Source organism: Nesoenas mayeri, assembly GCF_963082525.1.
Source record: "Nesoenas mayeri genome assembly, chromosome: 5".
Classification (NCBI taxonomy): domain Eukaryota; kingdom Metazoa; phylum Chordata; class Aves; order Columbiformes; family Columbidae; genus Nesoenas; species Nesoenas mayeri.
In genome coordinates, this window is record NC_137548.1 from 5,948,136 (window position 1) to 6,236,493 (window position 288,358).

The 288,358-nt window shown below is 42.8% G+C and overlaps 4 protein-coding genes across 5 annotated transcripts; 2 read left to right on the plus strand and 2 right to left on the minus strand.

Moving 5' to 3' along the window:
• Window positions 1-24,605: 24,605 nt before the first annotated feature.
• RTN1 (reticulon 1) lies at window positions 24,606-147,769 on the minus strand (the record flags this gene model as incomplete). 2 transcript variants are annotated; one of them, XM_080346106.1, is made up of 9 exons in its annotated part: window positions 24,606-25,362; window positions 27,134-27,192; window positions 27,282-27,328; window positions 27,714-27,783; window positions 28,677-28,815; window positions 29,797-30,004; window positions 74,923-75,705; window positions 79,216-79,953; window positions 147,580-147,769. In XM_080346106.1, the coding sequence occupies 9 exons, from the start codon at window positions 147,767-147,769 to the stop codon at window positions 25,320-25,322; spliced, it is 2,277 nt and encodes a 758-aa protein (XP_080202232.1). In that variant the 3' UTR covers window positions 24,606-25,319. The 2 variants fall into 2 exon arrangements, with proteins under 2 accessions (XP_080202232.1, XP_080202233.1); XM_080346107.1 differs by lacking the exons at window positions 74,923-75,705; window positions 79,216-79,953; window positions 147,580-147,769 and adding an exon at window positions 41,930-41,990.
• A 36,736-nt stretch (window positions 147,770-184,505) lies between these two features.
• LRRC9 (leucine rich repeat containing 9) lies at window positions 184,506-196,854 on the plus strand (the record flags this gene model as incomplete). The annotated part of the gene is given in 11 exon segments (XM_080344603.1): window positions 184,506-184,583; window positions 185,629-185,790; window positions 185,793-185,824; window positions 185,826-185,838; window positions 189,984-190,014; window positions 190,808-190,959; window positions 195,427-195,457; window positions 195,460-195,604; window positions 196,241-196,256; window positions 196,260-196,349; window positions 196,684-196,854. Coding segments are annotated over 11 exon segments (921 nt in total).
• Window positions 196,855-239,321: 42,467 nt separating this feature from the next.
• PCNX4 (pecanex 4) lies at window positions 239,322-256,157 on the plus strand. The gene is made up of 12 exons (XM_080345824.1): window positions 239,322-239,476; window positions 242,288-242,340; window positions 243,020-243,746; window positions 245,351-245,530; window positions 245,622-246,136; window positions 246,963-247,063; window positions 247,212-247,334; window positions 247,592-247,955; window positions 251,285-251,388; window positions 251,839-252,875; window positions 253,411-253,597; window positions 253,956-256,157. Exons 3-12 carry the CDS (start codon window positions 243,058-243,060, stop codon window positions 254,205-254,207), a joined length of 3,552 nt encoding a protein of 1,183 aa, XP_080201950.1. The 5' UTR covers window positions 239,322-239,476; window positions 242,288-242,340; window positions 243,020-243,057; the 3' UTR covers window positions 254,208-256,157.
• A 2,064-nt stretch (window positions 256,158-258,221) lies between these two features.
• Window positions 258,222-278,427, minus strand: DHRS7 (dehydrogenase/reductase 7). The gene is made up of 7 exons (XM_080346021.1): window positions 278,217-278,427; window positions 273,269-273,421; window positions 266,738-266,844; window positions 265,614-265,853; window positions 261,202-261,324; window positions 259,558-259,773; window positions 258,222-258,431 (listed from the first exon to the last, which is right to left on the minus strand). Exons 1-7 carry the CDS (start codon window positions 278,341-278,343, stop codon window positions 258,396-258,398), a joined length of 1,002 nt encoding a protein of 333 aa, XP_080202147.1. The 5' UTR covers window positions 278,344-278,427; the 3' UTR covers window positions 258,222-258,395.
• Window positions 278,428-288,358: the final 9,931 nt, after the last annotated feature.

Below are 288,358 nucleotides of genomic sequence, written 5' to 3' on the forward strand. Positions count from 1 at the left end.
GTAGTCTGCCTTCAAGATCTTCAATTTTCTTCTCTAGGTTTTTCTCTTCCATCTTCTGATCTTCCAGAAGTTGAAGCTTTCCATTCAATGAAGGAGATAATTCCCCCAATCTACCAGAAGAAAAAAGAAATGTTAGATATTTGTGAAAAACATGCTCTCATTGTGTAGCAAGAAAAGCCTTGGTCATAAAATCACAAACTTAAAAAAATCTGTATTCAAAAGCTAACAGCTGAAACCTACTTGGCCACCACCTCATTTCTTTCTACAGCCCAGTCTCGTTCTTCTTCCAGTAATTGTTCATACTTTTGGTGTGCAGCTTCATTTTCTAACCTAAGTTTTTTATTCAAACATTTAGCATTGTGTAGATCTTCCTTAGTCTAGAAATAAAAAAAACACGTTAATATTTCTATTTTTGCTTATAATAACATTTTATACTGCTACAGTGCCTTTCATCAAAAAATCTTGGAGTACCTTGAAATGAATCAAGATTCACAGTATGTATGTAATTAATATATACGGATATCAGGTCAGGATCATGGTTCTGGATCTTCATTTTCATGGCCTCATTCAAACCTGGCACCCTAAAACAGCCTGCAAGCTGTGTGCTGCTCCCAACACACAGTACCTTGCTCCAGCTGGAGGTATCGATTTCCATTGTGTGGACTACAAAGAGTGATAAAGTGGGAATGGAGCAGGCTTGATGATGAAGGAACGGTGGGATGATGGGCATGCAATTTCATGGTGGAGGGAAGTAGGAATCATGGGTCCTGGCTGAAAGAGGCAAGGAAAGTGGAAAAGAAAAAGAAATCAGGAAGATTATAATTGGGGTCCTGGCTTTTGATGGCAGGAATGCAGTAGAAGAGAAGGTGGGGAAAATGTGGCTCCCATCTAGTGCTGCCTGATGTCAGTGTGGCAGAGTTTTTAATGGACCATCACCTCATCCAGCGCAGAGCCACAAAGATGATGAAGGGAGTGGAGCATCTCCCTTATGAGGAAAGGCTGGAGAAGCTGGGTCTCTTTAGCTTGGAGAAGAGGAGACTGAGGGGTGACCTCATTCATGTTTATAAATATATAAAGGGTGAATGTCACGAGGATGGAGCCAGGCTCTTCTCGGTGAAAACCAATGATAGGACAAGGGCCAAAGGGTATAAACTGGAACGCAAGAGGTTTCATTTAAATTTGAGAAGAAACTTCTTTGCAGTGAGGGTGACAGACACTGGAACAGGCTTCCCAGGTAGGTTGTGGAGTCTCCTTCTCTGCAGACATTCAAAACCCACCTGGACACATTCCTGTGTAACCTCATCTGGGTGTTCTTGCTCTGACAGGGGGATTGGACTGGATGAGCTTTTGAGGTCCCTTCTAATCCCTGACATTCTGTGATGCTGTAATTTTGTGATTGTTTGACGTGAACACCTCTGGAGGAGAATTTATGAATGTAACTAGGAAACCACCCCCTGAAAGATGTGTGTCTGCATAACAACAGTGATCTCAGGAAGGTGGCATTCCTTCACAGGTTCAGCAGATGGACTGCCACCACTAGTTAGCTTTTCTCCACATGCAATAAAAATTAATAATAATGTAAAAAAGCATGGAGCAAGTCAGCAAGAATGACTACAAAAACTGCACACTCAACTTTCCAGACCAGGAGCCCAACCTCATCTTTGTTAACAAGTCTCCCCACATTCCTCCTACATACAATTGTCTGCCCCATTCTCTCATTGCACATATACTCCCTCCCAAAACAACATCCTAATCTCATAAACCTCTATTGCCTTGCACCACACCTCACAAGAGCATACCCTCAAACTCACCCCACCTTAAATCTTTCAACATCAGCCCATGGTCTCAGTTGAAGAGCAGATCCTGCCCTTACCTACAGCACTACCAAGTCCAAGTAGAGTGGAAGGCAAAAGCCATGTGTCCTGCAAATATTTGTGCCTCTTTTCCCTGACCACACTCATCAAGCACAGAGGCACAGGCAAATCAAAGCACCAACCTCACAGGTTACACTTTGTGCAGGCCTGTTCTCACTGACTGTTTCAACAAGACAAGCCCTAGTAAAAGCTCTAAGCCAGAATAAAAATGTCTCTCTTACCTTTTGAAGTTCCTTATCAAAATCCTCCTTTTCTTGGGCATATTTTGATTGTAAATGAAATAACTCAGACTCAAGCTGAATTCTATTAAATAAAGCCAATGTAGACATATTTAGGAGTGTTATTAGCAAAAAAAAAAAAAAATTAAAAATTATACATTCTTATACTCAGGCCTCTATATAAATGTAAGCTCTGTGAATGTCTGCATACACTTGAACTCTATTCCATTCAGATGTCCTTATTCATTACTTCCCTCTAATATACCTGGTGAGAATAAAACCTGCAAAGAAGGTAAAGACACAGATCTAGCAGGCTTTCCACTGCAAGAGCTTAAAATACAAGACAAGGAAGGCTTGTGGGGACAGGCAATCTTTTCTATAGACAAACCGATAGTACACAAGGAGAAAGCAGATAGGCTTTCAGGTAGGTAAGTCCTACCAGCAACAGGTCTACAGGTTAAAATGAGAAAATTTGAGCACAGATTATTCCTCTTGCTTCTGATGGACATTGTGTGTGTGTATGTTTTACAGGATATAGTCAGAACAAGGGATACTCACTTTCTTTTTCTACCTTCTATACAAACCAAGAGCCATACAAGAAGTATAAGCCTCCCTAAGGAAATGTTTGAAAAAAGAAATCTGATACAGAAGAGCAGAGAATATAAAAAAGAAAAGAGAGGAAGATAAAGCCCCAGGATCCTAGTAGTTTCATAGCAAACAAATACAAGAGCAGAAAAACATGCTACCAGGCTTTGAGAGCATGTGCCAAACATTTTGAAGGAAAAAATACATTGACCAGATCTTTTATTTAACTCAACTGCCTTACTTATCTGTTACATCAGACAGTAGAATGAGTTACGAAGTACAAACACTCTAGAATAAAGACATCTACAACACTGAGCAGCTATAAAAATACAGCACAAAAAGAACAGAAATACAATATTTCTGTTACCCTCAGGCTATGAAATTCCCCATAGCCCACAGGCCTGTGGCCATCACCAGGTCGTAACTACTTGGACCCTTGAAACATAAGCATGGTCAGCATGAATAGTCCTACTGAAGTTAATACTAAGGAGAGTAAGATAAGCAATTTATAACTGCCTATGGGATCAAGGGCCACGGCCGGATGCTGGCTACAGCTCATTTTTTACAGTGATTACTTGTTAATTAATGGTAACATCAATTTCTTGAAGACATTAATGGATTAGTTCTGCCATCAAGAAAAATAGTAGAGTTTGGAGCAATAATTTTACCAAAGTTTCCAAGAACTCGTATTTTCTTCTTAGCTCAGCTTGTAGAGGGAAATGGGTTCAGACAAGAAGCTGGAATCATCAGGAATAGTCTCATTTGTTTTTTCCTATCATTTCAGTCATTTCAGCCTTCAGAAGGCCTCTGGCGGAGTCAGAAGAGAAGCAGCTATGGAGTAGCCTGGGTAATGCTAAATTGAGGGTGTCCACGTTGAGCTCCATGGGTGTAACATAGACAAGCCCATGGAATGATATTTGGATTATTTTGCTTATTCACATCATTTGTGACGCTTTGCATCTCAGCTAACATACCAAAGCAAATTTGCCAGAGCATATTAAGTATTTCAGCTGACAGGATGACGATAGCACATGCAGGGAGTAGTGACTGACTTCCCTACCATGCATATTGTAAGAAGAGCAGTATAACTCTAGTCCAAAGGGCACTGTTCATGAACATTTGTTCCCTGACAGCTAATTTAGATTAACTCCAGTTGTCCTCCAAATCTTTACTGTATGCCCACTGAAGTCAATAGAAAGATTCCCATTACATAATTCACATACTTCATAGAATTTGGCTAGTTCTTCTTAAATATTGGCGGGGGGGAAATTATTCTTCTTGAATTATTCTTTTTAAATATTGGGGAAAGAATCCCTCAGATGAGATTGATGTAGTTTTAGCAAAAAGATGAAATCAAATGGTCTAATAGTTCTTACTTCTTTTCTGAGAGTGCCAGCATGTTTTCCTTTTCCAGTTCCAGGTTTTTTTCCAGTTTATTGCTTTTTTCTTTCAGTTTTGCAATGCGACTTTCCTCACTAGATATAGCCTATAAAAAATATAAAAATGTTAAAACATATAGAATTTCCAAAACAGCAGATAATTAATCCCTTTACTGCCACTGTTCTTTTTTTTCTTATTTAATATTTCATAACATCTGCATTAGACTCTATTATTTTCCAGCCACTCTGAGATTTCACAGTCAAAATTACTACAGCCTGCAAAGAGAGAATATTGAAGAAGCAGCCATTAAGGCTGTAGTTACTGTTATTTAATCACTGAAAGAGTTAAAAAAAGTCAGTGCAGGTTGGTAATGAAAAGAAACATTAAAAAATTAACCTATGAAACTTGTCATTTAAGGGAACTTCACTGCAGAGTTAACTCAGGTACAATTCCAGAATTTTTACTAACACGATACATGATTTTTACAGAAAGGCAGTTGTGCTTCTAACAAAAGTTGGCCAGACTAGGGCAGAACCTGATTATGTTTTACATCTGTGTGACAGATGCACTCAAAGCCCCCCAATCAAATTGACTTAACTCATTACAAAAGTATTAGTTTTGCAGTAGGGTTGCTTGCAGTAGTACTGAGGCAACTCAGCAGATGTTAAACTGAACGCACATAGTTTGAGTTAACCTTGCAAGAAATCAGAAAAAGAAAGATGAGTATGCTGGTTTTGCCTTAGTTTTCTCTGATAAGTTATCCCTGATAAAAAAAGGGAAAAGTAGTTCTAGATTTGGCCGGGTTGAACTGGAAACCAGTATTGAATAGGTGGCAGACAGAAAAAGCCTGGTTGTCTTTTAGCCCTATCAGCTTTGATTTTCTGCATCCTGAGCTGCCTTAAAATTGTCACCTCCACCAGTGTGGAGCTACTTACACTGCTGAATGCATTCCCAGCACAATAGAGTCTCCTTGCTTATTTTAGTTTCTACATCACTTTTGCAGTACAAGCTCTTTCATAATATCTGCACGGAGTAGTCGTTTCTAAATTTCTTCCCCCTGTGTCATAGTTTGCATCCACCAAATTGATTATCATGTATCTTTTTCAGCTAGTTCTCCAAATAGCTCCACCAGAGGCTGAACTGGGATCCCAATCATCCTTTTGCTGACTTGTTTTAATACTCCCTCTGAGAATGTCCTGATAATTAGATTGACTAGCACAGAGTAGTCAACTGGTTCATTAAGCTGGTAGAAAGAGTCTACATGGACCTTCTGTTTCTAAAAGTGACATTCTAACTAAGAGTTAATAACAACAGTCAATTAGACATCATGCAAGCTTATTTTAATTCTTAAAAGCCAGGGACTGCATTTCTCTATAAATTCCCCTCACTTTGACAAATTATGAAATTGAATGTTCATCTTTGTAATAAAGAACCAGAACAATTTTGTGTATAACTTACTGTTGAATTCCGACTTATCAAATGCTGTAGGTCCAGAAGTTTTACATTCAGGTTTTCAAATTCTTGCTTTTTCTTGGAAGTTTCTGCTTGCTGAGTATCACGGACTATTTTCATTTCTCTCTTCTACATTAAAAATAATACAATTAATTGAGCAATGTACTGTGCATTGTTTGAAAATTTGTATTAAAACATCTGAAGCCTTCTAAAATTAAATGAGCACGAAAGTTACACTGGAAGAAAACAGTTTTCTGCAAAGCCACAGCTATGCACCAAATGACAAAATTCCATAAGAAAAGGAAAAAATAATTAGTTATTATAACATGCAAATTGGGACCTGATCTGTCAAAATTTCCTGAGATTTTATTCCAGCGTAGGAACCTGATTATACCATATTTTCTACTAGAAATTTTTCTTTTAATCTGTTCATCCATTTTTATCTTGTTGTTCAGGAAGGATGTCAAATATACACAACAGAAAGTAGGGCAGAACATAAAAAGCAGTAAAACCTTATCTCAGAGCTTGCTGGAAAATACAGGTACCTTTATTTTAAGCAGTTTGCCTGGAGGGGTTGAATTCCCAATATATGATTATTTGCACCACAGTTGGTAAGAAGCACCAATAACATAACATTCTGAGATGTGCTGCTAGAAAATTAAATTCATATATCAAGCAATTTTGATGTGTGCATGTTCACCTGTGTGTATTTGTGTGTGTATATATATATATATATACACACACACATACAAGCATGTGTATACAGAAGTCAAAACAGCCTGTCTGCACCCAATGTCAAGAGAGTCACTGTTCTGTTTGTGCTGCAGTGGAGACATGTGAGTGCCAGATGAGAAAGCAAAATACATCTGGAGTCATTTCTAAGGTCATTTCATTTTTGGCGCTGTATAACTATCTGTAAAACTGCGAAGCACATTTACCTTTTTATCACATTCTTCTAGCGCTTTCTCAAGTTTACTTATTTTTTCAGGTATTTGTTCTTGCAATTCTGCTAAGGCTGCCTTTGCCTCGATTATTTCTTTTTCGGTATCTCTTATTTTATCACGAGTTTCAATTAAGAGAACATTTGTGTTAATTTTCACTGTTATCTTTTCATTCAGCGAGTCTACTATTTCTTTATACTGTTTCCGCAAGTATTGCAGCTCCTCACTGGAAAAAAACAAACAAAATTAGATTATATTTCCTACTATTCATTCATATCAAAGACTTTGTTCAGAGGTTTGTTGAAATGAATGCTTGCCAATCTATACATTAAGTCAGTCTGCTATAGTGCTATATATTATAATATAAAGCATGACATGTGATGTGATGAAGAGCATCTAAGACCTTGCATTCCAATGGAACGGCTTTCAGTTATTTGTATTTTAACTCTTCCAAAGTTGGTATTTTAACTCTTTCAAAGTTGGTGGTTTTTTCTGATGTGATTATTTTTCCTCAACTTCCATTAAAAATGGGAGGGCTGCTTGCAGGCACTGAAAGAACAAAGAAAGCAGGTTTCCCCAAAGAAAGCTCATTGTGATTTCTTTTTGAACAGCTCTAGCAGCATGGCAGTAGGTGACAGTAACACAAAATCCAGTAGAGAGAAAACCAAGTATCTCCCAAATATCTTGGGGTAACTCTTGAAGAGGAAGATGGATCTGTAGCACAGTTACCAATTCAGAGTTCTTTCCACATTTCTTTTCTTAACTGAAAATTATGATTTTGTCTGTCGTGGCTCCTTAACATTAATTGTTGAAAGAGAAAACTCTCCCTGCCAGTGTGGGAAGCGAAGCTCCAGACAGCTTTCCCTAAGGGAGCTCATCAGAGCTATGGTGGGCAGGCAGCAGCAGGCAGGCTCTGCTCTTCACAAAACCAGATTTTAAAAACCAGGCTGGCTGCTGTAGCCAAGAGTTACCTAGGAACGTTTGTGGCCAGCTGCAGGGGTGAGGGCTGAGCACGACTCACCGTCTTTTGATAACATTTCAGTTCTCCCTAATCGTCTTGCCAGTATGGTTTTCCTTGTTCAAAGTAATACATACCACAGTGCATCATGTTGCCTTTCGCAAAGCGTTTCCTTCTCCTCCAGTAATGCAATTTCATCAGTAATGCTTTTCAGTGTAGACTGCAGCTGATTTATCTTAGCAGCGCTAGATTCTCGTGCAGCAGCAACAAGAGCTAAAACATAAACCACAAAACACGCGGAAGCCTGTGAGCTATAAAAAGGTATATAGGAGATAATGCATTAAGGGATTGATCCATAATCGTTAATTCACTGCTAGAGGTACTGTCACCTGGTAAGGAACAGCTGTGATTCTAAGACACTAACATCTTGAAAATTGCATACTTTATTTCAGCGGTTTAGTCTTATCACATTTCCCTAGTCACCTGCATTTATCAACAAGAAGCAGCCTGCTGTGTTCTCACAGAACAATTGCTCTTTTTCCTATTGTATGTCTAAGAAATTCTCTAGACATATAGCGAACCGGCAAAAATTACTTCATTCCCCCTCAAAATCTGCAAAACCAGCTCTGGCAAGGCAGAGACAAGGAGCAGGATCACCTGGCTTGAAATTCAATAACATCTCTCCCAGAAGAGCCACTGCTGTGTACAAGTGAAGAGCCTGGATGAAGAGGCACTGTGGGTAAAGCTCCTCTGTACAGGGACGTTGTACTACAGCATCTTTTCATTTTCTGAGATAACAGCCACATTAGTGTACATCCACCCACGCAAAAAACACTTAGGCAGTGCAGAATGGGAGCAGCTTGTACACACAACCGACTAGCTGCATAGCAACCACGTGCTACAGGCAGAGAGAAGGTGAGGGGGGAAATAGCTATAAGAAAGTAGTCAACAAACACAGAATGTAGCTGCAAATAAAGTAAAATAAAATTTGAAAATCTCTGGTTGCTTTTTTATTATGAACCTAAAGCTGGTCTAACTCCATAGGTTATGGTTGGACTTGATGATCCTGAGGTTCTCTTAGCAATAGGACAAGGGGGCATGGGCTTAAACTCTGCCAGGGGAAATTTAGGCTGGATAATAGAAAGCAATTCTTTGCAGAGAGAGTGGTCAGGCATTGGAATGGCTGCCCAGGGAGGTGCTGGACTCACCGTCCCTGGAGGTTTTAAAATTGAGATTGGACATGGCACTTAGTGCCATGATCTAGTCAATGGACTGGAGTTGGACCAAGGGTTGGACTTGATGATCTCTGAGGTCTTTTCCAACCCAGGCAATTCTGTGATTCTGTAGAACTCTAAAAAGAGTAGTCCTGGCCACCCTGCCATCCTTCGTGCTGTACCACCACTAACAATCATGTATCCTTGTGGCTGGCCAAATAAAGAACCCCAATTCCCTTACTTCTCCCCAAAAGTAGAAATCCTAACATTCATCTAGATCGACTCCCTGACCACTTTCCTTTGCAACTTCAGTGCAAACAGAAGGTAGTAGCAGAATAGGGGTTGGTCATCTTAAAAGTAAAGCCATAACTGAGCAAAAAAAAAAGAGAAATGGAGCTCACATTGTATTTTTCTCCAGGTACCTACATTTGAGCTGATGCTTTAGCCTCCCTTTCAAGCCAGTGGAGAGAGAGAGACACTTTAAGTTCACGATTCTTCTGATTTGCTTGAAACATCTGTTCTAGGGTGAGATGAATCATGCCTGGAAGTGACACTTTGCTGTCTAAAAGAGACAGCCGGTAAGCATTTTGTCGGGTGAAACCCACCCAAAAGTAAAGACACATCAGATGAGAGTGGTTATCCCTACTGCACAGAGAGGGAACTCACAGCACCTCAAAGCATCAGAGAAAAGCTGTGGCAGGGCTGGGGTCAGGACTGAGCGCTGCAGTTCCCCAGTCATTCCTCTAGTGCTTGTGGGTGGTCTTCATTGAAGATCTCTCTCGTTTACACTCTTACTTGAGAAAATAATCCCTCACAATATCACACATCAGCAAACGCTCATCTTCTTTCATTAGAAAGTTATTACTAAAGGCAGTAAGATTTATTTTATAGAATACTTCTAATTGTTTAAATGCATAGAAAACTCAATTCTCTTCTGAGAAAAGCCAGGACTACCTGCCATCTCTGCCATAATCTCTCCTGGAAAATTCCGCACTCTGAAGCGAAGATTGCTGTTTTTTATGGTCTCCTCTTCCAGGCATTCGATGGTATACCTTCGAATTTCTTCCTAACAATTAAAAAAATCAGCAAATGAGAACCCAGTAATACAACAACAGTTCAAAAAGTACATCTTCCTTACAAAACCATTATTTCATATTTTTTTAGTTATTTGGCACTGGCTATTTTCCATGCCTAGATACATCATTCTCCTTGCTTGTTCTTGCTCTCTTTCACCCTTTCTTTCACTCTTCAAAATGACAAGTCTCTTGTTTTACAGGTAGCTGACACTGCCTATGTATCTCCAGGAACTGTTGGCCTCAGACTATTAACAACCTTCAGGGAGCTGTTACCTACATTTCTGCTCCAAAAGCTGTGCTGGCAGGGAAGGTCTTCACAGTCAGCTTCTGCCATTGTGCATGAAATATATTATTTAAGCAACAATGAAGAAGGGGACTCTAGCTGGCCTTGAGACACACTAGAAAGTTACCTTCTGGTTCATAGTTAATGGTATGAGAAGGGTCACTTCTAGAGTGGTAGAGGAGCAAGAGAACACAGACTGAACTGACTATGGGACAAGCCTTCAGACAACTGACTCCCCCAGTTTGTATGACTGAAAATTGTAGGTGGGTTGATGAAACCCCAAATGTCTAGGGGAATAAATCACTTCTTAAATGGATGTTGACTTTGGCATCAGAGCTGATGCACAAAACCAGCCCTATCTTTCTCCTCCAGTTTTGCTAGCAGTTGCCACCACCAGCTGAGACACTGTGGGAAGAAAGGATACTGTTGAATTTTACTGTCTACAGAGCAAATTCTATATGCCCACATATAAATTACTCTCATTTCCTAAGGAGGATGAAATATTTAGAGGTGCAAAATAAATGTGTAAGAGGTTTTAATTTCATATGAGTTACATCCTCAATTAGCTGAAGCAGTGAAAAAGAAAACAGCTTTATGATTTCAGCACATTATATAAAACACTTATCTGATAGTGTAATGCACAACTGGTATGAAATGGATGATTTAGAACCCTTCTGAAGGAGAAAGGAAAGCTTTACAAGATTTACACCTACCTAGACAAACACATTGTGGAAATAACTTTAAAACACCTTCTGTTGGAAGCTATTCTGGCTTTAATGGCTTCAGAGGTCTTGCAGCAAAAGTTAGCTACCTATGAACAGCCATTCCCAGCTCGTAATTGCTGTAAGGACTCTTCTTATCACACACAATGCCGTTGCTTCAAGAAAAGACAAATTGCTAAAGAAAATAAAATCCCTTTGCACCAGGTCACAGGGCAAACTACCCACCTGCTGAACTCTGTACCATGTGCTGAACACACTAACGTTAGTGAGTGTATCCTCACAGCAGCCCTGACAGCAAAGCATCACCTTTCTCCCTCACACCAATGGTATAAGACCCTTATGATGTAAAAAGCTCTACACGAATTGACTCTTGCTTTCAGGTGATTTTTGTGATGCTCCTCACAAGTCACCATAGGTTCAGAGCTTATATAACTTGCACAAATGCAACTATCAAGACACAATAGTATTGTGAACAGAACTTTAACCCCAAGCCCCAGTTTACTCTGCTGAGTATAACACCCTTCCTCTTTTTATTTTGGCAGAAATCTGGGCACTCCCCAAATTTCCCCAGCCCATTATATAATTGGCATCCACTGCTCCCCATTAAAACAGCAGCAGGTGAGCTACGGCTGGGATCAGCTGGGTGACCTACCCTGGTCAGGTTGATTTGTTCTCTTATATTACAGACTAGATTCTGCAGGCAGCAAAGTGCACACAAGCAGCCACCAACTTAGCCCCAAACTGCTGATCTCTCTCGAGGTAGAATGTAATTCACACAACAGGACACTTCTACTATTACAACTATAAAAGACTGATTTCATGGTTACCAACTACCGTTTTCCCATACACTTGAAACTAAATATTAGAATTTTTTCTTACCAGTTCCTTAATAGCAGCAACAGTATCCTCAAGATATTGCATAATTTCCCCACTGAATGCAGAGTCTTCATTTTTCAAGTGTTTTTCTAAATTAAAAATACAGTGAAATTAAAATCTAGAGTCTTTAAGCTTCAAATATTGCTCCGTTGTTCTGCAATAATGATTCTGAAAGAGAAGGATTTATTTTTCAATTATTTGCTAAATCTGTTTTGCCTTGTTCTAAAGTAGGTCAGCATCTTTCACACTCCTCCTGGTGCACAGAAAAGGCAGATGTACAAGTGGCATATGAAGTCCACAGGACCTGGTAAAATATTCAGTCACAAAATGGTTCCAACTTAAATTCTGTAGAAATTATATTTTTCGAGAGTCATTCAGAACAATTTGCAGAGGTTATTAAGCTGAAGTAAAAGCTGTGGATCAAAATAATTTCCCCTTAAGTGGGGTATAGCTAATCTTTAGTATTTTTCCAAGCAGTCATGACTTCATTATGTCTCTTTCCACCCAAAAATACTAATCTGGATTCACCAAAGCCTGAAGTGAGATTTACATTCCTCCAGCACCTACTCTTTGTGTTGTTAAATTTAATTTAGCTTGAGCTGGAATAATAATTGCAAGGATTTGAATTCATCCAAAATATTATTGTACCTGTTACAGTGGCACGAATTTTTTTGTATACCCTGATTTTGTAACAGAGGCTAAATCCTCATTAGGAGGCAAAAAGGAATATTCTTAATCCAAGCATATTTGCTGTGAAGACGAGGCAATGAGCCAGCTGAGAGCTCTGCTTTTAATTTGACCTACTAACTTGTTTGAAAACTGTCAGCTGTCTCATTCCACCAGGATCTTTATCCGGGAGCAATTGCTACCTCTGCCCTACCTGCCCATCTCCAGGCCTGAAGATGTCATCTACTGGCACGGCATCTTCTGTGAACTCTCAGCAGGAGACACGTCAGAAAACAAACCCATACATGCAGCAAACAGCAGAGTGGGTGGTGCAATTTGTAGAATTTGCCTCAGCTTCACCAATTACTACTAATTCTAGACAAATCTGACAACATCAGTCTGAAATCACAGCCTTTTTACAGTCTGAAAATCAACAGAGCTATGAGCTGTTTTCCTCAGAAACATAACAAAATTTAGGGCACATCATGAATAGATGAAAATCTGTGTTAAAAATCTAATTTAAGTTCTGCTTGTGAAGTCTTTTTTTTCCAGTGCTTTAGGTCTTCTCTCTTCCACACCTGCTCTTGATTTCCTTTTATGTATTTGATTTTCCCCCTTCTTTCGTGCTTACATTTGCTCTCTTGAAAAATCTATATTTCCTAAATGAAACATCTCCTTTCAAAAAAAGTTGCAATGAAGTTTTAAGGTATTTTCCATTTCCTCCTATGCCTGTTATTAAACCAAAACTAAACCAAAACCACCCATATTCCTCAGAAAAGTCTTGCTATTTTTTCCAACATGCTGCACCAAAATTCAGCTGGCCTTTTAACCTACTCTCTTCACTGCCAAAACTCATATCTTAAACAAACCTTGAAACCTTTTAAAGAGGCATAAAAACTGCTTCTAAAGAGATGCTTTGTCCCACCTGAAATACCCCCTTGTCCCCGCTGGCTCCTTCAGGCATGGGATGAACTACAACCTGACAGTGGCCAGGAGGGAAGAGCACCAAGACCACGGACATTTACTGGTGGAGTGTTTCCACGCCATCTTAGATCTCATCCTGCAGTTTATGTCACCCCAAGCCATTTGTTTCATCTCCGTTTGCCTTTTTCTGATCTCCAGGTCATAAGCTCTTTGAGGGACGTTATGATTGTACAGCCTTTGGAATTAAGCTGTTGAGATAGCGCCATGCAATGAGTCTCAAAGGTGACAGGGAAGCTCAGCCCTGGGCCCATACAGTCCTCATTCTGACAGCTGAACCCTCCAGAAGTGAATATTTTGTCATACACATCTATAACTGCAAGCTGTGCCCAATCCCGCCTATTTATAAGAAACCAGTTTTGTTAGACAAGAATAACTTTCAATTACAGTTAAACAGATTTGACAGTGATGGAATGTTTTCAATGGTCTGAAATTGGAAAATTTGAAAGGATAACGAGATGCAGTGACCCACAGCATGGAATCCACCCCTCGAGGCTGCTCAGCCTCTACCTCTTAAAGAGAAGTATTTTAGAGCCAGATAAAACTTGTTTGAAATGCATCCCCTGGTACTTAGTTCACTTGGTGCTTTTTCTCTAGCTAACTTTATTACTCGTAGCGCAGTTTCCTTGCTTACACTTGAAGCAATCCTTCTCTTGCACAATGATTAATCTTCCCTTCTAGAGCAAATGTATTCTGTTTTTAGCCACTGCTTCATCTCCTTCACGAAGGTCTTCGCACCAAGCTGCTGATTGCTGAACTGTTCCAGTTTTAAATCTCCATAATCCATCCAGCTACCCTGAAAGCAGCTGTATTTCTTACGAGAGACACCATGATAAATGTGATTCTACAGGTCACATTTATCTTCCAAGAAGGCCCAACAGCTCCATAAGCAGGTTTTTGTCTGATATGGCCCAGAAAAAAAATATAAATATTAACATTCAAGACAACTCAGGGGTTTCTAACCTCTCAAGACCTGAAAGGAATGTATTTTTGCCTTGGGCATATTTAAAATGTCCTTCTTCCTTCAGATACCACACCACACGCTCACTTCAGAGGCTGAGGGGACCACAAGCATCTGTGCTCCGCCACCTGCCACATCACCCGAACCACCGTGCAAAGTGCGTTCGCTTCTTAATGTGTCACCAGACTCATAGGGGAAGGAGGATTTTCCTCAACGCTGCCCTACAATGTCGGCCCTGGTGACAGCAAGGAGGTTTGTGTTATAGGTACAGACTGTGGCTGTCCGTGGAAACTCTTTTTTTAAGCAGGGTTTCTAGAAATAAGATGCAGTAGAAAAGCTTGAAGAGGAAAAACCCTAGACATCTTCACATACATGCTTGCCAAAAAGTCTTGGGAGTCCCACAGAGGAACCAGATGGCCCCATATGTGACAGTAAAACCAGAAAGACAAGGAGGAAACGCATTAATAACCATGGCAGCCTTCTCATTTAGAAACACATGGCCTACACATGTCCCTTCCCCACCAGACACTTGCAGTGACTCTTCCCCTCAGGTTTTATGCTTTCTACATTAGCCCCAGTAAACCAGGCTGCAGGTAAACAGGAAAAGACAGTCCGCAGCCATGGGGGTAACATTAGCCATGTTTCCTTGGGCTGACATTTAAAACGGCTAAAAATGGTAAGGCAAAAAATGGTAAGGCAAGAGATGGTAAGGCAAGAGATGGTAAGGCAAAATAATACCCATTTTCCCTATTAAGCCCTGATTGTGCACATCCCCATAGTAGAAAATACATGTACAACACAAGGTGTGGGTCTTTCCCTCCTTCTGCCTGCCCAGGGCTGGAGGGACATTGTCCCCAGGGAGACCAGCTCTCCCTCCTCACGCCGGGTTGGAGGCACCTCAGCACCCCCGAGCGCTGTGCACACCCACCCAGGCTCTGCAGGCGCCTGAGGGCGGCCGGTGCCACTGCAGAGGATGAGCGAGCCATGGTGGACGGACCAGCTTTCAACATGGCGGCTGGGCCAGGCCTCGCTGTTGCCAGGCAACCAGGCTCTGAGGGTCAGGGCCACGCTCTGTCCCCTCACCCCACGGCAGAGGGACAGACCTTCTGGGTGCTCAGGCTGGGTCTGTCACCCCAACAGAAATCCCAGGGTTAAATCTGGGTGTAGCCTGCACCCCATTTCAGCCTCCCAGGGGTGCCAATGAGGAGTCATGATTTGCACAAGCTTCTGAACGAGGCTTCACACAGTCACAGAATGTCAGGAATTGGAAGAGACCTCAAAAGCTCATCCAGTGCAATCCCCCCATGGAGCAGGAACACCCAGATGAGGTTACACAGGAAGGTGTCCAGGCGGGTTGGAATGTCTGCAGAGAAGGAGACTCCACAACCCCCCTGGGCAGCCGGTTCCAGGCTCTGCCACCCTCACCAGGAAGAAGTTTCTTCTCAAATTTAAGTGGAACCTCTTGTGTTCCAGTTTGAACCCATTACCCCTTGTCCAACCATCGGTTGTCACCAATAGGAGCCTGGCTCCGTCCTCCTGACACTCACCCTTTACATATTGATAACCATGAATGAGGTCACCCCTCAGTCTCCTCTTCTCCAAACTAAAGATTTGAGTGGGAGAAGACCTCACCACCTTCCACACATCACATTCAGGAGTACAACGGTTGGGTTGTTATTCCTCTTAGAAGTCATTTTTTCGCAGCAGGAATTTTCTACACTGTTGCAATCTCTTGTGCTTCTGGTTTGAGGTTTTCCTCCATCACAGAAAAGGGCTCACATCAAGATTAGATCAAAATATTATAATAAACCCTCATAGAGGCAACATATGAAATGGCCTTCTCAGAAAACATGGTGCATACAGTACTTTTAGGTCCTACCAGTTAAAGTTGACAACTTCTGGCCTTGGAGGCTATGCTGGCATCCCAACCTTTCAAAATATGGAAGATTTAAAAATATTAATAATAAAGATTAGATTCTCTATTTACTTTTCCAAGCCTGCAGGTTGCAGTTGAGTTGCCTTCTAAAGCTGCCCCATTTTTAAATGCCATTATCTGTGGTTTACAGTTATCACTGGAAAAACATGGGCCCTGGGAACAAATATCCTCTATTCAAAATTGAAGATAAAGTAGTGACTGTATGAGGGAGTATCAGCTGTCACTGCTGATTATCTCAACATGAAATAAGCTCATAGAGACAAGTAATCAGCAGGATAATATCACCTCTTTTCCATTATCGAAATACATCTAATAGAAAGTGCTGCAACTTTCCTCTGGAGATAACCAGCTTTTTAGAAGACGGATCCTTTCTTTCCTACATATTTATGGCTGCTGCCACTTTGCCAAGATATTACTGGTATATTGGGATTGTTTGGCAAAGTTTTGGTAGCAGTGGGACCTACGGGGTGGTTTCTGTAACAAGATGTTCAAACTCCTGTCAAAGATGAGGAGGCAAACACAGTACAGACATAAATCTCACACATGAGCAAAGGAGAGGTCAGAAACTGGGATGGTTTTACAACTGCTGCAGGACATTTAAGCAAAGAAATACTTTGATTTCTATCTCCAGACTTCTAGGAATTTATTGCTGCCCCATATCAGAAATAAATTTAGCTACTGCATTAATCACCAAACGGGGAAATTAGAATTCCTGCCCAGCCTTATGGTGAGAGTAGCTGGGCAACGCAGCACCAGCTTACAAGAGCTACCAGGGTATTAGGTCTGAGCAAGCGGAGGTGATGTTTGTCCAGGAGGATCTGCTCCTTTTACTACAACTCACAGTCTGAACATGGATAAAGCAAATACATATTCAACACGAATGAAAATCTACATGTCTCATAAATCACCTGCTTCCTGGGAAGTTTGTCAGAGTAAAAACTAAGAAGGGAACTCCAGTAGATTTGCCCCTCTCTATTTATTTATTTTCTCTAATTTCTATTAACCTATATATCACAACCTGAATCTTATCTGGTTACCCTTTTCTCTGCATTCAAAATTGTGGCACAGCAAACAGGATTCATAAAGGGAGACATGGACCAGTCTGTCTTCATAGCATCTTCCTGACTCCTGGGAAACAAGAGGAGGAGTGAATCTCCATCTGCATTAGGAAGAACTGACAAGCCCTTAAACTTTTGTCACAAGTGTAAGGATGGCCTCACCGGTGCCTGGATGTCTCTGCTGAGCCTGGAATACCTTTCTTGGGATCAGAAAGATTAGTAGCTAACAATAAATAAGGGCAACCTTTTCTTCACAAAGAGAATAGGCCCAATTTGGAGTTCAAATGATCTGGAGAGAGCTGCTGTGACTTCAGCTGATCTACTTGTCCATATCGCACGAGCATCTGTAATATTATCTTCCTGCTAAATAAACACAGTGACTCTCTAATAGCTAATGTACTAGTGCAATAATTGATGGGGAAAGAAAATAAAAAAGGTGTGTGATTCCCTGCAATTGTGTCTTGAAAACTCACTTTCAGCACAAAAAGAGCTACATGCGGTATTGCTGTCTGCTTATTTTATCAAAAAGGCAATTGGCATTGAATGTAAGCTGTTTCCTACCTTTGATGACTTTTAGATTCCCAGTGCTTGTTTCTAAATCCTATTTGGGAGCTCGTCTTAATTTCCCTGACCAATAATAAATCTTAATTTCCAGACCAAAACCATGGAATGTAATTTTTTCCTGTGTCATCATTAAGCGGTTTAATTAAGCACCAGCTTAAAGAGCTTTTAGCCTTCCTGGTGTTTACCCCCAGTGTATGTGTAAAGAATATATCCTCCCTTCCCAGCCTTCACTTTGCTGGAGTAACAAAGCCAAACTCTTCTGGATTCCGCTCCTGTAGTGTCCCCCACATGCCCTTGGACACTCCCTATAGCACTTCTCTGCCCCACTGAGAACTTCCATACTGTGTTCAGCCAGGATCTTCTCATCAGTATTTGTTTCTAACCAGCAGCCTTCTAGCCGACAAGAGAATTTTCTGTTATCAATCTACAACACAACTTTGCATTTGTGGTGCAAAATATCATCTGATTTGTGTTGCGTACGGGCTTCAAGATTACCCAGTTCCTTCCACACTGCACCCCAATGATCTCATCCGATACTTCACTGCTTTGTATCATTAGCAAAGCTCATTGGCATCCTCTGCATCTGGTGTGTTTTATTTATTTAAATTTTATGTATGAAAAGTTAAAATATGGCTGATATGTGGGAAACTTCAGTACTGACCTCTCTTTTTAACACTACCGATTACCATCTGTTCCCAAAGAGCTCCCTAAAATCTTCTATTAATCAAAGCTTTATCTGCTTCTCTCATAATTTCTCTCATGCCACCATATCAGAGACTCCAGGTACATGACTGTAGCATCTTTTCTGTCTGATTTCTTTCGCAAAACTTAAGTTGTGATGCTGTCGTTCATCCTGCATAACAGCCCAGAGCATTTCACTCTAGAAGGCAGACTTACTCAAGTCTCTTGTGACTGGAGAGCTGTAGGAGTACTTTTGGCTAAATGGCAGCAAAAACTATGTTTTCTTTTAATTTGCACTATTGGTATAGTATGTGAGTCATAGACTTGTGATTGCTGTTGGGGAAGTGGGCGAGATAAAACACTTGAGATGAAGAGAGATTCTTGGTTATATCCTGATGCCAGAACTAAAATTTATTGTGTTCAAAAGTGACACTAGTATTATCAGAACTTTATACCCGTTAAGTATTTTTTAAGCCGATGTGAAAACTTGGAGTATACTTTATATTTCAGCTGAAAAACTGTCAATTGTCCAGGTTTTGAGGGGGTAAGAGAGGTGAGGAAGGTTTCCAGGACTTAAAATTTCCTGCTAGAAGGAAGAGGCACTTCCTCAAATGAGTTTTTCTGAGAAGGTTACAGCCTCACGGCTTCCTAATTAGGTGCTGTAAATTTGCTGATAAGTGACAAGTTAAGTTGATGTTCTGCTCGTAACTGCCCAGTGATCACATTTAGCCTGTGCTAAAGGTGATACTTCTTCACTCAGTGTAACAGGCTACTAACTATGTGCATGGCAGTTTCTCCAGGCCAGCATCTGTGGAATTAGGAGAGATTAAATTAGGTTTCAAATGTAACTTGGCAAATGAAGAATATTTTGTGTAAAGACATCTCCTATTCAAGTTACTCCATTGCCTGGATGTTACTTGTGGGGTTTTTTTTTGGTCACATCTATAAAACATGATAGACATTTTGGGACTGGACTGGGCTACTTTACATCACCTTAGCTGAATTGGAAGGTTGTACAGAAGTAGTAAAAACATAATTAATATCCTCTTTACAGCTCCCTCATAAAGGGAAATATATACAGAGAGGCCTTGCTGTGAATGTGAATGATAATTACCTTCATTTGACTGAATTATTTTTTCAACTTAAACAAAAAGAGCCATGAGGAGACATAAATTGCAACTTCAAGGCTGAATCACTTTGATATATAGTGAACATGAGAAATGAGTCTAACGTGTCAGCACAGGGCTACTTTGTCTTTTGGTTTTCTTAGACAGACCACTTCTGCAGCTCTGTCCCATCCTCGTATTTTGATCCTGGTCCTTGCAGCATCTCCCAGCATTTTGGCCCAGGCAGAGCAGGAGTGAAAGGGAAGACGAGAACACGGGCAGTGCAGAGATGGACACATCCCAATCAGCAGTGTCTTGCCAGAGTGCTAAACCAGAACCATCTCCCCACACACCTGCCTGCTCAGGTAGCTTTACCTTGCCTTGCACACACACAGGGTGGTGTCCCCCAGATTATATAACTGGCACAGGTGTAGATTTAGCCCTCTTTCTTGGGGAACTGCAGGGGTGGTCACAGAATCATAGATGTTTTGAGTTGGAAGGGACCCACAAGGATCATCGAGTCCAACTCCTGTTCCTGCACAGGACAACCCCACAGTTCACACCGTGTATCTGAGGGTGTTCTCCAGTCTCTTCTTGAACACTGTCAGGCTTGGGGCCGTGACACCTCCCTGGGGAGCCTGTTCCAGTGTCCAGCACCCTCTGCGTGAAGAACCTTCTCCCCATGTCCAACCTAAACCTCTCCAGCACATCAGGTTCATGGGGCTTGGGTGCTCTTTCTGGTTCTACAGAGTTCATCCTCCCCCAATAACAGCTACTCATACAAAGAAAGAAGTAGAGCTGTAGAACTGGCAAGTCACAGGCATCTGACTTACTAGCCCACGGTTACTTGGCTTAGATGCTGACCAGAGGAGAGCACCAACAGATGGTGATCTGACTGTTCACGTATGAGCAAACACCAAAGACAAGGAAACAAACAGTTCAGGTAAGAGAGAAGCAAGTCAAGCCCACATACCTACTTACAGTCAAATCCCATTTCTCTGCACACCTGTGGAGAAGGATCATCCATTCTCAGTATCTTTCCCCTACTGTGGCAGAGAACAAGGTTTTGCCACTCTCTCCTGTGAAGGTGCTGAGCAGTAAGAAAGCCTGGCAGAAACGAGCAGAGACCATTCCTCTTTCCATTTTCAGGCAATGCAACTATTGACTCTTATCAGCAGACAAGTCTCATCCTTATCCAAATACCACATGTCCTGCAGGAGCTGCATGTGCCAGCCAGTCTTACCAGGTTCCTTAAACCAGCAGCATCACTCCAGTGATTCCTGACTTCCCGGGAAGTTCATGTGCAGGTTCACTGATGGAGCATCTTTTAATTCCAGGCCTGAGAAAAGAATATATTAGGAAGAGCCAGGAAGAAATACATCACACTTGGTGTTTACAAACACATGGGCTTGCCACATATTTCCCTGTGCCCATATGGAGAAGGAACGGTTGATAAGCTTATAGCTGACTGACTCATAACCCACTGGGACAGGGATGGGAGCCAGCTGACATCTGAGAGCGAGCAGGGAGAGAGCAAAAGCTATCAGGAGGAAGATGGACTCTCTTTAACTGGATTAGCTCTTCACAGAATTGTTCTTATCTCCTCCTCGTTCCAGGACTTTCCTGACACTAATGTGTTTTATGACCCTACTCTCACTAGATTAATATTAAAGAGTAGAGGAAGCATAAAAGAGATCAGTAAGCTCGGAGGCAAATACATAGCCTAGAAGAAGAGTGAAATACTAGCAAAGCACTGAAACACAGAGAATCAAACCAAACAATGTTAGAAAGTATTCACACTCCACATCAAACTAGCAATGGATTATTCATTCCAAGGTACATAGACAGATAGTCAAGTGACATAAAGAATTGACAGAGCTCTTCAGTAACTATTGAACCTCTCCTTAACAGGCAGTAGTTTAGGAAAAGGCTTATGAAGTTTCTGGGAGGTACAGGTGAAACCACAAAAAAGATACTTTAAAGTCATACAGCCTAAAAAAGACACATTTGTAGTTGTAGAGATTCTAACAATTCTTTTTCTCCTGCCAGCACACCGCTCCTGATTTCATATCCCCAAGCTAGATTTAAACTGGTTTCAGTTCAAACTAGCACAGCCATTTGGGCTGGCTTTTGAAGGTAAGCTCAGCAGGACGACCTGTTATTTTCCTTGGAAGGCAGCACCACGTCAAGCAGTTCAAAACACAGTTTCTCTACACCAGCCAGCCAGTTCTCAGCCATGGAAATGCCTCATCCAGACCTGTCCTTGTATCTAAAGAAGCCTCGCAGCTGAGACACCCACCTTAGAAACATCTCATATTCCTCTCCAGAAAGGGAATATCAATATCTCAAACTACCCAGAGATAGAGCATGAGAGAAACTGCTTGGGCAAGGTATGCAGCACACACCAAACTCCAACTACCTGAAAAACCTCCCTCAGCTAGGTGGGTCTTCAAAACGTCCATACACTTGTATGTCTTGTTAAAGCAGCCTTTGAACTATGGGGACAATCTGACTCCCAAAGCGATGTCCAGGTTCCTCTGGCAAGGAACATCTGAAGACAAAATGTAAGTGTGATGCCCTTCTCTCCTCCACCGTTTTACCCAGGCTGTGTGAGCTGCTTCCCAGGTTTCACCTGTTAGAAAACATCACGAGTTTGCAGCTTTCACCAGTCAAGCTTGTCTACAGCTGCTCTTCACTTTGAATGCAAATGAAGATCAGAAACAAAAGGGCTTTACAGCTTGTTTACCTCAGAGCACAGCTCATCCATGGGTGCAAGTCATTGTGGTATCTTCAGCCATCTACTGTAATCACACTAAAATATTTTAAAACATAGAGCTCAGTGTTGGTTCTTTTTTTCCTCAGTTTTTGAAAACCAAAAAAGATGGAGGTATAGACCCTCTCCATGGTGCGTCTCTGTGAATGAGACTTATTGGGGAACACCAAAGGCATCACAAGCTCTCACTCCCTATCTGCACAGGGCTCTGGCATTGCAAGCTGTATAGCAGGACCATGAGCTACCAGAGGTTTGCAAACAAGACTTATGGAGCGTTGGGCATGATGGCTTTCTCCAATCTTCCATGTTCAAAGGTATCACAGTGCTGCTGTCACCCCAGTAAGGTGATGGTGGCCATGGGCAGCACAAGCAATCCAAGCCCTGGTTGAACACCTCTGCTTCACGTACATCCCAGCGTGGTCTTCCAAATTGGTTCCACCCACGTTAACCCATCTCAGCTGCTCAGCAGCACTTGCCCACTTGCAGGTTGTGACTGTCAAGTACATGGAAAGTCAGTGTGACTGCAAGGAAGTTTGGGAGCTGGGTTGGAATGGTGGGATGTGAGAAAAGAGAGAAGGGTATGGGTTGGAGAGGTGGGTGTGAGGGGGTATGGTCAAGGAAATGAGTGGAGGGCTGTGGGTTGTGAGAGAGGGGGATGCTGGAGGAGACAAGAATGCGAGTCTTGGTCTCTATCGGTTTAGGCTCTACAGAGTATTTGGACTCTGCCACAAGGTTTTCTTTTATGTGGTTTCCAAGTATATGGGAGATGGAGCCTTTTTCTCCTGCTTAGGGCTCAGTATTGCAAAAGGCTGCTCTTGGATATAACTGCATTGCTGATGCTGGGAAAGAACACGTTTATGGGACCAGTGGGATGCAACATTAAATGTGCACATTTTTAAAATTAGCCCATTGGACCCGCATACTCATCTGGTAGGTAATGAGAGCTCTGAAGACCAGCCTTTGTCCTCAAGGACACTCACATGGGCTGTGCTGTCTCCCTTGGAGATACAAGGAGTACACTGGCCATTTGAATGCACTCGTAGGAACGTGGAAGAGGCACCTAATGCTGGGGGTAGGTGTTGAATTTTAACTCCTGGCTGCAAACTGCACACCCTAAAAAAACATATTCCAATTGATCAAAAGCAACATATACCATATTGAGGCATTCTGTTTTTCATTGAGAAAAAGTGTTCATATCTAGCTACAGGTGACATTTAAAAGACAGTCTAGTATTTTTAAATAAGAGCAAAGAACAATGTTTAAATACAAATATTAAATTAAAATAAGGGTATTTGAGATTCCTCATAAGAATTGTTTCTTATGAATTCCTCATACCATTGTTTCTACCAACCCTCATGTGCATTTGGGTTGTATGTTTATACACAGCCAAACCGAACTGTAGCCTGACCTAGGACAGAGGTCACCATGTCCATGGGAAAGTGAGATGAAGGCAAATTAAATTAATCTCAGGAATGACTTCAATTCAGAAAGTTGGGATAAGTGCATAAGGATCTAGATGTTCATAGAAAATAATAAGTTCTGTATAAAAACTTTCGTGATAGAAAAAGAGAAAAACTTTGATTTGGCTGAAAATGTTTTTATGTTCACTTTTCTTTTTATTTTTGTACAATAAAGATTTTTCATGGGTATGTTCCACAAATGGGTAAATCATTCAGCACTAAACTGATTGTTTGTTTTGAAGCACTTTAGATAACGTTCAACAGCTGTTTCTCTTGCCTGATGGTCCACGAACAGCAAATGCCAACATTTAAAAGCCTTCACCTTTGACGGAGAGTAAAGGTTTAATTCAGTTCCCAACCTCTGAGTTCAGTATCAGTCCCAAGGTTTAAAACAGATTTCAAAGAACAGCTTTGGATATGAGAGTAACATGAAGATAAGGAAACTAAAAAGTCCTTCGTGTTGTGCTGACCCCTCCCATAGTGTGTTGCTTATGATTTGCACAAGGTGCAAATGGAGGAAAACACAATTATTCACGTTCCTCTTATTTGCTAACAACACCAACCAAAAAAACAAACTATGTGCAAAGATCTTTTATTTCTGTTCTTTCCTCATCAAGATGTGAAACTGATGGATGAGCTACATACTACAGGCGATCTGGTTGTTGGACTTTACCATTTTATAAGGGTGAAGCGTGTGTGGATCATGAGAGGTGAGACAGAGAGAAAACGCTTCTTTGCACATTATGTGTCCAGTTTGCAAATGTCAAGATAATCCCAGTGGCAACAAGAAGGAGAACTTTTACATTTAGTAACATTTATTTCTGCATTCGGTATCAAGTACATAAGTGCAAATATTCAGAGTCCATAATTAAGTCAATTAGGAACTACAGAGAATGTAATACAAATTGTAATAAATTTAACATGCTGTAACTTTCCAGTTACCATACATGTAAATCAGCCTGTCAATCCCTTACGACAAAAGTACTGGGTTTTCTTTTCACCTTTTTGAGTTATACAAAACTGATTACCATAAGTACCGATTACTGTTCATTTTATTTGTGCTGGAAAACACTAAAACATCAGTCTACAATTCTATATAGTTAATAAAGATGAATCCAACCAGCAACCCAGTGACGTAGAAGCAATTTTAACTATTGCATCGGTGCGCTAAGCAGGAAAGCCCCTAGCCACATGTAACATTAAAAGTTATAGAAGCAATGCCAATAGAAGAAGGAAAAACACTAAAAAAATAAAATAAAAAAAGGTCAATATTATTTAGGCTCTCACCATCATGCACTTTATAAGCAACACAAAAAACCACATCTAGTACACTTTTCTCTTTACTATACTTTAGTGCTTGACACAAGTGATTGCAAATATTCTAAGTGCAGAAGCAGCAGGGGAAAAGCACTGCTTCCGAATTTTATGTTTCTAATATTATGGTGTCGAGAAAATAAGAACAATAAGTTTGCAGTAAGGTGTAAGAATAGAATTGTTTCACTCCAGATTTCCCCATTATTCACTACTATAGTCGACGAATTTTTGATGTCTGCTTTACTCTGCCTTTCTCTTAGCACCTGGGATTTTAGCTTGAATCCTAGAAATAAAGAAGAAAAAAAAAAAGAAGGATTATATGGTCAAGCTGCTATTCCAACCCAGCAGATCCCCACTTGGAATCTTAGCCAGGGACAATCTTCTCTTTAGCTTGTGTTTGGTGTGTTGTTTCAACAGGTGGATTGGACACTAATGAGGAAAAGGGGTGATGCCCACCTGGGTGTTCTTACAGGCCCCTAGTTGTTAATGGCCCAGGTTTTGATGGTTCATGTAACCATGAGAGATGCTCAGAGATATGCTCCCCAACTTCATTATTCTACAATGATGTATGGTGTATTGGAAGCCAGGAATGAAGTTTAAAGAAAGAATTTTGAGTACAGACTTTCATCCCACCCAAGTCTAAGTGTTTTGCCAAATCACAGAAATACTGTCTGGAAAGGAGTCCTGGAAGTCTTTGAATAAAACTCCTACCTGAGGCAGGACTACCACCAATGCTAGATCAGGTTGGCCACAGCTTTGTCTTGCTGCACCTTGAAAACCTCCAAGGAGGGAGGTTCTGGTACCTCCCCACGTAGCCTGCTCCAGTGCTGTCCTAATCTCCTAGTGAAGAAGTTTCTCCTGATGTCCAACATCAACCTCCTAAGCTGGATTTACCTGGGTATAACATCTGCCACTATTCAGAAGTGTTTGGCTCCATCATCTTGTAACTTCCCATCAAGTACTGATAGGTTGCTGTGAGATGCTCCTTAGCTCCCTCCTCACCACGCTAAACAAACACAGTTTCCTCAGCATCTCCTTGTGGGTCACTCGCTCCCTTTACCTCACCATTTTGTTACTTTCCATTGGATACGTGTAATTCAGTCAACTTTTGCAAAGCCAGAGATATAAACTGCTGAGATGTCTGCATCTACCTTCCAGCCCAGCCATCCTGCTTCAGTAATTCTCAAGCATCGAGAACTATGCTTAGACCCTCGCTGTGCCCTTAGAGATCCCACAAAAGCTTGTGATACAGGTAACACATTAGGAACTAGAGCAGACTGGATCAAAAATTTCATCCAGGTCTTCTGCATGTTCCATGGTGGCCTGAGACACTCAAGACCATGGTGCTTCCAGGTATTTTCTTTCTGTATCAGGGCAGTGTTCTAATTCCCACTTTATTCACTAGCGGTGTTATTAACTTCAAAGGACACAGTCCCTGAATGCAAAAACCCAGGCTGGGGGTGGCCAGTGGGGAAGGGAGTTAACATATTCCTCTGGTTTGTCTTGGCCAGGTAAAAGTATGGACATCAGTCCCTGGTTGGGCAGGAGATGGGAGAGAAGGATGTAGGGGCACAGCTCTCAGCTGGGGACCGTGTTCCTCTGGGGATCTGCCCTCCCACAGGCTCCTGCACACCACGAGTTCAGAGTTCAGAGAAGGGCAATGAAGCTGGTGAACAAGTGACATGATAAGAGGAAATGACCTCAAGTTGCGTCAGAGGAGGTTCAGATTGGATATTAGGAAAAAATTCTTCACAGAAAGGGTTAAGTACTGGAACAGGCTGCCCAGGGAGTCACCATCCCTGGAGGGGTTTAAAGAACCTGTAGATGAGGTTCTTAGGGATGTGGGTTAGTGCTGGAGTTAGGTTAATGGTTGGACTCGATGATCTTAAGGGTCTCTTCCAACCAAAATAATTCTATGATTCTATGATTCCATGCCATGAGTGGGGGAGAAGACCACAGGGCACAGTGTCCTCAAGACCACCCAGCTCGTAGCCACCCCCAGTGCACCACAACCTCACAGCAAGACTTTTGGTCCAGTCTGCTGCTGAACTCACTTTGCCACAACAGTGTTTATGTGGGTCCGGACCAGTCCCAAGTATTGATCAATCTGTGCCTGCAAAGAGCAAAAGGAGATCAAGTCAATTAGGTATCAACAAGGCAGAACCACCCAGAAGCCCGACCACACCATGCGGACAGACTTACTTGGTACTTGTCATATACAACAGGGAGAGTAAACATTGACACCACAGCTGAGGAGAAAAAGAGCACACTGTTAGATTCCTGCCCACCAGATCCCTCCAGAGAAGAGACCTACTTCTGTGACAAACACGTATCATGCCACCCGGTCAGCTGATCCACCAGGGATCTTTGTATTAAAAATGAACTTTGCTCAAACCTCCCAAATATGGAATTTCCCATTGCTCTGGGACCAGTAGCTGCAAAACCGTAAAACACAAATTAGTTCTAGCAGGAGGGACAGTGTAATGGGAATAATGAATATTTAGTGGAAAGGAAAATAAAAGTTGATGGTTTAACTGTGGGGAAGGCACAATGAGGATACGCTGTTTTGTCTAAGTAGATACCACGAGGGAGTTCAAGTTAAAAATAGATTTTAAAAGAAATGTTGATTTTTACCCATTATCAGAAGAGTCAGGCCATTGAAGAGGGCTCCCACGTAAGTCAGCAGCCACATTAGTACTGCAAACTAAATTAAAGACTGATCATTACATCACCTCCGGTGTCAGCATAAGAAGAAATTAGTGCACTTAACTAGCTAAGATAATAGCACATTAGCCCTTTTTAATGTGTAAGGGGCCTTGTTAAGTAAGACACATTAGGAACTAGGTACTTTTTCTGGGTGTATAAACCCCATTCTCCATTATGCTGTTCACTGCTTCTAACCCTCTTAGCTGAGCTTTCATGTATATTTAGAGCTTAATTGCATACATTTAGGGGTCTGCATTGAGCATGGCATAGGCAGATTTCTGCATCCCATTGTAACGATGGCAGGGGTCATCCCACACAGGTTAATGACAGCCCCACAGTGATAACCCCCGTGACTGACAGCTCTCGAGGCTGGGAGATGGGTACATTTTCTAAAACTCTTTAGTAATTTAGGAGTCTAACCCTAAAGTCTCCTCTCTCAATGATCTTTCCTTTTCTCTGAAGGACATCTACCAGGGTTTAAGGCTGAAAATAAACATCCCGGCAGGGAGGGAAAAAAGACCTTCCTCCATAGCAGGAAATGCCACCATTAGAGGAAATCCAAATTAACACAAGTATTAGCAGGGAATACACCATTTTGTGGCAAAGTCATAAAAAGCATGACACAGAGATGCTTCTAGAACTACAGTGGTGCTAAGCTGGTCTTAAAATTTTTATAATTCCTGTATTACAGATCAATACATTCAAAAGCAGTTTGCCAAACTTCTAAACTGCTGGAAACAAGCAGTTTGTAAATTAAAAAGGAGAGCAGCTTGTCTATTAGGAGCTATACAAAACTAGGTTTTATGATGGCACCGTCAATATGGGAAGCAGCACTTTGAAATGTAGACTGATCCTCTAGAGAGGGGTTAAAAATATTTAAAGCAATCCTACTTTTAAAGAATCCACGAGGTCCTGAACGAGAAAGAGTCTCCTCAGCTCTTTGACTGTGCTGTTGACGTACAGCTGGAGACAGTCTGTGTATTTCTGAATCTGGTCCTGTGAAAGATTCATTTCCATCTCCAAGTAGGCTCTGCCATAAAAACACAGGTCCAGTTACAAACCCGGGCAGGTTCACCGGCCGTTCATGCTCGTGCCCGTCTGCCCCATCACTCCCTCCTCCCCTGACCTAACTTCTTTGTGCTGGAGCAACGTGTCCCCCTTCCTGAAGGCACAGAGCCACCAGACAATGTCTTTGCCTTGCGTGACCCATCTCCTCGGGCAATCGCAGGCTGAAGCAGGGCTGTTTGCCTCCAGCCTTGTCCTCTCCCCACGCAGAGCCTGGTCTTGATGGGATCTCTCTCTTCACCCCATGAGAATGGGGATGCCAATCCCAGCTGGGGGGGGCACGGGTTCCCCACAACCTTCTATGCAACACTGCTGCTCAAGTCAAACAGAAGGAGCAGCACCCCAATGAGACTTTTGTTCGGTATGTGTGTTTGCAAACCAGGTCGGATCCGTGACCTGTTTTACCAACTTGTTGGCACAGCAGAGGAGAAGGGATGGCTGCTGTCCTGGAGCAAACCACCCCGAGGAGGGTGGGGAGGGCACCGGCGTTGGCACTGGCACCAGCCCCTGGGGTGATGGATTGTCACATCACAGCCAAGCAGCGCTGGAGAAAAGATATAAATAGTTTCCCTCTACGCTCAGAGGAGTGTACCCAGAAACAACACCCTTCCTGCTTGCAGAGATACTGTGTTATCAGTAGCTCTAATGAAACTCTCTGTGTTTGCTTAAAATTTTCTGGATTTTTTGAACTTCAGGAAAAAAATACCCTCATCTCAGAGGACAATGGCTTTTGTGTTGTTTTCTTTTTTTATTTATTTGTTTTTCTCCCCAGGATCTGAGCCAATAGAGCCTTACAGCTCTTGAGACACCGGGCAACAGAAAAAATTATTTCCCCTGTTATGAACAAGAAAAGAATTTTATCCAGTAAAAAAGCAATGTGAATTGCCACGGGGAATGGATCCTTCACAAGATAAACGGCTCCTGGCCATGACTGCAAATCACTCACTTGAAGGGGTGGCCCTCGTCCGTCTTCTGCACAGCCTGTAGGACCGATTTGTAGATTCTGAAGCTAATGGTGGCCGAGAGGCCGGCGAGGGCCAGGTAAGCCACAACGCTGACGACGCTGAACTGGGTCAGGGAGAAGAGCAGCAAGAGGAGGCTGCCGAACATGATCCCTGTCTGCTTGATGTCACGCCAGTACAACAGGTCGATAGCTGGAGAGAGAAAACCAACATGTTAAAGGCAGGAGCTGGAAGGGCATCAAGGATGGTCACCATGGCCTCTGAGATGCTCACAGTTCTTGCAGGAGGGTGAAGGGAGGAGTGATGCTCCTGCTCACATCAGCATCGACAGGAACTCCTCAACAGAAGCACTGAAGTCATTTCAGCAACACACTGAGGAAATGACAACTGATGTCCTACTTGAAATCCTGGTATTTCATGCATCTGTGTCTGAGTTAGAGAAGATGGATGAAGATCTCCAGCTGCAGTGTGGTGGGTCCCTTACAGCAGCAAGACAAAAGCAAGCTGGGGTTTGTGTTGTTGCTAGGGCTGTATGGATGTTTTTACCCTAATTTGCATTTAGCTACTCTGCAAACTGGAGTTTTTTATTTTATTTTATTGTTTGGCTACAAGTCCAAATGCTAAATGCTTGATCAAAGCATTTTCAAATTTTGGTTGTTGATAAATGAGTGAGAAAGTTTGGGGCTAGCCACAATAAACCAAGTTCCCACCCAAAGATTTGACAATAGGTTTTTGTTATTTCTTAAGCTTTGAGAAAGGAAAGGACTTGTTTTACCACTGCTTAACAGGTACATGAGTAGGAAACCGTTTTTCAGATGGGACCTTAAAATACAGAATAAATCTCTTTTGCTACTGCAAATACAACCATATCAGACATACTAAAAAAAACCCCTTTTCTGCTTGTTCAATAACTTTCCTTGTCTAGATCCATGGGAGGTGTTATTTAGAACAAAGCAAGTGCAGGAAATAGTTTTCAATCAATATATTTTTACATTTGTTATGCAGTTAATTTTGACAGTCTTATGTAGTTAATTACAACCCCTCCAGCAAGCAATTTTACCATCAGTAGTAGCCACTATAAAAGCAAAATTTTGTGAAATTTTGTTTCTGTATATTCAGTCCACAAAGGCGACCATAATTTCTTTACACCGATTCTTCATCCAGCCAAAGAACATGCTCATGACAATCTAAACAAAACAGCTCTCATTTCACACACTGCACAAGTCCTCATGAACAGCTTGAACACACCACCAGCCAAACAGATTTCATAGATGCCACTTGTCAAATCATTCTGAACAAAGAGTAAATTCAGGAAAACTGCAATCTGTCCCAAAAAAATCTCACAAATACAAAAAGAAACAAAATTAATCCAGCCTCGTAGTTCTTATCATCTAATCTCCAAAAATTGTGAGTCACCACAGAATGTTTGCCTTGAGTCAATGAGCTATATTACTCATTACTGTTACACATATTAGCATTGCTTTTCAAAGTGATGGGCTTGAATGCAAAAATTGCTGTTGAATGACTGAGCTCTTTTCTCTTCATGCAACACTCACATCCTACTATATTTTCCACCAATATACACAGTATAATAACTTTCATATTTATAGTGTCGGTGTTCAGCTCTTCACCTGTGAACAGATCTATGGACTGAGTTCAGTGTTGGTCCCTGCTACACAAAAAATGTGTGGGCAGGCTGGAGAGGGTGCAGAGAAAGACCACAAATATGGTCGAAGGACTTGGAAGGCTGATGTAAGAGGCAAGGCTGAGAGAACTGGGTTTGTTCAGCCTGGAGAAAAGAAGGCTTAGGGGAGACCTTGTCATCATGTTCCAGTATTTAAAGGGTGGCTACAAAGATGGAAACTCCCTTTTTACAAGGAGTCCCATGGAAAAGACAAGAGGTAATGGGTGCAAGTTACTCCTGGAGAGATTCTGGTTGGACACAATAGGGGAATTTTTCACCATGAGAACAATCAGCCATTGGAATCATCTCCCCAGGAAAGTGGTGGATTCCCCACCACTGGACACTTCTAAGATGCAACTGGACAGGGTGCTGGGCCATCTTTGGGTTTGCTTTTGCCAAGAAAGGTTGGACCAGATGATCCTTGCGGCCTCTTCCAACCCGGGATTCTATGATTCTGTGACTCCATGAAAGCCGAGGGATGGGGATCTTGGTGGTACGTGCTGGGGTCCTGAGTGCTGACTTTACAACGCAGGGACTGGGCCAGAGTCTTTCCAGACACATGCTCAGGTCTCTCTCCTGCAGAAACCCAGGACTATGGACTAGGAAATGCTCTATAATGCAGTTATGAGGTTGTCAGAGCATGCACCTGTGTCGGGGAGTTTAGTGTCAGACACAGCTGTATTGATGCAGGAAGCTGAGTCTCCACAAATTACTTGTTTTGAGGTGCTGGAGTGAGCAACTCACAAACCATCCTTACAAAATGCCATCCAGAACACAAACGTGCAGTTTTCACCATTTTCCATACCCTTTTTCAGTCCAGGTGCTGCAAAATTCTGCAGCACAGCACAGCAACTGGCATGCTGTCACCAGCTAGCATTTGGACAGGAGGTATTATTCACAGACCGATCATTCTTAGGCTTAAAAATTCCACTGTCAGAGGGCAGTATTGGAAATTTATGAAAATCTCACTTATTGAGATATGTACATTTTCTATCACACAATACCCTCACGTTAAATGAAATGAGCACACATGAGCTGGCTCGGGATGCTGTATGTCAACATCATCTGCTGATGAAAAAGGCCACGCACCAGGGGAAAACACTACTTGGGATGTAGATGGTAGATCAGCAAACAAATGAGAGCTGAGCAAAGAAATGCAAAAGCCCACCTCAGTAGAGTTTTCTGAGTTAGTGCCAATTGATTATAAGACCTGAAATGAGCAACTGAGCCCAGTCTCATCCTTTCCAGTATCTTCTGCCTCATATTCCTGCAAACTGGAAGTGTGCGGTAGTCTCAGGCAGAGAGATGCCAAACTGCATTTTCTCATTCCCCTCAGCAAGGAAGATGCTGAATGACTCAAGACAAACTTGACGAGGTATGTGTATACACTAAAACTTACCCCTTACTGCCACAAAATGACTGAGATATTTACTGAGTTGTATCAGGTAAGGAAAGACCTGCCACAACCCAGAGCAAGATGGGCAGAGGCCAAATGACACAGTTCTGGGGACATGTCCATGCATGAGAGAGGAGGTGAAGAGGCAGCTGGCCTCTTTCACCAGCCAAACGAGACCTGGGAGAGAGGGATCTCATCTCTTTTAGACCTGAAGGCAAATATTCCCATGTGCATGGAAAAAAATGTGTGCCAACTGCTAGGTGGACAAACCTCAGCACAGAGAAGGGAGATACGAGTTGAATGATCTTTACACAGTTGTCCCAGTGCCCAGGTCCAGCCTTGAGACACAGCCCCTCCACCCACAGCCTCCAGCAGGTCAGTTAGGTTCTATGAGTGAGGATTTTCAGGGCAGGAACCAAATCTGCCTTCTCCTCCTCCCCTAGGGAGAAGGAGATGAGCCAAACCACTGAGCAGACCCCTCAGGCAGGGAAGGGGGAGAGTTCAGAGCCAGAAGTCAGTGGAGACTTGTGGGGTCCAGCCACAGTCTGTGGGCTTTCCTGGAGAAAGCACTTTTTGTTTTTGCCAACAGGCCTCAAGGGTTTGAGCTGTATCAGTTCCCCTGGAATTTAAATGCTGCTGAAAACACCTGAGCTATGTGTCAGAGCCAGTTTTGGTCCTTCAATTGCAGCTTCAGTCACTTCAAAAGGTTTTACCTTATTTTTGTCCTGCATTTCCTTACATAAACAAATCTCCCCTAAAAGCAGTCAGATGCAAACTGGGTGCAGGATCTCCTAGCTGGGATCCTTTGCCTGGCTTCCTCGGGGTGCTGTTTTCTCCTGTAAACATTTACACCAGAGAAAACATACCTGTCACATCGGTGTCTGTTATTGTAGATAGATACCAAGGGCCAAAACCATGAGAAATCTGCTCCTTCACCATCAGGTGAATCCAGGACTGGGTGCTTAAACCCCCTACACACCCGTTTTTTATTCTGAACGGGAATTAAAATGAAAGATGAGGTTGTCCACCACACTTACATGTCTGTTTTCAGTTTAATCTCATATTATTATAAAACTGATTAAGATGGCAAAAAACTCCCTCAAACACTCACTGAACCCCTGGGTTTATTGCCTTTCAACAGGTCAGAAAATATAAATGGTGGTCTGAGCCTTTGATGAAGAGTAGCTGCCTGCACCCCTTCCTTCACGTGCCAAAGAGACAACCCCTAGGCTCAGACCAGCCTCCCCAGCATCTGGGGATGACGTTGATGCTAAGACAGATGTCAAGTCTGGCTCTTACGTGGGTACAGCATCCCGCACATAAATTAGGGGAGAGGGGATCCCTCATGGCATGAGTTAATGGCATAATAATTACATGCTTGGCTCAGTCTACAGGGAAAGAATAGAAGGTCCTGGTGTGGGGAAGGGTTCTGCAGGCACTGGGTGTGCTGCAGACAGTGTGTGAGTGTGCACAGCACAGCCCAGACCCACACAATGGCATGATTCTGAGCAACGCACGCTGAATATGCATGAAGCAGGAGGCTGGTGCCACGTGAGCCTGTCGATATGTGACGTGCATGAAATTGGGCAGTGGGTCAGCCTGCCCGGCTAAGATACACTTCAGAGAGCCCAAGTGCCAACTTCAGACTGCCTAAAGTTTGCAGCTGGGATTTGCAAACAGGGTTTTGCAAAAACAGGCACCAAAATCAGCCTCAGATCCATTGAGGTTGGGGTTAATTTTGTTTCGAAAGTCCCAACTCTAAAATCCTGACCATGCCCATTAAGATGCAGAAGCTGTTCAGCTGTAGCTTTCTGCAATCTCCCTTTAGCCTCCTGGAGGAGGGAAGCAGTGTCGTTCACTTTGCGCTCTATCCAGTACAACACACCAGAGCTCTGGCTCATTTGTGGAGGCATAAAAGGACTCTGGGTTTTGCCAGAACTGCCTCAGACTCAAAAGTATTTGTATTTATTAAGGAGGACTTGCGAGACATCTCTAAGACAGCAGTGCTGCAGGTCACTGCAACTGCCTTTGAAGAATTTCTCTGGAGAAGCGTGTCTGATGAGCTATTTATCTGAAAGTAACCCCTGCCTGTGTTTTTGAACTGACAGCAAAACTTGTAAAATGTTACTCAAGTAGCCTTCTGTTTGAAAGAAAAAGTTTTCAAGGGTGCCACATGGGTGATTCAACGATGCTTCATGTTATGATTTCATCTCATTAAACTAATGTGAGTTCTCCATTTGGGGCCAACCCCCAGACTAATGATGCACAAAGGTGAACTCTGTGGTACAAGCAACCACTTGTTAATGTGAGTAGCTGGTAAATACCCACGTTTGTGAGGCAAGCTAAAAGTAACCTGACAAATAGAAGTAACGGCAGCAGCATGCAATGCTTGTGCCAGCGAGGAACTGCTCCTGAGTACAGTGCCTGAAAGCTCTCCCAGCTCTCATCATGGTTTTCAGCAGAAAATGTTTCTGCTCCTCAATATTTGGCATCAAGAAAAGCCAGAAGACAGACGTGGGTGCTGGAAAGAGCAGTTCTGGAGGTGAGGGGTAAATAACTTGAGATGGCCACAGTGGACCAAGTAGTGATGCTCCTGCATCCATTCTCCTTGGAACCTGGTGGAAACATGAGGGCTGGGTTCTGGTGGTTTAGGTGGTCCCCAGGAGGACCATGATGTGGTGCAGCTGCAGCCCAAGGCTGCTGAGCAGAGATCCCAGAGGGAGAACAGAGGATCCAAACCAATTTGTAGCTAAAATTTCCTCATGCTTTCAGACTCCTGCGTGGTTATGTCTTTGAAAAAAAACCTTTGTAAGAGAAATGAGGATTTTTCCATTGTATGTCTCAAAGAAAGCATTTTAAGAAGACAATTCATGAAGATCAACTGAGCACAGACTGCACAATTCCTATCTTCCATGGCTTCTCCCTCCCTTCCTCTGAAAACCTCTTCTTCAGACTTCGTAAGTTTTCCCTCTACTGCAACAACTGTATGAAAAACGAAGATGCATCAAGCAGCATTTACATGAAAGTTAGTAAGAAGTGTGTGCAAAATCCTTGTATCCAGCCTTCAAATGAGGCCCATGGGCCTTAATGATCAAATAAAAGGTTATATGCTCTTCAGCATACTAATAACAGCCTTGGATGTGATCAGGCTGCCCGCCCCACAATGAAGGTCCCACTGGGCCTACTTAGGAGGTAAAATCAATGGGTTGTACAGCTTCATTCCCTATGTAATAGAAGTATTAATGAGAAGTGAGAAAAACTTGTCTATGCACAGCCTTTAATCCTGTATATAGTATAATATTGTAACTTCATAAATATAAATTACTTCATAAGTAATTTCTCAGACCTACCGGGTGTGAAAATACCAGGAAACCTAATTTAGGAAGCATTGTTGCAACAATATTTGACAACAGATGCAACAGATCTTTAGGTCTTTGAATAGAAGTAAATATGGCTCACACTCAAATTCCAGTTTGCAGCTTTAACCACAAACTGCAGGACCAGCCCTTCCCTCTTCACTCCAGTGAAGGATCCAATGTGACTATTGCTGCCCTCTCCACAACAGATCTGATTCAAATGGAATACAGATGGATACACCATTTAATGAGCAGTCTGGTGCCTTCAAGAGACTGCTGTGATTAACAGCAGAGCCAAGACAGAATATCTGTGCTGTTTCATGAGGCAACTCTCCTTATACTTTATCTCCAGCCTTGAGGGATCTCTCCATACTTCTACCTCTTGTACACACTTTGTCCATTAACTTCCTGTCATCAATTCAGCTTTATAACTCTATCATCCAAGACTCGATCTGAAAGTTCAGACTGTTGCTCCCAAAACCTTGATGAAAAGAGAACTGGAGCAAGAATAAGACCAGGAAAAAGGAAAATCTTGATATAGGACACCCCCCAGGTTAAATACTACTCCATTTGCAGGATCAAGATGTGAGCAAAAAATTACTGATTGATTGCCTCCTGTGAGGCACCAGAGTGGGCTTGGGTAGACAGAAGAGAATTGGCAATAAAAAAATCAGCCCTACAACCGTGCTGCACACAAATCTATTGCAGTATGTTATGATTAATTATTATTATTTTATTATTATTATTATCATCATTCCTATTATTATTATAAGTATAATCATAATTATAATTAATTAATTAATGGTGGTTGTTATAATTTTCACATGAGAGATGCTTTAAGACCAGGATTTAAGCAGGAGAAAGCCTCCACCACACACCTCCTGCTCGTCAAACCATATCACTACCTGCCTTGGCCAGGTTCTATGGAGGATGTTATTGCTTTTGCCTTAAGTGAGCAGGAACGAAAGAGACCAAGGAGAGTTCCTGAATGCAGTCCCTTAGTGCACACAGAATCACAGAATCATAGAATGGTTTGGGTTGGAAGGGACCTTCAAAGCTCACCCAATGCCACCCCTGCCATGAGCAGGGACATCTTCATCAGCTCAGGTTGCTCAGAGCCCCATCCAGCCTGGCCTTGAATATGTTAAGATTTTCCCGAGATGCTCCTGGACCAAAATGACAGACCTGCACCCTTCTTAGTTCTGTCCAAATATTTGAAAATTGGCAGGTTTTCAAAGTGAATGGCTCAGAACTGTGTTATTTATGAGAATTAAAAATAACGTGGAGAGAGTGTCCCTTCTGATATCAAAAAAACCTCACTAAAACTCACTTCCCAAAGACCAAATGAAGGCAAAAGCAGCCCTCCAAAGCTGCCTTCAGCTGTTGCCCCATCATCGCCCTCTTGCTAGAGTTTCAATTGCTCCTCAGGGAATACCTTAAAATAATCTTACTTTGGGGGAATTTTCTCCTTGTTCTGGCAATGAAAGATATTTTCCACCTATTCTTAAAAGAAAATTAAAAATTAATTTACATTCAGACACGGCACAGCAGGTGTGCAGAGCACATTTTGGCAGAGCTATTGAAATCTCACTGTTTTTTTGATATCACCGAGATCCAAGTGTTCATTGGAATGGTTGGCAGTTAAGCAGTGTGAAGCTCATCTAAGAGAGGTTGTCCTCCAACTTTAAGCTATTGATCTTGCGGCTGTATCCCCATTAACAGGAATATGCTTGAAGAACGATTGATACAATTTCTGCAGCATCAACAACAACAAAAAAAAAGGATATCAAATCTGAAAGGGGAAAAAAAATGACAAATTTCATTCAAATTTCACAGGAAATCAACTGTGAAATTGGGAAGTCAATTCCTCATAAGTTAGTGTAGTTTTGTGACACAGTTAGCTAAATCGGTTACATCACAAGATGATTTGGTCCCAAGATTTTAGCTCTACCAAGGTCTAACATAAAAACCAACCACTGGGACAGATCTTTAGCTGCTGAAAAGAGTGAAAGCTCGGTTGAGCAAGACAAGTGTATCCCAGCTGAGAGTTCAGCCCACACTATTTTCAGAAAAGCTCTGAAGGTACCAATTGGTTGAAGTTATATTCTCATGAGAACAGCTGTGATTAGACAAGCTTTAGAAATATTGATAAGATTATAGACTAATAGCATGCATCCATAGAATTGCCATTGAACTTCTTCATCAGTCTTAAATTAGGGAACATTGCCATGAATAGCTGATGTAGATCCTCAGCATCCTTTGGAAACCAATTGATGTATTGATCAAGGAAGGAAGCTGGTTGTCTGGCAACAGCTGCCAAGAAAATGCTGCTCAGTAACTCCAGTCCAGTGGAGTTATGTCAGCTAGATGGATTTGATGTAGTCTGCAGTCCTGTTCCACATTAAGTTATAATTGTAATGTGAATAACATTTAGGATCATTTCTATGAATGGTTCACAGGCCTTTTTCCTCTGGATCTTTCAGATTTTCTTTTAAAATAAGTTTTGTGGGAGGTTGAATCTGCAGGAACAAGCATGTCACTTATGACCACGCAAGAGCTGGCATGTAGAAGAAAGAGTTGAAAAGACAATACTCATGGGGACCAGTGTCCTGCCATCAACATCTCCACCAAGCTGGTGTGCAAAGACCTTCCTAATCCAGAGAAACCTCTCCAGCAAGGCTGGGGATGAGTCCTGCTGAGCTGGGTCAAGTCCTTGGGGAAGGCACAGAGACCTGCCCCATTCACCACATGAACGTGGAGGCACAGAGACCTGCTCCATCACCCCCTGAACCTGGAGGCACAGAGAGCTGTTCCATCACCTCCTGAACGTGGAGGCACAGAGAGCTGCTTCATCCACCCCCTGAACCTGGAGGCACACCTCATCCAGCAGGTCCCCTCTGGAAGCTGCACACCACGATGCGTCACGCGGTGGCACTGGCCATACGTTGTCACACAAAGGCCCACATCAACCAGCGTCCCCAGTTGGAGACGTTTCTCCACACGCCCATGCATTATGCATGGCTCCATCCCAGCCTCCTTCAAATGCATCACCTGCCCGTGCGAAAAATGACTTGGGTGTGTAAGTTGGCTGCAATTCCTCAAAGCTGCCTTGATAATGGTTTGAATGAAGCAGATACCCAGCAGGGACCAATTACTCTCCCACTCCCCTGAGCTGTATCATGATCTACCGTTGACATGATCATGCTGTACCTGTAGGATGGGTAGGTAAAACACATTGCAATATTTCTAAATCTATGTAGCAGCATCAGCTCCTTCATTGCAAGGAAAATAACAGTACATGGATTTAGTGGGGCAAAGCCAAAGCTTTGCTTAGTGTCCCTGCAGCTTCTCAAGATCCCCACCCAATTTTACACCAATTATAAGGGCAAATCAATGATACAGCTAGTTGTGGGCTTGACTATTTATTAATTAAAACTTATGTTAACCTCAATGTTGTATCTCCATAATTTCAGTAAAAATACAATCTGTATGTACTGAGGTTTGTGTTCACATCTGTTATGTTCACAGATATATTCCAGAGTTTTCAGAGAGGAACCATAATTCCGTTGATAATGAAGCTGGCAAAATTATACAACTCCAGGTTTGCACTAAACTGATATTCTGGGTTAAGGCAGAGACTACATGAATAATAGATATTAAAAGAATCAATGAATCAAGCCTTTAGTCTCCATTCTTCTGAATTTTAAATTTCTTCTATTTTATCTGGGACTGATCAAAGAATTTCGCCGTCAGAAATAATATTCTATGACTATTCCTTGTTTTCTGCAGAATCATTTTTGAATCATAAAGCACCACCCAAGAAAAAGATATGTAAATGATGTCAAAGTGAGGCAAGTGATTTATTTTAGCTGCGCTGATTTTTCAGATCTGAGGTTTTTTTCAAAACAGCATGGGATGTATTGTGCCATTTAATTTTCAGCAAATCTACCTCAGTTTCAAAAAGAAGAGCGCAGAAGGAAAGTCCACTATTATTATTAATAATTAATCAAACAATAGCAGCATGCCCTTTGTTATCCCCCTCTTTCCAATTTATAAAAATATTATTTTTTCTGATAAAGAGGGAAAATATGTAGTTTGCCTCTAAATACAGGTGGTTGAGCAATCTGACTCAGCAAATCAATGTTTTTCTAAGGATCAGCAAAATATTGAGCCTTTTTGGAAACAAAACAAACAAAAAACCCAAACCCCACCTAACGAGGAAGTTTATCTGCAAAGCTCAGATGACCCTGAAGTTTGGTTGTAGCTTTCCCATAGAAGCTTAAGAAGTTGCGTAATCCTATAGAAAACCCTAGCCCTTGATTAAGGTATGGAAAGCCCGAGCTGCTGCAGGCTGGCATTGAACAGGTGCATCTGTTTACTTCCCAGCTACTCATCTTCCCTAATAAAAAACAACCCTCAGACCATAAATACAATTAGATGCTGAATTAAGACTGCAAAAATATCAAGATCCCTGGAGACAGTCTGAAAGATCTCCCCGTGCCCTGCCCTCCCCAAAAAACACTTTAAGGAGGTTTCCTGGCTTCTGTTACATTGAGCTGCGTTTATAAAACTATGACTGCAGGCATCCTGGATCCTGTAATGTGATGACGCTCTACCGTAATCTCTCTCCCAGGGACCCTGTTGTGAGCATCAATACCATGGTACTGTCTATTCAGTGTAAACATGCACCTTAAAATTAAGAAATATATTCAAACAAAGCGTGGCCGAAGCAGACAGCAGCCTGCCCGGCAGGATCAGCCGCGAGCTTTTCTCCCTCTAATCTGCCCACCAAGCAGCGTCACAGAGACTGTCTTTTATCAAAATAAAGGCTGGATGCTGGCTGGGAAGTGTGAAGCCGACTAAAAATGGCTGAAAAGCTGTCCGAGGCGGCCGGGAAGGTAGCCGGCCCCACCCAGCGCAGACACCGACCCGCTCAAAACAAGCTGAAAATAAGCCCAAAAGGGAGATGCTATTGTTCCCCCTCGCCTACTCGGCAGCAAGACATCATCATCGCAACATTTTGCCCCCCAACGGCTCAGAGAAGTGCTCAAAAGCCCAATGAAAGGATTATTTAATTTTTTTTTTTTTTTTTAAAGCAATCCTACAGCAAAACATGAAGCGGGTGGCAATGCCGCGGTTGACTCAGTGCTATCGCACTTCTTGCCGAAGCTGCGTTTTCTTTGTGTCGACGCTAGGCTAAGCCTTGCTATGGGTGTGTCCGTGGGCAGGATGCACCGAGGAGCCCAACGCAACCGCCTCGAACCCTCGCGAGCCCAAGCCGGCACCAAATCACCATCACCCGGCTTTCCTAAAGCCCGAAAGGTATGAAATCATGAAAGCAGCAGCAGCCCCATGGAGAGAGTCAGGGATGAGAAATGACACCGTTTCCTGCAAGGGTGGATGCTTTGGGGATGAGCTGTAAGGTGGGAAGGAAGGTTCTGTATCCTGGATGCTTTCAGGGTGAGACAGCTGGAGATGGGAGAAATGCATTCAAATAAAAGAATTAAGGGCTTTTAATCTTCCTTTCTTAAATTAACCCCCAAACAAAAGCTTCATGGGGAGGGAGAGAAAACAGCATGCAAAGGCCCACAGGTGAACAATGCAAAAATGGATGGATCCTGCCTTCGCCTCCTCTGACATGCAAGTCCTTCTAGCATGCAACACTAGAATAGATATAATACCCTGACATTTCCAGTTGCTCCAAAGACAGTCCATCTTGGTGGAATCGGCACTGGCTTGCATCTCGGAAGGGCTGAGGAATTGCCGGTCCGTCTCGTCGCAGGCACTGCGTTAGCAGTCAGGCATTCCCAAGCATGGGTGGGTTAGCGGGTATCGCTCCCGTCTCCCCGCTCGGCTCCGGACTGATGCTGTAAGCAGCACAGGCGGAGGGGGGAGGGCATATTGTACGCGCTGCGGTCTCTACTGCAGCAAATCAGCGGTGTGATGTGGTTGCCCTAGGGAGCAGGCTCCTTTGAAAAGGGGATGCAGTCCCTTTTCAAATCAAAAGCTTGCGCTCAGCGGCTTAGCCTCCTAAAGCCATCGAAATGGTTAAGGCAACCTGACGGCAAAGAAATAAAAACAAATTGGGTGTGGGTGGACGGTGGGGGTGGGGGGGTGAGCAGTGTTTCCTATGTGGCTGTATGGTTGTGACTATTCATGTTCCAGAAATTTCTTAAGAGTGATGAAATCTGGTGTTTTCTTCATTTTTTGGTGAGGGACAAATTTCCCCCCAGCCCCTCCAGGTTTTTATGTCCCCTGCCCTGCTCCTCCTCTACCCAGCCGGGTGATGTTGGGGAGCAGGCAGGAGAAAACCAAGGTCAGGATCCAACTCCAACACAGCAACACCCATTTTTCTATTTTTTTCAAGACTATTCCAGAAACATAAAAAAAACCAGCAGGCTACCCACACCATGGGGCTTCAGCCTTCACCCCCAGCAGGCACAAGCACCCACAGGTATGGGGTGACCCACACGGCCCCCCAGCCCCTCACACCAAGCCCTGCTACACCGGGATGATGAGCACCACAAGCTGCACCCAGGTTGGGGTGTGAGGTGTGAGCGCTGCCTCCTCTCGCTGCCCAAAACGCTGCATCAACCAGGATTTGAGGTGCAAGAGCGCAGGTACACAGGACAATTTGTAAAAAAGCATCTGCTCTCAATAGTAACTGAGAGCCCACTAATAGCTGAATTTTAACACCAAGCCAAATGCTCCTCTGCCAGTAATATACCACCTCTGCCTCAGTTTCCCCATCAATAAACTACTGTAAGTAACTTGCAGACACATCATAACTAAGCAATGGCCATACTTGGCAAATGCTGGGAAAGAAAATGCTTTACAGCCACCCAACCTATTTTCCTTTTCAGATTTTGGGGTCGTTATTAATCACAAAGAAACTCCCTATAAATCTGAAGAGGGACCCGAGATACTGCATATCAGACTTGGTCCAGTCTTCACTGGTAGAATTATCCAAATTGCAGACCTCTGAGGCTGTATTTAATCTTTTAGATCATGCTAGTTTATGAAATAATTTTACTTTAACCATGTCATATTGAGTTTAGCTTTTTTACATGGAAACAGACACTGGCACAGACACAGTGGGTCATGTACACATCAGCATGGAGAATAGTTTGAACTTCTCTATTCTTTTGGCTCCAAAACCAAACAGTATTTAAAGCCTGAATTAACAGATATCTTCTCCAGCTGGCAGTAGTAGGTCACTTATCCTTCTCTCAGGTAACTCATCTCATAGAAGAAAGTCAAAATTTAAGGAGAGATTCACCACAGTGTGATCTTAATCTTTACCTGTGAAACTCTGCTGGGATTACAGAGGCCAACAGCTATTGTCTGTGTTTCAACACCATCTTTGAAATCCCCCAAAACCTTGCTCTAGGCTTGAATCTTCAGACCCTTAACAGGGAAATCATTACCTGACTGGTGCAGAACTGGTTTCAGTCATCATTGCATATAGTGATACTATAATAAATCATCTACGAATGATGTTACAAGTCTTGATTTTGTGTTCTTCCTGGCTTTGCTAAAAAATGGGGTTGTATTCACAAGCAGTGTTTATAAAACAAAGCTGTCATTCACATGGAACTCCTAAATCCTGGAATCCCTGCAAAAAAAGCCAGAGAGACCTCAAACTTAGTGCATGAATGAAAACTCATGGCTATTGGGCACGTGCCACCAGCAACACAGCAGTGAGAAGACACAAAATCTCTGCTTAGTCTCACTATAACACACATTTCTCAGTCAAGTATAAAAAACAAATTCCCTTTGGAGAGAAGAGTGGTCCATGTACATTTAACATCCCAGTGTTGTATGAAATAGTGATGGAGTGATGGTTTTTCCTTTCCTTCATCATTGGTAAGGATTTTTCTTACCCCAGACTTCAGGTCTCCATCTCCTTCCCCAGGCTACCAAAATTAACCATACCTTCAGTTTTCTTGTTTAAATTCTTACTTCCATTTGGAAGGCACTGGTCCATATGATTGGACTGTCGGACGTTACTTCCAGAGCTATTTTAACTGATGGGTGCCAGAACCCATCACTTTACCACCAGTAACAAGAACGATGCATTTGAGTTAGAAACAGAACTGGACTGGAACTGTGAGATGAACCTACTAAGAAGATGCAAATGGGCTAAGAAGGTCTCCAGCATGTACCTGATGATCCCAGGAGCTGAGTCAGCTGGGGGACAGAGACAGCACCTGGCATTAGTGTGGTGTGTATTTCTACACAGACTTGCACAAAAAGTTTAACAAAATCCCAATCAGTACGGGGTAGATCCAGGACTAAAATGGCAATTGATAAAAAATTCATTCCTACAATGAGAATTCAAATTATGCATTCAGTAAGTAGTAAGCCAGAATTAGGGCTAAGCAGTTGGCCATCAATAGACTGAGGGTGAGAACTACTTTTTTGCAACAGAACTAAGCTAGGAAAACCAACTAAACATTTACTGAGCGGACTGGAAGGCACAAATAAGCACAGCACTGCCTGGATCTTGAAACAGTGAGACATGCACAGGTCAGAGATCTTGGCACCAGCTGCAGGATACTGCAGTGTTGGAGGAGAGGTGTCCTGTGATCATAAATAGAAGCAAGATTAAAAGCAGTAAGTGGAATTTGCTCCCCTTCCCTTCAGAGCACTGTCCACGGGAAGTCTCCTTCTGCCGCAGGACATTACCGAAATGATGACAGATCTGAAGATGTTTTAGTGAGGTCACCTACAGCTCAATGTTGATGGCACAGCCACAAGCTCATCAGTATTTGCCTGTTAAGTAGCTCTGCTGGAGATAACGACTGGAGAGAGTTCAGAGAAGAGCAACACGGCTGGTGAAGGGTCTGGAGCACAAGCTTGATGGGGAGTGGCTGAGGGAGATGGGGCTGTTCAGCCTAGAGAAAAGGAGGCTGAGGGGACACCTCATCCCTCTTCGCAACTGCCTGAAAGGAGGTTGTACCATGGGGGCTGTTGGTCTCTTCTCCCAAGTAGCAAGTGATAAGACAAGAGGAAATGGCCTCAAATTGTGCCAGGGGAGGTTTAGACTGGATATTAGGAAACATTTCTTCACAGAAGGGGTTGCCAGGCATTGGAACAGGCTGCCCAGGGAAGTGGTGGAGTCACCATCCCTGGAGGGGTTTAAAATACATACAGATGAAGTTCTTAGCAACGTGATTTAGTGCCAGAGCTAGGTTATGGGTGGACTCGATGATCCTGAGGGTCTCTTCCAATCAAAATGATTCTATGATTCTGTTCTATGACCCACGTGTGTGGTAAGGACATGTGGGGTAAGAACTCAGTAAAATGAAGTTACCTGGTTGCTTTCAGCCTGTCCTAACCTCCTGCTGAGGGAAACCTCTGGCCAGGTTTACAAATGAGTAGGGCATTGCTGTCTGTCTCTTCTCTTTCCATCCCACCCCAGCAGAGATTGCTGGACGAGGTGCAGACTGCAGCTCAGCAAAGGACACAGGCACCTTGCTGTGGTGTGTGGACCACCAGGGATGTGCTGCTTACAGGGGCACAACGTGCCCTGCACCAGGACTAGCTCTCCAGCCCTAACATGCTTCCAACCAAAAGTCCTCCCACTTCCATGGTGACCCAGCCTGTCTGTGCACCATTGATGAGCTCTGATGAGGTCAGAGTTAGCAACATTTAAGGCTTTTTAGATAAATATACCTGAATTGACAAAACAGCCTATAAGACCCAATGAAGTTTCAAGAACCTAGTGAAGTTTTAAGAACTTCATTAAGTTTAACAAGGGCAACTGTAGGGTCCTACACCTGGGCAGGAACAACCCCACGTACCAGTACAGGTTAGGGGCAGACCTGCTGGAAAGCAGCGCTGCAGAGAACAACTTGGGAGTCCTGGTGGACAACAGGTTGACCATGAGTCGACAATGTGCGTTTGTGGCCAAGACGGCAAATGGTCCCTGGGGTGCATTAAGAAGAGTGTGACTAACAGGTCAAAGGAGGTTGTTCCTCTCCCTCTACTCTGCTCTGGTGAGCCCACATCTGGAGTATCTGTGTCCAGTTCTGGGCTCTCCAGTTTAAGAAGGACACAGAATTACTGGAGGGAGTCCAGTGGTGGGCTGTGAAGGTGATCAGGGGTCTGGAACGTCTTTCTTATGAGAGACTGAGAGAGCTGGGGCTGTTCAGCCTGGTGAAGAGAGGCTGAGAGGGGATCTCATCAATGTTTATAAATATCTCAGGGGTGGGTGTCAAGAGGATGGAACCAGATTCCTTTCAGTGGTGCCCAACAACAGGATGAGGGGCAGAGGGCACAGACTGAAGCACAGGAGGTTCCATCTGAATATGAGGAGAAACTTCTTTCCTTTGAGGCACTAGAGCCTGGACCAGGCTGCCCAGAGAGGCTGTGGAGTCTCCTTCTGTGAGACATTCAAACCTGCACATGATCCTGTGTGATCTGCTCTGGTGACCCTGCGTTAGCAGGTGGGTTGGACTGGATGATCTCCAGAGATCCCTTCAACCTCAATCATTCTGTGATTCTGTGAAGTACCTCCTGTTCCACCGTGGGAAGGATCCCACACAGCCCTAAACTTCTGAGCTGTCCCTTAACAATCCTGCTGGAGGGCAGGGTGGCAAATCAGCACTGGTTTCAAAGAATATTTAATGATAACAAATTCAAAAATAGAGCTGAAGCCGATGCCAGTTCTGCTCTAAGCACGGTGACTTTGAAGACACTTTGGACTCATTATGTTTTTCAGAACAGCCCTCTGCACCACTCCGCATCAACGCATCGTGGGACACATTGAGGGCAGCGCCAGATCTGCAACGTGGTGCTGTAAGATCCTGACATTTAGCACTTTAGGAGAACAATAGCATTAAAGGAGATCATTGGGTTTTTCTTCTAAGCTAATTTGTTCTTAGCATTAGCAACAAAAATAGAGGAGATGCTATTTTAAAAGTTGCATTAATATGTCTCGAAGCTCTAAAGAGCAATGGGAAATTTTTGCCTTAGTACTCCAAGCCAAGGGCAGCCAGCAATTACATTTTCATGAGGAGGCTGTCAACAGCAGAGGGATGGGCCAGATCCTGGCTCTGCTCTCATCCTTCCCTCTGGCTTTAATTTGTTCTTGCACAACACGTTTCCTGGGCTGCAGAATCGCTCAGGTGAAAAGGCCACGAGTTGGGAGATGCTGACGGCTATTTCAGATCTATCAGTACTCACAGTCTAGGTGGGACACAGACAGTTCTGCCCTTGCTGTCTTTTGCCCTGGGTCTTTGTTGTTTTCTCTTAGGAGATTGATTACTTTTTTCTCAGATCTTTCAATCACAAAATGACTCAATAAGCTGGTAAAAAAAGACAATACGGTCTTAAACAGGTACAGTTTAAGTCTGGAGCCAAATACTACAGAAACAAAAGAAACCCCATGTCTCGACATGTCACATAATGTGCCAGCTTCCCTGAGATTTCTTTTAGATGTCTTGAAATGCCTGGGTTTATGAGTTTTTTTTTTTAAAAAAGATCAGTAAAAATTTTACATTGTTCACAGGAACAAGAAGTATCATGTTAATAAGTATATTTTAATGATTATAATCAATAAATAATAAATAATAGCATCATAATTGTATTAATAGTAATAATTAATAAATATTAATTATGTTATATTAAGGATAATTCTTTATGACGTTAATAAACATGTTATTCATATGTTTCCAGATAATTTGTTAAGCTTCTGCTCTGCTACCTCTGCTTCACCTTCTGCTTAGCAGAACTGTTCTTCATGCCCACTTTTTGATCCAAGTCTGAGACTGTCATGAGGTCTTCAGCAATGACCGTGTGACATGAGTCAAATGAGTGTGTGAAAGAATCAGGTGAGACATCCTTTGCACTTGCTTTCCCCCCTGGGATTGAGGTGGCCTTTTTTGAATCCTAGCAAATGAGCCATTTTGGGGGGAAGTCCTTAAATTTGGTGCTACTGTTAAAATATCATTTTCCATTTCCATTTTTGAACCTGTCATGGATCCGCTTCACCAGCCACCCCAGAGGTGGCTGTCACTTCTGCGGTGCCATTTGAGCTCGCTGACCACTGCAGGCAACAGCATGTCTGACACATAAGAATAAATTTTGATTTACTCCTGGCTCTTCAGCAGTGGATAATTTCTCTTAGTTCTTTAATGTTATTTTTGAACCATGAGGATCACAGAAATGAAGGCTCTATTCCTGCCATTGACCTAGAAAAGTCTTTTGATTCTTTCCAGTGGGACTAATTTTTTCAGTTGCTGGAAACGTTAAAATTGGGTGTTTCTCTCCATTGGCAGACGTAGTTGGTACATCTTCATTCCTCCTTTAAGATATGATCAGTAAGGCTGATGAGACCCTAAAACTCTGGCTGACCTACTGAATTCCCCCATCAGAGCAAACTCTTATGGTCCTTGCAGCCTACCCCCATTTCCAAACGTGCTGCTTTTAAGCCTGTGCTGCTAAATTTGTCTCCCTTACAGCATTGCTGGTGCTGCAGCTGGCATTATTAATTCCATTTCATTAACTGATCTTCCTAATGCACTGGAAGACAAAAGAGAAGACAGTCCTGAGACCACAGCGTGGCTGCGCCTCGGGAGATCTATGTTCAGTCCTCGTGTCTGCCACAGGCTTCCTACATGACCTTGGGAATTATCTCTCTTGGGTCTCTGGGTCTGCCTGGTCTATTTAAATTTGGGGCATCATCCGCTTTATGAACTTCATTTCTGCAGCACCTAGCACAACATCTGCTGCTCTAGCAAAGAAGCCTCACACATTTTTTGCAATACAAGTTACAGGGTCTCAGTCTTGGACCAGTGGAGCTCAAGGAAGATTGTAAAGATGAATCCATTGCTCTTGGAAATGGTGAAATCCTGCCTGGTGATGGGTAAGGATGCTGGAGGACAGAGGAGCCTCTTCTTTGGCCAAGTGTGCCCAGAAGAGAAGAAGATGACACACTTTTAGCAAATTCTTAAAGCAAGGTCTGGCAGCCAGTGTCTGAACTAGGGGAAACAAGGGCTGGACTTTGCCACATGGATGTGCCACAAGCCACCAGCGTCCCAGTCCCTGCCTGGGCAAGGTCCTGTGCTGGGGGCAGAGGAGATGGCCCGGGAGCAGCTCATCTCACTGGCTGTCCCCCTGCACTGCTGGCACCCTGCAGAGCAGGCACAGCCCCTCCAAGCCCGTCTGCTGGGAGGAAGAGGCAGACACAGAACTTGCCCAGCCAAGTCCTGCCCTTTGCTCCTGCACACATCCAGGTGCCGGGCTGAGGCAGCTCTCGTGCAGCCCTCAGGAAAGATACGCTCAGAAAAATGCCCAAAGTCTGGCTTCCAGCTTACAGGGGCTGCCTCTACCTCCTGTCCTACTGGGATCAGACCCAAGTTTTGAAGCTCCAGGTGCCGATTCAGGGGCTGTGACGCTCCATTCAAGTGCAAAATGCAACTACAAATTGTGCAAATGCGACAGTAAATTAAACCAACAGCCTGAGGGGAGAGACTCAGGAGACCCAGGCTTCTTTTGCAGCAGTGCCACAACATTCTAATTCAGTCTGGGATTCTCACAGGTAGCCTGGGGTGCCTGCAAATGGGCTCTGGTTTGCAGCATTTCTGCTGGCTCCTCTGCTCCTGTGCCCAGTGCTCCTCCTGCCAACCCAAACCAGGCGGGTGGGAGAAGGTGCAGAGCAATTTACTGCAGACCGGGCCCCCTTCCCCAGCCCCCATTCCAAAAAAAAAGTCATTTTCTTTGGGGAAAGAAGTCACTGAGCTGGCCCTGAGCTGCGCACCCCTTGCACTGTGCTGGAGAGCTGCATCAAGCATCTCAACATCTTTGCATTCCCCATCATTCTCCCCACAGCACAGGAGACCAGGAGGATAAATGCATTAGCAGCGAAGGTGTGCGGATGCTGTGGCCATGCACACAGCAGCTCGACCGACACACAATTGTCATGGCAACCCCAGCTTTCCCCAGAAAACAGACCGCTAATACACCACTGGATGTAATGGCCACAACCGTATGTTTCATGGATGCAAGATTCCTGGGTACCAAAATGCTCTCTGCAAAGGGAGGGTTGGCACTCACTGCGCCACAGCACTAAATCATTCACAGGCTGGGAAGTCAGCTAATAATATGGAGATGATCTTGCCCAACGTTGCAGAGAAAAGGGGGACAGGTCAGGGGAGGAGGTTGGAAAGCAGATGCAACCCCACAGTGCTTGCAAAGGCAATGGAGGAGGCAGAGCATTGCTTATTGCAGCAATGCTAACAGTGCTGCTTAGGCCTGATGAGTGAGGAATGTTAGTATTGTCCAAGGGAAAAAAAAATTATATATAAATGAAGGACATAAAATATCGGTGTGTAAGGAGTGTCAGTGCAACGCTGTGGGATGGGGAGAGCAGAGAGAATCCGAGCAGGGCTCTGGTGAGAGCCAAGATAAGCACAGGCTGGAGAAATGCTTTGGACAGTGAAGCAGCACTCTGATTTTTAAATGTTATTATGGGCCTCTAGGGTAATTAGAACAATTAGATCAGGAAATGCTGTGCCAGAAGTGTCGCCTGGATAGTGGTCAGAGTTGTGTTTGCTGGGGAAATGAGCAAGGAAAATGTTTTTGTGGGGCATTTTAGGACATTGTGTAGAATAAGAGCTACACAGAGAAGTGTTGGAGCGGCTGGCCCTGCCCCAGCACATCCCCTCACATGGGGCAGAGGGAAGAGGAAAGGATGGATCATATGTATATGATATGAATATACCTATACCATAAGCAAGGTGAAACAAGCTTCCAGCATCAAATCAGAAAAAAACAGCCAGCTCACTAAGAACTTAACATCAGTCATCCTTAAAACTAGATTTCTTATGCATATAGATGCAAAATGAGCAAAAAGAGAATAAAAAAAATGCAGAACACAGATAAACCCACTGAATTTGTGGAAATGGGTTTCTCTCTGAAGAATAGATTCCAGCTCTGAGTATTTGAATATAATGTATCCTCGCTCCCCCTCTCTGCACACAATGAGAAAGTCCTGATTTGGATGCTGACGTCGAGTATCTGAGAAAAGACAATTTCATTTCCCATTGTCAAGGCCAAGGGATTAAAGATAGATCAGCAACACTATTCCACACTTAAAAAAACAAACCAAAAGAACTAAGGAATTCAAATTTCCCTGATTGTATTGTTAAACACTACAAGCCACAATTTTCTGATCGCTTCTGCAAAGGAATGATAGCCCTCTACTCTGGGATGAGCATGAATATATAATAGGAGGTACAGAGTGAATTTGAATAAATATATGTAAAATGGAATTATTTTGCCATCTTTATCAATTAATAAGCAGCATGAAAGTTCCCTGGATAAAACTGAACAAGGAAAAATGTTTTCCTTATATCACAGTACATTAAACCACTCTGCTTCAATAATGGATAGCACGTGGATATGGAAGAAGTAGCCGTAGTTTCAGAGTAACAGTGTAGATTCGCAGAGATACAGGAATAGCGGTTATCCCAGAGCACTGCACACGAACAACATGAGGTGGAAGGGTAGCATCCTGCATTTTCTGCATGAACAGAATTCCTTTGCAACAGGTTTGGCTTTTGCAAAAACTGAAGAATTCCCAATAGTAAAATAGGTCTGGGGAAGCATTGCAAAAGGTCTGCTGGGAATTCTGAGCTGTTTTCCCTAAGTGTTTCACTCCTGGCAAACATTTAAATACATGGGGCTTTGCTGAAACTCCCTGACTGAGACAGGTACCACCAAACACCCCTTTGTGCTGCATCTGATACCTCATTCTTAACAAAAACATCCAGTGACCAAAACCACAATATCCCATCTAAGGCTCTTGCATTTCATATACCAGACACTTAAAATTAATTTCTGGTGAACGAATCAGAGATAAAACATAGTGGCATGACATTAATTTTAAATTACGATAAATTCAAGAAAACCACAAACTGGTCCTCAGCACCCGCAGGCCCAGGCTTTGTAAATAAAGACTCCCCCCAGCTTGAAGCTGAGATATCAGCCCTGTAGATTACATTGTCTAGTACTGGAGGCCAGTGAAGGGATGGTACTTCATTTTGGAAGCAGCAGCTCTTATCTATCCCAAAACACTTGCTTTTCAACTGCTTTTTTTTCTCCTTTTATTTTTTTTTTCCCCGAGTTGCCTGACATTTGAAGTGATCAAAGTTTCCTGTGAACCACAGCTTCTGAGTTTCAGATAAATACGGCCACACTGCTTTGCATCTGTTTGTTTTCCTCAGGTTGCAAACCTGCAGTCTCAAGACCTACTTATTTTGGAGCAGGGAGAGCAGCTGCTTGTCACCATGTGCTTCAGTAACACGAGAGGAGCACGGCTCTGTGTGCAGGGTGCAGCTCAGCGCTGCTTGCAAGACAGGGCCTAATCCTGCTCAGGAAGCAGGGAGCAAAACTAACCAGCAGCCCCTGTGCTGGCCTGAGGAGCCAGAGCAACCCTGGAGTGGGCAGAAAGCAAAAGGAGACATGATGCATGGAGACAGGCTGTTTATAGGGATGCACAGAGGGGATGATGGAAGTGGCTGTGGCTGAGCACAGTGACATGCACAGCCCACGCTGAGACAAAAGGAGACCACTCTGTAGAATCATAGAATGGTTTAGGTTGGAAGGAGTCTTCAAAGCTTATCCAATGCCACCCCTGCCATGAGCAGGGACATTGTCAATCAGATCAGGTTGCTCAGAGCCCCGTCCAGCCTGGCCTGGGATGTCTCCAGGGATGGTTCATCCACCACCTCTCTGGGCAACCTGGGCCAGGCTCTCACCACCCTCAAGGGCAAAAATTTCTTCATGTCCAGCCTGAATCTCCCTCCTTTAGTTTAAAACCGTCACCCCTTGTCCTATCGCAACAGGTCCTGCTACAAAGCTTGTCCCCTTCTTTCTTATTGGCCCCTTTTAAGTAAGGTAAGGCTGCAATAAGGTCTCCCCAGAGCTTTTCTTCTCCAGCTGAACACCCCAACTCTCTCAGCCTGTCCTCCCAGCAGAGCTGTTCCAGCCTCGGATCATTTCTGTGGCTCCTCTGGCCCCTCTCCAACAGGTCCATGTGTGTCCTGTGCTGAGGGCTCCAGTGCTCAGACCCTGAGCCCTTCAAGACAAGGTGAAGCTCTGGGGGCTCCAGGGCATCCATGAAACCACATGTAAAGGCAGGAAGGTCCTGGCCCCCCATTCCCTTGCTCTCCCATGCATTCCCACTCAGCCCAGTACAATTTATTTTGGCCTTCCCGTTATCTGGGAAGTAAATGTGGCAATTACTTAGCACATCTGAAGTGTCAGAACCCTTTGGCACATTTCCCTGAAGCTAAATAATTAATGAAGGACTCTGATTAGCGTGAATCTTGTGGAATAATCAGACAGTGCAAGTGACATTTATTTTTACCTCTTGACACTTTAGATGGGGGTTTGTTAAGAGGCCAAGGATGGATGGGCTTCCTGGCTGCCGAAATGGGAGTCTGTCCTGCAGCTGAAAGGGCTTGGCTTGGGGTTCATTTTGGGAAAAAGGTTTCTGCCCTACTTTGTGCTTACACTGCCAAAGAGAGAAGCAGCCTTCAAAATCCGAACACTTTGCAAGTGATGGATGATAAAATACACTTATTTTCCATACAGGAAAGGCAGCTCACATAAGCAGCACCCAGCAACTTGTTCATCTCAATGTCTCATTAGAGGCTTTTTTCCCTCTCACCAACAAACAGGGGTCAAGCAGAGGATATCGGGTTTGAGTCTGCCAAGGCTCAGGTTCAGCTCCTGCAAACCAGACCACTGCAGCAGGGGTGATGGTTTTAACATAAAAGAGGGGAGATTCAGGCTGGAAATGAGGAAGAAATTTTTTACACTAAGGATGGTGAAACACTGGCCCAGGCTGGCCAGAGAGGTGGTGGATGAACCAACTCTGGAGACATCCCAGGCCAGGCTGGACAGGGCTCTGAGCAACCTGAGCTGGTGAAGATGTCCCTGCTCATGGCAGGGGTGGCACTGGATGGGCTTGGAAGGTCCCTTCCAACCCAAACTATTCTATGATTCTGTGACCTGGCTCTGCAGCAGGATCAGGCCCTGTGGGGTCTTGCCTGTGGCAGCAGATTTCCAGCTTTGCCTCTAATGACAGAGTGAGCTGATGTCCCTGCGGGGTGAGAGCCCTTCTAGCGAGAGCCTGATGCGTGAGAGATGCAGGAGGAGCTGGTGGCTGTCGCTCAAGGTCCACTTTCTCTTACAAGTGCTTTCTTTTTGCATCAATTCCCCCCACAAAGCACACCAGCCACCTAAAAAGATGCACTGAGCCCTGCCAGTGCCATGTGGGTCTGTGTCAACCCCTGCCCTTTCCATCCTTGTTTTGCCCTCAAACTGAAAATCATCTGTTTTTTACCATGACCCAGGGAGGAGACAGGCTGCCCAGCAGACACGTGGAGCTATTACATGAGCAAATTAGGGGGTTTTTTTGGGTCCTGAAATGCAGAGGAGGCTATGAACCCCCTACCCAGGGAGGAGATGAAGGTAAAGCAAAGGGATTACATTAAAGCTGAACTCTCCTGGCCTCAAATGCCACTGCTATAACAACACCAGCTCCAAAACCTACTGACCCTGCTCTGTCTCATGTATTTCACCCAGAGCTCATGTGCTCAGGGAGGGCGGATGCTTTCAGCACCCACAGCAACATCAGTTGGGCACCTCAAAAAGTTGCCCCTCCTTAAAGGGGTTTCCTCCTCGCCCAGAGTTTTGTACAAACTGGAGGCAAAGGGCTTCTCACAAAGAAAAGCCAATGTTTTGGAAATCATGTACTTTATGTCTATGCCTGGTTTCACTTCATCCAACACATGTTTCCATGGAAGCAGAGAAGGGAGCGGGGAGCCTGCGGCTGCAAATCACAGCGATCTCGTTGCCCGCTCCCGAGTCTGGAGAGACAAATGGATCATTAAAAATAAAACAAAACTGAAATTTAAACAATCCCTTGCGATAGAAGATAGCAGATAGCAGATATTTAGTGCTGCAATGTTGTTTTTAGGGACCAGAGTCCAAGCGCATCACAGCTGAATGAAACCAAACTTGGGCTCATTCTCAGAAAAAACACAGTATGCGCTGAATAAAATGATTTTTATTCTTTTGTTGATCCCATTGGTGTAGTAATTGTGTGAGCGCAGAGAATGTCAGCACAGCACACAAAGGGAGTTATATAAACTGATTAAAAAGATGTTTTCAGCATGGTTTGAAGGAGTGTATCGCAGAGAGAGGTCAAAACAAGGATGGTTTAGGAAATACTGATTGTTTAGGAAAATGGAAGGTTTGTCTGTTGATCCAAACCCAGTTCTGACCTAAGGAGTAAGTCTCCTGAAGTCAGTCTGTCTGTCAGTCAGTCACTCTTATCAACATGTCCTTTGAGCAGAAACTTAGTTTTGACAACAACCACAAAGTTTTCCTGGCCTTCAACTGGCACCTTGAGGCATCACCACATTCCAACAAAACATGCGTTTCCTAACAGCTTGCAAGCGTGTTGCAAACACACCTTCTTGCTGCTGAGCCAGGCACGTTTCACTGGGAGTAATTACCATATATCCTCAGGTAAAAAGCTGCCTCTCAACCAAAATGTGGCACTCAGCGACTTGAACACAGCCGCTCCGCACAGCTGCTCACGAGCGACTGAGCTGGATCTTCCTTCCCAGTTGCTTTGCGCCGGCTCCCAGCAAGGCAGCGGGGCTGATACATGTGCAACCATTACCTGAGCAAATGCGAATGTCCCTCCTGCATTTACCCCCATAAATATATATACACACATATCCATTTGACAGCAGCCTGCCTACTCCCAAGAGGCAGCAGAATTTCTCACCAGTAGATGTTGTTTTCTTTCTTGACTGGCAGGCAATAAAAATTAGGCAGACTTTAAAAAGCTGCCAATTAGCGAATAGAGTTGCAGAGTCTAGTGGGTTAAAAATCCTGAGTTTCTAGTGCTTGTGAGATTTCCTCCCCACAGCTCTGTGTAATGGATTAGGAGCTGTTCTCTATAGCTGCCTGAATGCTGAATTTCTGAATACTGCGATCAATACTGTATTGAATACCGATACCTATGATCTAATGACAGCCCTGTGTGCATTTATCACTTAAGTTTAGTAGATAGCTTTCAGGAGGAGAAAAGCAAAAATTGAAAGAACAGGTCAAATTAACCTGAGTTTGTTCAATATTACATTCAAACAGGGAAATATGTGAGATGAAAACAAATTTATTGGGGAAAATGAAGGGATTTAGCTTGGACCGGGTGTCCCCAGAGCCTGCAAAAATCCCAGACAACTCTATACCAGCACATCCCAATGAGAAGATGCCAGTTATTGCCAAAAGTATCATTCTTGCCTTTTCTAGCCTGTGAAATTCATTGCTAAAAGGGGGTTTCAGGCCAGTTGGCCAAGACAGGGCAGGGCCTTGCAAACTTGTTTATACATAGTCTGTGTTGGTGCTGAGTACCAGCACCCCGGCAGGACCTGCAGGGAGCAGGGAAGCTGGTTTGGTTTTCATCTCTGGTTAGTGCTTGATTTTTCTTTCTTCATCCCACCAACAGGAATTGCCTGGTGGAACAGGTTGGTCCAATGAACTATGACAATCCAGGATTTCTTCTTTTTTTTTTTAAAAAAAAAATAAGGACAACAAATCATAATAGTGATTTGTGTCTTGTTTCTACTTATGGCATTGGTGAGCAGGACATTGAGTGTCCACTGGGCCAACAGTCTGGAAGTAAAAGGTTCCTGTACCCCATTCCCAATCCTGAGCCCACGAGGACAAGGCTCTGCAAGTTTTAAAACAAGTAACTCAGCAAAGGAAGAACAGTGCACCTAAATTCTTGGACCACATAGGAATGAACCAGAAGGCGAGCAGGAAACCAGTGCAGATGAGTGCAGAGGATATCAGAAAAGCATTTGCCTCCAGACAGAGTGGGATATTGATGTGTAGAGTCATACAGCAGCATATACTGGACAGGAAGCATCCGAAACACATCGGAAATTGGGTGATGGAAAGAGAGGAAGCTGTCAATAAAATCAAGCAGCGTGGCAAAGAGAGGAGGAAGGAGAAGGCTAGTAGGGCAGCTAGCACAGAAGCCACTGGTGTTTACCTTGCACTGTGTATCAATGACCTTGAGAGTGGTGCCATTATCTAGTGATGCCAAATTGTAGGAGGCATAGAACAAATTAATTACAAATGGGAGATTAGGCTTACGGTCTGATAAGCAGCTCATGGAGTTCAATGAAAAGAAGTTTTAATGAGATTAAGTGACAAAGCCATCACTTAGAAGGAAGCATTAAACAGACTACAGACAAGGAGAAAGAACTGGGGGCGAAGGCAGAGAACTATTAAAACCATCTGTGTTATTAAAAGAAGAGTAAACAAGGCCTGTGCTTCTCAGGGAGAAAAGGAGATAATAGTAAAGTGTGCTGGCACTGCTGGTGGAAACTGAATGTATCATACGCAGCATAGGAGTCAGGCTGAGGGGGATATGGATGGAGTGCAGCAAGGGTATCCCAGCACACATTTGGGACCAAAACAAGAAGCAAAGTACTGGCTGCCTTGAATTACTGCAAGGAAGAGGCCTAAGGGGAGGTCCAGGAGGTCTGGTGTTACTGGGTGACAGCAACGTGTTGGAGCTGGACTTGATGGAGAAGACTTTGGCCCACTTCAAAAACACATGCAGCAGGTTATTGGATGGTAGCAACCAAGGACAGAAACAGGCTAGCAGTTAGTATGTCAGGCCAAGAAGGGCAGCTCTTAAGTAATAACAGCTACTGCTAATGCTGAATAATTAAAGCAGAGCTCTGGCTCTAGTTCCGTTCCTCTAATGTACAGCAGAAGAATCGTTTATAGTATGCAACAGGAGAAATCATGTGCTCGCACAGATTGGCTGTGCTTCATCTCTCACCAACCTACTGCCATCCTTCTCCATGAGCTGGATTTAAAGCTGAGTTCAAATATTATGGGAATGGGAGCAGCTTTGAATAAGACTGATGAGAGACCTGGGCTGTAAAGGCAGCCTCATCTTACCATGCAGCAAATGTGCAAGGGGAGGGACTGGAGGGAACATCGCCCATTCACATTACCTACCATGGGCCAAAACATTTACTGAAGAGGAGGAGAGACACATCTCATCTTTCAACAGAGGTGGGCAGACTTCTGTATGTCTGTTTTATAAAGCGAATATTAGACATGTTTCCTCATCTTTCCTCTTCGCGATGGGACAGTGCAGTTGGAGTACATGGAGCTGACTTACATTGCCAGGCATGCCGTGACTCACCAGCACAGATTTTACCAATTCTCCCTTCTCAAATGGATCCAATTAGGGAAAAGGTCTGGGAACAAAGCAGAGCCAACCTCAGCTCTCTCGCTTGTCTCCCATCCCTCTCACCTTTCCACCCTCCCCCTACCCAAAGGGTAACACCACGGTGAGGGGATTGAGGGACCGAAGAAAGGAATGGGCACCAGGCAAAGCAGCGCTGACCCTCAGCTAGCACAAAATGATGGAAATTCCTGGTTTCATGCATTAAACAATCCTTCTCAGACTGGAATTCACCCTGCAAACTCTCCAAGGAGGGGATCTTACTGTCTGCTCTTCTCTTTGCTTACACAAAAGATCCTGATCTTTCCTGGGTCTCCAGGCACTACAAATAAACTAAGATCTAAAACAAATAATCAGCACAGAACTTTCTTTTTCCTTACGAAATCAGGGAGCAATTTGTGCATGTTAAGGAACATGGCTAGCACTACAGACTTTCAAAGTCATCTGCTATTCCCCTGACTTATCATGCAATGCAGATTATCCAAATGTGGATCCCTGGGTGCCCTCTGATACACAATTCCAGTAAATATTTACATCCTCTCTCTTCCTATTTTGGTTTAAAATATGCTAAAAGAATGCACAAGGTGTGCCTCAGCATTTTACAGACTCTTCACTTTGGTCAGCAAAAGCAAAATCCTGCAGGAGGGACTGCATGTTGCATTTTCACCTTTCTGGAAAGACTCAATCCCCCACAGTTAAATCTTATTTAAAAAAAAACATACAAAACCAAAGTGTGTGGCAGAACCTTCTTCAGTGATATGATTTTTCAAACTTCTTTTTCCCTTTGGTGGGGATTACCCAAAATAAGTTCACAGAGATGGACTCTACCATTTCTTAGGGTCTGTTGCTGAGTAAGGGAGAAGTGATCCTGGGAAAACACAAACCTTGGAGGTTTAGGATGCGCAAGCTTTGTGCATGCCTCCTTGTTTGTAATTCCTTTTCCCAAGCCAGGGCTGATAGGGATGGGATGAGAACTTGGCCCACATGCCTGGTCACACCTGGCTCGACCTGGATGTGACACCCTGAGGAAACACAAGCACAGGCTGGGTGGGGGCTGTGGGTCCTTCCGACGAGCCCCTGTGCTGAGTGATGGGGACCAGGACCTCAAGGCTCACCACGGCACGTCCTAGCAGGGACATCTTTAGGGACAGGTCAGCTACAAATCCCAACTGTCACAACTGTTTTGTGGTATTTGCTGGAAGTGGATGAGATGGTCTTACCCCCAGGAGTGAGCAGGGCTGGTCGCTGGTGGGGACGGCACAGGGGCTGGCTTTGCTTTCGACTCTGGAAACAAGGAGCATTGGACGCTGCAGGAGCCCAAAGAAACCAGAAACAAGGTATTTGGATGAAGCTGAGCACAGCTGGATGTGCTGATGTTGGTTTGTAAATGACCAGATAGCTCCTGCTGTGTGTGTTTCTGCTGCATGATTGTCCCCCTGCTTTCTCTGCAAAACCTCCATTTAGCAGTGCTGGGAACTCTCTCTGCCAAGCAGGTAGGAGGAGATGGGGAGGCTTAGGTATACAATTATACATATAGGTATGATACACATCTATGCCTGACTCAAATCCATGAATAGAAACTGCAGATCTGAACCTCACCCTTGCCCAAAGGGTAAAAGTAAAGCTTCCATCTGAATAAATCCTGAAAATCTCAGCTGCCAGCATCTCCAAATAAGAACAACAGGAGCAGAAGCCAAGTGCTCTGAATATTTTCTTCCAGAATACCCAGGAGAGCTCGGCTATATGTAGCAGAGCCATTTACACGGTGTTTGAGGTAACATTTCTAGTCTTAGCAGACAGAGAGGTGCCAGGAAATGATTCTGCTCCCCAGGCAGGACTCAAACCATAGCACAGCCAGACCTGTGAGTCACATTGATCTTTTCAGCCCCTCCTCGTGTAATCTCAAGCATGTGTTAGACGGCTACTGCTCATCTCAGATACTCCTCTTAGCTACTACCGTGGGTTGTAGCACAGTGAATACTGCAAAGGTAATGCCTCCCCTCAGTTTGTCCCTGAGAAGAAGGGTCAGATCTTAACCATGCTGAAGATGAGGCTTCAGTTCCCTCCCTTCCCTCACAGTGGTGTAATGCAGAACACTTTGATGGGACATCATTCCCTTCTTTCTATGGGATCTCAAGTGCAGGGAAGAGAGGGGAAAACCTGCAGACAGCTGCCCAGCTTGGTCAGGGAAAGGGGAGACGGAGCTCTGGGGGAAGACACTGCAAAACTTGTGACTGAGTATTAACCAGGGGTGCAGGAACAGAAGAAAGCAAGATACTTTAAAAGGGACAAAGAGGATGTGGCATGTCCTTGTAAGAGTCGGTCTGAAGATGGAGCAGTATTTGTCTGAACATTGCCATCAGGAACTGAGAGAACCGAGACCCTGATAGAAAGAACGCATGGACAATGACTTGGAGAGAGGCCCAAGGAGAAGCATCATGTTGCACTGGTTCCCCCAATACGGGGGGGCTGCTGCTTACAATGGCTGCTGTATGGATTTCGCCTGCTGTTTCAGCCAAACCAGCCCCCACCTCCTGAAAGTGATTGTTATGAGGGTATCTTTGACCCAGAAGATGTGTTCTCACCTGCAGCCTCGGTCACACCTGTCGCCCACGTGCTCCCCCAAACAATGGCCAATGAAAAGGAGCAACCCCAGAAGCTCGCCAAGTGTTCTGAGGTCACCCAATGGACCAGAGAAAGACCCCTGAATGCTGGCCACGGTAGCATTGGCAAAAGAAAGCGTGAATCTTTCGAGCCTGTGCAGTACAAGCCTGGGTTGCAAAATCAAGGCGGAGACTGGGCTTGAACAATGGGAGTGAGAGGGGGTGAAGAAGCATAAGAGATGACTCCTGAATGGACACTGTGGAGATCTTCCCACCAGAGGATCCCAAACCACAACGGAGGATCGGCAGGACCCTATGTGACCGGAGACCAGAGGGATGCCTCTGAAGCTCTGCTGGTGGTAAATGCAGCCTCACTTCCCACCTTTACTTTTACTCTCCCTGTTTCTTTTCCCTTTTCCTTACTCCCTCTCTCTCTCTCTATCGCTTGCTGCTTTACGGGCAAATTAATAAAGTAAAACTGTTTGATTGAATTATAACCACTTGGCTTTTTGGTTGCCTTAATTTTGCGCTCTGAGATCAAGGTAAACAAACCATCACGAGTCCATCACCAAGTGGACCGTGACAGTCCTCCAGGCAGATGTGGCTGACAAGGGTTAATCTTCCAGATTTCATGGCTCTACCTGCTATATCCACACCTCTGGCTCTAGACAGCTGCCTGCTGCACATTCCCTGCTCTTTGCAATACCTCCCCTCAAAGGGAAGGTCTTCCATCACAAACTGAACTGCTCTGAGCCCAAAAGCATCACCAAAGTCACACTTTGTGTGCATGGCCAAAACTTTCACTCTGTCCTCAATAAAAGGCTCACACCTGGTAGCAACTGGCACTTAAGGGGTGGGATCCCAGGCCAGATCCTCTGTGAAATCTGTGACACTGGGGCATTAGGCTAAAGCATCATTTGGCATTTTCTCTCCAGCATCCTCACTTGTTTCCCTTCGCAATGTCAGTTTGCCCAGCCAGCTCAATGAATAATTCAGCACCGTTAAGCACGTGCCAAAGCCACTTCAGCACTTAGTAGGATCAGTTCTTTAGCCTTTTTCTCCATTTAAACTTCATTCCAACATAATCTCCCCTTTATTGCTGCTGGAGGAGCAAGATCTACAAGTAGAAAGTACACTACCAAAGCTATATGGAAATTTAGCTATATATATGGAAATCACCCCCTTGATAAAAATGGTGTGCTGCTAACCATTCTGCTTCACGCATGGTGCCTTGCTGCTCCTGCTCATTGCCACTTAGAATGATGGAAAAACCCGCTGTTTTTTCACAGACATTTATTAGATGTAAGGGTCAATAACCACACAACCAGGACGGTCTCACAAACCAGGATTCAGAAAAAACTGAGGTCATTTCCCAGCTCTCTTGTGTATTCCTGGTGTTATTGCCGTGAAATCAATTCATCACACCCTACAAATCAATTTATCATATGATAAATTAGTCAATCTTGGTCCCTTTTCAGCAGCTTTTCTAGACAAAGGGGCTTTAAGATGAGTGGGCACGTGTTTCAGCATCCAACCCCTAAGATGACAATATCATCTCCTTTCTTGCTTTGCCTGGATATTTAGACTGTTTAACCGTCCCTCACTGCCAGCCTGCAGCGCTGAGAAAACTAGGGCTCTCAGTATGGACAAAACCTGTAGGTTCTCAGCTTCCAGTAGTCCTGTCACTGTGCCTGAAACATCTTCAGTTCCCCAAAATGGCACTACTCAGACCCTTTCCCTGCGAGGACCGAGGGCTGCTTCCCTGGAACATCAGACATAACTGCACACTCAACTGCTGGCCCAGTCTGCATGTGCAATTATCATGTCTGAGAGCATCAGGCAGCAGAGTCAGCACATCATATCCAGCTGCAATAACCGTCTGTGCAAATACAGCGTATAGGTGAGTGCTCGTTGCAGAAGCCACAATTGCTACGATGACTTTTATTAAATCCCACTCATTTCATGACTCCCTGGTCGGAGCAACAACCTTTCCCTTTCAGCTATGGGTATACATGGGTCTGATGTTTCAACAGCAGCAGCAGCAAAGGTCCAGCAGCTCCAGTGCAGGTGCCTGAGACAAACAGCAACAGCAGCTCATTCTGTTGCTTTGGGAAGTAAGTTCCATCCTTCGGAAAGGCTCTCGCACTTAACCTAAGCAAGTAATCATAGCTGCTCAGGTTTCAACGGTACATTAACCGACAAAGTAACCTTCAGAAATCCTGACTCTTAATCTCCACTTGTTTTTTCTGTAAGCTCTCCTCCCCTTCTCCTTGCTCGTTGCCCAGATACAGACCTTGTTTTGTGGATGCTATCAGCAATTCCTTAGGATGGCTGCAATAACTCCCCCACCCCGTCTCTGTAAGGAACTGCCTATATTTCTGAAAGAAAGCAAAAAAACCTGTCTGTACAATGCCTGCCCCTGCCAAGAGCACCCACTGAGTGAGCACAGCTCCTAGGTTGCTTTTAAATGAGTCGTTGTGGAAACAGCAGCTCTGGGATTGTCAGAGGCTGGATTTTGATCTTACACCACTGTAGATTCCAAGGAACATCAAGTAAGGCAGAGGGTTTATACCTCCAAGGTTTCAGACCTTGGAAATCTCCATTTGGTTTGGTTTGAGGGTTTTTTTGGTTTGGGTTTTAGTTTTGTTTTTGTTGTTGTTTGTTTTTGCAAACCCCTTACATTTTGCAATCTCACTGCACCTTCTATTGAAAAGATAAGATGCAATTAAAAAAATTTACATTTTGCTCATTTGTATGACGTGCTGTTCCAACAGTGCTTACATCCAGTCAGATGATGTAGCAACACCAAGAGCTGTTTCCCTGGCAAATTATTCTTTAGGATCCAGTTTGAAAGGGGACAGTCTTTACTGAGATTCCTACTTTATCTGGCAATCTGGGTAGTCTAATGCCAAATCCTTATTCCAAGCTATATTTGCTGCCTTGGAAGCCTCTTTCTCTCTAAGACATGGCTTTTTGCAAAGGTGATACTGATTATCTGTGTCCTTTTTGTGCCTCTCAAGTTACTGCAGCTCTAGAGGACTCCTGAGGTCACCGCTCACAGTAGTTTGTGCTCTAATGAACTGAGTTGTGGGTTATTTTCATGTGAACTGTGAGAAAGCTTGTACATCATTTCTAGTGATGTTAGAGAATTGCAGGGGGACTGGCAGCACCCAGGTGGAGCTAATCAGCACCCATGTCACAGGAGACTCCTATGGGGAGCTGCGACATGAAGCAAACTCCGACACCAGCCGAAACCTTTGGAAGAGATCATCAATTCCACACAAAATCACATGGCACCAGGTGGGAAAGGTTTCTTGCAAGCAAGTGATATCAGAGGGCTTTCAATGCATAGACCTGTGACTCAGGTTGAAGCTGCAAGGAAGATAAACCCTAAAATGAGTTTTCTGGTAAAGAGCCCTCACCTCAAAGCAACCCAACTGGCAGGGTATTTTTCACACAAACTATTCACTGCTGCGTAACGTGGCTTGCAAATCTGTCATGCTTTGTGTGTTCTGAGCCCTGAATATGCAGGAAACAAACACTCAGTCCTCTTGAGTGGAGAAAAACCCATTTCAGAAGCACAAGGATCCTTGTATGCCAAATTGTCATAAATGATGCTTGGCTGGAGCATCCCAGACTCTGAGCACGTGTGAAATCCATCATTGCTACCAAAATGATAAACCTTCACTCTCATTGCTAGAGCTGATTTAAGCAACTTTGATATCACCAAATGTCCCCACCACAGGCAGGGTGATGTTTGGCAGACTTGTGGTGGAGGTAGAAGATTACTGCCACCCAAACCAACCTGTCTTCTTGTAGCATTAGCTTTTTTTCCATACTCGTTTGTATTCCTCACACACAAATTCTCACAGCTAAACTAAGGAAGTGGGGTCTGGACGATCGGGTAGTGAGGTGGACTGTGAACTGGCTGAAGGGAAGAAGCCAGAGAGTCGTGGTCAATGGGGCAGAGTCCAGTTGAGGCCTGTATCTAGTGGAGTGCCTCAAGGGTTGGTGTTGGGGCCAGTACTGTTCAATATATTCATCAATCACTTGGATGAGGGAATAGAGTGACTGTCAGCAAGTTTGCTGATGACACGAAGCTGGGAGGAGTGGCTGACACACCAGAAGGCTGTGCTGCCATCCAGAGACCTGGACAGGCTGGAGAGCTGGGCGGGGAAAAATTTAATGAAATATAACAAGGGCAAATGTAGAGTATTGCATCTGGGCAGAAACAACCCCAGGTTCCAGTACAAGTTGGGGAATGATCCATTAGAGAGCAGTGTAGGGGAAAGGGACCTGGGGATCCTGGTGGACAGCAGGATGACCATGAGCCAGCACTGTGCCCTTGTGGCCAAGAGGGCCAATGGCATCCTGGGGTGTATTAGAAGGGGGGTGGTTAGTAGGTCCAGAGAGGTTCTCCTGCCCCTCTACTCTGCACTGGTGAGACCACACCTGGAATATTGTGTCCAGTTCTGGGCCCCTCAGTTCCAGAGGGACAGGGAACTGCTGGAGAGAGTCCAGCACAGGGCAACAAAGATGCTGAAGGGAGTGGAGCAGCTCCCTTATGAGGAAAGGCTGAAGGAGCTGGGGCTCTTTAGTTTGGACAAGAGGAGACTGAGGGGTGACCTCATTAATGTTTATAAATATACAAAGGGTGAGTGTCACGAGGATGGAGCCAGGCTCTTCTCAGTGACAAACAATGGTAGGACAAGGGGTAATGGGTTTGTAATGGGTTTAAGCTGGAACATAAGAGGTTCCACTTACATTTGAGAAGAAACTTCTTCTCAGTGAGGGTGACAGACACTGGCCCAGGCTGCCCAGGGAGGTTGTGGAGTCTCCCTCTCTGCAGACATTCAAACCCACCTGAACAGCTTCCTGTGTAACCTCATCTGGGTGTTCCTGCTCCGGCAGGGGGATTGGACTGGATGAGCTTTCGAGGTCCCTTCCAATCCCTAGCTTTCTATGATTCTATGAAATGAAGTGCTGCAAAATCAAAACACCAGAATGACCTCTTGCTGTTTCAGTTCCTATGTAACCACCAAGCTGCTGTCAGAATCAGGGGGGAGAGGATGTCTGTGATACCTCTCTAGAAAATAAAGCAGTAGGTAAGATTTCCCAAGTTGAGTAAAGGTCAAGAGAGTTAGGAAAAAATACTGCAGAGGAATAAAATGAAAGTAACCAAGTTAAGATTAAGAGTTAAAGTAACAAAATCACCACATTTTCTTCAGGGGGAAATCAAGCTCTCTGAATTGTTCACTCCCTGCACGTCCCTTACTTTCTATATTGTTCTGAACTGACATGAGCACAGAAGTCTCCTGAGGAAAAAAAAAGTCCCCTTTTCAGTCAATATTGCTATTATGTCCTAATCAGCCGTGTACTCTCGGAAGCTAAGGAAAAACACCAGTTAAATCAATACACACCTCCAGGTTTTATTCCCAGTAGAGATCTCCTGTCACACGCCCACCCTTCACAACAGTCAAATACATTAATTTTAACCTCCTGCTACCTACCAGACACAAATAGCAATACTCAGGGAAGTCCTTATTCTGTTTAACACCTGAAGAATTAGAGCCACCCTGAAACTGCCAGACAAGTTCAAAAGTTCATATTTCACCTCTGCTTGAGAAATAGAGATGTATTTTGTATGACCAGACCTTAATCATACACTTAAATCTGACCTGAAATGAGTCGATACTCAGAATTAATCAATAAAACTGGTGGAAACCCATGATTGCCAGCTCACAGAGAATTGCAGAGGTTCAGAAGCAACATTCCAAGAAGACCAGGAAATGAAATATTCCAGAAGTTCCCTGCAAAACATTACATTTGTGAGAAGACTGAATTAAGAGGCAAAATATTCTGTGTTAATAAAAGCAAAATGTTTGCATTTTTTCCTTCACCTCATTTGTATTATGGTGTATAAACTTCCCTGAGCACCTTTGAGCTAAAAACTTGAATTGGGTATGGAGAAACCTCTTTAACATCATTTATGGAAAAACCTTGCAGATGATATAACTTTTGCCTTTCATTATATATGATGTTTTTCTTTCTTGTTTCTGTACGCCCAGAAGAAACATATCTCCTTACTATATATTGTGTCAGCCACAGAAAAGCTGTCAATAGGTGTTAAATTTCTCTGTCAATAACAGATCTCTGAGATCTGCTTGGAGGATTCAGGCAAAGAATATATATATATATATATATGTAGGCATCTGGGAAAAACTGGCTAGCATGAGACTGTCAGGGTCACAGCCTTGCCTGAAAGCTGAGTCATTGATCGCTGATGCCAAGAGACACCGAAAGGGACACCACGTCAACATTTTGGCTTTCAAAACGTGCTTAAACTGTGAGCGATTCTGTGATTGTTTGTCCACGTGGACAGAAAAATCACCCATGAGCAGAGCGTTTGTCTCCTTTTGCCTCCCCCCGGAGCAGGACTGAGGTGACCTTGGCATGGCCATGGCCATGGATGTGGACGTGGACAGGGGCAGAGTGAGCAGTGAGCTTGTGCAGCACAGCTCACAGAGGATGATCTTCACACGTTACACATCTTTCTTCTTTGGCCTCTTCTCAGCAGTTGCTGTTTCTGTATGGATACCCACCAACTTGCTGTGCTTGGCTTAGACTTTGCCATTCATGGGTTTGATTTAAACATTTGATATAACCATCAGGCATCTGTATGTAGTCAAACAAGTAGCTCTTTTTCTTTTTACTGGTCAGGATTACAATCTTGACCTTGCAGGAACATTTTATAAACACCATCTTGTGTCATATCTATCAGAAAGGTCTGTAAACTTCTGTTTGAGGGTTATGACTTATGACAGCTCTTCAGAGGCAGTCTTTTCCTCTTAAAGGGAAGATATATGAAAACAGAAGGATAAAGCCTATAAATTTTTATAGCTCTGTATTTAACTCATACACAGGCAGTGGAGTGGATAGCAGTCCCAAGAGAAGACGTATGATCCTCCTACTTAAAGCTATGCCAATGTTAAAAGCACCTCTGAGCATCCAGCTACTGTGTTTAAGATGCTTCAACACTTCTGCTTTAAATGTTTGACTTTACCCAACACATTGAAAGCAATTTTCATGAGCACATCCAAAAATCAGGGAAGGAAACAGATGCCAGAGGTGAAATGGGCCAAATGCTCAGGCTATGGACAACACAGGTTGTGATCTGAAAGGCATGAAATTTATTGAGACATTTCTGAAGGTCATATCAAGGTCATGCACTATTGTGCATGCTGCTAACCAGGAGAGGACATCATTGCACTTGGTGGTTACTGATCCGAGCCGCTGCCCAAGCAAACCATCATTTGGGGAGAGGAGAGAGGAAATCCCCTGTTCTTTGCTTCGCTCTGATCCTTTCCAGAGCCCAGGCATCTCCTCTAAGTGACTGCTCATCACTTAGGAGATCCAGCTATGCTCCCACTAGACCAGGACTCCAGAAGAATCCCAGAGCCAGCATGTTGACCATCAGGTCTCCTCGTCCCCTCCGTGGTGAGGACAGGTGATCCTGCAGCCACTCCTGAAGCCAGGAAGTGCCAAAATCACTCCTCCCTCCCTGAATGAAAAGGTCTGGGAGGAACGGAAGAGAAATGATGTACAGCACAAACCTGCTGGTGTGTACACTGCTTGTTTCCACCACCATGACCTGAATGTCTCCAGGTTTCTCCAGCCCAGCTCCTCCATGCAAACACCCTCTCCACCTCAAGAAGGATTCAACCAATGGTAGAAAAGAATGAAGGGAACAAAAACACCATTCAGAAAGCTGGAAAACCTGACAAAAGAGAAAAAACTGAAGAAGTTTGAATTTCTTAGCCTAAAGTAAAGAACGATGGAAGAATGGCAACTGTTTTTGATAGACGCCTGGGAGCTGGTAGAGGATCTGCCAACAGAGGCCTTTCCAAATGAGTCACAAGCATCTGTCAAGTGTGCGCTACCAGGGATCCTGGCTGTGGGCCAGGAGATGGGCTCTCTGGACCTTGTGAAGTTCCCACCAGCCCACTCTGCATGAAGCTACATTGAGTGACAGCTCTCCTGTACCTTGCTCTGCAGCGTGCCTGCAGCTAATGGTGCTGAGGTGGCATCATGGGACTGACCCAGATTTACAGGCTCCAGCTCTCAGCTACCCCCAAATCTCTGCCTTTGCTGAGAAGATGGACAGAGCAACCTGACCAAACTGCTTTGAGCAAGGGGTTCGGCTAGAGACTTCCACAGATCCCTTCCCACCTAAATTATTCCACGTGGGAGGCAAGTGCACAGAGGTTCACCAATCTACTCCAAGATTTTGTGGCTAGGCCAGGCCTAAATTCACATGTTTACATCTCTGGGCAGGTTTTACCCCACTTCTACAGCATCGGAAGGCAAAGACACTCCAGCCCCAGGCAGGACATCCTTCTCCCCTACACCTTTTCCAAGCAGGGACTTTCCAAAGGATGCAAAGCTACCGGAGCCCCATAAAAAGCAAACTGAAGCAGGCAAAACAGATGGGCCAGGGTGTGGAGGCACTTACAGCAGATGGCACTAAAATATTAAACTAACATTACCGTATGCTTAAGCCATGGCCCAGCTTGCTGCTGATTGCAGAGCCAGCCTGGTGAAAGCACGCAGATGAGACATGAGTCTCAGATTGCTAAATCATCCTACCAAACATCCCCTTCTCATGGAAAAATGCCTCACTAGCAGCTCCTCCAACAGCAGGGACGTGCTAACATGATGCAAACGATGTTTTGCTGAACAAAAAGTATTTCCAGTAAGTTAAGGTTTCTCCCAGATCTCTGCTGGAAAAATATCTCAAAAAACTGTGTAAAATCAGTTTGTCTGTGGCACCAGAGGGAGACACAGTGACAGATTAAAGGGGCAAAGCCCACACTGGTGCTTATCCACCGAGTGACAGCCCCAGACACCATGGGATGGCACAAGAGGCACCAGGGAGGGGAGGGAAACGTTCTTCAACCCAGAGCATTGGCCAGTGTCACCCCAAAACCAAAATGATCCTTACTGCAGCTTATGACACTACCTGAGAGACACTGGGCTACCACATATAGATGGGTGGCCATGAACCTTGGTGTCTCTCACAGGTGCTTAGAGCCACAACAGCCACAAAGGGTGTGTAGCACAGACACACTCTTGTAGGGGACTAACCAGATTGATGTTACAAAAGCCTTTCATAAGGCATTACAATTAGGATGCTTCATAGCCTGGTGGCATAGAACTGTGCTGCAGAATAAAGCATTTTAAATGATGAATTTTATTTCACTGCCTTTTCAGCAGGACCTGGCTTGAACCTTGGGTCCTACCTGTTGTGCCACCTAGCATGTGAGTGACTGCATGACCCCACAGCCCTGGGACCGGGTCTTACTTTTCCCTATGCTAAATTTTATCATAAAATATAAAGAAAATGAAAATAAACATTATTATGAATATCCACTTTTTTTTTTTTTTTAACTTGAGCTCAGACGTTATCTGAAAGGTATCAAGCTGCTGAATGTTCACTACATGGATCAAGCAGAAGGAATCTCCTAATGTCACTGAAGGAGAGACTGGAGAGAGACCTGATGCCCCAGCATAAGGGAAATGTCCACTCAGGACCAGGTCCCCAGGCTGTGGAACACCAGCATGGGATAAGCCAGGTCACCCTGGCAGAGAGCTGTGACAGGCATGGCCAGAAAAGACAGGCAAAGACTCAGCCAAAATGCTCTCTAGCAGAAGCCTGCCTTGGTCTAGGCTTGTTTTAAACTTCTTGCAAACTGTCCCCGGACAAAAGATGCAGGCTTCCAGGGCAGTAGGTCTGTTCTGAAGTTTCCTGCATGCTGAAGCCACGTGCAAGCCCGTTCTGGATGTCACCTGAGTTACGCAACGTCACAGCGCTGTGCAGGCCACACCAATCAGCTGTATTATTTTCCAAAGTCTGTGAAGATCTGTTGCAAGACAGGGCTTTCTTGGAACAAACCTAAAAAATCCGCATTCCTTGCTCTGACTACTGGAAAACACAAATGCATGTGGTCGTCCTTCTCTGTAGCTGAATATAAAATATATATTAAAAAAAAAAGAAACAGAGCTGGCAAGCTCCTTTCCTGCAGAGCCACAGCCAGATGTGCCCTAAGCCCTGTTGTATAGGGGCTGTGTCCACCTCTGGGAGGAGATGCCAGGGTTGATGTGGGGGCAGTGACAGCCGAACAGCAAATGCAAGGCGACATGATCTTTCTGACCATGGGGAAAAGCGAGTGAGGCTGCTTGGTGGTTACTGGCACGGGAACAGCTTTGCTCTTTCAAATCGTGGTAATCAGCTCCAGTAAAATGGAGGTAAGAAGTCACTGCCCATTTTTGTTATTGCCACTGGATGGCAACAGACGTTAAGCAGAGACATTGAGTTATCACTGCGCAAAACACACATGCACTTGCTGTGCTCCACCTTGTTATTTAGGGGAATGGCTGTGATTTCAGCTCTCCTTGCAGACACACCAGAGAGGTCTCTAAGGAATTAAGCTGCAGGCCAGCAGCAAAACTATCAGCAAGGCTGTTCCTGGGGTGAGGCTGAATGCTGGGCTCTCACTTTGCACAGCTTCTCTAAGTATTTCTCAGATTGTTCACTCAAAAATCAATTTTTGTCTTGCCAGCCCAGGGCAAACTCTTCCAATGAGCCATGTGAAGTATATTCAATGCCAAGCATGTGAGTAGAAAACTCCTTAGCAGAATTACAGTATCGCACTGTGACATAGTTAACACATGTGAAACAAATGGCTATTTTTCAATTACATATATCTGGTAATGAGGTGGCGAAGGGCCACAGAAAGATCTACAGCTGGGTGTCAGAAACACAACCAGGCACATGAGAAACAGTTTCATTTGAACCAATAGTTTCCTATGAATCTCCAGAAACGCACTGACCTGAACTCAGGGAGGACTTCCCATGGTCATAGGTGGATCACTTTGTGAACACCACTAAAACTATCATGTCTTAATAAGGATTAGTGGTGGTAGCATGATGCTTCTGAGGTGACATGTAACAAGGACGTAACAGGAAACAATGAAGGTTTTTCTGTTTTCTATCTTTTAACAAGCACATGGTCACATCTTTTTAGTATTCTCTTAATGACAGGTAACTATAATTAAGATAGTTCTCTAAATTAAGGAATGATGATGCTGTTCTGGCTCTGGGTGACATTGTTCCGCAGCACCTCCATTGTGCAGCACTGCCACTTCTCCCTCTATGCGTATCACACATACCATGCCATGATGTAAAGCTCTGCCAAGACGTCAAGTTGATGCTATGAAGGCAATCCCTGTCCCCGTGGATGAGCTCTGCCACATCACTTCCCTGCCAGCAGATGTGGCTCCAGGCTGATGGAGCCTGGCAGGACCCAGTGGGGAGGCTCTGGTTCCACCAAGCCTGTTAACACTCCCCCTGGTTCACCTCTGATAACTGAAACACCACCAAAGTGTTTCATGTGAATTGGGCAAGTGAGGGGCAGAATCTCTTTTCCCATGTCAGAAGAAGAGGCCCATTCAATATAAAAATGGGCCACTGTCATCCATATTTTCTTATTTAGAGCCCACCTCCCCATACCTTGAAATCAGCTTTAAAGAGTTACACAGGTGTTAGCAACAAGCTTCTTGAGAGGCTTTATGTTTTTGTTTTCCTTGCCTTAGGCACTGGAGTGTCTCTAGGCAGAAAAGCACATGCCGAAATACTCCTCTATGCACCGCAAAATCGTAATTAGCTGTCTTGTGTCTGTCGGTCCTGGAGGAAACATTGCTACCACTACTATCCTATGGGAACACAAATAGGAAATACAAATGCACTGAGATGCAAGAAGAATGTCTGCTCACACACACAGGGATTTTCTCTGAGAACAAACCTCCATTGGCATCATTTTAGGCAGTGACAGAAATTAAATGAGACTCAAATTTAGGCCAAAAAAATCTCAATAAGATCAAGGAGGACTGAAAATTGTAATGACACCTGAAATGTCAAAATTAAGGGACAGACAACTAGCTGCCTGTGTGATATTCCCCAGCTACTTTCCTCAAATTCAAAACCAAATAAGTTAGCTGTCTGCCCAGAACAACACACAACATGGTTGCAGAGACTCCAGGTAGGAAGGTGTGTAAGGTAAATTCAATCAGCCCTACAGCTTCCAGAGTTTGGGTAGGGCCTGGGCCAGTCCCACAACAGGGGAATTCGGGAAGGGGCAGGGAAATGGTTTGAGCTCATCCTACCCATGAGGGAGGTAAGAGATGCACAGCACAACATCGCAAGCTCTGAGAACCTAGCAGGAAAACATACAAGCAATAATCATATGTTTCCTATTCAGCCTATTAATGTAATTAGTTCATTATCGCTAAGAATATCAACATTAACATTTTATTGCACTGCAGATCTTGCAGTCCTCAGCACATTGTGCAAGTTCGGGCTGTTTCCTTACTAGATGTGCACGCTTGGGTTCCCAGCGCTAGATAAATCAGTTGTAAAAATGTGCCACTTAAACGTGTCTGCCACGTCTCCAGGCCATCATGTGCTCAGACGTCTGCACAAACGTGGACAACAGAAAAAGATGCTCTCTAAGCAGTACAGGTGGGGTTTGCCCCCTCTCCACCTCTACCCAGTTGTTTGCAAGGAAGCAGCGGCTTTCTGAACTGCAAAGCCCCATCCGATAGAAGAACAAGGAACAGTCGCTGCCCCCCAGCCCAGCCGGGGGAGAGGGCAGAGGGGAGCAGGGGCAGCCCCAGTATCTGTCCCTCTCTCCCACACCAGCCTATAAAGCCAGAGGCACACAAGGGTTCTGGCTATTCAGAGCTGGCATCTTGCAAAGAATTAAATGCCTTTTTCTCTTGTGTGGCTTGTGAACTATGGCAGTTACAGGCTGCGGGGACCCCTGGCAGTGTCAGTGTGCAGTGACCGTGTGCTACCCCTTGGTCCCCAGGGTTTAGCTCTGGCTAAAACCTGGCATTGGCTCTAGAGGTTTGATGGGTCCAAATTGCAAAATCTGGCCTTGGCTGGTTCTATACCAGCTTTGAAGGGATCCCATGCGGAGACAAGTGCCCCTGAGCTCACCTGAGTACTAGGGAAGTGTCCTGCCCGTCCCCCTCCCAGAGATGGACAAGAGAAGGGGCTTTCAGAGGGGCACACAGGTTGCCCCCCAAGGCATGCAGAGCTGGGATGAGCATCCCCAAGCCACCTGCCTCCCTGCACCAGCCTGGAAGCATACACAAAACCCTCATTCATAATGGAGAGTGTCAAATTCATTTAAGCTGCACCAGCTTCAGTAACAACCAGATTCACCAAACCTAGTCCCTCTCTTCCTCCATATCTTTTTTACTAAATGTATCCTCAAAAACATTATCCTCACATTTCTGGGAGAGGCAGGACCACCCTCCTGATTGCACTCCTTCCCTAGGGCAAGGCAGGTATTATTGCAAAGAAAAAAGCGATCATTTATTTTTCTTTGCCCTCCAGATATCTGATGCACAAATCAGCCACATGTTCCTGGGGTTCCTGCTTGAGCCTAAAAATTATTGTTCCTGGCATTTTTATATTTTTTTCCCCAAGGGAAAGGAAAAGGAGAAAAAGGAGAGAATGGGAAGGTCAGAGAAGATGTATGCATTGTCACACGTGTACCCAGCTTGAGCTGAGGTGGTCCAGTGCCAGCAACACCCCCTGCTCACCACTACTAACATCTCCTCTACAAGGAACAGGTGCTTCTCCCTCCTCCCCATGTTTGTCAGCACTGCAAAATAAAACAACAACAACATAAACATCTGCATTTACCTTTCTGCTTATTTAAAAATGGCAGTAGGGGCGAAGCCATGGGACTTCTTTTGCCAGAGTCCTTGGAAGACACTTTACTTTGGTTAACAACAGTTTCTTCGATGGGTTTCTTCAGGATTATTCTTTCCTTCAGCTCCTCGGTGCTGACAGCAGAGGTCGGGGACTCAGCACCTACTTTTGGTGCAACAAAGGAGCATTTCAGGTGGGACGCGGACTCTGCCAGGTTTTCCCTGTTCATCCTGCTCTCTGTCGTTTTACTCGCTTCGTAGTCTGAGGCGTCAGTGCGTGAGACGTTCTCCTCCTTGATAATGTCCATGACCATGGGCTTCATCAGAGGGGAGTCCTGCTCCCTCTTTGGGCTCTCTTCGGAGGCCGACGAGGCATCGCAGGACTCAATGATGAGCTCGCTGTCGAGCTCAGCCTCCCGCTCCTCCCGCAGGATGCTGTACTGGATGGAGGGGGAGGCAGGTGATGGAGGGGGCCCTCCGATGTGGCTGAAGGTCATGTAGTTGGAGTGCAGTGCCTCCTCGGCAGCCAGCGGGTCCTCCGAGACCAGCTCGATCTCCGAGTCCCCCGACTCAGCGCTGCTGGCTTCGTTATCCAGGGATGAGGAGACGGCAGGACGCCCAGGTTTGGCCCGCTGGTCTCTCTTCTCAGTGGACAGGGCTGGCGACCGCTGCACCTCTGGGGTCTCAAAGGAAAAGCTTTTTGCTTCCTTGATGGCACTAATGATTTCATCCTCCGACAGGCTGCCTTTGCCCTGTGACTCCGAGCCAGATGGTTCTGCCACCCAGAAAGAAAGGGGAAAAAAAAAAAACAGCAAAAAAGTTAAAAATGAGATTTTCTGTCTGCTTAGGCAACAAACACAATAGATTCCACACTAGCATGGATCCCTCTAGGAGAGCTGGTACCACAGGCAGAAAGTCTCCCTGTCTGAAATGACTAACAGTATTAACAGCTTATCCTTACAGAGCATTTTCCATGCACATATTCATTATGAAAGAGGCACAAGGCACATGGCAACGCTGGTCAGTGCTTGGTCAGTGGCTCAACAATATGGTTTTCACCAGAAAAATCACCACTTGTGAGGAATGTGGGCTCGGGCCACACATGACAGCACCTGACTGTCACCGATGTGTATGGGTCTGTTCTGGGGACATGGGGCTGGTGATCATAACAACCCATGTGTAGTTACAAGTAATTTTGTTAAACTTTGAGGCAAGAAATGTTCCAGGTGCAAACTTTTCTCAGACTTTTTTTTCAGGGGGGTTGGCAATGAATTCTCCGAGTGCTTTTATCTCAGTTGGGTGCAAGCATGAAACTCATTTTTTAAACTGTAATTCTTAATATCATTAAGAACTACATTAACCAAAATAATGACTGACCAACTTGTCACCTCAAATTTGAAACAAAAAAGATTATCTGCATTTTCTGGCTCGTGTTGAAGAGGATTTGCTTGGAGAGTGAAAATGAGCAGCTAAAAAGGCTGGCGGGTCACCCAGGATGAGCAAGGAGCCCACATCCCATACTAAAAGGGAGCCCAGCACCAGACTTCCCAGCTGTTCTGCCTCCCTGTATATTCCTTTACCACATGGGATCCTGTAATGAAATCACATGCAATTTCACTTCCTTTGTTAAGTGCTCACAAGAAGAGGCGATGGAGGCAGCATGAGGTGCAGCTGCCATCCACACACAAGACCCTCCCTTTTTGGGGGGAAAAAGGCTGAATTGCACAGTCAGGTTGGAACTGCTTTGGGTGCAGCTGCTGCCAGCGACTCCCCAGGGCCACCCGGCTGTGTTGGTCACCTCTGGAAGCTCCTCTACAACAGAAGGTGGGAAAGAGGTTGTATCAGATGTAACTTGGGGAATAAAAAAACCCACAACACTATTTTGGGCTATTTCCTAACTTAATTTCTCATTGCAATAGCATAGCTGATTTCTTCCTGATCATATGGCTTTGCCAAGATGAATCAGGTAAAGGGGGAGGTTTTAATGACACCACCCAAGCCATGATGTCCTGCTGGGAGATGGGCAAGAAAAACAACCTTCCCACACCCCTCCAAGTGGTTTTGGTTTGTGCACCTGCCAATACACATCACCATCAGTTTTGAGCACATCTTGTTAGTACGTCTGCAGCTCCTCCGGCAAACTCTCTTCTAACACATCTTGCTCGCATGAGAAAGTCCTTCTGCAAGCCAGAGTATGGCCACAAACAGGATTATGGTGTTTGGGACTGTTACTACACACTCTGGTGTGGATGCTGGGAATTTTCTGTTGCATTGAGCAGGATCCTGTGCATCCTTTTCCTCTGGCTGCAGAAAGCCCGGCTGAGCCGCACCGCTCTCCTGCATTACCGCATGTTAAGCATTTTCTCCCCGAAGAATGACTTAATCCGGCACTCGTCCAAACAGGCATGTGATCACCAGCCCTTGTAGCGCAGCAACGCACTGTCCCACAGCTTCACCCCGCTCCTGTCCGCCCTGGCAGTTTGTAACTCTCAGCCACAGCATTTACCTTGCAAACAAAAACGTCTTTTGTGACCAGCAGCAGGGTGTCATATTTACCGCTGGCATGGGGAAGTGTATAAATATTCACCGCCTTTCAGCACCGGCACAGTGTATGACCAGGCCATGTCTTCCTTCCCCAGAAAGATGAGGGATAGCAATTAAAAACAAACCGTTTTCAAAAGACCTGATCCAAGCAGGGGGGAACTGAGGGCTTTGCCAGGATGCTTGAGGGGTATCTCGGAGTGACGACTTTGCTGGGTCACTGCGCAGAAATAGCGAGGGCAGGTTTTACTTTTCTACCTCTTACGAATGCAGAGTCTGGGTGCAGCGTGTCCCTGGCTGCGGGAACGGGGGAAATCCAGATAAAGAACACTGCAGTAGCCACCCCTTAAGGCAAGATGCCTGCTTTTTCCCTAACAAAATCAATAAGTAGTGATTCTGGCTTTCCAGCACCCCAATGCAAGGTGGTGGGACTTCCCACAGCAGCGCTGGGGATCATCTTTGCCCATGGAGAGGAACATTTCCATGCCAACAATCTCACCAGCCACACCAGTGCCTCCCAGTAAGGCAGCAGCCGTGATGCTCAGCCAAGTACTGTTCAACCGTTCTGATGGGATAGAGTTATCAAGTGTCACAAACGAGCCTTGAACAGTTGCCAAGTACTGAATAAATAACAATTAGTGCCTAAAGTGCTTAATTACCTCTTAGTGCAAAAAGTGTAAATCGATCAAAAATGGCACGCCTCCCTCAGAAGTAGTGTGTGATGTCACCCAGTCCAATAAAAGGGGAAAAATAGGACTCTCAAGTCTGCTTATCAAAAGTTTCTGGCTGACGCAAGCAGGAAAACCTCACAGATGTGGTTGACTTTTTCTGTCACTTTTTTCACGTGTGAACGTGTGCAAATACACACTCAGTTTTGGATAGAAATCAAAGTATTTCTCTAAGGACTGGTATTAAGTGTGGGTGGAAATCCCAGACTGCTATTTTAAGGTAATTTCACTTGATTTTTAAATGGCTTCTAGATGCCATTAAAGCAATGGCTATTTTAGCTTGAAGATGTTCATTGTTAAATGTCAAATGTTCATTGTCAAAGGGCTTTAATTGAAGATGTTGAAATTCAATTTCAAGTCTCAAAATTCTGTTTCCCATCACAGAATTTTATTCTTTTTTAAAATGCTATACTACTTTCATATTTTAGCAATGCACAGCAGTGTGTAATAGGGAAAATGAGGAATAGACATTATCTACTACTGAAGCAATCAGACAGTAAGAAAATTTATAAATGATGGACTTCAGTGTTCCTCCAGTAGAAATCGGAAGCCTTTAAAAGAAATGGGCCTTTTGTCCCTCCAGCCTTACTCTGTAAATGGGGTGACAACATTTCCCTCCTCAGCACTTTCTAAAAGCAGCACTTTCGTTTGATACGAGTGCTCATTTTTAGCAATTCAGCCTTCATAGAACCATAGAATGTCCTGAGTTAGAAGGGACCCACAAGGATCTTCCAGTCCAACTCCTGTCCCTGTCCCAAACCCAATATTCACACTGTGTGTCTGAGGGTGTTGTCCAGTCTCTTCTTGAACACTGTCAGGCTTGGGACTGTGACACCTCCCTGGGGAGCCTGTTCCAGTGTCCAGCACCCTCTGGGTGAAGAACCTTTTCCTAATGTCCAACCTAAACCTCCTCTGGCACATCTTCCTGCCATTCCCTCAGATTCTGCAAGAGCAAAGAGGTGTTAACAAATAGTATTTCTAACATGATTGAAACCACTGCCATACAGCAGCATTACCTGTGCCAGAGGATGGTGGCGTGACAGACCCTGGGCTGTCATCTTCTGGCTCCGACACCGTCACCGTTGGTACCACCTCGTGGCTCGGCTTCAGGCCGGTCTCAGGTTGAGTCGGGCTCGCCTCTTTGCTGGCAGCTTCCCTGATGCTTTCAATCTCAGTGAGCGTGATCTTCACAGGGGCTGCAACCACAGAGGCACTATGCTGATCTCCAGACCTTGTGTCTTCAAGCAGGTCTTGCTCTTTGGCTGCCTTCATGCTCTCCAAAGCTGTCTGCTGAGGTTCAGCAGTGTGGCTGGACCTGGTGGGTACACCCCGGTACTTATCAATAAGGCCTGGGCTCTCATCTTCTAAGTCCAGGTCATGTTTTTCTTGGTATTTTATTTCTTCTGATCTGCTTATGTCCATGTATTTATAAGCTTCTACTTTCATGGGATCTGCTAAGGTTTTATCAACTTCAGCAGACTCTGCGGGAGTCATCTCTATTCCTGAATCTGAGCTAAACAAGCCCCGGGACTCAAACCCAGTCATATCTTGAACAGGATGTCCCAGCGTGTTAAACCCCTCTGTGCTACCCGAACAGGGAATGGGGCTGTTTTCCTGCTGATAAATGCCCGTGAAATAGGTGGAGTCCCGTGGGGTGGTGTAGTGGACGTCCGAGATCAGAGAGGTGTAGAAGGAGCTGTCGCCCCCATTAGCAGTGGAGCCATAGTCGAAGAGATGTGATGAGGCTGTGACACCTAAAGCAAAGACACAAAAATGATGCACAGTGATGAGACAAGTGCCTGCAGACATCGATTTTTCTGCAAAGCCGTACTCACCCCACACTGAATTTAGATTTGTTTTGTGCACCAGGCTTGGCTTTGCTTGCAAGCTCTTTGGGACTGTCTCTTACAACACCCTTGGGCAATGTAGTGGCACATCTGTCAGACACAGCTTCCAGCTGCTGCTGTGTCCTAAAATAGCTATAACAATCCTGATAGCTACCAACAGTTCCCAGCCAATGTTGGCAATCCCACAACTGCCCTCACAATCTGATTCAGGGGCTCACCATCCAATATCCCTAAAAAAACCAAATCTCATGTCCAATACAAAACAAAACCTGAGCAAAAAGATTTTTCTTTTTGTTTTAATACAGAGAAATGGGGAAATTTCACACAAAGGAAACTTTTAATTAAGAAAAAAATTTCTAGTGGACAGAAATTGAGATGGAAACTTGGTAGGTAGCTTTACATTTTCTCTTTTAACAGTAGCCACTCTAAACTTATGAAATACCAGGGCAGAGACTAAACATCCCCAGTTAGTGGTTTCCACATGCCCAGAAAGACTTATCCTGTGCGCATCACCTACAAAGCGTGCCGGCATCAAAGTGGTTAAACCTCTACCCACGCCCAATGCATCATTTTCATGCACCGCCTCTAATTCCCTCTGCCATGCTTTAAGTTCCCGCGGATGCTGTTAATTAAATTACAAACAATGGCCTCTATTTGCAGCAGCAATATAAAGCACAGTTCAACAACTCGAACAGTGAGATCCCCCATGAGGGAGGTGGGAAGTGCAGAGACATTTTTGTAAGAGCTGGAGGAAAATGGATGTAGAGGAACAAAACTGATGCCTGTAGGAGCTGGTACCTATAGGAGGGCGACAGTCTGTTAACCACTTGTGCGCTGATGCACGCAGCATCGCAGGGGCTGGCCAGCTTTCTCCAACCTCCGCTCATCACCCTGCAAGTGACAGGGAGCTCCCGATCCGCTCCACGTGTGCCGTGTCCCAGGCTACCACGCACAATGCAAACTTCACAGTAACGTTAAAGGGATGTTGCTGCAGCTGCAAAGCCAGAAGCTGAGAAATGTCAGTGTGAAAGTTCCCAAGCTGCTTGCATTTGGCTATTTTCTTTCCCCTCACACATACATAACGATACCATCTCTAAATACCGTCACAGCTATTTTTTTTTCCCCACAGTCCTCCATGCGTTAGTCATGTGCAGCTCATTTAGTGAGCCCTGAAGCAATTGTTTCCTGCCCCCCCTTAACACTGTTCAGCTTGTAACCACAGGCTTGATTTTACTGCACAGCCTTGCTGGATTTGACAAGCACAACCCAAGCCTTGCACAAAGGCAGAAGGACCATTTTTCCCTCATATGTATTTTTGCACTACTCTGTGCTACGATGACTTGCAAGCAAGTTCTCTACCCTGGATCGCCTTTAGGGTGGGAACTGTATGCTCCTCCTTTTAAAGGGGGAAAGCTGGTAGCACAGGGAAAAAGCAACCTAAAAGCACCATGCCTTGCTTTTCAGCCCACCTACCCTGCCTGCTCCTCCGTGTCCATCCTCACCAACTTTGGGTGCTGCTGGTTCCCTGCCAGCCCTCACTGCTCATCTGCTACTGCACACACAATGTTGAGAGCAGCTCCATCCTCGCACCCATGGCCAGGGATTCAAGGCAGCTGCGTTTGCCATATGAGAGCACAGAGCAAGGGGTGCTGTGAAGGGGTGAAAAATCATCATCATCAGTCCCAGCCTTCAGTCTGCTTTTCTCACTGCTATGAACCACTGCATTGAACTTCTTATAGAAATATCAATGATCAAGCCGAAATCTTGTTCAAGAGTTGTGAGGTTCCCTGTGGACACTTTGCCTACACAAATGAGTTTGGGAAGGATTTTTCCCTCCTTCTTGTGTAACTTTACATTTACCTACTCTAAGTTTCACCTTCTGTTTTCCTGCCAGCTCACTCGGGGCTGCAAGATCCTTTTGTAACTCGCTAGGGGCAGCTCTTGTCCTTGACACTCCGAATGACTCAGTCTCATCAGCAAAGGTATACGAGAATGAATCCTAAGCAGAAAACCACAGTGAAACAAAAGCAGAAGAAATGAGGTCTAAGCTGGACTGTCCAGCACCCACATCAGGTCCTACCTGAGGTCATCCAGTGCCTTGCAAGGACATCTTGTACCCCCCTAAAATTCTAAATTATCAGTAAGCAAAAAAGGACAGGTTCTTTTTCTTTCAAATTTTTTCTTGCTGAACTTGTCTTTCTGAAAATTACCCATAAACAGACTTGGATTTTCACAAATATGTCAGTTAGCTGGAATTATCTGATGCTTTGTTTAAGCCAACATATTTCAGGCTGTGAATTGCTGACTCCAGACTATTCATGCCTGTTGCTGCCAGTATCTGCTGTGGGTAATTTACTATTTGTGCTGGGTGAGTGGCTGTCTAAATCATGGGGTTTCAGGGCTGCTCTTCCATTAGATGATTCCTCAGAGCCTACTGGGCCTGGTCCAAAGTCCACTGAAATCACTGGAAATATCCCATTGATCCTGAGTGGCTTTGGACCAGCTCAAGTTTGCTGTGCAATACTTTCTGCGCCAGGTGCTCATGAAAAATGCACCATTACAACACCATCAGTGAGCAAAAATCAATTTTGACAAACATTCCATGAGTGCCAGTAGAGAGGGAGCACAAGCATAGTCAAAGGAGATTGAAGTCGCCTTCAAACTGTTATTCATGGATGCTGTTCGCAGCTTTCATTTCTGCTTTGTCCACAGAATACATGAGCCAGCTGCACATGCATTTACAGCACTTAGTAATGCTGATCAATAGAGCAGTGAAAGGGTTTCTAATGCATTTGTGTCAGGTGCTTCATGGCAGGAGTTATAGCAAGCCAGGAGAGCCACTATGATAGAAACCCTGGGAAAACATCATCCTATTCCTCACGTTGTTCAGCACCAGAAAGAAAAATAATCCTGGAATAGTCATTGAAAGAAACATCACTTCTCATTTTCAAATAGTACAAAACCAGTGCTGTAACAGATGTTAACACAAGACCCAATTTTTAACAGACCCAGTGTTGATTGTAAACTTTTTTTTTTTCCTGGTTTTGCAAATAACAATGAAACAAGAAAACGTGTTTCTTACTGGGGTTTAGAGGGAAGACAAAGAGTTAAAGGGTGTGTGAGCATGTCCCTGTGCATGTGTGAGCTGAGAGAGTATTCACATTGGCAGGGCACAGAGGGATCTCAATTCTCAAAGCACTGAAGACAGCTGAAATCACCTCATTACTAGGATTTAATGCAACTGTCCATTTCCACGGGGAATGATTTACAGCCATTGGTAAAACTGCCTCTTATTTGGGAAGCGTGAATCTATCAGCTATTAGGCTGGCTATTAAAAACACAGAAACCTGTAATAGCTGAGCAGGTTTTTGCTGAAGAATGGTGCATTCAGAGCCTGGTGATTAAGCAAAGCCCTTGCTGACTTTAAGTTTATTTAGTTCAATATCCGTGGGAAGGAGAAGCCTTGAATAGCACTGGTAACGGATGGCAGTATCACGTCTGAATTTACCCTTGTTACAAAGGGCTGGGTTTTTTTGATCTGAATTTCCCTCAAATGTGCCCAAAAACTTGCCTGCCAATTTAGGTAAAGCAAAGCTATTCAGTGCCTGAGAGCAGCAGTCACGCTTTCTTGTAATACGAGCCCTCGGGAAAGAATTTTACTTCCTGCAACCAGCTAAGAAGTAATGGGTCTGATTCAATCATTCCGAGCGCAGCTGAGACGCTCAGCAAGTTCCATGTGTTTTCATCAACTGTAAAGAGAAAAAAAATAAATTGAAAATTATTGGTTTGTTTCCTCAGAATAAGTGAATGCTCCAGAGAACCTCTCCTACAGCATTGGATTTAGAGCTATTTAGCAATTGACACAGGAAATAATTTAGGAATCATTGGTTTTGTGCAGAGTAACTCTTAATTTAAGAAAGGCAGCTGAAGGCCAGTTTGGATCAATGCAAGCTGAACTGCTGCACCATACTGGAAGAGGAAACAAAAAGTTAGCTGAGAATAACAGAGTTAAGTTACATTAAACTGATTTATTTTTCCTCAAGTAGAGTACACTAAGTCGTCTTCATATTAATCACTTCAGAATATTGTGTTCAATTCTCAATAAAATAGGCAGTTTCCCCGTTAACCCGCCTTTCTTAGTCTTCACATACAACTCTGGTGACCTTCAATGCACAGACAGACTGACACAGAAGGACACGAAAATTCAGTTCTGCAGAACTGGCAACCCTGCAACACAGGGTTCAGTATTTATCGTGTGTCAGTGATTCTGTTGGAATTATTAATTTTTCAGAAGAGGAGAGGAGGAACTAATCTTTAATTAGATGATGCTATTTTTACAGCCTGGAGCCGCACTGAGAAGAGGAAGGCTCTTTGGTTGCAACTGGAGGAATCAAGGCTTCAGCAACCTTTTCAGACAAAAGCAGAACAGTGTGACCAAGCCACTTCCAGTAAATTCCTGTAAGTCTTTTAAAATAGCTGGCTCTGACTTTTGCTTTGGATATTGAGCCTCAGGAGTTCTTGCCAGCAATCCCAGATCTGCCAGGAGCAGGGTCTCCCCAGCTCATTCCTGTGTCCCCACAGATCCCAACCTCCTGGCAAGAGGGTCCACCTTGTCCTGTTCGGATGTGTTTGACCTTCAGTAATTTATGGACTAGAGATAATACGAAGCAAAGTCCTATAAACAAGGGGAGCACTTTTGCTTGACTGGCCCTAAATGATGCTAGAGGGTACCTCAGGCCACATGTCACTCCCAGGTTCCAGTACTCTTTAGGTATTTTCCAGAGATTTCAAATAACAAGGAGGCCAAAAAACAAACCAAGAACATTTTCCTTCACAGTGACTTTGCTTTGATTCAAGACCCGCAAAGGCACCACAGAGCTCAGATATGCAGTGTCTGTCCTTCAGCACTCACGAAAGCCTAGTTCTTTAAAAAGACATCCTACACTGTCTTAAATCAGGGGTGTCAAACTCATTTTCACCAGGGGCCACATCAGCCTTGCTATCGCCTCCAAAGAGCTGGATGTAATTTTAGGGCTGTATAAATGTAGTAGTTACATTTGAAGGCAACCGCGAGGCTGCTGTGGCCACTGGTGAAAATGAGTTTGACACCCCTTGTCTTAAAGGCTCAAGGAGGTGGTTGAGAACTTTGCCAAGCTATTCGTTTTATAATTAGTCTCTCCCCTAGAAAGGCTGATTTCAAAGCAAGGCTAACTGTCTAAATCCAAGGAGCCATCATGGCCTCCCATTGCACTGTGATGAGAGTCCCATTGCCCAGACCTTGCTGTCACTTAAACATCTGTATCTAGAGATCAAACCACAGCTTGGGGTCCTTTCTGATGACCAGCACAGACTGTGTTTCCCAGCCCCACATCAGCAGATTACATTCCAGCTTGTCCTTCATTTTCCTCATTCATTCATGACAGAGAGAGGCATCTTCCTGCTTTCTTCCAAATACACAACACAAGTAGCTATGAAATGGCCCTCCTGCCTTTTGTCTACAAAATTTATAGTATTGTTATCAACCACCAGGAACAAGCCCATGCTTGACCTCGGCTTCTTTTTATTCTTAACTTATCCTTAAAGGAGAAAAAAAGAGAAAGACTTTTTCCTATTCTTTTGACCGTGATACATGATGTTGTCTTCTTTCTCTTTAGTTTCTCAACTCAGTTAAATTCCTTTTTAAAACTCATATTATATTGCCTTACTAGGTTCTCATCTGTAGTCTTATACAACTTTCGCACGGATGTTCAGTGTTTTATCAGTTTTTCACATCTCATTCCAGTACCCACATGGACCAGCAGTCCAATTCTAACTTCAAATTCCAAGCACACCCTGCCTTCTTAGATACAGCCCAAGCTATTTCTTCCTCTTGTCTTGATTTCAAAAGTCTAATTCAAACTTCAGGAAAGCTCCACAAATTTCCAAATGTCCTTTGCTGGTACCACCCGCAGGGGTGGTGAAGGCAGCCTGCACAAGTGGCAGAGGCATCTCTCGGCCCCGTGTCAAATCACAGTGCTCCAAAGTAGGTTGGGTACTCCCAGGGATATTTGTGTGTACCACTTGGGAACCACACTCTCGGTTTTGCAAGACCCTTTCTTCATTAACTTTACAACCCAAGACACTTCAACATCCAGGCAAACCTCGGAAGACCTTGTGCATGTCAACTCAAGTGAAGCTTGAAACCCAAACTTCTGAGACCCCCCCACATGCCAAGCACTGTGGATAACACCACTAAACCAGCTCTCAGGCTCCCCTGGACCAGCCTTTCTCCTCAGCCAGCTGCCAGCCCTGGGCTGTCCCACCTCCAGTAGGTTAGATGCAGAGAGCAGCAAGCTCCTTGCAAGAGAACTGCATCAGGCGAGCAGGCCTGGCGGCAGTGCCAGCTATTCCCAGCTGCCAGGAGATGGTGCTCTTCGGTTTAGCTCAGGATTTAACAACCTCACTTCACAGGTTAGCAACTTTTCCTCAAGAACTTTCCTGATCCTGACTGCAGGAAAGATATAACTCTGTAAATCACAGCATTCCCAAACATGAATAGCCATACTCTAAAAGTCATTTTGGGATTCATTTGCACCATAGAGGCTATAAGAAAACTGGATGGATCAGAAGAACACATGATCCTTTCCTGTTATTATTTCCCCCTCCTCTGCATGGGTTCTGAACATGTTGGGGAAACTCAGATCACCAAGAATGCTGCTTCCCGCTGTCTGAGAACAGCTGCAGCTCCTGGGGACAGGAGTGAGTCAGTGCATCAGCTGTGCAAGTTATTCATCCTTCCCTCTGGGATCCTGCGGCAGACAGAGAAAACGCTGCCGTGCAGAGAGGAAGGTGCTGTCTCCTGCACAGGTAGGAGGCCAAAGGGACAGGCTGGGAATAAAAGGCTTAATTCTCTTCACACTCTGGTTACTCCATTGCCTTCATTGGGGTGACTTCTGATTCATCCCGTCTGGGAAGGAAAGCAAGTCCTAAACTCAAACGAGTTAATGATACACTTTGGTGCATGTAAAACCCCTCCTCCAGGTAGATCTGCAGAGGATCTGAGTTACTACAGCCTCCAGCCCCAGCACTTTAGCTGTCTAGTGTAAGCAGTCATTACAACTTCCAGGGCTCCCCCATTCCACTCCTCCATCTGATAAATATGTGGGGGAAGGGGGGTCAGCTGGGATCCCAGCCCCCCAAAAACCGTGGCTGCCAAGTAGGAGCATCCTTTATCAACTCATCGCCTCCTAAGTAAGAATAGAGGCTGCAGGGGGGGACAAGTTGCTCTCAGGATCCAACCCCTGGAGACCCAAACACTTTTGGGAGCTTTAGTTTGGAGGCTGCCTGGTGGAAACACTCCCACAGCAGCTGGTGTCAGGTCACCATCATGTTACACACAAGCCTGGTCCTTCCGTGTGGCTTCCCAAGACCCTGCCTGGGGGTTTCTTCTCTTGCCCCACAGTGACTTCCTGCTTTCTTACAAAAACTGGGCAGGTGCAGATCAGGTGCTGGCTCAGCTGCTGAGCGCTACAGCCCCATCGGCAGGAGGGTTGCGTAGGAAACACTGATGAGCTTTTAATAAGATTAAGACAGATCCACTCTGCAGAAGGCAGGACACACTGTGCTGCCGGCAGCGTCATCGCAACAGGTTATTAACAGCATCTATTTTTTTTGTCATGGACTCTGCACCACAACAGCTACTGTCTCCCTGCCAGCGCCACCCTGAAAGATACCAGAGTGCACCTTTTTGCTGCTGCTGAATAGACTCTGTGGGTGTCATGGTGCACCCCAGACCAAGTCAAGTCAAACAGAGGAGCAGAGCTTGGTTTGGTGATGCTGAATACCCTCAGCTGCCATTGACATCCACAGAACTCAGGGCATCTGACAGGGGACGCTCAGCATGTCTCCCAAAATTTCACCAGTGTGCAAAGGGAAGCCATAGCAAATGATCCAGCAGTTCCCACCCCTCCATATCCTCCAGGCTTTCTGCTCCAATAAAGGGTGTCAGAGAGCTCCAATTCAACCTGGCATTAAAACCCTGGTAAAAGGTGGCAGCTCCCGAGTCCTGTAGACAGCATGAAAATCAGGAGCACTGAGAAAAGAGCCTTGAGAGGAGTGCAAGAACATTTCAAAACAAGCATAATGTTGCAAATGCTCCTTCTAGAAGTGCAGCTGCAACAGATCTTCATGATTATCAGAAAAGGATATAAATATAATTTAGTAAGTTTTAACAAAAATCTGGTTCAGGAAAAAAAAAGCAGACTTTACTAACTGTGACAGCAGAAATACAACTGGTCAGTAAGGTTCAGCGACACTAAGGTACTGCCTAAAATGCTATCAAATGCATTTTGCTAAGGATAATTAAACCTCACTTATGAGAATAATGCATTGTTATTTCACTGCAGTCACTTTTCCCCTGGAATGATCAAAACTCCACAGAGTCACACATAAAAAATACTCCAAGCACTAAGTGAATTAGCACCTAAATCACGCTTTTAAAATGACTTGAAAGGGGTCCAATTCCCTTTAGAGCACTAGACACCAAAGTATCGCACAAAATCTGGATGTGTTTGGCTAAGTCTCATTTGCCTTTAAGTTCTAAAATACCTAAATCCCATTTCAAACATGATTTAGGAACTTCAGCTGTTCACTGTTTTTGCCCCTGGACTGCTACAAAGCAGTCGGTCACTGTCCAGACTCAGGTTGTCTTTCAATACCCCCTGCAGAAACACCCTCTCCCCCTGTCCACAGAGGTGGAAGTGTCAAAGGCACCTCCTGCACATCCAGCCCCACTTTTTCTGGGTCCCAGTCACTTATAAATTCAGCTTCACACCATTTCTGTAAGGCATTCCACAGCTGCATGGCTGCAGTTTTAGGCTCAGCCTGGAAAAGAGAGAAATGCCAATACCATCTGCTTTTGATGCTGTGATAAACCCAGGACAGAAATCATTGCCCTGTAGCTCTTTCACGCCCAGGGCAAGAGGGCTCAGCATCAGGGAGGTAAAAGCCAGTGATGGCAAAAGGCTTCTGCTGAAATATGAGTCTTTGAGTAAGAGTCCGATACACAACTGGATGGACTGCTGAGTATGGTCTATGCCACTCGTACCTGAGTGCAACATCTCACGGAAATCCAGCTATTAAAAAAATGAGGGAAAAAAAGGAAGAAAGGGTTGTCTTGCACTTGGCTCCCCATCCCCTAGAGCCAAAGCTACTCCAGGAGCATGAATCTTCCAGAGAGACAGAGCAACGATTGAGACAAAGTTCAGCTGAAATCACTGAGGGCTCTTGAGAGGAAAACTGATTTTGTGACAACGCATAAGAACACAGCGATATATCAGGCAGAGTAATTCAGGGAGAAAGCCAGCTGTCAGGAACCGAGGGCTGGGGTACATCGGAAGCTGCTTCACCAAAGGCACTAGAGTTACACCCGCATAAAACCGTCAGTGGGGAATGAAGTACAAGGCCCTGGGAGACAACAAATAGAATCTGAAGACAAGACATTACCAGCCACAAATCAAGATAAAATCTAATGCCCAAGGGACAACAGGGGAATCTAGGTCAGAGAAGACACAGCAGCACAAGGTTGACGCAGGCAAAGAGACAGAGCTCAAAAATCACTGTCAAACTCTCTTTTCCCATCACAACATGACCCGCACCAAGAAAACTGAATGACCAGCGTATGCTGGCTCCTGGTGAACACCTTTAGTAGCAATAATAGAAACATTAGGAGAAAAGACCCTGTATAGCATAGACTAGGATCTAGAATATATAACATCACGGAGGAGTGAGGAAATATGAGCAGCATCAGAAAAGATTAAACAAAAAACAACATACACACACTAAAACAATAGAAAAACCCAGAGGTTCTACTGAGGCAGCAGGCTCTGATCCAAGCACTAATGTGGCTTATTTGCATGTTAAGTGATTTCCCTCTATTTCTAGAATGTAGGGGCATCAAGGGTACATCTGAAAGTCAATCAAAGTTTCCAAAAGTATATTAAAAGTTAAACCTCTCAAAGTAGTGCAGAATGTGGGGCAGAGTGACTGCAGTCATCAATCAGCATCAACCTGCTGGCTCCAGCTTCTGCTTAAGGAGGATCAGGCCATATGTGCTATTACTAATACTATAAATGTCCTTGCCTTCAAGGTCTCTTTATTTACCTGCCACTGTGTCTCTTTGCCTGTAATATATGAGTTTATTTCAAGCAGAGACAGGAAAATCCTCCCCAGACATCTCAGTTCCCTGAAGGACGTTTCTAGGGACTTATCCCACCCTTCACTCTAGTAAAGAACCAACACACCTACAAACCCCTCCATCTCCTGACTGTGAATGTGTGACATCAAAAGTATTCACCCATGCAGGAGACCAGCCAGCAAGTTTGAAGTCTGTACTTTGAGCAGAGGCATAATGAAGATTTCAAGGAACACAGGTTAGTTGGACCATCTCCATCCCTGAAAACCCAGGAGGAGACCTTTCTCCTTCCTTACTCAGCAGCTCTCCATCTCCTTTCATTTGCAAAGCCTTGCAAGGGTGATGTGGGGCATTTGTGGTGAGCTGAGGCCTGGTCAACAGACTGGCTTGTCTTTGGGCACCTTTCACAGACACCATGGATGTCACCCACGGGCTCCTCACTCCTGGAGATAACCCTCAGGGAAAGGAGCAGCCACTCTTCTATACATGCACTCCATGCAAGCAGCACTGCAGACTTTCCCACTGTTTCCTAAGATAAGGAAACCAAGGACATGGGCACCTAGGCTCTGTCCCTCTTCTGTCCTGCTGCAACCAGGCAGGCAGAGATGTGGGCAATTGCTTTGCTCCAGGGCAGGCAGCTGCTGACCACTGTTTTTCTGGAAGAGCAGAGGAAAGCCAAGGCAAAGTCATGGCCATGCTGTTTGCAAAGGGACCCAGCTCCCCACAGTCAGAGTTGGTGGCTAAATCACAGCCTTCTGCAGATTTAAAGACAACAGAGGCTGCACTACTGAAAGCTTTTGAGGTTGTCACAGAGCAACCTTGATTCATACCAAACATTTGCTAGAATTATTATGTTATTAAAGTGGAGGGGGGCAGCAGCTTGACAGCAGTGCCAGGACCAACCTCTCTGACAGGCGCTTCTCTCTGCATTCAGCAGCACAGACTGGCATTTGGCTTCACAAGTGAAAAGCTGGGGATAACTACCCAGATTATGGTGCCCTGTGCAGCTTTCCCAGAATCTCTGCCACATGTGAAGGGTCAGCTGCCAGGTAATTGTGGAAGCTGGAGTGAAAGGCAGGAGCAGAGAGCTCTCCCCTTGCTCTCCTCCTCTGCCCGACCTCCCATCCGTGTGCCGCCATTGCTGCTGAACTCATTCTTGTAGAACAGTTGTTGCACACCACTGCCTTACTCACATCTGCTGAGAGACGTGTCTTAAAAGCTGAAATGAAAACTTAGCTTTTCAATCACAGGGAGGTCTGTTTTCCTCTGTCCCTTCCCCCAGGGACACATCCAAGACTCCAAACCTGAAAAACTCTTTGCTGCCAGCCTGACCTTAGAAGAGGCAGAAAGCACCGAAGGAGTTTCCTGTTCAGCCCGGGAAAGTTTCAGATCCTAAATGACTGAAAGTTTTAAGAATATTTACACAAGTAACTCTCAAATACTATCAGCATAGGTGCTCCTGCTTGGGGAGACAGTCTAAATATATGACCTCCACAGCAGTTCTCTGCTTCAGGCTCTAGCCTGAGCTACTTTAGGAAGACAGGTACACAGCAGTGAGATGTGCAGCTGTGATCACGAACAAGGACCTTTCCACCCCAGCGGATACACCAGGTAGAGCACTTCATCTGAGGAGATAGCAGCTTCTAGACCAAGTGCTGGACAGGACATCTCTGCAGATATTGCTGATTCACCTACAGCTCTGTGTCAACATGATAAACGTGAATAAAGAGAAAAAGCAAATACGGCAAAGCAGTTTTTCTGCTGTGTTTTCAAAGAGATGGAAGGGGACATCCAGAATGCTTCCGGGCAAGTGGAGCAATATGTCTTCTGGGAAAAGCTCATTCTGAGAGCCTACCACAGTGAGTGAGCAAGAGAGCATTTGGAAGAGCATGACTACTAGCTAACTTTAAGCTAAACTTTAACCCACAAATCTAGTAGCCATCTTGTCTGTAAGCTTGGTATTAGGTAGCAAAGGAAAAGTAGCAAGTGTGGGAAACCTCACTTTCTCTTATATTTTTGGCATTCTGTCTTCTCTGGTAACCAAGTCATGGTGTATGTACAGGAAATCAGTCTAATGGATAAAGTGATAACAAGGGAATTGAGACACTAAGATGTCCTGGAGCGAGTTCTTCACAGGCAGTGTCAGTTACAGGCTGATCAGTCATTGCATTAAAAACCTCAGCCAGGGTAGTGTAAATGCATCAGCAGATGACACCGTGCTCGGGATGCTGCATATTCCCACTGGGCAGGAGCCGGGAGTGCGAGGCTGTATATGGTGCTGCAGAGTGAGCATGACCAATACCCAGGCAGGACACAAAAAGAGGCAAGCAGCAACCCATGAACAGACAGAATAAGAAATAAGAGCTCATGGACTAACCCTGAAATGTAAAACAAAGAAGGTCCCAATTCAGGGATGGGCACAACGAAAAGACTCCCAGTGTTTGTCTGTTCCTTGTCCTCTAACCAGGAGCCAGGTATTTTAGCGTTTGTTTTCTTCATCTAGTAAAAGCACAGGATGATGCAGGGAAGTGATAGAAGATGCTGGGGGCATAAGTACTGGAGGACAGGACACCTGGGACCAGTCTGGAGGAGGGAATAAGAGAGATAAATTTATATTGTACAGAAAAGGGAATGGAGAGGGAGGGCAGGATCACGGCTATAAATACTCTCAAGGTACCAGTTATAAGCGAAGGGAGGAAATTAGTCACAGTCTTAGAGGATGGTAGCAAAAAGAGCAATAGATCGAAGTTAAGACATAAAATTAGGCTACATGTCAAGGTGTATTTCTTGATGGAAAAGGGTAGAAGAGTCGAAAAGGGAGCACAGGGTGTGTCCATATATCATCTCCCCATTACAGCACATCTGGATGGGCCTTAGCCAGGAAGCAGCTCCAGCTCTGCACTGGGAGGGGGTTGGAAATGTTTTTTTCTGGCACCACTGTCAATAACCCAATTTTCCCTCTTGTACATTAGCACTTCAGATGAAATCTGGGCAAATAAGAGACTGCAGTTTGGCAAGAGAGAAAATTAAAAGGAAGTAATTCTGCTTGGAATTGAGCTGTGACAGATTTTTTTTTTTGATAACTTTTTTTTACTTTTAAGTCAAACACAAAAACCAAACCAATAAAAATAATTCTAGGTCAAATCAATTTAATTTGACCCAAAGCTAAATGTCAGATCTAGTTTACTACAAACTCTGAATATCAAAGGGAAACACTGTGCATCAGGGTCATGCATGTACATGCAGGGACACCCTGCGGGGTGGTCTTTATTTTGCCCACCCCAGCTGCACCTAACAGGCTGCCAATTCCTTCAGAGAAGCATCTTGTATCTTCTCCCCACGTCCAACCACTTCAGCACAGCACCCACTTGGCTGAAGTTCACAGCCAGTCCTAAATCATGCTCAGGCCCATCTTAGCTCCCAGCATTTTGGATTTAAGCCCATGAAATTATTCACTACATCATATAGTTGCTATAGTAACATCCTATTAAGTATTATTAGACATCAATGCCCCAAAAATCCCATCGATCGGAAGGAGCTGTGCAGCAGGGGTAAGACCATCTTTGCCTGCACAGCTTTCTGTTCCCCATAGCTCCCAAAAGCTGCTCCTTCAAAGCAACTTGCTTACATGTTTTCCAGAAGTGGATGAACAGAATGTGCTCAAATGAAGGCAACAGGTATTTTTGTCAGTCCAAACAAACAAGGAAAATCTGAGCCCTTTTACCCTCCATTCATCACAAGAATTTGGAGTACGGCCCTGTAGAGACTAAATTTTGCAGTAGACCTTCCTGAACATTTCCATTTTACTAAAAAGAACCACCAATGTGTTTGTTTATTTGTTTTCCCCTGATGTTAAGTGTTAGAACAGTGCACATTTCTTAGGAAACATGAAATTAAACATGTACAGGGCTCAGGATGGACAGAGAGGACGGGGCAGAGGAAGAACCAGGCTGCACCTTGCTCTCCAACACAAGTCACTACGTTCCTCCACTAAACTCCTCTTCCAGGAGGAAAACGGTATTTCAGCAATTAAATACAACTAATTTATTAGGCAACAGCTTTCCACGATGACTTAGAAATTTTGAGAATTTCAAAACAGCCCTTGATGTCTTTTAATCCAAATGCCACATGACTGGAGTGCTGCACCTCTTCCTGCCCATGGGGCCAGCAGATGTCCACATGAGCCATGGGGTTACAATACATAAAAGGGCTTCTGACATCCACACAGCTCCCAGCCTGATCTGAAATAGCCTGAAGACAATAACCAATGTTTTCCTCACTTAAAAACTGGAAACAGGAGAGATGAGGGAAGCTGAAGATGGGAGGCTGCATGAAGAGCCTTTCCAACAGGCTATTTACACCCTTACTGGCTCAACTTCTACATACCCTGAAGCCATTTAACACTGTTTCACAGTGTGAAAGGGCCTTCATGTGGATAAACTTTCAGGTTTGTCACCGTAAGGCACTCACAGCATATGGGCAGGCTCTTAGTTTTTAGTATTTTCATCCACTTAAATATATCAGATAAAGGCCTAAGGATTTTATGCATCTTCTGACCAAGATGACAAGTGTAAACAGCCATTCCAGTGTGATATTTCTGTCTGCACATCCAGGATGCAACACAACACCTCCCTGCGTTGCCAAACCAGTTCCCAAGCCAAAGGCTGTGCTAGAACTCAGGTCTGTCCCTCACCTTTGGGGACTGAGAGCCCCATCTCTTGCCTGGACCTGTCTCCAGGTATCTCCAGGTGGGTCTCACCCAACTGCAGACCAAGCTCAGACTAGTCTTCAAGGGGAAGAGCAGAAATGGCTTCTCCATCCTAACCTTTGGTGGTCACTGGATGCAACACACTTCATCCACCAACCCAGCTTACCCAGTCTCTGCACCTTTCACCCAAGCCAAGTCAGCTTTTAACATCAGACATAGGTTTTGGCCATCTCTGCACCAGGTGGCTAAACTGCACCAGAGATCTTTGGCATCTGCCTGCCCCAGGGGCTATGTGGGCAGAGCATCCCCAGCATATGTTGCCTTGTGATGACGAGAAGGAAACAGCTGAGGAAGGAAGCAAAAAAGATGCAGAAACAAGAGGGATAACAGCTCTGTGCTAAGAACAGGGAAACGTATTGGGAGGGAAAAGAAGGGATGTGTGTGAACAGGGTGGAAAGCAGGGGGGAGAAAGGATACTGATGTGGAGAGAGAGAAGCAGAGTGAGAATTAAATGAAAGAAGAGTGATGCAGAAGGATTTTTTTAAAAATGATGGGAACAAAGGACAAGAAAGGGAAAAAAAGCAGAGACTGAAGTATGAAATGTGTGAGAAGAAGAAATTTTGGAACTGCTGGACAGACACACATACCTGTCTGTACGTGCAGTCTGAGGCTACTACATTGGACCTACACTTCCCTCATTCATGTTTATCCATCATACATTTCTGGGACACAATTTTTAACCACTTACAAAAACACACTAGGAGCTTTTCTCACTCACATTTTGGAGGAAGGACCAGGCACAAGTCAAATTTCTTTTTAGAATAAATTCAGAAAGACTATCAGAGCAAACCCAATGCCTATGAATAAATAACTCTGTTCCTGCGGAGCAAGCTGTGGCAAGGCGCTATTCTCAGATGTGCACACAGCCCTGAAGGAGAGAATATTTGGGATTGAACAAGGAGGAGGTGGCCATGAGCCCTGCGTGGCTTGAGCATTTTATCCGCCTTCCTGCAGGGAAAGAGCTTTTCCAGTCAGGAGCAGCAAAGGGCATGAGGAACAGTATGTATAATACATGAGGGCAGAGGAACAGAGTCAACATCTGAGTTGCTGAACAGGTCCTGCTGCCTGACCAAGGCAGCTCCTTCTCACATCAGAGTCCGCTTGTGCCCTCTGCACCATTCTGCTGGGCGACAGCCTGCGACAGGTTCAGCAGCACCAGTCTGATACCGGTTTTGTTCCATATCAGCTTGTGAGTACCTTGGGGGGAGCAGACCCGCTGCTGGAGACACTAAATCTCATGGAGAGTCTAGGATGGCTGGTGCTGCACTCTGCAAAGTTTCTTATACCGTCTGTCCTGAATTCTTTAGTGCTAGGTACTTTAACCCGCTCTCTAATGACGTTTCTACATGCATAAATGCACTTTAGCACAGTTCAGACAACTCACACCGTTATTTTGTATGGCTGGAGTAGCATGAATATACACTGACAGCAGTAGGTTAGTTTCTTAGGCATTTTTCTTTTTGGTTCAACCATCATAATTTCTGCTCTGTGCTGTTGCGCTGCCATCCTGGTCAGCTGGGCTGCGATATTGCTGGCCAACACAGCTGCAGTGTGAAACACTGGGCGGAGAAGGGATTAGCTTAAGGCAGAAATGTGCTGATTTAAGGCTAAGCCTTCCCCTCAGTGTCATCTCTCTGCTTGAATCTGTCAAATAAGCTGTTGTGTCCCATTTCCTGCACATTACAGCTGCTCTGCCCCTTGCTATAAGCATCAGCTGAGGTCAATTTGTCCAGTTATAGCAGGAAAAACCCAGAAGTTTGTATAAGCTACTGAACCCTTCTTGGGTGGGACAAGGAAGGCAGGGATTGAGTCTGACCAAAAATCAGCTCCAGTGCCCCCACCTCAGGGCTGCTTGAGGCTGACATAACTTAGCTCTGCCTCAAGGCTGCTCTAGCTCCTCATGGGAGAGTCACTCTGCATGGAGATGCACAAAGCCATTTCTACCCACCCTGCCCACCTGCAGGCCTTGTGCAATTTGAGCAGACTATACAGTACATTCAGCCTGCTTTGAAAAGTATCTGTCCCCTGCCTGGGAGGTGGCTGGGGACAACCAGGAGCTGAGACACAGGAGCTAAAACAAGGTTTGGCCACACTCGCACAACCATCTTTTGATTATCCATTTACCCACACATTCCTTCCCCTTGGCTGCTATATTTTACCGATTACCTAAATTATGCAGCCTTCTTCACCTTGAAGTTTATAACACAGGCTATTGGCACATTTTATAACATGGCATCAGAGGTGTGACTTTCATCAGAGGTAAAAACAAAATAAGACTTTTGTCCATCTGCAATCTGACTTGACTGCCTCTTCTAGCAGTTGGGCTGGCAGAAATGCATCCTCCTAAGAGTCTAGATGCTAAAAATATCAGTGATGTGCAGAGGCTGGACGCCTGCACAGCTTATACTCATTAAATTGACATGAGGCTCCTCAGTCCCTTCACTGCTCTTTCAGAAGATGTAGATTCTTGCTTAAAAATTGGTAGGTTTCCCATTTCTGGTCTGTTCCTGAAGTCTCTGGGCTTGGAACCCCAGAGGGCCTGAGTGCAGCAGAGATGGTTTTAATGAAGTTAGTAGGATGGGCTGTGTCCCAAGGACGGAGGAGTGTGCCAGAAATGCAGGGAGCTGTCAGGAGGGGGAAGCTGCGCTGAGCTCCAGGCAGGGCTGTGGCTCAGCAGCAGAGGTGGTGAAGACGCAGAAGTGCTGCTCAAGAATTGGAGGGACATTCTTTTGATGAATTGATTGCACATGCAGAAAGTGGGTAATACACAAGTGTACAGATGGGAATCAGTCTCTACTGTCATCCGTCCCACGCAAATCCATGCAGAGCATAGGAAACACAGAAATAAAACCCTTATGGATTTGAGATGTGGGAGAGGTCCCTGTTGCAGACTTTCGAGTACAGTCTGCCTTGGTGCCACAGATGCCTGGATATCTCAGATCTGAGGCTTGCTGTCAGCCTTGGAAATGGCTGAAGGTCCCATCTGCTCACCAGTGCTCCAGAACTCAAAAATAAACTTATTTCTTATCAGGAGTCCAGAGTTATCCATATTGCTGGAAGGGAATGGCTCCCTGTTCAATGGGATAATGGGAGGGGGGTAAATGCCCCTCAGATGTGCAATGAGGTAGGGCTTGCACACCACAAGGTGATCCACTGTGAGCTCCTGCCTCCTCCAGCCCCACCAGGACTTGAATCTCCATGACTTTGTTTCTCAGGTGCAGTTTTTGGGGTAATCAAATGAGACAAGGCCATCCTATTTATCTTCAGCTACAACAACTTTAAACCAAGGAATCAGAGTTTTGGAGCCAAGCTGCTCAGTCACACGACAGCCTGCTGCTTTCCAATACATTTTAAGGACACTTCATGGGCAAAGGAGCCAGTTTGCAACAAAATGTAAAGCTTTAAGTGGGGAACATTTGGATTGCTAAGAACAGCCATCCTCCTCTCCTATGATGAACACTGTCAGAGACTTTTTCAGGATATCAACCTGTCTTAAAAAGCAATTTGACTTTCGTCTCCTTATATCTATTAGAAAACTGTTCCATGACATGACTGCTCTGGTGTTTAGGAGTCTCCTAAAACTCCAGCCTAAATTTATTCATCACCAACCTACATCCATTAGTTCTCCTGTCAGCATGAGCTTTTGCCCCTTGAAAATATTTATAGGAAGCAATCATTCCTTTGGAGCTCTCATTTTGCTAGACTGAACAAATCACTGTCTCTAGTCCTCTGAAGAAAGCTCTTCACACCCTGACACTAAATCTCAGGGAGAGTCTAGGATGGCTGGTGCTGCACTCTGCAAAGTTTCTTATACCTTCTGTCCTGAATTCTTTAGTGCTAGGTACTTTAACCCGCTCTCTAATGACGTTTCTACATGCGTAAATGCATTTTAGCACAGTTCAGACAACTCACACCGTTATTTTGTATGGCTGGAGTAGCATGAATATACACTGACAGCAGTAGGTTAGTTTCTTAGGCGTTTTTCTTTTTGGTTCAACTATCACAATTTCTGCTCTGGTATCATGAGAGGAAGAAAAATACAGATAAGGGTCAGAAATGATGCAGAAATTGGAAGCATACAGCACTGTCAGGGTCAAGCAAGCAGTTACCAGAGTTTCCCTGGCAAGCAGAGCAACACAGCAAACACCATATCAAAGAATCAAAACCAAACTATTTACCGAAGCACATCCATATGTATGGATGCATATGTGTGCACACACACCTACACACATTCCCCTTTCTCTCCCAAGCTGAAGTGATTAACTCTCAGCCTCTGAAATTTCTGGAATCGCATTTCTGGGTGACCATCACATCCAGTGCCCTGGCTCGGTCTCTGCATCACCGTACTGGAAATGGGAAGCTCTGTGCAAGTCAGCACGCTCACGCGGAATTTTAGCCAGAGCATCCTGGCCCATCTGTTTGAGATTAAGACCACAAAGGAGCAGAGCATTAATAAATGATCTGCGGTTCCTACCCTCCTCCACTTTGCAACACTGAGGAAAAAAATAATATTCTCAACACCCAAATGCACTTTACAGCAACAAATAATGATCATGATTTGGTTCAGCATTAAGCACACAAGAAAAAAGTTTAATGCAGAATCTGAGCACCATCCTATCTCACGGGGCTATTGTTCGAGCATGAAGATTATATATAGCTGAGTCTTTTTATTGCATTAATTCAATTCTTCAGCTGCTTAGGCTGCTCCTGTACATCGTTTCTAAATTAAGTTTGGTTTTCTGTACCTGCAGCTATGGTTATCCTGGGTATTTTCCTGTGTATTCCACTGTGAAAATCTTGATTAAGTCCATTTGTCATAAAACAAACATGACGCCATGAATGATAAATAAGCAAAGCGTACTGCAGAGACTGGCAATGCAGCTCTGCTTTCCCAGTGCTTGAGGGGTGGGGAGGGTTTCTGTGTCACTCATGTCTGAGATTAGAAAGTTTCCTAATGAAGAAATCTGCCTAACAAATGATGTCATTTCTGGCAAAGTCACAAGGCTAATTTGCAAGGAAGAGTCCAGCAACCCCAGCATCACCTCCCCAGGCATGTGGAGGAGAAGCTGCCTTTGCCAGCCTGCAGGCAAGGAAGATGCAGTGCAGAGGCAGCAGTGGGGGCTGCCTGCCTGGTCCCTGCACCCCAAACTGAGCTGCAGGCACCCACACGCCTCCACAGGGTGACAGGGGGACATTCAACCCTAGAGATGCCTTGAGATCCAGGGAGCCCATCCACTGCTGCACTGGGGCTGCAGACACTTACCTACCCCTGCTACCTTCTATTCCACCTGCAATGGAGGGCAAAGGGGATCAGTGTAACATCCACAGCCAGATTTTGTTAAATACATCTCAGGATAAACTATGAGATTGGACAGTATTCCACCAGCACCCATGACAAGATCCCCAGCCCATATCCAGCTCTAAGCCAACAACAGCTGGCTGGGCTCTCCCACCACCCAGTGCAGTACCATAACCACAAGCTGGGGGCTGTGTTTCTTGCCAGCTTTTATGTCCCAGACTTCAGGAGGTGCTGAAGCAGCCTGAGGCACTTCCAGGAGAGTCACTTCATCACCCTGATGAAATACAGAGCATGGGTGATTGGAAATCAGGCCCTCAGCTCCCCTGGGCACCTAGGCTCTGAGTTTACTTGCAGGCTCTCTGTCCCACAACCCTCATCTTCTGGGTGCTGCTGGATTTCAGCCCTTCAAACCACAGAATTGAAGCCCAGCTTTCCCATGAAGATTATTTAACTTGGGACAGGTTAAACACTAAGCTCAGACCCCAGGAGAAGCCTTCAGTGTTTTGTGGCACCCCTGGCTGGAAGAGCAGGTAGATGTGGACTGCTGTCCTCAGTTTGTGTTGCCCTGCTCTTGTTTCCAACCTTTGTGCTGGATTTTCCACCTCTGTAGACTTGATACGCACCAAATTGCTTACATCTGCAGAGCCCACAGGTTCTCAAATCTTTAAATTGCATGTTTAACATAAAACACAGGAGTAGCCAGCATACAAACCCATACTTTGCTAAGCCATAGCAAGCAGAAAAACCTATGACTCACGAGCTAAAGTGAGGTCTTTACTGTCTATAAATCAATCCTACTCAGGCTCTTCCTCCTCCAGTTCCCAGCCTTCCTGAAGACCTTTTTTGCTCTCAGGTTATCTCAGCCCTCCAGCTATTTCTTCACCTTGCAGGTCTCAAAAAACATATTTCTTTCAATTTTCACTGCCCTCTTATTCCAGAGGCCACCAGGTCCATCACTATAATGTTTTTCATTAACCTCACACTCCAAGCCATTCATGAGTCTTTGCACTCAACACCACCTCTGGCACTGACAAATCTGAAACTAAAAGCCTGCAGAAGCAGCCAGCCAAATACAGACCTACTAAATGTAACAGATGCAAACCAGCTAAGCACAGTGACACAGTCATCAGGAACCCAGGAGAATGGCCTCCAGACCAGAGGCAGCTCTTCTTTCTCTGCAGGATTAAGGACAAGACTGAAATACAGATCACCTGCAAAAATTCAGAGCGAGTTTGTGACCTGCCCTGTGGGTTGCCAGAGCACTCTCCCTGTTCAACTCTAGGTTAATCCTGCTTCATTTACTTGATTTACAAGCACCACCGCCACGTTTGCTTTATTCCCCAGTCCTTTCTGTCTTCTGCGTTCCAGAGAGAGTTCAAACTCAGCATTCCTCATTCCCAAAAATCTCTTTGGCCAATTCTCCTCCTAAATCTTTTAGCTTAGAATGCTTCAGTTAGCGGCTGTTCAATACCTTCCCATTAATGTAATATTTTCTCTTCCATCCATAATGAAAGCAAGACGCAAATACATCCTGCTTCCCTCTCCAAAAGCATCATCTCCTCTCTCTAGAGCCCAGCAGACATGTAATTTCTTGCCTTTCTGACATACTGATGGACAAGGCTGCCCTCTCTTTCTCTAATCATCAGAGCCTATTGCTGTAATTACATGCTGTCTGCTGTTCTCTAAAAAGCTGTAAATAAAGAACTAGTCACAGTATCGTCTCATCTATACTGTCCTCCAAAGCAGCAGCTCCCACAGTCTCTGTTTGCAGAACAGACAGACTGGCGATATACTCTGTGCACAGCTACATACTCAGCAGTTCTCTAACATCGAAAGGCAGATACTATAGGCTTGGGTGTCTGTAGGGGCTCAGCACAGTATTTAGCTGATCACAGGCCACTCCTCTTGCACCTAAACCATTCTCCACAATCAGCTGCATGACTGTCACAAACTGAGAGCCAAGGTCTGCTATGAACTGGGTGTTTTTTTCCCTAAAGTGTTTTTTAGGAAGGAGATCCCAGTTCTGCAGGTATTCACATATTTGAGACCCAACTGAAAACTGGATTAAGTCAGTCTGAATTGTTTCTACTTAGCTAAAGCTTTCAGTCATGCCACCCTACAGGAACAACACAAGGGTGGAATTAGTAAATTTCTACAGGAATTATCCCAGAAATGGTACAAAGACTTATTCCAGCTACAAGACGCTTTGGGATGATCCAGACAGTGCACAGGCAGGAAGCCTCTGGTCAGTGCTGGGAATTTTCCCATAGACGTTATTAAACAAGGAGAGGAATTTGCTGCTTGCGAGCAGAGGCTCACTGCTCATTTAATTCAGCCTCAAGAAGACCTGCACTGAATCAATGCTGTGTCTCTGCTAAGTGCAGGATGGGGGCTCCCCCAGTTAGCCCATAATGGAGTTTGTCAGAACAATTAAATTGGAAAATGCATTTCTAGGTGTCACCAAGACACTGGCAAAACTAGCAAGAAAGTCAGTTAAAAAAAAAAACAACCAAACATGCACACACAAACAACCACACCAAAATAAGAGCCCTGCTGTTCAGTGAAGGAAACACAGAGAGTGATGCACTCCCTCAGGCTGCACACAAACAGACCAAGCACTGCACAATACAGCGCATTGCACAATACAGCGCACCGCACCCTGGCTTGTGGAGAGTAGCAACTCCACAAAGCTGCGGGTTTGTCTCCCTTCTTTAGAATCAGAGAATCATTTTGGTTGTAAGAAACCATCAAGATCAAGTGCCTAACTCCAGCACTAAACCATGTCCCTGTGAGCCTCATCTCTGCATCTTTTAAAGCCCTCCAGGGATGGTGACTCCACCACTTCCCTGGGCAACCTGTTCCAATGCCTGACAGCCCTTTCATAAAGAAAGTTTTCCTAATATCTAATCTGAACCTTCCCTGCTGCAACTTAAGGCCATTTCCTCTCATCCTGTCGCTTGCTACTTGGGAGAACAGACCAACACCCACCTTGCTACAACCTCCTTTCAGGCAGTTGCAGAGCACGATAAGTTCTGAAGCCATGGAGCACTCTGGGTATGTCACAGCAGGGACAGTCACCGATCTGCTGCCTCATCGGCAGTCTGGTGCTGCGCTCCCCAGGCAGAGCATCCTCGCTGGAGAGAGTGACCCTGCACAGGGCCAGCCCAGACAAGGAGCTACTCTTCCCATTTTACAGGTGGGTAACCATGATACTGAAAATGTAAGTGACATGCCCAAAGCCACACTGTGAGATCAAGGGAGTGAACAGCCATCTCGAGTCACAAAAATGGGTGTCTTCTGTGTGCCCCATCGCTCCTGTGCACAAGTGGCTGCCGTCAGCAGGAGGAATCCTTATAGCCACGGAGCAAACACTGCTGGGGGTTTGCACAGATCTGCCGCAGCACTATTTTCTGAACAGACCCAAGGTCTTCAAATAGGCAAGTTTTAGAATTTCAAAACTTCTTTTAGGGCATTGCTCTTGCATTCAGACAAAGCAGCAGCAATGGATAGGGGGTTATTGAGCTTAGTCAAAGAGTGATTATGACAGCTTTTTCCCCCCAAAACAGAAAACCATCATCATAGCTTAGAAGTGGAGGTGAATAGGTTCACACAGACATCCAAGGCAGCAAGCCCCTCTCTGTAGCACAGACTTTGTAACCCACTAACCTGACATGTGATAGCAGAATAATCATCTCTAGCTCTTACACAGTCCTTTTCATCAGTAGATCTAAGAGAACTTCCTAGATGCTGATTGTGCCAGTGTTTGTGACTGCCAGGAGAATAGGAAGAGAACAGCAAGAGAGATTTCTGAAGGCAGCTTTGGAGCACCAGGTTTTGATCAGTACAGTCTTACAATAGGAAACCTGATTCAAAGGCTGCTAAAATTCAATTAAGCCATTATGCAGACTTCAAGGGGCTTTGGAGCAGAACACCAGGGATTACCGTAACTTTTACTACAATTGCTTTTACAACAATAAAACCACATGATCATAATATGCTTTACTTGCGTCATGCACCCTCTTATACCTAAGAGCTTAAAATGATCTTTTTTTGGCTGTTCCCAGTGGCACATCTGCAGTACTTCTCTAGATGTCATACACCCGGTTGTAAGGGATGCTAACAATCCTGCAGACCGAAATGACTTCAAAAGACCAGATTACAAAATGTCTTTTTTTAAGGTTCAGGGTTCATCTGTATTTTGTGCAGTGCATTCTTCAAGCCTTTAAAACAATGCCATTTGTCATGGTGCTGTATTTCTTGAGCTAACATTAAGAAAGAGAGGATAGCTGAAAGCACCATCAGTCCAACTCGGATGTGACACCTTAATATCTGTGCAACAACGGACCTCAGCAAATAACTCAGAAGAATCATGATGCCCAGGAAGTGGTTTTTGTTATATTGCTTTTTTTATTGTTTTATTGTTGGTTTTGGTTGGTTAGTTCTTGGCAGGGGAAGAGATAGGGGTGTGTTATTTTGGTTTTTGTGTCTGTGTGGGTTTTTCGGTGTTATTTTGTTGTTGTTTGTGTTTGTTTGTTTTTTAGGGAGCCTTGCTACAATACCACACATTTGTGTACATTACATTCCTGCCAAAGAAGAACAAGCACACTCTTCAGGTATGGCACGTCCTCTGTTTATGTTTTCCTGTTAACCACATTTACAAATGAATGAAAAACAAACTCATTTCCAGGATGCCATAAGCAAGCCAGCTGTGAGCAGAAAAATAATTCTAGAGGGAAAGAATATGCACCTACTGCTGAAATTGCTGCTCTTTTGCAAGAAAAAGTTAAACCAGAAGAGCCCTTAAATTAGTGTGTACCGCTTGCTCACAAAGCTGTCAGAGATGGAGCCATCTCTAGTCAGCATGAACACAACCACCAGCAATTCTGTTGGAAAGCATCATGTGAAACACTCTCCACAGAAAGAGTGGCTGTTTACTGGGATGCATTTCCTTGCAGATAAAAACACCAAAAAAACCCACAACAAACCAACCCACACTATACATTAGTATGGCTCATCACTTTAGCTAAACCATACCCTACAAAGGTTTGATCTTTATGTCAATGAAACAATGACAGTGTCCAACGTGGGAGGATTCGACACAAAAAACATGCAGGAAAGCAAGCAGGAGTCTGTAGCCAGTCAGCCAGTTCACACACTTGGAAACAGAGACACAAGCTCCATTGCCTGCTCCAGAAATCACTTTATACATCTTTAATAGCTTATAAATAAACCAGAGACTGAAATGGAGGTCCTTTGCCTTGGAGGCCTGCCTGAAGCACGAGCACTTTGCATCTCTGGTCGCCCACAGGCTCATGCTCTTACCCCACCAGGGTGCAGGAGATGCCCACTCCATCCCTTTTCCCCAACCCAAATCTACTGCTTTAGCAACTATTTGGGTCTCCCACCCTCTCCGGGGGTGCGCCCTGGGTGCCAAACTTCACATCTGCAGCTTCCAGGCAGCAAGTCCAGCACCTCCAGATTCACTGCAGTTGTGCTGACCCAGTTGGAGATGCAAGTGACCCCCAAAGGAAGAATTGTTTGATGAATACAATGTGAAACTACAGCTGTTCCAAAATGACTCTGCTCCTCATCACAATTTTATTAATATCTCACTTGTCCAACTTTAAGGACAGGGCAATGAATTAAGTGCTTTTACTAGCCTAATGCCAAGAATAAATTAATGATGTATATTAATAATATACAGCACTCTTACTGAACCTAAGGCCATTTTCTGATGCATAAAATAGTAACCTAAAAATGACTTATTTTTAAATCAATACAAAATTCACTTCTCAGTACTACCGCATAAACTGTAACTTTTATGCTGCATCTTAAATATTAGATGGAAGTGGATATAAAACTGACTGAAAAAGTTCCCCTCCTCTTCAATTTCAGGGCCAAGCTTCAGATTTGCAAGTGGTTTTGGATCTCCCTAGAGGAAACAGAAGAAGCGCTGAACACAGTGAGAGACCACTCAGAGCACCAAGTGTTACCTGGTAAGACATGACCAGTGAATGCTGGACAGGCACATGGGTGTTACTTTAACTCAACACCAGCTTGATACAGCACAGGACAATGCCAATATTGGCTGTTTCCCCTCCAAATCACCGTGCTTGATCCATGCCTACTCTTAGCACTCTTCCCTAGCCTCTATGCTCTCTACGCACCACGGCAAGCTCACTAAAACCAGTATGATCCTTCCCCACAATTTCCAGTGCATTGGCTTAAGTCCAGGAAGACAGATTTGTCCATCGGTACGGACAAAAGAACAGTTTGGGTCACCACGTATTCCGGTGAACCAGGAGCAAGGGAAGGGGGAGGCATTTTTGACCGTTAAACCAGGCATGGGAGCAGCAGCCTCATACCTCACTTTCTCACAATTAGGTCTGACCCACCAACTATTCAGCTCTGATGAAGCAAAGAGCTGCTTAACCAACAGAGAAGTACATCAGAAAAAAAACCCACCCTAATCCATAGAACAACTTATGCCAAGTTTACCAAGTAGCTGCTCATCTTTGAGCTCACATTTATGTACTCTTGGCCCTCCTTTCACCCAGGCCACAGCACAACAACATCCAGAGACAACACACAGCGTTTGCTCCGGCATTCCTCTTGACCCATCTCTAGCTATAAAGTTTTTGTGGGTTTGGGGGATTTTTTGGCTGTGGTTTGGTTTTTTGTTGTTGTTTTTTTTTTTTTAGGTTGCGTTTTGCTTGTTTTTTTACTGTTTTGTTGTTATCTGTTTGGGGTTTGTGGGGTTTTTTGTTATGTTTTGGGTTTTTTGTTTGTTTTCTTTAAAATCTTCTCTGGTTGCATCTGTGAACACAAGCACCATGCCATGCAGCAGAGCACCATTTGTGAACCACATCACCCAAGATTGTGCACCCGGATCGGTGGCAGCAGAGCACCCATGGTTTCCAGCTCCAAGGGCACAAAACCTTCTAGGATGAGGCCAGTGCACATACAGGGGGGAGCCAGAGCGCTGGACTCCCATCTGGTGTCAGTTCTGACTCTGAAACCGGGATTTAGCTAAAGCAATGCTAATCACCCCACCCAAAAAACTCCACACATGTGGGAACACAACTAAGCAACCAGGATGATAACGATCCAGTGTTTGAGCAGGATAGCTGAGGGCTCAGACATGGACGTAAGAGGTACAACATTAAGAAAGGCATCTGTAAATGTTCCTGCTCCAAAACCTTCTTTGCTTCCACACAGTTGAAATTCATCCTTGTGCTTTTCTGACAAGCAGCGGCTCTTTCTGGTAGTTTTAATTGTGAAGAAAATGACCGCAACCCTCAGCTACTTTAATTTGGACATACCACTGAGCAGTTCCAGCTCCAAGTATGAGCCCCACACAGACCCTTATGATATGAAAAATGTTGATGTGACTGTACTGCAGGTATTGATCACCGACCGCAATGAACCGGGAACTCACTTCAGTCTCCCCTTTGCACAACACTAGGAAAAGGAAAACCATATAGATGCACTTCGGCTTAAAACTATGTTTGCTACCCACAAACACGAGCATCCAGCAGCACAGACACCACTGCTCTGTGGGGCTCTGCCAGCTTCTAGAGCACAGCAACATCATGGAGAGTCTAAACCATCTAGAGGGATAAATCCCAATTCCTTTTCACTGCTCTGCACTAAGCACACATTTTTTTATCATTAAGATAACGTAATCTCTACTAGCCCCTCAAAACCCAAGTAAACCTGAGCAGCAATAACAAAACAAAAGCATACACTTCTTAACTTAATACAAATATTATAAACACAATAACTTGCTTTCAGGGCGTGCCTCTCCATTCTCTGCAAATAGATCTTATTCGATTTAGTTAAACCAGAGTGCCAAATCTTAAAATGCTAAAGTCAGGTGAGTACTATCACTTAGAGCATAATATTCTGGGTTATAAACATACAGGATCTCACAATTACAGGCTCCCTAGAAACATCCAGTGTTTCCTCTTCTAAGATAAAACCATCATTCCTTCCAGCCACATCCTCAGCTGGTAGCAGGCAAGAGAGCAGAATCTTAAAATAGATATGGATGTAGGACACACTCTATTTCCCAAGGCAAACTATGGGCAAAGTACCATGACCATTATTAAAAAAAAATACACACACAGTAAAGAAACAGGTTAGATGAGATAGTAGCAATTTGGTGCAGCTACTGTCTGTCTTCCATATTAACCAGCAAAGTAAAACCAGTACCAGGACATACTCACACACCTTCCCAGTGCAGAAAGGTGAGGGAACTCAATACAAACCCCTAGACAAAGCTCCTCCACATAAATCCTGAGCGCTGGGCAATTTGTGAGCTCAGAGGCAGCTGAGAGAGGCACTCCCATTTGGGTGCTAATTAGATAAAGCTGAGCTAATTAGAAAAGGCTGGTATTCAAGTCAAAGGAGAGCCCAGGGGGTTGCAGAAGAGGAAACTTTGGCATGTGTAGATAGATGAGCGCTGCTGTCTGCTAAACAGTTACGTCCTTTCTGTCTGTGTTTATATCACTTGTCTTAGCTCACTGGAGTGGTTATTTCTGATGTAAGCTCAGAGGTGAAAGTGAGGAGGACGTGGGATGGAGGAATTCTCTGTGGCTTTGGCTCCTGCAATGCAGCTGGCTCTGCCCACGCAGCTTTTGAGCCATGGGCAGCTCTGCAAAGCAAGAAGCTGAGATGGAGATGGCCTTGCTGCTGCAGGGAGAGGGCCAGAGAGCCACATCCACGCAAAGACACCCCTGCTTGCAGCGCTGTGAACCCAAACTGCAGCCTCTGTGTTTGCCCTTGTAAAATCATACAGGAAAACATTGGTGTTGAAGTCTTCTGCCAACCCACAGCCTCCCTGCATTAAAACAAGGCACATAAAGCTTCCAGAGTGTTTTTGTGTTCAAACAACAGCTTTTGCTGAGCTTCCTTTATCACGTTATTCTGTGCAACAGGTAAAAACAAGGCATTTTCCAGGGTGGCTTTAACATCGCACACACCTCACAGTGCATGGAGAGCCATCAAGCAGACAGCTGTGCCACCTGCATCACAGACACAGCACAGCCACACCAAAAACGCGGTTACAAGCTGGATGTCTGGGAAAATAATCAAGCAGTGCATGTTTCATTGCAGCAAAATAAATCACATGTATGATGCACCATGCCTCATGAGGAATGTCTTATAAAAAAAAAATCCAAGAAGCTGTATATATAAGTTACTGAAATCCAAGGATGGGGCTTTTGCAGAAGCAGCATGTGGGAGCCCCTGGGAGAAATGCCCAGCAAAACCCACCGGTTGGACAACAGTTGTACACGTCCTCCTGTGTATATTATCTTGAGATCATTTTATTCAAGTGTTACACTGCCAGTCTGCATTAATGCCAGAATGTTAATATCTAGGGAAGCAAATCTGACTAAATACCACGCTGTTCTAATGAGCAATTTTTCTGTATTCACCAGCAGTAAGGCTGTTTTTGAAATGTAGTTCTCCGTAATTAGCACCCACTCATCACACTGCTGTGAGCTGGTGTCTGAACACAAAAACAAGAAGGGAAGCCTGTAAAATTGGCAATGCTCCTTCAGTGATATCTGTATTAGGCATAAATGTGTGGCCCTTTTTAGCATAAAGGAGAAGGGTGGAGAAAGAAGGAAAGAGATCTTCTAAAGGATAAGGAACATCTCAAAAAGGTATACACTGAGCTGAAAAAATGCAGCTATGCTTTGAAAGATGTATCTGCAGATACTTACAACGTCAGGTCGCATCCTCTATTTTCAGCTCACAGTTGGGTTTCCCCTCTGAGCCAAGGAATCCCAGTGATTTTCTCTCTCCTTGTGATAAGGGTTTTGGTGGGAGACACTATAAATAAGCGAGCCTCTATATTGCACGGTTCACCTGCACATCTCAAAGCAGTCAAAGGTTTTACAAAGCTTGTTAGGAAACAGCAGCTTTAAACAGCTTTGGCTGCCCCAGCTGGAGCAGGTTGTTACATGGCTCAGAGGCTGGTGTTAAAAAACCTGGATGGTTTTGATCTCAGGCACTAAATGAAGCAGATCTCTCATATTCTTCAGCTACAAGCAACTTTGGAGCCACACTGAGGCTTACAGAAGCACTTTGCCTGTGTCGCACAGCGAGGGAAAAGCAGCTCAAGGAGGAGAAGTACCTGAATCTCTTTGGCTGTGTGGAAGAGGCTTTGCATAGCCTGTGGGCACCACCACTGGTGATCTTGCTAGCCACATGTCAGCTTTTCAAACCCTCCCTATCCATGGTCACTGAATAAAGAGATAGAAAATTAAAACAAAAATGGTGTCATGGATTTTTTCCACCTTTTAAAAGAAAAAAAAATGAGGATTTTAGAACAGCAGCTACAAAATAGAACACATTGTGGACCACTAAGTAAATATTCAACAGTTCAGACCAGGGGTGTCAAACTCATTTTCACTAGAGGCCACATCAGCTTCATTGCTACTCCCCTTCAAAGGGCTGAAAGTAACTTTAGGGCTATACAAATGTAGGAGTAGTTACATTTATACAGCCCTAGAATTACATTCAGCCCTTTGAAGGCAACCACAAGGCTGATGTGGCCCTCAGTGAAAACGACTTTGACACCTTTGGTTTAGACATATTTTCCCTCAAATCCCTGACTAATTAACTGCTAAGAAGCTCCAGCTGAGGGGAAATTATTATGTAACCAAATGTGATAATCCTCAATACCACTTAATAATAATAATAAAATAAGTATCTAAGATGCTTTTTTAGTTTCCAAATTTTAGCTTTGAAACTTTCATGCTCTGTAACTGTTGGGGGAAATAGTGAGTTTTGCAGTTAGTCATTTCAGGGATTAAAGAAGCTGCTCATCCCAGTAAGTGCAGAGGGCAGCGTGAGCTTGCACGGCTTGGACCAGCCCAGAGCCTTGTCCTTGCTCCTTGTCACCCCCAGATCCTTCCTCTGGGGCCCTGAGTCTGCCCTCCAAACACAGCACAACTGGGAGTGCTGATGCTCCAGTGCAGGGAAACGGGGCAAATTGATTCTGCATAGGCCAGTTCAAAGAAAACTGAGGGTGGGGGATGGAGTCCTGACTTTGGCACATAAATGCACTGGCCAAAGCTTTCATTAGGGATGGGGATCAGTGTATCAGCTGAAGTACTTGGCTGTCAGCAGCTCCGTCCACAAGTGATGCACTGAAAACATCAGCTCCCAGTTTTGGTAGTTTTGGCACTTGTCCTGTTATAAATATTCACCCAAAGCCATGTTACCTCAACATCCTCACCTGCAAACTAACAGTCCAGTGATGGATCAGATGTGAACCCTCTGCCCAGCTCCAGGCACATGCTTTGATTAGTTGTGAGCTTATGGAAACCATGCGTACCAGCCAACAGCTGATACAGCAGCACATGCTAAATCAAATCCCCATTTAGCCCCTGATCTTCAACATGCATGAGACCAGCTGAGTCACCACCTGTGCAGGATGGAAAACACAGGCCTTTGGTAGTGACAATAAATACTTTCCAAATAAAAGCTCACTGCATGACAGGTCTATCTAACTCCCCTTGATATAGGCCCAGAACTGGACATCATAATCCTCTTAGTCTCCTCCTACAAGAACTTCTCATCTGCAGGTCAGCATTATAAGGTAGACAAAAGGGTGAAAGCCCATCAAAAATCAAATCACGTTCTAAAAAAAGCCAGCAAAATATCAAGCTCCACTAGATTATTTTCCTCCTGCAACACATTATGAAGAGAGGGGCAGAGCAGATGGAGGGTTCAAGTCAGGCAGAAGATGTGCTGGTGGCATGGCCAACCCCATGAGATGTGTGGGGCAAGGGCCAAGAGAAATAGCACAGGAGGGGTGAGACATGTCCCTTGTGGGAAACTGCAGCGGGCCTGTGGAATCCTTGACAGAAAATACAAGAGTAGAGATCAGACTTGAGATATTAAGATTTACCCTTGAGAAGGATGGGGGTAAAGGAGTATCTGGAGAGAGGAGAGATGTACCCGTGAGAGAGAAGGGGATAGAAGAATAACATGGATGATAGAAAAATTAACCAAAGAGATGTTAGTGCTGTAACTTGTAACCAATAGTGAAAAGACACATGAACTGGTAGAATTGTATAAAAATGCACTTGTAGCAATAAATGGCACTCTGTTACTTTCATCTTGAAAGAACTTGGTCCATGTCGTTTGTCCGTCTCAACCGCGACAGTCCCTCTGGTACTGATGGGATCGAAGAGCACACATGGCATAGCAGGGTGTATTACAGAGCATTTCCATTCACATGGCAGGTTCTTAAAAAGCCTTTTCCCATGCGATGACTGGATCATGTATAACCCTAATGGCTCCACAGAGCTTTCACTGGAGGTTTGCATGTGGTTGCATGTAGCAAACAATGTAGTAATATGGACATATTTTTTCTCTCTCTCCCTTTCTGCAGTTGTCTCATGTGTGAAACCAATGTCCTTGAGTGCCTCCACTGTACAACCAGCTTTTGGCCTGATTTTCTCCTTACTCATGGTCTCTTATTTAGCATGCATTATGCTGGTACATTCATAAACAGGCATTTATAGCTCTATTCAAGTATATATCACACTACGCACAATGCCACCACTCAGATGGCATTTTTAATAATGCTGTTGTCGTTACTATTTTGCTAGACCTTCCACTGCTTTGTGATAACTCCAGACCTCCAAGAAGACACACACCAGTGGGGCTAAGGAAAGTAGAGTTTCCACACATCTTTCCTAAAAGCCTGTTGATTGCTAAAAATCCCTCTCATTTAATACAGCAAAAGAGGGGAGAGGCTGCTTGTGAGTCTGCTCCCAATAGCTGCCTGAACCTGATTTGAGGATCCTGATTTGAGAAACCATGTGAGAAAAAACAAACGGTTCTTCCCAGGTATGCAACAGAATTGCTCAGTTACAATGATCACTACCTGTCTTAGCTGAGCTTGAGGAGCTGGTCCTTTGCCCTGGGCAGCAGGAACTTTGTGCCCTGGAGATGCAAATCCTCATCCATCCTCAGCCTGTGACGCTAGACACAGGCTCCTGGCAAATGGGAGGAGACATGAGGAGGCACTTGTGCCTGAAAGCCTATCTGGTTTCCCTGCCACTATTAGCTGGCCCATTAAAAGTTGTTATCTCTCCTTACCAGTTCTGCCCCATGGATCCTCAGGCCATCGTGGCTGCAACACTGTTATGGCTCTGGGAAACAGCTCTGACAGCCAAGTTTGAGGTGTAAATGACATAAAGACTGGGCTGAAAGGATAGGAATAATAAATGCATTTACTAATCCACACGCCCTTTTACAGGCCTCACTAAACTTGTACAACTTCACAGGATGATATTCTGATCGTTGACCTCACTGGGATCTCCATCAGCCTTTAGTATGATTGGGATTCACTCATCACTTCTTTCTCAACTAGTGGAGTTTGACCCCTTCCTTCATCGAGATTGTTCCTTCCTTTGCTAAAAAAAAACCAAGCTGAAAATCTTTTCTCCTTTTTTTATTTTTTTCATGTCAGCTACTGAATAAATGAAATACTTTTCTTATCCAGCTCCCAAAGGCCAGCAAATACCTGCACATACTGCATGCAATCAAAGAGCACATTGCTGATAGAGGCAGAGTTAGCTCTATGGTAAAGTACTCACAGCATAGATCTGTCTGTGGGGACCTAACGGAATCAGGAGAATCAAAATAAAATTTGTATTTTGGAAGACAAATATATTTCACTCCCTGTCCTGTCCTCGCCCCAAAATGCAACATCTCTGATGAGGACGTAGGGTTATACACAAAAGCAAAGAATATTCAATTATTCAGCAATGGGCATAAAATTCTAAAAATAAATACACCATCCTGAGAGAAAGACATCTGGATCCTCTTAGGAGAGAGGCAGGAGCGGTGTTTACTGCAAAGCAATAGTGGTGCTTGCAAATGCAAATGTGTGCGTGAATCTGAAAAAGCAACAGACTGCAGGAGCAACACGAGTGCGTGGGATGCGACAGAGCATTAGCTATATCTGCTTGGTTTTGTTTTTTAAGGATAAAGAAAAAGCAAGTTAGCAATGCCAAGGGAATTTAGCACACTAAACCTTATCACTATAAGTATTGATTCTGGCTTACGTGTTTAAAAGAAAGAAAGAAACCTATCACCCAACTAATTCATTTATCCTCCTACTTCAACTCAAAGGCTGTCACTCCCATCAAGTGTGGAAAACATCCTTTGATCACTGTGTTGAGGGGTCAGTGAAACTCACCTCTAAAAATCGAGATTTAACAGGCAGTTACAGTGAGATACCCTTTAAAAAAGCTTGGAAATCATTGCCTGTCTCCTAAAAAGCAATGTGAAATTTCAAGAGCACTTCAAAGGCTGTGTTGTGCTCACTAAAAGGAGAGGTGGAGCAGTAGCAACTATTGTTGGTATCCAGGTGAGGAGATAAAGCTGCTCCCCACTGGTGTTCAGCCACCATGGGTTACAGGTGGGTTTATTGTCTCATGTGGTGCCAATAGGACGCAAGATCTTCACCTGTCTCCATGTGACACCGTTCTTCGAATACGTAAGTGTAGGTTTCTCAAATTAGGTCCAAAATAGATTTTGCCAAATGGACAAGCCTGGTTTTCAAGCTATAACGTCCAAAGATAAATGCTCTTAAAAATGTAATCTGTCGCTCCAGTGCACATCTGGTGTGATGGTACCTGAAGTCTACGCAAAAACATGCACTTGCACACAAGCATACAATCCATTAACCGTAGTGCACTTACTGCTATTACTAATTATTTGAATTTCAGTAAACTCTAGGAGACCAAATAGTGACTTATACTCCTGTATGCTGAAAGCTGAACAAAGAAGGTAGTCTTGCCCCAAATGGCTACAGTCTGAAAAGAGAGAGGCAGAAACTGAAGGAGAAATAGGGAACACAAAGAAGCTGTGTCAGTGTAACTAGGACCGTTTACTATTTCAGTTCTGAGCACGTCAGAGGAAAGATGTCTCTTACTACAGGTCCATAGAGTCCCAGTCTCTGTAGTGCCTTGACCTTGACTGATGTTATAAACTAGATATGATAATAACAAGACAGACATTTTCTGAGTGTGCTTATCTGGGATCCATAGTTTTCTGAGGGCTGGATATAAGAATTGAGCATTGCTTTGTTGAAAATATACTGGCAAGAAATTTCCTTAGGAGGGAACTGTATCACCAGTGCCAGACAAAGAGGCTGGATTGCTTTTAACCAGACGCTGAACAGCCACATCTTTCACAGATGTCCTCCCACTGTTTTCAATAGGACCTGCGAAAGGCTTGAACTTTTGAAAAGCTGGGAATTTCCTTTGAGTTCCCAAATGGCAAATCTACATTTCTAATCTGGACCTCCTTTACTATCAGATTGTTAGTTCTGAATAAATTAGCCAGAAACCAGGGCCTTTTTATTGTCCCTCAGTTCTGCTTTCTATAAATATGTTCATTACTTGCACATTGTCACTGAGCACTTAATAGGTTCTCTCCTGTGGAGCTACGGCAAATTGTTAGTTTGCAATATATACACTACTCATTAGCCACTGTGGAACTAAACAATTAACTCACACAATGTCATCTCCTTCCACTGATGATGAAAATAACCAGCAGCAGATTATGAATAACAAATATCCCTATTATCAAGGAAAATCCTTCTAAAAATGATGAGAAGTATTGCTTTTGTATTGGTGCACTGGTGTCTGGATGGTCCACCCAGTTGATCAGAACTCAAGCAAACACTTGTGAGTGCTGCTCTATCCACCTGACCCTAACCACTTTATTTTTACACACAGAAGTTGTCTAAGATTAAATGAAGTGCTGTGAAATTGTGTTCTGCCTTGAGCCACAGAGCAGAATAGGAGTTGATAAAGAAGTCTTGGTGTGTTTTCACTCTTGTGCATGGTACAGAAGAGAGGAATGGGGTCAAGCAGCCTGCAGATGATGCAGGGCTGAAAACTCTCATGGTGTGCCTGGTTTTGGGAGAGGTGTGTGGCTTTGGGCACCCTACTTCAATTCTCCATCTGTTTATTCAGTTGGCCCTGGTACTTTCATACTCACTATGGGAAGAGGCAGCATGTGTGAATTACAATCCGTATGAAAATGTTGAAGAACCAGACAAAATAGGGGGAGTTGCTTATTTCAAATATACACTAGGAATAAATAAAAAGGCTTCTTTTATTTTCCATCCCTTTCAAATAGGGACATGCACAGAAACACACACTTTCTTCCAATGTAATTACTCTCAGAGTGAGCTTGACCTTGCCATAGCACCATAAGATGAAATCCTTAAGCATGAGTTCTGCAGGATGTCAGATCAAATAACCTGATGTTTTCTTCTGATTTAAACTGATGAAGGAGCATTTCCTTCCACCAGTAATCCTCCATCCATAAAATGCAACTGATCTTTAGCTTCGCTTTCCTTTTTTTTTTCTCTCTTCACATTAAGCTGCTGCAGTGAGTGGAGAAGGACATGTGCTTCTCTGCCTGCACCTCCATCTCAACTCCACTGTACCCCAAGTGCCCACAGCCATGCATGGCAATTCCCAACATATTTTCAGCCATCCTGGATACCTTAGCTCACCAGGAAGATAACTCTGAGTTGGATTTGTGTAACCTCCTGAGACAAGGAGCAATGCACTAATGCGTTTGGGTGTCTCTGTAGGAGATGCACCACAGCATATCGCTTTATTGCCTTTTCAATAATAGATGGATTCAAATGTATTCACTTGGTTCTTAAGAAGGAACATTTTTTTTACCTTGATATTTTACTTTATCACAACATCAGCAGCCATTAAGACTACAGACTTTAGCACATCCTTGTCCATCTGTAACACAGCACAGAGTGTCTGATCTTCAGCAGATTATCCCCACTTATGGTGTCAGTCCCAGCCCAAGAGCCCAAGGTAAACTGCATTACTGTGGACATCACCTTTTCATCTTGCTGGTGTGTGGCCCCTGGGTCAGTCCATCTCGCAGCAGATGTGGCGGTGAAAGAGAAGGGACAGGAGTTCCCTGAGAAGAACCCCTACTAGTGCGCTAGGATGCTGCAAAGTGCTGGTGGCTTGTGTGACTCACACGGCTCATGTCAACAGAACCACACACTAAAGGTGCATCAAAAGTCACAGGCATCAAACGGCTATTTTTAATTTTCACCTTGAGCTTTAAGACAAGTTACAGATTTTTATGGCTTGCAGGATTTACACATGTTCCTCTGACACCGCAGGAGGGACAGGCCACTACTGCACTTCATGCTGAGGGCAGAATTTGGATGCCACATTGCAGGAAGATGGACTGAAGACGCAGCACTAATTCAAATATATGTGTACACAGCGCACCTAGCAAAGGAGACAGCTGCTCTAGGCAGGGCAGCCAGGCATGTCTGGGTCACAAAAGGAAGGAAAATTCCAGCCAGGTATCCTATTAAAACTCCCTACACAGGTTTAATCTGGTCACATATCCCAATTCTGAATTGCATACAATCTCAGAGTCTGGTCTCTGCACCCTGTCCCCCTCCGCCCCCATAAAAAAAGGTATGTTGGTCTGATTTAATGGGGAATTAAATCCCAACTCACCCCTTGAAAACTGTGCTGGGGTCAATCCATACAAAAAACTAATGCGTGAAACAGTCCTTAACTGCTTATGCATGAGCAGTGTAGTGGTATTTTGCACAAGAGAATTGTCTCAGGTGGTTTCTGTAGCAGGTCACTACATTTTGGTCTGTTTAAGAGGTCTCCTACTGTTTCAATGAAATATGTTATTCATCTAATGTGTGCAATCAGCACCATAGCCACGTTGTATTGTTCCTCAGGCAACTAAGACTGCACTCCATGGGCCGTGGTGCTAGAAAAATCATCTTTTTGGTTTTCCTACTTGCTTTGGTCTTTAAGTCTCTGTCAGTGAAAGCTTTTGATACCCACTGCACCGAAAGCAGGTGTTTATCTGAATATGCACTGTAGACATATCTGATATTTCTATATATCCAGGGGCAATGACAGAGCTGTTGCTATACCTGCTGTGATGCCAGGTCTGGACAAGTATATCAAATCCCCTAATTCCCTTCAGACACAATTTCCAGGTGGGAAAGTAGGCTCAGCTCAATATATATATGAGCTCTTCCCTCTGTGCAAGCCCTGCTCCGGCAGCCTCCATCCCTAGGGATCTTGCCCTAATTCTGCCCTAATTACTGAAAGCCAAATGTTGTCTGGGGTCAGGCAGAAAGGATGGCTGGAGGGATCCAGCTGGATCGCTCTGCCCTACATGGCAAAGGGCTCCTGGGAATCAGGAACACTATTTTCTATTCTTGGCTCTAGAAAGCAGCGTAGCCTCTCAGTGATGAACAGAGCAACCCGCGGCAGGGATGGGCAGATGTCATCTGCTCACTTCACTGGCCAGCTCACGTGATTTTTTCCTTTATTGGCTTTTAAATGAGGTACTTTGTTGGAAGGACAACTTAAGCCTGGATTTTCTCATTCTTTCTGCGGCAGAACTCTTACACTTAAAATACTGAGTTCACCTTTAAAAGAGCTACAGTAGGAGGCTTTAAAATGACTCAATACTGTATTCTGAAAAGAACTCGTAGATCGCTTGTGCCTCAGAGCTATTTATACAGTACCTGCCAGGGAAATTCACAGATGAACGAACTAGCAAGAAACTTACTATTTAAGAGAGAGTTTCTTAGGATCTAGAGTCAAAAAACCCCACATAATTACATAAGGGTTCTTGTTTGGAGGGTTCTGCTTTCTGGAGAGAAACTCTCCAGCATAACTTCTCTATGTGCTGCTGCTGAGAGGCTCTTCCCTCTGCCAGAAAAGTCACTACCAAGCAGGTGTGGAATTCAGTACATTCCAACAGTTTGTTATTGCAGTAACATTATCTGCACTATAGCTGTCATGGGGACCCAGGTTGCAAAAAATGGGAAAATGCATATGCATGTAACCTGTTTGTGGCCCGTAGTTGCTGTTTTCCATGAGTGAATAGCAATAAGTAGAAGTAAAAATCCAGCACGCTCCCCTGCACTCCCTTTAAAAGTGCACCGGTAAAGGCATCATTTGGAGGGGTGTGGTCGCTGTGTGTCACTTTACTTGCCACCAAATATCCTCTAGAGTTTCTCCATGGGTGAAAGCTGGCTTTAAATGTGCTTGGTGCAGCCTGCAAGATGCTGGAGCAGCACAGAGGGAAATGTCAGGAGCAATGGAGAGGCAACACTGAGACACCTAGCTCCAAGATTAAGATGCAGACAAGTGTCTCGTGTTAGGCTCAGGTACTTGCTTCCACTGGTTTGTTCCTGCTCCAGCAGGGGGATTGGACTAGATGATCTTGTGAGGTCCCTTCCAATCCCTAACATTCTGTGATTCTGTGTGATTCTGTTTTAACAGCGACAGAATTAATGCAAGGCATGTCTGCAAATCCCCCTTCAGGGTGGTCCTGACAGCTTCAGCCTGAGCTCCTAATGAGCAGTTCAGTCCCTACCCAGTGACTGAAGGCAGGGGCTCTCCCACACACCCACATTTGGCACAGGGCAGAGATTAATTTCCTGCTGACGCCGACGCAGAAAGCAGCCTGGGACTGAGCATTAGCATGTAACTGAGGTTTCAGTGCAGCACTGTAAAGGGGAAGCACAGGAGGCACGTTGCATTGGCGAGAAGGAATCTTTTGGGGACACCCTAAAGTTGTGGTGTCCCCCTTTCCACACCTCCCGCTACATTGCAGGGAAGCCCTTGGAGATTTCTTCCTCTTCCTCCTCCTCATTCTCTTTCTCCTCTTCCTCCTCCTACTCCTCCTTGCAGGGCAGACAGCAGGAGAGGGGCTGGAGGGGCCTGGACTCCTAGGGGACACATGTCCTGAGCCCACCCTGGCCTGAAGCAAATTATGGCTTGGAGGCAAAGACCTCAGATTTTGCCATACTTTCATCTTCCCCCAGGTATTTCCTCTGAATTAGGGAAGGGCTGTCACTCTTCACCATGAATCCCTCCCTCCTTGGCAGTTAAACCTGCTCACTGCAGTTTCAGCTAACGCTTGTATAATATCTCTTGGACCCACAGGTTTTATCAAACGACAACACTGCTGGCTTGTGTGTTCCCAAACCAGCGCACATTTGTGTGTGAGCTCTCTGCAACCTATTTAATATGCACAAGGCAGTGGAAATGATGCTTCATAATCTCTCTTTAGGCAGCCACAGAGCTGTCTGGAGGGACCAGGCTGCCACAGCTGAGGGGCACTCATCCATCTAACAAAGAGTAAAAAACTGTGCTGTTTACCAGATCAACTGCATAAATATTGCACGAGCTGCAGACACAGAGGTCATCCCTGTGTCTCGCCAAGGCAGGCAAGCCTGCTGGGCTGATCTCTCCTGACAGGTCAGTGGACGCTTCACTTGCCCATAGTTGCCCACGGAGGATTCACCCAGAGGGTGCTGGACACTGGAACAGGCTCCCTGGGGAGGTGTCATGGCCCCAAGCCTGACAGTGTTCAAGAAGCAACTGGACAACACCCTCAGACACATGGTACCAATTTTGGGGTTGTCCTGGGCAGGGACAGGAGTCGGACTTGAAGATCCTTGTGGGTCCCTTTCAACTCAGGACATTCTATGGTTCTATGACAGCAGACAGTGCCCTGTGTAGCACATATAGCCCCCAAACCCTTTTGTTCCTGCTGCCACTGCCCACCCACCAGCTCTGACCAGTTCTGGAAATTTTCCATCCTCTCAGACTTGGGTTAAGGTGTGAAGGGACATCAGATTCAACCTGCTTAGCCTTCCCTTCTGGTCGTCCAGGAGAGCAGTTGGGGGTGCTCGTCACTGAGGACATGAGCAAGGTGCCTGGCATGCTCAGTTGCCCAGAAAAGCTGCTAGTTAAACATCTCAGGCATCTCTGGATACCCTCAGCCCACACAAAGTCATGAGGCGGGGTCTGCCACCTGAAAGACGCAGCATGAAATCAAGTGGGTGGAGGAGAAAAGTGGTGCTGGGACCATAAAGCCCAGCCCTGCTGCACAGTGCCCTGAGCTGCAGTGAAACTCCCACCACAACAAGAACAGCTGTCAAGAGGTACAACGAGGACAAAACCACAACAAAAAATATAAGACTTAGTTCCACTGTTCTCTTTTTTGTTACAGCTGTTCAGCTTCTTGCAAGTTGCAGAGGGTCTGGCAGAATGGCTGCTGGAAAATACACTTTTTCAATTGAAAAGAGTGGAAAAAAACCCGTTTCCTTTGTTTCATGATCAGCTGTTCTGATTTTGTGTTTGATGGAGTCCTTGTCTCATATAACTCCACTCCCCCTCCGCAAACTTTTTACAATGGGCATGTTTTAAAGGGTTATAAACCCACAGGGCCAAGTGTTGGTCTACACCCCTTTACACTGAACAGCAGGAAAACAGCCTAAAAAACAATGAAAAACAGTTGATCTAAAATTGTCTCTCTTTAAAAAGGTATTTTAAAATTTTCCTTAAGAACAACTTCCCATTAACATTAATAGGAGGGGTGCACATGGAACAAATGTTAGTGGACAGCACTGCAGGTTCATCTACACAGACAGGCACCTATGCCCGCATCTGGGCTTTGCAAGGGGACCAGAGCATTCGCACAGGGAGAGGCAGCCCTGGACCATGTTAGTCCTTCTCGCAAGGTTTTCACAATTGACACCAGACACAGCTCCTGTCTTCTAAGGCTTCATCTAAGGCTCATCAGCATTTTTGTTCTTTAAAAAGTGAACTGCAAAGCAAATGCTTCAAATTCAGAGGACTGCAAAAAAAATAGCAGCATCCCAGCAAGGTTTCCCTGTCTGCCTTAAGGTGCCTGGTTATTTATAAAGAGAGACACCAAACAGAGAGCTGAGGTGTTTCTATAGGCTGCTAAAACCCTTTGGCTCCAGAGCAGGTCAAGGCACTGAGGGCTGAACCCCAGCAGACCTTCGAGGTCTGCTTGTTGCTGTATCCTCCCCGTGCATCATGGTGATGGAGAGGCACTCAGACACATAAGGGGCAGCCAGACACATCATGGTTGTTATCAGGTTCTCACAGTCTAACAGGGATGGAGATAAGCACCTAATAACACAGAAAATAAAAGAAGCTCTTCCAGACTGGACTTAGAGCTTTTATTGGGCCAAAGCCTTTTTTTTTTCCCTTCTAAACATGAAAAGGTTGCAATTTGATGAGATGGAAATTGTTCTGAGAAGAGTGTCCCCCTTCCTGCCAGGGATTTCTAACCTCCTTTCCTCTCCTCTGTGTGTTTTAAACAGCCCTAGATAAAAGAATTTACATTTTCTGAGCAAAAAATACCTGGAGATTTGGGCTTCTGGGAGTAAACACCATGAAAAATGTGATGGAAAATGTTGACATAAAGTTATGGCAAATATATTTTTCAATATATACCTCCAGGAGCTTTCCCCATTATGGACAGGGAAAACATTCCCTGACTGTATTAATAGGGATGTTTTCTGATGTCTGCAGAGGTTGCAGGGCAGTGTACCTGTGCGTGCCCTGAGGCACTGCCATGTACCAACCTTGGACTCTCCCAGGCTTCATGTAAGAGCAGGGACAGGGGAGAGGGTCAGGAAAATGACCCTTCCCCAGGAGTGCAGTTCTGCCTGCTGGAGCGGGTTTTGCCCTCAATTTCAGCATCTCAGCCAGTGTGAGCCCCACTTCCACAGTTCAGTTTCTTCTGGACAAGGCACCTTTCCACAGTTTATTTCCAAACACAGAAACAGCCACCAGTTCCTCCTTTGAACAGATCAAAGAAAGCAGCAGTTAATATTTCTGAAACTTGCTCACAGGCCTCAAGGGCCATTTATTTTCCCTAATTTATCTTGCAAATGCAATTAACTATTTCTTGAGCTCAAGGTGTCTAATCAGATGGGCCAGGGAAGCCACGCAAACCATATTCACAGTTGCAGAAGAAATTCTGACATCTAATAGAATCATAGAACCATAGAATGTTTTCAGTTGGAAGTCAGGAGTCCAACCATAACCTAACTCTAGAACTAAACCATGTCCCTAAGAACCTTGTCTAAATGCCTTATAAACACGTCCAGGGATGGTGACTCCACCACTGCTCTGGGCAGCCTGTTTCAATACCTGTCTGTCCTGGTTTTGTTAAAAAACAAGTTTCTCTTTTAGTGAATTTGCCTGTCAGCTAAAGCTTCATATGAGCTGCATTTTCCTGGAGAACCAGATACATGTTTTGGTAAACAAAGCAATGGAATGCAAAGTTATTGATAAGGACAGATTTACATCTCGTGAGAGGGACAACCAGAAACAGGTGACCAAGAAACTGACCAACGGTGTATAACATTCCATTCACGTGAATACTTCGTATAAAAGTAGGAGATCACAATGATCTCATCCCTTTTTTCTTATGGCCAAAATTAGGAGAGGACCTTGGGGAAGTCGGGGGGGAGAGGAGGTTAACAATACATCTGCCATGGTTTTATTGTCACCCCGCAATCTAAACCCTCGACACTGACAAACCTTTCCATGAAGAATTTTTTCCTAATATCCAATCTAAACCTCCCCTGGCACAACTTGAGGCCATTTCCTCTTGTCCTATCACTTGCTACTTGGGAGAAGAGACCAACACTTTCCATGCTACAACCTCCTTTCAAGAGTTGTTCCAGAATCCTACTCAACAGCATATGTATTCAGCTGAAGCCACTCCCATAAGGGAAACAGCATTGTACAGGATGATCTGGTTTTATTTTTTTTACCATTCAGTAGAGACAGCAATAAATACAAAGTATCCAACAATGTCCTTGAGTTCCCAGATCTCCTGCATGGGAGTTTTATCAGTTTAGAAGTCAAATATGAGGCCTGTGGATGGTGGTTACCTTTCCGTTGCTGGCACACGTGTCATCTCTACCACCTGCCTGATGCACTGGCTGGTCCAGATTTGTTTAGCACATCTTCCTGTCCACTCTCAATTTGTCCCATCTGCTTTCCAGGAGGAGTTCTCTGCATAATCCTGCCTGTCACAGCAGATAACGATGCTCTTTGTGCTTTTCCCCAAGAGACAGATGGAAAAGAGAGAAGAGGGAGGCGTCTCAGACACACAGTCGTGGTGTCAGCTGGGGCCGGCTGTGACGGGTTGGTGGAGAAGGGGACTGTCTGACACTGGGGCTTCGCCAGCCGGCAACAAGGCACTGATGGGGACCCTGTGACTCATTTCCTGTGCAGGGAGTTACAGGAGCATACAAAGGGATTTCCAGCTGCTGCTCAGGAGAGAAAGGGAGGCAAAAAAGAGCCTGATGAAGTGACAGTCCCCAGCAGAAGCAGAATTGCAAGGTTGCTCGCAAGTAGGACAAGCTCATATACGAGGAATGACCTGCAAGCATCACATCTCCTTGGAAATGACCTGGATGCAAAACCACATATTAACTCCTACAGTAACAGAGTGTGGTGCCAGGGGCTTTATTTTCCTACTCAGAACATAACAAAAAGAACATCCTGGCTTTAAGCACAGCATTTAAAAGAGATGGTAAACACTGTCCCACAATGCGCCCAGCTAATTTTACAGTAGAGGGAAATGTATTCCTGCTCCCAGCTGGTGAGGATCTCAGCCAGAGCAGTTGATGGCCTTCAGCTTTTATCCTTGCTAGAATAATCCCAGTTTCATAACTAAGGGATATAACCAACAAATTTCTCAATTTGCAGATTAGAGAAAGGTCAGCTCCAGCTTAATTTGCTGCTGCGACAGGTCAGGAGACAGAGTAGCTCATAGATCGTGTGAAATTAATAAAAGTATTTAGCATACTGTGTGTGCAGTTTTCCATGCCTTCAATCCAAAGAAAACAGAAAGGAGGGACCAAAAGCCTTCCATTCCAAGCAATTGCCAAGTGTATGCTCGGAAAAATCAAGATAGGAATGTATAATAGTAGGGAAAAGTCAACAGTGTGCAAACTGTGGGGGATCAGATCTACCCTTCCCAAGGACAGCCTAGGGGTAGAGGAGTCTTTTAGAAGAGGCCTTTGCAAACCCACGGCCCATCTGAACTCAAAGAACCAGAGAAGAGACCTCAGCAGAGCTCTGCTGGCTTACAGTGACCAAGGGTCTGGGTCTGCCGCCCCACATGTCACCCTTGGTACTTACAGCATGGCACGGCCCAGACAGTGCTGGCAGAGATGTTATGGATGTCATTGGTCTTACTGGAGGAACTCCAGCAGAGATCTTTAAAGGAAACAAGAGAAATGCAGTCTTGTGCAAAAAGAGGCGGTAAATATCTGTGGTAAATATTTCTGCATTATTTAAACCTCCTTTCAAAACACATTTAGGGTTTAACAATAGGCTTCATATTTTCTTCAAGATTCAAATACATGTTTTCTTCCACTCCACCCAATTAAGGGTTGCTGGAGTTTCTGCCATTAGAAAATACTCTATTTTGTGCAGATAAACGGCATGGCAGATTATATTTGAGCAGACTATATGAGGTTAGTTAGGAAATTAAGGCTCAGGAGCACAGCTTGAATTCTGGAAAACTGTACTCAAGAATTAAATATTATATAGCAGGGCTGCACAGCTCATAGCTTCTGTAAACAAACAGCAAAGCATAGTAGAGGTTTCTAGCATACCTTCATCCCTCTGTCCTACAAAATTTCCTGTGCCATTTGCATCCTTCACTTGACCTACAATCTCCATGCAATCCTCCATACTAGGACCTCCTGATCAGTCATAGAATCATAGAATGTCCTGAGTTGGAAGGGACCCACAAGGATCTTCCAGTCCAACTCCTGTCTCTGTACAGGATAACCCCACAGTTCACACCGTGTGTCTGAGGACATTGCCCAGTCTCTTCTTGAACACTGTCAGGCTTGGGGCCATGACACCTCCCTGGGGAGCCTGTTCCAGTGTCCAGGACCCTCTGGGTGATGAACCTTTTCCTAATGTCCAACCTAATCCTCTCCTGGCACATCTTCCTGCCATTGCCTTGGATTCTGTCATTGGTCACCCAAGAGAAGAGATCAGCACTTGCGCCTCCTCCCCTTGTGAGGAGTATCCTCTTATTTCCCCAACCTGTAGACCAGTTCCCATCACAAGCTGGAGGCCGACTGTCTTCTCAAACCCATTCACCCTTTGCAAACTTAAATGGTGGAAAATGTCTGGCTTGTCCTTGGACACATCTGCATTGCCCAAGAACACATTGCACCACCAGAGCAGAGCAGCGTTAAGCCTCAGACATTTAGTCCTGCTGAGAGTCTTGTTGTGTCCAGACAGGCAGAGCACAGCAAAAGCTCGGCTCACAAGGCCATGGTGGCACCTTCACAGAGCACAATGCTACCCAGGGTAGGCAGACAGATGGCTCATCCACAGCACACAGCTTGCTATTCCCTGGTTTCATCTGTTCCTACAGCTCAGTAGCATCTCTCCTACCACTTTCCTCTGTCTATCTGGAGATCCTGCTTGTGTCTCCACACCATCTGCAGCACTCACATCACCACTGCGGCATTTCTGCTGGGGCCAGGCTCCCTGGGAATACCCACCCCACATCACGCTCTGCGCCTTGTCCTCATATCACAGCATTTGCCAGAGGGAGTTTCTCCTGAGCCAGTTGAGGCCTGAGGAATGCAAAATCAGGATTTGATGGTAAAAGGACAGTCTGCACCACACCATCTTACACACAGCATCTTCTGAGTCCAGCACATCCACTTCAGCTCCCCTCATACAAGCAGCTATTAGCTGAGATAGATAATGGTGCTTCTTTTTTCTTTCCTGCCTTGTTAAAATGTCATAACAACACCACAGTGAGCAGAACAGCAGGAGAAGTGCCCATTGATCATGGAAATTAAAGCAGAAAATAAACAAGCCAACCCACAGTAGGAGAAATGTGGCAGCCCCAAAGACTCACTCTTCCCGCTTTGCCTTGGTCCAAAGCTGCTGGTGTGAGCTGGGTCCCACCACTGTGCAACTGGAGTGACCCTCAGAGAGAGCAGGTTCATGGTCAAACACCTTTTCCTCTTGAGAAATCAAGATTTCTCAAGTGTTAATCGAGTTTTCCACCCGTGAGCTGGTGACACAGCCCGTGAGCAAACATCAGCACTTTTGTCACTACCTTGCCCTTATTCTATTATAACCACTCATCTGCACAAAATGCTGCCAGCAAAGAGCGCCCAGTCTGAGAGGCAATCGTTACTCTTCTCTGAGGGTGGGGGAAAAAGGGAGAAAGACAGGAAAAATGATATGCACACAGGTCTTGAACATGTTAGTGCTTGGGATGATGGGTGGCTGTCCCCATTTCACTTGCCTGGTCAAATTGCCTCACAGAAAACTCATCACTGCACCTGCACCTTCACCTTTCTCCTTAGATTCAGTCCAGCTTTTCATTCCTATAAAACAAGTAAAAAACACTCCATGACAGCTTATTCCTCCTTGAAACCAGCAGCAGCTTCACCACTGCAAATCTCTGCTTTACCCTGCTAAAAAAACGGAGTCTGTAGCATAAATATGGGATGTGGGATCTCCCTGCACTGCCAGAACTCAAGATGGGTGAGATTATGGGGCTTGATAGCTCATTAGGTGAAAAACTCAGACTGGATCGACCCCACTGTTTAGAAATTTCTGCCAAATTCAGCCAATGATTTTAGTTAAGGAAAAAATATTTTGTTGAAAGGGCTTGAAATTTACTGCACAGTGGTTGTGGCAAACTGAACTGCAATTCGGTTATGTTCGAACAGTGTCTTTTGCCAAAGCTGACTTTTCATAAAAACAGTAAATAGTTTCCAAAGTGAAATGAAAGGAATTGGCAGGGAGAGAACTGAACACCTGGGATTTAATACAAACAACTTGCTGGGGGTTTTTTTGTTTTCCTGAGGAAACTGAAAATTCCTTGTCTTAGAGTGACCTGAAGAAATATATATATGTTAATTCATTAATTCAATCTGTGAAGCACAGCAACAAAACACCCAGTTGGGCTTGAGAAACAACCCAAGCCCTTTGTTGGTGCAGAAGTGCCTCAAGAGCCAGCAGCCAACTTTTAAATAGCCCTAATTACCTTTATATTTATAATGGGAAAACAGCTGAAAGTGGTCAGGAATAGGAGCACAGCAGAGAAAAAGGTGATAGAGCTGAGTCTTAAAAGTCATCGAACCACAGAAAAAATCAGGCTGGAAGGGACGTCTGAAGATCTCCAGTCCAAAGCTAGCTCAGGTTGCTCATTTTTTTCATTCTACCCACCCTTGGCTGAATAGAGGGAATAATCTCTTTTCTCCACTCACTGGCTTTGCTCTTGCTAATACAGCCCATACTGCTCACTCCAGCTCAACATACTGACCACCACAACACCAGAATCTTCGCACATTATTCTAGGAAGACCATGTGCTTGCAACGTACACAAGCATGTTTGCACAAATAAACGCATTATTCAGATTAGACTAGCCAAATTGTAGTTAATTTTAGATTAATAAAAGTCCAATCAAATCCTAAGAAAGGCACTAAAAACTTTTAATACTATTCTAATACTATTCATTCCCTGTGCCGGATGTTATTTAGAATGTTAAGTAGGTTGAGAGAGGTTCTGCTTCCCCTCTACTCTGCCCCGGTGAGACCACATCTGGAATATTGTGTCCAGTTCTGGGCCCCTCAGTTCAAGCAGGACAGGGAACTGCTGGAGAGAGTCCAGCACAGGGCAACGAAAATGATGATGAGGGGAGTGAAGCATCTCCTGTGTGAGGAAAGGCTGAGGGAGTTGGGGCTCTTTAGCTTGGAGGAGAGGAGACTGAGGGGTGACCTCATTAATGTTTACAAATATATAAATGGTGAGTGTCAGGAGGATGGAGCCAGGCTCTTCTCGGTGACAACCAATGGTAGGACAAGGGGTAATGGGTACAAACTGGAAAACAAGAAGTTCCACTTAAATTTGAGAAGAAACTTCTCCATGAGGGTGGCAGAGCCTGGCCCAGGCTGCCCAGGGAGGTTGTGGAGTCACCTTCTCTGCAGACATTCCAACCCGCCTGGACACCTTCCTGTGTAACCTCATCTGGGTGTTCCTGCTCCGGCGGGGGGATTGCACTGGATGAGCTTTTGAGGTTCCTTCCAGTCCCTGACATTCTGTGATTCTGTGATTTACTTTCAGTGCCCCATAGCAGAGATTTTTGGTCACCTTTCAGTGATCCCCATGGAGCCAAGGACATGCCCAGGCGTGTGATGGGGAGGGTGACTCGGGACAGGAACAGGACAGCAGAGCCTGGAGCCCTCCCAGGTGCCACACACCCATGACCATGTAACATCCTCTCCCCAGCTCCCTGAAATATAAGGCTCTCAATGGGTGGTATTGTACCTGGGGCACCCTGAAATGTGGCAGCATCTTGTGTAGCAAAGGCAATCTCCAGCTGGATGGGAGCATCACTTGGTGATGCTCAACTGGAGCATCCTCAGGATATCCTCCAGACATCTCCTCCAAATTCCTCAGAGAGCATTTTTGCCCCATGGCATAACGATGTTAACTATTAGTCCCACTCAAACCCCAGCATCTGAATTTCAAACTGGATGGAAGTTCTTCCCAATCTTCCATGCAATTGAATTAAAAAATACCCACAGTTCAACACGGTTTCAATGGCAAGTCTAATAAACATAAGATCACTAATTTGTGAAAGAAATTCCAAACATTTGGTAGAAAACACATTGATTGCTAACTGTAGCTATTCAAGGTTGTATAAAATGGAGATATTCCCCTATAAGCATGGAAAACAATGTTACCCCAAAGCCATACAACAAAAAAGCTAGGGAGCTATTTTAAAAAATTATGTTGTCCTTGATTTCTCATAGTGGTTGATGGGAGAAAGTGTATGTTTGCCATTGAAAATATTTAATAACAAAATACTCAGCACTGGCCAATTTTCATACGTTCTTTCTCTTTTTCTGCTGCCTTTTATTTCTTTGAGCTTCTCCTTGCTCTGCAATGTTAAATAGGGTCCCAAATCTCTCCAGCAGCAAACTTTTCACTGCACCACCATCCAGAAGCAGAAACTAAAAGAGGTGATCCCGTCCATGCCACTCTGCTACCAGCTCAGCAAGATTGTGATGTGGTAGGAACATAAACTAAAATTTTCTGATCTTGGGTATCTGGAGTTTGCTCCTCTACCTAAAATCCCTTCTGTAATATGGCTGTAGAATCTCAGATGGAAGGAACTGGAAAAGGAGTCAGGCATTCCCAGCACTTCAAAAATCCCAGGCCATTTAGGTTGAGTCAGCAAAGCACAGAACATCAAGCTAATTTTAAGCATGCAGAGAGTTCTATTTGAGACCTTATTTTCCTCCTTACATACAGACTGAGATCTGCAAATATTGACAAACATGAAAATTGGGTCTTCATATTTTATGAGAAAAATACTAGTCCAATCTAAAAGGAAACAACCATCTGGCACTGCTCCTTCCAGATGTTTTCCTACACATTCTCCATTTTTTTCTTCCTAAATGTGTGTTCTCTGTGTACTCAAAGGACTGCCACAATCCCCTTTTGTTTATCCATGGCCAGCTCCAGATTTCCAAGCCTGTTATTTCTTTCCCTTTTTTCTTACTTAATCTGTCGTTCCTTCAGCCAGTGAGTGGAATCTATTCAATAACAGAATTGTGGTTTTGGAAAGAATTTGCCTTTTATTATGTTTGTGGCTCAAGGGTTTGTGGCTGGCTTGGCAGTGGTATATGAAAGGACAGCTTATTAATAATTTAAACTAACACATAGACCAAGGAATTTTGGAAATGTCCATGCCACCAAGATGAATTGACAACATTCACTTGAGCTGGGAAATAATCATCAATATTTGGTGGAAGCTCTGCTGCAACCAAAAATGAGTGTGTTGGACCTCTGGAGTCACTTTCCAAACAGAAAAACTCTCGTCTTTGTACAATATAAAAAAAACTCTAACCTGAGGGATCAAGTAGGTCCAGTGTCCTGGGCTGTCACAGGTGCACTGACCTTTACAGTGTGAAAAACTGAGATGATTTTTCAATCCAGGCAGCTCACTGACTCTGCCTTACATCAGCAGCACCCTTTGCTGCTGAGCAGATCACATATGTCATGTTTTATATTTAAGAAATAGAGCTTTAAATCCAATGAAATGGTACTTCAGAGAAGGTTCTTCTGAACTCCGTCATAGCTGAATGCTTTACTGAGATCTTCGGGAAGGATAAAGTCTTTTTTCCCAAAGTTAATAAACAAACTTTTATGAAAAATCATTGCAACAAGCAGTGTACCACAAATGGTAAAACTAGCAGTCTCTTTGCACGGCGATGTTTTGTGGACCTTGTGATTCCCCATTGATGCAGCATGTAGGATGAGACCCAGGGACTGGCAGAAGACATTGCACCCCAGCAGCTATATTGGAGCTGCAACACACGCTCTTGCTCTGAGGTGAGAATTACAGCCACCCTAATGCCCTGGAAAAGCCTAAACATACAAGAAATGGGGGAAAAAATTAATAACAACATAAAAAAAACCCACATACACAAAACCCCAACCAACCAACCATAAAACCTACAAGCCTCCAAGTTGCAGCACAGCTAAGAAAGCAATCAAATTGGCCTTTCCTGAAGCTCCTTCTGACTTCACCTAATACAATTGGACACATACAGTGCTGCCACCCAAATTTATCTTGCACCTGAATCTTAGTGTTATTTTCTTAATTTTGGTACAGAGAGGATGATAGTAACATTTTTCAGCGGCTATCACATGTGTAAATGATTTTATATTAGCTAAATCCATATACCATTTTCTGCCAACACCTGAGAAATTGGTTTTTTGGCAAAGAAATGGTTGTCAAGGATAATGAAAAATATGTATGTATCAGCATCAAGAGAAAATAAGCACTGAAATTGGCACAATCAAGTATGTCTAAAAGATGTTTTGCTCGTTCCTCCAATCAAGGATCCTTGTTAAATAATCTTGTGACTCATATAAGAAGCTACAATTAAGCAGCACGGATCACATTTCAGATATTCATGATCAGTCCACAGAGCCCAAATATAAACGGAATAATTTCCAAATTTGGTCCCAACACGGTCTGAGGAAATGCTGTTTGCTCACTGATGTTAACGCAGCTGGGAAGCCGTACTACATCTCTCAAAACGACGTTCATTGATTATTTGCTCATCCTTTCAGGAGGTCAGAAAATTTTAGTTAAAGGAATTGGCTGGAAAAAATAGTTTCGGTAAAATTGGACATTTTTCTTTTCTTTTTTTCTTCTTTTTTTTTTTTTCAATTTAAAACTGTTACCAAGCAAATGTCTCTGTTTTAGGTAACAGGTGGTGTGGCCATGGATGTATTGTCCTCCACCTTCTCCAGTTCAGACAGCAATTTTTAACTTTTCATGTAGTGCTGGCTTTTACATTTCAGTGAAACCCAGTCAGAAAACAATCAGTATGTTACTGAAGCTATCAGGTTTGCCTTCACAGTCCTCTTTTATAAATCCATTATGCATTTTTCCCATTTTCCATTTACCTTAATGTTCTTAACAATACTAATTAGATCAAATTAATAAGCCTGTACTTGCTGTATCTTTCTCCCTTTACTGCTTTCTTGGATGGAGGCACTGCACTGTTAGCCTCCAACTATCACTGCACACTTCATCTTCTATAACTTCTTCCTGCCAAGCCTGCATTCATTAAAAATCCCTGTTATTACTATTTTATGCTGAATATTGCTCTGTTCATCCAACTTAAGCCATCAAATGCTACGTCTGGGTTTCTCTGCAGGAGTCGATTCACTCGCCAAGGAAAGCAGGGCTTTTCCTGCAAAACAAACAAAACACTGTTTTTCTTAAAAAGTATATACAAATAATTACCATCAGAAACCACTGAAACACACAAAATACCAGCACAGAAGCAGCTGCTGGTCTGAACAGGACAGGAATCAAACTAAGATGGGAAAAAGAGAAATTACTGTATTCCCTGCTGCCTTCCATCATTTCACTTTCTAGAATCTCCCAAATATGGGGCCAGAAAGGCCTCAAGGACACCACCCAGCTCCATCGCTGGCCCAGGCAGCAGCACCAATCCCTACATCACCTGGGTGATGTCCCTCTTTTCTGTCCATACAGCCCTCCCACAATGGAGCTGCAGCCACCCTGCCCCAGCAACATGTGCTTCTCCAGCCTATGTGTCTACATTGTCCTCAAGTTTTTTCCAAGTGACTAATCTGAATGTCTTACATCGGTTCCTGCCCACCGTGCATCTGAAGACTAAGTGAACTCAGGCTCTTTTCTTGGGCTTTCATGTTCTTAAAGACTGCTCTTATTGTGTCCACTTTTAGCTCAAGCAAACCTAGATCTTTCAATCTTCCCTCCTAGGTCATGCTTCCCAGACATCAGATCACCCTGGTTGCTCTTTGACAGGCTTTCTGCATTGCTCAACAATTGTGGTGCTCCAGACTGTACCTCACGCTCTTCCCCAGGTCACGTGCTGCACCATGCACACAAAACCCTCATTGTCATATCTCAGGATGCCATATGCTTTTTAGAACAGCAAAACAGCACAAGCTTTGCAGCCTGTGGTGGCTTTCATTTGGATCGTGACCCTCAACACCTCAACCCTTCTCTGATGGGCTCATCTGTGGTTTCGCATCCTGCATTTATGAAGTTGGCTCATCCTACTGAGATGCCCTGTCCCTGCTGAAACCCTTCCTATTTATTCAGAGCATTTATATGGATGGCCAAGATCATTCTGAGTTTTCACTGTCTTCCTTGTAGCTTCCCAGTGTAAGATGCAGGAGCTGGGAGAGGTCGGTCAGTCTCCAAGGGTCTGGAGAGTGAGGCCAGAGCAGCAGGTCTTGCTGTGGAACAGCATTCCTCCAGGTAGCACTTACACGGTGAAAGGTTGTGCGAATTTGTCTCTGCCTTGAAGAATGGGGATTTTATGCCCTTCCAGCTGAATAAAATGAATAATTGAAAAAGTAAAATGCATTCAAAGGAGGTTTTTTTAAGAGAAATTATGTTAATAGCTCCAGCTAGACAAAGGGTGGGGAAGCATGGTTTTGCTAGGGAAGTCTGTCTCCAGAGCTCATCAACACAGAAGTGGACCAGAAAGCACCTGCTGAGTTTCTAAGCTTAACTCCCTACCACTACAAGCATCACATTAGCTAGTTCACAAACTGGTGAGAAATCCATCGCTTGAGGAATCCAGACTCTCGAGAGTAGTTGGGATTTCTTCTCCTTGCCGTTTGTTTTTCACTCCATCCTGACTTCCCCTCCTCCTCAGCCTGAATGCTCCTGTCCAATTTATACAATTTTATCCTTGCGCCTACACTGATTTTTAGCGTAGCTCTTTTCTCCTGGCTGTTTGCCCCAAGCATCAGGAGCAAACTCCCTTTTTTCTCTCAACTTTCTGTCGAATGAGGTTAGAAACCAGCTCCTCTAACCCATCTTCTCAGAAACTGGCTTGTACCTGGCACAGCAGAGCAGTTACAACCAGAAACCTGGGCGAGCAACACTGCAGGCAATACGGTGCTTTGCTCACAGGGAGCTTTTTTATGCCTCTGATGCTGGGTGCAGGCAGGAGCAGAGGACTGTTAGGAAGCCTTGGATCTTACCTTCTCTTGTAGTTACTAGCATCCAGCTAAATGGGTCTGAAATTGGTTGAAAACTTTTGGGTTTTGGTTTTTTTTTTAAATGCTGGTTAAAACACAGAGCACAGCAAGGCTGAGGAAACTGTTGTTATTGCAGCTCCAAGTGCAGGGTCAGGAAAGGGAACCTGATGGTTTCTAAAGACTTGGCTTTCCGCTCATGGAGGAGCCTGCGCTACTTTCCTGCTCACACAAAGTGAGAAGGGGAGGGCTTTTAAAGAAAAGAAACTATCTTGTATGGAGCCTAAGAAGAAAGAGGAAGATTTGCTGTCTGCACTGGCTTTCCTTCCCTTGCTCAGCACCAATACACAAGTCACATTTTTAAGTGAGTAAGTAATAAATATACATTACTACATAATTATTTGCATCCAAGGACGCTGGGCAGCTGCGAGCTTGGGGAACACTCATGGCTTCATGACTTCTTGACCACAGTGGTAGCAAAGTCATCTGCCATGAAGAAGAAGAACCTGTTTCATATTATAGTTCAGCAGCAATTAGATGGACTGGACCAGGAGGCAACTTCATTGTCACCAGTGACACAGAACCTAGGTCACATTCTTGTTGAGTCCCTTAAATAGGTGGTAACAAATCCTACTGGCTAGTGCACTAACTCTGGGATTTAATGGGTATTTTCAAGCTGAAAGTAAAGTATGTTGATGATGTTGCTCTTCAGACAGCAATGGCAAAGAATAAGCTGTAAACACAGGGTTGAAATTTAGCATACTGACTGCAGTTGTTTGTGGTTTTCCTGATATTAGCTGGAAGTGGAGCTATTGCAAAAGAAATTCTGTCCTGTGGGAAAGTTTCATATTATTTTTAATTTTCTTTTCATCTCAAATCAAGGGGAAACAGCAAACCTTTCTATGGAAGAGAAAGCTCCACAGGAAAAATGTTTGGAAATGCTGAAACATTGCTTCAGCAAATTTAGTGATGTCAGTAGAGGTGGCAAATAACACACGGTATTCCTGCTATGTTGTTCAGCTGGAAGAGTAAATGCCTTTGCAAAGCATAGCTGAGATTCCTTAATATGAATTTAAACGTGAAAAACAGTCAGAAAAACAGGAAAAAAAAGAAACCACACAAAATGCTGCCTTCATGTACCTAAGTAAAAATAGCTGTCCTACATTTTTCAGGAGAGAGGAGCGACTTTTTGGAGCCTCAGTCTGAAGAGGCCCCACAAACCAAGTCACTGATGATGAAGCTGAGACCCCTTTGGAGCAGTCTGGCGCTGCCTGGGCCTAGGAAGACTTAGACCTAGTTTAAATGTGGCTGCTGGGGACTATTCATTGCACTGTGCATCACTTGTCCCATCAGCAATATAGTAAGAGGTTTCTACTTCCTTGCACCTCCCCAAAATGCAAACCGAACCCGAGGAACACTAGCTTAGTCTTGCATTCTGCGCTTTTCACCATCTCTTGGAAAGCAAAGGATGATGTTGGCACAGACCTGGCCAAGAGAAAGCAAATAGAAACCCAGAGACATTATAAAGTGAAGCTCCAAGTATTACAGTCTTGCTAAACTCCTCATTTTAGTTAAATACCAAAGGCCCAAGTGGGTCATGGGCAGAAGGGGAAAACTGACTCCTAATAAAGTGCTGGTGGATATGGCATTTCCACTTCCAAGATGTTGCTGATATGCTGAAAAATCCCTTTTTCGCTCATTTAGCACAGCTGGAACTTTGCTAAAAGCAAACCCTCCCTGTGAAATATTTTTTTGCAAATCAGCACATTCTGCAGCACATTTTTCATCCCTTGGCGGGGAGGGAGGTACCAGGAGTTACCACCCAGCTGTGATGACACCTCATAGGAACAGGCAGTAGGAATTCCTGAAATCCTTCTTGCTGAAGCTCAGGCTTTGACCGATATAGGAGAGGGACTGTGTCCACTCACTGCTAACAGCTGCAGGCAATTATCTGCGGGCTGAGATGGGAAAACATGTAACATATTTTATGCAGATGTCAGACTAAGAGAACAAGTAGCAGAAAAGGGAACGACCGAAGCTGCACTTCTGGGACCAGTTCACAGAACTGTGTAGAAACAGCTGGAGATTCATCCTGTGCAGATCGCATTAGAAATTACCTTGATGACAAAGGAAGAAGAAACGAAGCTATTCTGTGCGTCTTCCTACTCTTTAGGATGCAATCAGAGCACATCTTCAGCTTTGCTATTAGCATTCCTCCACCAAAGAAATCCCAGCAAAGCACTGAGCTCACATTTTCAACGATGATGCTGGAAAGCTTCCCAGATTATACATTTTCCTCTTTTAATTTATACCTCTGAGGATAACGCTAATCAGGGAGGCAGTGAAAGTGGTGAAACATCCTCGGAGCCAGGTTGATTTATTAACAGTGGTTGCATTATTCTCACTTGGAAAACGATGCTACTATCCCAAGGTTCTGGGGGAAAAAAAAGTCTTGTTTGCTGGTAGGTTATCAAATACAAGCTGACAATGTACTTGCACAGCAGATATGCATAAGTGCATTGCACGGTATGATTCATCTGCAAAACATCTAGCATGCTAGATGCTTGATTTAAAGTAGGTTAAAAGAACGATTCATTAAAAAACAACAGCAGAGAGGGAAAAAGAAAAGAAGCTCAAACTCTGAAATGTCCTACTGAGAATTATATATTTTCTTTTCAGTTTTTGTTCAGCTCTCCCTCCTCAGGTGGCTTTTGAATAGAGTTTGTATGGCATAGGGATGTGAAAGTACATGTAGCTAGACAAATATTTCAAACGCCATCTTCATGGCCTAGCAGATCCACCAAATATTCCAGGGATTATACATGGCCTGTTGACCATGTTCAAAGTGAGAGCAGATTGCATATATTTCACAGAGCATAAATCCCCAAGCCTGTCTCCTTAGCTCTGACCTGAACTTCTACTACACAGCAAGTGAATTATAAAGGCTAATGTCTGAAAGACTTTGAAGAAAACAAATATCCCCCAAATGACAACCGGCTTTTCCTGTGACAGTTGCTTAGATGAACCAGTGTAATGAATCTCTAGTGGTGTTTCTTAAGGTGGGGGGGAAAAAAAGTGCATGACATGGCAATTCTAAAACACAATAGAGAAATCTGCAGGCCAGAATTAGTGTTTTTAAAATGGAATTTATGTGTGTCTGGAATAAACATCCAACTACAAAATCAAAAAGTAGATTTCTAAATAGTGCTGCCAGCCAAATCAGTTAAAACACATGAATTGATTTGGGAATGATTTGAAAATATAGACACGGCTTTCTAAGATTTCACTTTTTAGGAAATATTCTTTTAATTCATTTTTATTTCTTGTGGAAGATTTTTTGTCTGATCAGGAAGTTTCTCAAAAATTTAAATTTCAGGAGATTTGGTCCTTTTTTCTTGGCATCAGCAGAGACGGGTATGTATTTTCAAAGGTAGAGTTCCTATTTCACTCATGTAAAATAACCCAGCTTTTACTCAGAGATTCCACATCTGTGCATGTATTTGCTTGCTTGACTTTTCAATCCTGAATGCAATGTACGCACAGTAAACACACAAGAAATTTTTAGAGAATCAGATACCACCTACTGAAGATCTACTCCAGATTGATCAGAGATGTTAAAATCCTCTCTTGCCTGTAAGGAAGATGCCATTTACCAGTCACTTTGATGTAAACATTTCAGATCAGTGAAAGCAATAAACCCTATTTTCTTTCATAAACAAGGTGTGCAGGGGAGGTTGACTCCTCTGGGACTTCTCCTGACTCTCACACATCATTTTGGAGCTTCACCTTTTGGCCCAACACCTTTTCTACAAATTCCAGTCTGAGAATCGCAGATTATACACACAGACCTTCAGGATATATCAGCAGGTCCTGAGAAATGAATTATATATTCAACCACAGCGATACTTTTGCCAGAGTATTAGAGAAAACAGCAACAACATGAATGCTGCATTATCATTTTTTAACCAACTACAAAAGCTGCAAAAGAGACAAACCAGCCTTCAGCTTTAGGTCAGCCCCACATTGAAGGCAACTGGCTCAATTAAAGTTCAGGGCACGGCAGTTTGGAGCATCTATTTATTTGGTCATTGATGTTTACTGAAAATATAAACCTTTGTAATAAAAAGAAAAATGTGGCAAATATGGTATATCCTGAGACAGAGATAAGCAGTAATTAGAGATCAAAAAACAGTGAGCAAAATCAGGATCCACATTTTTTAAACTTTTATAAGGGGTGGGAAAAGGCATTTCCCTTTTTACTACAATCAGTCTGCAAATAATGTATGATTACTGTGCATATCATCCAGGTACACCTGCATGCAGAGCAGTTAAGCCTCCAGTTCAGCTGAAGTGCACATTTAATTTTCAATGTGTTGCATTGCAATTCATTGCTGAAGTCAACAGGAATTAAAATATCCTGAAACGCAAAACATTTCCTACGCATATAAGCAGTAAGTGCGTCTCTTTTGCCTCTAAATTAAGGACATCAAGGGAAAGACCTAATTAAGACTTATTGGAATTCAGACCCCTAGTACATCAGTACTCTGTGGAGACATGGTACCTATGAAACCTCATTACACCGTCCCACAAAGCAGATGGGGATGCTGCTCAGCAGAGCAGAGCAGAGAGGGGACACGGTGCTCCCCAGTCTGCCTGCTGCAGGTCTTCACCTCCTGCCCTGGCTGCAGCCTTGGTGGGTGTTCCTTGTGCAGGGAGAGGGACATTGCTGACCCAAATCATAGAATCACAGAATCACAGAATGGTTTGGGCTGGAAGGGACCTTCAAAGCCCATCCAGTCCAATCTCTGCTATGAGCAGGGACATCTTCACCAGCTCAGGTTGCTCAGAGCCCCGTCCAGCCTGGCCTGGGATGTCTCCAGGGATGGTTCATCCACCACCTCTCCGGGCAACCTGGGCTGGGGTCTCACCACCCTCAGTGTAAAAAGTTTCTTCCTCATGTCCAGTCTGAATCTCCTCTCCTTTAGTTTAAAACCATCACCCCTTGTCCTATTAATACAGGCGAATGCTCACCCAGCAGTGGTAGACCTAGAGCAACTTTTAGGCTTTGCTCAAGATCTAGCCCTTTGGCTTGCCAATGAGCTTGGGGTTAAGAGCATTTTCAAGCAGAGCTGCTCTGCTGGCTCTGTGTGTGTCGTGACCTGTGTGGTGTGAGGGACCCCCACCTCCCTAACAAGCAAAATGCTGCCTTTGCTGAGCATAGGCATCCTTCCTGCACCAGCCTCACTACCTCCAAGTTGGGGGGCAGGATTAGGCCTGTAAATGGCAAAACTCCCTTGCCAATTGCAAGCCATAAATGCAGTCTGTCTCTCCACCAATTCCTTTACAGGCACCCCCTAGTGCTTTTGGGAGCAGCGTGTACAGGGCCAGGCTCAGGAGGAGGAAATCAGTACAAACTCCAGCATCTAGGGCTGTACTGCAGAGGCTGCCCATGGTGAGGATTTTTAGGCTGTTGTGCTGCACAACCAGTGACTAACACAGCACAGGCACAGCAGGGCTGGGGATGTCATTTGGATCTATATCATCTGCATTTGCAGATTTGCAATGTGCACATGAAATGGGGTGAGGGATGGTTTAGGAGACAAAGCCCTTGCCAGCACCAGCAGTGAGAGGCTTCTGCCCAGCCCGGGGCCAAAGTCTGTGCCCCAGTGCCACAGTTCCTTCTCCTCAGCCATGGGACTCACTCAGGGGTGCAACCAAGACATGGACTAATATTTGCACAGAAAAAAGCTCAGAGACAAGAAAAGCACAAGATCCCCCGGCGCTGGGAGCAAGAAGGTCTCCAGCCTGACAAGGCTGCCCCATACGTCTGCTTTTTACTGCCTGCAGTTAATAAGCCCTTCAATGTCTTTAAAGCCACCAACAATAGATCAGCTGCAGTTAATAAATTCAGTGCTGCTGAAATATAAGACATAATTCATGTCCTGGATGGCACAGAACAGCCTCAAGCTGACATAACTCCACGGGTCTGCAGAGTCACTCTGGCACAGAAAGCATCCTTCAGCGAGAATCCTCCCACGCTCCGTCCTCACCTGTGCCCGAGCAAACACGCGCTGCAGCACCGCATCCCTGACGGAGCCAGCGCTGCGCGATGGAGACGTTGGGAATGCTGCAGCTGTCACCAGCAATTGTGTTCCAATAATCTCTGAAGAACTGGCCACCTTTTCTGATACAAGATTTCCTAATTGGAAGCTGTACCAAGGGCGGGCATCTCATTACAGCAGTGAAAGAAATATTCACAGAACTCTTAGCAGCTCTTATTTAAATAAAGATAGAAAAGCCCACTTTTAAGGAATACGAAAGCACAAAGCCAATGATTATGAGATACCACCTTAATATTTGAAAGAGAATGACTTACGAAGGCTGTAGTCGTTTCCAACAATTTTTAGTCACACTTGGACACACACAATAGATCAAATTAAACAACAACATTATAATGATTTTCATTCCAAGTTTTCAATGTCTTTAAATGTTAATTTTCACTGTACTGTAATGAGGTGGGTACGTGATGCTGCCTCCATTTTACACACAAGTGACCTGAAGCAGTCTGGTCTAATGGGTAATAAAGCAAATTTATCCATTTTATATCTCCTACTTCATTTATTACTAAATTCGGCAAAACATAAGCTCACCTTTAAGCATATACTTAAGACCATCCTAATTTTTTAAAGCAGTTAAGAACGTGTTTATGCCAAGTATACAGCAGCACATATATTTGCTTTCCCTAAATTAGAAAACTTATTACAAATAATGCTTCATTGCTCCAAACATGGTTTGCTATGTGATGGCCTTATTTTCTTAAATAAATTTAAAATAATAATAATAATAATAATAATAATAATGATTGTAACCATCCCTGATCTGGCAGTAAGAGTATACAACACGAAAACAGACATAAGGACATAAATGCTACATTAAAAATGAAAAAGGCTTAGTGCATATTTGGCCCATTTTAGACGTGCCAACTACTCAGGAGGGCAAGTGAAGCAAACCCCTAAGAAGTCACCCATTTAAAATCTTCCATTCCCCGTTGATGATGTGGACCTCCAGCACAACTCCTTGGACATTTCAGGAACTTTGAGCTACAACAGACACGCACAAAATAATTAGGTCTTGGGGCCAAATCAGTTCTCAGGGCCTAAAGAAGAGCCAGGTGCTTATCCTGAGGATCGTGGTCAATCTAGGCCACGCAGCTGGGCCAGCGTCCTTTTGTGGGACAGCCTGTGAAGACATAATAAGCAGACCTGTGGGATCTGCCCAAACTCTTCCAGGAGGACTGAGCCAGAGGCATTTGCTGGGGTCTCTGTCCCCAGGAGGTCTGAGAGCACATGGTGAGTGTGCATGGACGTCACACTCCAGTTTTGGGGGGAAAAATCAGGTGTGAGGTGTCATCGAATGGCATTTCCAGGGCTGCAGAAAAAAAGGAGGCAGGTGTTGCTCTCCCAGAATCCTTACACCAGTGAGATACAGTGAACCAGGGGAGACTCACAGCCCAGGAAATACTGCAACATGCAGAACCGAATGCTTGCGGCAACTGGGACATCTTAAGCCCTTCATGCCATTCCTCTCCTTCCCAACCTCTCCTCCTCAGTTCCTTGCCTATAAATAAAACATTTCATTACCCAGTGATGAAGATTAAAATAAGGCAGGTGAGTCACCCTCCCTGGTACTACTCGGCTCTTTCATCTACCTCATCCTCTTCTTCAACCCATTTGCAGCCCTGAAGGCTGAAGAAAATCCATCGGCGTGGAAGTCAAAGCAGGGATGGAGCTACCCGCATCCCTGTGGGGAACAGTGTGAAAGAAGCTGCATTTTGACCTGTATGGAGTTGAGAACTACATTGCTGCACAGATTTTAACCCAGGACATTTTATGCACCACACTTTTCACCCCCAGATGCTGAGCACTTGCTGGAGGAGCCCAACAGGATCCGTTGCTTCTGCTTTACCCAAATGGGAATGAAGGGTGTTATTTCAATAGGATTTTTTTTTTAGAGAACTGATTGTGGGCTGTGGCAAAATGGCCATTTTGTCAAGATTCTGAGAATTATAGAAACAGAAGGATCCAAGAAGAAATCCACTGAGTTTCTGTCCCTCTCTACAAAATCTGCTTGCACTCACACAACCTCCATCAAACAATCTCCATCACCCTCACTCCCACCAGTTTGTCAGAGGTTTTGAGGGACTAATCTGGGGACCAGAGAAAAAATAAATTCAATTTTCTAAACCAGGAAGGACTAAAATGTCAATAATAGAATTGGCATGAATATATACTTTTCCAAAGTGAGATTAAATCTGGCCTTAGTCGGCTAAATCTGAAAAAGATTGTCTGGCAGTTGACAATGTATTTCCAAGCAGCTGCTCAGCTCCCCTGCGGCGTACGCTTAGGTCAGTGAATCCACCCTATCAAGACTTTTTCTACAGCAGCTTGAAAAATCAGGTTCTGGACCTTGGCCTTTACAGTGCCCATGGCCTTGAGCAGTATATTGCTGTGGATGCTTAGGGAGGGGGAGCTCTTGCCAAAGCAATACTTGGAAAGGGGTGGGCAGGCCACAAAGAGCAGCTGAGCCTGTGGCCTTGGGGAACCTGCTGCATTTGGTTGTGCTCTGACATCACCAAAAAAGCTTTAGTGCCAAACCCAAGCAGTGCAGACACTCATGTTCATACCCATTTCTTTCCACCCAGTTGAACCACAGGGCTCTCAAGCTGCCACAAAACTGCCAAAAACTTCTTTCATGTTGAGGTGTAAAGCTGTCAGTAACTCACCCTTTCCAGCAACTGGAGACAAACAAATACATTGAGATTTACAAGTGAAGTGTTACCAGTATAAACACAGGCTTATGCTAGGAGCATCTCACTGCAGCCCCTTGCTGGCAGGAGGTTTGGTGGGTCAGTTTGTGGTAAAAGCACATGGGTACATGGCTCACATTTTCAAACTCAACCTCTACAAATGACATAAATTAGAGAGGTTCCTTAAAAATCTCTTTACTAAAAGCACTGAGCCTAAACAGTCTGCCCTCATCACGGAGCAGCAGGAGCCAGAACCACTCTTGTGCACTAAATCTACACTCATCAGAGCTTGAAGTGCTCCTGGGATTTGGTATCTCACTGCTCCTCGGCAGGCAGAGGCTTCTCCTCAACTCATCTGCCTCATCCAAGCAGCTTCTAGTCCCTCCTTCCCATCTCACCTTACTGGCACGTGACACATGGGTGCTGTTCATTCCCATAAATCATAGGACCTCTCAACTCAGCTATGTGGACGTAGGGACATGCCATACCTGTAAATCACCCTGCAGATATCCACCAAAGCACAAGGCTGCATACAGTTTCCCAGATCCTGACACAAGAATCACCATTTGAATGAACTCCTGACCCTTTTCCCCTCTTTTTCCCTTTAAACACACCTGCACCATGGAGGTACAGTCCGTTCTTACATTTTGCCATTTCTCTAATGGAAACCATATGTATTTATCCTGGGGAATGCCTGGTAGCCTGTGTAATATTTTTGGAAATAACGATTTTCAAGGAATTTTAATCACTGTTGATGTATAAAAATAAATAACAGAATCTGTGACCAGATGGTGTGTTGGGTGACATGGGGTTCTCTTCACCAACATGCAACTGCTCACCAGCCTTTCAGGACTGTTTCAGTCTCCAGTCCTTGCAAGAGCTGCCTACAAGCTCCTCTTAACCTGAACCAAGTTCATCTTTGGGAAGAAGAGAAACTCTCCATTTGAAGGAGAGAAACATTTTCAGCAAAACCCAGGGGCCAAGTATAAAAGCAAGAGAAACTGTTTTGTCCTTGCCCAGAAGCTACTGGAGCTGATCTTCACTGTAGCTCTACAGGAGGAGAAGCAGATGTGGGATCTGCAGCTTCTTATTGCCCCGACTTTGCTTAAGAAACCTCTGAGCTTTCTACTCCTCGTGGGAATTTTTTTCTGCAGTCCAAATCACTGCTGATTTTCATTGATCTGAAGAATGGGGAGTGAAATCCATTGCTTTTCATCATTCAGAAACAACTCACCAGGTTTTGACAAAAGGCCAGTTTGGCTGAAAGCCGGGCCCACGGCCAGCTTGAAAATATTTCTGAACCTTTCAACAATCTCTGGCTGGTTTTCAAACTTAAAACAAAAGCCAAGATCAGGGAAAGTTTGCAAATGTTTCGGTTGTATCAGAAAACTTCTGTACAACTTGCGATAAATTCCCACCATTTATTTTCAGTTACTTTCATGCTGGGAGAATCTCTCAAAACCCTTCTCTTGCCTCAAAGAGCATAACCATGTTTTTCACACAAAGGACTGGTCTGGGAGGACCAGTGTGGAGGAAGATACAGGATGCATCAGGAAAATACCTGGAAAACATCCTTTCCGGTTCGCTCTTGTTTGGATGTATTGTTCTTTGTCTAAAGTGTCCCCAGACGTCCCATTGTACAGGGGGTGTTGTAAGTTTACATCAATGTTTTAAGTTGGAGGTAGGTGTCTCCCGCTGGGTCCATTCCTACAGCTTAAGAACACAGAGGAATCCTACTCTGAGCAGAATTAAAGAGAAATTTTGGAAATACTTGACAGTTTTAGATATTCAGCAATGTGATAGACCATTTATTCAGCAACTTGAGAATATTTAGTCACACAGAAAGAACAGGGAAATTATTTACTTCCCCTGGTGAAGGGGGCAGGAGCTGTAGCTCTCTAGGTAATGTGGAACTGAAATACAGGTGCTGCAGCCACAAAGAGGAAAGCAGACTGCGTGCGCAGGGCTGCACTGGCTGGGATGCTGCTCTGTCTGCCACAGTTGGCTAGACGCACGTACAACCACACAACAGTTACTTTATTAAACAGGAAAAACAAAAAGGGAAATGTTTCAAACACATTACTACTCTTATGATACCGCTAATATGACAACCTGACAATCCACAGCTAGCAAACACCAAAAAAGGTTTATTTTGCTCACTTTATCTCCACCTTGCCACAGTTTGACACATGCAAACAAACATGTCTAAAGCCCCTTTACAGAGGATTCCAGAAGTCAACAATTATTTTCTTTGATTGTCTTTTTTCTCTTTTTCTTTTCCTTTTCCATTTCTTTTTCCTTTTTTTTTCATTCTCGCTATTCTGCATTCTATAAGCCTGAACCTACAGATCAGGTTAAGCCTGAAGAAGATTTCATTAAATGTAAGCAGTATCACAGTCATTCAACTTGGTAGGGATTTAAGAGACCACCCCTCTTTGTTCTGCATGCTGATTCAGCATGGCCATATTTTTATCCATCAGTGAACAACGAACTCTCACAAGATCTCTTTCCACTCCTTCATGTCATGCTGTTGAGACAACCCTACCTGGAGACCCCAATCCTGCCCCTCTTCACACACACACCCCCCTTGCCGAGAACAGCCTCACACTACAAGCAGCTGCCTCTCTCTCCAGTACAAAGTCACATTTCACAACCTGCCACTCAGATGAGTGAATGAGCAGCACATTAGCAGATTTGCTGCCTGCCCAAAGCTACAAAACAGCAAAACATTTCCCACATCAGCTGATGGGCATTAGATCCCATTTTACTACTGAACTCAGTAGCATCAAGCAGACAGAAAAGCACCGGGGAAACATCCATGTTAAGAGTGCACGCAAGCACAGATGCACATTCAGAACCCTGGAAAAAAACATACAGATGGGTATCGGTGGAATAACACACATAGTCACGCTGCCTGTGTTGTTTCTGGCCAGCTACTCTTTGTGCTGATTGACCGGAGGAGATTAGGAAGGACTCAGCCCAAAAACGCAGTTCCTAATGCTCCTGCAGCTATTGCATAACGAAGACCGATTCCCGTCTCAAAGCCCAACCCTCAACTTACTCAAGACAAGTTTAATGCTGTCAGGCTGCATAATGGAAACATCTACTTCTCAGTGAAGAGGAATCTAGATGGGATCCACCAGTTTCCCCAGGGCTGGGTTATTCAGGTTCTCTAATGGGTGGCAATGGGAAAGTAAGTGAGGAAGTGTGACCAAGGAGGAAATAGAGTCATTTTCCCCAAACATTTCTACCAGGAGCTATTGGAAGCTGAAGCTTTCTGGGGTTCATTAATAGATATACACCTGCTATTAATACAGCTACTAAATAAAGGAACTCTAAACCAAGAGAAATCAAATACATCCCAAAAGTAAACTGAAAATCAATGAACCCACAGACCCTAGGTAAACCAAATGCACCTTAATTCAAATACACCTAAAAAAGCACAAGGAGTAAAACACAGCAATGAAAAACTGCAGCATTAAATGGACGTGTCTCAAAAGCACGCAGAAAATAAATAAACACTTCAGAAAAGGCACTCCTGTTAAAAGCTACATGTTGAAATAACATAAGAGGCCATGCAGGAATTCCAGGTGCACAGGGAACATCTGAAGTAACTCCTTTGGGATCTGTCACTCCAGACGTGTACAGGTGTATGACAAATGAGGACAGAGCCCCATCAAGTCAGGTGAAATCAAATGCCCTCCAACATTTGACTTAAAATTGGGTGTCCTGTGCCTGGAAAACTGCTAAGAGCTTTAGGGAACTTGGCTGGGTCTTGCATTCCCCCTCCCCCACATCAGCAAAACTGATTATTCGCAAAGGCCGCAATTGCACGTTGTTCTCTGTTTTCCTACATGCACTCACTAACTCGTTAGCAATGTTTCCAAGCAGCCAGGCTGCAAGAAGAACTGGGGAAAGGATGAAGGCAAGACAACCAGGGACCAGGAACCAGGAGATGCAGCTGCCAGGGCCCCTTTGTTGAGCATCCCTGGGTACCCCTCGTCTTTTACCTGGGGATGCAGTCGCCATGGCAACGGACGGGTGTTCCCTGGCGGAGCCGAAAACCAGCTGCTCCTGCTGCTGAGCCCCATCTCCATCCCGCAGTGGAGCCCCAGCTGCATACTGGTCCGCCCCGTCCGCAGCCCAGTGCACCCCAGTGCCCGCCAGCAGCAGGTCCTGGGGGTCCGGCGGGGCTGACATGCTGCCTGCAAGGCGGCCGTGGGTCTCTGGTTCTCAGGCTGCAGCGGGAGCCACCGAAAAAGCTGCGGTGGCCACCGAGGGCTGGCTGGTGCTGTGGCCGCGCTGGAATCTGGCCGGTTGCGGGGACTCGGAGCTGCTGCTGCTGCTGTTGCTGTATCTCCACTAGCGCTTATTACGCAGGTGAAAATGGCTTGTTTAGTTGGAGCCTTCCAGCCCTTGCGTCACCGTGTGGCTGGCATATCACAGGGCAGGAATCTGCCAGCCTGGCTGCTGCTCTCTCCCCGTTTAACTGCTTCAGCAGGGTAGGCATCAGCTTGTGTGTACGGGGGGAGAAATGCCCCCTTCCAGGCAGGCACACGCCTCCCTCCCCTCTCCTGCGGTACCCCCCGCAGAGCACAGCCCCCTTCCCCGCATCATCCAGAGCGCCGCAGCCAGGCACAGCATCACACCCGCCGAAAACGCTGCAGGTTCCTCCAGCACCTCCGGGCTTGGTGGATGGGGGAAAGGCAGCCCGTGGCCAATCACATCCTAAACGCTCCCCATTCCCCCACTTCTCTCTGCCAGACCCCAACCCAGTGGAAGAAGCTACACTCAGCTCCTGAGGACCTGGGTTTGTTTATACTCAGTTGGTTCCTTTCTGTTTGCAGCCACGCCGGAGAGATGATCACAGCTTATTGCATCTAAATGACACTTGTCAAAATAAACTCACAGCAGGTGTCTGTGTGCCTTATCTTTTTTTTTCTTTTTCCTTTTCTTTTTTTTTTTGCTGTGCCATTGTATTTGCTTGCTTACTGTCTGAAGGAATTAATGCGTGTGTACAGAGGCAGTGTGAACTGTCAGGGATCCTTGCTGTTAGGGAGAGCAGCAGTGGCACAAGATACAGGAAAGGTGAAAGTACAGGTGAGGATCTGTGACACTTCCCAGGTGCACTGGGAACCAGTATCCTTGCCATCCTGTTACAGATGAGGAAACAGTCAAGTAAATGCTGTGGGACCCTTCCTGCATTGCACAGAGCTCCAGCATTGACAGGTCAAAGCAAGGAAATCACTGTCTTGCAGGAGGACTTCTCTTTTGTGATGTGACAAGTCATACTATGAAGCGGAGAGTAACTGTCCCAGCCAGAAGGCTTCACCCAGCCTGGCTCTTCGCCCACTGCAGCAACAGATCTCCAGCTGTGAATTTTATGTCACAGCATCCCCAGGCATTATTCAGACCCTCTCCAGCTCCAGCATGCTTATGCTTGGGTTTGAAAACACATTTCTACTCTCCAGGCCAGGGAGGAGGAAATTCAGCTTAAGCCCACAATGCAAGATAAAGAGCCTCAGAAGTAGCCTCCAGCATTTCCATTTGTGTTATCTTCCCAGGGAATCATCACCCTTATCCTCACTCCAGTCCAGGATCTATTTGTGGGAGCCATCCTCCTGCTGCCCAAGTCCATGATGTTCAGTGCCAGCTCCCCAGCCTTTCAGAGACAGGCTTCTCAGCACAGTGGGGTGGACCAGGGACAGGAGTGACCTTTAGACATCTGCCACCAAAGGTGCCACTGTAAGCAACATGCTCAAGATTAGCCAAACCACACAGGAAGTGAAATGACTGCTGTGAAGTCAGATAAACTCTGCTGTCTCAAGCTCTAAGCAGCAGGGGTGATTTTAAAGAGTAAGACATTATTCTGTTTGGGGTTGCATGGTACAATTCTATTGTGGAGATACTGTAGATTAAGACCAGTAAGATTTGGCTTTAAAAAAGGACATCACAGGACTGTTTCTATATTGTTAGAAAAAAATCACTTCAGATGTAGCTCAAACCAAATGTACTGTCCTCTGCCTGCCCTGTAAGCTCTGATGTCTTGTGAGACAGCTTCTGCAAACACATCATCAACCACAATTGTATGCAAAAGGTCCATCTTGAGGCTCTGCCTACCCTGGTAGCCACGCTTGGAAACTCCTGGTATAGGTTTGTGAGTCAGCACTTGATGCAGATCTCAACAGCCAGTGTGGACCTAACAACCAATAACTTCTTCCTTGTTCTGAGCTCCCTAGTGTGGTTAATTACCAAAAAAACAATGACATCAAACCCAATTCTCCCTTTTCCATGCTTTGTGCCCCATTTCAAGACCAGCAATTATTATATAGGTCATTTTACTTCCAGGGCAATATATGCTTTAACACAGCATGCAAAGCCCACTGGGCCAGAAGAGGAAACCTACTCCAAACCACTTGGCTGAAATATGGCTATCCAAGAGGGTAAACATTCCTACTGAGCCACTGCTTTGTTAAAACTGTTACAGAAGTGTTACACAACATGGTCTATAAAATTCAGCCTTACCTGTGAGTTACTTCTAGGTAATCCATACTTCAAAGACATCTGAAATAGATAGAAAATGTATTTTTTATGCCACCTTCAAGTTTTTTGATTGAAGGTACCACCATGGAAAAAGCTGCCTGAACCATGCAGCTCCACTGAACCTCTCATTGTGAACACTGACTCTCCTGTAATGTACACATAAACCATTTATTAATTAAGCATTACTTAATGTCTTCACGGAACAATGGTGAAAATATCCCTCCCCCACTGTGCTCAACCTGCCCTATACCACAGGCTCATTGGATTTTCTTCATTTGTTTACGTCAAGATAGGATGGTGTTTGCTGCAGTTCAGTAGCATATGATTTAACTCATTGTGTTTTTATTGCCAAATCCCACACCTAAAGCTCACCTCATGGACAAAGGAGATGAATTTACCTAATTTATGGTCCCCCCTTTGACATATACTATGTCATGCACCATATATTGTCTGATTAAGATTCTGGCATGATTCTGATGACTTCAAAGTTGCTAGTAATGTTGATATACAGTATGTTTTCAAAAATTTGTTTTCCTGTAGAGCTTAATATATGTCCTTGTTCAGACTCTCTGGTTTCCTTTGTGTCCATCACTCCCTGGGACAGCCCTATGACACCAGTTGTGTGGGTCAATAAAGGACTGGAGGGCTCAGAGAAGGCCTGGAACAGCACCAAGCCCCTGACAGCTTTGCTATGTGAGCAATATGTGATCACAAAGGTCTTCCGATAATGCAGCCTCATCAGAATGTGTGCACACACACACAGAATGATTCATTTCTACAGACCAAAAAAGTTATCATGCTCTGAGGGCTGCTGGCATGAACACAGACGGTGTTACTATAGTAAAAGACTTCAAGGAAAGAGTATGGACTGTGTGCTCTGCTTACTGAAGAGAAATGGGGACAAATAGGCATAAGTACATAAATAAAGCAAAAAAAAAAGTGTTTTTTGCTTCAGGGACCTCAATTTAAGTGCAACCCAGAGCTTTATTTCACTTGTGCCTGTATGGTCCCCAGCTGAGCTGTCACAGGTGTCGTACATACATTTCTGATTGATAGCAAAGCCTTGGTTTTTCAGGATGAAAAAAAAAGATCAACAGGAACAACAGGACAGATACTCAGAAAGCTTGATCAATCTATTTTGCAAGTTTGTACAGAAAACTTTGAACGTGACACAACCCGGGCTGTCATGCATAAGGTTAAGTCACTAGAGATTTTACAGGCTTTTTTAAGATCCCCACAGGAAGATCAGGCTGGGTAAAGATTTAATCAAATATGTGCTTAAGAGAGATGTGAGTTTAAGTAAAATTCAGCACAAAGGAACAAATATGATTTTTTTCTGTTTTCGACGAATTTGCAAAAGCTCCCAGTAGTTTGTATTGCATTGTGTTGCAAGCTGCCTTGCACAGGGCTCATCTATTTCTGCTCGTGGGTATTTAATTCTCTTGCTCTTCCCTTTGGACATTATAAGTCGCTAAATGTATGAAGTCTGAAAACATATACACACAAATGGCTTCTCTTTCCATTATAGCCCTTTGTGCACTGGGGCTGATGTACGCTGTTGGGCCAAAGTGACTTCGAACCTCCAGGGGATTTTTGGTCTCAGATGTAACATTACCAGCAAAGAGCATAGGACCTGGCCGGGTGTATCAACTGATTCAGCAACAGAAAATGTAAAAAATCATCTTCGCTTCCTTGAGGATTTGTTCTTGAGGTTTTAGAATAAATTAATCGCAATAGGGAAAAGTAAAGCAAAAAAACAAAATTAAAAAAAAAAAAGAGGCTTCTGACATGGTTGGGAAAACAAAGATAAGTAAGCCTGTCTCCTCCTACCCCAGAGCAAAGACTCCAGCACTGTAGCAGCTACAGTCTGGTTTTCCATTCACCACATCTGCACTGCACACCACCTGGTTTCCACGTGTGTCTTACACCCTCTCCCCCAAACAGGCAAATTTCTGTGAGTGTATGACAGCACTGGCCTGGCCAGCATGCATGAATCTCCTTCTGTGGCATGTAATCAGATCTCATTCCGACCAGCCACAGACAGGTAGAAGCCTCAGGAGCCATGCTGGGGTTAAATTAGGTACATGCCTGCTCTACAAGGCACAGAGATCTACTGGGATTCCCAACGTGAGGCTGGACTCCTGGTGAGAACAACAGCTCCTCCTGGGCAAACCAAACTGTCACTACAGGGAGGTAGGCGGACTGAGAGAAAAGCTGACCCATGGTGGTGGCTCTGCCCGCAGCAAAGGTCACCCATCACCTTTCAGTCCACCAAATAGTCCTTGCACAGTGATCCTTCCAAGGAAGCCCCTTGGACCTCTGGTCTTCATACCTTCTCCCTCTCCACCTCCACAAGGTCTGTCAAGGAAGCAAGGCCAGGCAGCTTCTCCAAGGTCCTTTTCATCTGCTCCTCCCACTGCTACAACTGCCAAGGCCAATGCTTCAGGCTTGTCTAGAAATAGTTACCCCAACCTCCTGCAGAGCTTCAAGGCATCATCCACCTCCGCGCTTCCCCCCAGCACTCCTGGGACCCACCACACAGGTTCCTATCCCAGCACTGCTTTGTATCCTGCACCAGCCAGTGGCTCTTAGATCCCGTTTCGCTACTGAAAGCACAAGCATCCCAGTGCCAGGAAAGCAACAGCTAAACTAGTTAAGCCCAGGAAAGACAGCAGTTTGACTATGGGTGTAATAACAGCCCTCCCAGACAAACAGCTGTGCAGGCTGTGCTCTCTTTTGTAATGAATAACCACAGAGAGGAGACAGGTACTCTAGTCCAAAACTGCAGCTCCGAAAATGATCTCCTGGAGAGGGCCATCTCTTGCCACATGCTGTAAAATGAGGAGATTGGTTCAACTAGGGTCTCTAGTAAGTGCAATTTCAAAAATACTAGAGTCTAAATAGCAGTATTTTTACTGCACATTGTGTAATTTCACCTTACTTCCCTTTCAAAACTCACAGCCACGGTCTTTAGCAGTCACTTCATTGCTCTGAGGTCTGCCTGGCTATAGCCGTACCACAGCAGTATTTTAAGTCCCTGCCTGGCCCTTTAATTCCCACATCATGCAAGAGCTTTCAGCATCTCTAGCCCTCCAGTTGTAATGAAATGTGATTAAGGTGGTGCCTTTCCCTGGGTAAGCCTGACTGACTGCCATGTCCTTCATCCCCTCCCCATCCACAGCTGCTCTAGGAGCAGTGAGGATTACCTCTGTTTCTCTGAAAAGGGAGTTTTACAAAGAAATCCAACGACAGTAGCTTAAAAAGCAAAACTCCTGGCCACATCAAGCAGGCACAGCCATGGGATGTGTGTATATCAGAAATCAGAGAGAAGAAAACCCGCTGGGTCTCTGATGAACACAGCCTGTTTCCCCATTCTTCCCAGCTTCAGCCTCTTCGTAGAGAAGGACAGCTGAGCAGAGTAGACAGGTGAGTAGGTGGGAGCCTGGCATACGCAAGATACCTTCAGTAAGTGGCCTGTTTTCAGCAGTGTTAGGTAGCTGAATTGCCATCGAAGTGCTATGTCTGAAAGGCTCCTCACTCACCTTTAAATGTTTGTCTACTGAAATGACTCCCTGTCCTGGAGGACACTGGACCAGGCATCTGCATCTGAATCCAACGTCTTAGCTGGTGACATTATTTGCAAGGACATGCTCCATGTGGCAGCAGGATCTCTGTGTGCTATTGCAAGTGCTGTTCATGAGCATCTTGAGAACAGTAATCTTTTCCTCTTTTTACAGTGCTCATCCTGGGAGCCCAGCCCATCGTTATTAAAAGCATTAGAATTTGTCCTGTCAGAGATACCAATGCGTCTGCTGATATTTAATTTCACTGCTAATGATCCAGTGGAAAAGAAAGTATCAGACTAGACAGTGAACTCTATGTGAACTCTGAACAGTGGCCAGAAGTTTATATGGGCAATGGTGTTGATACTCATAAAAGAGCAAAAGTAAAACAAAAATAACTACAATAAAAATATCCACAGATTTGCATTTGAGAGAAGCTGAAGAAAGTGAGACAAAGGTTTAACCAGAACTGCTTCCATCCTAGGATAGGTCAGGTACCCAACAGATACAGCAAGCTGCCAGAGAAGCAGAAACTATTTTCTTTATGAATTCTCATTCCCTGGCATTACATCAGAAGGTATTTGCGCATAGAGTGCTCTGTGCACTCACACAGCTCTGCAGCAAGTCCATTAGAGGTTAGCATTTGAGTCCTGATTTATGCTGAGACAGTACACGCATTTACCAGACTCTGAGTGTTGATTATGTACCATTTGCACATCTCTGGAAACTCATAGATGCTGAAGATTACAGCTTGTATGCTGGAGAAAACAGAAATGGCCTGATAGGCTTTCATTTGTGATTCGGCATGGCACAGAGGGTATCAGAGAATAAGCCTATGGAGAAAAGACATGCAATCACTTCTAAAACACAAAAGAGATTACACCTTTTAGCACATCCACCATCCTTAAGACCCAGAACTGCTGCAATATGCAAATATTGAGAAAACTGCAGTGAAAGGGAAGACATTCTTGACAGACGTAACACTTTGTGCCTAGCAAAACCTCTAACCAATTGTCACCTGGAGGTAATCAGCAATGCTTCTAATAGCAGATATGAGGATATCTACATGTCTGCCATTGGCTGATCTAAAGATACGGTGCTAATAGGTAACCTCAGAGATCAAGTTGAATGTAAGAGGTCTGAGGAGAGAAAAAATTACATATAATAAATCTGAACACTGCAATAGCTGCCTCAGTGTAACCTTGATAAGTGGGACTTACGCTGCCCTAACGAGCAACATACCTGTCTTTCATTTTTTATAGCACAGCCCTGATTTTCTTGCTTTGTATACAAATGAGAACAAAGGATAACTTAACAGCAGCCACTGAAGTCAATTCATAAATCAAAATCAGGCTCAGAACTCCTCATTTCTAACTATTCATTTAAATAGTTGTTAGGAAAAATTATGTGAGCAAGAGGCCATTGTCTGTTCACTTGCTGTTTCATACCCAGGCAATCCTGAGCACAACTCCGTATCAAAATAGACAGCAAATAACGGCTGTCTAGTTGCCCTTTTTGCTGTCTTTAGCTGCCTAAAGGTTCAGTTATAATGCTGAATAGTTAGGCTATAACACTAAATTTAAACCCTTGCCAGTCAGTGCTCACACAGTTTATCTATTATACAAGTACTGTTGATGTTTTGTGGTGCAAAGTTAGACACAAATCTGAGGTGTTGGGTGCCAGAGACCCATAGATGGCCAAGTCAGGCAGGAATTGCATTTTTCCAGCATGAAGCCAAGCTGGAGTTGTTCTGAGATCTTTATTTTTTTATTAAATGAATGAAATTAAACTCCAGTTAACAGAAGTGCTGTAGAACCAGGCTCTATTTTATATTTGTAATTAGTCCCATTGACTTCAAAGAAGTTGGGTTTGTATAATATTTGCAGGGTTGAGATTTGTTTTTGCATTTAATTGATATATCATTTAGCACTTGATATCAGCGCTTCAAAGGGAACATTATTGCTTTACATTTCAAAATCACTTTGTAGTGCATTCTGTGTATCACATTATTCAAACTGGAGAGAACAATCTGCACATTCTCACCAGCTCTACTTATCTGCAGCTTTATTTTGTGAATGAAATGTTTATAATGGACACAAGTCTACATTCCCCAAACTCTAGCTGATGTCAGTGCTGAAAAAGCAAAACCAGGCAGGATTAGTCCTTGATATAAATAACCCACAAAATCATCATTTTTATTCTCTGCATTTTGCAGTGGAGTGGACAGATAAGTAAATACTTCTAATTACTTGTTTTTATAACTTGTGGCATGTTCTGTTCTTAATGTAACTTAACTTTTGCAAAAATGAAAACCTGAACTGAAAACAGGGCTTTGCTAGTTTCCCATGAACAAGCCCATTGTATAATTATAAGTCAACTTCTGCCAAAAAAAACAAGTGACATCAGATCCAGGGCCCTCTGCTGGATTGTGAAGAAAATGTTACCCTCCTCAAAACACTGAGATGAATCGCTGCCTTGGAAAGCTCATAGTACACATTAACATACGATTTCGGCCATCAGCTTTGCGTTTATGAAAGTAGAACTACAGGTTACAATTCATCTCTGTGACAACAAAGTGGATTGTGACACTCTCAAGCAGCATTACAGGGAAGGCTTCCCAGAGCAAGGCATAAAGAACCTGTTCTTTTTGTGCCCAAGAAGAAATAAACAACTTCCCATTCTTTGTAATTTCCTTATCTGAGTTCTTATCAACTTATTACAGCTGAACATGGTAGAGAAGTAGATAAGAAAACAGAAATAGATAAGAGCCAGTGAAAGAAGCTGTGATAGGAAATGAGGTTTTGTCCTTCACACAGCTTGGGGACTGGGGGAGAAAAATTCAAGCAGGTGAAACAAACTGAATATTTTCTGTGCTTGACACTTGCAACTCTTATCAACCTCTCCTAAGGAATGCTGTGCCTTCAAGCGGTGGAAGGATCGCATGTTCCCATTATCCTGTCATCTACCCAGGCAGCAGGAGCTTTGTGAGCTCTAGGACCTCAATCAACAAAGCAAACTGGAGATAGGTGCTAAAAAGAAAAAGGGGAGATAACTCGGTATAAGAAAGGCCAACTCCAAATGGAATCCAAGGGATTGTGATGCTAATAGAAAGTGTTTCAGGTCAGCATTGTGTCTTGTTTACCTGTAAGTAGAACAGGTTTCACAAGACCATTCTGGACAAAATTAACCTGGAAGACACGATTGATTCTTCCATGTCATGTACACAATTCTTATGGCATTTCTAAAGAGGCTTCTGAAAAAGGGGGGAACCTTGGCAACTCTGGTTCTCCAGCCAGGGGTGAGAAATCAAAATGAGATGAACAGATAATAAGTGACCACATTATTCAATATAGAGTTAAAAACTTGAAAGGTGTGAAAAGGCTGCTTGAGGTTTGCCTTGTGGAAACAGGGAGAAATCATTTCTAATTTTCTTTTTTTCTGACTCCTCAGAACTTTTTTAGCATCTCCTGCTCCCAGCTGTAGCTTAATTGCCTTTGTCCTCATTAATGGTGGATACACGTGGGGTTTTTGCATCATTTCATATAAAATAAGTTTTGAAATAGTTTTGGTTAGTATAATAACTTAGGTGAAAGTCAAATGCTTTAGATGACGCTATCTCAAAATAGCGGGTTGGATTCTGGATTTGCATTTCCATCTTGCCCCCTGAAGCTGGGAGCTGAAGCAGTTCAGCAGAATCAGTAGGACATAATTCATTATTCTGAACCCATACTTTTAGTGGTGAACCTATTGCCAACAAGGTTTTGTCCAGCTCTGGTATTCTTAGTATTGAAAGTCACATCAAGTGAGTTCATGAAAAAGAAATGTGAGAACTTGAAGTCTTTTTTACTTTAATTATTCATCCATCAGTCTTGGACAAAGCCCAGAATGTCAATGCTTTTAGCAATTTCATTGTATATTAAGAATAAAGGGTAACTGCTTGGCATCTGTTGTGCAAGAGGGCGTGGTCAGACACTAAATGCCCCCAGTGCATATTTATTTAATCACAGAATGCAAATGTCAAGGGGTAAACTAAAAGATCTCTCCGAGGACAATTAGTTTACCTTATGTTGATATGCATGGGAACATGTCTTAAAATGTGAAGCATCACATTTATTTCTAATTAAAATCAGAAAACTCATCCAGAGAACTTAATTTCCCAAGTATGTCTGCTTTTACTATGGCTTATTTTCAGTTAAAACAGACAACCAAGGAAAATAATTTGTATCTTCATTCTCTGTTAAAGATCTGTTCTAATTCACCAAAACACCGCTGTGAAGCCATTACCCGTTGGAGTAATAATGACCTTCTCTCACACGTATTGTGCGTAGTGCCACAGCCATATGCTACAAAGGATCCAGTCTATTATTTCAAAGACACCCTAAAACTGAGCAACGGTGACTGTTCTTTTAAGAGAAAAACATTCTGACCTTTTCTTCCATCCTACTGTATCTTCCATATGTTCCAGTCTCCATACCATCACTTTCACCATTGATCTGAAAATTTTCCAGCAGCTGTAAAAAGAAAACTCACTGCTATGTTGTCATGTGGATGACAGAAGACCCTCCTGTGCACCTGAGAAAGAGGAGAGGGGAACATTGATAAAATGAGAAGCTGGTTTTGTAGTCTGCACTGGTCTTATACCTGAGGTCTGATCTTTTATGTACTGACTTCCATGGTTAGTGCCTTAGCGATGTGAACTTCCCTCGGAATCCAAGGTTCTTTCGTGACATTTTGAATCACGTAGCTGGAAATATGAGTGCTGAAGCTGCTCCTGAAATGTGTACGTCCCTGTGGGCTTCTCTCCAAGATGCAGACCCTGCTTATACCAACAATAAGGAAACCTGGTGTCACTTGCAAGCTGAGGTGAGCAGGTAGGAGTCTCCACCCCAACAGCCATGACTTTTGGTCACTAATTCCTCCTTTTCTACAACTACTGAAGAGAATCCATCTCCTTGTGCATCATATCAGTCAGTGGACTCCAGGGTTTGAACGTTCCAGGGCCTGTAACATGACTCATGATGAAGATGGACCAATTAAGATTGTCTGTTTCATTACACTGACCACTGCAGGGCATATCTTCAAAGTACCTGGATTGCTTCTCTATTCAGTCATATTTTAGACAACCCAGATTATGAGTCATCCATGAGCTGCTTTGAGTAAACATTGTGTAATCACTCTCAGGAAGTTTCAAAACAGTACTTCTCCCTCTGCCCTTCAAATGTTTATGTTTTCAAATGTACCTTCAACTTATAATACAGAATTGCTTAAAATACTAAAATATAAGGGACTTGCTGGCTTGCCAGTCACAGTCCTTTTCCATTTCAGGCAACAATATCACATAAACTGTTCACTGTCATTTTAAAGAAGGTAGAGTGTTCTGTCCCTCTTATTTCTACTGGAAAGCTGTTCCAAAAATTCACTCCTCTTAGGGCTAGACAAATTGTTCTAATTTCCAGTCTAAATTTATTCATGACCAGTTTACAGCCTTTTGTTCTTGTGCCAACACTGTACTTTATGTTAAGCAACTTTTCCCCCTCTCTAGTGTTTTCTTTGCTGATGTATTCATAGCATCCCAAAAATCACTCCCTATTTTCAGTTTGCTGCAGGTTTTCAACTTTGTGTATTTTGGTATTTTGTTCTGGTTTTATTATTAACAGTGTTATGAAACTAGCTGCAGTGTCATAGACATGCTTTTACTACGGTTATGTCAAAAGAGTCTTCATGACATAATGCCTCTGTATATGCAGATCAAACTGACCGTCCCCATTTCAGGTTCAATATACCAGTCATTGCACTTTTCTGTTGCTGTTGACTTAACCTCTGCTTTTCTAGATACCCACTAACATTCTATATCCCACTGAGAACAGGAATTTGGGGAGGAGGAGGGGCAGAAGGATTCCCAGATGTATCAGTTTACAGGAGAGAGCTCATTTTTTAAAACCAATTTCCAGATTCCATCTCCTGGTTGCTCTATTTTTTTTTCATCTCAATTGGTGTTTGCATCCTGTTCCAGAGCTGGATCATTTACACATTTTATAATTGTTCATTGAAATGCTCGTTTAGATAAGAGAAATTCATTTATGAAGAATAGCTCTAATATAGATGTTTTTCAACCGAGTTCAACTCACTAACTATTGTTCCTGTGCACTATCATGGTCATTCCAGGAGCACAGCACCAGTAATGAGAACCATAACTCCAGTCTGTTGTTTGCCTCAGACAATTGCCCACACTTCCCTACAAGCGTCTTCAAAAACTTTTCAGGGATACATCATCTATGGCTCACATAGCCAGGTGCTAATTAAAATCCTCCCCATTTTGCCAGGTTCTGAACATGAAGATAAGACATTAGTAAACTGTCCAACACTCCCAGGAGTCAGAATGGGTTGTGAAGTCTGGTCAGCCAGGAGTTATGCTACTGGAGTCTTAGCTTATCCAACGGCTTGGTTATAAACGCTAAAGGCAGATAAAGGGAAAGGAGAAAGGAAATAAAGTGAGAATTATTGAGCTCCATAATGAGTCAAGCCAAAGGATTGCTCAGGATCCTGTCTCTGAGGTCCAGTTGCAGCTGACTAGAGAAAGTGCACACAGAGGGAAACCAGGAGTGAAAAATCATGCGCTTTCACGGGGAGTGAAAATCCTCTGCCCCCTTCCTCAAGATATCCTTGCAGAGTTCCTGCAGTCTTTGCTGAAAGGTTTCCCAAGCCAGATATTGAGACCACATCCTTCTGTTTAACAACCTTTGATGCAGGTATATCCATAATTTTTTCTAATCACAATTTTAATTCGTTTATGCTTTCAGCTTCCATGACATCCTGTAACAATAAGTTCTACAATTTAATTATAGGCTACTTGAAAAAATACTTCCTTTTGTTTGTTCTGAACCTTCATGACAATTTCATATTGTGCTTATATAGTAAGGAATAATGGCTATTGTTCCCTACTTACATCCTCATGCTACTTGCTTGGCGTATTTTATATATATTTTATATACCTCTGTGATTTAGTCGTCTCCTTTCCAAGGTGAGCACTTCTATTTAGGCTCTCTTCGTATGGGAATTATTTCATACTGCTGGTCATGTATCCCTGAGCATTTTCTTGATACACATATAAAAATTTTTGTGAAAGACAAACTGGGAAGAGACCAAACTGCTTGTATGATGTAAGGTGGGGGTACACTGGGGATTTGCTGCTGTAGTCAGATTTATTTTTGTTTGTCTCCCCCTTCAGTGGTTTCTGAGTTTTTCTCTGCTTTTTCCATTGCTCCCAAACAAGGAACTGAAATTTTCATTGAATTATCCTCAATGACTCTGAGATCTTTTTTCCTGAGATGTGATAGCTCATTTAGAGCTCATCAGTGCATATCTGTAGTCATGGCTGTTTCTCCTCAAGTGCAGCCATTTGCATTTATCTTCATGGAGTTTCATCTACTATTTCACCATCCAGTTGCTCAAATTTAATGAGTCTCCTTTCGCACCTCTTTGCAGATAGCTGTTGTTTTTACTGACCTAACTCTGTATCATTTGTAATTGTTATCACATCACTGTTTTCCATTTTCTACATCATATATGAGTATGTCAAGCAGCACACATCCAGCACGTTCCCCATGACATGGGAGGATTTACTACTGAACACTATGCATCCTGTGTCTCCTCTTTTCAGCCATCATCTCCCATGCTCTTGCCTTACAGCTTACTAACTCTCCCCACATTTCCCTCCCTTATGCCCAGCTTGCTAATTCTTTTCACAGCACTAAATCTATCCTCCAGCACTTTGCTGTGACAGAGATAATTTTAGGCACTTTTGTCCTCTGGTTTTGGAGACTCGGCCTTTTAGGGAGCACGGTGGCATCAGCCTGCTTCAGACCATTCAGCCATTGCTCCTGCACTGTAAGGAGTGGCATGTCATGGCCAGATGGTGCACTGTATAGACACCACATCACACATGCACAGCAAATGAGGATACGCATCATATGAGCACCAAACTCAGGCACGAAGCAGTTCCACGTCTGGTAAGTCAACCCTCATTGCATTCACCTTTCTCTGGTGGCACAGTGAGTGACAGAACTCCTTTTGCTCAAAAGGGTGATGATCACATCTCACTGATTCTGTTCAGCAATTCTTGTGTCCTGTGGGAGAGGCTGCAGAACAGCGTTTGCAGCTTTGCAGGCAGGTCCAAACAGCTGGAGAGGCTGCCTGGATTTGTTACAACCATCTTAAGAGAATTTTGGCCCATCTCCCCCTCTTCTGGTGAAACAGTAGGCAGAGGGGCAACAGGATCTAATCCACGTAACCATCTTCTGAATCCAGCTGCAACCCCAGAAGGCTAGAGACTAAGAATGCTGTGTAAACTAATGCTAGAGGAAGCTGTTGCTTTTTGCCTGGCTTCCATCCAAATTGGACCTCTAATATCTCCTTTGGTGACTGGAAGTCTAGAGGCATTAGAAAGGGACAGAAAGAAGAAATTGTTTTTGCTGAAAGCACTGCCAGTGCCAAACCTCACTGCAGTCACTGAGCAGTGAGTGTTTTAACCGTTGAATAAGAATTTCGGAGCATGTTGCACACTGTTTGCTGCTTCCCCATCCACACATCACCAATTTCTAATTTGTCTCTCATACCGTAATCTCATAAATAATCCTCTGGGACACATGTCATGCAGGCAGATTAATTTTGCCATAACTGTAAGTGGAATAGATCAAGACAGCATGGACTGTGTTTAATGTTTCCTCTCACAGGATCTATTTGAGTAGGAAAGTCAGCAAGGCCATTCCTTCCCCTGCAGAAGCAGCAGCATTTGCCTGCATCCTCCTGTGTCCTCTGCAACTGATTTGAGGTAGAAATATATTATACTTTCAGTAATAACTGTCAAAAGACTGAGCTGAGATTTCTTCATTTTATCTGAAAGCTGAAGACTGCTCTTCACTTGATCAATGGCCAGTTTTATTACAAGGTCTTGTACAGGTGTTACCACTCCATCAGTGACAGTCTCCCCACCTAAATCCCTTTGAATTAAGTTTTGAGAGGTATCTGTTTCAAATACACATTCCATCAAATACACATTCCATCAAATACAATGCAGATTTTGGATTCGGTCTTTCCATTACATTTTATAATTCTATTTTAAAAGCAATCAAATCTGCCTGGCAAGAGAGAATCAGTCTAACCTGATGCTAGTTCAATATGCACGATTTCATAATAATCACTGAATTTAACATCTTTCTCATTCTTTCCCTTCTATTTTGTTCAGTATTTCCCTAGAAATGTGAGCTAGTTTTGGAAGAAAAATGCCACTGCCTGAGCCCATCTTTATTACCTCTGTGGCAGCACAGTCCTGGATCTGTCACACTGCAGGAAGCTGCTGGGGTGCTGGGTGGCTTTTTTAAGGTATCTTTTGTGATTGACCAGTATTAAAACTAAGTAGCAAATTAATTAATCTCTGTCCTCTGCTTTTGTGTTCTTGAGGCTCAGAGTTTGTCTTTCAAACATGCTAAGACAGTCCTTAAGGCTTTATTTGCTACATGCTACCACCACCATAATACAGCACCAAATACTTCCTCTGTGGCTTCAGTCATTGATGTCATGGGTCAGTGAACATTTTAGCATCCCAGAATCTTTAACTGAGTATTTATGAAGCTAGACTTGATGCAAAATTTAGAACAAGTTCGGCCCTGAACCTGCATTTCATCCTCCTTCATGGTTTTCCTAATTGTTTTCAAACATTTTAATTGATCACAAATAGCAGCACAAAAATTGGGAAGAAATTACTTGCCAGCATGGCTTTGAATGCTTAAAAGCACACGTCTCATGGTAGCAAATCCAGTATGTTGGGCTGTGAACAGCACTACTAGGTCTCAATTTCTTCCAGCACAACTATTTATCATACTTATCTTTTTACCCAAAATTTACTGAGATGTCATATAAACACCTACTCACATGTACTTCCCAGGAAATTATCTTATCCTCACAACCAATTTAATCTAACTAGCTAAGTTCTGTTTTGTTGTATTTTTCTCTAGATTTATCTTTTCCTTCCATCCTTGCTTTCTTTTAAATATTTTCTGTTATCTTTATTCAACAAACAAACTGTAGGCAAAGCAATTAGATCTTGGCTATTTCCCTTGGCTTTTTGCCACTTGCTGTGGTTCCCCCCAGACTCCTCCTGTCCTGTTTTCCCTGTTGTCTCACAACCACTCTGGCATAATGGTTTTACCCAAGACTTCCAACCCTTTTTGCTCCCTTTACCTTCTCAGTCTTTGTAGACTCTATTGTGCTGTGTAATTCCCCAGAGCTGCAGTGAAAGAGGATTCACATCATCTAGAGAGTATATATGGTCTATATAAGTAAATATTCATCATTCTGAAGCAGTTTTGAACAAAATCTTTGTACTGGGGAAACTGAAACTTGGCCAGCTTTGCCTCTGAAACCGCAGACAACATAAACCTCATCTAGAAAGCTAAATAGATCTGAAGCACAGAACTGGTTCATTAAAAAAGTGTGGCTAATTAGCACATCTTTCCATCTTCTGCTCATCTGTTGGAATTAATTTGGTCTGTGGGAAATACCACCAAGGAACAAGTCTCATCAGCTGTCTTCATGATGTCTGCTCTTCTTCTTAATCCCAGAAGACACTTTTTCTGCTCATGTGTGTTGCTGTTGATAGAAAACCAGCTCTTGCTGCTGCTGCTCTCGTGGGCTTGTTTTAAGGAGTTTTGCTTAGTGAAAGAAATAATTTGAATCATAGCTGGCCCAAGATGTGGTCAAGAACATGACGCAGTGCTACAATCAGCATTCTGGGGAGCCACATTTCCTCTTTTTTGCAAATAGCAAAGCATCTGATGCTATCGCTGTTTGTGTTTATCCTAATGGGTAAATTCTCTTCTTGGTTGTACGGGCTGGAAATTCTTACTAAGACACACATCCCTGATTCACTCCACTTTGGAGATGAATGTTGACTGGCACTAGGCCATGTGGCCCTTATGTGTGGTTTTTGCTTTTTCTGTGGGTTTTTTGGTTTGTTTTGCTTTTTGTTGGGGGCTGGTGTGGTGTTTACTTCCTGCTCTTTTTCCAGTTGCATTTAAAAGGGCAAGGAGATCCAAGTCCAGGTGTGACTCTAACAAATTATTATAGAGGTGATAAGGTGGAATGGTGTCTACATGACATTTTCAACATCAGATGTTGCAGAATCAATAGAAGCATCACATAAAGAGATAGACACATTCTTCACACCCAAAATTAAAGGATACAGTGTCCTGAACCCTAGTTTTTATATCATACTCAGACTGGTGTATTATATCGCTAAAATAATTTTCCAGAAATATGAGTGCAGCCTTTTAGCTGCACTTTTGAAATCATAATCCCTCTTCCAGTGCAATCGAAGGCAGTTGTCAGGACTCTTGATACTCAAGGGCTCCACAGGCCTGGCACATATATTGACGGTGCTACTCTACATTTCAGATGGACCCAGTCACTTGTGTTCTTAAAATTCTCCTTTACTTTGGCAATATCAGTGTCTCAACCTGTCAGGCCACAGTCACTTCCATAACAGAAACTCATACATAATCTTTTTGCCCTAGAAAATTTTACCTATGACAATACAAGAAGAATTAAAGACACATTTTTGCTGCATTTTTCAAAAGAAATACATCAACTGTTGTTCCTAGAACAGGGCAGAAAATCTTCTCCACTCTTTTTTTAATTAACTATATCACAGAGAGTCTTAAGTCCTTTGAAAACTAGAACTGATTTATCGTAATACAAGTTGATCATTTCTCAGTCTTCCTTTGCCCAAAGTATAACAATGTTAAGCAGCCTTTAGGATGTTTCATTAACTTATTCATTCAGAATATTAACTCAAAATATTAATTTTATATTTCTACTAATTTAGTCCTTTAGATTACAACTTTTTTATATTGGGTACCTAAATATGATTCCCTGTTAGATAATTTCAAAGATGGCTTTATGTTTTGGAGGTTTTTGATACATCCGCCTTTTCCAAGCTATAAATTGGGTGTTTTCTCCTCTGTCTCATTAATAAGGCAAAAGCACACTCATGCCGCTTCCTGCTGTCAACCTTCAATTCAGGAATTTGAACAATAAATGTATTCCTTATGCAACATAAAGGGATAAAAACTTGTACAAATAGTTCAGAGACATGATGGAAGCTGCTAACGTAGTCAGCTGAGATTTTGAAACTTCCAGGTTCTGTATCTCCTACAGCAAAATCTAAAAGGTAATGTAATATCAAAGTGCTGTTGAGCATACCACTCTTGCATTCACCAACCTTCTCTGCTCATTGGTATAACATTTGCTATTAGTCTTTGGTTTTAGAATTTTCATTACCAGAGGCTTTTAAAAACAGGTCACAAAAACAGCACACAGGGAAGGTTTGGAAAAAGTCCATTCTACCCTGGAGAAAAGGGGTGAATTAGGGGACTTACAAGGTGCTTGTTAGTCCTGTTTATCTGATTCAGGGGAAAAAAAATGATGAAAAAAGCATTCCAAGAGAAACAAAAACATTTAAGATTTCCTTAAGCTGGTTATGTAGGAAGTCCATTACACACTCAAAACAACATTTTGATACTAAGTCTTACAGCATCCTTGTTCTGTGAATTGTGTTGCCAGGTCTCTTCATCAAAAGACACAAATAGCTCGAGGAAGATTTGCTGTTATCAGATCTAGGATGCTTTTCTCATCATATCTCTCAGACTGGGATGATAAGGCTTAGCCCTTTTTCGTCCATGCAGAAAGACCAATTAAGGTATTATTTCATCCTGGAAAGCTGACTGCACTTGTTCCAGCCCGGCAGGTTTTCAATTTCCATTGTGCCTCAGAGACAAAGAGATGTGCTAGTCACCATGAGAAAATGCAAGAGAAGAAAAGCAGGTGAAAATTCCTCACTACATTTCATTGCTGCTTTCAAGTGAAAGTCTTTCGTCCTAGATATCAGACAAAATGTTCTAATGCTCTTCCTGTGGTGCTTTTTGATGTTCACATTTCCTAGAGACCTCTGGTAACTGACATTACCGTGTGACTGCAGCATATGCTCAAGAACTCTCTTGAATATTTTTGTTTCCTTCTCCCATTTTGTAACTAGTGGTTATAACCTCAGTGTAACCAGGCTCTGGGAAAAGATGATTCATAAAGATGCTTCATAAGCCTGAAATGATTCTTCCACGCCTACTCTGGTGGTTGGGTCCCTGTGTGTAGAATAAAGCCAATAGCAGGCAAGAATAGGATAATAAAACAGTTCTGGACTTCAGCAGGCATAAGACTAGCATCATTCCATGGGATTCAGTGGAACTACAGAAGTACACACAGACTGCAGATTAGAGCCAAAATTACTTCCCTTGTGACTTCATGATATCATGACCCACAGAAGATTCACTTGTTTCAATGGAGCTTGTTCAAGTCATTGATGCATAGAGAGAAAAGAAAGGCTAAAAGGACGGAGACAGAAAAAGGTGATGTTTTTCAAAGTACTGGTGCATGTAGAGTTTGCTCTCTCATAAAAATTGGAAATATTCACCACTAAGACTAAAATCGCACTCACATTCCTGTATCTGCAGGTCCTCTTCAGAAAGCATGAAGAATTTGATTGTCCTTTTGGATAAATTATTTGCTTTACCATTCATAAGCATTGAAAAATATAGATTGTAAACTTTAAAGAGATTAATGGATTGGGTATTATTGATAGATTACAAGAAAAGATGAAGTTGAAATTAATAAAATGTAAATCTTGCAACTTCTTTTTAAAGATTGTCCATGAAAATATCAGGATGAAGTTCCACATGTTCTCATTTCTAACCTAGCTCAGATCCCACTGAGATTACTGGTACAGAAGAATTCATCACTGACACAATGCTACACCCACTAATGCTGACAAAACATTACACTTATGTAAAAATTCATTGTTCAACTTAAAATTTCAGTGGCTGGATATTGTTGCGCCTTTCCCTGTCAGACTCAAAAGCCCTCTGCTATCCACTATAATTTCCCGTAACTATTTACATACTACCATTCCGTTCAGTTTCCACTTTCTTTTCATTAGTGAGGGTCTGTTAGCAGTGTGTTGTCAGGTCCAGTTTCCAGCCCGTGGCTAAGTTTGTGGCCCCTTTCTCTGGAGTGAAGGCACATTAAATGAACACACCATCAGCAGAGCTGTTATATCAGTGCTGCATACAAAAGAAAAATCCCTTCTCTGACTTATTCTCTGTGTTCATCGACTTGATAAATCCATAGATCATGTTGATCAATTTTACTAAGAGTGCTACAGTGGGAGCTCAGGCTGAAGTTTGCTATGACTGACCCTATATCCCTTTCCTGAGTCAAAACATTTCAAATGGATCTTCTATTGTGTAGCTGTAGCCAGTGTAGCCCCAGTGTATCAGCTTCCATTTGACTGTACTGAAGTGCATACTGCTGGACTGTCACCATTTAATTAGGTGATTCCAATCATTTTGTAGGTGTAACTTCATTACTTGCTACTCAACAAGCCTGTGCCATCTGCAGATTTAACTGGCAGAGACCCATGTTACCATTTGGATGGACAATAAAATTATTAGATAGCTGCATTAAATTCATTAATAATAAATAAAAGGTTTTTTTTCCTATTTTGAGGTCTCCTTTTAAGCCAATTTCTAATCCATTTAATGTGTGCTCTGCAAACTCTGTTTTATACTACATTCCTTATTTTCATATATTTCGGGCCATATTCTTTGTAATGTGTTTATAGTAACATTCCTTTGTAGGTTCCTAGCTGATTGTTTATGAACAATTCCCTGCTTTCATAAACGTTTGCCATTTTCAAGTTACTTTCCTTGTCAAAATTTATGTCAAAATTTGCTCTAAGCTCTGGGACAGTGACCCTAACAAAAATTTGGCATATATCCATTACTGCATAGTGCTATTTTTTGTTTGCATAAAGCAAGTGTGCCAAGATCATGAGTCACTAGGCAACTGCTAATTTATAGATCAACGCTGAGCTCATTTCTGTCTGTTAACATGACATCTGGTCCAGAGCTGGCTGAAGAAGTTACTGCAATAATAAAACATTCTATAAGTAATATCTTATCTATTGTTTTTAGAAGCGCTCATGAATTTTTATTGGTTTGGGTTTGGTTTTCTAATCTCCTTAAAGGGGATTTTCAACTGTTATCCCCCAGTCATCTGAGATAACTCAGTCTTCCTTCCTACATGTTATTGACAAATACATAAGAAGCAGCTTGCCCTGTTCCACAGGGAATTTCATACAGATGCCCACTTCCCACCTGAGTTCACTCCCCAGTTTTTATGGCCTGTCATCCAAAGCAATGAGAATATACTGCAATTTAGATGATCTAAAAGCATGCAAAATACAAAGCACAGACATACATATTCATCTATATGCTTTAGTTCATTTACTTTAGAAAAATTATCAAGAGTTGTCTGTAATTTCAGGTGAGCTGCAGGGAGAGTCCCACAGCCCTGGCACGAATTCTGCATCGTTCACAATGTGGTGACGAGGCTGCAGCCAGAGTTGCTGGGAAATGGCCTTTTCCACCCACAGCTCAGATAGTCAGGAGTTATTTTAGATAAAAGTCATGATTCTGGATTCTCTGTGACAACTGTCTGTTGCTAGTGACATACTTGAGACACACTTTTATCCCGTTCAGTCCTGCAGGTCAAGCTGTAACCAGCGTGGGATACATGCCAGAATGCTCCCTAAATAACATCTATTTTGGCAGAACTCTTCTCCCCACTTCTGTGCTCATGGGACTCTTGTGAACACATTTAATGCATCACCACTGCTGAGCCTTCCTCGCTCTTGTTTCAGCAATATTTTTCTTGACTTCAGTGGGAGTAAGGACTCAGCATTATTAAGTGGAGACATCAGTATAACTAGATGTCACAAAGGCACCCCAAAAATTCAATTTTAGGTGGACAACAGGTTCCAAAACAGACTTTGCTCTAGCCAGAAAAGAATAGCCAATAAACCAACAGGGTTTACGCCCTGTATAAACGGCGTTTATACAATTATTTAGCACGTGCAACTGCCACACTAGATGATGTTACTAACTCCCAACTACCATCCATGCTTATCCTGCTAACCTAGCGGCTCCCAACCACATCTGAACAGGTGACGTTATCCAGATGATTAATGGGAAATCCATTCTTTTAAATACTTCAAAAGAAATAGTCATGTCTCTTATAAAAATATTTATACTGCTAAAATTATTAGAAATAACAACAGCAAAACTATCTCATATATCTTACCTAATACTAAGTGCTAGCTAAAGTGCTTACATCTTTATTGATGATAACACATGGAGATCCTAGTTTCTAAAATGTAATTTCTCTTAAACATTTACATGAGGTCTATCATCACTGCTTCTCACCACTTAATCTGGCATTTCATCTAAATATGCACTGTTTTGCAGAGATGATATCAGAAGCACTTGGATTAACAAATGGCACAGTGGAAGTCAGAAATATTTGAGTGATACAAAGTAGAAGAAGTAGAAGCTGCATATAGATTGCAAAGAGTATCTTTTTAAGGATGGACACCATTCTACAAACCTGCAATGATGACTGTTTAGCAATGCCAGTGAAACCTAATGGTCTACTAGCCTATAAAAACATCAACACCAGTAGAAGGCAGACGCAAAAACACAAACCTATCATATACAGTGATCCATGTGAATCCAATGAACATCAGCTTCAAAAGTTTCTATGGTAGTCAGCAAAACTACAAGGACAATTTCAGAACTAAATATACAGCAGCAAAGCACCAATACTACTTAGTGGCTCTGACTATGCAATGAAAAGATTTCAAATTATGCTAAAAGGCTTTAGGAGAATTAGAACAGGATGTGCCACTGCAGAAGGTGAACAATAACACACTTGAAATGATTAATTCAGTCTGAGCTAAGTTTGAAAATTCTATACATTAAAAGAGAAACCTAGCAACAGCTGCCAGACATTTTATAATGCTGTACATGCAAATATACACTTTAATGGCTTTATAAACCATCACAAGATTGTCTAGCAGTAACATTATCTTGCTCTTAATGATCTGAGTTAATAATTAATATTGTAATGTTGCCCTGCATGCTCACTGCAGTTGCAGAGATTAGGAATATTATGCACACAGATTTTAGAGCAAGTCACTCTGAGGTGATTCAGACAACTAGAAAGGAACCAAAAGTGGTGCACAATTATGTTGATTTTTACAATCATTCCGTTCTGGTAAGAGATGAGTGCTTTCCAGTCAAACTGAAATCCCTCTGCCCAAATTAGATCATTTGGCTTCCCTTACTGCCAATAATGAGTCATTCCGTTAGATAACTTAGAAATAAAAGCAGTTGCCTTTTGCTACTGATAGTACCAAAGAATATCTGAATTTGGATGCAATGTCTGGCTTTAATACTTCTTCATTCAATTACTCTGTAAAAAATATTAAACAAATCATAAAATGCTATCAGTTGCCCTAGCTGTCTAAAGTAATTTACTGAGAAGGTTGCCCCTAAGATTCTTTGTCAATGAGAAAGGCAAGAAAAGGAGTAATTTGCTAGATAAGGCCCTCTTCTTTGCAGGACGGGGCGTAAAGGGAACAGAAGACACAAACAGCCCTTAAGCAAAATTACATAAAATTTCTCTAGATAAGGCTCAGAGTAGATTATTGGTTTCTGTTTTTTTCCTGGAATTAGAAAGTATGGGCAGTTTTCAGGTCATTAACTTCCCTTTTTATTTCAAATTGTTCCATTATGCACGTATTATGATATGTTAATTCAGGAGAGCATATATGGACTCACAGAGTAACTTTACTACAGATTTCTGCTAAAAGAAATGATGTCTTCACTTATCTTTGGATAAATGAAATGTAGCACCTATGGACAGGACTAAGATCAAGCCAGAACATCTCTTACAAGTGGAAATCAACAGAAGCTGTTCACTTTATATGGTCTTGGAGTGACATCTGGTGACACGAAAAGGCAGCCCAAGTAGCGAGTAACAGACAGAATGATCCCCTTGGTAGAACTGCAGAAGCTCTTGAGTGATTTTCTCCCTCTCTATTAAAAATGTTAAGAAGCATTAATACAAACACTTTATCACAAATCTTGTCAATTTTCAATAAATGAAACCTCCTTACTCAGAAATCAGATACCTTTGATGCATTTGTTTCAGTGAGGATCGAATTTTCTGCTGAGCAATCCCACCACTGGAAAATGTTCAGCTCATCTCACTGCAGGCAAAACAAACAAATGAATAAATAAATAAATAAATAAAAATTAGTGATTTAATTATACTTGTTCCTAAATGGATGAAATTAATCTAGTGCAAATAGCTCACTGAACACAGTCCCTTTGGTTTGAGAACAGCCTATTCTATCTCACGCTCACATTTCTAAATGACTTAAGCTAAGCCACACTGAGCTTCTGTGCTGCAGTTTGGCACAGTCAGTTTACATTCCCCCCTGAAGATAAACTGCTGCACAGACGTGACACCCTCCCTGACCAAGGGAGATACGCAGCCCAGAATAAAAATCTCTAACCCTCTTTTTTTGACATTTCACAAACCAGTTTATCAGCTATTTTCCATCACCTCACACACTAACAGAGTAAGAGGAAAAGTCACTGAAGCTTAAATTAATCACCAGCACTGGGCAAGGTGCTTGGCAAAGGCATGGGGAAGGTCTCCAGTGTGTTGCTGTCAGACTATTGGCCTCACATGGCTGAGGAGTGCAACAGCCCAAATTGCACTGGCCCATTTCTGGCCCACCATGAGCCAGCACTGGGCCCCTGTGGCCAGGAAGGCCAATGGCATCCTGGGGTGGATTAGGAGGGGGGTCACCCCTCAGTCTCCTCCAAGCTCCAGAGCCCCAGCTCCCTCAGCCTTTCCTCACACAGGAGATGCCCCACTCCCTTCAGCATCTTTGTTGCCCTGTGCTGGACTCTCTCCAGCAGTTCCCTGTCCTGCTGGAACTGAGGGGCCCAGAACTGGACACAATATTCCAGGTGTGGTCTCCCCAGGGCAGAGTAGAGGGGCAGGAGAACCTCTCTGGACCTACTAACCACCCCCCTCCTAATCCACCCCTTTCAGGTAGCTGTAGAGAGAGAAGGTCACCAACTTCATTGCTCTTCTCTGAACTCACTCCAGCACCTCAAGGTCTCTCCTGCCTCTACAGACTCCTCTCACTGAGGTAACCGCCATGGCTGCTCACTCTGAAGCACGAGCACTCCTGCCTCACACGCACACCTCTGATTGGCCGCTGCTCCACTTCACCTGGCCCCTGAGTGGTCACCACACCACACACTCGCTTCTGATTGGCTTTCAGTCAGCCGGTGGGCGGGATAAGATAGTCTCATACACAGCAGCCTACGCTGTGTCAGAGGCCACCCTGAGGACTCAGGCTGAGGTGTTGACTGGGCCACAGCGGGCAATAGGTGCCATTACTCTGTAGTAACTTATATGGAAGCTCTCTGTGGAGGCAGCGCTCCAGAAAAGCTGCTGGCATAGCCGTGTTCCCTTCTAGGTGAGGGGAAACAATTCCCTTAGCTGGAAGATGGCAGAAAGATGTGACCGGGGAGGTTTAGGTTGGACATGAGGAAAAGGTTCTTCACCCAGAGGGTGCTGGACACTGGAACAGGCTCCCCAGGGAGGTGTCACGGCCCCAAGCCTGACAGTGTTCAAGAAGAGACTGGGCAATGTCCTCAGACACATGGTGTGAACTGTGGGGTTGTCCTGTGCAGGGACAGGAGTTGGACTCGATGATCCTTGTGGGTCCATTCCAGCTCAGGACATTCTGTGATTCTGTGATTCTGTGACTCCTCTGCGGAGCCCAGGGGAGCAGCCAGCCACACAGATCTAATTCAGGTCTAATATAATTTCCTTTGCTGTTGTAAATGGAAAAATATATCCTCCGTTTCCTGTCATAAATTACTCACTGGAGGGGCTGAGTGTTGTTAAATACTGTGGCAGAAAGTCAAAAGCAGCAGGGATGTGGTATATTAAGGGTGTAGTTTGTGCATACTGTGGTTAATATACCATGTCATAAGTGCTTTCAAAAGAAAAAAAAAGGCTGCAGCAACAATCATACTAATAAGTGTTTGATAATTCTAAAGATCAATTGTAGCAGCTGTGTGATTACTTAAAACGTAGCAGAGGCTTTTATACTCTCATTTATAATCTGATGTATTTTTTCATACATGCAGAGGGGCTTTTATTGAGGTTTTTGGTGCATTATTAATGCGAGCTCTGACTGTTTCATTTTTACTGTATCTTTATGCTTTGTGCAAATACAATTTACTGACTCCAATACAAGTGGCTACAATTCCTCACCCTTCCTTATGAAGATGATCAGAACAGTTTATACTATATTACTTTCTGGACTTTTTGAATCTAAAAAAGTTAACTAAAAAAGTAATAAATTGAAGTATTGCAGGCAATTTCAGCTTTCTTCTCTTGTCATCTCCACAGTGATTCCATTAGAAATACTGATTCTGGAACTAGATCTCTCCAAACTTCTATTAATCCAGTGACTTATAAACTATGTGGGTGGCTACACAGCTGATAACATTACTGCACTTCTTCTAAGAAGATGCTAGGAAATAATAATCACTGCAGAGAACTCAGGTGATGCAAGTGGTAACCAAAACCAGAACTCTGAGGAAATAATTATGGATCTGGTAAGTTAGCAATTTGGTTTGGGTTTTAATATTTTTTTTTCTTTCAGTACTTCTATAAATATCAGTGTCCTTGCTAGAATATACAATTACTTTTGTTTCTCTAGAGGTGACATCTGTAGTGTCATGTCCATTCTGGAATACTCCAAAGGTGGTACAGGACATGCATTAATAAGAGTTTGTGGTGATCTGAACATTTCAGAACTGTGGGAAACATGTTAGTAGTTAGAATGCAGAAATGAGAATCTCTCAAGAGAGTATCTTCAGAGTGCGAATCTTCGAGGCCATAAAAAAGAGGAGAGAGAGTTTGAAGCTGGGAATGATGATTGGGAAAGAAAGGGAAGGCTGAGAAATTATAGCTGACAACGTACAAGTGTAAAGACAGTAGAGTGTTTCCAGAAATGATTGTTTATTAGCAAGGACACTACAAAAACTGGTGGCATTTTACCACAAAGAACTGCAGTGTCATCATGAAGAGAAATGATTGACATCAGCACTTTAGTTCTCATGATATCCCAAGGCCAAGACATGAGCTGCAGCCAAAAGCTAATAAGTATTCATGACAAGAGGCATGATCTGTGAGGTTTCCCATGCACAGCTGTGAAACTAAGGCTGGGGGACTAAGTTTATTTTCATTGCAGTATCATTTACAGAGGCTTTCCAAGCTAATTCCCTTTTGGCAAAATGCGTTCCCTCTTTCCATGTCAAAAGAAAGCTATAGTTTACAGCAGAGGCCAACATTGTTTAGACTCCAGTCAAATTTGTTTTTACATTTGAATGATCTGCCTGTTAGCCTACAGGCTCTTCAGCATTTGCAGTGTTATATTAGATTAAAGATTAAAACTGTATTGTTTAAAACATTCACAGGGCTTACATACTCTGTAGAACTTGCAAGAGGTCAGCCCCACTGGGGAACTGGAAAAAATAGGAAGATTCTATCAGTCTGCCATGTCTAACATGAGCATTCTGATTGCTACCAAGGATTTCTATTCATAGTTTAATCTTTCATTCTAATAAAAGTTTCTTATGAACTTGCATGGTTCAGAGTCATATCCAATGTATATAGCCCTGATCATCTCCAAGTCTGTGTCAAAATTCCCAGGAGTTCATCTTTGTTTACTCCAAACTCCTTTCCATTGATGTAGCCATGTCAAAGGCATCAGGAAATAGGTATCAGTGGCATTTGTGCATATATTTAGTTTTCTTTTTCACTTCCTTTAATATAAAGGGCTTTTAGTTTAAACCAAGCCTGTTTGGTTATAAATGTAAATAATGACTGCATTTCTAAGCAGATATGAGAGAATCTATTAATTTTTCTTGCTTTATCCATAATTAAAAGATCTTCCAAATGCTACCCCTGCACTTTGAGTGGAAATACAAAATAATATATTACATATATGATGTCATTGTTTGTGTTAATTATTCTTCAGAATCATCAATAGCCAAGTTTCTAGGACAGTTCATGTGTTGCAGGGGATCCGTTTCCAGTTTCAGTTCTGCCAGGTTTATAGTTATTTGCATCTGGTGTCTCAAGCGTTAGGTAAGTGCCTTGACCAATGGGCTCTTAAATAGATCTGCACCAAAAAGGAAGCCTTAGAGATGCAGCCCAGAACATTGAGCCAGATAAGATACTCATCTAATGTGGTCAACTGAGTTTCAAGTTACTGCTTTTAGTCGTACGGCACAGGGGGGTCCAGAGGATCTTCCTGCTGAGTTCCCACATTAGACTGTTGCCTAATCTACTTGATACTACAAACATTTCTGAAAGGTCTGTGTTTTAGAGGTTATGAAGATCTTTATCACTCAACTCTCAAGTTACTGGGTTTTTTTGTTTCTTGTGAGGTTTTTTGTGTTTGTTTGGTTTGGGGTTTTGTTGTTGTTTTGGGGTGGGGGTTGATTGTTTCTGATTTCCAGATGATTAGTCTGCTCCCCTGCCTTTTGAGAACAGTATAAGCAACATAACGGATCAGAGTCAGACTGTAGTTGCATCAGTGCAACTGCTGTTATTCTAAAATGAAAAGGGTATTTGGAAGCATCAGTGCTCCACAGACTCCATTTGCAGACAGCTGACAGGAAAGGCAACACTCTCTTGGTGATGTACTAGGCTGAAGCTTTGAGCCCACAAAGATCCATTTTTTGTTGCCCGTATTTCTTTATTGACCTATTTATGAAGGCCTTGATTTTAAAAAAGGAAGACAAATAATAAGCAAGATATCCAACTGTTTTTTAACAACTGTGATAATGATTATTGTAAGTTTCTACACAGCTTTATGAGTAAAGAAGCATTAGAAATTGCCTGCATAATCTTTGTATGAATAACCTTGACGCTCAGTTGAAGGGAGATTTAAATTTAGACTGGCAGTATATCAAGGACTGTTTTCTGCTTGAATACTCCAAGCTTGTCCACCTCAGGTATGCCTCCTTTTTGTGTTCAGGGATGTTTGTTAGAGCTGCAGGTAGTCCTGTACTTACAGTTTCCATTTGAGGTTGTTTATAAATAGCATTCTGCTTACTTTTGTTGCCCCTGTCTCAAGCCAAGGATCTTTTTCTTTTGACAAGGAGAAATTAATGAATGACTCTTGTAGGGATGAAAGCCAAACCAAAGGTTTTGGGATGAGTATTCTTAGTAAAGAAACTTCTTGAGAAGGAGCGAAATTTTTGTTAGTTGTAATAATGATGTTGACTGTTATATCTTCGTTTTTAAGAATACTTTCTGTTGATTGAAAAACTGGGGAACCTGCTGCATTTACAGAATGGTTCTCTTTCCAAGGTTTCTGATTACCCCATAATCTTTAAGGAATCTCTCAGTACCAGATGGAAGTACAGGAGTTTATTGTCTTCCTAGTCAGACACAGAGAAAATTGCCACATTTTAAAGTTATTTCACTTGCATACTGCAGGGAACAGGTGAGCTTCTGCCCCCCAGGTTCCTGGACTGTCTCTTCTTTCTCAAGTTTGACTGTAGAAACTGCTGTAAATTCTTGCAAACCGTGCTCATTGTGCTTACAATAGTGGAATTGCTCATTTGTATGCTAAACAAGGATTTAAACAGATTTGAAATATGGCACTGCAAATAGAGAAAAGGAACACAATGAATCACATATGATTAGTGTCAAGGGTTTAGATTGCGGGGTGACAATAAAACTGTGGCAGATGTATTGTTAACCTCCTCTTCCCCCCTTCCCCCTTTTGTCCCTCCCTCTCCCCCCTTCCCACTAAGGACAGGCGGTTGGGAGGAAGAGAAGGACAGAGAGAAGAGAGTTGGAAAAATTAAAAATGTTTTACTAATGCTACTAATAAGAATAGAGAAAATAATACAAAATATACAAAACCAATCTTGAAAGTCTCAGCAACTGCCAAGCCGGCAACCAAAGTCCTGGATTGGGCTCTGCAGCCAACCGGAGCTGGATTCAATCTCTCAATAGGCCTCAGTTCACAAGGATGACTAGCAAGGTCCTCTCCTAATGTCAGCCATAAGTAAAAGGGACAAAAAGAAGGGAAAAGGGACGAGATCCTCGTGATCTCCCACTTTTATATGAAGTATTCATGTGAATGGAATGTTATACACAGTTGGTCAGTTTCTTGGCCACCTGTTTCTCGTTGTCCCTCTCACGAGATGTCCATCCATGCTTATCAATAACTTTGCATTCCATTTCTATGTTTACCAAAACATGTATCTGGTTCTCCAGGAAAATGCAGCTCATATGAAGCTTTAGCTGACAGGTAAATTCACTAAAAGAGAAACTTGTTTTTCAACAAAACCAGGACAATTAGATATTGATAGTTGATGCTTAACTTTGAAGGCAGCATTTGAATAAAATAAGGTAAATGATTTTGTCTCACTTGAGAGAACAAAGTTATAATGAAATGAAACAGACTAGAGGTATTGCTTGTGATTCTTTTTTCTAACTTGGAAACAGAAGAAAATAATGTAGATAACAGTGAAAAAATCAGTGCAAAAACAGAAGAAAATATTATTAACTTGGTGCTCTCCTCCGTGCACTTCTGCACACAGGTTTAGTTCCTGTTGTTATACAATTCAGTCACGATTCTGTACCCGGGACTTCTGAGCATACAGTCTCATCAGAATTAAAATAAATTGCATCTTCTGAGTGCACAATCAGATCCTGAGGCTGAAATTTGAGGTTTCGAATATTTCTGTAAAAAGAAGTTTTTGGTGTAGCAGCGTAAGTGTAGCAATGGACTGTTTACAAAGATAACTTTGTGATTATAAGAATAGAAACATTTTGCAAAGCATCAAGTAATTGAGGATTATTAAGAAGTTTTACCCAGATAGAGGTGGCTTGAAGCTCCCCAAAGTCTCTATACTTCGTGCTTCTATGACTGGCTCTTGGACTTCAGAGGTCCAGAGCTTGGTAGAAAATACCAGGAAGAAAAATTGCTTCTGATTTTTGCTGTTATGATCTGGGTCTTACCTCGTGTGTTCCTAATACGGTTGTAAGAACAGAGTAAATATTGTTATGAATGGCCAGATTTCTGGAAGTGGAAAGCAGTGGTAAACAATACAGAAACAAAAGAAATCCCACCCAGATGTATCTGCATCTGTATTTCATCTCTATCACAGAAGAGCATATATGTATGTCACCACAGTCACAAGGTGGATTTGTGTCCATGCAGAAAAGACCCAGGTTTTTCTGGGTAGGTCTCAACTTTGAAATTTGTGTGACCGTACTGATCTATTTTGCTGCCTTCGAAGAATCAGGTTGAGACTTGTAATACAGCCATGATCTTTGTCATAAGCACTGGGAAACATCTGCCCAACACACTTGTATTGATAGAACTGTGTCACCAGTGGACCAGTCATCTTAGGACACCCACTTGCCCACTATGAGACAGAACTGTTGAATCCATTTATTTCTCTGCATACTAAGCAATTTGCTGAATGGATATGTGTGACTGCATTGTTATTATTTTAGTACAGTTAATACAGTGTTTTTCATCTTTCTATGTGCATTTACTAATATTTATATATATATGAAAATTTATTTTATACATATAAATGTATGTGTGATTTCTGTGTGTAGAAATCAGAGCCGAGAGCTTGAGGGGATCTGGAAGAACTTTTCAAGCTAGAAAGCAAAATCTGATCTCCCCAAGGCACAGCAGGTACCTTCTGATCTCAGGACTTTTTATCTGCTGAGACCAAACCCAGTTCCCAGAGCATGCACCTCCTGAGCTGCAGTATTTCAGATAGCAGCATAACATAGCCCAGCATGTTTTGGGCAGGGGGTTTTAGGGGCTTTTTTTGTTTGTATGGGGTTTGGGCATTGAGGTACAGTTTGACTCAGAAAAAAACAGCCATGAGAAACATTCAGAGGTGGGCAGAAATGATCTGGTGCATTGTACCACTTTCAAAGCTTTTCCTATAAGCCTTTAGCTAAATTTTATTTTCCTCCAGAGCTCAAACAGCATCATTGAGCTTCTAGTCAGTTCCAATACAACATGAAACAGATTTGTTCACCTCTTGCTGTTCTTCCCCTAAAGCTGGAAACACAGAATGACTCTCACTCTTATAGCTTTACCTGAAATCATGAGGCAGTAACCTGTATCAGCCAATTCAACTACCCACTTCCAGCACTTTCTTTGGCCCAGTCTCAGATTGGCACAGCTAATGGTTTTAGGAGCTCTTTTCATATTGCCGGAAGAGAACAAAACTTTTCAGGAAGATTCCCAATGCATTCTGTATCATGCTGGTAGGATACCCTCCAGGTTGTGTGAAAAACTGTCTCCTGTTAGCTCCTAGCATGGATTAACCAGCTCCATTCCTGCGTATTAGACCCCATCCCAGCTGGTGTCAGGAAATTTGTGCATCTTCCCTGAGAAGCAACTATCAGCCCAACACTGTTATTAAATTGAAACCTCATGGTCTGGTGCTTATGTTGGCAGAGACACCGAGTAATAATTAATCAATTCCTCACACTAACCTGCTGATGCTCCAAGTGCAGTGTTGTAAATCACTAGAAAATTACATCCTTATGTAGAAGAATTCTAAGAGGAAAGTAAGTTATCAACAGTTTTGTAGTATTTGCTTGGGGTTCTGGATCTGCTGTCAATGTTAACTGTTCTGTTCACTTTCTTCTCGTGCTATTGCTACCATCCTGCTAGGGGTCTTCAGCAAAGACAAGACTTGTGGTTCCAGAGGCAAATACACAGGTTTTGTTTTTAATGTAATACAGAACATGGAAACTTCTCTTACTGATTATAAAGAGTCAGTGGGGAAAATAACCAAAAAGCCTTGCAAGTAATCTCATTATTACTATGAACATTAGTAGTATAGAATTTGTGTTAATTATAGTCTGTTATCCTTAGTAAATATTGTACAATATATAAGCTTTATATGTCTCCTTCACTGGAGACATTCAAAACCCACCTGGACATGTTCCTGTGCAACCTCACCTAGGCATTCCTGCTTCAGCAGGGGGATTGGACTAGATGATCTTTTGAGGTCCCTTCCAATCCAAAACATACTGTGATACTGTGTGTGATAGTCAGAATGTCTATTCTTGTCTTTTGCAAAAGCATAATGAAAACCTGGAGTCTCTCTCTATTTCTTCTCTTTGTAGGTTCTTAATAAGAAAAGACGGAATATCTGTCTCATGTGTGCAACCCTGAACTGCTAGTTAAGGAAAAATAGCTGCTACAAATGCTGGAGGATTGTTTCCAGGGTCTGGGAGTGCATATGGTGTGCTGCATTGTGGACAGGGAGTAAAGGAGTAAAGAAGAGCAGGCAGAAAAGTGCTACTCTCTTTTCGTCATTTTTCTATTCATCTTCTCTTTTCTTCGTCTGTTCTCATTATATTTCTTCATGTCAGCTCTGCTTCATTCTTCACATCTTATCATCATCCATGGCAAAAGTATGATTAGTGCTTTCCAGTTTTTCTCATCATCTTCTTGCCCTTTCCTTCCACGTTCTTTTTGTTGCAGTTGTCTCTTCTCACAACTTCTCTGCATTGCCCCCCACTAGAATTTGTGGGGACTGATGCAGGACTAGTTTGGAAGTTTCCACAGTGACAGCTGCAGCACCTGCCTGTGGAACAGATTGGATCAGTGGTTTCTTCAGCTGTTTATTTTATAATTTTCATTTGTATTTGTTTGAACACAATATCATTTTGTTATTATTTTGTTCCAGCACAAAGCACAGCATGGGTTTTCAGTTCTTTCACTCTCAGTTCTAGTAATACAGCATCCCAGTTCCTGGCTTGCAAACCTCATCCTAACTCTAAATTACTGCCTTCTTTGTCCTTAATTTGAAATTAATCCTATCCATTTAGCAGTGGAACAGGCTGCCCGGGGCAGTGGTGGAGTCACCATCCCTGGAGGGGTTTAAAAGGTGTTTAGATGAGGTTCTTAGGGAGATGGTTTAGTGCTAATGTTAGGTTATGGTTGGACTCCATGGTCCCAAGGGTCTTTTCCAACCAAAATGATTCTGTGATGCTATGATTCTATCTCTGATATCTCCATATACTGAACCCTAAATGTAGGGTCCCTCTGGCATAGATCCTGTCAGACCTAGAAACTATCAGTCCTGTCTCAGTGACCTCTTCCATTTCCAGACTGTAAAACAGACAGACAGATGGAATATATTATATTTAATGCTGAGTAAGAAATTGTGAAGAGAAAAAGTATTTTCACAGACTCATAGAATGGTTGAGGTTGGAAAGGGCCTCTGGAGGTCACCTTGCCCACCCCACCTCATAACCAGGGTCACTCAGGGCAGGCTGGGCAGGACCATGTCCAAACAGCTTTTGTTAATGAAGTTTTTAATATCTCAGCTTTTTAATACATCCAAAGGTGAGGATACTTCAGGTAAGAAAGTTTTCATTCTGACTTATGAAGGAAAAGAACAGAAAGTAGGAAAATTAATTCAAGGCATCTGTTCTCTGGTCCCCATTGCTCTCCTTTTTTCTTTCCAACCTTTTGCACACATGCCTTTCTCTTTTTGATCTGAGAAAAGAACAGATTTTTGGGTGGCAAAAATGTATCTTCAAACATAGTAGCTATTGTCCTGTTTTGCTTTATTATTGTTTATATCATGCTAGCTTGCAGAGGCTCCACTGAGATTCCTTTTTGTGTTAAGTGCTATATAAGCATACAGGAAGACGAGCCCTGTCCCACAGAGCTAACAATCTGACTGTCTTGTCCCTATCTCTCATTCTGTTGGAATAATGACACCATAAACTATTCTCTTATTCATTATTCTTTGCTTTCGCTGCCTGCCACCCCTTATCATAATTCATAATTATATTTTCATGCTACTTAAATTTGTTTATATTTTTAAGGGATGATCTCAGTCAAATAAAGATACTTGGCCCTTGCTTTAAACTTTGAAGCAGCCTGACAAAACAAACAAACAAAACCCACAGCTTTTCATTGTAACAGTCTAAGTGTATGTGAAAGGACATTTTGTAAATACTGTAGATGGCCATGAGGTGGCATATTCAGCCTTGAAAGAAGCTTTGAAACTTTGCTGAAATCTGTCCCAGTGGCATTTCTGCCTGTTAGGAAGCTCCACAAAGGGCTTTAGCTACTGGGAGTAATTCCCAGACAGGGGTTTGAAACGTCTATGAGAAATGTCCTCATGTGAGAAATAATTAGATGTGTCTGATCTTTTATAGATGAGGAAGGAAAGACACAAATACATTGGATCACCCTGTGTCCAGGACAGAGCATAAAAGGGAAAAACCCCGTCTATGTTGTGTAAGTCTGTCATTGCAGTGGCAACCCAATTTGAAAAAAAGTATAGAAGTCTTAAAAGTAATTAAGGATTTATGATTTTTGTAGATTTCAGTGGCTTTAAGTATTAGGCAGCTACAAATTTTAGATTTCACAGTGTAATCCTTTTTGCAGAAGTGCATTTGTTTCATTAAAAAAAAAAAACATTAAAATGAATTCCTAATATATATAGCAATACAGATTTTTATTAATATGTATTGTATACATATTAGAGCATTCATCTGCCAGCCCAAGATGCAGTCTGCATGTTATTACATTAAGCATCATTCTAGTATTATCCTGTCCACACCCCCAAGCTAGAATTAGAAGCATTAAGTGTCTTTTCTCCCTCACTTAGGGAAAATGATAATTGCAAAGGTTTTCCTTGGCTTCAGTGCTCCAGCTTTTGTAGTGAATCCCTTCTATTTAGTCAGCTATAATACCTAGAAGCTAATTCAGTATTCAGGCCATGGAAATGCCTAGAAAGTGATGCATCTACTTCTGGCAATGGTGTGTATTTGTAGGAACTTGTTAGCATGAAGTTTAGGTTAAATTAACATTTGTATTCTAAACTTAAATCTTTGACTTTGTGTCGTGTCAAGAGGTTTCATTCCTCATAACACAGTCTCTGTTCAGCTGAAGTGCATCTTTTGAAGACAATAACAAGGAAAGAGATTCCTCTTTGAATAAATATTTGTGCTTGTTTAGTTCACAGAGTGAAAGTGAGCTGAACCGCACTGCTATTTATCCATTAGTCCACACTAGAAGCTTATTTTGTGCAGTTTCATACCCACTCTTCATACAGTAGGACTGTTGCAAAGGGTAATATGCATATACCACAGAGGAAACCTTCACCCTTAAAATCCACAGCCTTTGTATTTAAGCAATATAAAAATGAGTACTGCTGAGAAATCCACTGTTATAAATCACCAAATTAAACCTCTGTATCATATGTATGCTGTGAGTGACAGATTCTGCTTTATTGTATTTTTTGCAAGAGAACAGAGTAGGAATTGAGAACTAATTTTGCCTGTTTGCTCTCATATACCCTCCAAACTTGGTGCTAGCAGGGAGCAACCTCTGTCTCTTCCTAAAGGAACTGGGGTTGTTTCTGGTTTCTTACAAGGGAGTAAGTGAAAGCTAATTTGGAAAATGATCACACCATGATATGATGGAGTAGTTTTGGACAGTGAACTGTTCGAGTTCTCAGGATCTATGCTGGTCTTTGACAGGCTGCAATCTGACAATTTTTATTCTACACAGCGTATTAGAGAGCCAAGCCAAACTCCTTTATTAGCCTGTGTGAGCTATATGGCAAAAGAAATCTGATGCATCTTCATGGAAGGAGATACCTTTGACTCATTAACATTCTGAAATTAATACCAAACTTAGGTAAAAAAATCCAATAATACATTTACCCTGTTTCATCCACTTTAGAAATATGGGCTTCCTTGGAGCAGTGTTTAACCATGAACTGGTCCTGCCAGAATATGTTGATGAGTTGGAGTATGCTACACTGGTACAGACTTTGTTTTTCCTACTGTGGTATTAGAAGACAAGCTTTGGATTTCACAGATCAAGGTGGCGGGTGGGGAGGGAGCGGAACGAGTACATAGGATTCAATTCTGTTCTATAATAGTAGCACGACCTGACAAGCCCAGATCTAAGGCTGATTCTCTTCTTTCCATTCTGTCAGAGCCAGATAAAATTTCTGTGGAAGCCGGTGAGAAACTTTCCGCTCATTGTAGTGAGATTTGGATGATGCTCTTACTCTGTACTTATAAAAAGGCGTAGCAGAGATCCTCTGAGTTTCACCAGATTAAATGAAATGCAGCTGAAAACTAAGTCCTCTCTCGCTAAGAATTACTTTCTTTGAGATACCACAAAAGGTAAAACTTACAGTATTGAGTGTGCAAAGGATCTTTTTTTTTCATGTGGTCTTGCAGGAGCCAATGATCTTTAGTTGTTTGATTTAAATTGTGAGATGTACAGTTCTAAAAAAAAAAATATATATATATATTTTTTTATTGTCAGCTGGTATTTTGAACAAATTTTTCCATGATTCCTTACTTATTACCAGCATCTAATGCTGCTGTTTCACTCATCTGACTTCATAACTTGCTTCCAAAGTAGAAGGGCTCATTTCAGGCTCTGAATTACTGTTAGGAACAGGAGAGTATGGGGCAGTGGGATGTTCAGCTCTGGAGAGAGGAAGGAGAGAGTCAAATTCACTGAGTCAGGTCTGCCTGGTCCAGTGTTGGGCTGCTTGATGGTGATTCCTAAACTTTGGGAATTTCAGTGTATATCTGTACTTCTTTTGACTCTAACCAGAGTTCTGTACAGCACACAATGACCCATACAAGCAAAAACATTATGCAATGCTTTGATTATGGGGCAATTAAAGCCAGTTTCTAACAGATCTGTATTACAGAAAGATGATTTCCTGACTTGATTGCTAATAATTTCCTAATTGAACTTCTCTCATTTTACACTCATTATTAAATTCATTCTTTAATTAAAAATTATAAAATTTACACATTTCAAGTGCCTGTTGTTTTATATAGCTCAAAGACCAGTGTCTGTTTTCTACATGCAATATAATTACAGAGGATGGAAAGAGGAGCACAGAAAGATTTATTCTGTCTCATGATTTGCAACGTGATGATGAAGTTTTGAACATGGAACCAACAGGAAAGGTGAGGCCTAGGATATCTTGCTTAAATGAAAAAGCTCAATACTTTCAGTGGCTGAGGCAAATATTTAGTCAGGCACAGGTGAGGTATTGCTGTCAAATTTTCAATAGAATAAATAAATAATGTAATTGTTACTTTGTTATTTAGGTTGGTCCATGACCTAAACCAAACACAGAAGTTAAAAATGAACATTTGCATTTGGGCTTGATTCTGATGTTGCTTACATTTACTTAATATCGCTAGAACTTGTGTTCTTCTGCCTATCTATCTATTATGCAATGTGAATTACAATTATTGGGCTGAATCTGAATTGTATTTCCTATTGTGTAAAGGACAAGTAATTTGAATTAAAAACAGTTTAAGAAGAATGCATTTGAGAACAGGACATGACCTAAACCATCAGCCTTTGCTTTGAATTTTATGAAATACATAACTTCATGCCATTAAGCCAGTTGTTCTTGAACAATTTTGGGGTTTTTTGGTCAGATTTGACATCACAAGAACATAGCCTGAGGAAAAAAAAAAATCAAAACTGTAGCAGGCTACAGATTTTAGCTTCAGAAATATGTATTGTTACAATAGCTGCATGGAAAAACAGTTCTTCTGGTGGGCATTTATTTGCCTGATTCTCACATTGCATTCATATGCATAACTGTTGTGTGGCGCCTTCAGTAGCCCCCTTTTCTAATGCAGTAGCCCTGCTAAATATCTGATACACGAAACTGTGAAATAGTTTCTAAATCATCCTATTTTTAACTCTAGTGTGTGAGATGGTGTTATTTCTTATATTTGATGATATACATTAGTTTCAAGTAAACTTTCTTTTCCAAAGCTTATTTAGAGGCAGTGTTAAGAAAGAGAACAGCAATTCTCTTCCCATATTAACAAAGAGCCATCTTTCCAGTGATCTGTGTTTGCAGTGAGATACTCAAAATCCTCCTCTGACTTTGCCTTGTCCTCAGGATCTGTTCCCTGTCTCAGCTCCACTCTTGCCATTCTGCTCTTTCATAATGGAAGAGCTGCCAGAGCCTCAGTGTCAGCAGCATCTGTTCCCTTCTCCTGTGAACCGATTCCCTGTCTGACTCCCCATCTTACCCAGGTCACTTGTATTTCAGGGAGATGTCAGAGAATAAATAGTCTTCAAATACACAAAAAAAAGTCATCACAGCCTTTATTGTCTTTTCAATATTTCATGTTAGTTTGTACTCACATTTTATCATCTTTTTATGATTTGCCAATAAGATAGTAATTGTATTTGCCGTTGAAGCTTTTTTATTTTAAAGGCAGCCATGGTGTTTTACAGAATTTGGCTGCATGTCTGGTAAAATTGTCATTTCTGATCTACTTTTGGCCTAGGTTTTGAATTTGAATGGGAACAGCTTGAGCATGCTGCTGGACATCAATAGACTTAAAAACAGCTCAAAAACTTATCATCAGCTCTAATGAATTTTCTTCCTTAAATGATATTTATGACCTGGTGAGAAATCAAGCTTTAATTATTATTATTAGTTTTTTAAGAACATCTACTAGCATAAGTATTCTTACATGGTGGGGTGTGCTCACAAGCCAGGATTGGGCCAGGATGCACACAGGGGAACAGAATGGGGGACTAAACTTGGATCGTGAATATTGGTATTATTAACAGCCCACAGTTTTGGTGCCTGCTGATTCTATCTCCAATTTGTCATTACTTTATCACCTATCTGACCTTTATAATGGCCATTTCATTTTAACAAATAGAGTAATATGGCTGGAGCACACCAAGTCTCCCTCAACAGATCCAGTACTGAGCAAGCAGAGTCCCAGGCACTGGATCCAAATAAGTCTGTTTAAAGATTAAATGTGTCTGATTACTTTACCTGAAGTTTCTTTTGTGACATTTTTGACCATACAAATATTTTCAAATCTGTGTTGTCTTGCAGCCCAGCTGGGAATATTTTGATTTGAGCCATAACATGATCACTTTTGAGGGCATTAGAGGCTTAAGCAAACCACAGATCTTCAACCTGGGCTAGAATCAGCTGAAAAAGTCCAGGGAAGATATAAACATCCTACATAAACATACAGCTTAGTCCTGACATCCCAGATGTCCCGTGGCATAAGGTACATCTCAGCACTTGAAATTCCTGGGAAAGCTTTCTAACCGCGACCACAGTTACAAAGGCTTAAAATCTGGTCCTGCACCTTATTAATTCCAAGGCCCTTGCAATGTAAGAAGCCTTATGAGCATGTTATGGCATCTTTGTTCTCACATAGCCTTCACTTCTTTTCGTAGTCACAGCCTAACCAAGTGAATAAGCTCTGTGGCATTTTTGCTCAGAGACATCTCTGAGGCGTAATTCCTTTCTTTTTTGCTTCCCTTAAGAATTTGATTTATTGGCGGCCTGTGCTAGATGTCAAAAACCAAGCTCTGGCTTTAATTTTGCTCTCTCAGCTGCCCTGAATGAGGGGTGGGAGCCCTTGGGGATGTGCACACACACCATCAGTCCCTCTGTTCCTGCGTCTCTGTCTGCAGCAGCACAGCTGCGCTGGCTGGAGCTTTGCTGAGAAAGCCAAAACTCAGCCGTTTTACTGACTCCCATTCATTCCTAATGCCCAGGCAGCTTCTGGAACAAATGTTTCTCTCTGTTCCTTCTTCCCTTTGAATCAGTACATTCTAACATTTAAAAGGCTCAGAGTCAGCAGAGTTAAACGTTATGAATTTGAGGCATTGAAAGACTCTTTAAAAAGCTTTTTTAATTATCATTTAACACTAAATTTTATCTATTGTACAAGCCAAAGTCAGGCAAACAGGTCATTATAATAACAGAATACCTCTCTTAAATAATTTGAACAAACCAACACAGGAAACAGAACTCCATTGGGGCACCCAGGAAGCATCCAAAAAGATGCTGCTTTGTCTTTTTGGCCTGTTAATTAAGCTTCAATGAATTTTTTCAGTCCATGCTAAGACAGAAATAATAAGAGCCACCAGTTCTGGTCTCTGGTTCTTTGTTGTTATGACTTAGGATTTCATCAAATTAAACTTTTAACTTTGCTGTATTGTCTGTGTGCCAACATGGTAACTATGGAGTTTTACATGTCATTCAACCTGTGCCTCTCCAGACTTTCTTAGGCATCCAACCAAAATATCTAGTAAGTTCAGTTCAGAGCAAAGCAGGAAATCCTTATTGCCTCTCACAGAATGTTATACCATCTAGCTCATAAGTGATTGCTTTTGGCTGTCAGAATATATCTATACTCCATTCATACAATCATAGAATGGTTTGGGTTGGAAGGAACCTTAAAGATCATCTCATTCCAACCCCCCTGCCATGTGCAGGGACACCTTCCACTAGACCAGGTTGCTCAAAGCCCCATCCAACCTGGCCTTCATTAATAAAGATGTTATTATTCATTATGTAAGAAGGGTGTATTTTATCTATTATATTTTAAACTAGTGGGCAGTCTAACATATTCTGTACGTATAGGGTAGGTTTGTGGTGATGTCTTAAGGTTTCAGCGACACCTCTAAATCCTTTAAACATTTCTCACATGTCCTATGAAGCTTTCTTCGGTTGGTTTGTTTGTTTGTTCTTTTGTTTGTTTTGGGTTTGTTTTGTTTGCTTTTAATATTTCTACGTCATAAGTGAAACTCCTAAATTATAAAGCCAAACACCATTACATCTTATAAATTAGTAAGCTTTGTAAGATTAGTAAACTTCTGAGTTAGCCCATGTGACTCCAGAGTATTTTATTACCATCAATGTCACATAAAATCAGCATAATTGGAACTGGCCCAAAGGTACCTTGTCTCATGTTTCTAGGAAACTACGTGAGCAGAGATGACACAGCAGCTCTGTTGAAGATCATAGCAAAGCTCTATCTCTTAACATCCGTGAGATGACAGTTCACTGAATAGTAAGGAAATACAAGTCTCTTTCTTGCATGCAAACTATATTGGCAGTTTTTAAAAAAATGTATCACTTTATTCGTCTCGTCAAGCCAGCCTCATTGCAGCTGGGTGTCATTGGCTAATTAAAGGCTCTCACTAACCTGGATGGAATCCTGACTGCTAATGAAGAAGCTGCAGAAGCGTTACAATATCTTGCAGGATCAAAGGTGACCGAGGTTTGATATTCTGTTTAGTTGTAATTTATAACGAGTGCTATGGAAAAGGAAAGCTTCAGGAATAGCCCTGCACCTGTTTTATTTAAATAACATTTTGTTGTCTGGTTTTTGTGAAGATAGAAGTTTTGTCCTTGCCTCTGGCAGTAGGTCAGAAATTACTTAATAAATCTCAATCTTACAAAGACCTTTGCTAGTACCGAAGATTATATTCTAGCATGATCTTGGAAACAGTCATGTTCAAGTTCCACTGAATTCAGCATGCAAGAAAGGAACTATGTCTGCCAAATAGAAACAATGGAGAGGAAAATAACAGGATAAACCTATAGTTCTACATGCTTTTTTAAGTATCTAGTGCCAAATCTCTTGTCTTGAGGTCTTTTCGGTAGGTAATTTTTCAGAGTATTTTATATGCACATATGAAGCAATCCTTCCCAATCCCTAAGCACAAATTTGTTATACTTAAGCTCTGGACTATATCCCAAAGCACTCCTGAATCCTAGCCTGGTTTTAAGTGAACTCACTCAATGGGTTGTATGGGTTGGAACTCAGTATCACACTAACACAACTTTGATATGGTCACAGCACAGTCACAATGAAACACAATGAAACTATGTCTGCTCACATGTTGACTAAAGATGATTTATTTCTGGGAAAAAAACCACAAACACCATAGAAAACAGACTATGGTTAATACAGAGCATTTTAATAACGTCTGCCTTCTCTATTTTATGTACTGAGAACTCTAAAAACTTGATAACTGCAAGAATTATTGGAGTCTTGCAAAACTATTTAACTTATTAGATCTATGAATTATTATGTCTACTAATATATCACCTTCCCCTTCCAAGAAGAGCAGAATTTAATGCCATTTTCTGTGTGTTAAGATGTGAACTACCTATAGTTATAGTACCTATCTAGTTATATTATATATATAATACAGTGTTTTCTTTTCCTCGGTTGTCTCTGTTAGAATATTCTAGGGCTGATGAAGAAAAAACTCCCATTTTCAGTGTATTTCCTTTCACTAAAATTCTGTCTCAAATTTGCAAGAACAGGGTGGATTCGCAGATGCATTGTGATAACTGGTATTCAGTAGAAGGGCTGATGCTGTTTAATTTATTTAGGTTAACATTTAGATTAATCTCTGTTAAAGATTTCTTTTGTTGTCTTACATTTAAAGTTTTGTGCTTTTTTGTTAAAAAATATTTCTGAACACATTCAAGTCTAACCAATAGTTACCTTGTCTCTGAGCTTTAAGAATGGTCCAGATGCCTCTCAGGAGGACCAGGATACACTGAAGAGGGCATTTAAGTCATGTATTTTGCAGTGCAACTGTGTTTTTTGTGTTAATAGATTTTTAAGACCAAGGGGGACTAATAAGATTCTCTAGACTGCATAAAACAGGCAAGAAAGCACTGTCATTTCTACAGAATTACATGGTAATTTCTACATCAATTTCATACCATCTCATTGAAGTACAGCAGATTTTACAGTAAACTATCCAGATTAGGATTAATTTCACCTAATTTTGCTTATATACAGTGTAGATGCAAACCATATTTGTTATATGGTAGTGTCCAAGGTCAGGTTGGATGAAGCTCTGAAAGGTGTCCCTGTCTACAGCAGGGGGGTTGGAACTAGATGATTTTAAGGTCCCTTTTAATTCAAACCATTCTATGATTCTATACATAAACTTCCAGCACTGGGCTGATAATGACATACCCAGAAATAATTCCGCTTGCCTAATCCTACTCACTAATCCAATGATTAAATATTAACTGACATGTATATCCTTGTGGCAGCAGTGGACGCTCATATTCATCTGGTTTTCCATCACTAGTTCTAGTCCTTTTCAGTGTTCCTATACTATCTTTTATCATGTGAATGGGAATTTCTCTGTTCCTAGCTACATAATTTACAAATGTGCTATTTTAAATAGGGCTGCCACATTAGTCATTATAAAAATGTTGCTTATATACCAACATCTTTATGTTCTCTCCTAATTTACCATGAAGGAACTCCTGCTCTTTTTTGCTAGGTCACTGAGAAGAATTATTTTGAGCAGAACATCAGTAAAAATACTCTATAAAGTGAATACTTTCTTTCTATAGTTAGAGGGATTGGACTAGATGATCTTTCGAGGTCCCTTCCAATCCCGAACATTCTGTGATTCTGTGATTTTTAGATCCATCCTCTAACCAGTTTTTGTCTAGTTAACAAGAGTTACCTTCACTTTTTGATATTGTTATTTTGATATCGTTATTTTTCTAGTACATTCCCAGACAGAACTATTAATCTTATCAATACATTTAAATTTTCATCAACCAATTTAATATTAATTTGTATTTCCTATGCATCATACTGGCATAAGGCCATTAACTTGTAATTATTTACTGTGTTGCATATCAGCCTTGCTGTGATACCTAAGGATGCTATCCAGCTAACTAACCTATTCTGGTCATCTTCTTTATCCTCAATACTATTATAAATTCAGTTGGTTCATAACCTTCTAGAACTTCCCAAGCATTCTATCATATGTATAATTGATGAGTGGCTTATGAAGTTCCTCAACTGGTTCATTAATATCCTTGATTGAAAAATGCCTGGTTAAAAAACTGTTAATATGAGTTGTTCCAGTTTTAGATTATTTTTAGTTATTAATGAAACACAAAGTATTTCTTTATCCATGTAAATTATGAACATCTCATCATGGTTCTTCCCAAAGGCAGAGAAAAATAGGCATTAAAACTATCTCTTGTGTATTCTGATTTACTATTTTACAGTTCTTAGGTAGGATCAAGCCTTGAATTCCATTAGGTCCTGGTAACGATCTCTGATTACATCAGCCATCAGATTTTTATCAACATTTTTAACTTTCATTTTTCTAACAACTGTTTTATTTACACTGCTATCATTTTTCCTATTTTTCATTCACTTATGATGTAGTGGAATAAAAGGGCCATGGCCTGATCCAGTAGGGCTCATGAATATTTGCTTTAGTCTGTAAACTTAAAAGGCTGAAGACTTTTTCAACTGTAAATGAAAAAGTGTGTAATGATGAAGCATCTTCTGTTTAACCTTCTGCATCTTTAAACCTCTCCTAACTAGCCTTCACATTTTTAGTGTAAGTTTTTGTGCCACTCGTTTTGCTTGTGCCTGCTTTCAGCATATGAAAATGGCCCTTTTAAAAACACTAAAGTCTGTAGAGGACATGCCTATAAGATACACTTGTTTGTTTTTTTAAGAATCGCCTCTTAAGGCAAGACCAAGTACTTAATCTACTTGTTTCGTTTAAGGATTGCATGAATTCCAAATGCTCTGGAAGTATTTAAAAGGAGAGTGTCAGTGAAGCTTCAAGAATATTGAGCAATTTTTAAAGAGCAAGGACATTGGTGACAAGGATAATGGAAGAACCAGGCCAATTCAGGAAATTGCAGCCAGCGCCTTTGCATTCTCTCCCTGATCAGTGGAGACTGGCCTTGAGAATTTTTCATTAGAAAACTCAGCAGCGATGCTTTGCTTATTTATTCTGCCAGTTTTGAACCCTTTTTTTTTTCTGATTTCACAAAAGTACAATGTTGAAACATTAGTTCTCCTAGTGAAGTTTATAAACTTAAATTCTCTAATGCATACAGCAACATCATTTTCTAATACTTACCCTTCAAATATACCCTGCCCTAAAATTTAGAGGCTTAGGCATATTTCATGTTCAAAGCCAAATGAGCTTTGCCACGTGCATATTAACTCTGTATACTAATCCACTTCTTGTGATCACAAAGGATTAGAATTTTCACAGAGTACTACTAAATATCAATATGAAAAACAGATTGAAAGAAGAGAGCTCGTAGATCTAATTTGAAACGAGCAAACATTGAGAATAACCCTTTGAACATTGTCTCTCACCTTGAAAGACCACCTAAAATGATAAACTAATTAGGCAGTCGCTTGATGAAGGGCAGGACTGAAGGAAACTGGTTTGCCTTGTCTTTGGGTTTTCCAGTGCTTTATCAGGTGTGAGTTCTCGTAGATTCTCAGGTCATTCAGAACAGGTTTCTCCTGGATCCTCTAGTGTCTGGCACTGTAGCTGAGCCAATACTGCAGTCTTTGCTTCCCTAGCACCATCAGTTTATAATTCTCATTCAGCTGCTCATTTTCAATGAATTTGTAGGAAGTCATGTAGTGCTTATCTGACAAATTAGGCCAAAACTCACCAACAGGTTTAAAAATTAGTCGTAGGGCTAGCAGATGGATATACAGATAGCACAATCACGTTAGCCTTGTTTCATTCAGAAACTGAGCTGGCAAAAAGCTGCAAGAGTCAATGGAGGAAGATCCAAGGTCATCCTAACCTGTTCTGATCCATCAGCCGAAATCAGGTTAATCTACCCAGTATGAAAGGTTAAAAGCTCGTCTGTCAGTTCAATTTGTTGTTAGAATACAGAATAGCTAGAGGAAAACACATTTCTGCTGATAAGTGTAGTGTTTCATTTTGTGTGCATTACAGGATTCATGTTTAGAAAAATTGCCAGGAAAATTAATGTTTTAGCATATGTCATATATGTTTTGTGACATCAGAGAGAAGTGATTCATAAAGGACACAATAAACACTTTGGAAAATAAATAATATAGCCAAAAAATGTTCTTTAGTCATTACCAAATCCAATCTCTTTGTACTGAATATTTAAGTGATTATTTGTCTTAGATAAAACCTAGGTAGAATACTGGATATTTTGGGCTCCTAGAATACAATTTGAGTTTTTTGATTGAGACTCTGTGATCTATTATTTTCTCCATTGCACAATGATTAGCTGACATACTGTAGTATTATCAGAAAGGGAGAGTCGTCATCATACAAACAGATTAGAGATCAGATCACTGACAGCCTTGTCTTCACAGAAATCTTGCTGGCAGGTGTCTATAGTCAGATCCCATGTAACAAAGTCACTTCACAAACTGGACAGCAAAATATATGTTTGGTATTGACATTTATTTTCAACAAGAAAATTGTTGAATTTGTTAATCTAAGATACAGAGAAAAAGAGTACTTAGTCTTCATATAGAAAGCATGCAGAATTATAAAGTTAGGATAAATTCTGCTCTGACTTTGCACTCAGCCTCTTCTAGACTAAATATCCAGCTTTGGTGTTAGGCTGAAATCCTGTTTCCATTAAAGTCCTGTTGCAGAATGAGGATGTGTAAAGCAGACTAGCCAATAAAATAATCACGTATTGCAGAAGGATTTAAATTGAACAAAACTATCTTAGATCTAACGCAGACAAGAAAAAAGTGTTTATGTTCAGATAGCTCTGGCTGCAAAGGTACATTTGGGAACTGGCATACTTATGTTGTATAGTTCTTGGTTTTGGAAGGGAAGCTGAGCTTTTTTGAAATGTATTAAAGATGAGTTGCATAGTGAGGAAACAACACATCCTGCATGCAAAAAGTTGCCATTGATATTAGTAGGAAATATATGCATAAAAACTGAGCACCGGATAAATAAGTGGAATTAATTTACAGATTAATTGACTGGTCAGTTTCTTTCAATTCTGAGTTTAACTACCGATCACTGTCTTAAATCTGGATAACCAGCACTCTTCAAAATTTCCATCTTGGAAAAATTGGAACGTTTAAGATGGGCATCATTTAGCAACAACTGTCTCACACAAATAGAAGCAATAGAGTCTTGTTTTAACCTCAAAGAACTCACATTAGATGAAAACTACATTTCAACACTAGATGGTACTATATTTACCACGGTAGTGATAATGCAGGCTGTTAAACTGAGAGACAGTAGAAACATTTCTGCTGCGCCTTTTAAGGTATTACTTTTGCAAGCCCTGAATTTCTTGAAGATCTAATATCAACACCACAGTTGTAAATGCCTAAAAATTACTTGAGCAATGTGTCTCTGACCCACAGAGTATCCTGCTTCTACTACTAAGTAGCAACAAGCATCTTGCAAGCAGGCTTTGACTCAGCTGAGGAGCACAATTCCAAGCTGTATCATGCTCTGGTATCCTCAGGGTAAGTGCAGAATGGAATAATCCATCCAGTGCTGCTGGCAAGCAATGAAAACAGCCAAAGAGGTATGGAACTGGAATTTCAGTACTGTGATACAGAAGCAAACAGAGCAGGCTGTTCAAAGCCATTGTCTTCGATGTGAAAATCAAATCAGTTGTTTACTAGTAGAAAAAGAACGGTGAATTTGTGGTGATTTTTTCATTAAGGTGTTTCTTTCAGAGGAACATGTTGCATTTCTTACCCCAAAGCCACCATGTTATGGAACTGCATATGCTATATATTTAATTTCTATCATATTTTTCCATGTTACTTGTATTCTCAATTCGTATTTGTCTTTTTTTGTTTAATTCAGAGCTGCAGAGCTAGTGTGAGCAGACCAGTTTAGAAATGTCTGCAGTGTCAATTTACAGAGCAATAATCTCATGTCTTTTAGTGGTTTCATCTTCCTTCCTAATGCCCAGGTGGGGTCATGACACAGTCTTTTCTGTTTTTCATAATAATATTAATGATAAACTCATTTCCTTTGATTGAAAATATTCTGTATTCTCCTTTAATACCCTGTTGCTTGTGGGATTTTGTAAGAAGAGTAATCAATCAGGACAAAGCTGATTGCTACCACTGTTTCAATTTTACAGTATTGTTGGAGTAATCTGATCCAAAATCAATGAATTGCACCAAACTTTTGGAAGCACTTTAAATTGACCAATCATCTTTCTAAAGAGCAAATTTCTGGATCAGAAAATGTAATTGGCAGTTTTGCTAATGTGTTAGCAGAGGATCATTTCCTTTTTACTGGTCTTGTGTCTGAATTACAGTCACATTGAATCAATAATGCCTGGACAAAAGCTCCCAAATCAGGTAGTAAATAGGAGCTGCACTGAAATGTGGCCTCTCCTGGCTATGGACAGCAAGGACTTGCCAAAGGAAGCAAGAAACATCAGCATTAAAAACATTCCTCCACTGTGAAGGAAATAGGTGTCTTCAGTGTCAATAGTTTTGGGTCTCCCCTTTTTTCTCTCCTGTCTCGAAGAAACCGGATGCATGGGATTTTTGTTTGTTTTGCACACATATGTTTGGCATCAAGTTGGCTTTTTTTTTTCTAAATTATTTGTGAACAACTTGTTAGGCCACTTCTTCATCAAACTAATTATACCAGGCTGCTGTCATCTGTTCTTTGGAACGTGTTGCATAGTGGTTAGGTATACACTGAAGTTTTTTCACCTTCCTATAAAGGATTTATTTTTGAGTAAGGGAGCCAACTACCTCTCTCTGGTTGCTGGTTTGATTTAGGAGATGATGGACATGTATATCTGATCAGATTGATCATTGATATTCTGGTTTCATTCTTTACTTAAGTTTGTACAGCATAACACTACAAAATTTTAGGAATATTTTCAGATCTATTGGGTGGGGAAAAATTTAATGAAATATAACAAGGGAAAGTGTAGAGTCTTGCATTTGGGTAGGAACAACCCCAGGTTCCAGTATAAGTTAGGGGCTGACCTATTAGAGAGCAGTGTAGGGGAAAGGGACCTGGGGGTCCTGGTGGACAGCAGGATGACCATGAGCCACCACTGGGCCCTTGTGGCCAGGAAGGCCAATGGTACCTGGGGTGGATTAGAAAAGGGGTGGTCAGTAGGTCAGAGAGGTTCTCCTGCCCCTCTGCTCTGCCCTGGTGAGACCACACCTGGAATATTGTGTCCAGTTCTGGGCCCCTCAGTTCCAGAAGGACAGGGAACTGCTGGAGAGAGTCCAGCGCAGGGCAACAAAGATGATGAACGGAGTGGAGCATCTCCCGTGTGAGGAAAGGCTGAGGGAGCTGGGGCTCTGGAGCTGGAGAAGAGGAGACTGAGGGGTGACCTTATTAATGTTTAGAAATATACAAAGGGTGAGTGTCACGAGATGGAGCCAGGCTCTTCTCGGTGACAAACAATGATAGGACAAGGGGTAATGGGTTCAAACTGGAACACAAGATGTTCTACTTAAAATTGAGAAGAAATTTCTTCTCAGTGAGGGTGACAGAACACGGGAACAGGCTGCCCAGGGAGGTTGTGGAGTCTCCTTCTCTGCAGACATTCAAAACCCGCCTGGACGCCTTCCTGTGTAACCTCATCTGGGTGTTCCTGCTCCGGTAGGGGGATTGGACTGGATGAGCTTTCGAGGTCCCTTCCAGTCCCTGACATTCTGTGATTCTGTGATATTGAGGATTATATTGAGATAGTATTTCAGTCTCTTGAGCCTGACCTGTGAAGACTCAGCTACCTTACACTGCCGAGTTTCCTGATGGCAGTCACAACCCCTTGTTAGAACCAACAACTTCCATCAGTTCGGACTAGAGTATCTTTTATGAACACGAAGAAGGCTTCTGTATATTCATCCAAAGTTCTTCTGGAATGTTGTGTCTAGTCTAAGCAGTCATTAAACCTCCTTTCCTTGGCTCTTTCTATAAGTGATACTCTTCTCTTCATCCTCTGAAAAACATGGCCATACTTCTTTCTTCTTCCTTTTGCCACCAACATTAGGTCAGCCTGTGTCCTAAAGAGCATTTCCAAGTTACCTTTCAGTTGCATTTCTCATCTGTGCACTCTCTCCGGGCTGAAACTTCTGGGACCTGCCAGGATTCATTTACGTATTTCTGCATGGATAAGGCAACATCCATAACCAAATTCAGTTTTATCATATCAGACAAGACTTGCGAAGTCACCATGCAGAGTTCCCTCTATACATTGGTCAAGTTCTATAAAATTAGCTGTGACAGAGCATCAGCAAATCCTGTAAAACCCAGTTGTCATGTGCACACTTCTCAAGACTTCACCCAGCTCTTCCTATCTTCATTCTTCACACATGTTCAGCATCTGGAATGTGGGAAAAACATTAATTTCTTTTCAGATTTTCTGGAGAAAAGTGATATTGGCAGAAGCACACATGGGTACAGGCTGTTTCCTTCTATCATAGTGTGACAAATTTTCGTGCTTGTTTTATTTATCTCTTTCCACATGAGGGATGAACATTCTTTACACACACTTCGGGCTCAAAAAGTACTTGAAATAATTGTTCAGTAACTGTAGGAATGCCCGTCTTGTTGATAGGAGGGATTTTTTTACACTAATGCCTTCTACCTTCCTCCAATTTCCCTTTTTAAATATTGACAAATTTTAGCTTTCTTGTAGGACACAGAAATTTGGATGATGTTCCCAAACTTAGTGCAAGTTGATATAAATATTCCATGGTGTTTCTCAGCCAGCTTTTTCAAATGTGACTTATTCAGAGTCACTGATTTAAACATGTCGGATTCTAACTCAGTAGCTGCTGCTTAACAGCCTCTAAGTCAATACTGAAATGGAAATTATTCCATTATTACTGTATGATATGAATAACATGACTCTCTTTTCTCCCACAAAAGCAGCACAAAAGTATTTAGTGAACAACTATGCTTCGTTTCAGGTTTATTGATGCTTCTACCATCTTCAGCTAGTAATGATTCAATTCCACTATCAGGATTGCTTTTGTTATTGACTTTCAAATGCTTTCTTAGTGTCCTTAAAGCTACAGGCCATTGATGTCCCTTGTTATGTATTTGCTCTTTTCATAATTTTTTGCAAGCCTCTACTTCTTACTGTCAATTTCCTTATCTTTCCAGTTATTATCAATGTTTTTAACTTCCCACTAAGTGGATGCTGTCTTCTTAACCACTGTTGCCTGCCTTCTTTCTGTATTGTGAGATATTCTAGGAACAAAAATGTTCTTAAACCTTCCACAGATCCTCTTAACACTTTCTCCAGAAGCTGAATTAGCTCTTGATTTTTGTACCCTTGTGAATTAAGCCTCCATAAATAATAAAATATTCATAGTACATATTTACACACCTTAACACAAATTAGTATTACCTATTAACATACAGTTTGTATATTGTGTTGTTTGTGATGTATGAATATTATCAGGTAATGTTCACTACCTGCTCAGCAATCACCAATATTTGGGGGTTTTATGGAAACAGAGATTGCTAAGGATATTGTTTCATTAGCTGAGTCCTAAGGAAGAAGCAAAGCTAAAATTAAAACTCTCTTTTCCCTTCTCTTTCTTAATCTGTGTCCTAGTTTTGTTAAAAAAACAAGTTTCTCTTTTAGTGAATTTGCCTGTCAGCTAAAGCTTCATATGAGCTGCATTTTCCTGGAGAACCAGATACATGTTTTGGTAAACACAGCAATGGAATGCGAAGTTATTGATAACAAATGGATGCACCTCTCGTGAGAGGGGCAAGGAGAAACAGGTGACCAAGAAACTGAGCAATGGAGTATAATCCATTTTATTTACATGGATACTTCATATAAAAGTAGGAGGTCACGAGGATCTCGTCCCTTTTGCTTATGGCCGACATTAGGAGAGGACCTTGCTAGTCATCCCTGCGAACTGAGACCTAGTGAGAGACTGAATCCAGCTCCGGCTGGCTGCAGAGTCCAGTCCAGGGCTTCGAGTGCCGGCTCTGCAGTTGCTGAGACTTTCAAGATTGGTTTTGTATATTTTGTATTATTTTCTCTATTCTTATTAGTAGCATTAGTAAAACATTTTTAATTTTTCCAACTCTCTTCTCTCTGTCCTTCTCTTCCTCCCAATCACCTGTCCTTAGTGGGAAGCGGGGAGAGGGAGGGACTGAAGGGGAAAGAGAGGGTTAACAATACATCTACCATGGTTTTATTGTCACCCCGTAATCAAAACCCTCGTCAATCTGTTAGCTTGTGCTACCTAATACTGGTCAGACATAACAGAAACGAATCTTTGGCAAGCAAATTAGTGGAGCAGTGTATGTTGTTTTCTTTTGCCCTATTGTCCCTCAGCTGTTGTGAGAATACACCTAAAGGTTGCCATGAGCATTTTACTAAATTAAACAGCGTTTTACAGCTGTTTTCTTTTCATGTCCTCGGATTTCTGTGAGTGGCAGAAGGGTTTTCTTAAGTTGTTTGATATTTTTGTTAATGCTGTAGATTCAGTGTGCTAAGTGTCATGGACCACTTTCAAACACAATTCCCATTTTCTCCTATGGATTTACCTAAGTAAAATTACCAGTATCTTCCCCAAAATAGCTGCAAGATTTCTAAGAACTCTTGACATATGGGGTTTTTTAAAAACTTTTGGACAGGAACCAACTGAACTAGAAAAACTCCAAGTTATTCTTGGTCTTAAGGTGCTCTCAAAACATGGAAATCCAGTGAGTATATTTGTTTGTGTTGTTACATAAGCCAGGTGCTTATTTCACTTTATACAAGGAATATTTACCCTTTATAATCATTAAATCTATTTAGAATTTCTCCATTACCAGGTCATTCCTAAGGATCTGCTATTATTGTTTTAAGGTTGAAAGCTTCACAGTATGCGTGACGATCACGCTCCCCACTTCGACCGTCTCCATGCCATTCTGTCATCAGAAGCCACTTATTCCTCAGCACGCTGTTCTTCATAGCGCTGCGAGACAAATTGAAAATGGATGTGTTCGCATGGGTATGTTGCGGTGATGCGCTGTCCTTTCAATATTCCAAGGCAGGCCAGATCTGTGAAGAAAGGTCAAAGAATGTTAAAGGGTTTCTGAAATACTTGATTTTATTTTTCAAATGGCTTGATAGCAAATTTTTTTTGTTGTTGTCTTGCTTAGCGCTCCTTGAAAAAGTCCTGAAGGGGAATTTCAGGTTTCTTTTTTTTTCCAGAGATGCTTCTGGTTTCCAATGTAGTGCTCTTGGTTTGCCTTTTTTCTCCCTGGAAACAAACTATTGAAATACAGTAAAGAAGACTCCAGCCTTTCTGATTTTATGAATGCGTAGCTATGGGACAGAAGACAGAGAACACTTCAACACTGTGGGAAAGGCTTTCCTGGTGCCCATAAAAGGACAAGTCGACCTCACTGGGGCCAAGTATTTGAATAAAGTTTGTAGGATCTAAGCTTCATATATTTAAGTATCTTAGCAATGCTGAGTTTTAAAGTAGCATCAAACATAAACAAAAAATTATTTTCCATTGTTACTTTGAGAACAAATGTGGCTTTCTAAAGGTCAGTTGAAAATCTAGTTCAAAGGGCATGTTTTTATAAACAGGCGCATGAAGATTAGGTGGAACAGCCAGGTTCTAAATGCCCCTTAACTTCCCTTTACCATAAACCTGCAGTTTCTAGTCTAAAGCAACAGCTAGAAAGGCGGGGAACAGAGAAAGCAGGGGCATGTTGGAGCAGTGATACATATGGTACAGTCATACATGCTGTTTTCAGCGGTTGACTCAAAAGAATACTTTTGCACTTAGGACATTTTTTAGACCAACTTTCAAAGAGCTACACACAGTGGGAAATGAACTGGCTTCCGAAATGGATGATGAAATGGCAGGAGAATGCCAAGCTGAATGCTACCCAGTACGACAAGAACAGTCATGGTCTTCACAAGGGAAAAAGACAAACAGATTCCTCTTGGGAAACTGCTGTTCCAGAGTTTTCTTCTTTAGAATTGCAGACTTAGATTTTCTCCTGAAGTGGATCAAGGTGGTGGGCTCAACTATTTCCTATATGATGTGGCATTATGAAGTACAACTCATATTGTCCTAGTAAGCATCTTTTAGTACCCGCCGCTATGGTCCACACTTCAGATACCTTATCACCTGTCATTATCAATAACATGGTATATAAAAATAGAAGAATATTACTAACCCTTTCTAGCTGTAGCACAGCCTGCACCTCTGCAATTGGCCTTAGGTTCGGCTGTTTCCCAGTCATGTCTTTGCAGGGTGCACTGCACTCGAATCCTCAGATGTGCCGAGAGCCCTGAGAAGCTGCTGTGGTCTGAGCTTACTCGATGAGGAAGGTAGGAATTTGACTGGAGCATGTCAGTTTGCCAGTACAAAGTGCCAGTTATTCATAGGCACTTAAAGCTGAAAAATGTTCAAAGGTATATAGTCATTTACACACAGTTTGGATTCTGTTTCTAGGAGAGCAGCATTGGTGTAAGGTTTGGTTCAGACACTTACTGGCGCAGCCAAGTTATTATCAGATTGACTTCTTGGACAAGGACCCCATTTCTGGGTTAATTTGTATTTTCTTTGCACAGGATTCTCTCCAGAAGAATTGCTGTTCATTGCTTGTGTTGCAACCACCACTACATGCAGAAGAGAGGATGAGAGCTGACTACCGGTCCTTGGAACAAGTAAAGTAAATGTTATTCAAATTCCAAGGACAATATTCATGTCACCTATAATGGGTGCCTGAAGTAGTTATTGTATTAAAATAGGAGGTTTTATTTTCCTTCTAGATAGATTCTCTAATGCAATCTCAGGTTTTGTAAAGTCAGGAAAAACAAAAGGCATACTATCTGCTCCCTTTCTTCACCACAGAGTTTAATTAATGACTGTGAGAACCTACAATAGATTCTTTCTGTCACCCCACCAGGAAGATGCCTACTATTTGGGTGTTGTGATACCTTCATTGAGCTGCTTGTGATAGGCAATTGCAATACAAACCAAATATTTTAAAACTATAAAAGACCCAGTAGAGTCTCTGGCTCATCTATGTATCAATATAGATGACACCATAGAATCTGTTGTTCAGAAATGTGAAATTTAGTCCCTGTAGTAACTTATACTTACCCTGAAGTTCCATGCTGGAGCACAACCCATCATTTTAGGGTACACCCTCAGTTCATGCTCCTGTGCAGTTACACAGCTTTTGGATGGTCTAGGCTACAAGTAAAATGAGGTCATGGGGAGAAATTAAATTTACATATTTGGTGAACAAAATCCTCATACGTAGGTTAAGCAGATGCACTACCAGTGTCATGCAAGTATGTCCATGCAGGACAAGAATGTCCATATTCAAAAGTACCCTACTTCCACAGGGCATCTGTGTCCGATAATCTTTTATAAAAGTTTCAGAGGAACCTAATTCTCTTACCTCATAATGTTACCACATCATGCAGCATCACAGCAATGCTGCTTGAATGTTTTAAACTGCAATTTCAAAATCCAGTATTCACTGTTATAACTTCTCTGTCCATCTTTTCTTGATAAATTGGATTCTTGACACACCTGATTCCAATTTCTCTTCTTGCTGATAGTCACCTTCATAATGTCTACACCAGGAATATTGTGTCCAGTTCTGGGCCCCTCAGTTCCAGCAGGACAGGGAACTGCTGGAGAGAGTCCAGCACAGGGCAACGAAGATGCTGAAGGGAGTGGAGCATCTCCCGTGTGAGGAAAGGCTGAGGGAGCTGGGGCTCTGGAGCTGGAGGAGACTGAGGGGTGACCTCATTAATGTTTACAAATAAAGGGTGAGTGTCAGGAGGATGGAGCCAGGCTCTTCTTGGTGACAACCAATGGGTACAAGGGTACAATGGGGGACAAGGGGTAATGGGTTCAAACTGGAACACAAAAGGTTCCACTTAAATTTGAGAAGAAACTTCTTCACAGTGAGGGTGACAGAACACTGGAACAGGCTGCCCAGGTAGGTTGTGGAGTCTCCTACTCTGCAGACATTCAAACCCACCTGGACACCTTCCTGTGTAACCTCATCTGGGTGTTCCTGCTCCAGCAGGGGGATTGGACTGGATGAGCTTTTGAAGTCCCTTCCAATCCCTGACATTCTGTGATTCTGTGTGAATTATTTACAACTATAATTTGATAATATAATGCCATATTTTCTTGTCTTGAAAGATACTGTCTTGTCACATCTTGTATCCATTATAAATATTTTAACACAGATAATATTCTTCATTTATTGCTTTGTCCATAAACCTGTTGCTTTGTATTCGCTCTCATTGTCCTTTCTAATCAAAGCACTTGTCTCCGTCACTGAGGTTCAGTCCTCTCTATCCCAACATTTCTTGCTGGGAGTGAGGTCATCTCCTAATGCCTTGAGATGCAATTGCACACCATGAGCAGACCACTGCTACTGGTCATCAACACCTCCTTTTCACGGCCATATTTCTACCTTTGCTACTCCTTTTGTTGAGAAGGGGTTCCCTGGACAAGCTACTTTGTTGTTTTCCTCCAGACCTTGCCCTGAAATTCTCACTATGAAATCACAAGAAAGCTTCGCAACAGTTCGGCATCTGCTGGGACCATTGTCTGTCACACTGACAAATTTTATTGCTCATTACTTTCTTGTGCTCATCCATCTGTCAGTCTGTCTGCATTCATTGGGTGTTCCCTGTCTCATTTTACAGTATAAACTCACTAGAACAGAGATTTTTAGTAGGATTCACTGCTAGGTTTCCTAAATAAAAGAAAAACAAGAACAACAGCAAGGAGTCAGGGAGGAGGCTCTCCCCGCACGTGTCTCCTACGAACAGAAGGTTCATTGTCTCTGTGGTTCTGTTTATCACTAAGACCCCACTCACTGAAAGAGTTTGTTTTCCCACAGCAGACCTGTGTTTTCTGTATCACAGCATGCAGCTTCTCTGGAAATTTGTTTGATGAACAGAATTATTTCCTTCCAGCCCAAAAGACTGCAGTACGCATCCTAACCATCAGTTTCCCCAGCAGGATCAATCAATTAATGAGGAGATCTACAGTCTCTGCTCATTCTGTGTTGTGCAAGCCAGTTCTCTCTTCATGTCTCAGTTTCATATTTGTGGAGGACATAAACATAAGTACTTGTGGAGATCCAAATTGTGGAGATCCAAAACGTAAGTACTAAGGACAGTGAGAAGCATCAGTACAATTGGTTTTATTCTCCTGTCCTCATCAACCTCTCCAGCTTTTCCTCAACTCTCTTTGTTCTATAGATAAGAAACACTACCAGTAGACACTGACACCGCAAGGTTATTCTACTCCAATTATCTCCTTAAATTTTTTACTGCCATGATGCTGTCACCATGCCCAACCACATCTAAAATGTTGCTGAGCTGCGAATACTACTTGCTATGTGGAATCTAAACCCTTTGGTATTATCTTAATCTTTCCAGACCTATGGGTTGCGTCCACATTGTATCCTTAGACTGTAAGTTCTTGGCATAAATATGTCATTGAATAAATAAAGTCTTTTAGTATGATATCGTCTTCTAGGTACTACTGGAATAAATGCTATTATTTGATACTGATACTAGTGGTGTCTTCAGTGTTTTGCCCAGTCTCATTCTTCACACTGAGAGCAGGTCACTGCCAAAACCAGACAGGTTAAAATCCATGTACACTTGGGTTCTGTCTCAAAACTTCATCCGTCAACAACGTGTTATCACAGATCTCTCTCTGGCTACATTAACATCTCTGTTTGCAGACTCAGGACCTGAGCGAAACACATTTTCCCACTTGAAGCCACAATGCTTGTATACAGAGTTCAAAGCACTTTCAGACTGAGTAATTTCATGTGTAAATGTTTTATTTCAAAACTGACCTGTGCTTTTATTCATTGGACATCACTTAAATAAAAACATGGCAGAATGAGTAAAGCAATAGAAGCATGTTAAGACTATATCTTTAGAGAAATCTCTGTTTTATATTCAGGTTCAGTGAAGATGTTATACCTCATTAGCTACAACAGAACTGAGCCATTTTCTCATTAGATCATTCAAGTGGAACAACACAAAAGATTTTTCAAGTTTGTCAGTTGCATTTTAGTTGTGCTTTTTAAAGTGCTTGTTAGAAAGCAAGAATTGAAACCGTATGGTGGTGTTTAAGCTCAAAACGTGCTTTTGATCTTAGGCTTCAAAAGAAATTTTCCCAGCAGAAAGTAGGCTAGTGCTTTATTTAGTACTATTTTAGGTAGACACCAGAACACTCTGTACATAGGAATACTTTATTTTTTCATGCTATTGATTAAATCTCTTTTAACGTTGTCACTGCTGAATTAGAGATGATTTACAGGAGGAAATAAATCACCGCTGTCATTGTACTGTACCCAGTTTTAACAAAATTAACAAATTAGCACAGACCTGCACAAAAATCAGTTGCAACAAGAAGTGGTGGTCACAAAGTGAGACTTATGAACTACTAAGTATTTTAAAATACTGTAAAGATCCTTCTAAACATGAATTTTTATCAGCCCCCTGCCAGCCACCCCCTGCAAGGGATTCCCATTTGAAAATGTACTGTTTTCCATCTTTCTCAGTAAAAACAGCTTCAATGCATTACAGCAACTTTGTTCTTGAGGTGGTTAGGATTTTGTTTCAAGCATTTGAGTTTCGTAGCTACTGGTGCTTTTTAATGTACACAACTTGCATAGCTTCTCTGTTTGACAGCTTATCCAGAAATTGCAATAGTCAAATCTTAAGCTCAGAACAGTAATGTGAAGAACAGTTCTTCACTCACAACAAGTTGATCATTACAGTTTATATTACTGCAAAATAAAAAAAAAAAAAAAAAAAAGAGACATTTCCACCATAAAGACCAAGATATGTAATCTTTATTTTTGTTTTTCCTTTTCTTATGAAAGGTCTTCCTGTTGCAAACTCTCCAGAGGATTCTGGATTTGCTGCACTGCCAGCAAACCTCACATTATGCTCTCAGAATAACAAATGGGAATCTGGATGAAAACATCAGCCATTCATTTGGCTCTGATCTTACATTTGAGGAATCTCTACTGATTAAATCAAATGACAATAAGCATAAACAGGATTACTTATTCCTGAATGCTTAACTTATACTTCTTCAAGCTACACATTATATGGCCACAAAGAACATTTTTAACAAGGACATTTTTATCTTTCCGAATATCTTGCAAATCTGTAAGTTTCCTGCAATCTTCCCAGAGCTGGGAAATGTGTTTCTAGAGGAATACATATCTCTGTCAGTTCTTCACCCTAGGATTGATCTTCAGATTCAGGCTGAACCATTGATAGAAGAATTAGCCTTTCAGTGCTTTCAAACAATTTGGGGTTCTGCTCTGAGGTTTTTTTGTTGGTTGGTTGGTTTGATTTGTTTTGTTTTGTTTTGTTTTGTTCTAATTTATTAACCAATTTCAGTCTGTAAATTAAGGCTTCAATTATGCTAGAAACTGAAAGAAAACGATGTGATGATGTTCTGGTGAGGAAAACTGAGAAGAGACATGAATGCAGCTGGGGTGAGGCAGTGCAGGGAGAATACCCATGTCTGGCTCGTGTTAGAGATAAGCCTAAGAGCCCAGGAATTACGACAAATACCCTTTGAAGCATCCAGGCAGACAGAGCTCTTAGGCAAGCTAAAAGAGCAGCAACTAATCTTCTAAACCATTTGGTGCATCACAGTGCTGCTCCTCAAACCAGCCAACTGCATCAGGGCAACACAGAAAACACAGGCAGATGAGGCTCTTACTGGCCCTAAATGCTTCTACTGCTGCTTCTTTCCTCTTTTAGGGAAGGGTCTCAGCCAAAATACTTCTCTTCAAACATTACATTGCTTTCTCTAAATGCTGCCATATTTTCTTGACCTCAGTTTCCAGATGCACCAAAAATGTTTTTACTCTCTTCCTTCCAATAAAACTTAAAACGCATACAGCAAAACATCTAGGCAACAACTTTAAATTTTGTGATTAGAGCAATGACTATACCATAAAATGGAAGCAGCTGTTTAACAGAAATAAGGCAGTATCTCCCAAATCTGTGCTTAATCCTGCTCTACCACTAACTCAAGACTTTCTGATTTGGGAGTTTTTGTTTGCTTGCTTGTTTTCGGTTGCCTGAAGTCTAGTTTTGTTGAGTAAGTTGAGTAATTTAAAATATTATGTATAGAAGCAGAAATGCAAAGGTAAAGCTGTTACTGTGGTTAAATATATCTAATAACTGCAATACAAACAGCAGTATCTCGCTATTACTGACTGCCAGCAGCTGGAAGGAGCCACTGTGTGATTGAATGTTACACCAACATTTCTTATTGTGTCGAATATTTCTCCACAACAGGGAAGTGAACAAACAGGTTTGGCACTAGGACTTTTGCATTTCCATCTTAATTACTAATATTTACTACATAAAGAGGTTCCCTCAAAATCACCTGTGAAGTCAGTGAGGTGATTCTTTCTGGAATCAGTATGCATAGCTGCTTTTCATGTAAGATTAGTCCCAAACAGGCCTTTTTCTTACCTATAGATTATCATACCTATACACCATGGAATAAGCCGTGTTTTGTCCTTTCCAGAAAAATGTGTTTAAAAGCTATAGGCCATATTTGCCAATGAAGAAGAGAGAGCTAATTAAGGGCTCGTTCCCAAAGATGCTTCTCCACAGCCATCTGTGGTATTTACATATGCACAGAGATGACAGGAGTAGTTTGCAAAGGAACATCTATTTTTGGTGACCAATATCACCAAAGCTCTAGAGAGGAAACACTTTAAATAAACCTTATTTAAACCAGATAGTCCCATGCTGACTCAGATGTTAGAGATGACAAAGCCGTGGTCAGAGGACGTGACATTACTCAGCATGATTGATTTATACAGAACTAAATTCCCTATGCCTTCAATCTTCATGAGATTGGTCTCTCCTTAGCTGCATAATGTCCAACATCCTTTAACAGGCACTTCTCTTTTACTTAAAAAGTGTTGTTTTCTGGCTTAGAACAGTACGTGTGACTCCTTCCCCATGTTATAGATTGATCCTTGTACATAAAACCAAAACAAAAAACATGGAGACCATGTATATTTAAATAAGGTAGAAGAGCTGCTGTAGCAAGCAGCCTCTATCAGTAGCTATGTTTGCATTTCCTCACGTGACACATGTGCTTTGATGTTTTCCCATTTCTCTCAGCTTGTTTTAACATTACAAAACTATTCATAGCGTCTGGGTGTTTCCAATTTAATGTTACTTTTTATTACATCCAGCATGCTAAAATTAGAAGAAAACCACATAGGCACACAGATAGTAACAAAGGAAAATCTTTGCCTCTGATTAAACACCAGTCACATCATCCCAGATTAGATAAAGTGATATCTTAGGATAAATCAAGCCTTTTTTTAAGCTTTTCCCTCATGGCATCTCTTCAGAGTTAAAGCTATTCAGGTGTCTTAACAGCCTAATTCTTACCTTACTGTGGTTAGATTGCTTTGAAGTATTGTCTTCTGTAAATTTCTTAACTTAGATGATATTTGTAGCATCTCTTATCACTTTGCAGTTGTTAATGATGTTTACTTATTAATTTCAATTTAAATTTTATTTTATTAATAATGAGAAATTCAGCACGCAACTCTAAAAATGAAACAAGAATGCTCTTACACAGTACTTTCCATTATTTCTGTTTACAGGATCTGTCTTTAATCAGTACTTAGTTTTTGAATTTCAGGGAAGATTCACTGATACATCAAAGCAGGAAGGCTACAGTAATCACTTCAGCTAAATTTAGAGTTGCATTCCACCACCCGAAAACATATGAAAACATGCCCCATGCGTTCCTTCCTTCATCTTTGGTAGTCAAAGGGTTTGTATGGTAATGCAAGTTCAACTTTGACAGTGTGTCTGTGAAGGAGGGAAGATCCTGGGCTCTGAGTCCAAAAAATGTTAACGTTTTAAGGTTGCTTCAGGTATTTTGACAAAGTTCTTTCCATGCCCAAAGTCAGCCCACTGTCCTTGGATCCACTGATGTTCAAGACCTCATGTAGCCATGACATTTCTTAGGACAGCTGACATTCAATTAACAATTTTATGCCAGTGAGCCACTACAATTGTTGTACAAAAATTAGCATTGGAGGCCACAGGGTGAGTGGTTGGTAGATGCATATTAAGACAGTTGCCCTTTGGAGTTAACAGAATTTTTTTCCTAGGTTTATATGTGATGTAGTTAATCATAACACTTGTGTATAACTTTTATTAGTAAGTTAAATTTACTGCTAACTAATTTATTCAGGTGCAGTCCATGTATTATATATATTTCTCTTGAAAGTTTCAAGCACATGGGTTTTTCCTTCGTTATGATTAGGAGAAAAAACCCACACAGGAGGGCAAAGCTCTTAAAAGATAGAGTTTCACTTCATTCTATTTTAAAAACTAATCACAGAATCACAGAATTGACTGGGTTGGAAAAGACCTCAGAGATCATTAAGTCCAACCCTTGGTCCAACTTCAGTCCAGAGTGGGTTTGCTTGAATTTTCCCATTCTATCCTAGAGCTGGTAATACACTGTTTAATATACAATAGGAGTCTGGATCCCTGCTTAATGTGCAAAACAACTTTGCTTTACTGTTGGAGTCTCCACTATGGTCCCTGCTTAAAACAGCACATCACTTTTTTTTGCCTTTCTGAATACCAAGACCTTCCAGGTTTCATTTTGCTCTGTTTTAAATATTATAGCGATAAATTATATTTCAACAGAAGGCAAATCCTACCAAAAAGAGATGATTAAAAAAATATAATTTGGACTTGAGAGTGTTGGTTTTTTATCCTTTGATGGCACAAACAGTAGATGGTCACTCCATCCATCAACAGCTTGTAGATGAGAGCAATAATAAGATAATAGGTTATAATCTTACGGGTTCTTTCAGGTCACATTGTGGGACACATGCTCCTTAGCACTAAGTCAGTACTGGTTTCATGTTATCACAACTGGTGCAGGATTAAAAACTTTCTCCATATGCAGAGAAATCAAGGAGTTAGATTGGAGTTAACAGCTGCAACAGAAATTTTATGAACTGCTAACAGGATATTTCTCTGTTTGCAATTGCGAATCACCTGTTGGTAGGGGGAATATGATGGGTGATTTTCAGTGGGATTAAAACCAGTAAGAGATCGGGCTAACAGAGCAATACCCCGGTATGTTTACAAATCTGATGCTAAAGGAATTCAGTATTTCACCTTCTTTGTAAATAATTTCTTCTTCATTTAAAAAAAAAAACAAAAGATGTTCTAAAAATGCTTGTAGAGGGCTGTACTGAAGTGCATGGTGAAATCTTGGCTTGTCTGTATTTGCGGTATATCTCCAGGTTAATTACAAGAAATCCCAATTTCATCCATGGAGGGTACACATAATAAAGCTGTTGTCATGGGAGTGCATGATAGAACTGAATATTGTATTCTTAATATATTAAACATACATTATTATTATTATTGTTACTTCTCTAAAGTAATGAGTATTTTTAAAACAAAATCTCTGTGGTTTGACTTGGAATAGTTTCTAGCCTCTCCACATTAAATCAACCGTAAAAGAACTGTGAAAATTAGAGAAATTCTGGGAAGAAAATCTTGCTGAGGATTCCTCTGCAGACTTGAGCGGTGTTACCGAAGGCAGAATTCGACCATTTGTACTTTTATTTTAAAATTGTGATTGTGAATGTATAATGAATATGAAATATCAATTCTGTAAGTAAATTGTATACAAATAATTTTGATTTGGTGAAGCAACCATTTACACATATGCAGAATACCTGGGTCCTGCGGGACTCAAAGAGATCTCTTTATCTTGTTCTGTTTTCACTTGCCATGGTGTAAATCAGCAATGAAATCTCTGAATCTCGTTGACAATAAGCGTGAATTCCATATGACTTCTTCAGATTTGCACTGGAGAAATGGAGAGCAGAGTCTGATCTCTCCACCTCTACTACATAGTGGGTTGGTCTTTTTTCCAAGAGCTTCATTATCTGGCTTAATTACTCTACATTTTTACTATAATAAACCGGGAAATTATGGATTAGAGTATAATGATTTTCCATGCAAAAGTAAGAAAGGAAGAAAAACATCAGTATATACCAGATCAAGGTTTTATGCTGGTAAATTTACTGCGTGAGATTTTGTTTTGCTGTTCAGAAACAGAGTTTAGATAATCACAAAAATTGCCACTTCGCTATAACAGATGCGCTTACTGTATCTATAGAACCTTGCTCACATATACACGTGTGCGAAATGATGCAAGGAATAGCAATGAAACTGCATCTGAGTGTAAATATGGTCTTTATTATTCCCTCTATTTTTAAAATATACATTTCATTTTTCATATTATATTTTTGAAAAGACAGGGTTTGGGGTATAGTGTATAGGATTATATAGGGTTTTAAAAATATACTGGTACACAAAGCTATAAACATGTTATATATCTGCTGATTTCTAATAAAATTATAAGTATTTTAAAATTAATGTTGATAACTTACCATGTTACTATGAAATTTAAGTTCTTAGAAGACTTTAGAGCACTGTCTCTAATATAAGAGCTTACTTCCAGACTTGCTAAATTTTTCATAGCACTCACTTCACATATCAGGTCAAATTAAATTACTGCTACACTTATTGAGATTTTTTAATTAAATAATTCGAGTTTCTATGCTTAATTTGGAAGCCATAATCATATTTCTATGAAATACATTATTTATTTTTTTTACAACTAAGTGATTATTATACTCATACGATTTATTTTGTTGTTTCTCCTAGGTGATTTGAAAGAGGGATTAATATTAATTATACTCACAAGTAGATGGCCGGCGGTACTCACAAGTAGATGGCCGGCGGTAAGTGTGAAGGTTGTTACCAGACCCCAGACATTCACACTGTGGTCAGATCCCCTTTCTGGATGGCAAATCTTCTTTGTCTCGCATGCGGTTTGCAGGACAGCCACGAGATGTCTTTGTTGTACTGCTCATTTTCTGCATCAGGGCTACTAAGACATGTTGTAAGTACACAGGGTAAAGAGACTCCCCCCTCACTTCAGATCAGTTATGGCAGATTTGCACCAGAATAAATCAAAGATTTGAAATTTCAAGGCAAGGCAAGACCAGTTGCGGAGTTCAATGGGGGTCTGTGAGAGCAGCACAGCCTTCAGGTCAGGTTCATTTTGCTTTCTGATTTATTTGGAGCCCTGTTTTCTTGGGAAATGGGTCTGAGTGTGACTGGTTTGGTTTTTGTACAGACAACTTGGATCACGTTGCATCTAAATGTCACTGCCCGGCTGTCACCTGCTTGTAGTCAGGTTGGTTCAGTGCAGGAGAGCTTGAGGGACCTGAACAAGGACACAGTAGTGTCAGGGAAAACATTTGTACCTCTAAGATGAGCCCGAAGGAGGGAGAAGCACAGGTGTTGCTGAAGTAAGCAGAGGAACGATGCAAAACAGAAGACAGCCCCTTATGAGTGAACTGGTTGTAAAAGTACTATGCAGAGGAAGAAGAAGAGCAGGGCTGCTCACGCAGCATGTGGCACCCGTGGCCTTGTGTTATTGATCTATGTACAAGTTCAGGCCCAGACTCCACAAGTTACAACTGAATTTCAAGGCAAGACTTAACAATTGGTCTTAACTAGAGGTAAGGGGAGAGGAGAGGGACAAGGGTGAGCTCAGCTCTCTGCAGACACTGCTCAGTGCAGCTTTTTGCTCTTGTGCTCTCCGTGTCATTTTGAACCCTACAGAGAGCCCCTTGTATAATCCCGAGAAGAAATATCCTGTGCCTTAAAGCAGCCAAAGTTTCCTAAAGGTCTTGGAGCTTCTGTGGTGTGTTACCTTCATCTGAGAGAGAGAGCATCGCTCTGACAGCCCGGCACAGGTGAATGGCTTTCATTTCTGTAGGCTGTAAAAGCACAATGCGGTGAACGTGAAATTAGAAATACGTGTGGACCTCCTATAGCTTTGCTTCTTTTTAATTCTCTGTGTTTGTGAGTAATATTCTTTCAAATTTCCATCTCTTTCAGGGATTTTAAATTCCACCTTTGCCTATTGCTGGGGCTTTTTTAAGTGTAGGATATTATAATGGAAGCATAATTCTGCTTGGGGGGCTAACTACACTCCATTAAACACACTTTCAGTCTCTCCTGGTTTAGCAAAGAATTTCCTTTGCAAATAACAGTATAATTAAAGATAGTTAAATGCAGAAGCACCATAAATACACAGGGCCCTCACATTACAAAGCTTTTAGAAAACACATCTTTGTGTCTAGAAGACATAGTTAAAAGAGTAGAGCATTTTTGAGAGATCCAGGAAATACAGATTCAAGCAGTGATAAGTTTCTTAGCATTTCGGTGTTCTCTCCCAAAACGGAAAGATTTAATAACAATTCATTTGCTTTTGATTCACAGTTCTCGCACACAACGAGTAGCACTAGCAAAGTGCGTCAAGGGGGCTGCAGCAGGACAGAGAAAGAAACCTTAAGGCTGCAGTCCTATTTCTGTGCTTCTGCCTTATTAAACACCGTTTTTCCGGTACAAAATTCAAGGTTATTATGGGATTCTCCAATTGATGTTGGAGCGCACAGGATGATGGAGGTTCTCTCACCCTCACTGACCTGTTTATGTCTGTGAGAAGCAGCTCAAACTTTGCAGCTGAGACGTATTAGTGGGGTATCACAACCCCAAACTTGCTAGTGTAGACCCAGACGTAAGTGGTCAAGCAGCCCACAGACAGTTCAGCAGGAAGAGTATAATTAGTTTACTGATAAGAAAAGGGATAAACCTTCCAGTAAAACCCCAGACAAGGATTTAAAGGCTCGCAATAGAGCCATGATCAGTTCTTTGGCTGGACGCACCCAGGATTGTCTGCATGTACTTATCAATCTCTTGTGTGGGAAGAATCTCAGCAAAGTCCTCGGAGCATCTTTGTTGAATCTCACTCTGCAGGCTTATTTCACTGATGGGATGGAATCGCCTCTGCATACACCAGTAGTGAATATGGCCCGATGAGCTGTGGTGGTGGAACAGCAGAGGAGCTTTTATATACATTGAAATCTATAGGATATTTTCCTGATATAAGGATGCAGAAGTGGCCCTTAGATTTTTTCTGACTCCTGACCCTGAAGAACAGTGAAGTCTGTCTTCAGTATAAACAGTCTTTGCATCCAGAGGTGTTGCATACATTCCCCATAAAACACAAAATGAAAGCTTAGAGCCTGAAGAACACGGCCAGATCTGCTACAGAGGCCGCGTTTCTGCGGCTCTCCCCTGGGCAGGGCTGTGAATGCAGGAGTCTTTGTCTATTGCCACCTTATTTAATTTTGTATAAAGCTGATCATCAAGATAAAAGCAAACAAAACTTTGAATCTCCCCGTCTGTGCATGCACACAGACATTTAAAAGGTACCGGTACTGCACCATTTCAATAGCCTTTGCCTGCAAAGTGTCACACTTTTCATCTGCCATTTAATTCTTCTAAATGGATGTTGCTCTTCTTCCCATTATGGATCTTCGTTGCTTCCACGAAACATTATTTGCATAAAAGGCGCTGAATAATTGATAGAGGATGTGAGCAAGAGCTGGCGCACAGCTTGGTAGGGGTTTGCTGGTAATCCCAGCGAGTCCAACACATAGCTCATAGCTTGTTTAATGGGATGGAATCTGACAGGATTTCCTTGTACCTCTGCTACAGAACCCAGCGCTGCTGCATGACCTCCTTGTACTTAGCTACTTTTCTTGTTGATCTCGCTGCTCTTTTCCTCCATTAACGGGAGAATTCTTAAAGCAAGTGATACGGTACACTACGATTTGTGTTCACGCACCCCATCAAACACCACCGCGTTTGAGGTCTGGCAGGCTTATTCTATTGCTTTTATACAATAAAAAGGAACAAAAGTCCTAAATGGATCATATTATTAAAGGCAAAGCCTGGGAACAGCTTTTCTTTACAAGTTTGTTTGATCTTGGATTCAAACCCGAGTATGATCTTAGAGTTAGGTGGCTGGGATTTTTTTTCATATTAAGACTTATTTTGTTGGAAAAAGTCGATTAAAACGGTGATACTCACACTATGCAGACTTTTTTGCTGCTGTTCCGTAACAGAAATCTTGTCGTGAAAGTCTTCTGCATTTTAGATGTCTCCACTTAGTGAGATGACTGTCGGAATGAATATCTGTATTTCTGAAAAGAGAACAAGCCACAGAAGTAATATCTCTTGTAAATAAAATATGTCTGGCAGTTGTCTGAAAAATTACCTAAAAATAATCTAAAACAAAATAATGATTCTTTAAGAATAATTCTAAAGTATATATATTTTTAACAATAGGCAGCAGTATTAGGAGAGCCTGGCAACAGCTGGAACGATTAGTATTTTGTTTGGTGAGGAGCCGTCTCAGCTGCCCTGACAAGCAAGCTGCCATTTCCAATGTAATCACTTCTGATTCTAAAGCACTTGCTCCGCTTTTAACTTTGTGCAAATCCCTCTTGATATTTCTCTTTTTAAAGTAGATGCATTTCCATATGTCCATAAAAGTTTCCCTGACGATTCCGCATGCTGTTCAGAATGAATCGCCCTAGACCTGCCGGTGATTTGTGAAATGAGGCTGCTTTGTTTATTAAGTGTACATGTGCATAATGTAAAACATACTTAATATCCCCAACCACTGCACAGATGTTTTTTGTGCCGAAAGGAGGCTCAAAGTTTTCCTGATTTAATTAACCTTTCTTTTTCTCCCATTTGTAAAGCGATTTCTCAAGAACTCCTTCTATTCCTAATAAATACATTATTCCATGGTTCAAATGTTTTTTAAAAAGGAAAATCATGCAAACAACTGATCCAGATGCTTCTATTCATTCTGCCATTTTCTGTCTTCAGAACTGTGCCTGTTGGTTTTTGGGGAAGAGGCTTTCCACAACAAAAACCTACTGCACGGCGTATTTTGTTAATGTCTCAATATTTTATTCCTCAAAATGTTTTACACATGCTTTTTCTAGTCTCATAAAAATAGGCAGCAAACAAATATATATCAGTAGCATTTTTAAATTTCAGTTCTTATTCCTTCCCATCAATTTGGCTGAAAACAGGTATTTGCAAACACTGGTAGCCTAATTTCTCGTGGCCTTTCATTTTTTATGAAGTGTTTTCAAAAGACTTCAATCAACCTTAATGGTGCGTTTTTAGTTAAGGAAACAGAATGGAGAGAAGTCAATTTAAGCTCCCCAATGAACGAGTGTGTACAGAAAAAAAGCCATAAATGGGTTTAGAAAACAGAGCCAGTACAAGCAAAATGCGGCGAGCAGAGCGCTCAGGGAAGCCAAGATATAATGGAAAGAGTAAAATACTGCAGAGCTTTTTAAACTATATACAATTGGAACAATGGACTGGACCCAGACATCTATGTTAAACTGCTAGAAGATAGGTGAAAAGCAAGCTGCAATTCTGTAACTGGGGCTGGAGAACACTAGAATGGAAGGGCTTAAAGCTGAAGCAAATGAATGTGCGGTAGTTTAGCAGCATAGAAATCAAGTCAAAATTGGCATATTTCACTGTTTAATGTACCATGTGCAGAAACATCTCTTGGCTTTCTGTATTAAAGGACTATTAGTACCAGCCTCCTTAATGAAGCTGCTTTCATGCCACCTGTGAAATAATAATACCTTTTTTTTTTTTTAACACCTATTTTTACCAAAATACTTTAAAAGCATTGGATAATTAACTAATGTAACCTCTGTGAGAATATATTATATATCTACAAAATACATAAAACAGAAATACACCTGGGAAGCTATTACCCAGTGATTGTTTAATTGTCTCCCATTATTTAAACATGGCATCTATAATACATATAACATATCTTTCCAAAGCATCACAACCTCACTGGTAAAAGGGTAACTACATAAATATTAAAAATCCAAAGACTAAAATAATTCAGTCTTGCTCAACCAGACTGATGCACGGTCTCGGCTGTCTGGGCCCCACTGCTTTGAAACAAACTCCTATACAGGGAACCAGCAATTATTATCACTTGTCTCACAGCGAATCAGTTTATACTTCATTTCCATGCATGCCTACAGTGGAGTGCGGTTGTTTTTAATGTCTGCCTTACAATACGACTCAATCCATTTGGGTGGCTTAATGCAAAGATTCCGTAATGTACACAGGGATGAGCAGCACGAAGGCTACGCACATTGTACTCATTATTCTTTTAACGGGAATGTCAACAAGAAGAGGAATTAAAGAGGAAATCGTTGTAACTCCAAAAGAACATCTGACTAACCACTACAGATGACATGTTTTTTCCCTTTTTATCCTCTTCATGATCCATAAAGCAGGATTTTTCCAAAACAATTAATTTGGTCGCCAAACCCTCCTTAATTCTAAGGAGATTTAAAACTCATCTACTTGGAGTCTGTCTCATAGAGCTAGACCCACAACCGGATTACAAGCTATTCCATCATATGGCTGTTGTTAGCCCAGTTGCTGCTATGTGGTAGATAATTGGACTGTTTAAAAAAAAAAACATAAGGAAGACATGTAAACCTTCAAGTCTTCTCTACACTAAGCCCACTGGCACCTCTGCATTTTATTATTTGTGTTACTTTCTCCTCAAAATAAAAGCTCAGCAGCCTAAGAGCTGCCAAAAATTTCTTCCAAGTAGCCTTGTTACACAGTCCCTAAATAAATATAAGTGCTCTGGAATAAAGAAGCCAATTGACGGCAATGGACATTCCAATCCTACAGCAAAACTGAGGTTTAAGTGAGTAAAACGGCTCTTCTTTGTGTCTGGTGTTGGAGAGCATATGGCAAATTTCCACTTAACAAGTATCTTGATTTGCAGCACAAACTAATTCCTGTGTTAATTCTTTTAATTTGGTTGTGTACGTGTTTGTGCACAGACACGTACGTGTTGTTTTGTTTCTTTAGAGAGAATCAGTGACCTTAAAAAAGCCCAGGCAAATTTAAATCCAGATTCGCCCCTTCGTAACGTCACTGACGTAGAGCTGGGGTCGCGGTGAGGTTTTCTTTCTCTCTGCTGGTGGTGCACAAGGTTCTGCGCTTGATCTTTGCAAGACAAGACATGGCCAACAGTTAGATAATGTCTACACTGACAGCCGTGGTCTTGGGCCTCCGATGATCCAAATTAGAGCTCTCCCAAATGCAACACAACATTGGGGCTTGTTACCTTTATGTGGGAACTATAAAGGCCATGGAAGATGGAGGAATGTCCCATTGTCTTTGTCCTGAGATGGTACTAGAAATGTTCACACGTCATCTGGTTTAGGAATAATGTTGAAGTCCCCAGATTAGGATTTTACCCTAAAATACAATAACTCAATTGTTTTGCTGGCATAGAATCATAGAATCATTTCAGTTGGAAGAGACACTCAGGATCATTGAGTCCAACCATAACCTAACTCTAGCACTAAACAACGTCCCTAAGAACTTTGTCTGAACACCTTTTAAACCCCTCCAGGGATGGTGACTCCACTACTGCCCTGGGCAGCCTGTTCCAGTGCCTGACAGCCCTTTCTGTGAAGAATTTGTTCCTAATATCCAATTTAAACCTCTCCTGGCACAACTTGAGGCCATTTCCTCTTGTCCTATCACTTGCTACTTGGGAGAAGAGACCAACACCATCCATGCTACAACCTCATCCTCATACCCTTTATGTTCCTTCCATGTATTTCTTTTATTTAATGTACTGTAGGCATATAATTATTATTAAGCTTGTAAGCATAAACTGTAGAAGTCCAAAAAGTGGAGCTGTGTGTTCATCTCAGTGCAAAATTAACAGGACTGGTTGCCTCTGATAGAAGAACAAAGGTCTTATGGAAGTGCGTTAATGAAAAGGTATTTCTTCCATGAACTTAAAAAAAAATATGTATTATGCTAGTATTTATTAAAGGTGCTGCTTTATATTTTTTAAATTCTGTAATTGCCACATGCACGGCCCCACTCTGATCCCACAACAATAATCTGATCATATGCAGGTGTGAGAACAAATGCTTTAGATAAGTAAATATACTCTTGTCTTCTGCAGAGACCCACAAGGGTGTCTGCTGGTGTAGTTTTTTTCTATTATCCCTTTAGTGCACCCAAAGAGATGAACCCAGCAATAAATCAGTGTTCTCAGACGGTAATAGTCTTCTGCTTTAGCAAATCTAAACCACTTCCAAAAATGAGGTACTTGTGCTCTTTATCGGTCCCTTCACTCATCCTTTTCCAGCTCAGTTTGTGACTGGACGTGATACTGACTGCACTGAATAATAATAATAATTATAATTGTTGTTATTATTATTATTATTGTTATTGTTATTATTATTAATGTTGGCATTTTTTGACTGTTATTTCCAGGTTTAACATAAGCTGAGTTCACAACAAGCGTAACACAGAGTGACCCAGGATGACTCTAGACCTGTCTGCCTGATGTGCATCAACACTGGCAAAATACATGGGCCAACCCAGGATTTTGAGAGAAATAATGCAAGAATTACAGAAAATGGAGTAGAAGCAGTATTTGAAATGCAGCTTGGACTGATTATTAGAAGGCAGAATATAGTACAGTATGGATAGAATATCTGTGTGGAAAAACCCTACCCATTTTGCAAACAGAAGGGATGAAACGCTGTCAAAAGGATGCTGATGCACCTGGGGACCAATCACTCAAATTCCTATACAGCAGCCCCATTTTTACTTAGAGTTGCATAACTTCATTTAACCACCTGAAGTCTGGTGTGCCAGGAAATAAACCGCTTAAAGCTAAATGTTTAAATTCAGATAAACTCTTTTAAATTATTTTCTTCAGAAACAAAATGCACTGGCATCAGATTTTCACCTCTGGATTTCAGTTTTCCAGCTTGTAATAAGAGTCCAAGTTGATCCTGCTGTCCACAGTGCCCCTACACCTACACCGACCCTCTTTGGAGAGGAAGGCGGACCTGTGAGTTTGTAATGAACTCCAGCTCCTGAATCCAAGGTGGGATTTCTCCTCCCCATCTCTAACAAGCAGCTTTGGCACTGCCTCTGCTGCTCTGCCCAGCCGTGTGTGGGATCTGGTGTGTCCTGCCACAGAAAAGCACAGAGAAACTCCAATATATTCCATTATATATCCATTACCATTCCTCATCCTCACTCTCTCCAGGATGCGGAGAGAACGTCACTTGCTTCCTTTTGGTGCAGCTCAAGCCAACTTTACCCACATTAAATAACAACATCCCTGGTTTGTTCAGTATGTTACATCGTCTAGAACCAAACAAACCGCAGCATTTCCTAAAACGGAAATTGTTTTTAAAAAATTTGGGCTGGCCAGCAGTCTTTGCAGTCTCCCAGCTGGGAATGCTGCCTTCAGAACCCACACTTGATGCTCCCACGCGGTCCCTCACCAATCTGTCCGTCTGTCTGCGCAGTGTGTCGCCAGCTCTGCAGTGGGCCTGATCTTTATCCGGGGTACCAGAGCACCATGGATTTGGACTGACGGTCTCGGTAACGGCAAGTGTCCCTTCTTCTGCCAGAAGTCCCTATGCAGTGACAGCGCTGCTTTTCTTGCTCAACTGCAAGCTCAGGTTGGTATTTTGCTCCCGTTGGCCTCTCAGCTCTGTTTCAGAAAATAATAGAGAGATATTACTTCAGAGCCATAGAGTTACTAGCGAGTATAAAATAATACAGATTGCATTTTTATATGCATCACTTTTATGTACATAAACGAATTCCCTCCAGTTAAGAGTTACATATTTGAGGTACATGAAAATGTAAGAGAAGTTATATTGTTGTGTAATACAGAAACTAAGCCAGAAAACTCCAGTCGGCCTTATTGTGACAAGAATTTGCCCCTACATATATTTTTGCTAAAGCTGTTTCAAAACAAGCAGGTTAGGACAAAATTTTGCTATCATTAGCTGAGTAGTACAAGGAAGTCCTGCTGAAATGACTGAGATTTCTGCTGGAGACATCATCCACCACGACTCTGGGTACCGGGATAAGGTTCTGAGAGCAGTGAACACAGTTTCCCAGTACTTTTCTTTCTTTTGTATAGTTCCATATGTGGATGATATAGCTGGACTTGCTTTCTGACACCACACTGGGAAAGGCTTCTTGTTGGGGTCATCACGATTTGTAAATTACTTCTACAATCCCTGGCTCAGAAGCAGCAGTTTCCTTTACCAATTCCTCTTCATTTCAGGGCACAGATTTGCTCTGCAGCCCTCACAAATCAACAAGGCATTGCTTTTTCTTCCAGAGATCTGCGTAGCTTATGTACTGGATTGAGGAGAGCAAGTACCGGGTTGTCATTGTAACCGTAATTTACCTCTCAGTCAATTGTCATATAACAAAAAGTAAAAGTTTAAATCTTTAATCTGGAAATAATTGATTTAGGCTTTTGTTTTCTAAGATGGCCTGGCAGAGTCAATTGTACCTGAGTGGAGAGATCTCACACTCTTTATTGTATTATATGTATTGCTATTGTATTACACAGTTATTGTATTACACAATGACATGCAGACCAGTATTTGCACCAGTGGGAACTTGGTCACTTAAATCAGTATTTAAGAACTAAGGTGCCCATTTCTAGGCATCATAGCATATTATGACAAATCAAAACATCTCCAAGAGCCCTGAAAGTTCATTGTGTTCCTGTCTTCGCAAAGAAAGGCTACAAAAGTGAGGCCACTTCAGCACATCAGAAAATCTCACAATTATGTACTGAAACCTTTCCATGCTTACCAGAAAGTTAATGAAAAAGTATCACTCATGGGCCATGCATTCTGCATAGGGACAGGGTTATAATTAGACATGGATAATTATTTCCAAATTTCCCATTTTCATTCTTTCAATTTTTATGGGGCTTTATTTTTTTAGCTTGTATTTGCTGTTCTTTTGTTACCATACAGTCCTGCTAAGATTCTTCATCAGATTAAGCTTTAAAAGAAAACACATGCACAGCGTAGCACACAGTTTTTCTACTGTGCAGAGAAACAACGTGAAATCTGCTGTGGCAGAGAACAGTCCTAAACTACCCCCGTACTTACACTGGCATTCAGGCTCTGTCAGTCTTCAGGGGCAGTAATAACATTATAATGGGACTGGGAGACAAAACTGTCAAAATCTTTCCAAGGCAATCTTCCAGGCTCATCAGCATAGACAATCATTCCTTTCACTTCTGGAGTAATAGGAAGATTTTTAAGCAGTATCTTTTGATTTGAGTTGGACTTGAAAAATGACATAGCTGGGGGCCTTATTTGAAATGCAACGAGACCGCAATGTAAAGCGCAATTTCCCATGCAGGCTGTGGAGAGAATGAGGCACTTGTCCCAGTTCTCTTAATTGTCTCTGATTGCTGTTTGTGTAGCACAGTCACTTCCTCGTCTTCAAAATCACCTTCAAGGGCTCCAACATTTTTCACTTCACTGTTTTAAATCAAGAAGGGCTAAACACCCACTCATTCAACCATTATGGCTCTTTTATGTTATTTATGTGGCTTATGCTATTAGGCTTTAAAATTTTGTTTATTTAATTGGCCTTAACAAGTACTTAAGTAACAGGTTCGAGGACACATCAGCGGGACTCGGCACATGTTGATTAAGGTATGCTTAACCTGACAGTTAATATTTTGTACCATTTTCCCAGCAGCCGTTACTGTTATGGAAGGAGTGCTAATTTTCCAAAAATGGTTAGAGCTTGATTATTACATTGGTTCTTTATTCACACGGCTTCATTATTTTGTTGGCACTGCGCTGTGAGAGATGAAGTAGTGCTATTATTTCTACTCCCAACTCCTTTCAGTCTCTTGCAGTAATTTAGGCGCATGTGTGACATTACTCAGATAAGCAATTCAGTTTGCCTTCAATGAGACCGGGCAGATGAATACACCCCGTAAACCAAGCTCCTCACCTTCCAGAGTGACCACACGTATACCTGGGGAGGTGAACAAGAAACAGTCGTGTGTCCAACCAAATCGTCTTTAAGTAAACAGTTTTCATTCAGAAGCGAAGTTCTGCCAGCTAAAAGCCCCAGAGTTTCTCCCATTTTTGGGGGGAGCCTGAAGCAGCCAGATAGCAAAAGAGGGAAAGGTAAAGCAGTGGAACTTTCCAAGGAAGCTCATGAGTGAAAGTCAGAGAGGCCACTTTGCCCTCTGAAACTAGAAAGGCTCTTTTGGTCTGTGGCTGTAATATTAGAAGCCGGTACTCCCAAGTTATCTGAGACAGCTGAAGTCCAACTTAGCTTTTTACATCAAATTATTCATGAAAGTCAGCAGGAGCTGGAGATAAACTATTCATTCTGTGCAAATCTACGTGAAAGGAACTCTCGGGAGAGATCCTCAAGGTCCTGCCAAGACAACAAGTAGAAACATTTTAAGAATGGGAGGAAACATTTATAATTGAAATCACCAACAGCATATTTTGATTAGTTAATTCTACCAGAATAAAGATGCCACCTTTCCTTAGATGAGTGGGTGGCACAAAGGAGAGCACAGGAGTATATGAGGGATGGAAGAAATGTGAGCATCACCACAGTGTGTTCTGTCACCCTGCTCCAAATGTGACACCCCTGGACCGCTGTGGCCCCGATGCTCACGACATGCTGACCTGACCAGAGAGGTACATCTGCCACCTCTCTCCTTCCTTTCTTCCCTTGTTGTCAACATAACGCGATCCATCATCATACCACTATCAGCTTCTCGTGGAGAAGCACCTCGTCCAACATCTCCTACGACTTCATACTCAGCCAAAGGGTTTCCAAGACCTGTTGATCAGCCTCAACATCACAGTTGCAAGGGAAAGGCAGGACTGCAGACAGCAGCTGTCTTTGTTTCCCTATCTTCACTGAAAAAACCAAGAAGTTGAAATGCTGATTGAATGTTGCCTTATTTTTCCACGGCTTCTTGTTATTATTCGCATGGTCATAGCGACTCTGTCCGGTCACGGATCTGAACGTGCGGCACGTGGTTCCTGCCCTGCGGAGCCAACGGCAACAGTGCGAGAGACACGGATGGGCAGAGGAAGAAACAATCAAAAACGTCAGGTTTGCATGTGTTCGGGGTACTCAGAACACCTGCATTTTCATCTTCAAGAAAATAAAGACTCCACTAATACTAAAGACAGTGCCAGTTTCAGACCATTTAAGCTAACTGTTTTTTCCCTGCAATAAGAAATTTAATGCCATGTGAGATGTGAATTTTCCTTAAAGCTCCTAGTCTAGCAACTGCGAAAGGGAATAAAGGATGTTTTTTAAATGAAAGCTTTTGCTTTAAACACAGCATTGAAAATCAAAAGTATTAACTGTTTTTCTTTCTTTATCTTTACAACATGTCGAGGGGTTTCTTAGCAGTACTTGTGACAATGCGAGTAAGTCAGGGTTAACTTGGCAGAAAACCCAAACCACACTTGGCTGTTCCCTATTGTAACAGTGAACAAAGGTTTTATTAACATCTTACCCCTTGTTGGGCCCGAGAGTCCCTCTTTTCAACACAACAGGAGCTTTGAGTCTCCAATTTACAGCCCTGTGGAGGGGATTTATGCCTTCAGATTCAGCATGTCGTTCAGCAGTTTTTTACATTTATTTCCAACTGTTGCCATCAAAAGTTGTCCATGAGAAGCAGAGATGCTGAGGAAAACAAAAAATAATGTATTTTTAAAATTTATCAAATATGGGCACAAAATCAACACATGAAAAGCCTTCTGAACTCCAAAACCGAGCTGCACATAAAAGAGGGGATGGAGTTCATGAGCCCCGCAATCTGTAATAGTGGCAGAGGAAAACTGGAGCAAAAAGTCCCTTCATTGAGAAAATCTTCCTCCCCAGGTGCCTACTGGTTCAGGTGCCTCAGAAAATCACGGCTCTCATGCTATCAGGAGGAGAAAAGGGGTCACATCGCTCACTAAGACAACCGAGTAGCGTCACATCCATCACCCCGCCGTGCTGGTGGGCCCCGAGGGGTGACACCTCCACATGGTGCTACAGCCTCTGCTCCCCCAGGTCTGAATAGCAACTCCAGATCAAGCACTCTGATCTGATTCCAGATCAAGCACATCATCCAGTGTGAAGGGTCCATGGGGAACAAAGAAACGGAGTTTTTGGTCAAACGGACATAGCGGATTTCATAGTGACTGCTGCTGTTGGGCACCTGGAAGGGGCAGGAGGTCTGTAAAGACTCAACAAGATTCTCCTGAAACCCTCGTTGAATGGGATCAGATAGAAACAGCCTGGAGCGACTCGGTAGCATCCTATGGCAAGGTGACAGCAGAGGCTGTGCACAGAGGTTAAATATATCCTACTCAGCACTAATGGAGGCTACTAATAAATTGGTGTGCACCCATAGCATGCTCATTCGAAACAGACTGTCCTTGAGCCCAACACTCAGCGTCAGCCCTATCCCAGTGCAAAACAAAAGTGATGAATTCACTGACTCTTGAGGACCCACCGTAAGGCCAATCTTTGCTCCTTGTTAGATTTAAGATGGGGCATTTTTGGATGGACAATCTGCTGTCACCTGGCGAGAGATATTTCAAGACCAAGCATCCCATAGTAACTTTTAAGACCAAACCTAGAGCTTGCAGTCCTTCACAGTAAGGTGGTGATCACATCCAAGATGTTTGGCTTCCTCCAACCAGGAAGGACAGTCACCTCACACATAGACCTTCCCCACAAGCAAAACACCTTCTATTTGACCTGAGCCCAAAGCTTGGCCTTGCTCATATGTCAAGGTTTCCTAAGCCACCTTAGTATCCAAACATGTCACCGTTTCCTGAGGCATTTTGTTCTAAACTTGAAGGGCACAAGAGTGTGTTGTGGAAACGTCATTTCCTTCCTTTGTGGGAACAGCCAGACTTTAACCTTGCAATGATCTGCCAGGGAAATGCACCTTCGTGGCCCTGGGGCACTGTGAAGAAGCATCCCCTGTGCTTTTAGTGTCCTTTGTGGTGCTTAATCTCATGGAAAGGATGGAGACAATGAGAATGATGTGCTTTTTAAAATGGGAATACAAAAAACACTGACTTTACATGGATTTATAGGGAATTTAATTTTTTTTTTCAAAGCAAACAGCAATTTCTCAGCTTCTTCACCGGCTTCTGTGTTTCCAGTTTGTGTTCCAGCTGCCATAAAATAGTGAATAAACTGGGCTGCGCTCCTACCTCGAGAGGGCACCACGAGACAGACGAAAAAAGGAATGGAAGCAAACAAGCTTTACCTCAGGCACCAAATATTCCTGTCATGAGGATGTTCAATTACAGTAATTAGCAATAATCACATAAGCAACAGGCGCTTCCCTTACCTCCCTTCACCCCTCGGAAGAATGGAGTTTGCTTCATTAAAACCTCCGCTTCCTCCTTAATCCCAGGGCCCCGTTCATGGGCGCTGCCTTCAGAGACCTGAGGACCTGGGTTCACCATCAGGGCTGCCCAGCGTTATCACGGCTCATCCGACTTCAGAATGGAAATTACAAAAAGGGAAAAAAAGTCTTAAATGTTAACAGGACCTATTAAAGAAACCGGAGCCTATCGTTAGTACAACTAGCGCTATGTTTTCTGTAACAGCTCTGACCTACTTGCAAGAGATGAGCTCTGCCTGTGAAGCAGGATTCGGGGGGTTCTTTAAGTAATGATGTTTTGCCTCCTACCACTGGGTATCCAACCGATCTGACCGTACCTAATTTGCAGGGGGAAAGCTGAAGTTAGCAGATTTACTGAAGGTCGGATGAAAACACATTTGTTTAAAGAAAACAGTTTTCTACTATTTTAGCCCGGAAGCACCTCAGTCCAGTGACTTAAACATAAGGCAGTTCTTCCACCTTTCGAATCGAAGTTTCCCAGCGGGGAGGCACAAGGCAGCAGGGAACTGAGCTACATCCAGCCATGCAAGGAATGGAGCTGGGGGGTTAATATGTGCAGCCCAGATCTCTGTAAACCCAAAGAGATTCACGCGACCATGCCATGAAGAAACAGTGAAGTTAGGAGGGAGCAGATTAACTGTAAATATCCTAAGTGGATTTTAGTAACATTTATACATCCTTCCTTTGCTGCATCCACTTTGTAATGTTGTTATTCTTGTTGCACGCCTTACTGACAGATCTAATTTGTATTGATAAATACATAACATATTGGTTTTGATATGATAAATTTGTTATTGATAAATTGGTTATTGATAAATTTGTAACATAGAAAGTGAAGGAAAGCATAACGATTTAAAACCAAATAAGTAAATTTTAAAAGTAAGCAAACTATGTTTATCTGTTAAAAACTACTCGGTGAGTCTGGGTAAAGAAAGGCGGCTAGAGGGTTTTGAATGGGCTTCAATTTATTGGTATGGATAAAAGAACAGCCTTGGGTGCTCCTGACCTCCAAATGGGTTGAAAATAGAGGCTGCCTCCAACACAAAGACATATTCATTATTGACTCCCCAGAAACCAGGATTATACTCGCTATGTCCTTAATGCACTGTCTGAGCCATCCATTATAGACCGGAAAGTCTGGACTCAAGGTAGGGCCCAAAGTAACAAATCTTCACAGTTGGGTGTTAATCCGTGTCGTGAATCGGTGACTGTCCAATGTGAATGGCAAAGGTAAAGGAAGAAACCAAGAGCTCTGTCAGACTCCTCCATGAAGCTCCTGGTCTCTTTTGCCCCCAAAATAACAGGTGACATGCTAAAGGCAAAGACAAAACGAGGCGTGTTCGGGACATTCGGCAATCCGATGGTGATTCTGGTCAGTGACATGTCACAGCCAGAATTGGGCTGCATTCTGTATACTGGGTAAACTACACTGACACTCCTCTTCCTCACCACAGGTGAGCTCAGGGCAGAGGTGGTGGGGCCTTGTTGTTGGAAAGAATAACCTTGCAGAAAAAACATAGTATACCTAAGAAACTATTAATTTCAGTTATGTAAATATACAGAAAATAAGTGGTTAATTCATAACCAAGAAGATTCCATTTACACATATTTATTTATGGGTGGGATTCCTGTTGTTAGAACAGAAATGCTATAAATACAAAGTTTTAGGACTCAGACTACAAAACAGAGAATTAAATACCTGCAGTTCCTCTTTCTGTATAAACTTTAAAAGCTCATCAATGTATGGATTGCTTTTGTCCTCATTTCAGACTTTTGACAGCATCTGGAGCTCAGGTTGATGACATGGTCTTCTAGATGTGAGAGTCATGGATTAAAAAATTAGGCAACTACCTATGTGTGGATTCTGTGGAAACTTCAGAAACCTAAATCTCCATCCTCCAGCTCTATCCCAAATGGTTCTTTATGAAGACTTACAACAGGTAAACAGCAATCTCATCCAGTTCTACCAAGAGAAATGCCACATCCTCACCCAAAGATGAACAACCCCAAGTACAGGCTGAGGCCAACTAGTTGGAAAGCAGCTTTGCAGAAAAGGCCCTGGAGGTCCTGGTGGACAACAAGGTGACCATGAGCCAGCACAGTGACCTTGCAGCAAAGAAGGACAACAGCCTCCAGAGCTGCATTAGGGAGAGCATCTCCAGAAGGCTGAGGGAGGTGATGCTTCTTTCTGCAGCACTGGTGAGGCCATACCTGCAGTGCTGGGTCCAGTCCTCGGCTCTCCAGTACAAAAGAGATATGGACAAACTGGAACGAGTCCAGAAAAGGGCCACAATGAGGGTTAAGGGACTGGAGAGATCTGTCATGAGGAGAGATTGAAAGAGCTTGAACTGTTTAGACCAGAGAAGCTCAGGAGAATCTTATCAATGTGTATAAATACTTCATGTAAAGGAATAAGAAGATAAATCATAGAATCAAAGAATTGTTTCAGTTGGAAGAGACCCTAAAGATCATTGAGTCTAACAATAACCTAAATCAAGCACTAAACCGTGTCCCTAAATCATCTACATGCTTTTTAAACACTTCCAGGGATGGTGACTCCACCACTTCCCCAGGCAGCCTGTTTCAATGCTTCACAAGCCTTTCCATGACAAAATTTTTCCTACTGTCCAGTCTAAACCTCCCCTGGTGCAACCTGAGGCCATTTTCTCTCATCCTATCGCTTGCTACTTGCGAGAAGAGACCAACACCCTCCATGCTCCAACCTCCTTTCAGATGGCTGTAGAAAGCTCAGTGGTGCCCAGTGAGATGACAAGAGGCAGTGGACATGCATTGAAATAAAGCAAACTCCATTTAAACAGAAAAAGTTTTTACTGGAAGGGAGGTCAGACACTGGAACAGGTTGCCCAGAGACATTGTGGATTCCAGCCTGCTGGAAGGCAGGAGGGCTCTGCAGAGGGATCTGGATAGACTGGAAAAATGGGCTGATTCCAATGGGATGAAGTTCAACAAGGCCAAGTGCCGGGTGCTGCACTTTGGCCACAACAACCCCCTGCAGCGCTCCAGGCTGGGCGCAGAGTGGCTGGAGAGCAGTCAGACAGAAAGGGACCTGGGGGGACTAATTGACAGGAAGCTCAACATGAGCCATCAGTGTGCCCAGGTGGCCAAGAAGGCCAACGGTATCCTGTCCTGTATCAAAAATAGCGTGGTCAGCAGGACAAGGGCAGTGATCCTTCCCCTGTACTCTGCATTGGGGAGGCCATACCTGGAGTATTGTGTTCAGTTCTGGGCCCCTCAGTTCAGGAAAGACATTGAAGTGCTGGAGTGGGTCCAGAGAAGAGCAACAAGACTGGGGAAGGGACTTGAGCACAAGCCCTATGGGGAGAGGCTGAGGGAGCTGGGCTTGTTTAGTCTGGAGAAGAGGAGGCTTAGAGGTGACCCCATCACTCTCTAGAACTACCTGAAGGGAAGTTATAGCCAGGTGGGGATTGGTCTCTTCTCCCAGGCAGTCAGCAATAGGACAAGGGGCCATGGGCTTAAACTCTGCCAGGGGAAATTTAGGCTAGATATTAGGAAGAAATTCTTTACAGAGAGAGTGATCAGGCATTGGAACGGCTGCCCAGGGAGGTGCTGGACTCGCCGTCCCTGGAGGTTTTTAAAGTGAGGTTGGACATGGCACTTAGTGCCATGATCTAGTAAACAGACTAGAGTTGGACCAAGGGTTAGACTCAATGATCTCTGAGGTCTTTTCCAACCCAGTCGATTCTGTGATTCTGTGTGATTCTGTGATTGTGGAGTCTCTCTTGTTGGAGATACTTGAAACCCAACGGGACATGGACCCGAGGAACCTGCTGTATCTGACCCTGCTTGGAGCAGGGCTTGGACTAGACAACCTCCAAAGATCCCTTCCAACCTCAACACTTCTGTGATTCTGTGACTACCTAGCCAGGTTTTTTTTTTTCCAAGTTATTGTGTTTTGCAGCAGGAAGAGCAACAATCTGTATCAACAAACTCTTGCCACTGGAAATGCTGCATTAATTGCTAGAATCACACCAGCCAGCTGGAGCGAACGCGAGTTTCTGTTGGAAGGCCTGCCAACGTAAACATTATTGTTGCAGAATCGGAGCTCTGGCTGTGGGCTGTACGCCAGATTTCTTAATGTGCCTCAAGAACACAGACATCGTTAGCCACAGTATTAGCACCCTGAGAAGAGCCGCATGTGATAGAAATGGCAGAGGCGGCTGAAACGGTGATTGAGTCTGTGCCACAGGCTCTGCTCCACCACATGGGCTGCGGATGCCGTAACCCGGCCAGAAAATCACCTGTCACAAACATGTGCCAGATACAGGAAAGAACTATAAAGATGGTTAGACAGCACCCAACGGAGAGGCCTGGGACAGCTGAGCTTCTCATGCTCTGGGGAAAACTGCCAGCGACCACCAGATCCTCCCGTCCACTTCTTGTCTTCCACCCAGCGCCTGGACGAGAACAATTTCATGAACATCCATTCAAAGAGAAATACTTTGCTGTTCCATCAGTGTAGCTGGAGTGGGAGGAACGGCCAGGAGAGGTAAGGGACAAGCTGGGACAAGCTGGGACAACCTGTGACAAGGTGGGGTGGCAGCCACATGTATATTTACAGTGGCAGGAGAGGGAGAGGACAAATGGGACCGTTGACTCTTGTCAACGCCACGTAGTGCAACAGGCACGGAGGACGTATGGTGGGGGACAGCCGCCTTGCTGTGTGGCCATTCCCCAGCACCACCCAACCTGCAGCTGGTAGAGGACGTTGTCCCAGACTGAATGCTTGGTGGGAACCATCCAAACTTCATCATGCATGGAAAACGGGAATGGAGAAAAAATGGGCCTTCCCTCCCGTTTCCTGGTTAAATGATGAGCTGTGTGGTCAGGATAAGGGAGATTTCATGGCAAACCCTGCCGATTTGGCAGAGGGCTTTTTTAAGCTCCAATACCTGGAATACACTTAAGCTTTCATTTTATCAGGCCTAATGATGTCAGAAAAAGCAATGTAAATATAATTCCTAAAGACACAAAGCTGACGAGCAACACTCTTCCCATCTCAGAATTGTTCAGCCTTGTTTTTAAGTTCATCACGTAAGTTAGGGGAGGAGGTCTGCCTGTCTATTTACTGAGCATTTGCAGATGAAAATACTGAAGTATTAATCCATCAAGTGTATTCCAAAGCCCAATTTTGGGCCTAATAGTGTGGTCTGTTACATCAATCACAGCAAGTTATTTTAACATGAATATGGCTTTAGGTTTTGTAGATTTAATTGCAATGCTTGCCTGCCTCCTTCTATATAGATGACACAAAATGAAACAAACTGGAGCTAGAAACTAAAGAATTATTTATTTTGAAAAATGATTCACATTTTTATTCAAGTTTCGCATGGTTACTTAAGTAGACCTGTTCGGGAACAAAATTAATCTTTAGGCTGGCTTTATTTTTCATTTTGTGATATAGTAGGTCTCTAAGTGTTGAACTATAATTTATTTCTAATCATACTGGTATTTTTCTTGTACGCTTAAAAATTAATATCCAAGAAAGGACGGTCTCTGCATTTTGTTACTGCTCAAGCAATTTTCACTTCAAACTACGTTATTCTTTATTCTTTGCTTTCTTGTCCAGTTCTGCACATCACAGGTCTATAATTGCCATCCTCCAAACTGAAAATACAGCCAGATTATTTCTCGCATCCAAAACAGGAGCACAAGAATAAGAACACAGGTTGACTAAGAGAAGTGTCGTTGTTGTTCACTACAACAATCCCCCAAGATCCAAACCTAGCAAAGTTTGTAAGCATATATTTAATTTAAAACATGTTAGTATTTCCATTGCCTTTGAAAGAATATGCTTTATGTTAAGTCTTCTATAGCAATTCTCATACTTCAATTATGCACAGGCCAAAGAACTTCATTGGGTAGAGGTTTGAGCACCTTGCAAGCTGAGCAGACCTAATACATCAAATGCAACTCTCTTTGTCTTTTAGAAACTAAAGTAATGGCTTTATTGTCTTTAACTGTAATAGACTCAAACTTCAATTTAAGATTTAAAATGCATAATAGAAACATTACAACCATATTAAGTGAAATTTCAGATATGAGGTTTTCTAAATTTGTGAAAGCAGCTTCCCTAGAAAGTGGTTCATTCTTAACAAATTACCTGTGACAAGTCAGGATTTCACTGATTAGCCTCTCAAATATACATCTTCTGTTCAGAGAAGTATCTAAAAACTCATCATGCCCAGTCCTTGACGAAGAACAAGAATTCAATTCAAACTGAATGAGGCAGCGCTGAGAGAGGTTCTGACATTCAGAAAGGGTAGGAGGATAAAAGAAAGAGAAAAATGACAGACTCGGTCTGCACCATTACTAAAATTAGATCATTTCTTTTGTTCTCCTGAACCTTCTGCTCTATTTGCCAGGAATCATATTAGCAACAGAAACTGTGAGAATGTGTCCAACCTTATTAGAGAAGCTGGACGCAAAGAAATTATGAAAATCCTTTTTCAATGTACTTGCACATACAAAGGAAAAAAAGGCCGAGTTTTAAAATTCTCCAAGATTACATCAAAACCAATGTCAGAAAAAACAGGCATCACACTAACAAAGCTTAATTAACAGTATTACAGTGTACTAAGAACCAGCACAGAACATTACTTCACCATTTGTCTATATATATACTGGTTTACTACTTAGGACAGACATGGACAGGTTTAAACAGAGGCACATTCACACGCTCTTCTTGAGCAACCAGTTTACCCAGTTCCTCTACCGTCTAAGGATACTATTGATTATCACCGCCCAGAAGAGCTCTGAAGGGCCAGCTCTGCTCCTGGGAACCACTTTGCTGGCTGGCAGTGCATCTCTGGGTGGGAGGTTGATCAGCAGATCTAATGGACTGTAATGCTACACAAGCAAGGGATGGTTCTGGTGTATCCCAAAGCTGAGAATCTTCACATTGAGATCTTCCCTCACTGCTCTGCTTTTCTGAAGACATAATTAGAAGCAACAGGTAAGGACTAATTAACACTTGAAGTCAGGCACGCAAGGGAAATGCTTATCTTTAGGTGACAAGATCAGGCTATCTCTCTAGTTCGATTTTACTAGAACAGCAGATAATGGCTCTTCCATTATCTGAAGGCATATCTGGAAGCACAGGAGGCTCCATCTGAATATGAGGAGAAACTTCTTTACTTGGAGGGTGCCAGAGCCTGGAACAGGCTGCGCAGAGAGGTTGTGGAGTCTCCCCCTCTGGGGACATTCCAAACCCGCCCTGACATGATCCTGTGCAATCTACTATAGGTGAACCTGCTTCAGCAGATGGGTTGGACTAGATGATCTCCAGAGGTCCCTTCCAACCCAAACCATTCTGTGGTTCCGTGATTCCACAGTCTTGCCTGTAGCCTCACGGTTAGGACATCTTTTACGGAGTGGCACCGTGACCTGGATTCTCAGGCTAAGAAGGCCCTTGGTCTCCTTCCTCTTGGTTGCTCTGCAAAAGGAAGCTCCTGGCACCTTTCAGTCCTTCTTCGGCAGGTACCGGATCAAGGCACTTTATGCACCACCAGGAATCAGATACATGGTGACAGCAGCTCAGACCTGCTCCTGGGGTGATGTCTCCTGATGGCTAACGTCATATGCTCTCCATTCAGGGAGCATCGAACTAACCTCCAAAGACATCCACTCACTCTGTACCCAACCTTGCATAAAGCCCGGGTGTCTCACTTAGATCACCAAATTTATTTTTGGGGCCAATAATATTTTTTTAAGTCCTTGCAAAGTCAGACACCTCATGGCGGTGATTTGAACCTCATCTTTAATAACCAGCACGTATGAATATGACTGTTCTTAATTGGGTGAAATGCTCAAGGACACAGGATGCACGTAGATTCAATATTGCTACAGCAGCTGTAATACAAGTTGTCCTTAAGCTCTAGCAGTAAAGGGTTGTGTGTCGCTGGAGTGTCTCGCACACGATCTGTCTCCATTTATAACCACAACATCTGTGTGGCCGCGGACTGCAGGATAAATGACAACTGTGAAGTCCGTATGGCCACAGGACTGTTACATCCTGTCAAACTGAAGATGCAGAATATCCCATAGTCAATCCCGGGTTGTCACTTATGATTCTAGTAGTAGACAAATTTGCAATTTGTAATTCTTTCTCTGTCCCTTTCTCCTCAGATCAGCGATAGATTCTCAAAACACAGCAACTAAAAGAGACTTTCAAGGCAAGTGAGTCTTTCTTAAAATATAAAATATTAAAATAGATTGCTTCCATAATCAAGATGTTTTCAGCATTAAAAGCAAGCAGGAAAAAAAATAAAAAAGAGAAAACCTTCTTTTGCTAAACAACAAAAAGAATTCAGCTTTAAATAATATCCTACACAAACTAACAGGTAATCTGCAAATTCAGACTGTTTTATCCTTCACTGGCAGCAACACTGGAAGAATACAGTTCTCATAAAATCCAAACCATATTATACACAAAACTAAATTGATAAGAAATACTTTTATAGTGCTTTAATGTAATAATAAATAGCCAGGTATCACCTCTGAGATGATTTGGAGCATGGGCTCAGCGGCCATACAGGAGGGGCAGCTGAATGGGAATCAATACTTCAGCTGATAAAACTCATTACACGGATGATTGTTTCCCCTGAATTCTCGATGGTCGCTCAGAACTGTCACCAAAAGCCTTTGCTTTCAGTAAAGCATAGGTTTCTTTCACATGTAGGAATGGAATATTTTTTTGTAAAGTTTATTTTAAAGGGATAAAGTCACCCAGAAAGAAGCAAGCTCCCCAGTACGTCATGTATTTCTACCAGCCTAAGGCCATGTTGTCGTAAGGCATTACCTCCCAGGGAGCCACAGAAAAGCAGTCGTGGATAACATACATCAGCACGCACCGCTTTCCTGAAAGACACAGATAAACACAAGACAGATCTGCTATGGGATGCAGAACAAAAAGCCTGAGTAAAACGAAGAGGCAGGTTTTGCTCTGGCATCTTCTGTTTGGGAATGCCACCTTATAGATCTCAATATGCCAATAATTAACGTCAGGCATCAGGAAAAAAGAATCAATAACTTCTGTGATTTGATTTGAAAGCAACCAATTTTTTACCTAGCACTAATTCTCTTTAAACGAATAATGTCCTGCAAGTTCTGTCTTCCTCAATAGTCAGCGAATGCAATAAAGAATCTCTTTCTTGTACTCTTATTGCTATAAGTAAAGATGTATTCTAAACAAAAATCATTTTTTTGGTTTATCTTTAAAGAGAAGAAAGGTCAGTAAGGAAAATATTAGCTCCTGTATGAACCATTCTAAACAAAGAAAACATTAAAAATATGGAAATATGCACAATTATCTGGGGAGTTGAGACTAATAGTCCTTTCACAAAGACAAAAGCCAAGCCCCAAGACTGCAAATAGCTGATGTGTATCATAATTTCAAGCAGATGAGGAGCCCTATTAATTTCAGTGGGATAGTTCACATGCTTGCAGCTACACTTTCTGCAATAATCCACAAGGAGACTGGCAGAAATCAGGGTTTAGTCTGTCAGCAGGTTTTATTTTATACAACCAAGAACATTCTTAGAACTCTTAAGATAAAAAAAAATCGGTGTGCTCCCTTGTCCAGTAAATAGCTTGGAGTTTGCACTGGCTGAATTTCTGGTTTATTCCTTTGAGTGAGAGTGAAATCGTAGAGGCTGAGGACAGGCAAGAAGCTTTCTTTGAATTTTGAAACACAAGCGGCAGAGCTTGCAAAGAAATAAATCTAACATCTGCTTCCCTCCTGGAATTGCTATTTAGGATTCAAATATTCCAAAACAGAATCATCATCTGTACAAAACTGTAACTGAACTGGTAAATGGGGACAGGATGAAACTTGTCAATGAAGAAGTAAATACCTGCTAGCGACCTTTAGTGAATTGTACAGAGACGCTATTTACTTGGAATAGCTACAAGACATATAAATACTTAATTTTAATAGGATTGCAAAAGATCCATTTGAAGGGCAGGGTGAGTAAAGCTTAAGTCAAGGATCCTGAAAAACAAAACCAAAACCAACCAAATAAGAGAAACAAAACAAAAACCAGTTTGTTTGAGATACTTGTATTTGTCTTCCAGCCGTCTGTGCCATGGACCTTCATTCAAAAGAAACTCAATAAAGGTAAACGAACAGTTTTCTTTGGCAGCATTTTCCAGGTTTTACATTGGATACCCCCACCTAACTGCCTTTTTATTATCTGAAGAATAGAGATTAACAGACCTACAAAAATGTTCGGATGCTTCTGGTAAGAACTGATTACTGTAATTCTTTTAGTCTACCTAAAATTCTAAGCCTATGCCTACGTGTTCAATTTTATTAGAGATTCAGATCAAAATGGATATAACTGTAACAATTTATACAGTGATTGTTATAACATAGATATTAAGATAAATGTATTCACGCTCTGGTGCTCTAATGAATATACTGAGTTATATGTTTTAGTATGACTCGATATAAATTATATTAAGCATGCTCACTGTATTAAATATTGTCAACGTTTAATGGGTGCAATTTGCAGTGGTAAGTAGTATTGCCGTGCTTGGATTTACATTTCCATTTGCCAGTGAATGCTCGAGTTTATTTAACCTAGAAGAAAACAGAGAATGCAGTTTTCTTCTACCTGAGGCTAGAACCTGTGTTCTATCTAGAATTAGTTATATATAAAGAAAAACCATTAATATTCAAGATTGAGGAAACTTTTTTGTATCATATATGAACACTGTGGATTGAGTATTTGTGCTCAATGTTTTAATATAACACTAGAATGTTGTGTATTAAATGTTAACGTTAAATGTTGTAATGATTGAAGAAACTAATTTGGGTGGTTTTGCACTTTCATTAACGTGGAAAGACTACGGAAACTACCAAAAAAAGTGACAAAAAACAGCCTCTGACACATCCATGCCAACTCTCAAGAGGGATGGGAAGAAACTTGAGGTAACCAAAGTCATCTGAGTGACAAATTCATCAGCTATGAGGGACCAGCCCCAAGAAGCTGCAACGGGGACAGGGGCCCATGTGGAGGAACGAGCGATGGCGGCCGCAAGCAGCCCCTGCCCGCCTTGCCACGGCTCTTCTGAGAGGAATTTTCTTCAACCTATTCGTTTTTTAATTCGCTTCAGGAAGCCGCCGGCAGGCCGCAGCTAGAGAGAGGCCTCACGCCTGACTGTACACAGAAGGACGGTGTTTGTGTGCGGAAAGCGGCGCCGCACGAAGCCGCAGTGCCGAGGGGAGGGCGCGCAGGGCTGCGGGCGGGCTCGGGGCGCCATCCTGCCGGTGGGGGAAGGCGACCGCTCCCTCGCCTTCGCTCGCAGCTCTTGAGCCGACCCTACCAAGAAGACACCCCGAGAAACCTCCCGGGGCCATTTGCCGGGGTCATTCACCGGGGCCATTTCCCGCGGACGCCTCGCAGCATCTCACCGCCGCCGGCTGCCTCAGGCGGGCAAAATGGCGGCGGCCGAGGGGAGGGGAGAGGGGGCGGGGAGGGGAGGGAGCCGCCGTGGTGAGGCCGGGCCCCGCCGCCGCCTCCACCGGCCGCCTCCCCGCCGTCCTCAGCAGCGGCGGCGGGGCGGGGAGGAGCGACCGGCCGCGGCCTGCGCCGTTCGCTCGCCCTCCGGACAGCCCTGCGGCGGGGGGACAGCGCTCCGCCATCCTCTCTCCTCAGCCCCATTCCCCTTCTCCCCCCGCCCCGCAAAGCCCCCGACCTGCTCCGAGCCCAGGCCAGAGGTAGGTGCCCGCCCCTCTGAGGCTTTTTTACCGCGGCTGCCTCTCGCCGGCCCAGGCCGTTCGCCTCAGGGGTGCGGGAGCGGAGCGGGAGGCGGCGGCGCGGGGCCGCGGGGGACGCGGCTGGTCCCGCCGTTGCCCTCCCTGGCTTTGCCCCCCGGCCGTTCCTCGCAGGCCCGCTGGCTGCTTCCCTTCCCTTCCCCTCCGGAGTTGCAAACAGCAGGGGGTTTATTTTTGGTCGTTTGGTTGATTATTTTATCTCTGCCGTTGGCAGAAGACGTGAGGGGGAGTGGCTGGGTGGGAAGTGCGGTGGCTCTGTTCAAGTGCACAGGGGTGTGGGGAAGGAGGTGACCTGCAGCCCTTCCCAAAGGTGGCCCTGAGTTGTGTGTCCCATAACTGGATGGAGTGTTTTGGCCTCAAATGCCATGTCCCCAGGGGATGGCAATGATTCTGCTGAGGGTTGGAAGCACAACTGGAGCTTCAGCCATAGAGTTGGGGTGCAGGTGTCTGGGCATGGGGTGCACCAGGGTTTGCCTGGACAGGCAGCTCCCCCAGCGCCTTTGTCCGTCCTCTGCTAGCAGGTAGTTTATAACTTTCCTTAGTCTCATGTGACAAGGCCTCGAAGACCACCGAGGTGAGTGTTTTTGAGCTTTGTGTGCTTCAAGAGGCTTAGATGGGCGAGAGCCACACACACGTGTTCTCCTGTGATCTGCTTGAAATAAACCCAAACCACGCTGAGCCAATCCACCATCAATGGATGGGAAGGATGGTGTTTGTTTAGACAAAAATGTGTGCCCTCCTGTGAATTTCTGCCTGGATTTGAGCAAGATTTGCTTTGGTACCTTTTGCAATAAGGACACAGAGGAAATTGCTAAGTTATCTTTTTGTATTTGTTGTGTTTCCAAGTATTTTCTCCTGACTGCTGTGAAGAATATGGTTTTCAAACATGGGATTAACAGATGAAATGTTTGATGTAGATGAGGTTCTTAGGGACATCGTGGACTTGACAGTGGTAGGTTAATGGTTGGACTCGATCTTAAAGGTCCTTTCCAACCAAAGCAACTCTATGATTCTGTATTGCGGAGACAGCTTGTTAAATGACTTTATGGCGTTAAGGTCCTTTTCCCGTCCTCGTTACGAGAGAATCTGAGTGGCGCGGCTCCTGCCGGTGATGACAGACTGTTGTGGTGCGGGTTGTTTGGGTAACCAGGCAAGTTGTCGAAGTCAGGCCAGGCCTGTATGTGAGGAATGTATATTGCGGCCAGGTCCTGTAAACACTGGCTGCTGTGTGGAGTCTTGTTGCTAGGGCTTGGCACAGGAACGCCGAGACATCTTTGAAGCTCTACCTGACTTATTTGGAAGCCAGGAGGATAGTCGAGGGTATCGTTTCCATAGCTGTTGAGCTTCAGACTTGGGATTTTCATTTGTAAATAAATTCATGTCTTTTTTATGGCTCGTTTTGGAATTTAGCCAAGTAGGACTATATTGTTTATGTGTGTAGATTTTTGTTTCTCACACAAAGAGGTCTATTGTTTACCCAGTAACTGTAAGTGGAATGCTTTGTTAACATTTTGTTAGCAATATAAACTGACAAACACAAATGCAGAGTAGAACTTGAAACAGAAATAGCCCTTCTTAGAGCAGCTGCCAGAAAACTGCTTTTCAGGGAAAACTATGCACCTTTTGGTTCTACATTTCTTTTAAAACTCAGCTTCTGTAATCTACAGGCATATAAATCTGCATGTATTGTAAATTTCACAGCAAATTAGTTTCATGCCTGTGCAGCTCTCTAAGCAGTGTTTCTTTTTCTAAACAAGGTTGGCTGAATTGTGATTTATTTTTTAATTACATTTGAAATCTGGTTTTAGTTGGGTGTGTCCCTGTTACATTTTCAAATTCCTGAGCTGGCTGCAATGAATTCCCTTCTCCATTGTCAGCGTGTTTCTTTTCCATTAGGACTGACTGCTGCCTTCTCCGTCCCTAAAGAAACTTTCAGTGACTTAAAATAGTATGACAAAAAAAAACCCTCTTTGTTTTCGGTATTCCATGTTCAGTATTCCATGTGTAAAAATTCCAATTTGAGATTCCAATTTGGAATGTAATAATAATAATAATAATAGTAGTAGTAGTAGTAGTAATAATAATTCTATAGCCTACATGGAGAGTGGTCACAGAGCCCATGGGGTCCTGCTTTTCATTGACTTAGTGGACCCTGAATGCAGATTTCCAGTTGTGATAATGCATATGAATGGTCTTTAATTTCCTTTGCACTGTTTCTAACTTAGTCCCGTGATGACCAGTATCTACCTACAGTCAAGTGATTGATATCTGTTTAAATGTAAGGAGTAAATTGTTCTCAGAAGTGCCTAAAAGCTTTTCATGTTATAGAAAGAAGGGATCACAGTAGTTTGGAAACTCCCTGGCAGCTGAGTGTTTAGTTTTTAATGTATCAGCAGTGGCGGCTAATAGGTATTCAGCAGATTATACAGGTGCAATAGAAAAAAGTCAGAATTTCAGTACTTGGGCATCTCTTAATGCACACCAACGTATTTTTTAGAATTATTATTAATGAAGTATGCTAGCATTGCAATTTTGTGCTGTTTTGTCACCCTATTTCTTAGCTTGAGTATTTCTCTTGTCATTCTTGAATTCTTGCTTTCATTGACTGTAGCATACAATTATATTTGAATATCATAGTTACCGTCTTACATTCATTTCTTCTACATTGCCCGATCCTCTCTAAATGAGTATTCATATCTGAATTCTATTTGATTCGTCTAAAATGTTTACAGGTATCTTTTTTCCTTTTTTTAGGTTTCTTCATTGACATACAGAAGAATATATGCAGATTCTGCCACAACTCACAAGTATTGCATTTATTTTTTTATTTTATATGTTTTAGGAAATGAACTCTTTATGTCTTGTCTAGGGCTTAGTACAGTGATACCCTGTTCTGTAACTAGGCTGTGTAGGGAGGACAGTAAAAATACTCATGTGAAAAACGGTTTTTAATGCTTCTACTAATATTTTTTTTTAAAGTTAATTTCGTAAAGCTTTGATTTTCACAGGGACCTTGGGTGACTGTGTCCTGGCACCTAGTTGGCTGTTAACTGTAATCACTGTCTCTTCTGTTTGTATATGGAGATCCTTAACAGGATTAATTGGAATTAGAGGGCTGTGGCAAAATGCGACTGGAATCAGGGCAGGTGGAAAAACAAAAAGTAGTTTTAGGAAGGTGTGGTGGTGTGGAGATGAGTTGGTTTTATCATCTCCCAAGGATGGATTATATGTTTTATTTGTTCCATAAAGCTTCAGATCATGAACATATTCTTTATTTTAAAATAGTCTTTTTCCATTTTAGATGTTTGCTTAGTAGTTGTATTCTGACAGGTTGTGTGGGCGCTTTAGGATGATGTATAGTAACACTAACATGTCAGAATTCCACTGTAACTTGGAAAATGAAAGTAGGACAAAATAATTCCCTGGTTCATTTCTGAGCTCCAGATTCAGTAATGTTTCTTTCTTTTTCTTTCTGTTCTTTTACAGGAAAAATGATATTAATCCAGCATTCCTGAGTCATAAGAATGGGTCCAGATGTACCTCTGCTGAACGATTACAAACAGGAGTTCTTCTTGAAGCGCTTTCCACAGACTGTGCTGGGAGGTCCCCGGTTTAAATTAGGCTATTGTGCCCCTCCTTACGTATATGTGAATCAGATTATTCTTTTCTTGACACCATGGGTTTGGGGAGGAGTAGGAACACTTCTGTACCAATTAGGCATTATGAAGGACTACTATACCGCAGCACTTTCAGGAGGACTGATGTTTGTGACTGCACTTATTCTTCAGATGACAAATCTATACGCCAAACAGAAAACAGTGACAGTAGAAAGAATGCAAATTCAGAATACCCTAACAGATGAAGATGAGTTTGAATTTTCCAGCTGCGTAGGTTCAGAGACTGTAAAATTTATTATTCCTGGCAAGAAGTATATAATCAACACTGTATTTCATTCCCTTCTGGCAGGGGTATTGTGTGGGTTGGGAACTTGGTATTTGCTGCCAAACAGAATAACCTTGCTATATAGCAACATTGGAGGAACTGTTGTGATCTTTGTGTTTGGATGGGTGACGATATGTATAGGAGAGTATTCATTAATCATAAATACAGCTACGGAAACAGCTACTTTCCAACCACTGGACACTTACGAAATCACTGCTCTGATGAGACCTTTCTACATTTTTATCTTTATTGCAGTGGATCTTGCACACAGGTAAACATAATACAGCATTTAGCCAATGGTTATTCTGTATGTTTTTAATGAGACAGATTAAATTATTCTTCTGAGGAAAATTTATTTTGATATTTTAATCAAAGGTAGGAACTCCAAAGAAACAAGCTAGAAGAGTATATGATAAAAATTGAGTCTCGATGCTGTGCATAAAAGCATTCTGCATAAATTAGGGAGAGCAGTTAGAGCAGTTTCTAAGTAAGGGACAGCTAAAATTATCTTCTTCTGGGTAGAGCATTTGCATCAGCATCCTTTTAATGGGCGCAGTTTCAAAAAACATCTTCCTGACCTGGAATCGTAGATCAAAACACTGCCAAGTTCAGGAGCACTGGATTTATATCCAGATTTAATCCTGGAATATTTTCTGACTTAATCTTCACAAAATTATTGCAGAGGGTTTTATGTTACAGGCAAAAAGGACCTTGAATTTAGTTTTAATTAATGGATAAGGAAATGTGAACATTGCTATATCTTTATTATATGGATTTTGAACGTGGATTTTTAGATGGTTTTGTAATACAAAAGAACGATGTTGATCTACAGACATTTATATTTCCACTGTTGTGATGCATGTATTAACTGAAGTAGAAGCTCTTAAAGCGAGATTCTTTTAAATTTACGTTATGCATTCTTCCTCCCTGTTGGGTGATATTCATATCACTTTGTCACATGTACATATTTTATGGTTGGGGTACTACAAATGCATTTAAACAAGCATATTCGGTTCTACTAGTTTTGCACTTAGAGATGTCTTCGTTAATGATAGTAATCAATTTTTAATTAATAATAATTTACCCTAGTTGCCTCTTCAGTTATGAAATAACAATTATACACGTGGTCTTGGATCCCAAATTCTACTAATTTCTTGAGGAGAAAATTTAGATGTTCTTTAGATTCCTGCCAAAATTTCTTTGAGGCTTACTTATTTCTTTAGTAAGAAATAGAGAGAAACCAAATATCTTAGCAGTCCACCTTTGAGTTGTTAGCTAGCTGGTGAACAATGTATGACTTAGAATTTATGCAGATTTCTAATATTGATCTCTGCATTTTTACAGGAAGATTTTAATACTTTTATGTAGAAAATAATACATTCATAAAGAGAGTTTATCTCTTGGTGTACAGGTGACATGCCAGTTCTTTCAGTGTTAACACATCTTGTGTTTTGGACTTGCATAAAGTTTTACTTCTCTAATTCTGAAACAAAGTACTTAGCATTTTTTTGGTCAAATGGTCGAGGTCCTGGAGCTTGTGGACCTTTCTTTTTGCACAAGTATTTCTTGAGTGTATTATCACAACAGTATCAAAACAATTAGGATATTTACATCACTTGACTCATCTGTGTAATCTGAAGGCTTCAGATCCTTTGAATGAAAAATTAGCCTGTGTTCTGTTCTTCTAATCAGTGTCTTAGTGCCCCAAGTATAAATGTATGTCCTTATTTTTACGTTTAAAAGATGCTAGTTGAGGTTTTGTAGATTAATATGTTTATGTGTCTGGATTTGTCATAGTAGTTAAGCAAAAATTCCACCCATACATCAGTTATCTTTTCCTTCACAGAAGTCAAATACATTTCTTCTTTTATCCAGGTTTGCTGTCAACGCACCCATTCTAGAACAGACAAACCAGATTTTGCACATCGTATTTCTTTTTCTGCCGTTTTTATGGGCAATGGGAATTCTGCCCCCGCTTGACGCACTTTTTCTGTGGGGAATGGAACAACTGTTGGAGTTTGGACTAGGAGGTTCACCTATGTCAAGTAACACAAAGTAATTGTTGTTTATATAATTGTGAAATATATCAAGATTGTTTATAACCTTTTTCTTTTCAAGCAAATCTTTTTTATTTTCTCCTTCACAGGTTATTAGTAATGTTTCTCATTTCTGCTGGAACAGCAATAGCATCGTATTTCATTCGCAGCACTCTCGGTGTGATCCTCTTCATGACTGGATTTGGGTTCATACTGAGTCTTAATCTAAGCGAGATTGGTTTTGCCTTCAAACACACCATGATCAGCCATTTAGCCTCCAGCAAATCTAAAAATATGCACAGAGGTCTTAGAACGCAATTTGGGTGGAGGGAATTTATTTTTTATTTGACTGTGTTGACATTTGCTCTCATAGAAGCCGGCCTGCTGCATCATTTTGCAGGCTTTTCGTCATTTTCCAAAGCCAGTCCTCAGGCTATAGCGAGTTACATTGTGATCATATTACTTATAATTATGTGGATTCTTAGAGAGATTCAGAGAGTGTACTTGTTTGGAGTCTTCCGAAACCCCTTTTATCCAAAGGATGTCAGGACTGTGACTGTGTTCATGGAGAAGCAAAGAAGGCTGATCAAAGTTGGTGTTGTCAGGAGGATTTTACTAACACTAGGTAGGAATACACACTGTCTGTTGTTTGTTAGATGATGCTTGTAGGAAAATTGAAAGAACATGAGAATTACTGTATGTGCAAGATTCTATGAATGAACTAAGAAAAGCCAAGTAGCTGGAAGTATTTGTTTATGTTTTGCTAAATTGTGCTTTGAGGTTAAAATTCAGAATATTTGAAAGTGATTAGTGATTGTATTTATTTCCTTTTTAGGGGTAAGCATAAAAAGTTGAGCTTTTTTAAAAATCCAGGTCAGAAAGCAAGGCCTCTTAAAGGATTTTAGTTATAACATCAATACTCACTTTCCAAATAAAATGGCTCTTGTAGATTCTTTTTAAAAGCAACTCAGAACCAGAAGTGAGTTGAGTCACCAAGCTGACTAAATATTTGGTTCTTGCAACTTGCTGGTAAAGGGAACAAACTCCTTTCTGGTAGGTTATGGACAAATGTACCTACTTAGGGGGAAGCAGAGTTTGATCTAAATTATTTCGTTTCATAAATAAGCATCAGTTTGGGGAAGTGGATTGATGAGTGCTATTCACATGTTTATTTTTACTTATTTGAGTATTCCCATTCTCTTGGGGAAACAACAGAAAAGTAATAGTAAGTAACAACAAAGCACCACCATAAATGTTTACCCTCTTGGGCTGTTAGTGCAAAGATGCTCTTTGATATCCTGGAAACGTAAAACAAAGAGGAGTTTGTAATAATGAAGGGAAAAGTTAACTTTTTACACTACGATTTCCATTCTGCAATAAGACTGCTTACCTCTGTAGACTTTAATTATGTTTTTTAAAGGAAATCAATGATTCTTTTATTTCAATTACAGTGTCTCCGTTTGCTATGATAGCATTCCTGTCACTAGACCGTTCGCTACAAAATCTTCATTCTGTGTCTGTTTGCATTGGATTCACAAGAATATTTAGGATGGTAATTTGAATTTTTAATATGTTAGCCTAAGAAATCGTCTTCTACGTGATTTAAGTGTAAAGGTGACTTGGAAGAAATATTCCAGGTCACAAAAGCAGATATAGATAGACACATTTTTAAATGTATATCTAACATATCTTTATTTTAGGTCTGGCAGAATACAGAAAATGCTCTACTGGACATAGTGGTTGTGTCGCTAGCACAAATGTTGGTGTCTAATCCAGACCTCTGGTGGAACAGAAGCCTTGACACAGGAATCAGACTCTTGCTGGTAATTGTCATAATGTAAATTTAAGCTGATAGTTGTCACTGAAAGTCTTTGTTACCTTGCCCTCCCCTATTAGAGAATTTCAGAGTCCAGGACCCAGCAAATAGAGGATGAAAAGCTCTGTACTAATATATACGCTCCAATACCAGTCAATAATAATCACACTTCTTAAAATTGTTGTAGATGAGGCAGCTTTGGAAGTGCTGAATATGATACTGTGGAGTATAAAAATAAATGTGCTTGTTCTATGTATTTCACAGGTTGGTCTCCTCCGGGATCGGCTGCTTCAGTTTGTCTCAAAGCTGCAGTTTGCCATAGCTATTCTGTTGACATCGTGGACAGAGAAAAAACAACGTCGTAAATCTACCGCCACCTTAATCACGCTCAATATCGTTTTCTTCCCGATCCTGCTGGCATTCATCGCCGTCTCCGCTCTCCTTTCTTCTCCCTTGCTGCCGCTCTTCACGCTGCCTATATTTTTGATCGGGTTTCCTAGGCCTGTGAGAAGCTGGCCAGGACCTGTGGGCGCTACAGCGTGTGTTTGCTCCGACACGGTGTACTACCAGCAGCTGGTTCTCAGTCTGGCTGGTGCTCTGCAGTCTGCACTCGCAGCCGGTAGCCTGGGTAGGTATCCTGCTGACACTATGAGGGAATGTAGCTAAATATTTTAGGGAACGTGAGTTTGCTGGAGAAATCGTAGCATCTGATTTAAACCATGTGTCACGATCGTAGGTTAAATCTGATATTCAGAGATTGTTCAATTGAGAAAAAGTGATTACTGTTATCCTTCTCAGACGTCTCTACTTGTCACGTTCTTGTAAGAAAATAATTCTGCTTTGTTGTCTTTAAAATAAGGAGAAACTAGTGATGAAACCGTATAAATCGTAATCTTTTTTCTATTTTAATATTGTTGTCCCAAAACCAGGGTTCTTTACCCAGTGTGTATACGAATGAGCCATATTTAGCACACAGAGATGAGATAGTGTTTATGACAGAGATGTGCAAGCCTGGCTGCTGAAATAAAGCCAGCAAGAAAAGTAAAAGGCATTATGTACAAAATCTTAACACTGCATTCGCACCCTAAGGAGCCAGATGCCTACACGTTTGCATATTCCATTACATAATCCTTTTAGTGTATAATGAGCAACGTTCAGCTAAGGGACACTTCATCCAACAGTCCCAAGATATCTGCTAAAGCACGACTCAACTAATCGCGCAGCTTCAAAAGGTCCAAAGCTGCAAGGTCAGTAGTGTTGGTAATTTGTGGTAAAGTGTTTTGCAAGTCACTCTTATAATTGTTATGTGAGCAAACTGATCTAAAACTGAAAGGATTTACATTATCTTTAGGTTAGCGATTGCAGACAGGATTCATTAAGTGATGACAACGGTACTTTACACAAAAAGGATGATGTGCATTCGTCCTGCCCAATTGGAGGCAATAAATTGCGGCGTTCTCTGCACAGTTGGTGCAAGGAGGCAGCGTATCAGACTGCCCATCATGGTTGTGTGTGTTTGTGTCTGTCTCTGCATCAGTCACGTTACTCGTGGTCCAGAAGGTGACTTGGCTAATTTGGCAGTGTTAATTAGGTACGGTGAACATGGCCTGGATGTTTGTAGAATATAATACATGGTGTAGCCTAACTAGGAGTAAACAGTTGAGAACAGAACCGACTTAATGTCATATTAGGGTAGGGTTGTACCAGTGCTTGTCATAAAACCTGTGAAAGACATCGTGAAGGGTATTTCACAGAATTAAATAAACAGAGGTGAAGAGTCTTTTCCCCAGCTTGAGACAGATTAACTGTTAAAATTGCAAGCTCCTTTTCCCGAGAAATAGTCTTTGTGTGACTTAAATAATCAAAACATCATTGCCTTTAGACGAGAGGCAAATATTTACATAAGCCTCTTGGAAAATGGTTTGTGACTGGAAAAAAAAGTGCTAATATTTAAAGACAGTGGAAGGTAACCTTAATCACACTTTCCCGAAGACTGTATGCGAGGGCTTTACTAGGAAACATTTGCTGCACGTTTAGTGCTGGTATAGAGAGAGGTATTAAAAGAATAAAAATAGGAAGCTTTTTTCCTCTAAGGAAGACAGACACTTCAGTTTGTCTACTGCCTGTGTATGTTTTTTATATATATTATAGATATATTACGTAATATATATTTATATCTATCTGATATACATCTGTGTTATCTGTCTATACATATTACATTCCCACATAGCCATCGTGACTGTTATGGCATGTATGCCTCAGATTAAATAATTTAAAACAGCGGTCTTGAGGGGGAAAAGAGACTCTTCTTTAATGGGAATATCTGTGAATTAATGTCTTCAAGCAAGAAAAAATGTGGTGTTCTCAGATGAGTTCAAAATGAAGAGGTACCACTTTGTGTGTCTCTATTTTAATTTAAAACCATAATTTTTTTCTATGTAAAGGAGTTTTAGTAGCTTTAACAGCCAGCAAGAAACGAATTAAAATCTTTGCAAAATGTTAGCAAGAAAATGCACTTCATTAGCTCAGTGGGATAGAAAAGGTTACTTAAATTTTAACTACAGCTTAATGGTTGGTTTCACTGATGTCATTGTACAACATTCTAAAACTAGAATTCTCTGTGCAAGTGAGTGATCACTTGGATGTGAGTGGGAGCAGAAGCAGGTCACAAACTGGCAGCAAACATTGTGCATAAGAGCAGCACCATTGTACTGGAGAAGTTGACAGAAGGCTGTAACTTAAAAGAAATACAGTATAACCACCAGTCGCTAGGTTGCACTTTTTATTTAAAAAGGTAGAAGAGAGAAAAAGTACCTTCTGTGTTTTTTTGGACAAGAGTGAGAGCCAGATTGTGGGATTTTTGAGTACTAATGAATTTGATGTGTGACCCGAAGACGTTCAGGACTTGATTTTCCAATTCCAGTTTAATTTGCGTGGCTGAATTTTTGGTGATATCAAACTTAAGGCATCAGATTTCTTACACATACACGCTTTAGGAAGACTACAGGTGATTTCTACTGCATCTGCTGTTAGCGTTCAATGTCTACGATACCGATTCACAAATCTTTAAAGATGAGCAGGTGCTCTTGAAAATGTAGATCTTTATCTCTCTGCCTTTATCTTTATCTTTATCTTTATCTTTATCTTTATCTTTATCTATATCTTTATCTATATCTTTATCTATATCTTTATCTATATCTTTATCTATATCTTTATCTATATCTTTATCTATATCTTTATCTATATCTTTATCTATAGATATAGATATATAGCTATATCTGTAGATATCTGTATCTATGAAATGGATGTGATATTATCGCACTTGATTAGAATCATTTACATGCTGGATTTTGCATGCTAAGGAATATTTTCTAATCATTCTAGGATACAGACAAGTCCATTCAGGAACTGGTAGTGCAGGTAACAAATCCTATTGAATTAGATTTTTTTATTTCTCCCAAAAAAAATAAACTTCATATTCCACAGCAAATAGGGCCATTAAGATATTCATGTACTAGATGATGATTCTTTAATATATTCAGCAGTCATAAGAACTTTAGATATGCAGGTGACATTAGGGGTAACTGTTCACTTGAAATTCAGCCAAAAATTATCTTTAATCGTGAAAGTCGGGTCTACCAAGGAACTGAACATGAGGTTGTTCAACCCTGGTCCCCTATGAATGTTGTAGTCCTGCAGTTCTGTGAGGGTTTCGCAGTTTGCCACAGCTTTCTCAAAGATAGCGGTGTGATTTCAAGATCTGGCTTTGCAGGTAGTTCCTTTAAGATTACAGGGTACTAGTTCAGCAGTTTTAACTGATTTTGATGGTGATGCAGAAATATTTTTCAACTGCAAAGTTGAGCTCCTCGGTTGGCTTGTAGAAAATATTTTCATCAGTAGAATACCACAGTAACACCATAGATTTTGTTGTTTCTTTGTTGGTTTTTTCTTCTCTAGGTCTCTTTCTCCCTGGCTCACATTACTTGTGCCGTTTTCAGGACAGACTGATGTGGATATTGGTGCTAGAAAAAGGCTTCACTTACTGTGGCGTTAACATTAAGGTAACTGCATGCTGAAGGACTGATATAGCCATGTTTGGAAATCTTGCTGATATTTTGCTGTATAACATTTCAACAACGTAACTCATTTACCTGACCTTACAGTCAATTTTTGAAGGTGAGCGTTATCAACTGTATCAACTAGTCTTGCAATTGATATGCTTAGCAGATGTGAAAAGTTTATCATCTATCTTGTGATACATCTTTAATAAGCTGGCTAATAAGATCATCTATATGAGACAAATCTTTATTTTTTCGAGACATTGATCTGTGTCTAATACTCTTGTATGCTATTACTGTTACCTTAAGTTAGATTTGTAGGTTCAGTTGTGGAAATATTGACAGTAGCGCATGTCTTTGTTCAGAAAAAACATTGCAAGAAAACAGCTTGCTGGTGTTTAAGGTTATGTACTGGTAAAGAATAAAACCAACTTGTTTTCATTCATGCTCTAGGGGCTAGAATTGCAGGAAACCTCTTGTCATGCAGCTGAAGCTCACAGAGTTGATGAAATTTTTGAAATGGCCTTCGAACATCAGGAGCACACAAAGATTCTCTCTCCTAATCGCCATTTTGGGCACATTTTGACTCCTTGTACGGTTCTACCTGTGCGGCTGTATTCCGATGCCAGAAACGTGTTATCTGGAATAATTGACTCTAATGAGAATTTAAAGCATCTGAAAGATGATTTCATTAAAGTGCTTGTATGGATGCTAGTCCAGTATTGTTATAAAAAATCCAAAACATGGGAAAGCCTGGGCAATGCTGACAAGAACAAAAAAGGATCATTTCCAGAAAATCAGCATAGCGGTGCCATAGAAAGAGGCAGTCCTCTGAGGGAAGAGGACAGCTTTAGTGTCGATACGATTGAGGACTGGACTGATGACAGTGACGTTTCTGATCTTGAACCCAGTGGCAGAATGAAAGACAGAAAAGAACCCGGGCAGTTGGGAACCACACCAAAAGTGCACCTGTCTATTCCAGGATTTGTAGAAGCACAGAGCCAAGACATCCCCCAAGAAACATCACCAGAAGATAAACTATACAGAGCTGTTGCGCTTGGGCTTCCTGCTGTAGACAAAGGGAAACAGCAAGAAGTTTTACCTCAGGTTGCATTTAGTTGCTCTTACTCGGAGCTATTGAGCATCCCTGAAGAATGGAGAACAGCCCCGGTGCCTGCATCCAAAGTCAACGAAATGCGGCGGAGGTTTCCAGAAGAATGGTACCGCTTCGTTTTGAGTCAGCTGGACTTCTTTCATCTGAAAGAAAAGCCTTCCAATTTACTTGAAGACCTTCTGAAAGACAGAGCTTTGAAAGACTTGTACATCCACGGAGTGTTGTCGTGTTGTTTTGGCCTGTTTGGACTGGATAACACGGTGCCTGTTGCGAGCCACGTGTTCAGAGCGTACACCGGCGGGGTTCCGTGGTCCGTTGGTTTGGACTGGCTGACCAGCAAGCCGGAGCTGTTCCAACTTGCACTGAAGGCGTTCAGGTAAAAGAAAAATATTCCCTCAGATTATAAAAATGATATAAAGAGTCCTGTGCTTTGAAAGGAAGAGTAGTTGATGTTAAAATCCTATCGTTCAAATAGATTTGGAGCTTCTTCCTATTGAAATATTGTCTGTAACCCCAGGCAGTGAAGAGACAAGAGATTCCTTCCTTTTCCCTTCCCTGCAGCAGCTGCCTCCAACATCTGTGTTACGTGGAGGGGAAAAAAGACCCATTTTCGTTGTCTCCATAATCTAAATGAATTGTGATGGAGTTAGACATTTGACACTTTCCATTATCAGGCAATGGGAACAGTGTTTGAGCTGAACAAAGATGTTTAAACTGATGTGTTTTACATCTGGCTGAGCTAAAAGCATCCCCGGACTGACTGCAGTGACTCAGCTGACCAGCAAGAACTGACAAACTTTCTGCTGCTTGAGAACATTCGATGGTGCCCTCCTGCCTTGTGTAGCCTGCAGAGGCTTTTTTCCTCCCATCTTGCGCTGCACTACTTACTGTACGGCTTTTGTACCTTTCAGATACACTTTTAAACTTATGGTTGACAAAGCAAGCCTGGGCCCAGTTGAGAACTTCAAAGAGCTGGTGAACTGTCTGGAAGAATATGAGAACGATTGGTACATTGGGCTGGTATCGGATCTGGAGTGGCGGCAAGCGGTTCTTCAGGAAAAGCCCTACCTTTTTGCACTGGGGCATGACCCAAACATGGTAAGTAGAAAAACTACTAGTAAGCAAGATCCTTTCCTTTCCACTGCCTTTATTTTTTTTTCCTGCTTTTTAATTGTTTTCCAAAACACAAAAGCTGTGTAACCAAAGTTTGTTCATACTAGACAGGAGCTGACACCACTGTTGCCAAAAGTCACATCACATTGTTCTTCAGATGCAGCAATAATTCTTGATTATCCTCACAGATGGAAGAATTGAACTGAGGAGAGTAGTTGCCATTTTAAATGGAATGATATTGATAGTGTGTAGTCCCAAAGCTTCAATTAGTGCTTTGTAACTAAAGTGCTTGTGTATCTGCTCACAAAACTTATTGAATGTTTTGATATGTGTGTCCTTAAAGGGAATTTACACCGGGCGAGTCCTCACGCTTCAAGAATTGTTAGTACAAGTGGGAAAGCTCAATGACGAAGCTGTCCGAGGTCAGTGGGCAAATCTGTCCTGGGAGCTGCTGTACGCTACAAACGACGACGAAGAACGCTACAGCATCCAGGCGCACCCCGTCCTGCTGCGAAACCTGACGGTGCAAGCTGCCGACCCGCCTCTCGGCTACCCCATTTATTCATCTGAACTCCTGCATCTGCCTTTGTTCTAGAATGTGGGTAGCACGTTTTTAAAAATGATTATTTTGTATTTTCCATCCGCATGTGGGGAATCAAAAGCTCGTGCTATGTTTCTACACTACAAATACGATTTTAGTCCCGAAGTGGCGTTGGACGGCCGTGCCGAGCCAGCGGCCACACTTTGCAGGTAAATGGTGCTAAGCCAGAACCTTCAGCAGGCGGGGAGTTCCGAACTGTTTTCTTGCTGCTGGAACATGAGACACCGTTGCCTGTGTGGCTGACGAGCCAGGAGATGCTGAAATTCTCTTCTCCAGTTTAGAGAAGAGCAGCATAATTCTGATCATTAACTATTTTTGGTGCGTTCTCATTTTTTTTATGTATATGATTTTTTTTCTTGTTAATAGTTGGACAGGTGACTTGCGCTGACAGGTTACAGCTCACTGTAGTACCGTCAACCGCAGAGTTGGTAACCAAAGTGTACAGATGACTATTTATATGATTGTTTTTTTAATTCTGGCCATTTTATATTGGACCAAGTTCAGTTTTAGCATTTGTGATAATATAGGACTTTAGCTGATCTTCCTTCATTGTAGTGAGTTATCAGCTACGCTTTAACAAAGCTCTAAGGGACAATTTTTACCAAAGTACTTGTTTTGAGGGCAAAGAGAACTTCTACAAAACATTGTGCACATTAATAACTTGGGTGACCCACGGATGAAAGTGAACGTGTAATTAGCGGAGAGAAGGAATTTAAGTCCAAATGGATTAATTTTAGCCCTTTCTTCTAATATCCAGATATTTTTAATATATATATACACACACACATATATGCTGTTGTTTGCAACCTATGTCCACATCACTAACCAGTCTTCCACAAACACAGTGAGAGCTTGATGACTGGGGGCAGAAGCAGAAATCCAGCTGTCTGTGCCACAATTCATTTATTTTTTTTAACCATACCAAGGGTTAGAACAGAATTTGGCAATTGGTTTGTTACAGTGTTACAGGTCTCCTTGAAAACAGGTCTAGGTCATCGCTCTAGCGGCTTGTTTGTCCTGTTCGTTACCACCGGTCGTTAGCACATAAATGCCTTTTCTCTGTAGATCAGTAGTGATGGTGTTGTCACTGCTGCAAACGCCAAGCGGGGTGTAGGGAATTGTCCTCCTTTAACCCGTAGAATCAGTTTAAATCAGATCTGCTTCATAACGGAATACACACTGGTTTAGAACACCCAGAGCTGTATAATTTAGAGCATGTTTACTACTTTTACTCCTCACAGCCTTTTTTTTTTTGATTGGTGACCATGAATGATTTTAGAGAAATACACAAACTGTGTAGCGGAATCCAGAAGCGATAAGGAAACACCTGTAAAACTCCACAGTATGTAACACTGCAACGTACAGGATGGAATTCACACAGGACATTAATGGAAGCAGCTTTTAGATGGTGGTTGGTTGCTGTGTGGGAGCATAAATAACACAGTGGTGATAACCTGAAGTCACTTTGCTTGGCCGTGAACCGTAGCTGGAAATACAGAATTGTGGAAAATTATGTGGACGGGCCTTTTAGAGAACATCTGTGGCCCTCTCAAAAGGAACCACTCCTGGCAAATGGTTATTCTGATTTAAAACTTTAATTACCCGGAGTATCACCAACTCATTGAGTAGTTCACTCTAGTTCTTTGCTGTCCTTGCAGCAGCTAGAATATTTGGGGTTTTTTCTTAACTCCAATTAAAGCTCCCTGCCTCATTGTGAACCTCTTATTCCTTATCTTCTGTGTGGTCACAGAAAATTGACCTTTTGATTTTTTTTCAGCAACAGTCTATTTGAAGGTGGCTGTAATTTCTGCCCTCGTTCTGTCTTCTGTAAACTGAATAAACTAGTTGAGGAATAAAATGGAGAGAGCGGTGATGCTTTTCTGCTGCTTTCCCCTGGTTCACTCTGTGTGGTACCCAGCCTGCTGGAGAACCAGCCCAGGTGTTGAGCGGAGATCTGCATCGGTACCAGACGGAGGAGCAGAATCAGTGATGGGCAGAATTCCTGTTTGTGCTCAGGAACGTGGAGCTGGAACATCCTGTCCCCTCTATTGCAGACAGCGAGTCCTACAGCTCTTTATTCATTAATATACTCAGCTGGTTCACACATTCCGGTATGTTTTGCAACAGTATGACCCCCCCTTCACCTTATGATTTTTCTGCAACCCTCTTTATATTTGTTTCTTGGCAGAACCACAAATTGCAGCCTCTTGTTCCATATCGCAAACTTGTGCAGCTGAGTGCCCCTGTGAAGTGTGGTGTTTTGTTCGTGCACTTTGAACTTGTGTCTGTTTCTTTGGGACCGTTTGATTTATCAAGAATTTAGAGCACCTTTAAGCCTGGTCTTGTCTGCAGCTCTTGTAAACATAATTGTAAACATATATGTTGCTGTTTGGTTCAACATTAGTAGGGGACTGAATATCTAGGACTGAGCTGATGACAGGTTCCCCAAAGTTTTCCTGTGTGACTGCTGCCAACTGTTGTGTTTTCTAACCCGCTGTGTGCATCAGCTTTCCTGTAATTCTTACCAACACCTGTTTGCTTCACAGACTGCGGCGTTCGTTACACAAAGGTAAGCATACGACACCTTCAGGTTTTGGAGAACCTTTATTCAATGAGAACAGTTTAAAAGTATTTTTCTAACAAATGTTCAGTGCTTCCTAGAGGATTTTCACCCCTTTTGAGCGTTAACAAAAACATTCAGTCCTGCAGCCTGCGTCTGCCCCACTCACGTACCGTACCGTAGAGCAACAGGAATCAGTCGAATGGAACAAAGTGTCAGGGAAGTTTTCAAACGGTGAATGCTTTGTCCCTTTTGGAAAGAGTCTGATTCTTGCTCAAGCATCCTGTGAACACCAGCTATTGTATTAAGCGTTGCTGCTTTTTTGTCGTGCAGCCCCACTGCTGCCTCTTTAGCACATCACAAGCCGCAGGACAGGAACTGGTGTGTTCCTGTCCTTCCAGCACAAGGTGACACTTGTCACTTCATCAGTCTTTTTTTTCCAGACAGTAGTTTTTCACTTTGTTAAATGTCACGTTAAAAACACCACTCTTGGGTTATTCTTTGCTATGGTTGGAAAGTTTCAATAACATTAAACAGGTTGTTACTCTTTTATTATCACTCTAAGATATAAGAAGTGAGAATTTTTCTTACCTGGATGGCCTGAGGTATATCCAAATATTACTGAGGCCTCTGTCAACAGCAGGAAGGTCACCAGGCGTCCAAGTACAGACACACTACCACTGGAGAGGTACTTTCCAACTAACGGTTGAAGTGCATGCCAAAAGGATGGTAAATGTTTTTAAAAAACCACAATTGTTTCCTCAGGGCTGTTACTGTCCACGAGCATCAATACTGTTGAGATTGGTTTTGTGTGAAAATGTGTTTCTGAGCGAGCTCTCGGCATCTCTGTCATGCCTAAATAGCCTGTAAGGTGCTGTGTGCCCGAACTCAGCGCTGGGGCCCGGGCTGTCAGCAATCTGCTGTGGAAGGGATTGCTCCGTAACGCTGTGCCCTCCTGTAGCTCCAGGCTGTTCTGCTCCAGGAACCTCCCCTGCTCCTCTCTCCCTGATGCTCTATAGCTGTAACACGTGCCAAGGCTCAGAGCAAGGCTGAGCACTGCAGGGGTTACAATGCTACTACCATCTGTTGTGCCAGAAAGGGATTTAGCCCTAAATACACCTGATGGTGATACACATTTTCCTCTGAGTCCACCTGTGCAGCAAGAATGAAATATAATCTTCTTTTCCCAAAGGAACACTTCACACACACTACACATCCTTACCAGTTATATCACAAGCTTCTATTTGTGGGTTTATTTTGCTCAAGGTCCTTTAGGAATGAAAGTGATGAACATGAACATGATGCTGTGGGTAGATAATTTTTAGCCTCCTCACCAACTATTTGCCCGTGTCAGCAGTAGAAAAACAAAACAATGCTGCCCGGCCTCTTCTGTCTCTTTTTGTAAGTGTAAAAATTCAGCCTCTGGAGTTTGACATGAAACAGGTACGTGTAGAAAGAGATTTTTATTTAGCCAAGTGTGTATACAGCTTGATAGATCCATCAAGTTGCATGATGACAAAGGTACAACAGATAAAAAAAAAGCTTTTGTTTGCAGCCACGCAATGTGAAAAAAGTTTCTCAGCCTTAGCACAAGAACAGCAGGACTTTGTACATACTCGTCCTTACTTCTTCTTTCTTGAATAAGAGACGTCAGCATCCTGGAGTGAGAGTACATGAAATCAGTATTTCCCCACCCTGCTTTCTATTGTATTTAAGTCCATCACCCACAGTGTTAGGCTGCTCGAAACAGCTTGTGCCAGCGGAGTGTTACAGCGTGGAAGTAGGAAGTTTTTAAGCTGCAGGTGCCACCCTTATTTTTGTGTTTCCTGCTTTTGGGGTACTTTTAACATTTTTTGTACCAAGTTCAACAAAAATTCAGTAAGAAGGGACTTGAACACAAGACCAGGGGGGAGAGGCTGAGGGAGCTGGGGTTGTTTAGTCTGGAGAAGAGGAGGCTTAGAGGTGACCCCATCACTCTCTAGAACTACCTGAAGGGCAGTTCTAGCCAGGTGGGGATTGGTCTCTTCTCCCAGGCAGTCAGCAATAGGACAAGGGGCCATGGGCTTAAACTCTGCCAGGGGAAATTTAGGCTGGACTGTAGAAAGCAATTCTTTGCAGAGAGAGTGGTCAGGCATTGGAACGGCTGCCCAGGGAGGTGCTGGACTCACCATCCCTGGAGGTTTTTAAACTGAGATTGGACATGGCACTTAGTGCCATGATCTAGTCAATGGACTGGAGTTGGACCAAGGGTTGGACTTGATGATCTCTGAGGTCTTTTCCAACCCAGTCGATTCTGTGATTCTGTGAATAAATACGATTTACCGAGCAGAAGTGGAAGAACAGCACCCTGCATATCTGTCTTCAGGGATGTGAACGTAAGAGCCCCGACAGACAGCAGTGCTGCTTCACGTACTTCTGGGAGGTGCTCAGATTAGTGCCTGATATAAAAACCAGACACAACGAAGGGAGATGTTTTACAACAGTCTTAATTCCGAGCTGCATTGAATAATTTACACTAGTGACTTTGAGCTCAGCTCTGCAGTATCACCAAGTCCTGAAGTTGAAGCCTGGGTGACAAAGATCAGAGCAAGACCTTTGGCAGTAATTCTAGACGGCCAGGTACGCAGCGACCGAGTCTGGCCGGGCATCAGCTGCCAGGGACGTGAGGAGGGAAAAAGGAAACTGATCTAACACGCAATCCTACCATTCCCGTGGCTAAAGAGCCTGTCAGCAGAGTGGAAAAAAAGCGAGGATGCAGCGAAAGGAGTAACCTAATAACCTTACCATGCCGCTCTTGAAGTTCTGTATCCTCTTCTTGCCCATTCTGTTCATCAGCCACCAAGCCCAGGTGGGTGCGTACTGCCAGAGGTAGCACACGGCCAGGTAGGGCTGGTCGCTGACCCAGGCCTCCTTCACGTCGTTGGCTACGCTCACCAGGGTGAGCCGGACGCAGCGGCTGGTCGGCATCTTGTGGGACTGGTTGCCCGTGCTCTCTATGGACTGGAGGGGAGGGAGAGCAAGGTGGGATTAGAACTGGACTTCTCTTTGTGGGAGAGAAAGGGCACAGCTCCTCCCGGCTTCTCCACCGGGCACACGTGGAATAACCAGCCAGGACACTGGAGATCGGGGCTGGGGAACCCTCGCTGTGCTAATCCTGCTTTTCAGTGTGGGGACACTTAGGACCTTCCTTTAGCACCCACGCTTAAATAAAACACACTTTCAATTAATACCTTTGATTGATGAGTCAAAGATTCTTTTTTTTAAATGAATCTCCAAATTCTGTCCCGCTCCATCATGGCCTCTGCTGTATCATGAACTAGTTCTATCAAGTCACCCCTTCAAAGGGCACTGAGAACTGGGCACTTTCCTGCTCCCAGCTGCCTACCCCATTATAAGCTACAAGTTAATCAGTAACCAAGTTAGTAGGTGAGGCCACATTCCCCATTAATTTCAATATCCCTGCCAGCTCTGCTCTGCGGGCAGCCATTGGAAACAAGAGCAACGGGCTTCATCAGAGGTGGGGGTGTCTTACCTGACACCTGTCCACACATATAGCGTGGTGAACAAAGGCCAGAGCCCTGGGAATCCATCTGCATTCGCTCCAGCAAGAGCAGACTGCTCTACCCATCTCCTTTCCCACAGCAAAAGCAATTCTGCTCTAGGTTCAGTCATCCTCCTGGGTCTTCTGCCATGCTGAAATCTGAGGAATTTGTTTTGCAAGCTTTCCAGATTGCTCAAAAAGTACATCTTTCACGGAAGTATGAAGTTTTGCAAGCCAAAAGTCCTTTTAGAACTCGATTCAACAATGCGAGATATATCCTGTCCCCCTCATCCTGCACTGGTGGGTTATCCTGAGCTTCAAACTGATTGAATTTAGGACAGATTGCATTTATATGTATCATAGCAGCAATCTCTGCCAACAGCTTCGTTAGACAGCCTTTATTAAGAGCAATTGTGCAGTTGGAAGGTTTTGCTGTTTCTCTGCGAACAATCACTAACAATGTGCGCCTCGCATCAGCTGACGGCAGCGGCCGTGCCAGCAGCAGCGTCAACCCAACGGGACACGGTGACTGCGGCGAACAAAAAGGCACCTGTGCAGAAAGGACGTGACTCTGCACGCAGAGCTGCCTCCAGAAAATCCCAGCCTTTTCCCTAAAACTGCAGCTGTAAAGTAAACTTTACTAGGCTTGGATTGTACGTGTTGGAAGAGAGAAGCCACAGCAACTCTCAAACTTCATTTTCGCTTGGTATGGACTTGACACCACAACAAATTGGAAGACTATAAGTGGTTCTGCACCAATCAAAGCGTCTCTTAGTAAGAAGATGAGGCTGGTGTTTGCTAGGAGGGGAAAACTAAAAGAAATCCATAAGAGGATCGCTGAGTGCGCAGCGACAGTTGGATTTATGACAGCGGATCTGAGTCCTTACCTTTGCGAGATTCTCCGTGAAGACATTCTGTATAATATTAGACTGCACAGGCCCTGGGCATATGTTGATAATACTTATCTCAGGGTAGTCAGTCAGCTCAGTCCGAAGGGAGTTGAAAAAACCCTGGAAGAAAAGATTATATTAATCTTCTTTTGCCACGTTTCTGCATGTGGAGAGGTTTAGCTGGCTGCATATTTTCACACTAATTCTATGCTGTAAAGGGAACAGTATTCCACTAAGACCGATTGCTACTACTTCCTCTGACTTCTCACATTCAATGGTTAACTTAAAATTGTATCTGCAATTATAGACATTGACATATAAACCAGGGAGGGACCTATTCTTGATTTTTCAAATACACAATAACGTCACTAAACCACAGCCAGATCCTGCTGTTCCTGTACTGAGGACAAGCCTCAATGTTTTGCCATCAATTGTAACTGTAATATCGTGGAAATTAGTTTTTGCAGGTGTATTGCTCTTTGTGATGAGATTAAAGACTTCACATTGTTACTCTTCAGTAAGTGGTACTGGTTATATTTAAGAGAGGGAGGAAAACTTCTCAGCCTATCAAGTCAAAGGTGCACCCTGATATTTCAGGGGGTAACTCTGCACCACTGAATTCACCACAGAGTTTGAAATTTGCATCCACATAGACATGAACATCATTTCAGTTTAGGAGTATGCTCGTTAAAGTACAATTACAAAAACTGCAAGTATTTCTTGTCTTTAAGCTAACAGGACACAAGTTTTCTTAATCTCTCTGGCAATTCACATTTAGACAACAACTATTATGGGCAACATGACCAATTCAGGAAGGTCTTCCTACCGAAGTTGCTGGCCAAGCACTACAGAACTATGATTTAGCAAACACCGCATCGTGTCTTATCTTTGACCTGGTTAATAAGTTCCCTGTGTTTATTCCCACACATAATTTTGTGTCACGACAGAGTGAGCACAAGGCGATAAAGCTTCTCCCACGGTAGCAGAAATGTGTGATTTGCAGTCCCATCCAGCTGGGGCGGAGGGCTCTGAACTACACTGCAACACAGGGCTAAAATCAGCCCGATGTGCTGGGCAGTGAGTTGCACACCGGTGCGCACCAATAACACAGGCTCTAATTTCCCAATTGCTGGTGACTAATTCCAGCTTATAGATTGCATACGGGCTTCGCAGCCAAGTTCTGTAGAAACCCTGACCATGTATTGCAAGTTATAAGTACCTGCAGGGCCCGTATCTCACATCAGATCTTCACAGATCTGGTTATCAAAGATCACAGATCTTCACAGGTTATCAAAGCCTGGAGATGAGAACTAAGAGAACATCAGAGAGAACTAAGTTCTAACATCAGAGACACTCCTGTACCCAAAGTCTGCTTTGGGACACATGGGAAAGCAGCTCAGATCTGCCAGCCACCCAGTAGTTTGGGATTAAAAGCCCAGGCCCTCCCTTAGATCACCTCCTGCCCTGAGTGTTTCCACCAAGCCCAGACTAACACCAGCTCCGACACAGGGTGTGTGGATCAGGAACAGCTTTAAGCCATATCTGGGCCACCTTAGTGACCGAATCCTATAAGATGCTGAAGAAGGTAAAGCTTGACTGACTTCTACTATGACAGAAACACTTCAAATGTTCAGAGACTGAACAAAGAGAGCAGCGGTTGCTGCTCAGTGCAGCCCAAGGCTTGTGAGACATGTTCCTGGTTCAGGAACACGTTGAAGGCCACCAGTTCTGATCCATTCCACATGACACCAATTACATGAGTTACAACTAGATGAACGGCACATGATCTCCAGGAGCATCATCACACTTGGAGAGAAACTGCAGCCAGATGCAGACGCCGCTGGATTTGACTCTATGCTCTTACAGCACTCCCAGAACGGAAATAAAGGGTAATTTCATCAGCGGAGTGTTGGTATGAAGAATTCCAGTTGGCATGAATCAAAGCGTGATTGTCTCAAGAACAAATCTGAATTCTTAGCAGAATTCTTTCCTTCCTCCTCCAACTGCCATTTAAAAGAAATTTTTAAAAAAGAACAAAAGGAGGGACTTTTTCTCAGCTGTGGTAGATGCAAATGCGTTAATTTACAAAAACAAACAAAAAACCCAGCAAACAGCACACATAACCAAAACATAATAGATGAATTTGTGTCAGATAGGCTCACATATTTAATAACTGATGGCCAAAATGCAATCTTCACGTCAAGATCTTAGAATACAAGTTGATACACGCTGGGAAGACACAACAGGAACAGCATCACTTTGTGCTTTGTCTTACTGCTCTCCTACCCTCTTCTCTGGCCATTTCTTCTTGTTCACAGTCAGAGCTGGGCTACTGGGCTACCTGGCAAGGCCTCCCATTCCTGCACAGCTCCTTTACTTCAACTCTACTGGGGAAGGTTGATATTTCATATAAAATGGTTTTTGGGGGGTTTCATGCCACATTGAGCCGTAACTCCAGACTGACAAGAGACTCTCAGACCGAGTCTTTTCAAAATCTATATTGCAAATCCCATGTTTTAACACCTGTGATTTGTATTTGCAGAATTACCGTGAAGCAAACAAGAAGGGAGGTTTGGAGCCCGGCCTGGTTACTGAGCAGAAATAGAAGCCAACAAAAATATAAGCAGTTCAATCAGCTGATGGTTAATTAATCGGGAAATTTTGGTAAAATATCTCTTTGAAGCTTTTCCCATGTTCTCAACATGAGATTCAGAGTTCTACGAGTTTTTAAAGCAACACCCGAATTCCTTGTGCTCTGCAACTAATTAGCCATACTTAAGCCAACCACACCACACCTCAGGATAATTCAACTGAAAGAAAACTTAATAAATAAAGCGGCATAAAGGGAGTTCATGCTTCTGCTCACTGCATTCTTCCAATTTAAATCTACTAGACTTAAAGCAAAAGCTGGCCTCTAACGGGCAGTTCCATCGCTGCCACTCAGATGAGGAGCAGCAGAATCCCAGAATGTCAGGGATTGGAAGGGACCTCAAAAGCTCATCCAGTGCAATCCCCCCATGGAGCAGGAACACCCAGATGAGGTTGCACAGGAAGGTGTCCAGGCGGGTTGGAATGTCTGCAGAGAAGGAGACTCCACAACCTCCCTGGGCAGCCTGGGCCAGGCTCTGCCACCCTCACTGAGAAGAAGTTTCTTCTCAAATTTAAGTGGAACCTTTTGTGTTCCAGTTTGTACCCACTGCCCCTTGTCCTATCATTGGTTGTCACCGAGAAGAGCCTGGCTCCATCCTCCTGACACTTACCTTTTATATATCTGTAAACATTAATAAGGTCACCTCTCAGTCTCCTCTTCTCCAAGCTCCAGAGCCCCAGCGCCCTCAGCCTTTCCTCATAAGGGAGATGCTCCACTCCCTTCAGCATCTTTGTTGCCCTGTCACTAATTGAAAACTTTTCATTAGCAGAGACCTGGCGCCACCTTCTACATCTTCAGTCTTTCAAGCATCTAGTGGCTTTGCAGTGTTGGCCACTTCTTGTATTTTTGTTGTTGTTAATCAAATTGGCAAAAAGATACTGATGCAATAGCTTAAGCAAAGTTATTTACCCCATTTATGTGCTTAAATCCAGGAGGGAGTAAGCAGGTGCCAGTTTTTTAAACCAGCACTGAGCACAGCTGACGTTTATTTTGCTGAGATCAAAACATACATTAGCAGGAAGTCAAACAGTGCTGAAAGGCAAATATGTCTAAACAAATTTACTAGTTAAACAAATGATTCCTCAATGACACAGCCAGTCTTTTTTCCTCGGATACTTATTCTAAGCTCTTCTTTTATGTTCTTCTACACAAGCGAGACTACTTTCAAAAACTCTTTCCAAACAAGATTAAAGTGGTTTGCAGAAGACAACTTCTTAAGACACTTGGAGCTGCAGGCTCGTCACACCACAGCGAGATTCAGAACCATTGGGAAGACCCGTTCAGACATTCCTAGCCAAATCAGGAATTCTCATTTCTCTGAGGAATCTGCTTTACCCCTCACTGTTCTCGCTTTACTGTCCTAAAGAGTCTTAAAACTCTCACCAGTGACTTTTCCTCCCTAATTGAATTAAGATGAGAACACTGGGACTTCTGTATGAAACACAATAATCCTCTGACTCGGGTATTCCATCTGAAAGTCTTGTGCTTCACGTTGCAGTTTAACTACGCAGTGGTTAAGCCCAACTAAGATGGCATTTGAATTTTAGTCAGGAAGAAAAATCCACACTGGGAGCTGAGATATTTCGCATTTCAGAGCAAATTAATTCTAAATGACTTTGAACAGCTGAGGAAGTTACACATGCTGTGTGCAATTCAGGTGTGACTTGAGGTCTTCTGCACAGACTGACGTCCTCTGGTGCGGCGCTGATGTTGGTTTCCTACACAACAAGACTTAATTAATTTCAGAAATGTAACGTACCTGCAGAGCATGCTTGCTGGCACAGTACCCAGTGGCAAGAGGAGCTCCCATGATCCCCATGACACTGCTCACAGTCACAATCTTCCCTTTTTTCCTTTGGATCATGTGATTCAGGACATGTTTTGTCAACGAGATTGTCCCCAGGTAGTTGAGTTCTACTATGGCGCTGTAGACGTCCAGGTTCGTATCCACAAACAAGGAGCGTTGGGAGCGTCCACCATTGTTGATCAGAACGTCAATCTCAGGAAAGAGACAACGATATATTAATATAACACATTTCCTTCAATACTTGTGCTTCCTCAGTCAATTATTAAGTGACTATTCTCTCCAGTGTCTTCTCTGCCACACACCAGTGACGTTCCCTTTCCTAATTTTAAGCTGAGTCAACAGAACAGGAGCACAGTGTTTGATGCCAAACAAGGATAACTCCTAGGACAGGAACACCGGCAGCTGGGAAGTTGTTTTCCACACAATGTTTTTCTAATGCAAACTGCGCTTGAACGCTCTGGTCCTGCAAGGTGACCTCTGAGAAATATGTTTTGTGCAAGACCAGAAGCCAACTAAAGGAACAGAAGAAACAAATCTGGTACCAATAATCAAAATACCAGTGAACTAAAGGCCTAGCTTGAAGTTTTGCATGTTGTGCTTAATATTGATTAGACCTAACTGCTATTGGCTTAACTCCATGCTCTGGACTAGTAATCACGAAAATTACGCCCCAAACAAGGGAAACAATTGTGCCCCATGTCCAGTTTTGTTCCACACAGTTCTGAACACAAATTACACACATTGCTGAAGCTACAAAAAGGTTCTGACTTTCACACACAATTTTCCATATACAGCTGAGGATTGCTCCAGTTGGTCGGGAAATTCAGTGACATTGAGCAAGGGATTTTTTAGTTCTTGGTAATAAAAAGTAGTTATTTGTTCATTGCTGCTTCTCTGCAAAGCCTCAAAAGGGATGGAAATTCAGGTTCTTTTTGGCAGGTTTAGTACTGAAACTTAAGAAAAATGTAGACACTTGTGAATCTACCATACAACAAAATAAAAGGGAAATACGAACACAAACAGAGGTATAGGAGATAGAGAAGAAAAAGAAGTTTAATTCCAGAAGCACACCTTACCTTGCCAAAATGCTTAAGAACACTGTTGGTTGCAGCTTCATGGGAGCTTCTATCAGTCAAGTCAAGACGCAGAACAAGGATATCTTTTTCACTCAAGCTGCTTATCTCTAAAAACAACCATAAAGTGAATGGGAACCAAGTAGATTGCTAACATAAAAACTGTAGGAAATGTAATATGCTTTTAAACACCACACTTTCATGAAGCCATGACATTAAGTTGGAAATAAAATGCTTGGGTTTTTTTCCATGTTGAACTCCACACAGAATCCATTTTTAATCTGCTTCTACCAAGTCTTTGTTTTCTTGTCATTATGTTTTTGCTTGTAAAAAGCTTGACTTAATTAACAGGCTTGTGTAGCACCAATATACACAATTTCAATTCCCCAGATAAATGGCCATAGTTGGGAGTAATATGCAACAGGACTGCCTGATACTGGAATTTTTCATGGAGCCTGTTGGCAGCCTTGATACTTTGCTCATGTGTTAACGGGTCAAGCACGTTTATTCCTCACAACAGGACAATTTAGACCCAAAGCACAACATATATCCATGAGTAGCTATGAGGCATAGTTAAGCGAAGCTAAACTATGGGGGCGTTATTGGAGGAGGTAGGAGGTTTCTGTTTAACTGACAGCTTTTAAAATATCCATCTCCTGAAATAAAAGTCACCTGTCATCAAGTTCAAGCCTTCATGTTGAGCGTTTCTACCGCTGTCTCTTCAGAACAGCTGACCTTTTCCATAGAAAGCATTTCTTGAGCAGTGATTTGTTACCCTGGGGTTCTGGGGCAGATGACTCACAAAAATAAAACCTTCAATGTCAATATTTTCAGGGGTTTTTAACTACATATAACATGATTTTCCAACTTTATTGTAGATTGCTAGTGCTATTTTTGTTTCTAAACTGATTCCTAGCCACAACTAAGTGTATCTGTTTCCCTTCCACAAGCTGCACTTTTTAGAGGGGCTCTGATTTTTTTAATTACTACTTCTTGCATATACAGGTAAGGTTGAACTTTGCAGTGACATACAAATAAAGACGTTGCTGAAATCCTTAGGCTGCCACTATTCAAAGGTCATTAGTATCTAGGCTACTGGTTGTACTAAACTCATCTACCTGGTTTAAGGCTACCAATATTTCCATTTATTGCTCCCTCCAACCCCTCCATGTGCATTTTCCTCCCCATTTCTTCCAGAAACACAGCAGTAAAACCCATGTAGTTTAAATGGCTCTCAGAGACACACCTCTGCCTCATGCTCCCTCATGCAGATTTTGCCTGATGGGATGAGGATGTTTCTGTTGTGGATTAACAATTCCACACGGTCAGCCCAGCAAAGAAAGCTGCACAGGAGGGACAGACAAAAGCAGAGGAAGAGACACAGGCTGCTGATAAGGAAGGAAGTGCTCTTTTTTATGATAAACTAAGAAACTTCTGACTTCAGGAAATATCAAACCAGAGGCCTAGTTTTCTTGTGGAGCAATCTAGGCCGGTCTGATTTCCACCCCCCAAAGCACTCAGACCACACATCTCCATCAGCTTCCTCACCCCTTTTTGAGGGTGAGGAACCCTTGGTCTAGGCACTCAGGCAGATTTACAAGCTTTCAAGTATTCTTGTGACTCTTTTTCTAAACTTCTTCTACCGTCTGCTCATCCCCTTGTTTCTCTGTGCACAGTGTTGAAAGCATTTATATGTCCCAATTTATACACTATTAGAATCACGTTCTCCATTCTTCTTGCCCATAACCCCTAACACTCCACTGCCTTTTTTGCCTGCTACCAAGCACGTTTTTAAGGGAACAATTATGATAACCCAGAAAAACACTTGCTCCCAAGTGGCAGACCTTAGAGTCCATTGTTTTACACAAACATATGTTAGTTAACATCCTTTGGCAAAGTGTCTCCAGCTGCGAAGTGAATTGGACATGGCCACCAGCTTTCGGATGCAGCGTGTCTGGAACTGAGTGAGCGCTCTAAGCTCAGCCTACCAGGAGCAAAGGGCATGTCACACAGCTGCGTTTGGGTTTTGGGGGTCTCTTAAAGTCTTCAGACATAGCGGCTTTACACCACATGGGATCAAACTGCCCAACCACCAAGCAACAGGTCTTCTGACTGACATTTTTCTTATCAAACAATCATGGGCTGCGTCCTCCCCTTTGATGGTTCATTAAGTTCCAGTTACTCTTTAACTAAAACATGGTTACGACCACTCAAAGCCAAATTATTTTGTGAAAGATGGCTGCGTTAATGCTCGCTTAAAATAATATTTTGTTATGACATCAAGTAACCGCTTTCCCCTGGGATCCCCTAGAGGATTTCAGATCAACAACTATTTTCAATACATGTTAATCCAAGATAGCAATCCCCTGTAATACAATAAATGCTATTACTCAGCATAGACCCTTGATTTCCCAGATCTTCAGCACCTCCTTTATCTTTTATTTCTATCTGGTATAATGCCCTTCAATAGAACATGAGCTTTTAGCAGAGGCTGAACAACATGATCTCCTGAGGTCCACTCCAACCTCAATTACTGTATAATTCTATAATGTATAGATTATCTGTCATTCATTTGACCTACCTATATTTAAATCATATTTGAGCTTTGTCAAACCAAGAAACACACCCACGATCTACTTGGTTTCTTTGTTTGTTTGGTTTGGCTTTTGTTTTTTTCAGGGCTTTTGAGAGAAAACAGCATCCAAAACGACTGGCAAAATTCAACTCATATAGCAGAGACAGGTTGGGGGAAACACAGAAGCCATTTGCAGGAACCATGTAAGTTATGCAAGTTGTTTTCTCTCCCTCCTGCAGAGAAGTGTTGAGCTGGCATATGCAGGACTCGACAGGCATTACCACAGCTTTTATGGTTTTTTACCTTCCTCCTCTCTCTCCTTCAGCTTTTAAGCGGTGTAGAATGCATAATTACGCATTATAGGGTGGTGTCTCTGAGTTTTGAACAAGATAAATGTGCTCGCTTCTGACATTAATAACGAAGTTATGTAGTCAAGTTGCTGTTGCGTATGGCATCTACAGCTGGCATGTTAAAGCCTATTAGCTCCAATTATGCCATATAATTCAGCCAAATTCAAGTTGATGTTACATGTTGCAGCTCAACCTTAATCCATCCCACGCTACTCAAACCTTGCAGAATACTCTTGAGCTCAATTGCAAAAACAAAACATGCAGGAGGTGGGAGCACAGACAAGCCACCTAAGAAGGAAATGGACCCACTGCCCAAGCATGCAGAGATGGAATCAGGACAATCAAAGCTCAGATGAAGTTGAAAATGGTGAGGAATGTAAAAGGCAACAAGAGCTTCACAGGTACAGCACCAACAAACGGAAGACCAGAGTGAGCTCACTGCTGAACAGGGATGGAGATGAAAGATGAAGAGCACAGGAAAACATGAGGTACTCATTGCCTTCTTTGCCTTAAGTCTTCACTGGCAAGATCTCCGCTCAGGTCTCCCACACTCCTGAGGCTAGACTCTGGCAGAAAGAAATACTAGCAGCGTCAGAGAAAGACCAAGGTAAGGACAAACTGCATATATAATGGAGCAATATATACATCCAGGACTTATAAAAGCCGACCAGTATCGCTCCTCTTTGGAAGGTACTTGGTAAGTGGAGTAACTCCGCAGTGACAGCAGAAAACCAAACGTCACAAAGCCTAACCTCAGTCCTTGGGAAAACTATGCGGCAATTCCCCCTGGAAGCAAATTCCAAGTATATGAAGGACAAGAAGGTGACCAGGAAAAGCCAGCACAGATTCAGCATGGACATACACTGCCTGGCCAGCTCAATTGTTTTTGTGATGACTGGCTGCGGGGACAAGGGGAGAGCAGTGGATGTTGTTCAGCTTGACCATGTAGCTTCCCATGTTGTTTTCCATAGCATCCTTGAAGCTATAGTGGGGAAATATGAAGGGTCTAGATGAGTGGATTACAATGCAAGTGAAAAACAGGCTGGATCACCAGGCCTGACACGTAGCAACCAACCATTCAAAGCCTAACTGGTGACCAGCTATAATTGCTATCCATCCACGATCAATATCTTCTAATATCTTCCTTAATGACCCACATCATTGGATAAAACACAGGTTTTCAGCAAATTTTCAGTTAAAAATCAAGTTTAAAGGAGCAGTTGCTACGCTGGAGGGTAGGACTGCCATTCAGAGGCATCTTAACAAGGTGTGGGAATGGTCTGACAAACCTCATTAAGCTCAACAAAGTCAAATGCAAATTTTCACACCTGGGCCAGAACAACGCTACGCTGTACTGCAGGCCAATGTGGAAACGGCCAGGTACCCCCTCTCCAAACAAGACACAAGGTCCTGATGACAACGGCAAGTTGAACTTAGGCCAGCAATGATCTCTAGCAATCACAAATGTTAGTGGGCTGCACCAGCAAGAGCAGACTGAGGGAAGTGATTGTTTTTTAGTGCCTGGACCTAAAAACTGCATCTGGAGTAGTGTGCCCAATTTTGGACCCCTAGTTCAAGATAAATAATGATAAATGATAGAGAGTATAGCACAGGGACAGTTAGGGGAGCTAGCACACATAATCACCAAGGAAAGGGATGGAAAGCTGGGTTTACAGTGTCTTGAGAAGGATAAGAGGAGAAGTTGGCCTAATTACTCTCTTTCACTACTTGAAAGTTGGCTATAGAAAATATGAAAAACTATGTTACTGAAGGGTTTCTGATAATCCTACTAATCTAACCAATAGTTAAAATAAAGTTCAGCAGCATGTACTTGCAGAACACAGGGATACATAAGACTTTAAAGCTGGCATATACCACAGTTTAGACATTCACAGGGTCACTTAAAGTTGTCAGAGGCAGAAATCACGCTAGATAAACCTGTACTCTTGGTTCACATCAACTGAAATAATATTTCTGAATATTCCTTAGCACGTTGCGCTCCCATACAGGTGTTGCCTGAAAATGGATATCCAGGATTACAGCTCCAGCCAGTGTATCTAAGGTTATCAGTTTTGCAATGACAACAAACGGCCACAGACGCAAATGTGGTTGCAAACTTCTACTGACTGCTAAACATTGCACCATGTAGCATTGGAATTCTGACATGATTACCACTTAACCACACTGTCATCCTTTGTCCCTTACTTCTTTTTGAAGTTATCAACGAAGATGATGAAGGGAGTGGAGCATCTCCCTTATGAGGAAAGACTGAGGGAGCTGGGGCTCTTTAGCTTGGAGAAGAGGAGACTGGGGGGTGACCTCATTAATGTTTACAGATATATAAAGGGTGAGTGTCAGGAGGATGGAGCCAGGCTCTTCTGGGTGACAACCAATGGTAGGACAAGGGGCAATGGGTACAAACTGGAACACAAAAGGTTCCACTTAAATATGAGAAGAAACTTCTTCATGGTGAGGGTGGCAGAGCCTGGCCCAGGCTGCCCAGGGGGGTTGTCGAGTCTCCTTCTCTGCAGACATTCCAACCCGCCTGGACACCTTCCTGTGTAACCTCATCTGGGTGTTCCTGCTCCATGGGGGGATTGCACTGGATGAGCTTTTGAGGTCCCTTCCAATCCCTGACATTCTGTGATTCTGTGATATTTAAGTGGCTGCTTTTTTGAAGCACCAGAAAATAGCAGTAAAGAACTGTGCACTTTTGGAAGGTCCTTGACAGATTTCCAGAGTAGCTGCTGCAACATTTAGATTTCTAGAAATGTTTAGGTGCTAACCCAAGACAGATATTAAATTATTCACCAGCACACATTCTAAGTAGACTGTGGCCATTCCATCAACGCTACTAGGAATGAACTGTCAGTGTGATAACACACTCAGTATAAAATAGTGTGTCTTGAGCTATGGAGGGATAGTCTGAAAGAGGTATATCATCAATCATGTTTAAAACCCCTATTTATCAGCATGAATTAACTGCCTATCCCTCGTGCTGTCAAACCAGAAAACAGGAGGGAAAAAGAGAAATGGGAGGAATGAAGCTACTACTGACTCCGCAGGCACATGAAAGACAACTGGGATAGTTAAACATCCCACTTCACATTTGTTCCTCTTGGTCTCCAGGTGATCCTCTTTCTGGCACTTGCTCAGAACAACTTTTTCTGAACATTTCTATTAATTCCTTTTTGAGAGAGGAAAGTCAGTGGTCAGTCTGCCTGTAACATGCACAAACCTGAAGGAAGACGATTTCTCAGCAGCACACAGCTACATGGTTTTAGTTCTTAACAGGCTGACACCCTTCAGACTGTTTCCCCCCTTCCCCACAGTATTTATTCTTTTTCTTAATTTAGTATCTTGGAAGACAACTTGCAATTGCTAATGAGATTTTTTTTAAGTACCACTGGCTTATGAAGGAACTCACAGTGCAAGTCTTTACAAAGGCTTCTCGCTCACAAAAAGAAAATAACAGCTTCAAGTGTACGGTGAAGCTATGTTTACTTTCATCACAAAATTTATTCCTGTGATATGCGGGTTGGTATTTCTGTGGCAACTCCATCACAGCGAGAGTGCAACTGTTTACATGAAGGAGCAAACTGTACTTACGAAGGCATTTCTTTTTCACTCTTTCCAGCTCATCCTCTCTTCTTGCTGAGATGGCAAGCAAGGCTCCTATCTTCGATAGCTGGTAGGCCAATTCTTCTCCAATTCCACTTGAAGCTCCTGTCACCCAGACAACCTTGCCACGCAGTTCATCTTCTACCAAAAGAATGAAGACAGCAGTTCACACCTTGTCAATGCTAAGATTAACACTTAAATCACTGCAGGGGTTATTTTTGATATTGGTTTTGAGAAATATGATCATTGCGGGGGGTGGGACACACTGTTACAAAATCCTGAGTTCTTTATTTTTTGGTCACGTGCAGTTGTGAAATCGTTCATAGCTGTTCTGTTGTCACTTGAACTTTGTTCCACGGCTAATCTGAATAAACATGGATTATCTACCTGATTGGAGAAATTTGATTGCATTTCTGCAAGCCATCCACATGCAGCATTTCCACTAACCTCATCAGAAAGAGCTTCAAAGGAAAAGGGAGAAAAGAATTACTGGAAATGACAGGAATCAGTTACTGTTTTGCAAACCCAAACAAAAGCCTGCGCAAACTTTTCCCAATAATGTTCTATCTCGAAAATATTCACGAGTAATTGCAGACAGAAGAAAATTCTCCAAACAAAGGCAGCTCATCACAACAAACCGAATTGGTGTTCACCCACTTTAGTTCATATCTGATGCAGATTAATTCCTGCATTGGTCAGAGTACAGGACAGAGAATTCCCAAGGTGTGGGCTCACATCCAGATTTCTCATTTACTCATAGTTCCTGCCCAGGCATGATTTTTTAACCTGTAGTAAAAATGACAGCATCTTATTCCTTTTACCCCTCTGCTTACATGTCTGTCACCTTTATTTGCAGTCATCCCCAACCCATGATACACCTGGGTACTGGGAAAGAGGTTTCGTTTTCCAGACATACACCCAATATCATCAAATACAACAGACGGGTGAAAAACTACCCATTTATTGCTAGAAGATGACTTAAGGATGAATCATCACCAATATCAGAGCACTTTCTAGAACATATTATTGCCTAACACTTCAAGATCAGTCTTGGTGAATACTCATCTTTGCAGACATCTGATTCAAGTACCCAGAGCGCTGCTGACAGCAACTCTTGTTTTTCAAGTTTGTACAGAAGAGTATTCCAACAATGTCCAGCCAACCAAGAAAGATTTCACAGTATAATTCAAACAGCAGAGCCAAGTGCAGTTCCTGAGACTTAAAGCCAGTTCTATTCTGAAAAAGGCCAGAACAGCATTTTTCAGCTCACTGAATTATAACCACTCATTTAGTTTAGCAAAAATACTTCTTTTTAACTAAAGCTAGTGGCCATGACTACTTCTAGTTCCTGCTTACTGCAGTTCCTGGTTCTCTCCAGACTACCCTTTGTTTCAAATTTCTACTTTCAGAGCCATAACGACATAAATCCCATGAAAAGCTCAGCAGCAAAACCTTCCACCCTTCTGAGAAGAGCAGAGAGCACTCAGGACTGACTATCAGAGCTCAGCTTGAGTCTGAGGGACTCCAAGTGAGTATTTTTTTAAGCTGACTCTATTTTAGTCAAAGACAAATCCCTCCTAAACCCAAGCTTTGGTGGTTTGGGGTTGTTTGGGGTTTTTGGTTTGCTTTTAAAACCAATAACAACAACAGACACTTTCCAAAGCAGAGATGTATTCTAACGTTATGAACTTGGGAGGTGGAAAGAGGTGTTGCTGAAGCTGTAGGAACAACCACTGTATTGATCATTATACCGAATGGCTGCTGACTGTATTATTCACACTATTTTCCTACAGTTTTACTCCAATATTACCAATTCATTGTATTAACCACAAAAAACACGCGGGTACATCTCTCCTATTACATTTTTTGAAGAAAAACTGTGTAGACAAGCACTACATGAACCAAAAAAAACCCACATGGGCATACTTTCAACCCTTCTTATCACAGTCATCTCCTCTTGCTACTGAAAACAAATCCTCTTCCTCCTACCACTTAGTTTCCCTGTTCCCAACCTGTCTTGGGCAGCTTGACTGCAGTTACAGGATCTTGTTCTGTGGACAGAATAAGTAGTTGACATAAGGAAAGTTCTCCACTGATTCCTCAGCGCTGATAGTTACCCAGCACTGAGCTACTGGGAGTTATAATGGAAAAACGAGCTCAAATGCTGTTGCAGAACAAGTACCAAACCACCAGCTTGCTCTAGAATAAATGTCCTGTTCTTACTGGAAATAAGTTTAAAAATTAACCGCGACAAATTAAAAAACAAGAGTAGATTATGCTATTACTAACCATTAACTACTGTGTGACAAGGCATAACAAATGAGAGGTTGAACGAAGTACCGCAAGTAATCCAAGAAGTGCTTTTGTAGCTCTGTTTATGTTTTTTTCCAACATTTCATAGCTCCTATAGCACAAGGTTGCCATGACATTGAATTTGTGAACAATATTTGGGGTGGGGAGGTTTAAAACAGAACATCCTTCCCACTCCCCTTAAGAATAACACCATTATTCTCAGTTTTAAGACGGGGTTTTCAGATACATAGGTTTTCACACATGATAATACTACACCACCTATGAAAAGTACACCATTTAGAATGACTGCTCTTCAGCTCATGAAACACAACACGTAAGGAAACTCATCCTGCACACAGTAACCTTTGTTTCCCAACCCACCGATATTTAAAAGATGGGAAGCAATTCAGCACCTGCCAAGGACAAAATCCAGAAATGAATTCTCCCTATAGAAATGAATCATTGAAATTGAATCAGTCTTACCTACACTAAGGCCTTTCTTCATAATTATAGTTTACAGCACAAGAGAAAGAAACACATGAGATCAAGCTGCTTTCTGGTACTTTTATCTCCAAAAACTTCGACATCCATAATAATGTCGTGGAAGTGACAACACTATGTAATGACTGCAAGAGTGACAGCTCTAATAACAGATTTAAATAAAAATCAAGGGTTTTTTTCCATGGGATCCACACATTACTCACCTACACACTCTACATTAAGTGCACAACATAGGGGAGAAAAGGGGGAACATCTTTAAAATTCCTTCCATTTTCCTACCTGAAAACTTAGGATCAGCGCCATCATCCCACCTGTATATCACTGAGCTACCAGCAAAATGCCACTTAAATGCTACCTTTTCATCTACGTATTTTAGTTAATTACAAGCACTGAGGCCAGGAGACAGGGAGGGAACAGAACCCAGCTCACCTCTCTGCAGAGCCAAGGAGCTCATGTTGACAAAGTTCTGCCTGATTCTTCTGACATGTTGAAACAACAACATCAGAAAATGACAAGCGCTCTTTAGATGGAAACTTTGAGAGACTAGTTAAAAGGTTTCCCGGCTTCCAATAAGACTGAAGGCTACACTCAAATAACACCACGTCTACCTGAGAGCTCCTGCATCTTGATGTACGTTACATGTAGATCCCCCAGGACAAACTTTCAACCCTGCTTGCACTAGTCAAGGTTTATCTTGTTTCTCTGCCCTGAGTCTCTCTGTGATCTTTGCAAAGTCCACACACAAAGCTTTTGTGTAGTTTCCTCATAGTACCTGATGGAGGTACTATAAAGCTTTGTGCTGCACATCCAAAGAGCTACAGAAGATTGCTCACACAGAGTTTAAATTACTATTTCTTAGAGCTTTATTACTTGTGGATGTTTTTCTGTTCTCTTCTCCATTATACGCACTAGCATTTTTGCAGCAAGCTTCTACTGAAAGCAGAAGACAGAGGTGTCTCAATGAGTTCGTCCTACTCTTCTCTCAAGCCCTTCCTAATGCTGATCTCCACCTGCGCCATCATCCCCTACCAAACCGTGGGCTCATGCCCAAACCCTTACCCCACCATTCCCCCTGGGCACACATCCATTCCACACAGTCCTACCTCCCTGCCTCAACCCAACATCCAGTTTCATCTCCCACGTGGGACAGTTTATAGCATCCCTTGTCCCATTTTCCTTCAGATCAGCTTCATCCCCCAATGGGTCAAATGGAAGAAGAGGCTGTTGGGTGGTCACTGGTGGCACCGGCTCCCGCTCTCACCTCAACCACCCACACCCAGCACCCAAAAATCAACACTTCTGCCTAAGCTGAGGGGGGATACTCAGAAATCTGTGGATTTCCTGATCAAAAACCTCTATTAAGCAAATAAAAACTACGATTTTCAAAGGATCTTTGACCAGAAGTATGCAGAATGACAGTCAGATTGGAAAGACCAACACAAGCAAGAGTTTAAAACCCACATCTGAATGCATTTCATTGAAGTTTTGTACCCACAGGTGCTAGAAGCAGCACCTTACAGAAACGTGCAAAGCCAGCCGGGTGGTGCCATTCCCTTGTGCCCTTATGCACAATTCCTGGAAGAGGAAACCTACTTAATTCAAAGAGTAACAGTCATGTTTACTACATGGTAAACACTTTTTGGTACTACTGTGAAATCTGCTTGGAGATGACACAACAAAGTGAAACAGACACTGACCGCAAACACGCCACGTTCACCGAGGATCCTCTTTCCTCACCGACTCTCCTGGGCCGCTCCCTGGCCCTCACACCCCCCAGCAGCCCCCACCTCCCACACGCCAGTTCCAGAACTGGACATCTGCCCAAAAACGCTGCAAAACAACTGGTTCGGGGCCAAAAAAACCTCCGCACAGACGTGCTGGAGCTGTCACTGCACAACTGCTTTGAGATGTGTTTTATCGGTGTGACGGGGCTCTAAATGCCTCGCTGGTGAAGGGCTGGAAAACGATGCTTTCGGGGCCGTTTTGGACGATCGCACCAGCCCGCGGGGGAGGTGCCGCGGGCTGCGTGCACCGCGCTGAGGCGACTTCAGCCGCGTCCCTGTGGACCCCTCTCCCCACCACACGCCGCCAAGTCCCTTCCCAGCGCCCCAAAACCCTCCGCAGACACACGGGGCGGCTTTACCTGGCTTCTTCCCCCGCCACTCGGCCCACAGCACCGTGAGGTCGCCCTCGGCCCGCAGCCAGCGGCGCAGCAGGGCCAGCAGGACGCCGCCCGCCAGCGCCAGCCACAGCGCGCAGCCCCACGCCATGGCCGCCGCCGCCCGCCGCTCCGGCCGCCGCTTTATCGGGGCAGCGACGCGGCGGGAGCCGCCCCCGCTGCCCGGAGCCAGCGCCTGCCCCACGGCAGCGCAGCGCCGGCCTCCTCCCGCCTCCCCTTCCACCCCTTCTCCCCGGCGGGCAGGGCCGGGCAGCTCCGCTCGGCGCCGCTCCCCGAGGCGGCCGGGGCTGAGGGTAACGGCGATAAGCGCTGGGTTTGTAGGGGAGAGGCCATGCTTGTGACATGGGGTGAAGGTCGGTTTCTGGCAGCGGGGCCGGCTTTTATTTCCCCCTCGAGGGGAAAGGAGAGGAGCGCTGCCCGGGCTGCTCCTCGTAAACAACGCTGGCTGCTGCTTGGCCTTGGGCGAGTGTCCAGGGAAGTTGGGCTTCCATGTTTACAGATCAAAAACTGGCCTCGCCTTCCTGAGGAGGGCCTCACGGCTGTCCCCTGGGGACACGGGCAATTCGTGTCCCCCCCTGCCTGGCAGCCCCCAGCCTGGCTGCAGTCACCTTGTCACCGAGCATCCTGCATCCCTTTTGCTTCCCAGACACCTTCCCCACCCCTGTTTCTGCAGCACAGAATCCCAGAATGTCAGGAGCTGGAAGGGACCTCAAAAGCTCATCCAGTGCAGTCCCCCCATGGAGCAGGAACACCCAGATGAGGTTACACAGGAAGGTGTCCAGGCGGGTTGGAATGTCTGCACAGAAGGAGACTCCACACCCCCCCTGGGCAGCCTGGGCCAGGCTCTGCCAACCTCACTGAGAAGAAGCTTCTTCTCAAATTTAAGTAGAATCTCCTGTGTTACAGTTTGTACCCATTGCCACTTGTCCTGTCATTGGTTGTCACCGAGAAGAGCCTGGCTCCATCCTCCTGACAATCCTACCCTTGGCTGTGCCTCGCACTGCACTTGCTGCCAAGGTGAACCTAATTCTTGCTTAGACCAGCTCTGGACAATGTTTCAGACCTTGGGCTTAAACCCTCAGCTCGGAAATCTGTGGTGCTGAATACCTACAGGTACTAAAAACACAGAGACTGCAGCATTTCTGGACATCAAATCGCTCTTATCTACAGCTCCTCACCATAGATTTGTGTACAGGTGCACAACTCTGTTCTTACACAGAATCACACAGAATCACAGAATATCAGGGATTGGAAGGGACCTCAAAAGCTCATCCAGTCCAATCCCCTCATGGAGCAGGAACACCCAGATGAGGTTACACAGGAAGGTGTCCAGGCAGGTTTTGAATTACTCCAGAGTTGGAGGCTCCGCAGCCTCTCTGGGCAGCCTGTCCCAGTGTCTGTTACCCGCACTGAGATGAAGTTTCTTCTCAAATTTAAGTGGAACCTCTTGTTTTCCAGTTTGAACTTGTTACCCCTTGTCCTACCATTGGTTGTCACCAATAGGAGCCTGGCTCCATCCTCCTGACACTCACCCTTTGTATATTTGTAAACATTAATAAGGTCACCCCTCAGTCTCCTCCAAGCTGAAGAGCCCAGCTCCCTCAGCTTTTCCTCATGAGGGAGATGCTCCACTCCATCATCTTCATGGCTCTGCGCTGGACTGTCTCCAGCAGTTCCCTGTCCTTCTGGAACTGAGGGGCCCAGAACTGGACATGATATTCCAGGTGTGGTCTCACCAGGGCAGAGTAGAGGGGAAGGACAACCTCTAACCTCTAACTACCCTGATGTTTCAAAGTCTTTAACAGCAGGATGTGCAGACAGAAAAGAGGAACCCATAATAATTCCTGCCTCCATGCCAGGCGACAGAAATGCACACAGACCTTATGTAGGACAGGCTGCAGGCATACAGACCCTGATCCCAAAATCTCGTGGGCTGAAACCCTTGATCTATCTGAAGACATTGCACAGGATGGTGGTGTTTGCTACACACACCTACCCACTCTATCCTAGCTTCACCGATAACCGAAGGATTCAGGAATCAACACCAGAATTGCCACAAAATTTGCATTACAGCCTTCTGAGACAAAACACATCCATGGTGTACCTTTAAACCTCTAGGTTCTGACTGATTTTTCAGCAAATAAATCAGAACCTCATCCATATAAGGGAAAGGCCACAGAAAAATAAAAACACATTGCCAAAGTACTCTCTGTAAATAGCACGTATCCTCAACTCTGTCCAAACCAATCATTAATTAAATGGTCATTGTGTTTCAGTGTAAAAACAGGCCTTTGGAGGTTGTGAAGGAAGACCCTCACAAGAACTGTTCGCAGTTACATGTCACGGTTACAGATATTCTTTGTATTTCTCTGTTTTCTCTTGCACTCAGTGCTGATGGTGCACAAACTATTGTGGAGCACCAGAATAGGCAGTATAAAGCTGGAAGGGAACAGACACTGCACCTGCACAGCGATGTCCATTCTTGCTGTTTTCCAACTTATAAAAAGTAAATATGCTCATCTCATTAGTATTATCTTAATGATAGATAAATATGCTTAAGAAATTATCTTAATTATACACACCTGAATCTCTTAAATATATTTATTTTGAGATCCACACCAGCTAAAAAGCAGTAAAGCTACCACAGGGCAGCTTTTCCATATCGATTCCATAAACCAACTCTATCATGCCAGACTCTGAAATTTCATAGAATGTCTTGAGGTGGAAGGGACCCACAAGGATCATCAAGTCCAACTCCTGTCCCTGCACAGGACAACCCCACAGTTCACACCGTGTGTCTGTGGGTGTTGTCCAGTCTCTTCTTGAACACTGTCAGGCTTGGGGCCGTGACACCTCCCTGGGGAGCCTGTTCCAGTGTCCAGCACCCTCTGGGTGAAGAACCTTTTTCTCATGTCCAACCCAAAACTCTGGCACATCTTCCTGCCGTTCCCTTGGGTTCTGTCGTTGGTCACTAAAGAGAAGAGTTCGGCACCTGCTCCCCCTCCTCCTCTTGTGAGGAAGCTGTAACCACCATGAGGTCTCCCCTCAGGCTTCTCAACCCCAAAGCAACCGGCAAAAGATGGATATGAGTTCAGGGTTGCCGGCTTCCAGTCTCACCTTGATGACCAGCAGTGCTCTGGCTTTCCTTGCTGGAAGTACAACTTTGAGCATTGTCTTTTTCTTGCTTCAGAGCCAGCAGCTACTTAGATGTTGGACAAAGTATTAAATCAAAGTGAAACATCTCTTAAAAGATCACATCATAACAAAGCCCTTGGATTTGACCAAAATTCCCAAGAAAAAACAACAATATTTCTCCTTCTAATGCCTGAACTTAGCTTCCACCTGAGAAGCTAATTTTCACTTTCTGAAGGGGCTGCTACTGTTAACAGGAGCAAAGTCAACCTGAACATCAACAGAACGAGTGACAGTTCTGTTGAACTTTATGCTGTGATGGATGCAGACGGCACTTTGGAGCTCAGTAAACATATTCTGATATCTATGAAAGTACTTAACTGCGGCTGTGAAGTGCAAGAGCCAATGTAAAGCTGAAGTACAGGCTCTGAAAGCAACATGAGAAATAGCTATCGGTGTGAGAGGTCACAGTCTTGCTCCACATCCTGCTGTGAACCTTGCTGAGGTTCCCCGTGTTGACTCTGTGGCAGCAGATAACAGATCAGTTAAATGGGCACATAACATGATAACATGCCTTATTCTTAAGAGTTACATAAGTTATATTGACACAATATAAATAAAACCAAGATAACTTAACTTCTGTCTCAAAAGCAATAAGAAAGAAATAAATGTTTTATTAGAACGCTGTTACTAGAGATTTACTTTTATTCTGTAGTTGTGCAGTATTGAGAAGACCTTGTGCAAAAGTGCAATGTCAGAATGGAACTGGGGGATGAATGGACTGAGAGCAGCCCTGAGGAGAAGGACTTGGGGGTGGTGGGTGATGAGAAGCTCAACATGAGCCGGCAACGTGCACTCACAGTCCAGAAAGCCAACTGTGTCCTGGGCTGCACCAACACAAGTGTGACCAGCAGGTTGAGGGAGGTGATTCTCCCCCTCTCCTCCATTCTCATGAGACCCCACCTGCAGTCCTGTGTCCAGCTCGGGGGCCACCAACGTAAGAAGGACATAGACCTGTTGGAGCGAGTCCAGAGGAGGCCACAAAAATGGTCACAGGGCTGGAACAGGTCTGCTATGAGGACAGATTGAGAGAGTTGGGGTGTTCAGCCTGGAGAAGGCTCCAGGGAGACCTTATTGTGGCCTTTCCGTACTTAAAAGGGGCCAATAAGAAAGATGGGGACAGACTTTTTAGCAGGGCCTGTTGCAACAGGACAAGGGGCAACAGCTTTAAACTGAAAGTGAGTAGATCTATTTTGGGTGTGAGGAATAATTTCTTCTCCATGAGGGTGCTGAGGCACTAGAACAGGCTGCCCAGAGAAGCTGTGGATGCCCCATCCCTGGAGACATCCCAGGCCAGGCTGGACGGGGCTCTGAGCAACCTGGGCTGGTGAAGATGTCCCTGCTCATGGCAGGGATTGGACTGGATGAGCTGTGGAGGTCCTTTCCAACCCAAACCATTCGGTGATTCCATGATTCTGTAAAATAAGTAAATTTTCACAGATTTATGGATGAAGTGCTTCCTCTTTGAATGTTCACAAGGGGGCCTCAGATGACTTGATGGCAGCCCTGGTAGGAACACTGCAAGAGCATGGCTGTGAATATTTTCCACAGTACTGTGGCGCAATTTCTTTGATCCAGGATAGAGTAAAGAAAGCTCCAGTGCAATTATCTGAGACTATTTCAGTGTCGGTGTGAAACACAGATTTGAAAAATGCTGTTACTTGACTAAATTATTTATGCAGGCACAATAACATTAAAATGAATAAGTAGAGCAGCACTACATCCCCTTTCGTGTATTTCCTCTTCCAGTGTAAGCAAAACAGAACAGCTTCTGAGGATAAAAGCTCTTTGCTTTGTTTAGGAAAACAAAATTTTGAGGAGAATCCATCATAAAATGAGTGCAAGTGAAGTAAGGCCAGTTTTGACTCCAGGTATCTGCTTCAGAATGTTACCTGTGCCACACAGTTTAGTGTTGGTTGCTAGAAGAGGAGACAAACAGTTAAATGGGATGACCACAGGGTTTTATAACTTTAAACACAAGGTGGAGTGTAGAAAACGGCTCTTGCTTCTTATATTGAGGAAACATTTTCCAGGGGACACCACAAAAGTCATAGACCAACAACCAGGAGTCACCTACTTCTGTGTCTGAAGATGCTTCCTCACATCTTTTATGATGTGATCTTTGTAAATCCAGGCAATGTAAATGTAACTGAGTGCCAAAACTACTTCTTACCTAAATCTGTCTGATCAGACAGTGGATATATACATTCTTTCTATAGTTTTTATTTTATATCTGGTCTAACTGCAAATTATTTTTAAAGAAAATGTTCTTTCTTTTGTAATAAAATTTATTGAAAAGTTAAAAATTTACCCTAGGTAAGGGACATCCATTTGAGCCTCTTAAATCATTTTGATGAGATGCTGATTTGAGGTACAGTTCTGCTGTCACTACATCAGTGCAATTTTTCCTGTTGCTTACAAAGAACACAAGCTTTCTGCTTCAGAATTACCTTCTTGAGTTCAAGTCTCTGAGTTTTTGTGCACTTAAGCCTCTGCATTCCTAGCTACCCTAATCCCCCCTCATTTCAGCTTTTAGCGTGTTGTCCAATCTTCATGTTTTTTTCACGCATAGCCCCTTCTGCCTGCCTCCTTACTCAGCTCACTTGAAGACAGCCTCGAAGGAAATAACTTCCATTTTTTCTTCCATCAAATCTCTCCTTAATTGTACTTACTCCTTGCATCCATTTCATTTCAGTCTGTTTAGTTAAGATTTTTTTTGTGTGAGCTCCCATCATTTTGAAACTTGAGAGTCTAGTTCTACTTAGAACAAGTTGAAGTAGTATGTCTTCTATCCATTTTTAAAACAGTAAATGAAAGTCTTGGTACTGCCTTCCTGGCCACTGCATTACGGATCAGTACAACCTGTTCCCAAGCAATAGAAGGCAAAACAGAGAAATAGTGCTTTTTTTTTGCCAGAGTAAGCTACTTCTATACCAGTAAGTCAAAGAGGGCCAAGGCATGGAGTCATACACTGGCACGTGACCATCCATATCTTTAAATTGTTCTTGTGGTTCATGGTATGGCTTTGCCCAAGGAATTCGGGGTATGTCAGAGGGGCATTGATCTGCTACAGACACAAACCCAGTGAGGCCAGTTGGTCTTAGGACTAGAAAGTCCACAGTTTGTTTTACTTACTAGTAAAGACATAGCAAAGGTGCTTGGTCAAGTCTTGGCAACAGTTTAGTTAAGCAAACCCAAAGTTCAATTGCTGTAACTACAAGTAAGTAATTCTTTCCTCCTCTCTTCTCCCTACACCTCAATATTTCCTTCCTCAGAAATAAATATATAGAAAAATAGATGACAAAAACAGAGCATCACAGAAAAATACAAAATAGCAATATAAAAGGACACAGTGGCAAGACAATCCTTACTCAGCCAGGACAAGTAGAGGAAGCATCTTCAGACACAGAAGTAGGTGACTCCTGGTTGTTGGTCTATGACTTTTTGTGGTGTCCCCTGGAAAATGTTTCCTCAATATAAGAAGCAAGAGCCGTTTTCTACACTCCACTTTGTGTTTAAAGCTATAAAACCCTGCGGTGATCCCAGCCACCTGCAGCTACACCGGGCCCTGCTCTTCTTCCAAACTTCACATCCATGACTTTTCAATTAGATTATAAACTGCTTGGCTTTGCTTTTTTTTTTGTGAAGTGCTTGCCATGCTTTTACTGACACCTGCACCAACTGTATCTGTTTAAAAGGGGCATGTTACTTTTTAAAGGACAGTGTTTGTCTCCAGACAAAAAGCTCCTGCGCATCAGGTCTCCCTCACTGACCTAACTGGATATTGGAATGTGACTTAAGTGTTCCAGATGTGTCCTTCACACAGGGGTGAATTTAATTCAGGACTGCCTGCCCGAGCTCTGCTCATTCCTCTAGACCACACTACTTTGACTTATCTTCCTGTTTATTGACATTAAAAGCACTTTTACTCGGTGAAATAATAAAAAGAGAAATCCAGAAAAACTCCAACCTTTTCTGCAGGAGATGGGACATTTATATGAAGATAAGATTTGTTTAGTATGATGGGACAGTGATGGAACCCAGAGACCTTAAGTTATATTATCTATTTCCTTCTCATAACATACTTTCTTTAGTTTACATTAAGGGGTGTGACTAAATCACCTGTGTTTATATAAATAACAGAAACACAGAACATGTTCAGGTGAATTGAACAAAACTCCATTTGATGATAATGCCATTTTGCTTGTGTGACATTAGTACTATGAATTCTTCATTATTATTTGAATTAAATAGTAGAAGAAGTCAAGATACAAATATATGAAGGACTTTTCCTCAGAGGAATAGTCATAGGAAAGTCTAGAATGTATCTGAATATACCATGGTATATGACTATATCACATCTGGATAAGAGAGGGAAAGCGAGTATTTAATATTTATCTTTAAAAAAAATGCTTTCTTGTATTCTTGATATAGAACAAATGTCTTCTGATGGTGAAGAAGAGGAAGACATCATTGATATTTACATCCTGATTCTTAGATCCCTGTTTGACATCTATCATCCTGGGCTGGGTTTCAAGGTCACTGAAGTCAATGGAAAGATTTGTGCTCCCTTTCTGCATTTGCAATTTTCCAAATACATATATAGATACATATAAAACAGTATTTATTCAATTTAAATCTGTTGTGATGAATCTAGAAAGATTTCTTTCTGCATGGGCTCTCTCATTGCACTAGTACTGAAAAAACTACTGATACAAGGAGCTGGTGGGAACTTTCTCTCCTGCATCATTTAACATTAAGTGAGGGACAGCAGGAGGAAAAGAAGTTGGTGTCCAAAAGGCTGATTCTGCAGAGCTTCATCTCCCTGAGCACCCACTCTAGTCAGCAGAAACAAACTTCATCGTGGGGTTGGCCAGGGAACATAAATTAGGAACCTGCTCTGAATCCTGCACTGATTTTCTCTTCCTCCATCTCCTTACACAGAGGTAGTTTATGGAATAGTTTATGGAGGGAATGTCTCCCAAAACCCATGAAAAGATACTTCAAGGAGCCAGTACTTCAGTAGCTGTTGGCCCATAATAGAATCAAACAACCAAAACTCCTTTCCTAATCCCCAAATTACTGTATTTTTTTTAATTATTAGTATTACTTTTTTGACAGCCTCTTAATTGTGCAGTTTTCCTAAGGCAGTTAGTTCTTCTTCATTTTCATTAACATATTCCTCTTTGGTGTTAATTGAGAACTAAATTAGTTTACTTCTTTCTTTTTTTACACTCCTATCGTTGGCAATTCCCGCTCAAGCCTGGGATGGGGTTTGCTCTTGCTCTCTCTCTCAGGCACCCTCTGCTGGTCTTCACAAAGCAAAACACAAAATATCAGAGAATTTTCATTACCAACTAACATTTTGAAGAGAAAAATCCAGAATTCTGTTGCTAAACTTTTTACTCTCAGAATATAAATTATGAAGAAGATCAGCTTTGGGACTGTAAACTGAGCATGGGAGGAGGTTTTTAAATGAATCCAAGAAGATAATTGCATAATCAAGCATATGAACCTATGGAATTTCTCAAGCAAAAAGTCCAAAAGTGAACATGGCCTGAAAAGCTGATCACAATCTGACGTGGCTCTTAGCAGAACCCTGTGATTGGCATTTTAATGAAGATGTTATGTAAGGAGCTCTAGAAGCGTACGCTACTGGAGATGTTTTTTTCTGTGTATCTTGGTTAACAAAAGTCACAGGCAGTTGTTTGGCATAGACAGTACATATTTTAAGGAGGTAAAAAGAGCTAAGGAGATACAGTGGCTAAACATTAGCTTCTGTTGCAGCAACACAACAGAGAACTGATCTAGTTTTTCATCTGGGAAAACCTCTGGATGTCAGGGAAGTAAATTAGAGAATAATCAGCTGCAGGACAGGACATGCTGGTGTTGGTAGAGGGCAAGTTTGGTGCACCTGGTACTCCAACAGTCCCTTTCTGGTAGCCAAAACCAAGAAAAAGTGGCTCTAAGAGTGCTCTAACTACTACCAACATCTAAAAAAGGTCCCTTCGCTGCCCAGTGGTGGGCAGTTGTGAGTCCGGGAGGCTGGCGCTGTTCCCTCTTCTGAAGCGTACAGGATGGTATGCTGCAAAAAGTTGTGTTTAAAATCTACCAGAACACAAATCCACAAAGTGGCCGAGATCTCATGAGCATTTCACCTACCCCACTTTCTGAAGTCAACTTGTACTTGACATTACACCTCAGTGCAAATGATCGGTGCTATGTGGAGGATCCATCAGCTTTCTGTGTATGGTAGCATAGGTGTCAACCCAGAGAGGTTCAGGAGAGTCACAAAACACAGCAACATTTTATTTTGCATAGCTGAGTTTTTTAATGATGTTAAAAAGCATTTTATATGCCACAGCAACCGGCAAGATACTGGCTATAGGTATTTAAATCAAAGCCATGTAAGCAGCCTCTTGTTTCCTTTCCTGGGTGTTTAAATTCTCCTGTGTACTGAAGACAGACTTAGAGAACCATCTTTGTTCAGCTGGAAGAAGAGAAGGATAAGGGGAGATTCTATTGCTGTCTTCAACTGCAGACTCTTTTTAGATAAGACAAGCAAGACAAGGGACACAAATCGCAACACAAGAAATTCTGATTGGAAACACTGAAGTTGGTGACCAGAGAGGTGAAATTTCCATCCTCAAAGATATTCAAAACTCACGTGGACTAAGACCTGAGCAACCCCATCTTGTTGGACCTGCTTTGAGCCAGAGCTTGAACTAGATGACTTCCAGAAGTCCCTTCCAACCAAAAGTATTCTATGATTTTATTATAAATGACTACTGTATCATTAATCTAGCTTAAACTGATGAAAGTCATTTTGACAGTACTAACGCTTCCCTGAGCAAATAAGAAATTTAAACCCAGTGGGAAACTTGAGTTTAATTTGAAAGACATTGGGTCAACTT

Excerpts from the sequence above, each read along its gene's own strand:
- PCNX4 (XM_080345824.1), top strand. The coding sequence starts at position 243,058 with ATGGGTCCAGATGTACCTCTGCTGAACGATTACAAACAGGAGTTCTTC. Across the intron at positions 247,956-251,284 it reads ACTCGCAGCCGGTAGCCTGG|GTCTCTTTCTCCCTGGCTCA; the intron begins GTAGGTATCCTG and ends TTTCTTCTCTAG. Across the intron at positions 253,598-253,955 it reads TGGGGCATGACCCAAACATG|GGAATTTACACCGGGCGAGT; the intron begins GTAAGTAGAAAA and ends GTGTCCTTAAAG.
- DHRS7 (XM_080346021.1), bottom strand. The coding sequence starts at position 278,343 with ATGGCGTGGGGCTGCGCGCTGTGGCTGGCGCTGGCGGGCGGCGTCCTG. Across the intron at positions 259,774-261,201 it reads TCACGGAGAATCTCGCAAAG|TCCATAGAGAGCACGGGCAA; the intron begins GTAAGGACTCAG and ends CCTCCCCTCCAG. Across the intron at positions 258,432-259,557 it reads AGAACTTCAAGAGCGGCATG|GATGCTGACGTCTCTTATTC; the intron begins GTAAGGTTATTA and ends CTCTCACTCCAG.